This window comes from Thermobia domestica, chromosome 7 (assembly GCF_964235325.1).
Source record: "Thermobia domestica chromosome 7, izTheDome1.hap1.1, whole genome shotgun sequence".
Lineage (NCBI taxonomy): Eukaryota > Metazoa > Arthropoda > Insecta > Zygentoma > Lepismatidae > Thermobia > Thermobia domestica.
This window is the reverse complement of record NC_137460.1, coordinates 287,830,938-288,038,492: the sequence shown is the minus strand read 5'-3', so window position 1 is coordinate 288,038,492 and position 207,555 is coordinate 287,830,938. Positions and strand designations below refer to the sequence as shown.

Below are 207,555 nucleotides of genomic sequence, written 5' to 3'. Positions count from 1 at the left end.
CTAAACGTTCATTTCAGGGGAATCCGGGGGTCCACTCCCGGAAAATATTTGAATAAAACCCAATCTTTGGCCTTATTTTAACAACTTTTACAAATGTTGGATGTTCCAGACCTCCTGGCCACGCAATTGCTTTGTAGCATGCATTGTTCCTAAACATCATCAGTCTCTGTTCACTTCCACCTTCAGACATAATTTTATTCTTTCAAGCCAAAGAGAACATATTCGTTCTCTTTTGCATTTGGCGTTCTTAAAAGTAAAATTATGGTATAATGAACATGCGATTTTGCCATTTTAATTGTAAATTTATGTACCCTCCTCCACAAAACAAATTTCATGGGCGCAACCTGTGTGTGTGCTCTCCTCTGTTCCAAATAGAAAAATTGAATTTAGATATTTTCTGCAAGACTATTGGCGAGATATAGAATTTCATATCCAGTATTTCTGTTTACTTGGTACTGGAATTAGTAGAATTGGAAGTAATTGTTTTGTGTAAGTACAATTATGCAGAACAGCCATGGATAAATCTTTTGTGTTGCTAAACATGTATGAAAATTTTTATGAAAGTTTGGAGAGGGGTGGAAAATATTCTTCCCAGGCTGGGACAACTGTAATTAAGTTAGTGCCAGGGAAAGAAAAACTAGGACGGGGAATTTCTCTACTTTCCCCCTTACAATAACCGTGAGTTTGGTAATCGTGAGTTTCATGGGTCGAATCCCGGCCAGGGCAGTTGAATTTTTTCGTTCTTAGTTTCCCTTAAAATGTTTCTCCCCCTCCGTAATCATCTGATGCTCTCAACTGAGTTCTCTACTTGAATTCAACAATTGATAGTGGGATGCTTGCAGGTTCGGGTGAGCTTTTACATGCCTACTTACAAAATCAAAATTTTCGAAAAATATGGATGCTATCCGATCATTTTATGTCAAATTCTAAATTTGCACATGTGACTGTATCTCTCTTTCAACATACTTGCATCTGTCGTTCTACAGTGTTATCAACTATTACATAAGATGGCTTGGGATCAAAACTTCAAATCATAAAAGCGCTATACCAATGGGCTCACTTTCACTAAGAATTTAATTAAATGTAGGTGTTTTCACTCTGAAAGAGAAGGGATTCGCTCTTCCTATCTTCCTGAAGTGACAGAATATTTATTCAGGCTTTGCAAAGTCGTTTCAGATCAAACGACTGAAATAGTGTTCATTCCAACAGCAACATGATTGAGTTTTCATTTGTTGTTGCATTTTTTTTTCTTTACGAATAGGACAAATTTCAAGTAATATGTTTGCCAGAAGAACTACGCATCTGAGATTCGTCTCATTTTGGAGAAATGATGCTGTAGACGGTAGTGGGAATTTCGCCCAAGTGTACGGGGATTTTCAGTGCCTGCGGCTATGCCACCCACCTTCGTTTAAAGCTAATTCGGTTGCAATACTTCCTGGCAAATGCTTCGGACTCAACTGGTGGAGCAGTTTTGCTGTAAGTCTCCATATGGGTATACCATCCAGAAGTGCCCCTTACTGTATAACCCAGTAATAAACACTTCTTATGTTTTCTACCATGCGTTTTAATAATTTATTATGAAAATGAAAACATGTACAGTATTGTACACATTTTAAGATAATTTTAATAATGTCTGACTCGAAAATTCAAGTACACAGTGTAGTATGAATATATAGTCGCATGTTTAAAATAACTAAACATTAACGAAAAACGTACGTCTTTTTACATAAATTACATGTTTTTATTACATATGTCTTATTTTATTAAAAGAAAATATTGTTTTAAAATTAAGCCGCATACTACGGAGACCGGGTAGTTTGCTACGGTTTATTCCCATTTGTTTTCAACTGGTAGAGGCATGTTGTGCATGATATGAAGAAACTTCACTGTATTCGAGATGTTATTTTTAGTTTTTCTAAAAATATTTCTGGATGTTTTACGAGATTCCCAGTGCCTATTTTCATATTTTAATGCCTAAACATCCGGGCTCTAGTTATGAAATACATTATAACATATGTAGGTAGGTAAACCTATTAAGATAAAAGGTTTCGCGCCTAAACGTATCGCGTGCAAACGGTCGCGTCCAAACGACTGTGCCAAAATGTCATGGACCCCTATCAATACAACCCGAACAGTCGTCAGTAATAGATGCCGGTCTGCCTGCTGTCTCTGATTCGAATTTCGCTCTGAGAAAGAATCAGATATTGAATAAAGAAATTTCTGTAGTCGTAAATACATATACTTTAAAATATAGTGTTTACATATCAAAATTAGGGTTGCTCCTCAGGATCTTTCATTACTACCAGTGTTCCAGACCTGTAATCATGGGTGACGGTTAGATAGGGCAAAATGGGCCAGTTGCCCTGCAATTTTTGAAGTGACCCATTAATGTATATGGTTTCATTTGAAAATGCAAAGTTATTGTATGTATTGCTGGTTCACAGCAAAAAAAAAAAAAAAAAATCCTATAATATTTGCCATTGCGTTAGTACGTATCGGTTGTCTTCCGTGGAGCTAAGAAAGCTGCAAAGAATCACGTTTTAAGGGGGCTTTTCCTTCCCCTCCCCCTTTTCTTCTCAAAGTATTTAGGTTTTTCGCCATCAGACGCTCACATTTTCATCTAGCTAGCACCTCTACTGGGAAGAACTAAAAGATCGTAACGGTCAGCTTGAATGTCACGAGGAAGTTCCCTATGACTGAAATACACACACTTAAAGTGAACGGGACAGAGGAATCCAAGTTTTTTCCTGCATCTGCAGTCTGTCAGATCAGTCTATTGTTACAAGCCCTGTCCAGCCGCAGGTTAATAGTGGGAGTAATTTATTTGGTGCAAATGTTACCTTTGACCCTTAGGCCCGGCCTAAACCAGTCTATTGCTAGGTGATAGGACCCGTACATTGTGTTAGAGACGCCTGTAATAGTCTAAGACCGGAAGTTCCCACCGGAACTGGATCTGGGTGTGAATTTGGTCCTTGGGTTGCAAGTGAAAGATGTTACCTAGGTATTTGAGACAGATATATATTGAAGAATTGGCTAAGTGTTAGGACCCGCTCATTCCCCGTTAGACGCTTGTCTGGATATGTATAAACAAGGTGAAACATGACTTATTTTCCGTTCCTATGTGCAATGGTCATTTCGCAGTTGCTTAAGCTAATTACTTGCTAGGAGGAATTTGGCCTTGGATTGCCACGTGAAATTGGATTGTTGTTAAGATGGTATAGCTATTCTTTTCGGAAGGAAGTATTTATGTGTGTATGTGATGTTGTATACGTAAAGTAGTAGGATCACGTGATGAAAAGTAGCGAATGAAAGGATGATGACTTCTGAAATGGCACGTAGAGCGTACGCATATGTGTTTGTGTAGGTCACTCCGTTAGTAGCAGTTGCGAATGAAGAAACGTGAAATTCAAGCCGCAACGTTAATGATCTGTTAAATAAGCTTAATATGCCATCATTGGAATCGTTTAGAAAGATGCAAGGTTTAGAGATTGGCATAGCATTTCGTATCGTAAACTGAGATAATTACGATATATGGCAGGAAGACTTGTGTGACATTTGCAGGACAAAAAGTAATTTTACAGGACGCTGTACTGAAAAATTGGAAGCAGGTAATGGAGCGTTATTGCAAAGGGGAAATGCATGTTTAACATATAAAGGAATGAAGATTAATTTATCTGGTTGTAACATGCACCATCTTGAATTTACTGAATTGGTATCTTCATCGTAAGTGTATGGGACACGTATAAACAAGATGGAACATGATCTTTCCTCTTCGTCCTTCTCTTCATGCACGCACAGACATCTCTATGCATAGTAACGTTATTTTGTGTTGATCAGCTACTAGAGTAACATGTCTGAGTGCTTATGCATGAACTACGGATACTAAGAAAGAGTATTTGTTAAATGTTGAATATGATCCTTATTCAATGAAAACCAAATTAATTTGTGTTGGACTGGATAGGCACATTTGAGTCAGTGATTCTTGTTGGTAAATACTTATGTTTGTTGTGAAGGTAAATTTGGCAGAGTGGGAGAAACTTGTACATTTGACCGCGTTTTTTCGGATTATTTAAATTCTCAAGTGGAAATTACATTTATAAAATCTCTTGGCCGGAATAATGAATTGGTGGTGCGAAAACTAAGGGGTGAAAAATTTATTATGTTAGAGAAGAAAGGAACACTTCATGCTCTTCGAAACACTGTGGACTTAAATTCAAGTGATTGGCTTTATTTCTTGGAAATTTTGTCGTGTATTGAACATGCTGTGAAAAAAGTAAAGCATCTAGTGTTGCGCTACGTAAATATTTTTACTTGTGTATAGGTACTATTCGCAATCATGTAAAATCGGTATGTCTTACACGTGGAGGACTTGATGTAATTCGTACATCTGTGGATGAACAGAATATTATGAATGGAATTATCATCAGTTTTCCAAATGTGTCCTTTGATAATAATAAGAATGGTGATGTGAACATTGATTGTGAAAGATTAAAATTGGAAATGAAAGTATTTTGCAACAAAAAGTCATAGATTCAATTGTGACTGAATTATTTGATAGTGCAAAAACACAGCCATGGTCGGTGGAAACCGATACTCAACCTTTGCAGTGTATCGATGAGGTGGACTTTTGTTTATATAGAAGAAAATTGATATGTTTTTTCATTTATACTGAGCAGTGTAGTAATAAATTTAGTGAATTTAATAATAAAAATATAGTGAAGTTGAAATGTTTTATTTACAAAAAATGTGTTTTCTGTTCGTTAAATATGATAGGATTTTTATTAGTGTACTAATGCTTTTTATGAAAAGAAAATCGTATATTTATTTCCTTGTATATTATAAAGATTATTTGTAATAATGAATTCACATATGTGAATTGTTTTTTTTTAAAAAAAGAAAGTTCGTATTTGAATTTATTATTATAGAACTGTCTTAAGTGTGATAAGGCATTTTTATTTTGAAAAAAAAAACTTTAAAACAATTAATATTAAATTTAAAACAAAGTTCTATTATATGAGTACAATAATAATAATAAATTCACATGCTTTTTAATTTACGAAAGACAAACTTATTAGCTATCTGAATTCATTATTTGTTAGTTATATGATTACATCATTGAATTAAAAAGCAGTTCTGGATTATTTTCTAAATAGTATGGCATTCTTTAATACAATGAAATTTAAAAAGTAGAAAACATGTTTTATGATATATATATATATATAATTGTATAATTAATCATAAAACATATTTATTATAAAATGGAAGAAAAGAAAAAATATTTTAAAGCAAAAAGAAAAATACAAACTATTGACAATCAATATTTACACAAGAAAAATGATGTTAACTATCTTTTCTGAATGATTTGAAGTAGTCATTTTACAGGCAAACAGTATAGCAATATTCTTTCATTGTCAACATTAAATTTTCATATTGATGATGATGAGGCTACACTAATTTTCATATTAATGGTAATCAAACGTAGCTAGAAGTGATATTGTACAATGATAGTAACCATACATACGATGGCGTTCTTTTATTCTCTGAAATGGAAAAAATGACTTCGCACACCCCCTACACTGAAAAAAAATCTGGAAGATTATTTTGGAGAAAAACAGAATTCTAATTAGTGAAAAGTAACAACCACAACACAGACACACTTGGAGATATTGTTTAGACACTATAAACACTATGAACACTATAAAACACTATAAGAACACTTGTTGCGAAATATACATATAATGGTAATAACACCTTTAGTTCCGTCCCAGCTAAGCAGAATCAAAGCATTTTATCATTTCCCTCAAAAAGTGGACAGAAGTGATATCACTGTGATTAATAAATATATACCAGTTTATTAAGGGTTGGTCTCTATGTTTGTCATATCCGGAATTTGTAGTCTGTATCGGTGGAGTCTCACTTTCCTAGTATTAGTAGGCCCCAATGAATTTAGTCTTTCTAATGGTAACGATGTTTAGTTAATTGGTTAAGTTTTGTTTTGTAACGGGGCTTATGAAACGCGAGGCACAAGTTAATTATTATTAGAACGAATGAAAGATTAATCGGTTTTGTAATTTGGAAAATTTTCTTTTCTAAAAAAGAAAAATAGAGAATGTGAATTTTTGGTCACTGTGTAATATCAAGAGCCTGATTTTATGAACATTCTGTATGAGAAGAAGAAATGACGTAGCAAACATTCATGTACGTTCGTATTGAAGAAGCGATGCGAGAAGTAAGAAAGTGTTGTATTTCGAACTTCCAAGAATTAATGGCTATTGAGAATAAAAAAGAAAGAGGAAATGTTGGTGTTGCATTTTGCGAGAACGCAAATACTAATGTAGCGAAGTTGAATAATAGAATGAGATACAGCTTGTAATTGAAATAAAGAAGTGCAAATTTGTCAGTGCATCTTTTCTTTCGTTTCTTTTGTTTATGATCATTCTTCTGTTCCCGGTAAGAACTTGAAATTTCGTTGTATTCTTCTTATTGGATTTTGGCCTCTTTCTCCTTAATTTTGTGTTCCCTCGCTCTGGTCCGCGTAGAATGGCTTGAATTCTGTGCTTGAATTTAGATGGTAATTCGACTCGACAAAAATTGGAATTAAGTTTCTCCAAGATTCGTGTCAGGCCTTCATAGTGAACCGTAAACCCTCTTTTTTGTGGGATAATATACCAAACCAGGTCCCCTGGATTCTAAGTTGTCTGTCTACGGCGTCTATCATAAAATTGCTTTTGTTTGTTATATGCCTGTTCAAGGTTACTTTGTACTTTCTTCCTAACGGTCGCTAATTTATCTCTGTCAATTTGTATATGTTATCTTGATGCGAGTGTACATTCTGTAGGTATCCTAGGTTCGTTACCAAACAATAAGAAGCTTGCTGAATATTTGGTCCCTCCTTGTATGTAAGTATTGAAGCCAAAAAAACATGCGGTAATCATCCTTTCCAGACATCGCAGTGGTGGTCTTGTACGAAAAACTTAAGACAATTCTGTATGATATTATTGGTCTGTTCTACTAATCCTATGGAAGCATGATTATATGCGGGTGAATATTTATATACGAAATCGTACATCTGTGCTAAATTTCGTAAACGAGCCGTTCCATTTCCTAGATCTTGGTCAAAATACAGCGCTGTAAATGCTCCAAATTTGAGGATAATATCATTTTCCAAAAATTTCTGTTTTCCGCGTTTATGGCGTCTACTGTTTTTGCGATCACATATCGTGTAGCTAATCCGTGGCTAGTAGTATGTTCTTATTTCTTCCTTCTCTACTTAGGAAAGGCCTTAGTTCGTCAATATCCATGTTGCTATCTCTTCCTCCGGGTGATGTAGTAGTTTGGCCTGCTTCTTTTGTGGCAGTTTCTTTAAACGTTGGCACTCCTCGCACGTGCGTATTTTGTGAGCAAGGTAATTTTTGAGATACGGCATATAAAAATTTCTTGATGGCGGTTTTGTACGATTTTGAAAACCCAAAATGTGGATTGGTCACTTGGCGGTGGAAGGTTGTGAACCACAAATTGGCTAGCGACTTCGCTATATATAAGATATAATAAACCATAATCCGGATAGTTTTGTTTTCGATATAATGTGCCGTTTTTCAGACAAAAGTTCTCGCTGACCTGACCGTGCAAATCTTGTCCAGTTCCTTCCCCTCAAACAGAAATGACGTCTGTGTAATTATCGTCTTTACACTGCTCTCTTTCGATGTTTCGTAAAAGCTCGTTATCTCCTGCTTCTATAATATTAACTTGAAGACTATTTGATGTAAAAGCATGGTAATCTTCACCCTTTTCTTCGTCATTTTCTTTTCCCTCTTCTTTCTTAATATTCTGGGTTGGTTCAAGTCTACTTATGTCTGCTGGATGTTTAAATCCAGGTAAATACTGTATATAAAAATCATAATCACCTAAGAATAGCATGTATCTTATATATTTCCCGACTTTGTTCGGTTGTGTAATCATCGTCGCTATAGACTTTGCGACTACGTACAGATTAAATTTTCTATTTAGTAAAAATAGCGAAATTTGCGCAACGTGTATATGAGAGCGTACAACTCTTTTTGCCATATGCTAGTTTTCTCTTCACTTTTTGTGAGCCTCCGAGAACAATAAGCAACATTTTCGGTGTCGGTTTTTGGGTCATAGCAGGCCAGTCCGTCCCCTAATTGCGTTTTACTGCTATCGCTGTAGACGCGGATTTCTAGCAAGTCGTCAAAATGAGCGAGTGATGGGGCGTTTAATTTGTCTTCTTTCAATTGTTCTAAGAAAAAATCGTGATTCTCCGTCCATTTAAATTTATATTTAGACCGTACCAATTGCTGGAAAGGCTCAATTTTTATCGTAAAGACTTTGATGTGCGCCCTAAGGTATGAGCATAGGCCAATAAATCTGTTGAAAATCCGCTTTGTATTCGGTCTCTTAAAATTTCGTGTCTTCTTAGCTATTTTTGCAGATATTTTAATGCATTCCTCACTAACAAGACGTCCTGACATGTTAAGCTCCTGGTAGCCAATGTGTGTCTTCTTGGGTGATGCCCAAAATTCGTGTTTCCTAAGCTTGTAAAATAATAATTCTAAATCCTGCAGGTGCTGGGAAAATTATATGAACTGGTGACACGGTCGTCGGCAAAATTTGTAATTTTGTCTGGTAGTGCTTCCAAAATCATCGTATTAGCAAGGGACAAACTTTGACTTGATGTATAATGGCCCATCGTTCACCTTAAAAATTCGTATGATTTTCTACTATGATTGAGCTCAAAAGTCATATATTTGCGGTTCTTAGGATGCAACAAGTTTTGGAAGTAGGAATTCGAGAGATCGATAGTTGTTATGAATGTTTTACCCTTTATAGTTTAGAACGTCCTCAATTGATTGAAATGGCACCAATAGGTACTTGGTGTAACAGTTACATTTCTGTAGATTGAGAACTATTCGACGGCTTTTTTAGCACCAGAAGTGAAGCAAATTCGTTATTGTCTGTATTCCTGATTGTGTTTGCCTTGATAACGTTTGAATCTGTTTATCTACTTCACTTCTAATATGTAATGGAATGAGTGGGGAACGGTCGTAGTATACGGCAGATTTGGAAATCCTAATTTTATGAACGTATCCGCTAAAATACCCGATGTCATCAAGGGCATAAAAACGTCTCTATATTTATTTAATAAGACATAAACTACTTGTTTTTGTTTTGTGTCCAAGTCGGGGTTAACGTCAAAGAGGTCTTTATTAAAAAGGTTTTTGTGTATTTTAAGCGTTATTCCGTTAACGGCTTTGTCTTAAGCTGACAAGATTTTTCTAAAAAATTTGGTTCTTCTAAGGCATTGAAAGAGACGTCGTGTCCTTCCTCAAGAACTGTCACTGGTGTATTGTTTTTTTAAAGTGACGCTATTGCTATTGGGATTTGAAATTAAAATTGTCATTTTGTTTGCTTCTATGAACGAGGGCATTTAACTTTCGTTTCTCGCGTATTCCAGGAAGCAATGATACATACACGAATTGTATTTTTGCTTTCCTGCCACTTGTATGAATGTATGACAATGTGGAGGTAATGTTACATGCTTAGTCACGTATAAACAGTCGTAGTCTGTCTGTGATATTATCTGAGTCATAAAAGCTGAGAGCGTATTTTCCTTTCTCAAGCGGTAGCTGTGGTTTTCTCGGATGTTATGAAAAGAGATTGTATTCTTGTTTAAGTCTACGGTGGAATGCGAACGTAGGAGAAAGTCAATTCCTATAATTATTGGTATAGTCTTGTCAATTCCTCTAAATTAATGAGTAAATGTTGCCTGACCTATTTTAAACTTTATCAACGCTATTTCGTTCAAACGAATATTATTTCCTGAAATTCCATTTATTATTGTATGGAATGGAATGAGACTTGTTCTAGGGGGAACGGGATCTCTGACCAGAGGGACACCAAACGTCTTGTATCAATTATTGCATTCTGAAGGCCTGATTTAGTTTTAATTGTTAAATATGACCTGTTATTTCCGTCCTTTAATGCAATGTTTCCCCGTTTTTCTGCCAATTGTTCTTTTATTACAAGAATTGTGTAATTTTTGTCAGTTTCTCTTTTGTGTCTCTGTACGGAGTGATGATGACTGTCGGCCTCCTTGTCAAGGGGCTATCTTACGCGTTTCTAGACGTTTGTAACAAATAGATGCACCATGTCCCCGCTTCCGGCATATTACGCATACCAAAATTTGACCTTCCGTAGCCTGCTGATTGTTCTGGGTTTGTTTCCTCTTTTTCTTTCCGTTATTATTGTCATTCCTCCTGTTTCCCTGGTTTCTATGCATCGTATGTTTCTGGAACTCGTCTGGGCTATCACTAGCGACAATTCTGCCATTTTATTGCCAAAGGTAGAGAGGTCATTTTGTAGAGGATTTTGCTCGTGGTGGGGAAGTCTTAGGTTCTTGACTTCAGGTTTGTAACTCTTGAGGGTTGGGTTGAGAGATCGTCATAGAATTAATTTGTTGTTGACATGTAGGTATGTTTGATATACTGCTTGCATTTTTATTTCTTCCTTTCTGCACTTTGTAAGTTATTTTAAATTTTACTTCAGGATTTTTTAAGTTTGCATTTTATTTTTACTCTTTGCAGTTTGTTTACCAAGTTTTGTTTTTTTAAATTTTACTTTTGCATTTTAATTTTTAGCTTTATAGTTATTATTTTTACCTTCTGTAGTTGTTTGCAAAGTTGTTTTTTTAAAATTTAATTTTGCAATTTTATTTTGGTTTTTGTATTTTTTATTTTTACGTTCTGTGGATGTTTGCAAAGTAGTGTTTTTAAGAATTTACTTTTGCATTTTATTTTTACTTTTGCATTTTTTATTATTTATAGTTTAAATTTTGTTTCTGCATTTTTATTTTGAGTTTATAGTATTTATTTTAACTTAATTTTGTTACTGAATTTTTATTTTCAGTTTGTATTAACATTTCAAATAGAGTTTCATGTAATGAAACGAATATGTTAAGAATTGTATTTTAAATTTGATTTTTACATTTTCGTTTTTATCCTGTACTTGAAATTTTGTTTCTACATTTCTTATTTTCAGTTTTACGTTTTTTTGTTTTTCAAAGTTAATTTTTAATTTTAATTCTGCACTGTTTTATTTTCAGTTTACACTTTTTGTTTTCTTACTGGTACATTTAATTTTCTTTCTGCATTTTTTTCAGTTTTACATTTTTTGTTTTCAAAGCTGAATTTTTAATTTTAATTTTGCACTTTTTTATTGTTTATCATTTTTACTTTTCGAAGTTGGATTTGTTTGCAAATAATTTTTTCAATAACATTGAAATAGTTTCATGTAATAAAACGAACATGCTAAGTATTACATTTTTATTTTTCAAACATGCATTTGATTGCAAATAGTATTTTCATTAACATTGAAATAGTTTCATATAATAGTTAAATAGTTTTCAACTATGTTGCTCGCAGAGCTTTTTTATTAATGAGAATTTTTGTAAGTTTACACTCAATTTTTAAGAATGAAGTTCCCCCTAAACTGAATTCTTTATTACAGTGCATTTTTAAAAGGAATATTATAAATAACACGAAAATAAATAAGCTAATAGTATTATTTTAAATAATACGAAGGACTAAAATAATCACAAAGATTGTTTTTATGATATTGTACCAGAAATCAATCGATAAAAATAATTGCAACGATGTTACTTTAGGAGGTTGCTACGGGATTATTTACTAAAATGAAAAAGATTCTCCGTTAAGAAAGTAGCAATGTTATGATTCGATGAAAGTAATGTAACAGTGTATAAAGTTGTGCAATGTTCGGAAACATTCCATTATGTTCGGGAAACTTCAAAACTATTATGAAATCATTGTGATTTAATATACTTGAAAATAATTCATGTATGTAAATAGTACTAATAGTAATTACTTTAGAAAAATATTTGCAAGTAATTCTCAAAGCATTTGAGTACGAGATTACACTCAGTGTTTGCGTACGAGATTACATACTCAAACTATAAATTTCTTGCAGTAAGTTGGCGCAGTCTTTATAGAAAAAATCAACGATAAAGTGAAGACATCTTCAGTTTTATTTACGAAATTTTATCATTTAAACTTATCAGAAATATTGAAGGATTTAACGTTAAACGTTCAAGTACAACTTGGTCCAACTGAAAAAAGTTACGGGACTTCATTAGTTTCAGTTATCGGGAAGTATTGGTGGATTTATCGATAAACTTTTTATCCAATCTTCGGTGACCATGAACTGGATTGTATCAAATAGTCTTCTTACTAGACTTTGCCACTTTCAATAAGGTTATCTTCGGGAAACTGACAATCTTCGGGTGTTATTGGATACAAATTCTTAGAATTCCTCTTCTTTTTTGCGTGTAATAAAGCAATAAAATTGCTGACGGTTCGGTACAGCAATAAAGTTCCTGCTTGTAGTGATATAGGTTATTTGATTTTGTGAAATCCTTGTAGCTAATATTGTAATAGCATTAACACTGGATAAACGATACAGGACTTGTCAATATATGTATTAGAAAAGTATACGTTAATCTCCGAATAAAGCTACATATGCAGTAAATTGAAAAGCTACGAGACTTTTATCATTTTTCATAAATACAAACAGTTAATTAAATCGTATTGCTATGTTGAATAAAATACACATAGTAAGTTCTAAGAAACATTAATTGAAATTGCAATTACGTATTTTGTGGAACCATTAAAGCAATGGAGGGCCGTGCTGTAATTTGTACTATGTTGTCATCCCAAGAATACCGTAGATACGAAAACACTAACGAAGTCTTCTTTACGTGGGAAGTGCTGACGCAATGCCATGCTACGGGTGTGAGGGTAAGCAATGAATCCTATGCAAAGTTGTTGCAAGCGTTTTTCTTGAATTTTGGCTGTAATTCACATATTGTTTTGAAAACTTGTAAGTCTGTAAAAGATATTGATTTACACGTAGACTTCTTTTGTCTAGAGAATGTGCAAAATTTAGCACGTGAAAAGTTTATGAATCTTATGTTTGCAGGAAAAACTTATGCCGCTGAGTTTATAAGTAATCTTCCAGGGTCTAGTACGAGTTTTGCATCAGAACCTGTAATGTATGGTACGGGAACGAATGAATATATTCATATTGTCAATAGTACAACTAAGCACTATAGTTATTTTGTACTTACGGGAAAAGAAGTCACAATTGAACGTATGCACACAAACGGAATTGGTGATCCCGAAAAATATATTCAAGCATTTTTTGTATTTGTAAAAGAACAAACGTCAAATTATGCCGACGATCATATGTGTTGATATAACAATAGACAGTTCTGCATCCAAATTAAGAAACCGATATACATATCTTGGCGTCAAAAATCACAATTGAACTCCGCTATTCTGTTTTGTAGTATTGAAAATGTATTAAATAGTAATGAAAGTTATTTATTTGGTGAAAAAGTAACTCAAAATTCATATTGTTGATTCGCGTAAGGGTAAGGGTCGAACACGGGGTTCAGCGAAATGTATTGATCTTATAACACACATGAAACAATGTACTATCCCAATAGAAAAAGATGTGTAGTGCTTTCTTAAGGCTATCATCTATGGAATGGGTAGAGCTGATCAACGTTTTAACTACGTATGTGAATTAAAAAGGAATTCTATACGTTTGTTGAAACAAGCAAGGGATTTCTGTGCCAATACTAAAATTGACATTGAAATCCGCAATAGATGTACTATTGATAATATGAAAAATCATATTATTACCAAATTGTAATTTACGAAAATAACCGTTTAACTCGCAACTGTAATGTTATTTATCCTGGAATACATGCAGTAAAGAAAATTTTTATTTTGTACAATGAAGAACACTCGAATTAATCACAAACATCCGAAATTTATTAAATAAACAATGGCATTGCTAGTATTGGTCGGAAGGGTATAATCATACAGAAAATCACAAGTGTAAATTCAAATGAATGATGTGTGAGAAGTATGACGAAGTTTCTGAAAATCATGTTAAACACGAGTTTAATGATTATCATAGATTGTTTGCTGCTGATGAATGCTTTGCTAATCATAAAATTGTAATTTCACGCGGAATAAGTTTATGCAAAACAAAAAGAATTTGTGTCCAGTGTGTTGAAATGGTTGACATGCGAAACAGAAAGCCTGAACACGAATGTGGAGAACGTTTTCGTAAAACGAGTTATAAGCGTATAAACAGATCACATTTGTTTTGTTCAGGGTGCTACGATACTGCATGTAAATATATTTTTGTACATCATCTTTGATGTAGAAACGATGTTGCTTCTTAAAAATGAACGGGGAGAACAAGAACATTATGTAAGTTTTGTGAATTGTATTCATGCCTGCTACAATTGTAAGGGCACAAAGTTGGATGATCCCCACTTGTGTGTTGAGATAAAAGGGGTTCCGTTCGATTGATTTCCAGGACATTGATAGGTTTATTAATCATGTAATAATAAGACGACCAATCTCTTAAAAATAATTGTCTTTTCTCATAACGGAAGTAACTATGATATGCAGTTTTGTGCTAAAACTTAAGTAATGCAACATCATCTTTTACCTAGAATGATAATGTCAGGCCAAAAAATTATTGAAATGACATTAGGACAAAAGATTTATTTCCGTGATACATATTTGTATATGGGAGATCAAAACTCCCGAAGACTTTAGGTCTTAGTGGTAATTTAAAGAAGGTAGAGTTCCCATATTTCTTTAATACATATGAAAATCAAAATTATGTAGGCAAAATTCCGTCTTTAGAGTACTTTGACTCTGACACGAGAAGCACGGAAGAACCACAGCAACATATCGCGTGGCACCAAGAACGTGCTGCAAATTGTAAGCAGTATAATCTGCAAAGGGATATAGTGGAATATTGTCAAAATGATGTTAAAATTTTAGCAGAATCTGTAATTAAATTCTCAAACTTGAGGAAAAAACGAATGGTATTCAATGTTTTATGTTGTCCGCTATTATTGCTAGTTTGGCAATGCTAACTTATCGTTCATTATATTAGCCAAAGAGATTATTCCATTTATTCAACCCTATGGGTTCGACCATCGTAATCGTCAAAGCTTGAAAGCTATATACTGGTTATGATAGTTAGAACGTACCAGGGGTAATGGAATCCGTCATATCGGGAATAGGTTGGAAAAGCGATTTGGGAGGTATAATGTTGACGGATTTGAAAGTAAAACAAATACAGTTTTCGAATTTCATGGGTGTCATTTCCACGAGTGTAAAATATGTTATCCTGCGCTTTGACACGTGAGTTTAGATTCCATTTCTAAACAAGGTACATCATTACAAAATCGGTATGAAAGAACCACCATGAAAATAGCATTTCTTAAGAAATTAAATCTTAACGTCGCAGAGATGTGGGAATGCAAATGGGACCAGCTGGTGAAAAACAAAAAAATTAGAAGAATTTATTCAAACACAGTGTAATGATCTTGTTGATCATGTGGTTCCAAAAGATAGTTTGCATGGCGGACGTACTGAGTGTTTCAATGCCTTCTACGAATGTACTAGCGAAGAAACCGTTTCATATTATGATGTAACATCGTTATACCCATGGGTAATGGCACGTAAACCGTTGCCTGTAGGTAAACCGAAAATATACAAGGGACCTGATTTCTCCGAAGTTGAAAGTGTTAAGGGTTAGTAAAATGCAGTTTTACCATCAAAAGATCAATATTTTCCGATCCTACCATATACGTGTAATGAACGGCTTATGTTTGGGTTGTGTCGTACGTGAATGGAGGAAAGTGTTGACTGTTGCACGCATTGCGACGCTGAGCGTGCCTTAACAGACACGTATTTTACCCCTGAAATACATAAAGCGTTAGACCGGATATAAAATTTTGCAAATTATTGAAATGTAGGAATTCGAAGAGGCTGGAAGTAAGGAGGATCATTTAGATAGTCTCTTCAAAGACTATGTAAATCCCTTCCTAAAAATGAAACAGGAATCTTCAGGATTTCCTAGCTGGTGTAAGACTAAAGAAAACAAACATAAATACCTTGCAGATTGTTATGCCCACGAAGGCATACAATTAACGGAAGATAACATTGAATTGAATTCTGGCCTAAGGTATATTTCCAAAATATTCCTCAATTCAATTTATGGGAAATCGGGACAAAGAACGGACTTTGTCCCAATCTGTAATTGTTGATACTCCAGAAAAAAATGGAAGTTACCTATGGGCACCACAATTTGAGGTAAAAACTGTATTACCTATTGAAGAGCGACATCTTGTATCGTATATAAACATTGAGAACAAAAACAAACAATGGAAGTTTTCGAATGTTGCGCTTGCCGCGTTTATCTCCTCTTGGGCACGTCTAAAACTACGAGTTATTGGAAGCTGTACGGCCTGATCGTGTGTTGTACTGTGACACCAATGCCTTATGTTTGTACAGCCGCGTAATGGAAAACCGTTGCTTTCCTTTGGTTCATACATGGTTGAACTAACGAAGTTCCTGAGGGATGGGAAATAAATGCATTTATAGGATTGAGGCCAATAAATTATGTGTACCGTTTAAAAGAGATTGGAACGGGGAAAGTAGATTATGTATTTAAAATTAGAAGAATAACTAAATCATCGGAAACGTCAAGAAATTAATTTTGATCGTTTTTATAATTTAATTCGGGATAAAGTTGACAAGAACAGTTAAACAACCCTGGTAGGATTGTACGAAAACCAGGGTTCGTTATCGTGTCCAGGTCCGAGAGCAAAACACATCAAAAGTTATAAATAAAAGACACCGACTAAATCATGGCAGTAAAACGGATTATAGGACATTACCATATGGTTATCAAAGTATTAGTTGTGTCAAATGAATGTCATTACCTGTATGTATGTATATATGTGTGTATCTTTGTATGTTCATATGAATGTTTGTATGCATGTATGTACATAGTAAAATGTGTAAATGTTGAATGAAACATCATACCTCGTAGTCCTAACATACTCATAATATTCTTAACTAAGTTGCGTTCATAAATTTTTCACCATCCTTTACACCCGCCATTCAACACTTCTGCGTGTATATAATGGAAATATGTAAATATCTTATTTATGAATGATGTATATATATATATATATATATATATATATATATATATATATATATATATATATATGTGTGTGTGTGTGTGTGTGTGTGTGTGTGTAAATAATATAAATACCGTTACTGCAAATAATATATTACTTAATTATATCTGGGTAACATATATTTTAACAACGAACAATAAAAATAACAATTTTCAATAATGTGTTTTATTCCTACCTATCTGCAAACAATTATTTGGTATCATATTCATAAGTATGTATATTCTATATAAGATAAAGGAAGAATATATATGCTTCATATCAATTATTAGAAATAATACTGTAAAGTTATTTAAGTATATTAATAATACAGTATAACCATGTGTATTCTGTATAAGATAAAGAAAAATACATATAGACTTCATGTCAAATATTTAGAGATAATACTGTAAGGTTATTTACCTATATTAATAATATTTTATTGCTATAAGTATGTGTAATCTGTATAAGATAAATGAAGAATACATATATGATTTATATAAGTTTCTTTATACGTATTTTAATACTTTATGTAGTACACTTACAAGTTTGAAGTCGGTTCATACAAAAAATAAACAAACTGCAACCAGAAAATTATTCCTACATGAATCAGTGTTGTCATAATGTCTTCTACAAGACGAATGTTTATCAGTATGTGGTAAGTATATATCTCCTAATTTTATATCGTAAATTCAATATTTTTTAAAAAGAATATAAGTATTTAAAATTGTAAAATATAATGGTACATACAAGTAAATTTAATACAATTATTAAAGACATTCATTAATAACATATCTTAATAACATTAATAACACAAAAATGTATTTCATACGATCTTAAAGATGTAAATAAACATTAAGTCGTATTACAGTAATGACATACGTTATTAAAATAACTATAACTAAAACATGGTTAAGAAACACTATCATACACAAAGAATATAACCTTTCAATATAAACAATATGGTAACGTCATGCAACGCACGTTACATACAAAAGATGGTACGTTTGCATCTGAATACAGCCATGTCATCGTCTAATACACATATTCACAATTAAACATCAATAAACACGCATGCATACATGCCATGAAGAAAAATAGGTATATACATATGTCACTTATAATAATCCAAATACATCCAAACAACAATGATGTTCTTAGTCTATGCTAAAACCACATATAATCACCACAATCATACAAAAATAAATAAAATACTATTCTTCGATTTCCTCCCATCTTTCAACATTATCCTATATATATATATATATATATATATATATATATATATATATATATATATATATATATATGTATATATATATATAATTCTAACACTATACATACTTCCACTACGCCTCTGAAATGAAACCAAACAGGTAAAGCCGTTCTTTTTAACCCTTTTCTTACTCAATTTAACCCTTTTCTGAAACATTTCATGTAAAACATTGAAGAAAAATAGACATATACATATGTAATATTATCAATGAAGTGAGTTTCGTACATGATTACACCTTAACACCATTAATTAGTTGTTACTCTATGTTAAAAACCCATTCAAAATTCATCTAATATAAATAAGATACTTTTCTTGGAGTTGCGGGCCTTTCCTCCCACATTTTAATATTATCCAATACATATATGTATGTATTGTACACAATATATTATTCTAACACTTTACATATCACAATATACCTCTAAAATAAACGCTAAACACGAGAAATCGTTCTTTCTAACCCTTTCGGTACTCTATTCAAACCTTTTCACGAATATTTAATTCGTTGATTTAATTTTTTAAAATTTATTAAAGAAATCTTGTTTGCCAACTACCTGAGAAGGAAGAAAGAACACCCAACCGACGGTAAAGAATTTATTACACGGTAAAGGGCCATAAAACAAGTTCAGTGACAGCGGTAAACCCACCACAAAGGCTTCTACACTCAACAAAGAATTTACCGCCCCTTTTTCTTGACATATTCCTTTCACACTACTCCTGCCCCCGCTGCCTCCTCCTTTCTCTCACTGCCCACCTGTCCTTAGGCTCTTAACTTTCTTTCACCCAACATCTGTCTCTCTCCTCCCCACCATTTCCAATTTAAGGTTAACATGAACCTCTCTTCACATCCTCAAATTCATTCAACTATTCTTTAACACTTCAGGGAAGGAAAAGTAAAGAAAATCAGTGAAGGAACAAGTTTCTTAGAGGCTTAGGAAGAACAGTAAGTAAACTTTCTATTCTCATACATTTGTGTTTCCATCGAGTGTTACCCTTTTAGATATCAAAATGTTTCAAAATAATTTCTATTAGTGGCAACACTGAAAATCATTATAAAAATGGCAAAATGTGCGAAAAATCACCAAAATAAAATAAACAAAATCATTACCACCATAATAATCACCAAATTAACATAAGATAATATAAAATCACCATAAGTTGTACCAAAAATAGGATAAAACTAGTAAAAACTAAAAAAAAGTATAAAAACAGATACTTAATTATAGATCTGACAAAACCTTTATGGTGAGGATATCCTACCTTTCTACCCTGGCAGATATGCACGTCATTTATGGAGAGACAAGGGGAAATAGCCCAGAGCCGAGGCATTTAAGCAGTGACTGTCGCCCTTAAAGGACAGTAACTTTCTTTGTACTTTTTCCACGCCTCCATATTCGCCTTCGAGAGATAGAGTCTCTTTAATTTCCCCTATGTAAAATTGGAGGATATCGCACCAAGTGGACATTTAAATTTGAAAACAGCGTACAAGGATTAATCAGAGACCGCCCGGAAACTAGCAGTAGTCATATATAGGGTGTACAAATTCAACTGCAACAGTAGGTAGGGGTCACTTGGTGCTGTTTTTTCCTACTGCGCATGCGCAAACCCTTGACGCTGATTGGCTGGCGCAGGTCACGTGACCCCGCCCCCTTGGCCACGCCCCCGGCCACGCCCCTTGGCGCTGATTGGCTGGCCACGCCCCTTCACGCTGATTGGCCACGCTCTTTTACGACCTCCTATCTACTGCGCTGACTGGCTGGCACCGGACCCCCGCCCATTGGCTGGCACCGGACCCCGTCCCCCTTGGCGCTGATTGGCGGACCACGCGCACTGTCCGCACTGATCGGCCGGCGCCGGATCCCCGTCCACGCACATGTCACATAAGATTCGTTCCCTTTTATGAGCACTTTACGAACACATAGCAGATCGATAACACATAAGACTATATAACATAGCAGGGGTGTACTCGTTCCCTTTTATGAGCACTTTACGAACACATAGCAGAGCCGATAACACATTCTCCATCCACCTATTTAACATAGCGCATATTCGAACTAATAAAAGAGTATGGCTTATTTTCTTTTACGGGGGGGTAGCAACCCCAACCCTCCTCCTTTCTCATCCAGGGCTTGGGACCGGCAATGGCGGAGTTTAAAAAAATAATACCATCATACTCTCATAAATGAATAAAGCATAATATCATTAGCATCAATAGTGGTGAGTGAGAATTTGTTTAAGAAATCGTGCAGTGAATAACCAGATGCACGACATGCTAGATATAGAAAACAGTAATGTCCACAAAATTGAGATAAATCACCTTGAATACGTCTATTATTCCATGTATAATACAGACAGCTTCGTTTTAAAAACCTTATATGATGTTGTATATAGGGAGGTATACCATAGCTATCGAAATACTCTCCCACACACATATTAGATATATAAACAGCAACCCAATGTTCACCAGGCTTATCACTAGAATCAGTGTTTATAATTATGGCGGCTGGAAATGTATGAATAAACAGAGGTAACTCATCTGCGGCATACACACCAATAAAATGATCTTTAGGTAGATTTTGTTGTAGTGCCTCATAAAGTTCAATTGTATTTAACATTTTTTTAATTAATATATATTTTTCTCTGGAAATCAATTTCTAATTCTAAAGAGAATTCACCATAAAAAATTGTTGTTACAGGAGATGGCAGTGCTTCTTTAAAATGAACCTCTAGGCGTACACTTCCTTGCCGTTGTGGACTAGTATGAAATCCAGCACTAGCACTAGAATCGGGAGTTAAATCAAACACCAGTAGAGTATAACCATTAGGATATTCGGCGAGTGAAATATTATTACCTTGATTAGAATAATAAATACCTGAACCCGTAAATAACGTGGAATATGCTTGTATATATAGCTTATTATCAAAATCAGGTTGTAGTGGTTTGGATGGCACAGGCGTTCCATCGACATACAGTGTAAAAAATGACATATTAAAATGCTGAAAATTGAACGGATTTGTCTGATAAGTACCATTAAAAGCAGTATTACTAACAAAACCAATAATAATACGTTTAGGCACTAGGCCTGAAAATAGATCTGGAAGTGTACTATCCATAATTCCTTGTGGAAGCGTTTCAGTCTTCACTTGCACTTTTGTTATAGGATATTTTACTCTAAATTTAGGATTTTGTAATACTTTATTTTGTGCTATTTTAACGGCCGGTGACACATCAACCTTTTTCACAAGCAATGTTGCATCTGTAATTACAACTTTTCCATCAGCATCTGCGTCACCCATTAGACAAAATGTAGGTTTAGCTGAAATTAGTTTAATACGCAGTTGTACACCATTCAGTAAAAATTTCTCCTGATTAAATATATCAGCATGAATATAACCCAATAGTTCAAATGACTGACTTAAAGTAGTGAGAAGAAAACTTTGTTTAAATCCTACATTACTATCGGCCACACTGTCCATATGCCCTGCAGTATCTTTAAACCACATTGATGTTTGAAGATGTGTTGATTTAGCTTCAGCATTATAATTTAGTAGTTTTTCAATATACGATCGATATGGATATGTATGTGAAGAGTAGGAAATAAGTTGATTATTTAAATATAATTGCAATTCACTGAACATTGCGTTGAGAAAATCATTTACAGGGCCGATTTTCTTATCGGCAGAAGTTAAATTAGAACCATCTGATTTAGTAATTTTACCTTTAATATAAAACATTGTGTGCGGTAAGTCAATATAATCATCCCCATGACCGGGGACGACAAATTCTATTGGTGCATTATCAGCTATCGAAGCCACAGGCTTATATGGAACTATTTTATTACCTATAATACTGGTTTGAGTGGGTAAACCAGCAAATAAATCTAATTCTGATTTCATACACTCACACTGCATTTTTCTCTCTTTTCTTACTATTAATATTCACACATGGTAAAATTTATAATACCGTATTACGTTTGCGAAAATGTAATTTTACACATACACTGCCATGTTGGAAAGGAAGTGGATTACCTGTACTATCTCTTAAATCAATAATAATTTGATCAAATTGTTTACGTTGCACGGGGACATAGTGAGGATTGTCAAAAATATGTACATTATTAATACCATACTCTGTAATATTTGTATTTATAATTCGTAACAATGGAGCTACGGTGTCACCCACCATTTGTGGTTCTACAATATCACTGTAAATATACATAAGTGTAGGTAGCGATTTTTGTAAATCAGGTGGATAACGAGCATGATGCACAACTGCGATATCTTCTTGTTGTATGTGATCAAACCCTAGTATTCTGGCTAGTTCAGGAGATAGACGTACTTCCATATGCCTCTCTTGATCTTTTATTACTCTGCTGACTTCAATTCGTTTTACTGATGCTTTAACTTTTAATTGTAAATTTAGTATATCACTTTTATGATTAATTTGAGATAGAATATCATCAACATTATAATAGTGTCCTGGTAAGATTTTAGTTATGTTCCAGCTTTTTGTATTCATGAGACGTTAATAAATATTATTAGTATATTTGGAAACATTCTGAAATGAATTTGTATAATGTACCTCAACAACTGCCGTCTCCCACTCACCTTTCTCTAGCACCAATGGATGATATAATTTGGTAGTATAACATGACAAAATATTTTGTGGAAAATACTCCATAGAACTGTTACTCGGTAATGTAAGATAAAAGCTAGTAGTACTCTGTTCCATATTAATCAAAAATATCACTCTTCCTTTTCTTTTTACCACCAGTCTTTGCAAAATGAACCTTTCTCCGTTTTCTTCTTCCAGATCCTTCCAACACTTGATTTATTTTATTTTGAGCTTTAGTTTTTAAATTATTTTTAGCTTCTTGCCAACGTGATGTTAAAGCTTCGTCAATAGGTCTATTATCACCTAATACATCTCCAGCTACATTAATTCCTGTACGTAACAATTCTTTACCAACAGTTTTTGCTCCTTGTTTAATTAACGGAAATACACTTCGAAATAAACCACCTAAAAAAACTTCCAATACCATAACCTTCTTGATATGGTGCACCTCTATACACGTTATAACCACCTCCTGCTTGGTGCGTATAGTATTTAAAGTATGGATCGTTCATTATTATTATTTTTTCCTATATACACAAATATAACAGTCGTTTATAATATTGTATTGTAGCTAAATGTTTTTTAAATGTGACACAGGAATCCATGAATTAAAGGAAGGGGGATATCCCCGCCAACGAACAAGTACACGTTTACCTTTAACTTCTAAAATTTCGTCTATTTCATAAACTTTAGGCAGAGGCACTTCTTGTAATTCCTCCTCGTAAAATGTACCATCAATTACTTCACCATTTAAGTCCTCCAACACATAAACCACTTTATTTTCCTTATGTATCACCTGTTTTATTTTAAATATTTCTACAGTCCACTTTTCTTTGTACCCTTTTTCAAAATGCCGTTTTGCTTTAGTAATGCGCACAGTATCACCTTTTTTATATTTTGCAATGTTAGTATGTGGCATCGGTTTTATTAATTTATTCCAAACTTGTTGAAAAGTGTCCTGGTTCACACTGGCGGGTGGTAATTGATGAGCTCTATGGGGTCTAGAATTATATGCCTGAACAAGTTTCGATAGCACATCTATGTATCGGTAAGTCTTCTTGGCTGTAAAATATTTCCACATTCGTTCTTTAAGAGTTCGATTAAAACGTTCCACCACACTTGCCTTAATATCGGAGTTTTGTGTTGTGAAGAATTTAATATTTTGCTTTTTTAAGTATAACTGAAATGGTTTATTAACAAACTCTGTACCTTTATCTGTTTGCAGACGTAAGGGTCTACGACGTGTAGATGCAAATATTTGCTTAAATGCTTTTATAATGTTTTCACCAGTTTTTGTACGTACAGGCACAGCCCATGCATAACGACTAAACAAATCAATCACTGTTAAAATATACCTGTTGCCATCATTATACTTCTGCAGACTGTGCATATCGTTTAAATCAGCTTGCCACTGATCGTCAATATTGAACACTAAATAGGGATTACGTGGAAAATTTTTACGTACTGGCTTATGCAGAGTATAAGTCGACTGTTCTTTTACCCACTGTTGCACTTTGTGTAAAGGAATAGATTTCTTTACAGCTCTCCATAATGACGTAGCAGTTGAAAACGAGGCAGGGTGTGAAGGGTTATAATAAATATCGGCCAGCTTCTTCATATTTTATAATCACACCATCTGTTGACAACTTTACGTTTACGTGGTGGCTCCTCTTCTTCTTCCTGTTTTGGATCAGCAGCAGCGGCAGATGATGTCAGCTTACGAATATATTCTATACGCTGTGGGTTGCCTATATACTCTAAAGGTATATTGGATTTTGCTAACAGTACAGCAAAGGGTTCCCAACCTGTAGGGGGAATATTTTTCTTGCGATACCTGACAAAATCTGCTATTAGATCTACTATATTAGCTCCAGGAATTAATTTATTATAAATATTAACATTACCATTGTCATCCCAATGAATGTTGGAATTTTGTTTTAATCTACGTAATAAAGGTCTTGCTTTACGCAGACAATTTTCGGGAAGAGTAGATAGTATTTCATCCTCCTCCTCCTCCTCATCCTCCTCCTTCTTAGTACCAACACTAGTTGATGTTGCAGTAGGTTTTTGCACAATGTGTAAATATTTTTGTAACACCTCTTTATAGCGTATCCATTTTTCTTCAACACTCATATTTTTATTATTTAAAATATTTTTCATCTCATCATCTAAATTAGATATAGTTTGATATTGGTGCAATTTTTCTGGTGCAATTAAAACAAGCTTTTGTGCATGCTGCATAATTATTTAATTAAAGTAGATAGTATACCTCCAATAATAGGTGCAAGCAAAGCAGTAAGAAACCCACCTTTTTGTACAATTATTCGTTTTTTCTTTTGTTTTAATGATGGACCTTTTTTCGCTAAATACCTCAATTCCTTTCTATATCTTTTTAATATATTTTTCTCTTTTTTATTTAACGGAACATTTCCTTGTAATACGTTATAGGAACATTCACAAATAGAGCGAATTAATTCGGGATCAGCATTTTGTAAAATTGCTTGGCGTACTTTGGGTTTTGCCTTTGCTAAAAGTTTTAGTAAATGTGCACTCTCTTTGCTAATCATTTTTTTGTAGCTATTATATTAAAATTGAGTATTAAAATATATCAGTTATTGAGATTATTTTTTTACTGGTACATAAACATAATTGTAAGAATCTGAGGGGAAAATTTTTGTTCGAACACGATGTTCGTCGGGAATGCCCTGTTTTAAATAAAAAACCAAATAACTATGAGGATCTCGTGTTGCGTCCTGATAGGCCTCCTGTACAAATTTTGTGTTACCAGGATATAATTGGCGTGCTAGATAATTAATTTGAGCCTGGTCTCTGGGGTTTTTAAAACATATTATATAATGGCAATTTAATGATATGTCTCGCATACCTCTAGCTTGATGAAACATATTTTGTGTTATAAAAATAACACTTAAATCTCGGTGGTGGCTACCTGTAGTAAAAAAGTCAACAATTCGTGTATCACATTCCCGCATTAAATCGTCAATAATTACAAGATGTTGGCCAGCTTGTGCTGTAAAATCATCTATTTTGGGGAGCCCTTCTTTAAATGTACAACCTGAGGATAGAGTTTCATACAGAGGTTGCCACTCATCATAACACCATACTATATTTTTCCATTTTTCGGCATAATGTTTTAAAAACTTACAAAATGTGATTTACCACTCCCAGTGGGGCCAGCTATAATACAAGTAAATGGATGTTGAAACTCCATATTCTGATACACCACAAATAATTATGAATATAATAACTTATTATTATTATTATTACGATTCAAAATGTGAATACTTTCAGACATGTTTACATCTTTACATAATTGAATGCACGGCAAATGAAGCTGGAGTATTCGCCATGTACAGACACAGAAATTTACCTGACCATTACTATCGTCATCTGACAATATTTTATAATTTGTAACAGCATTACAATATACCTCCCTCATCATCGTATGCTAGACCAACACATCGATTTAAAATTTGATTATCCATTTTTTTACTCTGTCTCTCTCTACTTAATTAACCTATTCGTTTTCTTTTATACCCGTAGGGAAGTGTATCAAAATTTTCTATTCGTTTCCTTTTACTAGCAGTAACCTGATAGATTTTATGCGCCTCCGGCTTAGTATTCAATTTATCTTTAGTACGTACAATTTGTCGACCGAGAGGAACGCTAATAGAAGGTGAATTATTTAAAATCATATCTTTCATTTGTTCAAAGTTAACATATTTTAATGTTTTATTATTCAGTGTGATTCCCTTGGTTTTACATATTGTCTTTGTTTTACCGTTAAGAGTGTTAACAACAGAATAGCCGTAACATTTGGGACCACCAGCACAAAATTCTTCGATATATGCATCCGGGCCATATTCTGCCAACTCATTCTTCCATTCCCCTAAATGCACTCCTATTTTTAACTGTGGCTCGCCAGGCGATTGAGTGTAAATAATACTATCGGTATCATAATATAACACACGCTCGCCAAGTAAATCCAAATAACGAAATAACTCGAGGCGAGCGTGTGTCGTGGTGTATGCTGCGATTATCACGTTAATGTTTTTAGCAGGAGCAATAACGCTCTCATTAACACTCCAGTTGAGCACACGGAATTTGTCGCCGATTGGAATACACGAATTAACCTCAATATTCGGATTTGTTACTTTATCGAAATACTCCTCGGGAGTTTTAATGATAGCGATTTGCTCCATGTTTTCTCTTTGTGCGAACTTACCCCACAGGCTGTTTACTCCTAGCTTTGAAATTCGTTTCTTAGGTTTGTTGCGCATAATCTTTTCCCGGTCTAATCGGATACCCTCTTTCTCATAATACTCCTGTATGAACTGGTCTTTTTGTTGTTCGGTGACACATCCTGCAGGCCAACCGTTACACTCAGTCTTGATCTTCATAAACAGGTTAATGTATTCCGTGAAAAGACCGCCCTCTTTCTTTTCAGCGTCATACATTAGAACCTCATAGCTCCATACCTCGTGTTTTTCTAGCACTCTATATCCTTTCTCGACAGCTACCCGCACTTCGTCTACAACCCACACTCCGGTCAAAGCTCTTTCCCCTTCCGAATGCGTGCATTCTTCTTCATTCAGAGTGTCCGCGCACGTTCGGCATAAGGGGAATAATAATTTTCCACCACTCCGATAGGGCAGCACCGGGTGGTAGAGATTGGCTGGGGGTAATACCGTACACTTTATTATTCCCTCAAACCCCGAAATATCGGGACACTCGTCATCACCCACATAAACTTTCGGATGACCCACAGGATATTTTTTCACCTTACAACAGTAAGGATAGAGGGAGATTATATCGGTATACATGATACGTTCTCCCTCTTTCGCCTTTCTGTAGAGTTTCATGCCGTCGACTCTACCGCCATACAGTGCATCCCGCGGGTGAATTGGACATTTTTTAGCCGATGTGGTTTTTTACAAATATACTCACCGGTGGGTGTTCTTTTAGAAACTCACGCCACCGGCATTCCCACATTTCATGAACTATATATCCCAGCTCTTTTAATCGAATAATTTTGTTTACACTACTCTCATAACGCATATTAAAAGTAGTGTACGCGTCATTATATATGGGGTTGTCACGGTCTGTGGGGTAACACTCCCGGCACCCGTGGAATAGACACCCTTGGTACTCCCAAACATGTTCTGCACCATTATAGTGTGCATATCCATCCACTTTATACCCACCTCTCACCACAACCTCTCGTCCGTTACCAGAATGCTGGATTCGTGTTTTTAATCTGTCGGCCTCGTACACGAGCCACTGAACGGCGCCGACAGATTGGTTATCACGCCACCTGTACCCACTATGTGGGATAATACCAATGGTGTCTGATCGCAGGAACTTTTTTCGATACATTAAGTTGCACGCGCTGGCAATGCTTATACTCTCTAGGAACGCGTTGACGCCAGATATAACCTCAAACTCGTTCATAAATTTTACGCAAGCATTGCGCAGCACGTTCACATCGTTCACACAGTATTTTATAAGCTGTTCTTTTAAAATGAAACCCGTCTCTCCAAGTGTTTCCTTTTCCTCATTATACCAACGCAAAAACTTCTCTTTCTGTTTCTTTTTCAAACCCCCCACATCGTAATACTCGATACCCGGTAAAGCACCCCTATACTCCTGATTAGCTTTTGCGTTGAATAAATGAGGGAAATGACCCTTCGAGACGGGCAAATCGAACGCGTCGCCTAATTTGGACAAAGGCATCGGTAAGAAATTTAGACTATCAATAAATTTTAAATATAAATAATCCATCGATAAAATTTTGCACCCCCGCATAATTATTCGCGGCGTCCACTCTTTATGAAGCATCATTGCGCGTAAAATAAATGGGCGTCGTAGCCCTTTGCGTTATGAGCTACAACGACTATTCTATTTATTTCAGAACGCCTTTGTGCTAAATAGTCTAAAAATTCGCCAATGCATTTGTCCCCGTAAAATACATGTGTTCTATCGCCGCATACACCACACCGTTCACTCTCACTGTTTTTACAGCAGTTGCACACCTGTTGGCTAACTAACAGGTTGGGCTCATGCTCAAAAATACCACCGGCTACTTCTTTATCTTGGCGGCACTCAATGTCGTAAAACACTAATATCCATTTCTGTGGGGTACGCGTTCGGCATGGTTGTATATAACATAAATGCCCTGACGGCATCATATTATTACACCCTGTGCAGAATACCTCCCCACAGACATGTGGATTCCGCCCTTTTTTCACCGCGTAGGCTTTACGACATTGAGGACACACTTTCAGAATATCGCACAATGAAGCCTTATGGTTTTTGAGGCACTGAGCCCCATAAAAGCATCTATTGCATTCCCGGCACTATACTACACTTTTCGTAAGTGTGCATGGTGGTCTGTTCCGGCATTTATTGCATAAAGCTTTACACTTCCCCACGTGCCTGTCTTTAGTCTGAAATTTTTTGTGGCATTCTTCGCAATAGTAAACACATGAAAAGGCTGCTGTTAGGCTAGTGATGACATTATAATGGTTGTTAATATATAACAAATTAATCTGTTTGCCATGACCGTGACCCTCAAAAGATATTTTTCCCCCGATAACCCATCATACACGGTGATTTTATAGTCCACTAAATATGCCTGAAATTTTTTTAATTCCGGTATCCCCCCGCCATTCTCTAGGCTAACACCAGCCTTTTCACTTAACTCGGATACCTTTTGAAACATATGTTTTGCGTATTGATGGCAATATCTATATCTTTCTTTTTTATCATTTTTATGTTCAATAAGCCCTATAGCTACCACCAGAGCTTGACCCAAACAATAGTATTCAGGGTTTTTAATGACTATAATACCTCTGTTATGTTTTATGTATTCGTTTATGTCAGAAAAATTCTGTTTCACTCGTCCCATACCAATAGGTAATTCGACGTGGTGAAAATAGAGAATAAAGCGATCTTGATATAAGAATGAAGTATTGGATTGAATTACTTTTTCTAACGCACCCCACACATTTTCAGCAGTCATATTATTAGCAGTTCGAAACGACAAATAGAATGGTTTATCTGGGTGATTTTGGTTTATAAAAGTCAACCCTACACGATGATGAGGGAGTACACCTCTCATTACATACCGTACCAAATCATTAATACCGTTTTCTACCCATTCAAGGGGGTTTTCTCCCTCTGGGGGAGGAGTTAATTCAATTGTCAGCAAATTCCCGTTATCTTTAAACTGTCTATAATATTGCTGAGATTCGGATATTATATTAAATCGCTCCAATTTTTTTGCTGTTTATCTAACTTTTAGAATATTGTAAAATCGTTAATGCTTGCTGATTTATCTTAATTGTGGTCTTCCAACTATAGAACACCGATTAGTGTTTTTTCTAATAACCTATTATTCTTAACGTTCAACAATTATTCACTGTAACGCTATATTGAAAGCAATGCTTATATATTTTTTTTTGCAAAACTTTTCTCGGAAAAATTAGGTATTTGCAAGAAAAAAGTAATTGGGGCTGTTCCAACTATAGAACACCAATTAGTGTTTTTTCTAATAACCTATTATTCTTAACGATCAACAATTATTCACTGTAACGCTATATTGAAAACAATGCTTATAGAATTTTTTTGCAAAATTCTTCTCGGAAAAATCAGGTGTTTGCAAGAAAAAAGTATTTGGGGCTGTTCCAACTATAGATCACCAAAAGTGTTTTTCCCAATAACGTATTCTTTCTAAACCTGTAAATAGAAAAAAAAGGAGTTTTAATTTTTCAAAACCACCACCGAAAATTTTGACAAAGTTAAAAAATGCTTATTTTTAAAAAAAATCCATATTCGGCTTATTTTTGGCCGCTGTTACACCGGGTTTTCACGATCGTATTCAACACAGCGTATATTTCAAAAAATAATTGGTCCTGGGTGAGGTTATGAGGAACACTTAAAAATCCGCACCGAAAATTTTGACAAAGTTCAAAAAATGCTTACCATTAATTTACACTTAAAATTCACTTCAATGTTCTCACACACTGCACACGATGTTATCTTTTTGCAATCCGACGAATAACTGACTGAGAATTGCTTCGAACCTCACCCCTTATATAGTTGTCCTGCTTTCCTCTGATTGGCTAAAATAAAACTCTTTTTCATTGGAGCAAAATCTACAAGTCAAGTATCTCATTGGCTAAAATAAAACTATTTACTATTGGCTCCAAACAAAAACGACTAAGATATGTGCTAAATATTTTGTAAGTCCATTTTTGGGTAGCCAAAATTCGTAAAATGGCCCATATCTCGAAAACGGTCAAAAATATCAAAAAATAATCGAAAAAATCTCCCCGTACCTCACCCCTTGCCGTTTTTAGACATGAAGAACCCATGGAACCATGTTTCAATCTTGTACGACAAAGGTGGGGGGCCACGGTGGCCAAAAAAAAAACTACTCTTGAAAACTGTAAGAGATAGAGCAAACATAACACATTGAAGCGTAGTTTCTCGTCTTTCATGGTAAATATTTTCTAAGTTCATTTTTGGGTATCCAAAATTCATAAAATGGGCCATATCTCGAAAACGGTCAAAAATATAAAAAAAATAATCGAAAAAATCTCCCCGTACCTCACCCCTTGCCGTTTTTAGACATGAAGAACCCATGGAACCATGTTTCAATCTTATACGACAAGGGTGGGGGGCCACGGTGGCCAAAAAACTTCTCTTGAAAACTGTAAGAGATAGAGCAAACATAACACATTGAAGCGCTGTTTCTCGTCTTTCATGGTAAATATTTTCTAAGTTCATTTTTGGGTATCCAAAATTCATAAAATGGGCCATATCTCGAAAACGGTCAAAAATATCAAAAAAATAATCGAAAAAATCTCCCCGTACCTCACCCCTTGCCGTTTTTAGACATGAAGAACCCATGGAACCATGTTTCAATCTTGTACAACAAGGGTGGGGGCCACGGTGGCCAAAAAACTTCTCTTGAAAACTGTAAGAGATAGAGCAAACATAACACATTGAAGCGCTGTTTCTCGTCTTTCATGGTAAGTGACACAGGGTTTTCACGATCGTATTCAACACAACGTATATTTCAAAAAATAATCGGTCCTGGGTGAGGTTATGAGGAACAGTTAAAAATCCGCACCGAAAATTTTGAGTTAAAAAATGCTTATTTTTTAAAAAAATCTATATTCGGCTTATTTTTGACCGCTGTGACGCCGGGTTTTCACGATCGTATTCAACACAGCGTATATTTAAAAAAATAATCTATCATGGGTGGGGTTATGAGGAACACTTAAAATCCGCACCGAAAATGAGTTCAAAAAATGCTTATTTCTAAAAAAATCCATATTCGGCTTATTTTTGGCCGCTGTGACACCGGGTTTTCACGATCGTATTCAACACAACGTATATTTCAATTATAATCGGTCCTGGGTGAGGTTATGAGGAACACTTAAAATCTGCACCGAAAATTTTGAGTTCAAAAAATGCTTATTTTTAAAAAAATCCATATTCGGCTTATTTTTGGCCGCTGTGACACCGGGTTTTCACGATCGTATTCAAAACAACGCATATTTCAAAAAATAATTGGTCCTGGGTGAAGTTATGAGGAACACTTAAAAATCCGCACCGAAAATTTTGACAAAGTTCAAAAAATACTTACCATTAATTCACACAAAATCCACTTCAATGTTCTCACACACTGCACACGATGTTATCTTTTTGCAATCCGACGAATAACTGACTGAGAATTGCTTCGAGCCTCACCCCTTATATAGTTGTTCTGCTTTCCTCTGATTGGCTAAAATAAAACTCTTTTTCATTGGAGCAAAATCTACAAGTCAAGTATCTCATTGGCTAAAATAAAACTATTTACTATTGGCTCCAAACAAAAACGACTAAGATATGTGCTAAATATTTTCTAAGTCCATTTTTGGGTAGCCAAAATTCGTAAAATGGCCCATATCTCGAAAACGGTCAAAAATATCAAAAAATAATCGAAAAAATCTCCCCGTACCTCACCCCTTGCCGTTTTTAGACATGAAGAACCCATGGAACCATGTTTCAATCTTGTACGACAAGGGTGGGGGGCCACGGTGGTCCCCAAAAAAAACTTCTCTTGAAAACAGTAAGAGATAGAGCAAACATAACATATTGAAGCACTGTTTCTCAGCTTTCATGGCGTCATTGCTAGAAATACTCCAGACAAATCGTCTAAGTCCATTTTTGGGTGTCCAAAAATCATAAAATGGCCCATATCTCGAAAACGGTCAAAAATATCAAAAAATAATCGAAAAAATCTCCCCGTACCCCGCCCCTTGCCGTTTTTACACATGAAGAATCCATGGAACCATGTTTCAAACTTGTACGACAATGGTGGGCCAAGTTGCCAAAAAAAACTTCGGATCGTCATACCTCGAAAACGGTGAGAGATAGAAATAAAATTTTAACGGCATTCGATTTAGGATCATCAAATGTATAATCTACCCAAGTTTGGTAAACATCGCACAACTTTCAACTTTTTCGAAAATCGAGATTTTTGCCTCTAGACCGTCATATCTCGAAAGCGGCAAGAGATAGAGCCACATTTTTGACCGGTCTTTCCAGTGGAGTGCACATATACAGAGTTTCAAAAACTCAGAAACCAAATGGGTCGAAATTTTGAAAAAATTCGAATCGTTATATCTGGAAAACTGTGAGAGATAGAAATAAAATTTTAACGGCATTCGATTTAGGATCATCAAACGTATCATCTGCCCACGTTTGGTAAACATCACCCAACTTTCAACTTTTTTCGAAAATCGCAATTTTTGACACAGCTTAAAGAACAAGTTTTCAAGGGGTTCCACCACTTTATGTTCTCTTGTTGAATGAATACACTCCCTTATTATAGGGGGCTGGAAAATAAGCCATACTCTTTTATTAATTCTGCTATGCTTAAATTGGGGTTGAAAAATATGCCATACTCTTTTATTAGCTCTGCTATGTGTTCGTAAAGTGCTCATAAAAGGGAACGAATCTTATGTGACATGTGCGTGGACGGGGATCCGGCGCCGGCCAATCAGTGCGGACCGTGCGCGTGGTCCGCCAATCAGCGCCAAGGGGGACGGGATCCGGTGCCAGCCAGTCAGCGCAGTAGATAGGAGGTCGTAAAAGAGCGTGACCAATCAGCGTGAAGGGGCGTGGCCGGCACCGACCAATCAGCGTGAAGGGGCGTGGCCGGGGGCGTGGGCGGAACCGACCAATCAGCGTCAAGGGGGCGAGGTCACGTGACCTGCGCCAGCCAATCAGCGTCAAGGGTTTGCGCATGCGCAGTAGGAAAAAAACAGCACCAAGTGACCCCTACCTACTGCAACTCTAGCGAACGATCAGCAGAGATATAGTGTGAGCGTATGGTGCGGTAGGTAGATAGTTTTGTGGGAGGACCTTATTTATTACCAGCCAGCCTGTGCGGGAGTACTAATCTTTTATTTTTAAGTAAATGTTCTACTAAAATTGTTTGAATACGTGACCTTGAATATAAGAGAATACATCTGATCTAGTGATGAGCAAATGCAAGACCAAGACCAAGACCAGGGTGGTCTTGGTCTTGGTCTTGTTCTTGCGCATCGAGTCTTGGTCTTGGTCTTGCACTGGAACTTTTGGTCTTGGTCTTGGTCTTGGTCTTGCACACCTAGTCTTGGTCTTGGTCTTGGTCTTGCTGCAAGAGTCTTGCAAGTCTTGCATTTAAGAAATCTCAAGCATTTCAAAGGTAAATTTTACTATGGATATAAGGGATAATAAACTCTACACCAGTAGTAACGGAAATACAATGTATGTTTCTAAATGTAATATAATTTAACGTCGTGCAAGTATGATGATAGTGTACAACATAGCTGATGACCTTTATTTTTTTTATGGGCACGCTTCACTACTTATAAGAAATGCCTAAATCACAACGTTTCGTAATCTGTTTATTTTTTTATCAGATCCAACACTTCACTAGTTCCCAAACTGGGGAGGCTACCCCCGAGACGCATGAAAGAAAATCAGACGGCACAGTTTATTGAAATACCATGAATTTCAAAATTATTTTTACACTCTAAAGGCGTCAGGTTTTTCTTTTCAACCACGATTAGCTAATCCTTGTATTAAACAAACTTCCAATTAAATATTGAAACTTTGTTTTACTGATTCCAATATGTACTCTATGGGGCAGAAACATTCACATTACGCAAAAGCGATGAAAAAATTGCAGACTTTTGAAACATGGGCATGAAAAAAAAGGAGAGAATTAACTGTGTTGAACGAAAACGAATGAGAAGGTGTTAGAAATATTAGCAGTAGGAGCAAAAAAGAAGAATTCTAAATATTGTTAAGGGGAGGAAGAGGAACTGGTTAGGACATTGGCTGGGAGGAACTGTATTATGAGGGAGGTGCTAGAGACTATTGTGGAAGGAAAGAGAGGGAGGGAGCGAAGCAGACTAGTTGAAGGAAGGTATTAAAACAGAAAATTGCTACGTCAAGACGAAGAGACTAGCTGAGGACCACCGAACGTCGAACCTTGTCTGTTGAAGCAAATAATCTGCCAGTAATGGCAGAATAGCTATTATGATGATGATGATATCTTTAGCAATACTGACCAAAAAAAAAAGAGGGAGAGAAAATTAAAATAATAATTATTATATTCAAACCTCTTAATATGTGAGAATTATTTGAGTGAAAACTGAAAACGACTCAACTGTCTATGTCTTTTGTGTAAACTCAATTTATATAAATACTGTTGACCTGTATTAGAAATACAAAATAACGGCATCAAACTCCAAGTTATTTTGAAGTCTCACTTGTGAATATGGATTACTAGCATCAAGTACCCACTTCGTTGGGTTAAACTATAATAATAATAATAATAATAATAATAATAATAATAATAATAAATATATTTCGTTAGTCAATCACTTTTTCACTATTAGTAAGGCGCTCTCTAATATCGGTCATTTTCGATTATTTTTATGTTTCTCTCTTCTCCTCCTCCACAAGTTGCGGGGCTGAATTTGGATTTAAACGGTATCACAAGTGTCACTGTACGTGTCAGAGACCCCGAAAACTATGGATTCGGCATTAATATTTGGTCATTCAATAGTCTTTCTAGATAGGCTCGAGGAACTACTAAACTTGTTGGGTAGGCCTAGTTTTAGAAATTTTAAGATAGTCGTAGGTGGTGATCTAAACTCTGATTTTGACGTAACGACAACAAAGAACAGTGTAGATGAATTAAAAAATTTGTTAAGGCAATTTAATTATAGTATTACAAATATGAAGCCAACAAGAGGTCTAGCTTGTCTTGATAACATATTTATAAATTTCAATTTATGTCAAATTCATTGTGATGTATCAATATTTCCTTTTTCTGATCATGATTGTGTATGGGTAAAATTGGATAACGCACTATTAAGTAAGGAGGTTGATATCTTGTCCACAGAATGTAAAATAGTTGTCTCTAGGCCAATCACTGAGGGTAAAATATCTGAGTTTAAGAGTTCACTCTGCAACATGAATTGGTTTCAATTGCTGTCGAATTATAATGACTCTAATGCACTGTTTGAACGCTTCTTGAATTTGTTTCTCTATAACTTTGACATATTCATCCCACAAAGAATTTGTAAAGTTAATCGGAGCCTACTGAAAAAGCCACATAAAGAAAATAATTCCACGTGGTATACCCCTCAACTTTACTCAATGAAGTGTGAGGTGATGTTACATTTAAACAAATATAAGAGAGAAAAATGATGTAACTAGGTCAGTCTATGTGAAAGCTAGGAATACATATAAGCAAGCTGTTAATGAAGCGAGAAAGCAGTATACTTCGGCAAATCGAATCGTCTGTTAATAAGTGTAAACAAGCTTGAAATGTAATTAATTCTATAGTTAAGAGTAATAGGGACTGTCTTTACCCCAATCCAGAAGATTTTAGTAATTATTTCGTGAACTCTGTAGATGAAGTACACAATAATATTGGCAAACCTGATGTAACAGCAGTCAATCTAATGGAACAATCTGTAAATCCTATACACGATAGTTTTGTATTTAGAAATATATCTCCCCAAGTAGTTCTCAACATTGTAAATAACTTTAAGTGTTCAAATAGTGTTGATGTTTATGGATTGTCGAGTAATCTAATTAAAAAAGTTATTGATTGTATTGTACTGCCGCTTACCTATTGCATTAACCAATGTCTAACACAGGGAATCTTCCCCGAAGTTTTAAAAGTATCACGAGTTGTACCTGTATATAAAAAGGGACCCGAGAATTGTCCATCTAGTTATCGACCAATTTCTCTGGTACCAGTCTTCTCAAAAATTCTTGAAACTGTGATACATATGCAGTTATGTGATTATCTCAATAAGTATAACGTAATTAGTGATTCACAGTTTGGTTTTGTAAAGGGTAGATCTACTGTTGGAGCGATTGATTCGTTGGTAAAGAAGGTTATTAGAGGCTTTGAAAACAAGGATTTTGTTCAGGCAACATTTTGTGATTTAAGCAAAGCCTTTGATTGTGTTGAACCCACAATTCTCCTTTAAAAATTAGAGTATTACGGTATCAAGGGTTTAAGTTTTAAATTATTCAAGTCTTATTTAGAAAACCGTAAACAAATTGTTTTTGTAAATAACAATAAATCTGGTATTGCATCGGTTAAATACGGAGTACCCCAAGGTTCAGTACTTGGGCCACTTCTATTTTTACTAATGATAAATGATCTACCTTACTTTTTATCTGCTTACTCTATACTATATCCTGACGATACGACCTTCCTAAATACTAGTCCTGATCTTAGTAGACTTAATTCTATAACTGAAAATACATGGGATCAGGTTGTGATTTGGTTTAAGGCTAATGGTTTTTTACTTAACGAAAATAAAACTCAACATATGACTTTTAGTCTAAAAGAAGTGCCTGCTGAGAATAACTCAACATGTGTGAAGTTCCTAGGTATATATATTGACAACAAGTTATCGTGGGAACAGCATATTAATTATATTTCTGGGAGACTCTCAAGAGTAATATATCTGCTAAAACAACTAAAAAATCATGTTCCTGATAACTATGTCAGATCGGCTTACTTTGCTTTTTTTCAGAGTATAATTTTGTATGGTATATTATTTTGGGGTAACAATTATCATGTAAATAGCATTCTTTTAATACAGAAAAAGGCCATCAGAATTGTTTCAAACGTAGACAAATTAGCTCATTGCAGACCTTTGTTTATCAATCTTAAAATTATGACAATAATCAATCTATACATTTACACAGTACTCCTCTATATAAAAAGTAATCACCAAAATTTACAACTCAGGGAAGACATCCACTCGTATAATACTAGAAGCAGTAAATTCATAAATGTCCCATATCAACGACTGTCCAAATCATTAAATAGTTATGAGACAATTGGAATAAAATTGTATAACAAGTTGCCTGCATCACTAAAAGATGAACATATAGATAGATTTAAATGTAAGTTATACAATTGGTTAGTTTCAACGCCCTTTTATTCTTTACAGGAGTATTTTAATTGTTCAATAGAAGTGTAACGTATTTTGTAATCTCGTGTTGAGCTTGTATTTAAAATGTATATTGTTATTGTAATTTATTGTGTAATGTCATTTCATCATTAATTTAGTTATAGATCATTATTTATTTATACTTACGTATCAATATTGTATCAAATTTTGACGTTGTCTATTGCTATGTATAGCTTAACGACAATAAAATTCTTTATTATTATTATTATTATTATTATTATTATCTCCCTCTTCCCCAAGTTACGAGGCTGAATTTGGTCATAAACGGTACAGAAAGTCTCAGTATTCTACTCAGCGACCTCGAAAACTATGGATTCGACACTAATATTCGTCATTTTCGATAATTTTTATATATCTCCCCTCCCCTCCGCCACGTTACAGGAGTGAATTTTGATTTAAACAGCACCAGAACTATCATTGTTTATCTCAGCGATCCCCAAAACTATAGATTCCATTTTAATGTCGATCATTTTCGATCATTTTTAAATATCTTTCCTCTCCCTCTCCCCTAAACTGCACCGTCAAAGTGATATGACAGAAACCATCTCAGGTCCGATCGTCATCTATGTCGAAAATAAGATCGAGTTCGGTCGAGTGGTTCAAGAATTATTAAGTTTTAATTATATATATATATATATATATATATATATATATATATATATATATATATATATCCTTCTCCCCTTCCTCCCGTAGGTTCTACCATCAAAGTGAAACACACTCTAAGAAACTTTCCAGGAAAGAGCCTCATACATGTTAAAAATTTGATTGAAATCAGTTCAAGAGTTATTGAGTCACAAACTTAGCCACTTTTATTTTTATTCATATTGATTTTTGTACATCTCCCCTTCCCCTACGTTGCTCCGTCAAAGTGAACTGACATTATAACATTCCAGGCTTGAACCTCATCTATGTTAAAAATTTGATCGAGATTGCTCGTTTGGTTCAAGTTATTAAGTTTTATTTATTATTTTATAACTCCTCCTTCTCCCCTCCCCTTAGTTTTACCGTCAAAGTGAAATGACAAAAACACTCCCAGGCCCAAACTCCATCTATGTTGAAATTTGATCGAGATCGGTCGGGTGGTTCAAGAGATTAGGAGTCACAAAAATAGTCACTTTCAATTTTATAATATACATTTATTGATGTGGTATAATATTATATCATTCAATCCTCGATGTGTCGTATACCTAAGGAGGCTAAAAGTTATATTGATAAACATTTATTCAACGTATAAGCATCTACCCATGAAATCAAACTTACGGTCACATGTACTAAGTTTTTGTCAATGTCATGAAAATGTTGTTTCGATATTAATTTTATGAGCACACATTAAAAATTTCCAACGGATGCTTGAGTCTCGGAGCCAAGGCCATACCCATGTAGTCGACACCTATGGTGTACAGTATTACCAATGTTCAATACCACATTTCTCTTTAGTTTTGGAAGAAAAACACCACTAATATGTTTTGAATCTAAACGAAATAACTAGCTTAACGTACCACGATTATGCATCGAGGCTAAGAGAGACGGTAATGATGAGAAGTGAATGAAATGGTGAAATGAAGAAAGTACGAGGAAACATCAAAACCCTGAGAAAACACACGCACACGGTGTTTGCCCACCAAAACTTTCCCATGGCGCAAGCTAGAATCCAACCAGGGACCCGTATAACCACACGTGACTGCTCTACCACCGAGGCGGTACTTGTGCAAGACTCTTGCGCAAGAGTCTTGGTCTTGGTCTTGGTCTTGGTCTTGGTGTTGCACCCCTTGGTCTTGGTCTTGGTCTTGCATCGAAATTCCTGGTCTTGGTCTTGGTCTTGCATGCAAGACTCTTGCAAAAACTGCAAGACCAAGACTCTTGCGCTCATCACTAATCTGATCGCATCATGACAGTGCACCTGCACATGCTGAGAGGAGTATACAGACCTACCTACATGAAACATTCCCTGCTCGTTGGATTTGGAGAGAATGAACTGTGTTATGAGCACCTCGTTCATCCTACTTATTCAACATTTTTCCGAAAAGTTTTGGGTGTTCAGAGCTCCGGAGCATTTGTACACTCAGGTTGGTGTATATTTTTCTTTTTATCTCGGGATAGGAATCAACTCCCGACATTTACTACATTAATTAACTTACACCAGATATATATATATATATATATATATATATATATATATATATATATATATATATATATATATATATATATATATATATATATATATATATATTTAAGTTACACTACATATACAAATGCTTCGGAGCTATGACTACCCGAAAATTTTCGAAATATGCAAAAACAGCCATCATCGAGAACAAAATGTCAGATCAAAATCGGACAAAAGGGAATGTCTTATTTTTAGTATATGGATAATACGTATTCACGCTTGTATAGGCGCCCTTTTAGTAAACTTGTCCACTACCCTCGTTAATATCTCAGCACGGGCCTGGATCATTCCCTAGGCTGCTTCGACATTGGGGGATACCAGGGACGTACGCAGGGGGCGGGTCCTGGGGTCCGGATCCCCCAAAACCGGACTTTTTTGTAAATTTAGTCTAATTTTAGGATCAATTTTACAATTTTTAATATAATTTAGCCTGAAATTGTGCTTGGACCCCCCTGAAAAACTTTGGACCCCTCCCGAAATAAATTCCTGCGTACGTCCCTGGGGAATACCTTTCTTACCTTATTACTAGAGGATATTTACTTTGCTAGCGACTGGGAGATCTTAAGTTGACAAAACCAGAGCACCACACAATATGACGTCACTAAATGTGATAGTAAGTTGAGCAGTGTTTGCAACTGATTTGGTGTCAACTTATTAATTTTATACTAGAGTAACAGACCGGTAAAGCAAATATGTTTAAAAATGATTATCTGTTAATGAAGTAATATACTTAAAGAGAAATTTGTATATTTGTATGAAAACATAGCATTTCCACACGCGATATTTGATGATGTGCTCCGCGAAAGATTTGTTGCCACAAAAATTTGGAGATCCACAATATATAATTGACATAAAAATTAATGATAGGTCTACATCATATTAATATGTGACAGGCGTCTAGGGTCTAGGGGGGCGAGCCCCTCTAAATTTTTACGGTACTGGTCCCCTAAAATTTCCACAGTACGCTTGCAAATGAACTATAACAGGGTGCAAAATTTCAAAGTCAGACGCACTCGCCAATCCAAAAATAATAGTCGCCAGTATCTCTCACGTACAAATTGAGATGCCCTCCCCCCCAAAAAAACGGCCTTTGGTTTGACAAAGAAAGACTTCACATTCCGTGCTTTCTTTCACTCAGTGACAATTATTTTCTTACGAAACAGAAAAGGCGTACTCTGTGAGTTCAGGCAGAAACCATTCCTACTGACCACTGGTCACCAGCTCTAAATTTCTAGTCGAAAATTTGTACGCTGAGCTATAATATGATGATTAACTATAATACGTTTGGATCGGGACTCCCTCCCAAACTTCTACCGGGCTTCCTCTAGATTATTGGGCTGACTACCAGTCTAGTATGTGATAAGTGACAGGGCCGTAACTTGAGGAGGGAGAGGGCAAATGCTTCCCCAAGGAAGCTCCCCGCCGTTCGAGGGGACCCATTTTAAGACAACATTTTTTACTCCGTATACGATACGAACATGAAATTATAAATGAAGCATCGAATATGTCCACTATATTACATAAACAAAACAACACATAAAAGGGTAAATAAAACAAAAATGAGTCGTGGGCCCATTTCAATAAAAAAAAGTTTCTATTAGGGGCCTAGAAGTAATGTTTATTCGTATGGCTTTGATATTTGTCAATATTGCCCCCTTAATTCATTTGTCATATATGGAACGGGATCAAAGGTGTAACTAACGACCCGGGCCCATAAAGAGTAAGAGAAAGATGGAAAGAGGAAGCCCAAGATTAGAGAAACAACTTTTTTTTTTCTAGGAGCACCAAATACGCGTATTAATGCTTACCCCCCTCCCAAGAAAACAATCTAAGTTGCGGCGCTGGATAAATGGATGCAGGTGTAGAATACATAAACATGAAAACAGTAATTTATCATTAAAATGAATGACTGTGTGTGAAAGAGGACTGTACTACTAATTTTTAAAAATTATATAACGTTTACTGTCCTTAGAAAACGATGGTGCTGTCCTATTTTATGAGTTTGAATTTGCAAAATTTACGAAAGAAGTATGTAATATATTTCTCGGTTTCTATAGGATTACGGGGAACTAAAACTACGTAAAAACACAATGTTTATAGGTGGAATGAGTTCATGTTACAGAAATATAATTGATATTGATATGTGAGCAATTTGTGAACTGAGTAGACTGGAAATGCCGTGTGCTGAATGAAAAATTTTGCAATTACTATTTGCTATTAATTAGAATGGACAAATATAACGTGCATTGCGGCGTTCTAACCCGACTTCGCTTGCTGGCGCTCGCTCGTCAATATTTATTTATTTATTGACACAAGTCATGGCCATTACCGGCATCTATGGCCTTAAGCACGTCAGGTTAGAGGGATGACATCCTCGGCGAGCACACAATTACGGTACGGGGGAGGGATATAGGGAACGGATAAAGAAAGAAGCGGCCTGAGGCCTGTAAATTAGATACCATCCCGGCATTTACCTGGTGTGAATGAGGAAATCCCAGGAAAAACCTCATTTAGGATAGCTAGCCTGAAAAAGCTGTTACACCTTTTCGACCGACTGACCCTGCCGGAAATCGAGCCCAGGACCAAAGGCGAGAGCATTAGCGACTACTCATGCTCAGCAATACTGTCTAAAACTCTTTAGTAGTGGTATGTTTGGCTTTAGGTAGATTAACCTAAAAAACATTTATGAAAACAGCAATTATTTTCAACAAAAAATGCTTTCTCCCAGTAATCCGACATATTGCTAGTTTTCAAAGCACATACTGAGAAAAAAAATTGTAGGTAGCGTACTCAAAACGGTAGGTTACATGCGTAATTCCTGTAGTTTTTGGACTTAACGTACAGCAAACGTATAACTGAAAACGCATGTTTTATAATACTTACTTTCCGTATAAGTGTTCCATCTATACGTACTTTCCGTATGAAACAATATAGGCATTCAGGATCTCACATACAAATCGACGCAGAATGTCCATAGTAGAATAGAATATAGCTGCAGAATGTAACATAGGCGATATACGGAAAATTGTTAGATGTCAGACATCCTGCAATGGCATGATGTAACAACTAAGGGTAGTGCGTATGTAGCATATGCTCCATACTGATTTCTGTAGTAAGCAAGAGGATTTTGTATATTTGTACAATATACCGCTGTCCGGAGAACGGATTTTTCTTAGTGTGCAGTTCATAAGCAAGGACGCCCATGTTGTGGTTTTCAAGGGGGGCAAGTATAAGCGACGTTTCAAATATAGTTTCAAATTTTGCTGTAAGTAATGTAAAAATTCTATTGGGGTTTCAGTATTCCCAAGTACAATTTCCTCTTAGGGGCAATCGCCCCACCTTCCCCCCTTGATGGGCGCCCTTGTTCATAAGTAATGCAGTTATGTGGGTGCTGAACCTGTGGGTTCAGTATTTCTTGATAAATCCATTAAATGTTGTGCGTGTAATCCTCAACGCACACAGATATAGGCGGGAATTCATGTCACTTAAGGACCTCCCCATTTTAAGGCAGTAATAAATGCGAAAATTGTCGATAAGTGATTCGCCTACTTTGATTTTGCGAATAGTTCGTACTATGTGCGACTTTGTTCATGCGGCGTCTAGGGTATGGTCGACGTCGATAAGCTAATAAAACGAAATACTTCAAAAGTTGAAACGGTGGGTGCGTAAACGTAAACGTCGTGTAGCTTAGGTATAGGCTGCATAATTACTTTATTACATCAGTGTTAATGTGCATCCTTAAATTGGGATAAAGCAGTTTCCGCAGTTCAGATCAATAATACGTGGACAAATTCATATTAGTTTGAAACCCACATTTCTCGATGAAAATAGTGTCATCACGCCTTCTAGACTATACATGTGTTGGCGCATGCCAGTGATCCACCAGGAACAGGTAAAATTCAGGGGCGCTACAAGAGATAATTGTTCAAAAATTACATTTTTTTTTTAATTTATGGGTGCACACTTAGTAGTAGTAATAGTAGTAATGATAGTATAATAGTAGTAAGGCAGTAGTAATAGAGTAGTAGTTTAGTAGTAGCCAGGCCTGCAACCAGAGGGGGGGCAGGTCCCTCTAAACTTTTTGTGGCCCCTCCAGACTTCAATTCAAAATTTTATTATTAATACAAAAAAACACAATTTAGATATTTATAAGATAATTTTAAAGACTTGGCCCCCCGTAACATATTCACGGTCCTCCCAAACCTTTGTAGCTGGTTTCGGTCCTGGTAGTAGCAATGATAGTATAATAATAGGCTAGTAGCAGTAGTAGTAGTAGAATAGTACGGCAGTAATGGTAGTAGTTGAGTAGTAGTAGTAACAATAGTATACTAGTAGTAGTAGAGTAGCAGTAGTTCGGGTTAGGTTAGGGTAGGTTCAGGCAGCGAAATAGTCATATTTCAAGTCCCTTGTACCTTAGTTTGCAGCCCTGGAATAACGCCCTTATGGAGATTTTCATAGAATTAAAGCAACATCTTATTGCTGTATCTATGTTCACAGATGACTTACATATTCTGCGCCTTCATAAATAAATTCCTTAAACATTTGTCTTTTGTTCTGAATTAACACCTTTTATCTGTAAATTGTAATTTTAAAAATGTCCACGTATTCTTAATCCCGTTTTTGCCACTCCAAAACACTTACTAAACCTACAAGAGTTTATTTGGTGCTAAAAGAAATTGATATATCATGAATGTCAGTACACTTAAAAAATAGAACATAACTGAGGAAACCTGAAATTTCGATCTTGATACACGTATCAGCGCGCAGCACGAAATGAGATTTAAAAAAAAATCCCGGCGTTCTTCCCGCCTTTGATGGGACAAGCCGCAATTATTTACGCATTATTCAGTGCATTGTTCGTTTGTTGAATGTAAAACGCAACTCACACAACCGCTGTAACAACATAATGTGTTTTTTATTGACCGTTTTATATTATAATCCACCTTGGCATATTATCTCAGCAGTAATACTGTCAACAGAGCTGCCTTGCTTATGAATACACTGCACATTAAGTGCTCCAGGGTAGTGACGACATTAAGTGACGTCAAGTCCTGTTGCTGTGGTTATGTCAACTTAAGAACTCCCGCTAGCATGTAGTCGCTAGCGGGAGTTCTTAAGTTGACATAACCACAGCAACAGGATATGACGTCACATAATGTCGTCACTACCCTGGAGCACTTCATGCGCAGTGTATCCATAAGCAAGGCAGCTCTGTTGACAGCATTACGGCTGGCTGAGATAATATGCCAAGGTGGATTATAATTTAAGACATACCTGGAATTTGTTCGTGTACTTGTGGACAATAAAAACACATTATGTAGTTACAGCGGTTGTGTGAGTTGCGTTTTACATTCAACAAACGAACAAGATTATACACAAACAATGCACTGAATAATTCGTAAAGAATTGCGGCTTGTCCCATCAAAGGCGGGAAGAACGCCGGATTTTTTTTAAAATCTCGTTTTGTGCTGCGTACTGATACGTGTATCAAGATTGAAATTTCAGGTTTCCTCAGTTATGTTCTATTTTATAAGTGTACTGACATTCATGATATATCAATTGCCTTTAGAACCAAATGAACTCTTGTAGGTTTAGTAAGTGTTTTGGAGTGGCAGAAACGGGATTAAGAATACGTGGACATTTTTAAAATTACAATTTACAGGTAAAAGGTGTTAATTCAGAACAAAAGACAAATGTTTAGGGAATTTATTTATGAAGGCGCAGAATACGTAAGTCATCTGTGAACATAGATACAGCAATAAGATGTTGCTTTCATTTCTATGAAACTCTCCATAAGGGCGCTATTCCAGGGCTGCAAACTAAGGTACAAGGGACTTGAAATATGACTATTTCGCTGCCTGAACCTACCCTAACCTAACCCGAACTACTGCTACTCTACTACTACTAGTATACTATTATTACTACTACTACTCAACTACTACCATTACTGCCTTACTACTACTACTACTACTACTACTACTGCTGCTGCTACTAGCCTATTATTATACTATCATTGCTACTACCAGGGCCGAAACCAGCTACAAAGGTTGGGAGGACCGTGAATATGTTACGGGGGGCCAAGTCTTTAAAATTATCTTATAAATATTTAAATTGTGTTTTTTATATTAATAATAAAATTTTGTATTGAAGTCTGGAGGGACCACAAAAAGTTTAGAGGGACCTGCCCCCCCTCTCGTTGCGGGCCTGGCTACTACTAAACTACTACTCTACTACTACTGCCTCACTACTACTATACTATCATTACTACTATTACTACTACTAAGTGTGCACCCATATATTTTTTTTAATAATGTAATGTAATAATGTATGTAATGTTCAATAATGTAATTTTTGAACAATTATCTCTTGTAGCGCCCCTGAATTTTACCTGTTCCTGGTGGATCACTGGCATGCGCCAACACATGTACAGTCTAGAAGGCGTGATGACGCTATTTTCATCGAGAAATGTGGGTTTCAAACTAATATGAATTTGTCCACGTATTATTGATCTGAACTGCGGAAACTGCTTTATCCCAATTTAAGGATGCACATTAACACTGATGTAATAAAGTAATTATGCAGCCTATACCTAAGCTACACGACGTTTACGTTTACGCATCCACCGTTTCAGCTTTTGAAGTATTTTGTTTTATTAGCTTATCGACGTCGACCATACCCTAGACGCCGCATGAACAAAGTCGCACATAGTACGAACTATTCGCAAAATCAAAGTAGGAGAATCACTTATCGACAATTTTCGCATTTATTACTGCCTTAAAATGGGGAAGTCCTTGAGTGACACGAATTCCCGCCTATATCTGTGTGCGTTGTGGATTACACGCACAACATTTAATGGATTTATCAAGAAATACTGAACCCACAGGTTCAGCACCCACATAACTGCATTACTTATGAACAAGGGCGCCCATCAAGGGGGGAAGGTGGGGCACTCGCGGCCTAAGAGGAAATTGTACTTGCGAATACTGAAACCCCAATAGAATTTTTACATTACTTACAGCAAAATTTCAAACTATATTTGAAACGTCGGTTATACTTGCCCCCTTGGAAACAATAACATAGGCGCCCTTGCTTATGAACTGCACACTAAGAAAAATCCGTTTTCCGCAGCGGTATATTGTACAAATATACAAAATCCTCTTGCTTACTACAGAAATCAGTATGGAGCATATGCTATACTAGCAGCGTTCACCCCGCTTCGCTGCGGTCACCCCGGAACGCAATAAACTTTGTTACTTAGATAATTTTTACTTTTTCGCTTTCAAATTGCAGTAAATTTTAACATTATAGCGCCTGTCATTTATGTTAACCCGCCGAGTCACACGGTCATGCGGGTTGCATATAAATACGTTTATTTTTACCTATGATGAACTAACAAAGGATTTGTGGACACCTGAATGGTCAATTATCTCAAGACACTGGTAATTGAAAATTAAAGTGATATGATAAAAACCATCTAGGGTCCAAATCCTAATAACCCCCCAAAAATGAAAGAAATTGGTTCAGCCGTATTAGCGTGATGAGCGGACAAAGGATTTTGTACGTTCTCTTTTATATATATAGATACGCACTCGACATCCGCACTTTTCCATTCCGCACACGACATTTCTAGTCTACTCAGTTCACAAATTACTCACATATCAATATCAATTATCTTGTCGCAACATGAACTCCTTCCACCTGTAAACATTGTGTTTTTACGTAGTTTTGGTCCCCCGTAATCCTACAGAACCCGAGAAATATATTACATACTTCTTTCGTAAATTTTGCAAATTCAAACTCATAAAATAGGACAGCACCATCGTTTTCTACATACAGTAAACGTTATATAATTTTTAAAAATTAGTAGTACAGTCCTTTTTCACACACAGTCATTCATTTTAATCATAAATTACTGTTTTTATGTTTATGTATACACCTGCATCCATTTATCCAGCGCCGTAACTTAGATTGTTTTCTTGGGAGGGGGATAAGCATTAATACGCGTATTTGGTGCTCCTAGAAAAAAGTTGTTTCTCTAATCTTGGGCTCCCTCTTTCCATATTTCTTTTACTCTTTATGGGCCCGGGTCGTTAGTTACACCTTTGATCCCGTTCCATACATGACAAATGAATTAAGGGGGCAATATTGACAAATATCAAAGCCACACAAATAAACATTACTTCTAGGGCCCCTAATAGAAACTTTTTTATTGAAATGGGCCCATGACTCATTTTTGTTTTATTTACATTTTATGTGTTGTTTTGTTTATGTAATATAGTGGACATATTCGATGCTTCATTTATAATTTCATGTTCGTATCGTATACGGAGTAAGAAAATGTTGTCTTAAAATGGGTCCCCTCGAACGGCGGGGAGCTTCCTTGGGGAAGCATTTACCCTCTCCCTCCTCAAGTTACGGCCCTGTCACTTATCACATACTAGGCTGGTAGCCAGCCCAAAAATCTAGGGGAAGCCCGGTAGAAGTTTGGGAGGGAGTCCCGATCCAAACGTATTATAGTTAATCATCATATTATAGCTCAGCGTACAAATTTTCGACTAGAAATTTAGAACTGGCGACCAGTGTTCAGTAGGAATGGTTTCTGCCTGAACTCACAGGGCAGCGCATTTTCTGTTTCGTAAGAAAATAATTGTCACTGAGTGAGAGAAAACACGGAATGTGAAGTCTCTCTTTGTCAAACCAAAGGCCGTTTGGGGGGGGGGGGATCTCAATTTGTACGTGAGAGATACTGGCGACCATTATTTTTGGATTGGCGAGTGCGTCTGACTTTGAAATTTTGCACCCTGTTATAGTTCATTTGCAAGCGTACTGTGAAAATTTTAGGGGACCAGTACCGTAAAAATTTAGAGGGGCCCGCCCCCCTAGACCCCATGGATAAGGGCCTGTCACATATTAATATGATGTAGAACTATCATTAATTTTTATATCAATTATATATTGTGGATCTCCAATTTTTTTCTGGCAACAAATCTTTCGCGGAGCACATAATCAAATATCGCGTGTGAAGATGCTATGTTTTCATACAAATATACGAATATCTCTTTTAGTATATTACTTCATTAACAGATAATCATTTTTAAACATTTTTTTTTACCGGTCTGTTACTCTAGTATAAAATTAATAAGTTGACACCAAATCAGTTGCAAACACTGCTCAACTTACTACCACATTTAGTGACGTCATATTGTGTGGAGCTCTGGTTTTGTCAACTTAAGATCTCCCTACATTTTCTACAGTAGTTTGTCGTGAAGCGGAAGTGACGTTAAACTATAACGTCATAGCCATGAAAAGAACCAGCTGAAAAATGTCATGAGAGAAGGGAAACAATTGAAAAGTAGGTAGCAACATAATATCACATTTTATCGGATAAACAAAGTATTGAAAATAATTCGAGAATTTCGCAACTTATATTGTTATAAGTGAACCGACTTTTACCGTAGAGCGACAGCTTAATTGTTGTATCAAGCTATGTGTGCTGGTATCCCCTTTGAGAATAACGATGAAGAAATAATAGAAACAAACATGGTTAAGTTTCGGTAAAATACATTAATTTGGCTCCTGTCAGTGTAAACGAACCTCAGAGCAAGGTACAGAAAATGTGTAACTTGATTATAGAACAAAACCCTAAGAAAGCTTTTCTGAAAGCGTTCAAATTCCCGCCAGAGCTTTCGTATAAGCTGATCAAACATACAAATAAAATAGACAAATGAATGGGAAAAGTAACAAATACATACTTTTTTCGGATATAGTATACGTAAGACCGTCTGAGTTCCAGAAGAAGCTGGACGCTCATACTTTTAGGGATTATTCATTGAGTATCTACGAACTTAGAAAGGGGGTAACAAACCCACTTTCATTTACTTATCCACTGATACGAAAATAAAAAAGAACGTACCTATTTGCCCTTGTACTTTATATGCTATAGCGCATTACATTATATGCAACAAGGAGTTTGGTCTGCATCATGATATAAATTTAAAAATATTTAACATTTTTCGAATCGAAATCAACAAAATTTATTCTAGAAAGTAAAAATAGAATGTTAAGCACATATAATGAAGACAACGCAGTGATTTAATTTGGTAACGTATAAATATATAATATGAAGTATCCTCGCGCACGGAAGACAGGGTGTTCTCATGTATACTATTACCATCCTAAGTATTAGCCAGAAATAATTTCTCCTTGATGTTATTCCCCGAAAGTCAGTACGTTTAGTCTAGCTTCCCCCCCCCCTCCACACACACAGTCATAGATAAAGTAGAAGGGCGCTACACATGCAGATATAAAATACAGGTACGTTCTTTTTTATTTTCGTATCAGTCGATAAGTAAATAAAAGTCGCTTTGTTACCCCCTTTGTAAGTTCGTAGATACTCAATGAATAATCTCTAAAAGTATGAGCGTCCTGTTTCTTCGGGAACTGATGCAGCTTCATGTATACTATATCCAGGTTAGATTTGGTTCCGTTATGTTACGTCTAAGTACCTGCGTTATTCATTTCTCCTATAAATTTTGTGTTTTTACGTGCTTCTGGACCCCTTGTACTAAACATACTCCGAGAAGGCATATTTATAGGGCACAAATTTCTGGTGACAAAACTAAGTACAAAGTAATACAACTGTATTTTAGGTTTACAAGTGTAGGGTTACTAGTGTATAATCATTACAGGTACTCTACGACGGATAAAATAGTGAGTGCATATGAAAGATGGTTCTCTTAGATGCTGTTTTTCACCGCCGATGTATTTCTGCACAGTGTAGAGAAGCTGTATTTTATGTTTACAAGTGGAGCATTATTAGTATGAATGAAATCATTATAAGTGCCATTGAAACTTATCGCTCCCAAAACCTACTTCGTTTCACTACTCTCGCTTACGCGTAAACCCACCATCGCTGACGCACCTGTTCCCTTCGACCTGCCCTAGCTCGGTTGGATAGTATTCATGCCTTTTAGCGGCCACCTAGTACAGATTGGCTTTTGCAGTACAGTTTTTATGCCATACACCCGACAGCCGTATTTATACGTAAATCGTAAAAGAATTATAATTTTTCAACAATTACTTTTTGTGAAAATGTTTATCTATGTGAAGCGAGATATTTTTATGTAGTCCTGTGTGAATAGGAAAAACAATAAGAAAAAAGTAGTGAAAGAAAAATGGGAAAATAAAGAAAGAATTAGCTTTTTTTTTTTTTTTTTTTTTTTTGAACAGTTATTTCGAGTGGTGTGCCAAAACTAAACCTGCAGTCAATCCTCGTTGCAGATTCACTTTACAAGGCTTTCAGTGTACGTTCAGGATAAGGATTATTATTGCAAAAGGCAGTAATTAACTTCTGACACCAATGCTATATAACCGAGTCAGGACATGAGTACGGCGCGTGAACCCGACCTATTGTGCGTCCGTAGATAACAGGCGTGTCAGCAGTGGTGGGTACACACAAACGAGGATATCGCAAAACACTGTATATAACGTAGATGAACTTAACGTTTTCGATGTTGTTATACGTTAGTATGGACGTTTTGGTTATCTCTTGATAAGTTTTCATTGCTTGCACATTTATGTTCCAAAATAACGTAACACATTACTTTCGTAAATTTCACTAATATATGGATCCCGTAACTTTTGGGCACTTCTGTGGTTGTGGGTCATGTGTTAGGTCACACTGACTTCGGGACTTCGGTTAGTACATTTTGTATTTTGTGGTTATTGGCTACCTTATGGGCGATTCCGTGCTTAAAGGAGCATTCGACATAGAAATGCATTTTTTGCAATTTAATTTCATTTGTAGAGTTGAAAATTCTAAAAGGAATGGTGTTTGTTTGATCGCGATACGTTCAGTCGTTAGCGAGTAACAGAGGAAGAAAGATTTCATGATGACGTCATTGGTGGTCAAGGAGCGAGAGCAGGCTTACATACTACACAGTGCCAAGCATTTCGTTTGTGAGAGGTACGGTGGCAACTTCTAAGTTTCCTTTTCCAGAAGTGATTGCAAAGAATTACAAATATGATCTGCATGTAGAAAATATCTGATGGTGGGCTGTACATACGTTTTTATAATATTATAAAACGTATCCTATAAAGCATAAGTTAAGCGTTTCAAAAAAAAATAAAATAAAATAAAATAAAAAATCGAAACCAATATCATGTAAATAGGTGGCGGACGAGATTGCTCAACACCTAAGTACCTTTCCTTAAATCATTCTTCCAATTCCCAAACATAAGTATGTTCATTTTCACGTTTTGTTGCAATTTTTAACGCCGACCCTATAATTTTTTGCTTCAAGGTATGTACAGGAGCGCAACATATGAGGCAAAAATGAAATAACATCTGTAAAGTTTGCCAGAATACGAAAAACACTTCACCTGTTAAATTTCTTTTATTCGCATAGCTGTCCGCGAAACAACTGTCATCACCCGTTTCATCATCATTGTCACATAATACAGCGAAATTAAACGATGAATCAATGTCTTGAGGAACAGTCATCGTCACTGATTCCTTCTACAAGCCGGTATATTTCACTCCCTAATTCACATTGTATAGCTTATTTCTAAAGCAGTATCTTGAGAATCATGAGTGACATCGTCTCTATTACCCTCTAATGCCTCGTCTTGACTACAACCGTCAATTGCGTCTTGTACGATATTTGTACGTTGGTAACTGGACATAGATCGGTGCTTGTTCAATGGTTCGGATTAGTGCTGTTGAATTTTTGTGACATTTGCGGTTTTCGGTTTTTGAGAAAACCGATTTTTTGAAAACCGAAAACCGCAAATGCGGTTTTCAAAACCGAAACCGCAAATGCGGTTTTCGAAACCGAAACCGCAAAAGCGGTTTTCAAAACCGAAACCGCAAATGCGGTTTTCCAAACTGAAACCGAAAAAGCTCTTTTCGAAAGCGAAAGCCGCCCGAAACCGTGTTTGCGGTTTTATAAGGGATTGTCCTTTTCAAAGTAGAAACAATGTTTGCTGTTTTTAATTACACCTTTTAACAATTGTGAAAGCATCTATCGATCGAGACAAATGTATTGATTTATATGTGTGTTTTAACTTTTTTTATTTGCTCCAAGATTATTATGGTAATATGTGCAGCACAGTGCGAAAGGGATAATTCGATGGTTGTACAAGTCACAGCTAAATTAGGGTGACAAATACTGACGTTCGATCCTTAGCTTTTTTTTTTTTTTTTTTTTTTTAGTTATTTCTTTGACGACTATTCAATGTACTTTTCGGTTGCAGGGAAACAAACTGGACCCCACCTTATTTTCATATATGTTGTAAATTAGACCACCAGGAACACGAATCTCAAGGAATTTTGACATTTCGAATGTCGGAACTCGAGATATTCGAACATAAATTGACCATGGAAGAAAACTGGACCCCACCTGATTTTTATATATTTTGTAAAGTAGACCACAAGGAACACGTATCTGAAGGAATTTTGACATTTCGAATTCCGGAACTCGAGATATTCGAACATCAAGTGAAAACGGAAGCAAACTAGACCCCAACTGATTTTTATATATTTTGTAAACTAAACAACGAGAAACACGAATCTGAAGGAATTTTGACATTCCGAATTTCGGAACTCGAGATATTCAAACATAAAGTAACCAGGAAGCAAAAAGGACACTATTTGATTTTTATATATTTTGTAAACTGGACCAAAATTAGCAATTATCTGAACGAATTTTAACATTCCGATTTCCCGATCTCGAGATACTAGAACTTATACAGTAGTTTTATGTAATATGTATAAAAGTAACGAAGAAAGTTCTGTCGCTTTTTGACCTATCACTTAGAGCATAGATATGTCACCAAAGACGTACCTGGAAGATCAAAAATAGTACCCATCAGTATCAATGACCTTCTGCCAACGTTCGGGATGGGCATGGATTCCTTCGCGGTAGAACTTGGTTTGCCGTGAAGCGAAGAAGGTATCAAGTGCATTTAGCACCTCTACTACGGAGTTGAACTGGAGTCCTCTAAAGTGAGTGTCCAAGGAAAGGAACAGGTGATAACCGGACGGTATAATGTCCGGACAGTATGGCGGATGCAATAGTGTTTCCCATTCAAGGTGTAGGATGGTGTTCCGGCTCATTCTAGTTATGTGGGGCATAGCGTTGTCCCGTAATGGGGGAACCCCTTAGCGATTGAGAAGTGTTGGCTCCAGGGTATTGAGTTTTTCTTGAACACGGCTCAACTGCTGACAGTAGACAGTTGGATTGATGTTCTTCTCTGACCGCCCGGTAGCAGTTCCCGATGCACGATGTCGTGAGCAGTTCACCAAACACACAGGAGGACTTTCTGGCCCGGAAACAAATCATCTGGGACACACAGACCCAACTTGTAGTGCTTCCCAAATTGATGGAGGTGCTGGCGAATGGTTTCTCGACTAACATTGAATGTTAGCACCAGTTCCTCACATGTCTGTTCGGCTCAATTGCTACCTGAAGATCCTCATTTTGTACATGTGTTGGTCTTCCGGCACGTGTGGTGCGTCTTTCGTGAGTGTTTCGTCACCGTTCTTAAACTTGCTAAACCACCCTTGCACTGTCTGCGTAATCACGACACCCTCACCAAAGGCCTGAGGTATCTCCCGCCCCGCTACAGTGGCGTTTGATCCAAGTTGGAACTCGTACAGCATACACGCCCCTATGACGCTCTGTGAAGGTTCCATATTCACTCCGTCCTTACATACGTTTACGTTGTAACTGAACTTCCACAACCAGGTAGAATGTCGGATATACCCACACCAACAACTGACCTTCGCCTTATCTCCATTCGCATTAAACTCACGGTATGAGGGTCAATTTTACACAGAATTCCACAAAAAGCGACAGAACTTTCTTGGTTACCTTTATATATCTCTCAGGACATAATATGTTTCGTATAGAGAATATTGTGTTTTTTTCATATAGCGTCTATATTAAACTTTAAGTTTTAATATCTCGAGTTCCGGAGGTCGTAATGTCAAAACGCCTTCAGATTCGTGTTCCTCGTGATCTAGTTTACAAAATATATAAAAATCAGGGGAGGTCCAATTTGCTTCCCTGCATCCTACTTTTCAAACGAAACAGTTTTCCAGATTGTACATTTTGCTTCAAACTGAGTTCTGCCCTGGCTAAGAAACGTAAATTCGCTTCTATAAGAGTCTTTAAAGTTACACTTGAAATTGTCGTTCGGCATTCTTGTAGCTTGTGAAGGTATGAATAATTCAAGTATGTTTGTTACAACATCTACAAACGAATATTCATTCGTATAGAACCTCCAATGCATTACATAGAAAACACATGAACTATACAAAGAAAACCATTGTACATTAGAGCAGATCTCTTATTAGCAAATGATTCTGCACACGCGCACTGCTCACAAGCCCAGAGCTTGAGCCTGAGCGCGAGTCCAAATTTAACTCAATCGCGATTGAGATTGTCAAAGGTGTAGCGGTTTACGGGGAATATATCATACCAACACTTTATCAACTAAGTTTTCTTAGATTTTTCTCCAATTCCAAAAAGCGGGTGGTTTTTCGTGATTAAGATAAGTTTAAGCGGGGGACGAATATATAACCTGAAAATCGGGTGGTACCCGCTAAAATAGGGTAATAAGCCAACACTCAATAGACATAAGGTATATCCCTATTTAAGATCACTACACATGCAACTCATGAAATTCAATTTGAAATATCATCCACTTAGACTGACATCTTTTATATTATTATTACTCTCTCCCCATATTTTTAAAAATAGTACTGCCACTCTTTCTTTTGTTAACAAAAAGGCACCACCTCCCTTTCTTAATATAAAGAAAGAGAAAAGAAAGAAAGAAAATCTCTATCGCAATACACAATTTTATTGTTGATTTGTTGCCACTCCGATAAATGTGAATGTTGTGGTTTTGCATGTGTCGACTGGCTTCTTATCGCAAGTCCCAGACACCTGCAATAGTTTATACTAGACGGAAACACCGATCATATTTTATTCTGTATCTTTTTACTTCCCAATAACGATAGCCGTGCCTCTTTGAGAAATTGCAGCTTATTTTTTTTTTATTCTGCCAATTGTAAAAGTATAGAATTTCCCTACACTTTAGGACATTTTAAGAAAAAATACCTTCTTTTCCTTCTGCAAATTTTGATCATTTTTCCCTAAGCCGCCGAGGGAAATTTCCCTCAATCTGGCAACTGAGAGCCGGTGTGGGGAAAGATTCTTTGCTGTTTTCTCGTCGTTACTTAATATTAGTGCTGTAGAATTTTTGTGACATTTGCGGTTTTCGGTTTTTCGGAAAACCGATTTTCTGAAAACCGAAACCGCAAAAGCGGTTTTCAAAACCGAAACCGCAAAAGCGGTTTTCAAAACCGAAACCGCAAATGCGGTTTTTAAAACCGAAACCGCAAATGCGGTTTTCGAAACCGAAACCGCAAAAGCGGTTTTCAAAACCGAAACCGCAAAAGCGGTTTTCAAAACCGACATTTCGGTTTTATGGAATTTCACTTTTTTCAAAAACCGGTTTTCGGTTTTTTCAAAAACCGATTTCGACAGCACTAGTTCGGATTTTAAACCTTTCAATAATATATTTGGAACAGCATTCTTTCTCAGTTTGCGTGTAAATAATTCCCCTGGCATTAGCCAGAAGTGGATCTAGACGGAAAAACTCAGGGGCAAGGGGGGAGTCAGAACCCAGACTATGATAGGTATATCATGTTTACTAAAAACTTTAAAAAAAATATCTAAATAATAGCTTAAATCAATTTTGTCACTCAAAAACTGGGGGGCCTAGGCCCCAGCCCCGATCCGCCACTGGCATTAACTTTTCTTTCAGTAAACTTGACTTCTTGAAGGCAGGCTCTTCAAGATGTTTGGAACACGAGTGATTTTATTTGGTACATTTTTCCCCCATTGATTTTCTTGAGCCATAATTTATATCGATCTGATGATTTCTCACGACTTGGAAACGTAAAAAAAGACACTTTATGTCCTCAGCTTTAATTGCACAAGAATTACAACTGAAAACACAGCAGGTGTTAGGCATTTCTACTTCACTTCACAGACACACCACGCGCTGTACTAACATGTGTTTTCTACTTCACACTAGTGTTTCTTTCAGGAAAAAAATTCCGGGGGGGGGGACACTTAGCATTCGGAGAGGCACATTATTTTTACACAGTACTATTATATTTAGTATATTATAGACGTATTATTTTGGTCTCATCCAGGGGAATCTCTCAGAGCTCCGGGAGACAGTGCCACCATAAAAACATGTCTGGAAGAAACACTGTTTCGCACAACAAACGTAATTACTGCTCTCTCTCTCTCTCTACTCTTTTTTATACTAATGCTGTAGGAAAAACAACTAACTAAAACGTCCATCAAGAATTCAATACAGAGCAAAGCTGCTAACAAATCCAAAACACAATCTATTAAATCCAATGCACTATTAAAGGTTTATCAGCTGCGACAAGGAAGTGGTTGCTGACTTACATTGAGTTTCTCGCGTATCCACCAGTGACGTCAGAATTTACGATTCATTTAAAACAAATGCCTGTAAAAGCTGAACGAGACGGCCTATCAAGATATAAAAAAATACGGGTCTCTTATTTTTTGTTACTCTTTCTATTGCACCAAACTTGTTTTTAACTCGAACTGCTCCTTTAACGGATTAGACATGGTTAATGATATATATCATATGCGTAAAACACAAAGAAAGAATGCAAAACATATATTGATTAGCTGTAGGTGTGCATTTTATTTTGCTTGGTTGCTTTGTTTTATACAAGGAAGATAATATGATTGCTTTGACATTAGCAACTGACACAACAATATTCATTACTTATATACAGCTCATGTAAGTCTACACAGATAATGCTAAAGTTATTGTTGAGTTCAACTTAAAGCATTCTTGAAGTAATTGTTCAAAAATTAAAATCGTTTCGCTAATCATGTCTTCGTCCTTTTACGAAGGGGCTAGGTGACATCACAGTTCCCCAGTTACTACGTATGTAGCTCTAGAAAGCCCTATTTTTGCTAACATGCTTCTTCTAATGCCTTAAAAGTTTGTATCTAGATATTATGATAGCACCAACCATTTCCTAAGTATGTTGCTCGAGAGGTTTGTTTCATCACACCCGGAGTGTAGGAACAGAAAAATGCAAAGACAGGTGAGTATTACAGAGGTTGCTCCAAAGCGGAAGGACACGCACGATTTATGAAGTCTTGGCAGTTCGTTTATGAAGTGTAAGTGAGGCTGATGGTAAATACAAAGAACATGCTAATTTCTTTATTTTTGCGATCGTAATAATCCGAGATAGGTTCTGGAGAATAGGTTTAGAAATATGAAACCTAACCTAATGCTTAACATCTTAACCCTACTCTGAACTATAAAGGCCTAATAATGTAATACCTATCCTGTTATATTCCCTTTGCAGCTTATATGCTCTTAGTAAGTATGCTTATACGTAGATATTTGTTTCCCTGGCAAACTACCAGATCTTCCTCATGGCTATATTATTAGCGTACGCGTCTTCGGCGCGAGAGCTCATCTGGTTCGGATCCCATGTTAAACTGTTAGTATATTTCTCACATAGCCTCGCTAGTGAAAAGGGTCCACACTAAGCTTTCTGCCAATTAACGTCTGATAATGATAATGTTAAATTATTGAAACTGTTACAACTAATTTTACTTTTAATAAATAAGTAAATACTCTGGTAGGAAAAATTTTAATTATTTAAGTAATAGTTCCAGAGTCAAGATGGATGAAATTTATGGTGTGAAAAAATGCGTTTTTTTTTTTTTCTGAAAAGCTCGAATTCTTTTTGCGGAATTTTGAATTCAGCACTTGAAATAGTTAGCGTTCCGTAGTCTTCGAAACTCCGAGCATTAAGCTTCTTAAATTTGCTTACACTAGTGCTGGTGTTGATTCTACAGAATGCTTATTTGAACAGTAGCAACAAATCACTGAACTAAACTGTTGTCGTTGGAAAACCAAATTTTACTGAAGAATTCTTGTGATACCATCAAAGATAAGAAATAATACTAATGTATTTACATATTTACTGGTACTACCTGAACCTATGGCCTTAAACCCGTCAACGTGTGAAGGATAACGTCCCTCAACGTCACCGAGTCAGGAAGCACACTATTCACGGAAGGTATTTTCTAAAATATAAAATTGCATATTTTACTTCAAATAGGCTATAAACTTAATCTATACATTAATTTGTTCTATAATTATCTCAAGCTATGTTTTTTTTTATTCATTTAGTGCATTCAGAACTTTATAAAGGTCTTTCGTTGAATATTGTATACCTTAACGTGAAAGCATCTAATTCGTCCAAGGAAAGTCCAAAATCTGATAAAAATTATTTTTAATGTAATCACTTTTAATTGTACCAGTAATATGCTATCAAAAAGCTCAAAAAACCAGGTGAGTTTTTTAGGTGGATCCAATGGGCAAACCCTGATGAAGTTACAAGTAGGATATCTGATATAACGTTCTTTTTTCTTGCACTTCCAGGAAGAACTTCATTCTTCTTCAGGTCATAAATTGAAAAAGTTTCTAATGTTTTTTCTTTCTTTTTTAGGTTCTTCTGAGAAGAATTCATTATTGAACCAAGTATAAGTGATTTATTCTCAGCTACTAAGTATAAATATCAGATTATACGTATGTACGCTTTATATTCCTTACATATATATTATCATATATTGTGTATAATTATTTGAAGTCATAATGGAAAATGAATGTAAAGTGAAATGTGAACCATATTCTACCGAATGTAAGAGTTTCTTCAAAACCGAAAATTATAGTTGTGTTGATGACCCACTGGAAGGAAATGATGCATTCACAGAAATCAAAGACTTAAGATTGTCAGTATGGACAGAAAATAATTCAACAAAATGTGAAACCATAAATCGTGACTTCGCTTCCAACTCGCAGTATGTAGTGGATCCAAAGATTGAAATCAAAAATGAATTCACAAATTTACTTCATTTTGATTCCGAGATTATGGCAGGAAGGAATGCAACTACGGAATCACACGAATCGCTCTCAAGGAACGGAACGGAACAGAAGGTCGATAGTACTACCAGTTGTGAACTTGAAAGGTAATATTTTAATTTCATAAGAATCTAAGTAGTTCGTTTATTGAAAACGTGTAATCTCTTTTAATAAAATTCCTGTCCTCATTTATCGTATATTTCACTTAATTTTCACGGAGATATTAATACATGTTTAGCCTTAATAAAAATTACAGAAGTTGTCAAAAAGTGAAAATAAATAAATATATAATCCGATGTTTTGCAATTACACTGCTTTCTGTTATGTCAATATTTTGAGCATATTGATCGGACATCGTTTGCGCATGATTCTCAAAGTCCAAAATCTATTTTTTGTCGATAGATGTATTAATTTCTGAGTCATTTTTCTCTTTGTTCAAACTCTCTATTAGGGACTGCCTCGGTTTCTGGTAGAACTAACTTGCTATAGCGACCATTTGGAAACATGAAATGTGTGCCCATGTATTGTAGCGAATATGTGGCCATGTTTTGCAAGTGCAATGCTTTGTTCATATGTTTGGAAGCGACGTTTATGTTTATTATATTTGTTAAGTATAAGATTATCTCCGATAACTGCCTCATTTGCCGTTCATGTTTCATGCCTCTGATGCCACGGAATGTAACGCCCAACTACATCCACAAATTTTGCACTGTAATGTTAGAAAACTTGAGGAAGGGCGGTGAAGAATATGGGATGGAAATAAATGTTAGAAAGACAAAAGCCACGGTGACAGGAACGAAGTGACGAAGTGGTATTATTTTTTAAGCCTCCACTTCCCCCTGCCTTGGCCGATTACTTTCGGACTTATTTATGGCAGACGCAACTGCCTCTTGCCTTTATTCTCAGTCTTATACTTTGATCCTTCTTTATTATCTCCCTGTCTTTTCGGCTGTCAAACCTCAGCAGATTGAGGTGAGGCACATTTCTTTTCAGCATGGCACCTAATATTTCAAACCATGCCCTTATATTTCTCTCTTTTTTTCTTTGTTTATTTTCCTTTATTTATGGTTTTTACATGCAGAAAATAACCTGAAAGAAGAAAGCAAATAATTGATTAGTACGTGATATAAATGCTTGGGAAGCAGCCCATTCACCACCCTGAAAAGTAAAAATTTAAAAAGAAAAAATAAACAAAACACAGTGTAAAAAACAACATCTTCTCATTTGGTGTTAACTGTCTTGTAGTTTCTTCTTTCTTCCATGATTCTGTATGCTTTTATCACACTGTTTCTCATATGTGTTTATTACACTAACACGCACAACACTGACACACACACATTGGTAATAGAGGTTATAGAAATAAAAACGACATAAATAAATAAAGAAAAAGAAACGTAAGTTTGTACTATAGTTCTGAGTATTTCCCAGAACTTTAAAATTGTTTCTATTAGATTTTTTTTTTTTTTTTTTTTTTTTAGTTGTATTTTTTCAAAGTGCTATTTGTTCAATTAGCTTCTTCGTTGGGTTCGTTCATTCCATAGGTTTCTCACTATATGCGCTGTTGTTTTTTGAAAGTTACCGAATTTTGTTTTATCCTGCCGTAAGCTAGTCCAATCTTCATCACTAAGTTCATCTCTGAGATTTCTTATTTCTTCACTAGTTACGTAATTTTCACAATTCCATATTACGTGTTCAGGTGTTTGGATTTCTCCACATGAACACATTTCGTCATTCTCAATATTTAATCTTTTCAAATGTGTTTTGAAGGGTCCATGTCCCGACAGCGCTTCCATAGTTTCCTTCTTTATTTCACCAATTTCTTTCCTTACTTTGATAGTTGGTATGTATTCTTTGAGCTTTTCTCCTTTTGTTGTGATGTACCATTCCTCCTCCCATTTTCTTTCTATCAACATATTTAGTTCGTCTTCGTTGTTCGGATTTGTACCTAGAATCTCTGTTATTTTTATAGTTTCATTATTTTTTTCCCATCGTTTTATAGTTTCTCTTAGTATTTGGTAGTGGATTAGTTCTTCTAGTGCAAGCACCTGTAAGGATTCTATCGGTAATGTTTTAATTATAACTCCTCTCTGAACTCTGTTTATTTGTTCCCTTAATTTTTTATTTGCAAATATTCTGTGAGCCCAGACGCTGGCACAGTATTTTACTGTTGGCATTATTACAGCATTGTTGTACGTTTCTAGGGTCTTTTTGGGTATCTTATAGTCTTTTCTTGCAATTGTGAGTATTTTATGTGCTACTTTCTTTCCTTTGTCAGTTACGTTTTCGACATGTTTAGCATAGTTCAGTTTATCGTCAATCCATACTCCCAAATACTTGAATTCTTTCACTCGTTCAGTTTTTGGTTGTTAATCTTTAATATTGGATCTCTTTGTATAGATTGCCCAAATATCGTGTATTTAGTTTTATTTCCTGATAGTTTCAGTTTATTTATTTCGCACCATTTTTGAAGACTTGGTTCCCTTTCCTCTCAATTTCGTCTCTTGATCGTGCTGATACGACTATTGCGATATTGTCTGCATAGCCGACTACTCCTTCCGTAATTTCCAGTGTTTTTAGGCAGGGTTCGATAAGGATGTCCCACATCGTTGGGCCGTATGTGGATCCCTGTGGACATCCCTTTGTGTTACATGAGGTAATGTTATTATTTGGTGCCGTGTAAGTGACCTGTCTTTCGTTGCAGTATTCTAACATTAGTTGGTATAGTGATTTAGGTACTTTCATTTTTTTAAATTGTTTGAAGAGTAATGGCCACCACAAATTGTCAAAAGCTCCACTGATATCAACATAGATTACTATCTGGTACTTGTCTATTTTTCCATTTTCCATTAATTCTAAAAGCCTCTTTATAGCTGTCTCCGTACTTTTCTTCTTCCTAAAGCCATGCTGTAGCTTATCTCTTTCTATGTTTCGATATTTGCTTACTCTGTTAATGATTATTCTTTCGAATATCTTTCCTATTATATTTAAGAGACAGATCGGTCTATACGCCTTAGGGTGATCATTTCTTTTATCTTCGCTCTTTTTTATTATTACTAAGTTTGAGTGTTTCCATATTTTAGGAATTCTTTTCGTCTTGAGGCATAAATTGTAGAGTCTTGATAGATATGGTGACCATGTATCTGCATTTTCGAGGAAAATTTCTGGTTTTATCATGTCTGGACCTGCTGCTTTCTTCTTTTTTAACATTTTATGTAATTACTTATTTCTCGATTGGTTGTTTCTTCCATGATTTCGTCGTTTATTGGTAAAATTTTCATTTCTTCCCTCATTTGTTTATACACCTCGTCATTGTCTTCTTTTTCGTCCTTGGGTAAAAGTTTTTCCATTAAAAATTTTATGGTGCTTTCTCATCCTTCAGTAAAACTTCCGTCCTTTTTTCTTAAGGTTGAGAGAGTTGTTGGCTTCTTTATTTTCTGACTAATTATTTTATGTAGTTCACCCCAAATGTCTAGGTTAGTATTTTCTTTAAAGTAGTTCTTCCAACAATTTACTTTCATTTCTTTTATTTTGTTTTCATATATTTCTTTTTGCTCCCTGTATTTTCTTAGTCGTATTTGTTTCAGTTCTATTTCCCACGTCTCTTGATATAATTTCCTAGCTCGCTTTTAGTTTTAAGTCTTTTAGTTCATTATCCCAAAAGGAGTTGTTTTTATTTGATTTTCCATTTAATGTTCGTGTTTTTAGTTGAACTTTTAATTGCTTTAATTATTTCAGTTTCCAATGTTTCAGCTATTTCATCAACATCGCTATCGTCTTCAATTTGTGGCAATTTAATTGTCTCCCAAAATTTAGTCTAATTTATTCTTTTTGTGTTATATATTACAGTTTATCGTTTTCATTTAGATTGTTAGAATTGTTTTGCTGTTTATCTAGAATAGTATTGCGTTATGATCACTTAGGGTAGCCGCGTCTAGTACCCTCCAATTTGTTATTCTGTCGCTGAGTTGCAATGTTGTTAGTGTTATGTCTATGTTTGATTCACCCCCTTGTCTACTCCTGTACGTGGGCGGATGACCTTCCTCATTTATTACTACCAGATCATTTTCTGCTATCATTTTTTTACTTTCTGTCCTCTGTCGTCTGTATATCTACTCTGCCAAATTGGAGATTTAGCATTCGCGTCGGCGCATATAAATATGTCTTTGTGTTTGTATCACAGAATTTTGTCATGGTATTTAAAAAAGGTTCTATATCTAGACAATACTGACAGTAACAGTTTAATATCATAATATCTCGATTTTGTGATTTAAGTTCTATACAATTTGTCCATGGGTCACTAAAATGGGTTAGGTTTAGAATTTTGTAGTTTTTGTTTCTGTTTATTATCACTGCCATAGGCTTCTCTCCAATGTGGTTTGATTTTGGTTTCCCTCCTCGTGTGTTTTGTTTTTCACCTGTGTTGTTTATAGGTTTCTCTCCTGCGTACACTATTTCTGTTTTTCCCATTACCGTTAGTTTTTTGTTTTTAGTATAGGGTTCTTGTATTAAAATTATGTCTATATCTTCCTTCTCAGCGAGTTCTTTTATCTCGTCCATTACTGTAATTGACCCACCTGCATTTATCTGCATAATTTTTATTCTTTCATCCTTTCTCGGTTCATCCATGCTTGGTTATATATTTTAACGTGGGTGTGTGGCCGCTGCGCTCTGTGGTCAAATACAATATACGTCCATACATTTTGGCAAATTCCCTATACACTTTCTCCAAGTCGGGGGTCTTCTTTCTTCTTTTGTAAACTGATTTCACGTGTTCAAGCAGTTGTTCTGGGTCTGAGGTTATCCCGTTCGTTTCAAGTTCGATTTCGTCTACGTCTTCGAGTGGTGGGTGTCAAATATAGAAGTAGGAGGGAGAAAATTGAACAGGTTACAAGTTTTCGATACCTGGGGAGTATTATTGGTGATGATCACTCGGCGGACGCCAATTTAGCCACAATTAATCGTCGTAAATGTATTCTATATTTTGCTATTTATCGTTTGTAACTGCAAGAAGTTTATCGTCTGACTTGTAAAAACAATGTTCCTCTGGTTTTCTTTTTCTTTTTTTTCTGTAGATCCTCAAAATCATGTATCAGTTGTGGTAACAGTTTATGTTCTGCACACTACTAAAGATATACTAAGATAAAGATATACTATAAATTAATTAAAATATAATTTGTACTTCTTACCTGGTGTCATATGTTCAGCTTTCTTTAACTTAGATGAAACATAAAAAGAGGATTATAAGACTAACATTAACACTTTTACACCATGAATCGTTACATTCTTTAAATGGTAGCAGTTGAGAAAATGGTTGGAAAATATCATCATTGCATGTGATTGTTTGCTTCTCTATATTGTAATGTTCCAAACATGCGACAATTGTAAACAAACAACTAGCTACATTGTAGCGGCTATCATGTGATTTGGAAGGCAGACGACGCCATCTGTAACAGCGCCAGTTCCGAGACTCAAAGACGGACCTCGATGATCCAATATAAAAGGAGGAGCCGCAAAAATCTCAGCATCAGTCATATCTGGGATTCACCATACCAAACTTCTCGCGTTCTGGTCGGTTGCTTTGGGCCATGAAGTTTTCTTATCTAACTAAAACCTGCTCTGGTCCGCTGCATCAGGCCGTGGAGTATTCCTACCTTCTTGACTGCGTTGTTCTGAGAAGATCCTATCCAGTTGCATTGGGCTGGAGCCTCACATCTAACCTGCTCTGGTCGGCTGCACTGGGCCCTGGGGCCTTCCTATAATAGATTTTTCCAGAACCATACCTTAGAAGCTAGAGGACAGGTATAATGACACTAGTGCGTCTCCGGACTCTCTTTTTGTTAAACGTTTTTCTGCCTCGTGTTTTTCATAAGAAACGGTGAAGGGAGAAAACCCAAAGATCTCACGTACATTAATTGCACCAATCTTGACTTCAAGGAAAATATTACAATATTTATGTAACTAGACACTGTATTTCCCTAGTATTAAATGATAGCCTTTAGTATACTCTGGAATTCTTAATGCATAATCAGATTTAGATTAAATATGATGTAAATGTTATAAGGAATATAATGTGTACGGTTTTATGCAATAAAAACTTTTTTTTTTTTTTTGTTTCACACAATCTATTTCAAATTAATTTCATTATTTTTATTTATTCAGGGTGATTCTTTATAGGGTTTACAACTTCAATCAGTATAGGGTTTACTGCAAAACACTTCACGTATTTTGTGACAAATCCATTATGGCTCAATGTGTGCACCTGCGGTCATCCTGGACACATCCCAACAAAAGTCGATTTCCTGCCAAACATTAGCCAGCATTTCAGGGGTAACGTCCAGGATGGGTGTTGCGATGCAATGTTTCAGTTCATTAACATTATCAGGTAGGGGAGGGGTATACACCTTATCTTTTACAAACCCCCACAGAAAGAAATCAAGTGGCGTGTAATCTGGAGACCGTGGCGGCCAGGCACTTGGTCCACCACGACCTATCCACTTATCAGGGAAATTCTCATCATGAAATTCCCTTATGTCTATCAGGTAGTTTGGCGGACCACCTTGTTGCCACCATAAGCGGCCATCGTGGTCATCATTTAACTGTCGAATATGGAAGTTCTGGAGCATATCACGATAGGCGATGCCGGTGATGGTGCTCCCAGCAAAGAAGAATGGTCCATAGACCTTTCCTCTGGAAACAGCGCAAAACACGTTCACTTTGGGGCTGTCACGAACCAGGTCTACGTGCACATGTGGATTTTACGTACCCCAAATACGACAATTGCATGTGTTGACTCGGCCGGAATGGTGAAAAGTTGATTCGTCATTGAATACCACATTGTTCAAGAATGACTCATCACCACTAACGCGATCCAACATGGTAACACAGAATTCATGTCGGGTATGTTTATCCGCTTCACTTAGTACTTGAACCGAGGACAGTCTGTATGGCTTCATGAACAAACGTCTACGCAATACACGCCAAACAGTGGTTTGAGGGATACCAGTTTCTTGTGATGCACGTCGTGTAGATTTTCGAGGAATGCGGACAAAACTTTGCTTCCACCACATCGTCAGTCACGGGTGAGTACCCTGGAGCCTTTGTGTGTCGCACAGAACAACTTGTTTCAACAAATGTCTGGTGTCATTTGTATACTGTTGGTCTGCTGGCTGGTTTCTTGCCGTATTGTGTGAAAAACTTCTACTGAACACTCGTTGCTGACTTTGTTTCTTCAAACCAAAGAGTTTGACTCACGTAGCTCTTTCCGCACCAGTGAAAGTCTCCCTTTTCAACGACTGACCGGTGGCGCCGCGTGTGATCAACTCCGCAGCTACTCACTACGTGAGTCAAACTTAAAGTGTTTTGCAGTATAATGACATATAAACCATGGCTGTATGTCGTTCCAATAAAGAATTATAGTTGATTGAAGTTATAAACCCTATAAAGAATCACCCTGTATTGTTAATACTTGAATGAGTTACTTAATGTGTTAATTATTTTGTATTTAACTTATGTATGTTAATTGTTTTGTATCTAACTTATGTATGTCCTTATATAACTGGCATAATGTAACAGTTCTATAATGTGTTTTTCGCCATGTTGTTGTAAATAGCTTGTTCGTTAAAAGTCTTCACACATATATGTAAAGAAACAGATATGTCCGTGATTCGTACGTTCATGAAAACAATCATCGTTCTGCTATATGAAATTCGTTGTTCTGTCATATGTCGTGCAATTAGTGCACATACACAATGCGTCTCTGCCTTTGAGAATTACATTTGTATCGTATGTTGTATAATAAAGACATCGATTTTTCATCTTCGGTGATGTCCTCCATTTCAACGTCATTATAAAGGTCTATTACTTAAACATGCATTTAAATATATTGTAATTATTGTGGAATAGAGTTGAATATGAATTTTATTACAATTAAGAATATGAGATACATAAGAAATGAGTATCGTTTCAGAGTGTGAAACTACAATAGACTTTCAAACTACGCGAATTGAATACCCAAACTTGAAGTACTCTGTATATAAATACTAGTTGCAACAGAGAAATAAAATCTAAGATAGAATCTGTTTCTCGAATGATGAATCATATCAAAAAGCCATTAGTCGCTAACCTTTGAAGATTAAAACTGGAAATTGCTAATTTGAACAATTTTCGGTTTAAACATAAATTTAAGGGAGGGAAACTTATTTTGGGGACACTGAATCGATTGAGAAAAAAAAAAAAAAAAAAAAAAGAGCACCTTGATATCTTTTACTGTGTTTGTTCTGATACTGTCGACGGATGGACAATCATAGCCGTTCTATAAAATTTCTGACATTTGCGTAACATAGTATAGGAGTCTAAACTCAGACATGATCTTTAGTCAATAAAGTGTAGAAGAATCGAAGTGTAAGATTTGTCAGTAAGTTTTTCGAATATTTGCGAATTTGTAGTCCGCTGAGAGCCAATATCTGTGTAAATTTTGTTATAGAATATTTGGAAACTCTTCGGAGAGAGAGCATTCCACTGAAGACTTTGAAAGTGAAAAACGACAGCCTTGTGAAAGTGGAGTTGTACAGGATAGTGGAAACTCTTCTGTGCCGAAACAACATTTTGGTGCTGCAGAAATTGAGCAAAGTCACAAGGTTTCTACAGCCACCTTCAAGGATAGAGACCCTGAGGAACAGCATACTCAGCAAAGTTTCTCAAAACCCGTTGCGGGTGAGTTTGTGTTTTCTCTTAAGATGTAGATTATTCTTTCCCGTGTAGTTGAATGTAGTAAAAGCAGAGTTAGATGTAATTTCTAACTGTTGTCTTATGATTCTTAGTAGTAGATGTTGCAGTTCGCGGCACACAAAATGTTACAAAAAGTATAGGCCCAAACTACAATTAAACTATTAAGCCGAGTGCTTATGCATTCAGAAACACATGTCTCGATCGACTAACTACTCCTGGTATTTAATCTAACTCGTCCTACTCTTCCATGCTCTGCTTGTGAAGAGCAGACTGTATGACGTAATATACCCTCTCCATTCAGACAGCTCCTTCATTCGTTCTGAAATGCCTTTTCAGACCCTGAATATACAAATTGTCACAAAATGTTTCCATAGCTTCATGAACGCGTTTATTTGCGTTATTTTCTTTCTTTTGCTTTCCAAAGTCTATAATGTGGGCAGAGCTCTAAAAACTACTGAGAAATGAGTGTTATTCAATGATTATTTTAATTTTGTTTTCCAGTAATTGCAAGCAAATGTTTCAGGAGCGTCATTTGGGCAGGACAGAAGGCTGTAATTCCTCCCTCCCTTGAATGTGATAAACACATTAGTTTCATCAAATGTATAGTAAAACATTGATATAAAAAGTGAAACATTTATGTCGGCGGAGAACACCCCTCCCCCAAACAAAATGTAAAATGATGTTGCTTTTAACAACAAACGTATATAGTTACCATAGCACATTGCTAGAGCGCTTACATTTGGTTTCAAGAGTCGATGGTTTAATCCCCGAGCCATGTGAGTTCATAGTGGACGACACTGAGAAATAGATTCAAATATGGAGAGAGCGGGATGATTTACATATACTAGTGCAGAATTGGAGAAAAAATGATCAGACAGCGTCCATATTGTGACGAAATTGGTGCTTTTGTGAAACAGAACAAGGCAAGTTTCCGAATTGCGGGGATCACACCAGGTAGTTTTCGAATTAAGGTGTAGAACTGTTTTTAGAGCATCAGATGATTGCGAAGGGAGAGAAAGGTCTCAAAATCTGGGGAATTAAGAATTTAAAAAATCTTTAACTTCCGTGCCCTGCTCGTGACACCTTTATCTCCTACCCGTTTTTATCCTTGTCACTTGCCACTGAAGACGAAACTAGTTTGTCATTCCGAAACGTATGGAAAATATTTTAGGCTTCCCAAGGGAGGATTCATTGGTAAGTAGCCAATTTTTTGTTAATTTGAATAATCCTCTCATGCGCTCACATAATTTTAACACTTTTAATCTAGGCAGATTCAGACTATTTATGCCTCTGTAATTATTTTAAAACTGGCCTCTGAAAATCCCTGCACCTTCATCCACAGTTGAAAGTAAATAAAATAAATCGGAATATTCTTTGGCCAATTGAAATCTTTATCTTAAGCCCAAATCTTAGAATTTCTTATGTATTTGCCAAAACGTGGCCCTCGAAAGCAAGGTGCGTTCCTAAGATTTTTTGAACAAGACTGTACATATCCCATCAGGGTTTTATGCTTCTTATTTGTCATATATTCTCGTTTCTTGCACCTGAGAGTAAGAATATCTTGTATTTTTCAGCGTTTAGAATGCTTGCATTCTGAAGCTATTGTAATCTAGAATGTTTACGTTCCTCACAGAACAACGGTTTATGTTTCCGAACTTTGGCAAATTCAATACTTTCTTCTGCTTTTTAACACTAACGTCGACGCTTTTGGATGTTTCATCAGTATCGGTTTTAATTTACGCTTTACAGAACATCGAAGATTGTATGTTTTCTATCTACCAAGAGTGATCAATTTGATTGATTGCCAAGCTGCCAGGAAAAGTCGTTTGATATATACCGAGAATACCGAGAAAGCTAATTACATTAATTAAGATATGTTTAAATGAATCCCAAAGTAAAGTCCGGGTAGGAAAATTTTTGTCCACAAGCTTTTACGTCGAAAATGGCCTGAAACAAGGAGATCCGTTGTCGCCATTATTATCTAACTTTGTTCTGGAATACGCTATAAGGAAAATCAAAGATAGGAACCAGGGCCTAGAGCTGAACGGTATTTACCAGGTTATGGCATATGCTGATGATGTAAATTTAATAGGGGATGATAGGAGAACAATAGAAAGAAATACAGAGATCTTATTAAACGCTTGCAGGGACATGGGTTTAGAAGTAAATGCAGAGAAAACTAAATACATGGAAGTGCGTCGGGACCGGAATAAAGCAAATTATGGATGCGTTAAAATATTAAATAATTCTTTTGATAAAGTGGATAGTTTCAAATATCTAGGATCAATATTAACAGAGGAAAATCATATTCACGAAGAAATTAAATGTCGACTAAAAGCAGGGAATTCGTGTTACTATTCGGTTCAAAATCTTGTCGTCGCGAATTCTGTCGAGGAATTTGAAGCTTAATATATACAAAACGATAATCATGCCTGTTGTTTTGTATGGCTGCGAAACATGGTCACTTACTTTGAGGGAAGAACATAGACTGAAAGTATTTGAGAACAAGATCCTGAGACGAATATTCGGACCCAAGAGGAACGGGAATGGGGAATGGCGGAAACTTCATAACGAGGAACTACATGATTTATATGGTTTACCCAACATTGTTAGTCTAGGAGGCTTAGGTGGGCGGGTCATGTAGGTAGAATGGAAGAAAGTAGAAACGCTTTCCAAGTCTTGACTGGAAGACCAATCGGAAAACGACATTAGGAAGACCTGGGCGCAGATGGGAGGACAATGTTAAGATGGATTTCGCAGAGATTGGAATACAAAGTAGAAACTGGATGCAGTTAGCTAAGGAAAGAAGTCAGTGGAGAGCTTTTGTGAACGCGGCATTGAATGCTGGAGAACTTACGCCAAATATGTTACAACATAACCATATTGAGATAAAACGTTGATCTAAGATTGAGAAAATATTTCGTGGCCTCTTGGTAACTAAATTTTTCATTGGTTTAGAAACAGCTCTTTTTAGTGTTCGTAATTCGTAGGCATTGAGCGGTGGTAAAACAAAACGAAACAAGTTTGCTTTTCTCAAAATTCGATTGACTCAAATACCTCCGTTATTTGTTTTTACGAATAAGGAAATGTCACTTGCAGAGGCGACGAAATGGCCTCCGAACTATGCAAACATATTGCCTTACACATGCAAACGCTTCAGTAAATATATATACTCACACAGCTTTAAGACTTTATTTGCTGTATATTAAACATTACATCTGTCTAAGGAATAGGAGTTGTAAATTACATTGCAAATAAAATATATTCCCGGCAACTGGTGAATAAATTGATAATGTTGTGAACTTTAAGACAGCATATAAGCTCAAAATTTTCAGCGGGAGAAAACTTACAGAATATTTTTATGTTCAAGTTACAGTTTCTTTGTGCATAAAGCATTCGTTTTGGCTTCTGCATTTGGACACTTAGTTTTGTATCAAACAAGATTTCTGAAAAGTGAAAAGTGATACTGTAATTTATACACCTATCCTTAAGAACATTCAATGTTCAGCGAAAGTTCACATTCTGCCTCATTTCTAGCTTCAGCCTAGTGGCCCTTGCGAACCAAATTCGATCATTCGACGATTTTGTGGCACAATATCAATCACATGTAAAATCCGACCAATCGGAGTATAGCACGCTTTTGTCATTATTTTGGCCATGTTTGAGCACGGAGTCAACCTAGGACTCTATAGGCGATTGAACCGTACAGGAACTAACGTGGCATACAAGTACTAGTTATTTAACTAAAGTTCGATCCTTGCAACTGTTACTTAGTTGCCAGTGAACGTTTAGTTGCTAAATGGTTTAGTTCGTTTAATTCGTTGCCAGTGACTCAAATATCACGTCACAGTAGTTGGAAAGTCTTTCCGAAAGAAAATAAAGTATTCGCTTTCTCAGTGTATAGTTTGCAAGCACGAAAGCATTTTACGTTTGATTGGATGTGTTTGGTACGACAGCCAAAGTGAAGTTGTTATATCAGTAGTATCGAATGTGCCCAAGTGGATGAATAACTTTATCAAGGACAGCAGGCTTAAACAAAAGAGAATTGGCGCCTGTGACGCCTACAAGAGGAGTAACAAAGATCTATCTGGAGCAGGTTGGTGAAAGAAGCGGAAATATTCCCCTTTACCCCGTTGCCAATGTCAACAAGTTACGCAGCAGTGAAGTTCGTGAGTGTTACTGATGTTAAATAAAGCGATTCCTCACAGACTGCACAACTGAAAGATGCAAGCACAATAACATTCAAAGAAATACATTAGCAAAGGCCATTGAATACATTTTGAAATACAGAAAAAAAATAAAGAAGTAAAATAACAAGGGTTGATGTTCCATAATGTAGGATGTTTGTAAGTCATTGACTTTAGCTTGCTAACAAAACAGTACAATATATTCATCTCCTAAGAAATCTTGCTTGTTTCCTTTCAAAAGTCAATCTCGCCCGTGATGTAAAGTTAATATGATTTGTGTGTTACTACTACTTATTTCAGGTCAACATCGAACGCTTTTTTTTTTTTTTTTTTTTTTTTTTTTTTGTATTACTCTTTTGTGGAGTTCTCCGGCAACCAACAGGGAAGGAAGTGTTTATCAAGAGGAGTTATCACTATTGTGGGATAATTAATAATGCTGGGCTAAGAACATAGCATACGCGCCTTTGGCGTAGGAGACTCGGGTTCGATTCGCGGCGGGAGCTCATGTGGTTCGGATTCCACGTTAATCAGTAGGCCCATGTTTCAGCCTCGTTGCTGAAAGGGACGTTAAAATCAATTCCAAATATTTAGTTTGTGCCGTGTTCAGATTCTTAGACACTCTCCTCTGAACTTTTATTTAAAAATTTTCCCCCTGGTCTAGTAACTACCACGGTGTGTCTTTAGTGTGTGTAGTCCCTTGCTCGATTCCCGATGGGAGAAGACAAAAATTTAATTTCACAATTATTCATTTTCCATTTCCTTTAGCCCCAGGGCATAACTGAGGGAAGTTAAATTAAGAAAATATAATTTTTAAATAATGCAATAGCAATAATATGATAAGTTAAGAAAGAGGCATTTTAATACTTATGGAATAATAATAAATTAAATTAATAGTTGCTTCGAAGACTTTTCCCAAGAACACCATCGATTTTCATGTTTTTCGTCAGGTATATACAATTGTCCCTTGCAACCACCAAATGGTTGTTAGTTTCCCAAATACAAAAATATGAATATTCGCCAATTTTGATTTCAAAAGCAATGCTTATAGATTTCTTGACTGTAAGCAAAAGGCAGAACAGACTACTAATTTATTTAACAATATTTTGGAAGTAAATACATTGTTTATTTTGTAGGTTTCTAATATTATTTACTGTATTTCCTAGCTGAACCTGCGCTCTCTACACAGCGCTTCATTCGCATATGAACATAAATCTCCTTCTCATTCCTCACAGCATCTGTACATGTCCCTTTACAGACAAAAGTGAAAGACGTCTTGATTTAAAAAAATCGGCAAGGGGTATCATAAAGGGGTTTTCGATTATTTTTTCTCAATATCTCGCACCGTTTGCAAGATTTGAGCCTACTTCCTGTTGAAGTTTCTAATTCATGTATGAGCAGTGTTTTCTTTCTTCTTGCATGCAGTATGTAATAAGCAAATACATTACATATACAGTTAATTATAATGTCAGTTATATATGGTGTTCATTGGGCAAAACACTCAAAAAAATAAAGATTTATCTTAAGACTCGAGAAATGATTATCCTTCCTTTTCCACTATTATTTGCCTATGGAACAAACGCCTGAGACATATACAACCCCAATATACAACATTGTGGTGTTGGAATGTATAACGCATAGGATATGATGCTTTTTTTTTATTTCAACGCTTCCAGTGTACCCTAAAAAATGTAATAAAGAAATAATGGCCATGTTTTTTTTTAAAAAAATATTCAATTAGAACTGGACAATCTACGCAAAATTTTCAATCGATCAGTGAAAACGTCATCTTTCTAGAGCCTGTAGTTTCCGAGATATCATTGTCGAAAGGATTGGCCACAAACATATAAACATAGTTTAAAAGAACTCGGAAGATGGAAGCACAATTCACATGTATTGATTTTAGAGAAGGCTTATTAAAATACAAAGGCTTTGAACAATAATTTTATATCATAAACTTTATGAAAAAGATATAGTTAACTAATTTAGACTATCTAAAGTACAAATACTTAAAATGTTTGTCTCTGTTAAAGGTGACATCACACATAACCGTAAATGAAAGATTTTTAAGCTAAAGTTATAGGTTGGAGGTCACGCGCTTTTAATTGCTATTGTAGCATTTTAATAGATAGATTATTGCTGAAACATATTAAGCAGCTATGCTTTGAGAAGAAATCTGCAGTTTGAAGTTCGTTTCTAGCCACTTCTTTCCAAGTATACTTTTGCTGGGTATTCAATATGTGTCTTCCAAACAAAAAAGATGTAGAGCTGTAAAACCCAGAACAGTACCAATTTATTTAACAATATTTCGAAAGTCCATAGGCGTACATTGTTTATTTCGTCTGAATCTACTTGCTATTATACTACGGATACAAATAAGCACTTTCTGCACTAAAAAGCTCTTAATCCCTTTAAATATATTCATATCCTATTACATCCTTTCATTTTTTCTACTATTTACCTTGCATTATCAATTGCTCACTCCACACCATTGCTACAACTATTCTTATCTTAACGCTACAAGAATCGTATTATATAGCGCTTTACTTTCTTACTATATTTCTACAAGGGAAATGCTTTTGTGGTCACCGCGGTGGTTTGAAGCTGAAGAAAGCTGCAGCGAATAGAGGCAGACAAATAGTTAGGCTGCCGAAAGACCATCATAAACAAGATAAGTGCTCGAGAATTTTCCTTATGACTTAGGCGCCGGTTCTCAAACCTAGGCACCATAATAATACAATTTCATACATGCTCCTTCATAATTTTATTTTGATTTAACTTATTTAGGAGCCAGATTCCTGTTTCAGATCGCCTTGACTACCTGGCGTCAAGGATTTTTCGAGCCTGAACGAGAGAAATATTAACAGAAATTCATTATGTATTCACTTATATTGTTACTTTGAAACTTCAGCTTTTTCTTTTTAATAACCTCACACGAAATAGTGTTCTAAATATATAAACATAAATTTATTTATATTCTTTCTCCCCTTCAGATAGGCCCGTACCCACAAGAAGCAGTTCCCCTAAATTTTTACTGTCCCCTAAAATTGTCAAGGTAGACTTGAAAATAAACTATAATATGGTTGGATAACCCCTCCCCCCTACATTTTTGGGGTGGCTACAAGCCTGTCCTCAGCTCTGAGATGATTAGTGTTTGGTATATGGTGATACATTTGCAAAAGATTATATCGTGAAAATATTGCGTTTTGTGTTCTGAGATCGTAGATTGAAGCAAACGTTTGAAGAGTTCAGCTTTTGATAAATTTCGTCCAGTAGATTGATTTTCCTTATATTATTTCACTCACTGGAACATAATATTGTGTTAATTACTCGTCATGACATAACACAAACATTCATTATCAAAGGACACAGTGGATCAATAGTGAATCCTCTAGTGTGAGGGGTACCTGGTTCGAATTCAAGCCATATGAATTTGTGGTGGACAACATCGTGTCCGTGGGTTTTCTTGCGATTCAGACGTTTCCTCCCGCATGACCATTCCACTGATTCTTTTATGATAATTCACTCTCATTAATCATCCGTCTCCATTTGCCTACAGGACATATTCGTGGAACATAAAAGTAGAAATTTCATTTTATTTTATTCAATAATAAGTCACTGTAGCTAGTTTGTTATCATTACTGTGAGACCATATCTGTTTATTTGTTGGTTGTTTTTTTCTGTCTAAATGTTAACTCATGAGCTCAAAACACTTCAGTCAGTTTGTAAATGTTCACATGAACTAATATAAACAATTAACGAGTATGTTCCATGGGCTAAAGAAAACGACAGTAAGCGCGAAAATATTATGATGAAATAATATTGCTAATGTGTAAAGTAGTTCGATAATAGAACTGGTAAATTATCAGAATGCTCATGAACATAATCATCATCGTAAGTTGTGCGTCCTTGTGTTGAACTCAATAAAGAATTTAGATTATTTTTACTTGGAGAAAAGTTTTTTCATGTATTATTATTATTATTTTTTTTTTTGAGCTTCCCTTTAGCGCATAACTATCGAATCCACGATGAACTTGCATAAAAAAATTAGATCTCTACTATCAAATAACTATGCTTTTATATTGTTGATTTTTTCTTAAGAATGAATAAAATTCGCTTCGTAAGGTCGGTCGGTGACCGAAACATGAGAATATTAATTGGTTTCTTACCTCAACCTGCAAACAATGTCAATAATGTAGCAAATTAGTACACTTCAACTTTGTCCTAACATATTCAGGTATATTCAAATAATTGGTAATAAATAAATAAATAAACGGCTTTGTTTTTAAATAAATCTTAAATTCTGTTACTTTTCTTATTCTTTGTTTTATCAGCAACGTCGCACACATTTGAAAAACATGTATCGTATCTTTCGCTAAGCCGTTTCCCTAGTGATTGGCGCAGACCATTTCCCTGTACCGACATGGTGGTCGTTGTTTTAAGCGCAGAGTAGCAGACCAAAATTCAATCGCAAATTTCGACTAGTTAGAATCGTCGCATGAGCGAAAGGAAGTGTTCTCTGTAATCAGCTAGCTCTGAAGTTTTTTTTTTTTTTTTTTTTTTTTTTAGAGTAATAAAAAAAAACAATGGAAATGTCCATTGTTTGTAATTTGGCTTTGCTCCTAGGACCTATTTTTCTCCTCCGACTTATAATATTTACTATGAAGTTGGCTTGTCTTTCACTTGGGAAATCCCTATGATATTCTCCATAAGGTTAGTGTCTCTTTTAGCAGTCAGGCATATCAGATGTAAATCTGTGGCTTAAGGTGGAATCCGAACCACCGTAATGTTTTCAGATTTTAAGGCTTTCCTACCAGAAATCGACCCAGGGACACATTTCACGAATAGCGCGCAAGCTAACTACTGGAATAGCGGACAAGGCGTATATGTAATATATCAACATTTCTTCACTTCATTTATGAATATGGCATAACTCTGGGACGTAAAATTTAAAGATTTTTTTTTCCATCTTTGAATACCAGTAACGAGAACAGAGCATGAATGTTGAACAAAAGAGACAATGCATTATTAACCCCTATGTTAAGGTTTTCATTTTTAGTCTATTGAGTTGAGTTGATTCTAGTTTAGCGTCCCTTTCAGCAGCGAGGCTATATGAGACGTGGACCTACTGATTAACGTGGAATCCGAACCACATGAGCTCCCGCCGGGAATCGAACCCGGGTCTCCCACGCCAAAGGCGCGTACGCTAACCGCTTAGCCACGAAGGAGCTCTCATTTTTAGTCTAATACACAGTTATCTATAAGAAATTAATAAATAACATCTGAGATTCAACACCGCGTTTCTCCAGTTTTGGCGATTTTTTTTTGATACCATTAGAATCAGTATAGGATGACGCACAATCTGGATAAGTAGTACAACTATATCACGATAGATGGCTCTGTTATTCCCTCAAAATAATACCGCGTATATTAAGGCTGACGTTTTTAAACAGTTTTTTGCCTCTCTGGTAAAATTGGTGAAATGTTACTTATGCTGTATTGAATCTCAGACGTCGAAATGAAACTTTGTGTATTTTTGTATTTTTATTTAGAAGCCGATGATTTGATAACTACGCAATCTTCTGGTATCTTTGTTGAGGAAAACAATACCTTGGAGTAGTAGATCTATTTAATGATTTAAATGGCAGTCCTTTGATATCTTCTTTCAAATAATTATAATAAACTTCTTGAAAACACTACAATTTCCCAGAACTCAACTATCGCTGGAAAATACACTGGTATGAAAGATAATAATAAACAAATAAAAGTGTTACATACAGCTGGATTTCAACATGCAAACACGTACGCTTATGATGAGCGTTTTAGCTGTGAGACTCGGATGTAGTAAAACTGTGATCTATTAATATCAAAAGCATTAACTGAAACTTAACCTGTATATTCTTATTGTAGATTCTTCAGAGTGCCAAACTCGCAGGCGTTCCTCTGAATGGCTTTGGGGAAGAAAACTTAAAAGTGGGAAGACTTATATAGAGGTTCTGTTGGAGATTTTGAAGACGGAAACATTTTTTTATCTTTTACGTACAGACGAATCGAAATTAGAAGCATGGGAATTCGTTGCAGATGAAATGTTTAGAAGAGGCGCAGAAATTCCAGGAAACAAGCAACAAGCAGCGTCTACGTGCCGTTCAAAGTGGTATTTATTAAAATTGGCATGCAGTACATACTGGAAAAACATTTCTTTAAAGAGAGAAATGGTTCATGCACCTAAATACTACAATCAAGTGATGGAAATTATGTCTCCTAATAGTATTACTGGCCTGTCTTCTGCAAAGGGTAAGTTGCAATTCAACTTTATTTTGATTATAATATAAGAGTTAGTTTGAACCATGTTTTACGTTAATGTTTGAAATCAATGCACTTTTATTTATAAATAATGAAGTAGCTATTTACTTTTGATACTTTTTTTAAATATAATTTTTCACAATATTTTTCTCTCGTATCGACCTGAGAGCAGCGTTGGCAACACAGATTTTTCAGACTAATATTGAATCCGCTTTTACTCACATCGTTCTGGCTACTTCTTGGTATACCGGAAAACAATATGTTCCACTTACAGCACAATTATGAAGATAGTAAAGCTGTGAGAGACTGGAAAATTGAGAAGCAGTACTTTTGATGTACTAGAAATGAACCAAAGGTAGCAATGGAATTTCATTGTTGGCATATCTAGTACAATTATGGAACTGGATATGTTCAAGTTGGCACAACAGAAAATCTTTATATCAGACGTTTAGATGTTTTAATGGTTAATGATATAATCCCATTCCTTGTGTAGATTGCCCTTGTCTAAAGTGAATTTTTCTTCTGTTGTTTTAATAATAGGATTCATAGACGAATCCTTTTAGTAACGTAAACGTCTTACGTAAAATGTTGATTTCAATTATGGAATGCTTAGATTGGCTTAAGTGTTTGGACAATCCTGAAACTGATAGATTTTTATTCTTGGAATCCATGATATGTTCTTCAAGATAGGCCAGTGATAGGCATATGCATTTTAGGGGAGGGTCAAAAGAGAAAGAAAAAAGCCTTTAGGCAAACCAATAAAATTTCTTAAAAAGAACAATGGTATATGGAACAAAATTCTTGTAATACTAAGCCTTATCACTCATTGACGTTTCTCATAATCTGGTTGGAAGTGAGAAGCATTGATTCTGAGAATTGAAGTTAAATACTCATGTCAGACTTTTTTTTAAATACAACTTTTTCGAACTAATTCTGTTCATTCATCACGTAGGAATCATATTACGGGTCTGATAAAATCTTTCGAAGGGCTGCATCTGACTCGCAGGTCTTAGTTTACCCATGACTGGGATAGCCAATGGGATCATACTATTAACAGTAGAAACATTTAAATGTTTGAAATAAAATAAATATCTAAGTTTATGAAGTAAAAACTTCCCAATATAATTTGCACCAAAATTTCCGAAGTAATAAATTTGTGTAAATTTTCCACAATTGTTCTAGATATGGCAACATTGAAATTTGTAATATTCTCAGAATAAGAAACTGCATAATTTATATCGTTTACCTAAGGTTGTTAAGGCCATTAAGTTTGAGAGGCTCAGATGAATAGAGCCAGAATGGAGGAAATACTTTCAAAATCGTTTGTGGAAACGTTTTGGAAAAAGGTAATTAGGAAGGCCTAGACTCAGATAAGAGGACAATATTAAGGTGAAGTTCGGAGAAATAGGAATAAAAAGTAGAAACTGAATCCAGTTAGCTAAGAACTGAAGTCAATGAAGAGCTTTTCTGAATACTGCACTGCTCCTCCGGTTCATAGACCACAGAGTTAATTTAGTATTAGCCACTTTTATTTGTTTTTTCAGTGCTTCAAATCTTTTGGGACTTTATAATTGTGCTCTATGTGAAAGTTTTTGCTGTCCTGTATATCAAGAAACAGCCAGAAGGATATGAATAGAAGCAATTGAGCGTTGATCTGAGAAAATCTAACCAGAGTTCCTTTCAGGAAGTGAGGAGGAGATATTGCAAAGGTTATAAATTAGAAAACATAGCAAGAATAAATAGTTATTTTATTACTTAACCATATTTGAAGATCATGAAGTTTGAAGAACATATATACCTTAGTTATTGGTTCTTGAATATTATTGTGTTACCTTAAATCCTATGATTTGTACCATGGACATTTTTATATATATTTCAACGAAATGAAGCCGATATTTATAACACTGAGGATTCGATTCCTGTAGCTGTCACTGTTCGGGAAACCAAATTTACAACAAGATATGGTTCGAATTTATTTTTGTCTCACCTCAGAATGTTATATTTATAAACGATTCACGATTCTTAACACTTACTAGTTTGCTGACTAGTTTGCCTGGTTACTGGCCCAGGTAGATGACACTGTTCTTATACAGAGAACGATTCCGATTCAATGTCTCGTATCTAACTCGGCGAAAACACAAACCATTACCTAGGTGAGGGTCGAACCCGGTACAAGGTTCTTTTAGTGACAAGGATCTCCGTAGCACAAGTTCCTTTAGACCATTGTAATGATGATATCTGTATGAAGTATCCTGCGACGCTAATCCATTCAGACAAGCACATCAAACATAAACCAACAAAATAATCTTACACTAACATGCATTAAAATCTAACACAATATATGCCACTGAAATTTTTAAACAAAATAAATAAAACCAATTTTCCTTTTGTATTATATTTATTGCCGTCATTTTTACTGTTACTTTCTTCTTGTTTCACGGCTGATACAACAAATAGTAATTACATTCACAAAAGAAGCACTGTACTGCAAATGTCAGTTTTAATATTTTCATCAAAAATTACTGCATTGGTAGCCTATATTACGTGTCGTCCGTGTACGCACGATGATGTTCACCGACGCGAACGGAACAATGATCGGAAATAACTATTATTGACTTGTAGTTCTGTTTCCATCACATAGTTTTCTTCAAAGTAATTTCTTGTATGTCCATTGCTAAAGCTGACGCGCAACTAACTGGCGTGGTTATATCTTTAATATTCTTCCACATTTCACACAGATCTGCACAAACACTGTTGTTGTTGGGAGAGGGGAGGGGGGAGACATGGGATTTTTCGCAATATGAGGTATTCATGAATTATATTAAAACAGGAGCAGTGAAAGAACATTATTTTTAGATTGATTTTTAATAGTACTATAGAGAGTACTGTAGAAGGTATAAAAAGACAAAAATATCTTAAAATTGGGAAAAACATGATATTACTCAACACGCATAATAAGATCTGAAAATAAAACTGCCACATTATGGAGTATAGTAAAAGATGAAACTACTAATAAAGAACGATTAATTGAAGAAAACATTGAAATTGAATCAAACGGCAATCTTATTAGCGATCCATTTATTATTGTCAATCTGTTCAACAATCACTTTACGAATAAACAGAAAACTATGGGTCCAAACAGCCAGTCTTCTTCAGAGCAGTTATTGTTTAACAAAATAAATAACTCAATGTTTCTTCACCCACAGTCCGAAAATGAAATTTTAACAATAAATAAACGATCTAAATATAAATGGTCCACGGGTCTAGATGAAATACCAATGTCCATTGTAAAAAGAAATAGTATTCAACTAGTAAGACCGTTACATTACTTAATAAATTTGTCTTCTCAACTCGGTGAATTTCCTGACAGATTAAAACATACAAAAATTAAACCTCTACATAAGAAAGGCGTAAAAACAAATGCAGATAATTTTAGACCAATTTCAACACTTTCTCCTTTCTCAAAGATATGTAAATCTGCAATACTTAACCAAATTGTTGCTCTTCTTTCCAAGCACAACATCATTTCTACGTCGCAGCATGGATTTCAAAAGAACAAATCAACAACTACAGCAATGTACAGGGGTTGGACAAAAAAATCTTAAAACACTTCTTACAGCACATTTAAGTTTGGCCCTCCACTGTACAACACGTGTTGCGGTTGCCGATCGTTTTTTGTTTTCAATGTGTTATGTAGGCCTTCCTCTTCAGTCAGCAGTAACCAGTTCATCGGTGAGTGCCGTGGTGTGAACGTGGTGCTGTAAAATGGGCGACCTGAAAGACTTCCAAAGAGACATGATCGTTGATGCCTGTCTGGTTGAAGTTTCAGTGGCATCAGTGGCGAACATTGAGGGGGTATCGAAAGACACTGTGTCCAATGTCTTGAGGGCATACACAATTCATGGGCAGATGACGTCTGCAAAGCACAACAGTAGTCGAAAGACAATCCTGTCAGATAGGAACCGGAGGGCATTAAAACGGATTGTACCAGGTAAAAAGAAGACCACTGCAATGAAAATTACGTCTGAACTCAATTCCGGCCTACAGAACCCGATTTCATCGAAAACAGTGCAACGGGAACTTCATAAAATGAAAATTCATGGCAGGGCCGCTATTGCCAAACCCCTGGTGACAGCAGTAAATGTGAAGAGGCGTATCCAGTGGTGCAAGGACCACACGGCGTGGAATCCTGAGCAGTGGAAACACGTAATGTGGTCCGATGAATTGACCTTCACCTTGTTTCCAACAACCGGTCGTGTTCACGCATGGAGAACACCGTCGCAGGCCTATGATACAGACTGTCTGCTCCCAACTGTAAAGCATGGGGGTGGTTCTGTTACAGTATGGGCAGAGATATCGTGGTTTTCTGCATGTCCCATCATAGCCCTGCATGGAATGATGAATGCTAAGGCGTATGAGGCCATTTTGGAAGACCAGGTTCCACCCATGGCCCAAATATTGTTCCCTGAGGGTTATGGCATCTACCGAAATGATTTGGCACCCTGTCACGCTGCAAAAACGGTGAAACCATGGTTTGAGGAGCATGACCAGGAGCTATCACACCTCCTCTGGGTCCCACAATCACTAGATCTGAACATCATTAAGCCATTGTGGTCTGAGTTAGAAAGGCGTATTCGCTTTCATTACCCTCCACCAGCATCCCTTAAGGAACTCGAGCATGGTTTGGAGGAACAATGGTACAAAATTCCACACACCACGATTCAGGAGCTGTATATCAAAGGTGTCCAAACTCATGAGGTCTGCGCTCACGAGTTCGGAACTCACGCTCACTCGACCTCAATCTCACGAAGTGAGCGTGAGGTTGAGTGAGTGTGAGGTCAGACTGGTTATGTGAGCGTGTGGTTGAGTGAGTGTGAGGTCAGACTGGTTATGTGAGCGTGAGGTTAGAATAATGATGTGAGCGTGAGGTCAGACTGGTTATGTGAGCGTAAGGTTAGAATAATGATGTGAGCATGAGGTCAGACTGGTTATGTGAGCGTGAGGTTGAGTGAGCGTGAGGTCAGACTGGTGAGGTGAGCGTGAGGTCAGACCGGTAAGGTGAGCGTGAGGTCGAAGTGAGTTTGTGAGCGTTAGGTGAAGTGAGCGTGAGGTTGAAATGAGTTTGTGAGCGTGAGGTTGAGTGAGATTAGGTCAGACATGATGTGAGTGTAAGGTCGAGTGAGTGTGAGGTCGAAATGAGTTTGTGAGCGTGAGGTGGAGTGAGGTTGGATCAAAGTAGACACCTGGTTCTTCCAATAGCAGGGAGAAATATATTGTAATTTGAAAACACTGTAGATTTTTTGTTCTCTACACAAAAGATTCTTTTTCTCTATCTGAAGATAACATCTGCTGTGAAACGACCATACTTTGGTCCGCTATCTTTTTTTTTTTTTTTTTGTCTAACTTGGGATCGAAGTTTTAGTGTCTTTGTGATCAGGTATTTCTTAGAAGCAATAAGAAAATAATTGTGGAATGTCTTAATGTTTTGTCAGGCACACTGGAGTATTTGGCCTCGAAATATTGTCAAGAATATTCATCATTTAGTATCATAAAATAACCGATGAAATTAAATTGTTTTGTATTTACCTACATTTGTAAAGATACATTACCGCCAAAACAGGTTTAAATATTTTCCTTTGTCCCTTTAACTATAGCTTTCTCTTGTGATTTCGCTTGCCATTGTTTAATAGGGATTTTGTAGGCTAGGTCAGTATTTTATTTACGAATTTTCTAGAGGCAAGGGGAATCTTTGAATCTTGGGCTAACAGTTAATTACACATGAATTGCAGTCCTCCCCCGCCCTCGGCCGAGGGGAGCCCATCTCTCCAACTACTTGGGAGCAATTTCCCCCCGAATATACTATTTGCCCCCAAAACAGAGTGCTTAAATTCTTAGCGAGATTCCCTCTCCCCAATGAGTTCCCACACTGGTTTGCATGTCGAATACATTGCAGGCTATATCACTTAGTAGCCCTTGTCCATTTTTTCTAAACAGGATCAGTCTATACAGTATTTTCTTCCACCTTCCGTCATAATTTTATCCTTTCAAGCCACAGAGAATACATTCATTCACCTTCACAGTTGCCGTTCCTAAAAGGAAAATTATAGTATAATTAAAAGTGCGATTCTGTCATTTTGAAAGAAAATATGCCCTCCTTCCAAAAAAAAAAAAAAAAAAAAGTCCAACGGGTGCAACCAACGCCCTAAAACCAGCCTGTGGCCATCCCTACCTGCTCCAAATAGAAAATAGGATTTACATATTTTCTGGCCGAGTATTTGAGAGAGACTATTACATCTTGATAAGTATATAGAATTTCATATACACCGGTTATTTACTTGGAAATAAAATTCATATAGTTAGCAAGTAATTGTTTTTGTATAAATATAACTACGCATCACAGCAATAAATATTGGGTTGGCAACTAAGTTCCCGCCATTTTTAGTGTGAGGCACTCATGCTCCACATTTCTGAATTTTACCCATCGAGTTAAGATGCTTCTCTACAGTAGTGTGGGAGCAATCGATTGTCTTTGCCAGTTCCCTTATTTTTTGACGCGGATTTTCATGCAAAAGGTGGTTCAATCGCTCTTCATCGAACTCAACTGGATGGCCAGAACGAGGTGCTCTTTGAGGTCAATATTTTCTTTTTTTGAACTTTGCATACCAATCACGGGCGGTTCTTTTAGCTATAGCACCCACTCCATACACAGCACAAATGTTGCGAGCAGCTTCTACGGTCTTAGAACCTTGATTAAAGGCAAAAACAAGGAGGTGTCGAAAATGCTCATTCTTCTCAACTTGACATTCCATGTTAATAACCTGTAAATAACAAGAAAATGTATCTTAGTAACAACGAAACATATATTTAGGTAGAACAATATATTCTCTTTTGAATGATGTAAAACTTCGTGCCAAAAGTATTAATGTCATACAGATATTTCCAATTTAAGAAAAACGGCGGAAACTTAGTTGCCAACCCAATAAATGTTTTGTATTACTAGGGTAAATGTGCCAGTGCTCGACCACTTAACTCATTTTCGTATAATCCTTTAATCGTTGTTCAGAAAGCGGAACAACTTAGGAGGATACAACTAGCACACATGTGTTCCTAGAGCTATATTTCATCAATATTTTATATAAAACGGAGATAACTTATGTAATATTAGTCGGACAAACACCGATGATTGATTTATTTTTAGTGTTCGACCAGGGCCGGATTTAATGTTTCGAATTTTCGACTACTTGCAATAGTTTTAGTATTGAAACTACCGAGAGTGTCTCTAAAATGACAGAATAACTGTTTGGACTGTTGAAATTTAACTAGATTGACAATGGTAAGGTGGCAGATGTCGAGGGTCACATGCGAAAGATAACTTAGCGAACGGGGCGAAGCGCATCATACGGACCGGCCTCAATGCAAATGTTTCCTGCAAGTATAAGGTTAAAATTTCACTTAACTTCGACCAATGATTCAAGTCTGCAAAATCAATTATTTCTTGGAGAGCTTCATTTTTACTTTATTATTATTATTATTATTATTATTATTATTATTATTATTATTATTATTATTATTATTATTATTATTATTATTATTATTATTGAACTTTGACTTTTTGGGGGGCCGCGGTGGCTCAGTGGTAGAGCGTTTAGCTCTGGTGCGTAGGGACCCGGGTTCGATTCCAGTCCCCGCCAAGTGGACTTTGTGGTGGACAAACATCGTGTGCGTGGGTTTTCTCGGGGTTCTCCCGTTTCCTCCCACTATTTCATCCATTATTTCATCATTACCGTATCCTTTGGCCTAACCGGCGTAACCGTGCGACGTTAAACTCAAAGATTTCGTAAAATCTTTCCGAGTGTGAGGTCAGACGTGAGGTGAGCGTGAGGTCAGACTGGTTATGTGAGCTTGAAGTTGAGTGAGCGTGAGGTCAGATTGGTGATGTGAGCGTGAGGTTGAGTGAGTGTGAGGTCAGACTGGTGAGGTGAACGTGAGGTTGAGTCAGCGTGAGGTCAGACTGGTTATGTGAGCATGAGATTGAGTGAGTGAGGTCAGACTGGTTATGTGAGCGTGAGGTTGAGTGAGTGAGATCAGACTGATGAGGTGAGCGTGAGGTCAGACTGGTGAGGTGAGCGTGAGGTTGAGTCAGCGTGAGGTCAGACTGGTTATGTGAGCATGAGGTTGAGTGAGTGTGAGGTCAGACTGGTTATGTGAGCGTGAGGTCGAAATGATTTTTTGAGCGTGAGGTCAGACTGGTGAGGTGAGCGTGAGGTTGAGTGAACGTGAGGTCGAAATGAGTTTGTAAGAGTGAGGTTGAATGAGGTTAGGTCAAAGTGGTCACCACTACTGTATATATCCATTCCACGTCAGATCCAAGCTGTTTTGGACGCAAAAGGAAGCTCCACACCATACTAGGTATGATATTCACACTTTTGCAAACGTTTTAGATTTTTTTGTCCAACTCCTGTATAATTATATTAAAGAGGTACGGGAAGCATTGGATAATGGGAAGAAGTGTCTAGATATTTTTCTGGATTTGTCAAAGGCTTTTGGTTTAGTACCTCATAATATGCTAATTGAGAAAATAAAAGCCTATGGCTTACGCGGAGTAGTAAATGACTGGTTAAAATCCTATCTGGAAAACCAGACTGAATCGGTCGAAATACTATACACGGATAAAGAAACGTCATCTCGTAGTCATTTCTTGTCACATTCCAACCCGGTTTTAAGCGGTGTTCCGCAGGGCTCGGTTTTGGGACCTGTCCTTTCTCTGCTATACGTTAGTGATTAGGATGGAGCGAATTTTTTTTTTTTTCGAAATTCGAATTTGGATACGGGGCAAAAGTTGCATCATATCGTAGTACTTTACCATAGAAAATTTCAATTCTCTAAAATGATTTTTAGCCGGGGCGCAAGGGGCTTTAAAAAAATTACCTCAGAAATTTAAGAGGACAACAACGACTCACCAACCTTAGGATCACATCCATAGATCATAAGTTAGCTTCAAAGCTATGTTTTGAAGATATTATAAAAACTTTTGCATCCAAAAGAGGCCGTAAGGTTAAATTTTAGTTCCAGGCTTTTTGTGTTTTCATTTAACTTACATCGATTTAAGAGATTTGTAAAATGTTCGAGTATACTCGAGACAACAGCTTCATTGTTTTTCATAATTAAATATTCTATTTTAAAGCAAAATACTGTTGATTCATTCTACACATATCCACATCACAATATAATTCCTAAAACATTGCGATTTGCAGTTATTTCGTTAAGACTGTAAGAATGTGTCAAGTATGCTACTCTCAGATTATTTGTCAATCAGTTACAAAGTAGTTTAGTGTTTTGTCTTGTACTAAAAATTAAAATATGTACTACAATTTTGAAATCAAGCTTTATCACTTGAAGAAAGAATGGAATAGGAGAACTACTGTCTGATGCCAATATCAGGTATAGTTGGGGAGCCTTTTGGTTTGATTGGTCGGGGGGAAGGGGGGGCTAAGGCGAGTTCTTGCCCCGGATGATAACTAGCCTAGTTGTGTTGCTGGGTGGGGAGTAAAAAATGATATTCGGTATTATTGATATTACTTGGACAAAGAAATTCAAGAAAAGAGAAGGAAGGAAAGCCAAAAAGCGATCTTACGGTGAAGCTTTCAACCAGAGTATTACTCTACTAGTTACATTATCGAATCTTCAGACTACTTGTCATCTTCGGAAACAAGATAGGAAGGCAATAAAGAACACATTGAAGCTGGAGGAGATCATATTTTAGTTGGAAATATCCTTTGAAGAAGACAAGAGAGCAAGCACAGATTGGATGCACGCAAATGAGAAAATTCGTCCCAATATTAGCAAAAGTGAAGGAGAAAACCGGTTCGACTAGAAGAAAAATTGTAGCAATTGCTACTGCTGTTTTGGAAGATTTTAAATATGTGAGTCTAGAGCAGTCGCAAAACATAATTGACAGAAGTGAAATTCAAAGAGAGATTGTGAAAAATGGTATAAGTGTAAGAACTGTTAATAAAGTGAAACCCCGTGCCATCTATTTTGATTGGAAGAAAGACCAAACGCTCACGATGTCCGGAAGTCAGAGATATGAAGATGGAAGAACATTATTCTATCCGTGTAGAAACGGGTAACAAATTTCTAGGCTATGCCGGAAATGCTTTGACCGGATCAGCATCAGCAAAGAATATTGCTATTTCATCCGCCGCGAATTACAAGAAAATAGTGTGGACCTATCAGATGTGGTAGCTATCGGCTGCGATGCCACTAATATTAATGTTGGGTCAAAAGGAGGAGTGATTAGAGTGCTCGAAAACCATTAAGGGAGGCCCTTGCAGTGGTGCATATGCTTATTGCATTTCATTGAACTACCACTTCGTCATTTACTAAAAGAAATTGGTGGTGTTAAGTATTGGCCCTTACACTTTCTTTGGCTCTATTGGTAGATCATTTGTGAATTGTGAAACAAATTCAGTGTACGGTTTTTCAGAACCTCCTACACTCCTAAATGTGCTTGATCTCAGTTATGATCAGAGGTACTTGTGTGAAATACTCCAATCTGTCATAAGATGAGACTGATAAAAGCCTAACAAATTAAGAAACTTGGGAAACTTGGGCATGTTCGCTGGTTAACAGTGGCTTACAGACTTTTGCGTCTATAGGTGTATATATCAATGCTAAATCCTTCAGAGAAGGTCAAAACTCTATCAAAGTTCGTGGTAAAAGTATATGCACCAGTGTGGTTCAACATCAAACTGAAACCTGTTATCAAATACGGAGCTAAACATTTGTTCCTGACCATAAAACTATCGCGATGTTTGCAAGAACCATACAAGACTCCAGTCAATAAAGTAATTTCCAGAAATTCATTCTATGAGAATCCTTAAAACATTCTCATTGCCATGATTGGTGTCGACAGATCAACTACACGAATCCTTGCTGCTGATAAAATATTCCAGTCCAGAAAGCAGTGTAAACCTTCTGAAATTCGTTCCTTCGAAGTGCCAGTATTAAACTTCGAGACTAATAATTACGCAGTAATGATAAACTGGAATGAGTGTAACATAACAGAAGGCTAATACTGACTTATGAGACAGATGAAAAATTGCAAGAAATTCGCACTTCAGAAAATACATGTGTTGATATCCATGATTTCAAATGTCATACGCAAGTAGTGGAAAGATTAGTGAAAATAATTAGTGAGACTTCTTTCAGTATGTGGGGCACGAGAGAGCGATTTCTTTATTCGTTCCAAAATTTACTCGAGAAAATACACGCCTACTTTTGAGACAAAGTCGCAGTATTTTGCAGGAAGACGTGAACGAAACTTTGTAACATTTAATCTAATGTTGGCGGGTGTGTGGGATTGAACTCGACGGAAGCCACCTCTTAGTTGTGAATTCTGGCTTGATGTAGCCTGTAACACAGAATATAAACTTTGGTAGCTTTAGAAATTCAACTCGTCACGACAACGAATCTTAACACCTTCAAATCACAGCCTACTTCAAGTGAAGAGCTGTCTAATAATTACACAAATACACAACAAACATGTATTTGTTTACAAAATCTAAGAAACTTAAGGCCCATTGAGCCCCAGCTAAAAATATTTTAGAGAATTGAAATTTTCCATAGTAAAGTACTACGATATGATGCAACTTTTGCCTCATATCCAAATTCGAATTTAGATTAAAAAAAAAAAAAGAAAAAAAATTGGCCTCTTTTCACTTATTTGCATAATCTATCAAACTTAAGGTCCATTGCGCCCCGGCTAAAAATTATTTTAGAGAATTGAAATTTTCCATGGTAAAGTACTATAATATCATACAACTTTTTCCCCCTATTCAAAATCGAATTTCAAAAAAAAAATTTTTTTGGGCCTCTTTTCACTCCACCCTAATAATGATGTTCCTAACTACATTCACTCGGGGGAGTCAACTTTATATGCAGATGATGCAAGTTTTTTCATTACAGGTGAAAATTACGATACACTGCAACAGGAAATAAAAAGCATAAACAATCAATTACAAAAATGGTTTACTTTGCACGGTTTAAAAGTAAATACAGAAAAATCGGTGGCCCTGAACTTGGGATACTCCCTTACTTGGGATACTCACATAATGTCGTTAGCACGAAAACTTAATAATGTTTTCTATGCCTTGAAAGTTATTAAAAATAGTTTGGCTATAAATAGCTGTAGAAGCATTATTTTGGTATCTTTCAATCTTTGTTAATGTACGGCATTATCTTCTGGGGAAATGATTCAAGAAGTAAATTAATCTTCCGTCTTCAAAATAAAAAGTTGTTAGAGTATTAGCGAATGCGAGAGTAAACGAACCATCTAAAAAAACTTTTTATAAGACTACAAATATTACCACTGCCATGTCCTTATGTATTACAGTTATTAATTTTCTCGCGCCAAAATCTTAATACATTCTTTGCAAATAAAGGAAACTTTCACTGTCATAATACTAGATATAGGGAAAATCTTCCCATTCAAAATCACCGTATGGCATTGTTTCAAAACGGTCCCATATACTCAGGTCCAACATTATATAATAATCTTCCTAAAGATATTCGTAACATTGAATCAATGAATGTATGTAAATCAGTTACAGAGAAGTATCTATTGGACAATTGGTTTTACTCAGTGGATGAATACCTATCTGCTAAATGCAGCTTGTAGATTGTATGGTGTAATTTTGTCTCATATAATAACATAGCGTTATTGTCTTTCAGTTTGTAATAACTATTTCTTTGTATCTATTTATTGACTTGTCCGATTCATACGCTCGTCTACCTTCGAGCTTCATGTATGACTTGTAGATGAAAATAAAATGAAATGAAATGAAATAGTATTCAAATAAAAGTTTGATGTTCGCGAATAATCTGGAAGTAACTATATATATATTTGAAAAAACGAAACACAACTATGGGCGTGCCTAAAAGGGAAGAGACGAACGCTGTGATCATGTGTGGTCTGTCGCTGTACTTGGAAAGCTACACACACATCAATGGCGTATTTACGATTCTGTTTCGGGGGGAGGTTTTGCTAACTTTCGGGGGGGCTTTGCCTGAAAATGTGAAAATTCTGCAAGATATTTCGTACACTTTACTATAGTAAGATTTCGGGGGGGGGGTTAAGCCCGGAAGCCCCCCCCCCTAAATACACCACTGACACACATGCACTTTGAGAGATGTGATGATGTACTTACTTTTCTTGTAGAAGGATGATTCCTAACTGGATTACTTATTAAAAGAATTGAACAGTATTCACAACAATTTAACATTCACCGTTGAGAAAGAGAAGGATGGCAGTCTTACGTACTGAGAACTTAATATTAGAAGGTATAACCTTAAATTCATTACCAGTGCCCACCACAAGTCCAAAGTCGGTTCACAGTACATTCATTATAAATGTGCACATTCAGCAGGTATCAAAGCTAACATTTGGAAAAATTTCTTTTTGCATGCCATACGTCTTACTTTCTTAAAAACAGATTTACAGACAGAGATTGAATACCTGATGAAGCTGGGTAGTTTGAATGGGTACCCAGCTTCGTTATTAAATAATTGGTATAATCAGATTATAACGAATTTAAGTTCTTATAAACCTGAAACCATCATAAAAGATAAAAATTTGGGTTGGATTGCCTATTTTCTTCAGATTGACAACTGCATTAAATAGTGTTTATCCACAATACGGTTTTCGTACAGATTTGAAGCCCCCAAAACTTTGGAAAAAAACATTACCGAATTTAAGAGTTATTACACAGATTCCACGTATTTATGAAATAAAATGCAGTTGCAAAGAAAAGTTTTATATAGGCAAAACGTAAAAAAATCTAAAAGTCCGTGTAAAGGAACATATTTGAGATTCGAAAGAGGAAAATCCGGTGTCAGGTTTATCGTTGCATTTAAAAGAAACGCAACACAGGTAAAGATTCAAAAATTTTATTGGGAGCTAGAAATGAAGTAGAAAGACTGATTTTTGAAAATTTATTTATTCATTAAAAAAAAAAAAAAAGTTGAATTTAGACAAGGGATAGGCCTAGTTGAGTGACGAATGAGAGGCGGTAATTACAAAATGTTAACAGCATTGGCATGACAATAAAAATAATAACCTGAGTTGGCAACCTTCCAACAAGGAACAAGAAAGGCTCACAAATTGACTCCACTATATTTTAGTTCGTATCATCTTCATCCTTTGATCACTGACGTGCTTGACAACATGTTTCCATACAACAAAGCTCTTCACTTAGTAAGTCCTTTCTATTATTATTCCTTGATGTTTCTATTCTTTTTCTGTTCTGTTCTGTTCTTTTTCTGTTATTCTGTTTCTATTCCTATTTTTAACCTCTAAGGGAGAGTCGAATACTTGGAAGTTTAAAGAAAATTGAGGAATTACAGAAATCTGTGAGTGGAATGATAGTATTCCTGAGCGTGGTTCTGTATTGTCTGATATCCTATAGACCTTTTTCTTTTCATACACTTTCTTAGATGTTAAAGAATATAATTGGCTTAAAGATCTTGAAGCACTGTAGTAGAGGGAAAACATACAGGTTGTCAGAAACTCATCCAAAGAATGAAAACAGTTTTGCTGTGGTAGAAAAACAAATATAAGAGCAAAGCTTTAGCATAGTTATTAAATGCCTCTATGAAATATGAAAAATTCTTGAAATATATATATATATATATATATATATATATATATATATATATATATATATATATTGTCACGCATTTTTGAAGTATTTAGGCTTTTAGAAAAATTTTTAAAAACAAAATTAAATCAGTTTCACGTCCCACTTACTGATTTAATTTATGATGAGAATGTGTAGGCTAAAGGCGATATTTATGATAAGAATGTTTAAAATGGTAAAAGGGAAAAAGTGGGAGAGAACAGCAGAACCCCGAGAAAACTCCCACATGTGGTGTTTGTTCATTAAAACGCCCATTTGGCATGAGCTGAGATCGAACGAGGAACCCCACGCGCCAGAGGTGAACGCTTTACCACTCAGCTACCGCGGCCCTGTGTATCGTGGGAAACTTGAATTGGCTTCGGATGACATGATGAGACGGAGAATTCAAACTACAAAGACTCTTTAATTACATTGCAATGCTTGATAATGTTTAAAAGACGATTTGGAAAGTACAAGTACCTCTAAAGGTGCTTTAAAACTATATAAAGTTCACTTCTGTGTGGGATTGGATAGAGCATATTGTATCTAGGTAAGGTGATGAAACTACAGATAACTGATTCACAGTCATTAATTTTGAGAGATCAAATCAAGTAGAAAGTATTGGAAAATTTCTGAGGTTATTTTAAAGTGTACGACAGGACTGTTGGTGGCTTAGCGGTAACGATTCGAGAGCAATCAAATAAATAAGAGTAGAGAAATTCCCAGAGAATCTCGTTTGTCAAATATGGGATGGAGCATCAGTAAGAGCAAACAGGGGGGTGGAGTCCATTGTTTACAAAATAATAATAATAATAATTAATAAATAAATAAATAAAAATCCCAATGTAATATAGATTGATTGGTACATGCATCAGGGAAACTCGAGCTGAGAATAGCACTTCCCGTACAAAATACATTTTTTTTTTTTTTAGAATTAACGAAAAATAAGGTTTCTGGTACTTTTTTCAAATCTACAAAAAGATCATTTCACAAAATATGCTATATATTGTCCAACCTACGATGTAATATTTCCAACTTCGTAGAGTTAATACTGTTTTTGAGCAAAAAGATGATTTTGCTTAAATATTTTGAGGAAAGCTATAAGACACCGAAATAAGTGACAAAAAATAGTATAATGAAACAACAGAATCTGTGCAAACGTTGCAAGATTCTTACAGTTCATTTACTGGCTCGGTTCTGTCACATCACCATTGCGCAAGCTTGTATCCTCTTTGATTATATGACCATAAATAGAACATTCATGGTATTGAAGTCTGGAGATCTTCAAATGATTTTGTTCGTGACGATAATGCTCACAAAATGTATGAAAATGATGAAATGATCCGTTGATGAAAAACCAACGTTGAACAAGAAAATAGTAACAGCAATACGTTGACAGCTCTAAAGTTTTGTCATATGATTAGAATATTAAAGGTAGGTATGATTATAGTGTTAATGATAGGTTTCAGTTTTCAAGTCGTTTTTATACCTCAAATCTATTTCTCGTTGACAAGATTCACGAATGCTTCAACTAATTCCCTAAGAGTCAATTTCAGACAAGTTTGAAAATGTTGAATAAGTAGTCCAAAATTTCAAACTGGATTAGAATTATTGTAACCATTCTCAGAGCATATGATGATGATAATAATAATAATTGTCCAATGAGGACTAAGGAAGCGGAACTATTCTTGTCTACGCTTATTGTTGCTCAATTTCATAAGGAACGATACCTGAACGCTGTGACAATGCTGTCATTGGAGTAAAGCATAGTAAATGTGTTCCGAACTTCATTAAGTATGTAGTCGACGAACTTATTACGACCAAAAATAGAAGAGTAATAATGATGTACGAAAATAGCATATAACCTTTGCTTAAGTGACCACTACCATTATCCTAAAATGCAGATATTTTGGATATATCCTACCCATTTTGAACTTCATGAATCACCACTGGCCCATTGCCCTTACTAAGACACGGGAATCCACTGAGCACATATTTAGAAGTCACATCTACCAATAACCAAAATTTCAATCGAAATGCATCGTCTTGACACGTATTGTTGGCAAATGCATTGTATTTATTGCATTCCGCGTACTAAGTGCATGTCCAAGTTGCATCTTGGTATGGATCGTGTTTACAGTTAGTTAATTGATTACAGTATATAAACTACTCTTTGTATGAATGATGCTATGTAGCACAAATAATAATTGTAATATTTGTTTTAGAATTATAGTTTGTGTTCTCCATTAAGAAATTGATCGACTGAATAAAAGATACCATTTAATATAAGAACTTATGTAGACATTTGTTCATTCTAAAGTTTTGTTAAGTGATTAAACAATTTAATTGATGCCCAGAAAAGCTTTTCTTATGTTTCCAGGCTACATAAACGAGCATATGTATTTCCTTTTGTTCTTGTGTTATGATTACGTATTGTGCGTCTTGCTTTCCGCACTGTGTAATGTGTACGTAAAGTAAACCGAAGAAGTATATAAAAGCTTAGGGATTCAGCTGATTTTTCTTTTTTATATAGTTGATTTATGTAATAATCAAATTTGTGATTTTGATCCAGGAATACATCTAAATACTTGGCTGTGGATATGTCTATGTAGAATTTTAGTTCTTGAGACTTATGCATATTTCGTTTATTCCTTTTGCTATTCTGTGGTAGGATAAGTAGAAAAATGAAATGAAATCTTTGAGTTTTACGTCCCGCGGTTATGCCGGTTAGGCTAAAGGAGACGGTGATAATGAGTAATGAGTGAAATGGTGGAATGAAGAAAGTGAGAGGAAACGGGAGAACCCCGAGAAAACCCACGCACACGGTGTTTGTCCACCACAAAGTTCACTTGGCGGGGGCTAGGATTGAACCCGGGACCCCAAGCACCAGAGGTGAACGCTCTACCACTGAGCCACCGCGGCCCCCGTAGGATAAGTAGATATTTTGTTTTTGATTCAGTTAGCTTGTTTTCCTCAAACATTCTTAGGGGTCGTTTAGTGTTTTGTTATTTTATTTATTTATTTATTTGTAGTGTTTTTTTTATATCCTTTCGTATTATTAATGGGGACGTATCATCTGAAGAAGAGTGATATGAACAGCCCCACGGCAGGTGGAAGGTCGTTTATATACAGTAAGAACAGCAATGTCGTAGTATACTCTCTTATAGTAATCCTAGATATATTTGCGTTACATCTACGGATTTGTTGGACACATACTAAATAAATTTCCAGCAAACATTTGTTGGAAATAGTTCCTTATCAGCAATAACGTCCTCTTGAGGCCTGAAATTTCATTTATAATTGTCGATGAGTGGATGCCATATGGAGGAAGTCATTGTAAATTTATATTTTTTAGTAGTTTTGATCTACAACTTTTTCCCCACCAAACTGTAGAAATTTCATAACCTTTCAAAACATATTCCTGCTTATTCTAAAACGGTGGTCCATATTGTTTGCTCGATAACTCACCTATATTAATATTTCCTTCGGTTGCTCCACGGTAAATTTTTATTGCTAAAAATGCCTTGATTTTTTTCAGCTAGTGTCTTCTATGTAATATATATCTAATACTTTGTATTTCTGTTCTTGTTTTTGTTTTCTCCCACATTATTCTTCTAATAAAACTCGATACTAAGTAGTACTCTTATTAATTTTCCTGTTACTTAATATAATACGGAAAGAATCGCTTGGTGCTTCTAGATATATCAAGCTGAAACTCCTCACATCACAACACTACTTTTTCAAATTCCTAGTAAATACGTCAAATTGATAGTAAGTAGAACTCAGAGAGTATGGAAGACTTATTCAAGGAAACAGTTAAAAGGGAACAAGATATAAAACTGTAAGCAGTCTAAATCAAATACTTGGTGTTATTTCTAGAGTTGACAGTGACCTGTCCCACCATAAAGTCATAGATCCCACACTGTTGTACTATGGAATACGTTCTAAAGTTTGCATAGGAAAGAGCCATGACGTATCCTTCGGAAAAACAGTTTTATCTGACGGCATTTTACCATCTACTACACATTAACTCTGATGCGCAACAGGTAGGAGATTGATGTACGTATTCGTAGCTTCGTTCATTAGCAGAACTTAGTTTAACCGGTGTCGCTATCCTCAAGTTTTTTGGAAGGAGACGGATTAGATACTGTTGAAGAACTTTTTCAGATGAAATTTTCAAGTTTATACCAAGAGTTAAATAATTGTGAACTGGAGATAGGATAAAAAACAAGGAAAGTTAGAGTGATATGGAAACTGAAACATAATCTGTTTTCTTCGATGAATGAAGGTTTTATTAGAAAGCCACAGAACGCATTTCTTTCGAAACTTCCATTGACTATCCCTTTCTGAAAAACAGTTTGTCATAATTTAAGGTGGACTCTGTACAACCATTACTTCACTGAGATAAGTGAAAGACATTAGAAAGCGGGGTTGGCTGGTTTAAACCAAGGTAGTTTAAACCAGCTGGTTTAAAAAAGCCAACTGGTTTAAACCAAAAAATGAAAAATGCTTGTAAAAGTGTAATTGTTCGTAAAATCTTGATGAACACATATTTGTAGGTTATCACGTTTCACTCCCGTATATTATTCGTATTATATTCAGACCTAAATTCCACATTCATTACTCAAAGAGATTATACTACAAAAGCAACTTTATAGATATATATATACAGGGTGGTTCAGTAATGTTGGACAGCCCTGAATAAATCGGAAACCAGAAGAGATATTAGCAAGAGTGTGGTGGATCCAGATACTTCTGGAAGGGGGACGTCTTTTGAGGTACCACACAATGTTACCAGGTCAACAGTGTTGCCAGCTCAGTACAAAGTTGTATTTTTTTAAATGGAACATATAGAAGTTTATGGCATCAAAAGAATTAGTACAGAATGTGAATACCAACAAGTCAAAGCGCATTTGTCAGTGTTGCCAAATAAGGAAGTTATAAAGCTTCAAAGAACAAGAAATTAAAGTGTCCGTAGGGCAAAACTAGCAAAAAGGCAAGAAAAATAATACTACGGAATGAAAAGGAGTAACAGAAAGAGTAAACCAAAGAACGCACAGCATCCAGTGAGTAACAGGGTTGCCACAGCAAAGGGGGAAAAAATTGAAAATTTTGCAGTTGCTATAGGAGGAAAAGTGCCCATATGACATAATGCTGGAAACACCATAGAAAGTCTATGAAAGAGTCAGGAATCCTAATAGCGTTTGTTCCAAAGCGATATCTCTAACCGTTTTCGAGATACACCAAAGGTGTGCGGGGTTTCCAACACTGCATAATTGATTTGACGATTAGACCCGTGTAGTTCTTACATTTTGTTGGGCGTAACATTTTCATTACTCGTTCCTGTAGTTTGGGGGGCGAGGGAATTATTATGCAGTGTTGCAAACTCCGCACACCTTTGGTGTATCTCGGAAACGGTTAGAGATATTGCTTTCGAACAAACGCTATTAGGATTCCTGAATCTTACATAGACTTTCTATGGTGTTTCCAGCATTATGTCATATGGGCACTTTTCCTCCTATAGCAACTGCAAAATTTTCAATTTTTTCCCCCTTTGCTGTGGCAATCCTGTTACTCACTGGATGCTGTGCGTTCTTTGGTTTACTCTTTCTGTTACTCCTTTTCATTTTTTGGATTAATATATCCTTCGTAAGGAAAAGCCCTGAGTTGATTTTTAATTACAACTTTACATAAGTTCCTAACTCTGCGAGTGACATCATCAATTTTACCCTCGACATCGAACTGTACATTTCCATTATTAGTTTTTGGGATCGGTTGGCTAATTCGCGAGCTCCTGCACTCTTTTCATAATACTTCTGTGTAACCTACCTACACTATCTTCTTGTTCTTTCAACTTATCTTGAACAAAAGCAATTTTATCATTTACCGAATTAACATAGGAGTGTAATTCTTTTACGTTAGTTCCAATATAAGTATAATGTTCATTGACATCCCCTCATAACTTCTAAGGTGGCAAAGCTTTGAATTAACAGCATGAGTTTTGACTATGTTACGGTCTACACTGTTCTTTTACACTATTTAATTATTTATCTTGAAAGGTTATTTTTCCTTGAAAATGTATTGAGAATCTTTCGGAGTTGTCTGAAGAAACTCGTTTCACTTTATCTACTCACTTCAGATTTTGTATTCAAACTCCAAACTAAAATTAATTAAATTGCTTTCGAATTTCCAACTTAATTCAATTATCAGTGTTTCCAAATCTTCATGAACTTGTGTAGAAGTTTTATCTAAAGCTTCTTGCAACCCAAGGAGTTTATTTTCTAACTTTGTTAATTTACTTGAAACCTCATTAGAAAACTTCTCTAATTGTTCTACGTAAATTTTAGGATTTGTTAATAGCTTCAAGTATAGTATGCAGAATCAAATTATCGTTATCGGAGAACATTCCGTAAGTATAGAGTTTGGATTGGAATAACTGCAAGTTAGTATATTGAGCGCTAGGTGAAGGAAAAGCAACTATAACTGCTCCATCCTTCCCGTATGTAAACACCAATTGTTAATCACCAAATATGTATCTAACTAGCAAATACAAAACATGAACATAATTTACATTATCAATACATGACCTTCTAACTAATTTATTTGTTAATTAAGTGTACTACAAACCCATTATAATGCACATCTATATTTTAGTAATGCATGTTGATGATTCAAAATAACTATCCATTTCTTGTAAAGTTCGTAAATCTGAAACTATTTATCAGATCCGCTCACATCACGTACGAAATACACGGTGAAGATTCGGAATAAATTTCAGATAATATTTAAACTCTTTACCAAGTATCCATCGCTTATTTGAAGAATAATTATGATGTGGAGTTATACACCATTGTTCAGTCAGATCCGAAGTTCTCTGTATTTATCTCCCAGCTAAGCCTACGTAAGAACTTGTTACGGTTTATTTCGCTCTCTTCCTTTCCTCAGAATTTGGCCTAGGTTGAATACTCTCCTGGGTACTGAAGGTACTCCAGGCTATCCAACCGTAACTTAAATTGTATTTGCGCAACGGAAAAAAAAACTGAAATTAAAATATGAAAGAAAAATAAAATAACATCTGCAATAACGAAGAAAGGAAGATTTTTTTTAAAAAAAAGAATGAAATATAAAATAAAATAAAAAAAAACTATACTCTGAATCAGGATCTTTTCTCCTGTTGAGGCCACCGTGAGAAGCAAGGTAACTGTTGATGATAACCTTTACGTTAATTCCTTCATTCTAATGACCACTTGGCAAATATTATTAATCCAGCTTATAACTAATGGATATTCAGATCTCATAATACAATGACTACTACTTTATACAGTACAAACTAAATTTATTGTTAGAACAGAAAAAAAAGAAAACTACATGACAGAGCTCCCCTTCCCGCACGGGGAGGAAAAAGACTAAAGCACACATTGCAAGAAAAAAAAGTATAATTAGGTTTAAAAATTTAGTTCTTAATTCCAAATTTTATCTTCACCAATCTTATTTTCACAAGAATTTCCACGCGAACAGAACACATTTTTAATGCACCTCTTAAATTTCCAAGGGATAATTTAGTTCAGGTTATAGTTAGTTAGTTTCGTACAATATAAACTCTGTTTCGTCAATCCGATTTTTAGTGCAAGTACATTTTTGAATTTTGAAGATTTAGAATTACATAGAGCAAAAATACAAGTCCTGTTTATATCGGGTTGACTAAAAAAAAAAAAAAAAGAATTGTTATGTTGCCTGAATTCAACTTCGTCACGATTTAGTATTAATTTTTACAGTTGTTTTAAAACACTATTACATCATTTGAAAGGGGGTGGTAACATTTCCTTGGCTTGCTGACATACAATAGGAATACAGAAGAAAAAACTATTACAAGGTTTTACAGCATACTTATTAAATCGGTTCACAATCTGAATACAATGTTCACCCAACAGCTTTCGTAATGGCTGAGCACCCTATGAAAGTGGCAGCGGTGGAGATAGAGAATGGCCGGGCCTACTTGAACACACTGAAGAAATAAAATGTTATCTTCCTTCGAGCGGGCAACCTGTCTATCTCAGGCGCAACACGTCTCTAAATACGCACTTTCTTCAGATATTTAATTATTTCTTCGCCCATGGCTCGTTAAATCGCAACTTCTCTAGTCTCACTTTTGTACAGCACAAATTTTCAACTACCGATCGTATCTGCCAAATAATATTTCTTTAAACTACAGGGTGAGCGGACAAGCTTCAGGTAATTCCATTATCACAAGCATTTATGTTAACAACATGTCAGCAGGATAGAGAGAGAGAGAGCAGTGAACGTTCTAAACATCACCCCGGTTTATCCTTCTATACGTAAAGTTTACTAGGAGGGTCCTAAGAACCACAAACAACAGAGCGCATTTTGAACTGTGTACACAGTAGTTAACGATACTAAAACTAACCTAACCATTATAACTAACAAACAAAGAAATAAATTCATACTAAACAAGATTTAAACGCAGATTTGATATGGAGAGGTGCTAACCTATACGTGGAATTTGACATTTGGAGTTCTGACCAAGGCAAGTGGAAGCGGAAGTGAAGGGAGAGGAAGGACGAATTCTATCACCCAGGCGACTGGGGACCCATGCTTGACTGGAAACAGTTACTTTAGGCGATCATAATTTTTCAGCTTTCATTACTCGGAAGAAACTTAACTGCTGTTACCGTTACCATCGTAAAAATAAATAAATAAATAAATAAAAATACAATAAGCAGTCCTATCTATTGAAATTTATTCCCCCTTTTTTCGTTCTTCACATGTAAACTTCCGAAATTGGAATTTTAAAGAAGGTTCATAGTTCCAAATTTGAAGGTTTGTCACGATTTGTAAACATCAGCCAATTCGTCCGAAACCAAATTTAAACAGCAACAGTCACTTTCCCCTACGCCTGGAATCTTCCGAACCGCATGTCCCTTCCGGATTTACAATTGATCTTCTAGATTTACTCCAGCCGCATTATAAATAAAAAAAAAAAAGCATTGATGTTACCTTGTAATCCTGGAAACCACCGGTCAAACCTTATAATTGTTACGTCCACTGCGAACTAATCCATTATGGGTGAAGGGACGAGGAATCCATAAGCATCATCACCAGGGACGAGGAATTCTGTCTTAGTTGATCGAATTATTACACTCACTTCATTGCTGTCATTTAGGCCTTCTCCCACCTACCGGTTTGTGTTTTTCACTAATAACTCACATATTAAGCGTGGTGGATTGCTTTTAAATTCAAGGTTTTAGTCTACCTTAAGTGCCTGACATGCTAACACACGCCATATTCACGCGGAAAAAGGACGCTAGACGCCCCTTCCCGGCGAAGGATAGCTTCACTTCGCCCCCCCCTTTTTCTGATTGGTACAGACTACCGGAAAATATTGAAATTTTGACATGCTTATCGACCTAATATATATATATTTTAAAAACAGTTGCAATTAAAGTAAAAATATCTAAATTAATTACTTACTAGAAATAGATTCTAATTTAATTTAAAAAAATTACTTGATATCCTTTGTTTTTCGTTTTAACTTTTCTCACTTGGTGGCAGCACATTCACGCACAGCGAGGACTATAAACGAACTCTTAATGTGGCTTTGGATCGAACTCGAAAAAGGGCGCCATTTTGGATCCTCAGATCCGAACGATCTCATACTAATATAAGCAATTATACATGAGCGGTAAAGGGACCGTCTCAAACTATTCTTTTTTCTCTTCTAATACTTATATTCTACGCCACCAGATGGCATACTGATAGGAAACAAAGCACTAACATGGAGGAATTCGTCCAAAGATATCAAAGAAAGGCAGTTAATGTTTACAAATAGGTAAATCCTGGAATATGTGACCTAGGCATTCCTTTCATGTTTAAAATATTATTTATTAATTCTTTTCCACATTTTTCGTTATTCCAAAATCTAGGTGGTAATATGTTTAGTATCTTGATCAAATATTCTATACCTTTTGAATCATTAGGAATAAATTGTGAGAGTTTCGAATTAATCATGTTCATAATACCTACTTTTTCATTATAGAAATTATTATTTCCAGTTTTTTCTTCTCCATCTATAACAATGTATCTACCAACTTTCGAACACCGCTTATCCCATACATATTCTTTAGGAAATTCTGTATATTGTTTATAACTTTACCAAATTTTAACAATTTTCAAAATAACGTTCATTCGAAATAGGTTTTATAATATGTTAATATTTTTCACTTGTCGAAGAATTTGGTTTTCCTCTATTTGAATCGTTGTTTTGTTAAATTGCATTAGAAGCTATTAATACATCATAATAATTATCCAAATCCTCTTGTGTGTAATTTTCTGGCTTTTTGCTTCTTCATATTCTTTTCCACCAATTATCAAGTTATCACCTTGAACTTAAACCTCAGAATTTCCTATTTTATTTATTATTCTGTCATCTTTCTCAACAGCTATTATTCCAAGTACATAATCAGTTTTTGAGTATGTTTCCTTGCAATCTTACCAAAGTGAGTTGTTAAAAGTTCCATTCCATCCACTTTAGCATCCGTTTCTCATCTTTAATGTTTTCTCATCTGTTTCATTTCATACATTGGAGGTGATTGTAAATATCTCAAATCTACTCTCGCACTTTTATTTGCAGCTGACATAAGTTCTGTTATTGGAGTTTTTGTTTTGTTGCTTCTTTAATGTCATTTCCTACACTGTGAATAGCATCAACTACTAGTTCTTGTTTTTTACGTTTGTCATATATTTCTACTCTTCCTTTTTTCAAGCCTTCAATAAGAAAATCTTTCAACTCAAGATTCTCACAAATTCGTTTTCATCCATTTATTATAAAGAGAATCGTCGAATGTTAAATTCTTGAACATTACACGTTGTTTGAATATTAAACGTTGGATATTGAACATTAGAAGTTGATGTTAGGTTGTTTCAACGTTGAACGTACATTAACGTTATGATGTTTGATGTTGAACGTTAATGTTTGATGTTAATTGAATGTGTTGTTAAATAGTTACAAAATTTTAAATCTTGTTCCTGTACTTCTATTGTTTACTTTTCGCGTCGTCTCAATTACTATAAAACCATAAGTTTTTCGAGCAAGTTGAGAATACCTCTTTAAATTTAATATAATACATATCTTCTTCAGCAAATTCATTATACACATGCTTATGGTTAGTATAATCTTGACGAAATACTGATAAAAAGATAACAATATCTCTTACTAATTGTTTTGGTACTTTGGAGTATGTTTGTGCAAGATAGAAACAATCTAAATGTTTATATCTTCCTCTTGTAAAATAATCTCTAATGTTGTTTTAGTCCTCCAATGTAAAATAAACAAACACTGCAATAGAATAATCCTTCCATTCATCAATTGGAGAAATAGAATTATTACTGGATAAAAATGTTATGTGTCCTTAAATTTTAATTGTGATCCTTTAAATCGCTGTTCTAGTTGTTATTTAGGCTGGTTCAAGCTTTTCGAATATATATAAAAGTAATTATTCGGTAACCAACCTGCCTACATTAAAAAAATGAGAAAAGTCTTACCACACCCAAATGAACCAATAATGAGATATCGTATATCATCAGGTAATTAATCTCCATTTCTCTTTTTAACTCACAAACACCGTGCTCGTGGGTTTTCTCGGGGTGCTCCCGTTTCCTCCCACTTTCTTCATTCCACCATTTCACTCATCTCTCATCATCACCATCTCCTTTAGCCTAACCGGCATAACCGTGGGACGTAAAACTTAAAGATTTCATTTCATTTTAACTGATTTTTCTTTTAATCATTTATTCTACATTCCAATTAAGTTTTCGTAAGCTTACATTTATTATAGAGAAAATGTTTTACGTGTTTCTTTCGTTTTAGTGATAACATTTTAAATATATTTATCAATATCTCCCTTCAATCTTTTTATATTCATCGTTTTTCTTGTTAATGTTTAATTTAGATGACAAACCAGTTATAAGAACACTTCTTGTAGCTAGAGATGTTGTTATAATTGAATAGACATTAACAGAAATTAATACATTAACCCTTTGACTACCAACGGGATACATGTGTCCCATGCGAATAATTCGAACATCCTTGGAAATTTGTTTTTTAGAAAATTCAAAAAAAAAAATACATGTTGTTCTCCCATCGGGTCAGATATGATCAGGAGACTCTTTAGTTTGTTTACAGATGTCAGGAATATCCCACATTAAAAGAATTGGTAGCCAAAGAGTCAATAAAACTGGTTGTCGTACATAATAATAGTGATGAAGTGATTAAGCGGTAATATGCATATTTAGCAAAACATATTCCTTTTTTTCTCTTTTAAATTGTATTATAACTTTTGAATGATATATTTTTATTCCTTTCTCTGTTGGAATAACTTCTACATCAAACTCATTCATTGATTATATAATAAATGGTTTTTAAACTGAGTAGTGATACTTTATTAAGGAAACTATGCTTTAGATAATAGAAATTATTATTTAATTATAGAAATGGTGGGTTTTATAGCCCGTATTTCAGCTCAAACATTAAGAGAGGGAAGAAATCTATCTAAATATGATAATAGACACATTGTTATTCCAGAAGGACAATGCATTTTAAAAGATCTTAATGATTACTTAAAATCTCAATGTATAAATGTAGGGCTATTAGTACATCACTTGAAAAGACGAGTAGAAATAAAAATTTTGTATATAAGCCATCTTATTCTTTATTTTTTCCTATAACAGGAGATAAAATTGATCAAATTGAAATAAAACTAAAGACGATGATAATTTGATTTTGGTGGAGCAACTACAACCATAAGTTTCAAACAAAGGTTTTCTCTGTAATAAATGGATAGTATCGAAAACTGTGAGTTGCAAAGTTTTACAGTAGATAGAAGAACATTTTATAATTTGAATGAGCCTAAAAAAGATATCGAGTTTTTTCTGATGTAGGAGATGGGTTTATTCACCCTCACAATCAGATTGTTATATAAAATTTGAAGTTGTAGGTGCTAAAGAGGGAAGAAAAATGGTACAAACGATACAATAAAACATGTAGATAAAATTTGCTGGTGCGAAAAATTGTTTTCCTGGATTTTTATTGGACGAGCAACGGATCCTCGTAAATGTTTAAAAGACATGCAATGTTGCTGGAAATAATACTGGATTCTTGGTGGTCCAGCAAAAAGTCTGGGGGAGACAGTGAAATTACTAAAATGCATGCTTTATATCCCACAACAACTACTACAATACAAAACTTGATATCCCACATTACCAATTATTATTGAAAATACAGCATGATTCACTCAACGTAACTGCACCAAATGGTAATCCTTATCCGAAAACAATGGATTATCCAAAAGCGAATGGAAAATATCCAGACGAAATTCTACAAAAACATGTAAACAGAACAGATCGCGACAGCGAAGCGAAGTGCAGATCGCGACAGAAAAGTCAAACTCGCCACTACCACCCAGTTGTGTCAATACTCACTTCCTGAGTTACTCAACAATAAATCATCTTCATTGAATTGGTTGTAAGAAACATCTAATGTGCAAATTCTTTTCTTTTTGGATGGGAAGGTGGTACACGGCTTCTCATTGTCCGCCATCTTAATTGTTGGTTACCATCTTATGCTCTCCAAAAAGTTACAGAGAGGCTTACCATGAGTGAATATTACTGCGATCTGTAGAGCACAATTTGTACTCGGACAAAATTAAACGAAGCGGTATGCTTTGCTATTTATCGGATGTTGCATAACTCAGAAATTGAAAATTTGTTGGATACTATATTCTTGCCTCACACTCTACATTTACATTGGCTGCTCCATGGTAAATCATTATTGCTAAAAATTATCTGATTTCCTCACCTGGTGTCTTCTCTGTAAGATGTTACTAATACTCTTTTTGGTCTTCACCTGTATATTATTCTTCAAATAAAACTCAATACTAAATAGTAATCTTATTAGTTTTCACGCTCTTATTATCATGCGAAAAGAAAACACTTAGTGCTTCTAGATATATCAGGCTGAAACTCCTCTCATCATACTTATTCATATTCCTAGGAAAAACGTTACATTGATAGTAAGTGAAAGTGATAGAGTATGAGAAACGTATACAAAGAAACAGTTGAAAGGAAACAAGATATAAAACTGTGAGCGGTCTAAATTAAATACTTACTGTTTGTTTCTAAAAGTTAACAGTGGCCCGTCTCACTACAAAGCCATTGGTCTAACACTGTTGTACTGCGCGAAACTCTAAATTTTGCACGGAAAAGAGTTATGACGCATCAGTTGGAAAAGCGATTTTACCCGGCGGCATTATACCCGGTAGAACACACTAACTTTTCTACACAACAGGTGAAAGATTGATGTACTTGGCGCGTACACTTTTGTTGCTCGGTGAAACCCACTGAAACACGTTGCTGTCTTCAAATTGTTTGGAAGGGAACGAATCAAAATCTGTTCAACTTTTTCAGACAAAATTTTCAAGTTCATAGTAAGATTACAATTATTGGATTAAAATAGAAATATCGTACGTGAAGACGAAGAGATTAGCGGAAGACCGTAGACAATGGGAGCTTCTCAGTCGTAATAATGCCAATATTGTCAGAATATCTATGATGATAATGATACTAAGAGTTAAATAATGGTGAACTGGAAATAGAATTTAAAATAAGGGAAGTTATAGAGATGTGGAAACTCAAACATTATCTGGTTGAATTAAGGTTTTTATCAAAAAGCCACAGAACGTACTTTTTCAAATCTACCATTGTCTAATCTTTTTTGGAAAACAATTTATCATAGCATACGGAATGACATTGTCTTCTGCAGCTGTTATTCACTGAGATAAATGAAAGATATTACAAAGTGAACAAATCTGTGTTTTCTTTTTAATACGAGATTCAACCAAAGATAAAATTGCCTCAAATAAGGAAGCAGCGCATAAAGTTCCCGATATTCTCAAGAAATATAGCCAGAATAACCTCTGCGAGAACTTAACAATCAATAAACATTACGCAAGTTACGGAACTACCTCATACTTACTTAAACAAAGGATGTATACTAGCGATCCTATTTTTGAACCAAAAATCCCTGCTTTCTTTTATCGTTAGAGCTCACATGAATGTCTGAGATAATATTTTTAAGCGTAATTTACTCGCATGATTACTTATAATAAGGAGATGTTGTAAACTCTTTAATGATGACCATTGCCAAAAAAAAAAAAAAAAAAAAAAAAAAAAAAAAAAAAAAAAAAAAATACTCAATCGACTTCGAGAATTTAAAATTTAGCACCACTAACACAATATTTCACTCACTATACATCAGATTATCATTCTTAAAATTTCTAAAATGTTTCTCTAATTTATAATAATTTGCTCATTTAGTGTTAACTCAGGATACATTGTCCCTAGTACAAATGACCTTGTATCATGAAACTATACTTTCTTTTCTTTTCTTTAGGTAGCGTACTTTCTGACATTTCTTGGGATAAAGAAATAAAGGATGGAAAATGTGCTATGCAGATCTTACTCGATATTTTGAAAGAAGAACAGTTTCATCAGATCTTTCTCAGGAAAACAAAGAATGAAGCGTGGGAAGAGGTTGCATATGAACTTCAAAGAAGATGTTTCTCTCATACAGACTGGCGTATTTCCGGTGTAAAGTGCAGTTCGCGATGGACGAGTGTTAGAAATCTGTATTTAAAGCCTAGACAGTGTGGAATTGAGATTTGGAAGTATCGCAACGATGTCCGTATTGTTTATAACATTTTCGAGCGTCTTGCTTTTCAATCCAAGAGAAACAAACCAAGAAAAGTGCGATTTTCAAGGTCGAGGACTCGACACATTAAAAAACCACATTTAGAAACGCAAAACAATGTATTCAGTTCAAGGATGGACAGTGAAGAGGATGTGAAAGAAGACGATCAGGAATGGTCCTCTGAAGAGTGTAAGTATACAGTAGAATTGAGAGAAAACAGGAGTTTACGAGAAACAGGAGAATCCCGAGAAAATCGATGGTTACACTTTTATGCATGAAAACCTCACAGAGATGGAACCAGGAACTCTGGAACGGAACTGGTTGCTCTTAACGCAGGCAAGACATTCACTATTCTCCCTAAAGTGTTATCTAGGTGTTAGAGAAGTCGCTTCTATGAGATTCTTGTGCATATCATCGTATCCGTAGGTTGTCTTAGGATTCTCTGGTTTTCTCTCCTCTCTATTCCATTAACTCTAATCTGGATACCTCTCAGACTGAAGTCAACTAAAAAATGTGGAAATATTTTTGGAATTTGTTTTTAGGCTGCGTAAACCTGAATAAGTCTGTGATATATAACCAAAATGCCTGGAATTTTCGGAATTACTGTTGTATATCAATTCCTTATTTAAAATACAATTTTGTTTCTTTATTTTGTATTCTTTAATGCTTTTAATAGATATCGATAGTTACACTGCACTGAGGGGCTACGTGACTAGTTCTTTAACTAACCTTTTCATCTGAAGTAGCAATTATCCATTTAAATACTGTCCGTCATTTTGTTCTCTCATCACATTTTTTTCTAGTATACTTTCTACGCATCCTTCAGCATATAACTCCTTTTCAGTGTTCTTACCAGTTCATTACATTAATATATTGTTCTCTTTCCTCAGCTGCTATTCTCCGCATTCCTCACTCATTCTACTTTCGATCCAGTTATTTTCTTCATTCTCCAAACCCACTTATTTCAAACTCATTTAAGTGTTTTTAATCGCTTTTGCGCATTTCTATTTTGTATATTAAGATATTTCCTTATTCTTCTTTTGTCTTCTTTATTGGATACTGATCGCTTTGGTACGTTTAATCACCATCGCTTTTTTTCTTATTTTTATTATATATCCTTCAGTTGTTTTCTGTGGTGTTCTTACATTATCTTGATCTGTTCAAATTCTGCAACAATACCTATATTACCTGCGTACCAAATATGTCTAGTCCTTCTACTTTGTACCGAAATACCGTCTTCTTTATGGAGACCCATCATTTTTTCTACATAATTTTATGAGGGGTAATATCCGTGTCGAACTCTCGTTTGAGTAGCACTCCTTTCTGTCATTACTTCTCTATTCTGACTCGTTCTTTTTGGTTTACATATACGTTTCTTTAAAATATTAAGTTCTTTCATTTTCAACCCAGCCTTCTTTAATTCTCATCAATATTTTCCAGTTCACTCGGATAAAATATTTTTCTACATCAGTCAACACTACACCACCTTCTGTAATATTATGTAATCCTTGCATCTTTTTGTGATTTATTTCTGAGTCAGTTATGTCGGTTCATTTAATTTTCCTTTCTTATGTATATTTATGATTTTGGTTTGTTTAATAGAAAACAATTTTTAATATTACTTCTTCGCAGCACTATTTCTTTATAAACAAGTTGTTTAATAATTTTAGGTGTTATTTAATTATAACATTCGAAACATAGATGAATGAAAATATGTAGAGAAGCATACGATAGAAGTTAATAAAGGTACAAGAAATACCTTCTAACGTTCGATAATATTTCAGATTTAAGATTTAAGATACTGTGCATATTGATACTAACTTAAACAGAAAGTAGTACGGACCCCCGTGGTGCGACTGTCAGCAAAAATTTTTGGATGGCGTGGGATCTGACGAAATGTCAACAATGTATAGTACATAGCACCACTCTTTCTCAATTTTGGCTATCAATACATTGACCGACTCTTAAATTTTGGGATGTGTAAAATGACCACTCTTGTTTAGTTTTTGTAATTGCCCAAACTAAAGCTTTGGTACGGCAGCATAGGACCAGGGTATGTTCCTCTGTATGTTTAACTGGGGAAAAATTGGGGCAAGCGGAAATACATAAGAACAAACCGCGGCTCGACCAAGTTTGCAACAAAATAACAGAGAAGAGAAAACAGGCAAAACTACGTTGACTACAAAATCAGAACGATATAACTACACAAAACTTCGGTAACATCAGGCGGGAAACTTCCAAAACTTTTAGAACAAAGAAATACGATTTTTTGAAAACTAATAAACTTGAAGATAATAGTAAAAACGAAAAGATTTGGAGCATGTATAATGGCATCAACGAACGTAGGAAAGACAATGAATTCCGCACTTATACATTAAAGAAAGCCGACGGAACAGTTATCACTAATGCAGACAGTATTTGGAATAGATGGAAAGATTGTTTTGACGACTTGCTTAACGCTCAGCCAAAAACTAATATTCGTGGAAAATGGGAAATGCTCACTGCAGAGCTGTATATTCAAGAGCTTAACTGAACAGAAATAGACATTGCTATAAAGAAATTAGAGAAACACAGATCTCTGTATGCAGACGAAATTCCAGCAGAGCTAATTCTAGCTGGAGGGGGAAAATTGTCGAACAAGATACACAAACTCATTCTCCTTATCTGGAACAAGGAGGAATTTCCACAAAAGTCGAAAGAATCAACCATTTTTCCAATTCACTAAAAGGGAGACAAAACTGATTGTAATAATTATCGAGGCATTTCCCTTCTGTCAACGTCCTATAATATTCTCTGAAACATTCTGTTAGAAAGGTTGATCCCCATACACAGACAGGGTTTGCGCAAGTGGTTCCAGCCCGAAAAACCCGTTGGGTGTTTTCGGGTTGGATCCACCTGAAAAAAATACCTTGAAACCCACCTGGGTTTTGAGCGTTTTGCTAGTATATTCTTGATGCAATTAAGGTAATCACATTGAAAGTAATTTTTATCACATTTTGGACTTTTCCTTGGACGAATTAGATGCTTTCACGGTAAAGTATACAGTATCATTCAATACAAGACCTTTATAAAGTTCTAAATGCACTGAATTAACAATAATAAAAAATAAATAAAAAACTTACCTTACCTTGAGATAATTATAGAAAAATTAATATATAGTTATGCTTATAGCCTAAGTGAAGTAAAATATGCAATTTTATATTTTAGAAAATACTTTCCATGAAGAGTGTGCTCGCCGACTCGCGGAGGTACACCTTGTCTCAAAAAGGTTGAGCGCATTCTTTATTGCTGTTTCGAGGCAAAAATTTTCTAAGTCCAACTTCTGGCATCTTCAGGAAAAAGTAAACCAGGTTCGAACCTCGAAGCCAACCTTTGCAATCGGGAAAAATCTTGCAGATGTGTTTTTCTTCTTTTAAATATAATAAGACTTGTTACCAATTATATATATAAAAAAAAGCAACATTAATTGAAATACTTAATGATACAATATTTCGAAACTGTATTAATGCCAGCACATGCTTGTTTGTCATTTTGCTCTCCATACTTAATGGAATATTTAGATACGTAAACGAATCTTTCCATATGTAAAAGAATGGTGAAAGTTAAGACATAGAACATTATTCTCTCCTGAGTACTAAAATAAAAGTCAAAGTAGAACAAAAACAGCGTTTGCAGTGGATATGAATGTAATTATTATCTTAAATACCGTTATATATCGCTAGAAGTATTATTCGTGGAGCGCTTGTGTTAGCTCAGTGGTACGCCGTTGGATTTCAAATCGTAAGATCTAGTGTTCGATTCCCATCTGAGTCAATGTTTTTTATGAAATTCTATTTTCCGCAATGCATGAAAAATTATATAAAATAATTACATTAAAATACGTCAGTTGTATATATATAACGTACAATCATTGCAGAACAAAGTGATTATTATGTTTAAAATATAACAGGTGTTCACAGTACGTTGGTATTCTATGATATATGTGAATGTTAAATACAAATTAAGAAAATAATATCATCGCAATGAATAAATTATGTAGTGTATTTATTTGGAGCTATTTGTCATCGGAAGTTAATTCTGAATTTTCTCATTACAGCAAGTGATTTACGCTTTCTGAAAGGTAAAGAGACTATTCGGGTATAAACAGAAATTATTATACAAACTCCAATCTTCGTTACAGACACAAAACTCCCGATCCCCAAAACTACGTAAACAGGAAATTTACGAACACGAAGTCATGTCTAAGAGACTTATTTATACTCGAGAAAGAAGGCAGAATAGGATTTCTTTACAAAGGATTTCAGTTCAATAATCTGCAAGGCTTTTGTATATGGATGTGATCCCTTTCTCTCCGCCAATATATATAAAGTAAAAGCGATCGATATTAGTGCCGAATTCATAGTTCTCGTTGTTGCAGAAATTAATAATTACAACTCCGAAAGTGTTAAAGTCCAAATTTAACTCTCATCGTAAAGCTCCTTTGTGGTTAAGCTTATAGCGTACACGCTTTCGGTGTGGGAGACCCAGATTCGGCCCCCAGCGAGAGCTCATGTAGTTCGCGTTAATTACTAGGTCTATGTCTCATATAGCCTCACTGCTGACGGGACGTTAAACTCAAAATCAATTCAATTGATTCAAAACCCATTATTATGGCGGGCAATAAAGGATGAAAAATAAAATGTCTCAAGTGACTGAAAATAGTGTCAAATCCATAGTTTGAGTTCGTGACACTGTTACAAACACAATGTCATTTAATGCCACGTTTTGGTATGAGCGACTATGCCTCCTGGATTTTGAATTTACAGGAGCAACATCAAAAGCATTGCTCACAGAGCTCTAAATGTTTTGATGTATGTATACGTGTATATTCCAGCGAAACTCCGGAATGTCTGGAGCAACTTTTACCTAACATGGGAGACATATTACTTTCAATCTAAGGAAAAAAATATTGTGGAATTCAGGTACCTCAAGGGATTGAAGTTGGGAAGAGTGGCATGTAAAAATAGTGTAAAATGACTGATTGTAGAGTGTTATCCATTGTTTTCTCGGTCGTTGAGATGAGTAGTGAGGCACTCAATGGCGTTATATCCAAATTCATCCCCATCTTTACAGGATGAGGGGCTTGGAGATATGATTAATAAAATGTAAAAACTTACTTAAATATTTGTCGAAGTAATAGTTTTCTGGGGTCGCGAAAGCGTTTCTAATAACTTTGGAATGTAGTTTGTAACCACTTCGAGATGGGCTCTTTAATCACATCAATTTCTCACCTTAAGAAGAAATTACCATCTCAACTAGTATATGTATCAAGCTAGCCTTCGCAATCGAGAAAAAGTTGTGTAGATGTATGTTTCGTCTTTTAAATGATATACTAAATGTAAAATCAGAGATTGAGTTGGTCGGTGGGTCAAATGGGTCAAGATTTATGAGTGGGTCAGTGGATCGTAGGTCAGCAAGGCGTGACCCACTGCGAAACACCATCACTGTGACTCACACTGACCCATTGACCCACCAATCCATTCTGTTCAGTGCCTTCTAGATAACATTTTCTGAACACTGGCAACTTTGTCTACGTTTTACTTTCAAGACCTCCATTTTTCTTTTTTCATTTGGTTGTAATGAAGAAAGAAGTTCAGGCTCTTTTGGATTTTGATATTTCCAGTTGTAACAATGGCAATAGGACTTACTGCTTGGCTTTTGAGATGCAGGCTATGAGTTTTTAGAGGAGCTAACTACTGGATTACTAGCTAAAATTGGTTTATTACAAATATAACCTCTTAAGTCAGTAGAGAGGATGGCGTGGATAATGGATCAAACTTAATGACGATGTATTTTAGTGGGTCGGAGTTGGTCACAATGGTTCAGAGTTGTTTATAGTTGGTCAGAGTGGGTCATGGTGGGTGAATGGGTCACGTTGGGTGTTGAGTCATTGTGGGTCACGATGTGTAGTGGGTCAGTATTTTGTGGATCAAGGTTTCATTGACCCACACCATCTCTTGTCAACATTGCACTAAAGAGGAGAGTTTCCGAAGGGGCGCGTCGGCGATTTTCTCAAATTTTGCACATAGATAGTACCCCACCAGAAAGCAATAAATCTCGAAACGGTTCACAGTACCATCTCACAGAACTCGAGATAGAGGGATTTGTTTGATTGGCTAAATTAAGACCTCAATAATTTATCCTTCTACAAGCGAGATTTTCTTCATCGTTTCCGTGCCGAAGTCAGAAGAATATGCGGCAAGTAAACTTAAGGTTGAAGGTTCGCGCCCACCTTGGGATACTTGCTTTTTTCCCCTTGTGTTTTTACACTCACCTGAATATAAACAAATCAAGCATATGGGCGATTTAACATATTTTGGGGGAGAAATTTTGTGGTTCGTTGGCATTTCGTTGAGTCTCTGCCGCTGGTGGTATAATTTTCAAAACCGAAGTGGGGCCACCACGGATCGTAGCTGCGGGATCACCAACTTTTGGCGAAATGTCGCCAGTTGCGCATCGGTGGTCCACTGACGCTTACGACATGGGGGCTTTTATCTGAAAACTAAGAGAATAAAGAAGCATGGTATCCATGAAGCCCGTTGACACTAATAAAAGTCTGAAACGATGAAACAGATGTCAACACCGGAAAACATGTATTTTATAATTTCAAAGGTACCCCGTGTCGAGGAAAAAGATTTGCCCCAAGGTTCCCCGGTTTGTCTCAGGAGGGGTGCAACTCAAAATTTGAAAATAGTAAGGGGAATCAAGTAGTATGTCATTTAAAAGTATTACTAAAATTTAAAAAAAATGGTAAGAGTCCCGAGTCTTTATGCTAACTTGTGCAAAATAGTGAGCGTTCAAGATGGTAATAAATCCTTCATTGAAAACTCCTTGACCACCTCTACAAATGTGAAACTGTGAAACTACCCAGAAGAGGTAAACACTTGTCTTACCATTGCAAAAGTATAATGCACCAAGGTAAAAGAAGAAGCGACCTATTATGGGTTTATTACATCACTAATATTAAATTCTACGTTCCACGATTGTGTCTTTAAGCTAAAGGACAGGCTGATTGCGAATTATGAAATTAATGGTAGAATACAGAATTGACCCACAACCAACTATGAACCACTCTGAAACATTGTGACCAACTCCGACCCACCAACGTAATCAACTCTGACCCATGATCCACGACCTTCTCTCCATTGACTAAAGAGGTTACACTTGAAACAAAACAAGACTGTGAAATTTTCACTTATCGGAGTTTGAATTCCTACCGTCAATCGCTCAAGCACCGCTCTGTTACAATACCGGTAGATCTGACCTTTACGATATACAATGGTAAAGTGTTTCTCATCTTCCAAATTAAGATGAATTTAAATTTATCATATATAATTATTTTTTTCTTGGCTTACACATTTCAGTAGAAAACAGGATGAAATTTGAAAGTATCAAATCAAGATAAAGTAGAATAACGTAAGAGAAAAAGAAAGAAAAACTAGTTTTCCATATAATTAAGCATGCCGTACTAATTTAAAATGCTCATGAAATTAAGCTTGGAATACAAATGTTATGTCTATTTTTCTCACAACTTTATGGTTTGATTGCCTTATGCTCTGAACGATCCATATATTAAACACCAGCTTCAGCAGTTATTATATTAGAAAGCAGTGGGTATAAAATGCAAAGGACTGTAGTTTTCATTCCTCAATTAGTTTCTCAACTAATATCAATCGTTTTCGATAATTTTTACAAATCAACCCACTACCAATTTCTAATATATAGAAAATCCTCCCCCCCCCCCCCGCTCATAAAACACATTTTTAAAAATGCCAGGACACGTTCTGTTTATTTTTAGTAAAGAGTTATATACTGAATTTAAGCTCTCTAAGTTGAACGGTTTGTAAGATACTCAGTTTTTCGCAAAAATTCGGACACCTACTCCCCACTAAGGATATGTGTTATAATGAAAGTGATATGCGTATGATAACTTCCCAGTTGGGATTGGGGCCTGATTATATACCAAATTTCATTTCATTTGACTTCGCAATTTGACCGTGATAATCACGCAGACATAGTTACTTTCAGTTTTTTATACTAGGTATAATAATTCATATATTACAGGTGATTCAAAATTTTTTCCAGCAGTTAGCTCCTCTAAAAGCTCACAAGCTGTATCTCAAAATTGAACTCCTATTGCTATTGCCACTCTTACAATTGCAAATATCAAAATCCAAAAATGCCTGAGCTTTTTTCATTAGAAATGGAGATTCAGAAGAAGAAAAATGGAGATATTGAAAGTAAAACGTAGACAAGCTCACCAGTGTTCAGAAGATGCTGTCTACAATGCGCAGAACAGAATGGGACGGTGGGTAGTTGGGGGTCGTTTCGTCCAAAGGATTTTCGTCCAGAGACATTTAGCCCAAACACATTTGGTCCAGTGACATTTGGTCCAAAGGGCAATTTCTCCAAAGAACATTTTGCCCAAAAGACAATTGGTCCAAAGGACATTTCGTCCAAAAGACATTTGGTCCAAAGGACATTTCGTCCAAAACACAATTGGTTTAAAGAACATTTCGTCCAAAGCAAATGAAATTGTGGGTAGACATTTTAGAGACCCTATGTAAAATAAGGTCTTTCGTGTTTCTGAAGTATCCCTATCCGTTTTGCTTCAAATTTGGCACATCAACAGCAAACAGGAAATTAATCGACACGTGTTTTTGTTTATGCGGAAAAACATTGTAAGGGTTAAAGGTGCCTCCTGAAATGCTATAAAATACACTATACTGTTTGTGCTTGTTGATCTGCCAAATTTGAAGAAATCAGATGGAGACACTTGTGAAACACGAAAGGCTTTATTTTACGTATCCAATATCTACATACAATTTCATTCACTTCGGTCCACTTCTTCTTGCCTTTCGGGCTTCAACTTTCAAAACTTTGGGTGGGAGTTTTTGCACCCTATAACCCTTTTTTCGCAGAAAATAAAAAACCCGTGTTCATTTATTTTTTGCATATTCTCCATACACAAAGTTTCGTTGCAATTCTTCATGTAAATTTAGGCACTTCTGACATACTGTTACTAGCACTTTTGATATTTCATGAGCAAAGGTTTGGAGGGGTCCGCTCCCCACCCAACCATTCTTTCTAGAAAAACACGAAACCCATATTCCCTCATTTTTCGTCTACAATATTTGTGCACAATTTCATTCATTTCGGTCCACTTCTTCTTGCCTTTTGGGCGGCAACTTTCAAAATTTTGGGTGGGGGCTTTTGCCCCCCTAAAACTCGTTTTTCCGCAGAAAATAGAAAACACGTATTTACTTATTTTATGTGTAGTATCTGCCTGCCAAATTTTTATCAAAATTGGAGTGTTACACTTGGGAAGTGTTACTTGTGTAGCTTCGTATTTCTAAAGGGAATTTTGAAATAGAGATTTATTCCGCAATTTTCTTTTCGATAAAACAAATATATGTTGAGATATTCAGGAAAAACGTAAACGCCTGAAAACTAAATGGCCACCTTTCTTTGCTTTCATTAATAATTTTACAAAAATACAGTTTTAGCTTCGCAGAAATACAGTTGTAGCTTCGTTGGTTAAGGAATTCACCTCCCAAAATGATAAACAACCCTTTGAAGAGCATACTCCCTCTTCATTTGCGGACAACATTGCCTCCGCATGGTCATGTGAATCTTGTATTTGGTTTGAGACTTTGCAATGGATATCTTAAATGTACTGTGCTGTACCGAGAAAATTAATATGAAAGCAAAAGTATATACTATATCTGCATAAGGAGTAACACTAAAATAAAAATACAAGACAAGTTAACAATTCTGGTTTGTCATACAACTCACTAATTATGTAGAAACGTCTGCCGAAGTTACACACTATCAATAGTCTACAAATAGAAACCAGACTTGTGGTTACCCTGAAAAGATACGTATATTCTACACGAAATGTTCCAACTTTCATCTTATATTTGTCAATCACTTTTCACAATGTTGCAGCCAAGAATGTGACTGTTTAAGAGTATTATCTTTGGACACTAAGAATATATTTCACACATGTGTATTTTTCTACTCTCAGTATTTCTTCAAAGATACTTGACACATAATTTTTCACTTTTCTAACACAAGGGTTTGAATACCTAATATTTAACTTACTCAAATTTAAACTCCATTAATTTTAGTTACCGGTACTTATTTTAGAACTATTTCATTCACAACATGAAAATTTTAGATGTCATGTTAGCAGTTATTACAGCAACATACTTCACACTACAACCTTTCCCTCATTTCTGTTTTTCGGCCATGTTGTTTTCAGGCGTTTACGTTTTTCTGAATATCTCAGCATTATTTGTTCTATCAAAATGAAAATTGCGGAATAAATCTCTATTTCAAATTTCCTTTAGAAATAAGAAGCTACTGAGTCATAATGTTATATGAATCACTTTTACTCTTCTAATAGAAACAAACCCTTGACCCCCAAGCGTTACCGGACCAAATGTTCTTTGGACGAAATGTGCTTTGAACTAAACATCCCTGGACGAAATGTCCTTTGGTACAATTCTCCTTTGGACGAAATGTCCTTTGGACCAATCGTATTTTGGACGAAATGTCATTTGGACGAATTGTCCTTTGGACCAAATGTCTTTGGATTAAATGTCTCTGGACGAAATGTTCTTTGGACGAAATATCTTTGGACTAAAAGGGTGGCCACCGGGTGGGCCAGTGTGAGTCACGGTGAGTGGTGTTTCGCAGTAGGTCACGTCCTTTTGACCCACGATCCACTGATCCACTCACAAATCTTGACCCATTTCACCCACTTACCAACCGACCCACTGACCCACTCCATCTTTGAGTTTAACATGTCTTGTTTCATTTAAAAGACGAAACATACATCCACATAATTTTTTCATCGATTGCGAAGGTTGGCTTAATATCATAATTGTAATGGTAATTTCTTCTTAAGGTGAGAAATTGATATGATTAAAAAGCCCATCTTGACGTGGGTACAAATTACCTTCCAAAGTTATTAGAAACGCTTTCTCACCCCGAAAACTACGAATTCGACAAATATTTAAGTAATTTTTGAGATTTTATTTTTAGCTCTCCCAGGCCATCATCCTGTGAAGATGGGGATGAATTTGGATGTAACCTCCATTGGGAGCATCACTATCCATCTTAACGACCGAGAAAATTATGGATAAAACACTAAGATCAGTCGTTTTACATTATTTTTACATGTCACACCTCCCAACTTCCATAACTTCATACTACTACAATATTTTCTTCTTAGATTGAAAGTAATATGTCCCCCAAGTTTGGTAAAGGTTGTCCCAGACATTCCAGAACTACGCTCTCCTTATTAGATGTGCTGGGGGATCTTACTCTTACTGGAAGTTGAACTTAAACTTAAAGGTCATCAGAACTGCTCTCAATGAACTTGGCGACCACGAAAGATATGGGTTGTATACTAACATTGGTTATTTTCAATTATTTCTACATGTCGCAAATTTCACAAACTCCTTCATTGTGTTAATGAGGGCTTAACTTACATGGCATCTGAAGTTCCAATCTTTACCTAACAGACCCCCAAAATTATAGATTCGACACTAATGTAGGTCTTTTTTTATAATTTTGATGTCAGTCCCTTTCATTCCTCCTAGGACAGCAAACGGATACTGCCACTGCTAGGACTAAATTTGGTCTTAAATGGCATTAAAATTTCTACTAATTAATTTAGCGAACAGTGCTGCATTTAGAAGCTCGGCGTCCCCACGCACTTTTGCTCTCGGCGCCCCCAATAACTACACATTTCTCCGTCCCTTGATCCCTAACTTACAAATAAAACTTAATTCGAATATGCTTAATTAGTGAATTTTTGCAGTTAAATACCACTCACTAGATGCTACAGCTACAATTACGTAACAAAAAATAAATGGGAAACATGTTCCGAATTATTTTCAGATTTCTTACGCTATCATTAAATATATTAAAATAGTAAAAGAGGACTGCTCATGAAATAGTATATTTGCTCTCGATTTTTTTAACTTTTTCATACGGAAAAATTAAAATTTTAAACTTTACGCTCTTCAAATATGTTGCCCTCTAGGCACGGGCCTAGTTGGACTAATGTGAAATGCGGCACTGAAAACTTACTCTTCGACTCTAATATTGGTTGATTTCGATATTTTTTTGTCGCTACGTAACCACCCTGGGTGCTAATGGGAGCTTAATTGGACTTGAACTGAAATTAGAACTGTTTACCTAAGCGACCACGAAACTATGGATTCGATACTAATATCGATCCTTTTCTAGCATTTTTGATATATATCCCGACAGTACTCTTTTCCAGATTGTAAGAAATATGGTTAAAATTGCTCTAGACATAACAGAATTATGTCGAAACACACACATACATACACTTTCATATATATAAATACAGAGTGAGCGAGCGAGAAAGTGAGAGAGAGCGACCAAAGGCATCACCACTTCCACATTGCAAAAGCATATATCAGGTATTGAATTGAAAATCTATGTAAAGACCTTCTGCTTTGGCATGCTTCATAAGGACAATTCCAGTCTGCTCACGTGACCTTTGGGGTTCATGAATTTCTTGCGAGCGTTCCGACTTTGGATTCTCTGTTTATACCCTCTTTTTATCCCTCGGATATTTTTTCAAGAATATCAATGACATGCTGTAATACGAATGTTCAGAAGTAACCCCTATATGACAAATAGCTGCAAATAAATACACTACATAATTTATTTATTGCGATGATATTATTTTCTTAATTTGTATTTAACAATTACATATATCATAGAATACCGACGTACTGTGAACACCTGTTATATTTTAAACATAATAATCACTTTGTTCTGCAATGATTGTATGTTATATATGTACAACTGACGTATTTTAATGTAATTATTTTATATAATTTTTCATGCATTGCGGAAAATAGAATTTCATAAAAAACATTGACTCAGATGGGAATCGAACACTAGATCTTACGATTTGAAATCCAACGGCGTACCACTGAGCTAACACAAGCGCTCCACGAATAATACTTCTAGCGATATATAACGGTATTTAAGATAATAATTACATTCATATCCACTGCAAACGCTGTTTTTGTTCTACTTTGACTTTTATTTTAGTACTCAGGAGAGAATAATGTTCTATGTCTTAACTTTCACCATTCTTTTACATATGGAAAGATTCGTTTACGTATCTAAATATTCCATTAAGTATGGAGAGCAAAATGACAAACAAGCATGTGCTGGCATTAATACAGTTTCGAAATATTGTATCATAAAGTATTTCAATCAATGTTACTTTTTTATATATAATTGGTAACAAGTCTTATTATATTTAAAAGAAGAAAAACACATCTGCAAGATTTTTCCCGATTGCAAAGGTTGGCTTCGAGGTTCGAACCTGGTTTACTTTTTCCCGAAGATACCCGAAGTTGGACTTAGAAAATTTTTGCCTCGAAACAGCAATAAAGAATGCGCTCAACCTTTTTGAGACAAGGTGTACATTATCCCTCATAAGTTTCACGGGTTTAGGGCCATAGGTGCCGTTACTGCCAGTAAATATGTAGAAATATGTAGTGCATTAGTAAAACTATTAGTATTATTTTTTATTACCTTTGATGGTAACACAAGTGTTCTATAGTAAAATTTGGTTTTCCAACATCATTTTAGATCAGTTATTTGTTGCTACTCTTCAAATAAGCATTCTGTAGAATCAACACCAGCAATAGTTTTTTTTTTTTTTTTTTTTTTTTTTTTTTTTTTTTGTCAAATTCAAGAAGTTTGATGCTGGGAGTTCCGACAACTACGTAACGCTTACTATTTCAAGTGCTGAATTCAGACTTCGTATTAGTGGAAGTTTCGATGTACAGTAAAGAAAGTTCCATTTTCGGAGAGAGAGAGAGAGAGAGAAAGAAAGAAAGAGAAAACGTCGCGAAAGAAGTGCTCAGGAAATTCCCGCAATTGAACGCACAAAGCATCGAAATTGAATACTTCAACAATAAAAGTATTTATTTTACGCTGGAAGGTATTTAATTTCATTTAGGACATTTCGAAACATTTATTTTATAAAACATGAATTATATCTTTGTTTTAAATTAATATATTTGGTGTTGATATTTGGCGAACGTCACTGAGGCTCCTGGGATGATTCGATCTACAATTATTCGTTCGTCTGCCTGTACCATACATACTACAGGGTACCGCTTTCGGTTTTTTAAGTTTAAATATTCGGCTTACAAGCACGAGAGACACTAAATTTCCTGTATAGATTTTGGCGGCATACCAACGTAAAATTTCGAAATGGTATGCACGCTACAAAGCGTATTTTCAGTCTTTTACAAGTTGAAATTTTTTGAGTAGAAGCACGAAACACACTAAATTACCTGTATATATTTTGGCGGCGATCCGACGTTAAATTTCAAAATTGCGGCCATTTTTTCAAAACAGCAGAGAATCGAAAATTGTTACAAGTTGTGACAATAATAATCTTGAAATATAAATCACATTTTAACACTTTTGCCGCAGACATTGAAATATTTTGAAAAAATACCGAAAATACCCATATGGGCCTAGGTAGGTTGGGCTTTTTAAAAAATAACGGGTTTTTTCAAACCCAACACAGATGAAATTACTGAAGATTATCACTGCAGAATTAGGTGACGTCGATCAACTATGTACTAGCAATGGATATTTATCATTCGACAAATACTCAAAAACAAGTGGGAGTACAGCAATCCGGTACATCAATTACTTATTGATTTTAGAAAAGCCTACGACAAAATTAAGAGGGAAAAATTGTACAACTTTCTTAAAGGATTTGGAATACCGAAAAAGCCAGTTAGATTAATTTAGAAGTGTTTAAATGAATACCAAAATAAAGTCCAAGTAGCAAAATTGTGATGCATGATTTGGTCCTATGTACTTCTCTCAAAATTTAATATCAGTGTATCCATATCTTATGAAAGAGAATCGACTCACTACTCACTCATATAACCATTCAGTGTATAAAAAAATAAAGCCTCATCAAAGAGAATGAAATAAACCAATAACCTCCGAAATTTACATTTTTGGCATTTTTTAGCCATAGAAGACAAGATGGACCTCCCAAAGTTACAGAGGTATATACCCCCGTCCTGTATTACCATACCAAATTTTTAAGTTTGACACATTCTAAAATTTAAAGGAGTTACTTTTGTATACCCCTCAAAATTTTGTGGTGTGGCAAGGTAGCCATTGTAAAAATTTAGAAGGGGTTGTCCTATATACCATAGATCATTGACCCCGGACTAGAGCACTAAATCAAAAAAAATTGCTGACTCAGCTAATAGTACGCCTACCGATACTGCTCAGAAATTGGGTAGGATAGTCGGTAGAGCTCTCACTTCTGGGTCGAAGTTCCTGTACCTTAGGTGCAAGATATGTTTTTTGTGGTAAATAAACGCCAAATTGATTGGTTTTCAAAATTTTTTCCGTTTCTCGCTCTGTTACATCATTTTCATTCTTAACACAGCAATTACTACTTGTTTGTAGGACGTTTAACTCATGCTTTAATGTAAAGTATAAATGTTAAGAAGTTAGTTTTCATCTCCTAATAACCGTAAGACCCTTCGGGAATTGTGAAATTACGAATTTGCTACAGTTGACTTCTTTCACCCCTGTAAATAATGTTCCGGAACACGATTTTTCTTCTCAGGAATAAGCTGTTCTTTGCTCGCTTGTGGTGTGGAAATTTAGTTTGCTTTCGCAGTAGTATTCGTTGCTGGAAAGTAATATTTTATAAATACCCCATTCTGAACCTAATGGTTAATACAAACAATAAAAATATTATTACAAGAGAATCCAAATGAATATATAATAAGCTGAGGATGGGTTATACTATTTATTGTCGTGCATTAAGCATGCGATTGTGTTCATTATTTAGATATTTTAATTCAACATTTTGATTTGTTATCGTAGAAACTTAAATTAATAGGAACTTACAGACGCCTATATTAAGCACAAAGACTGGCTGTGTCCCAAAATGGAAAAATAGTGCCGAATACAAGTTGATTTATGTGGTGAATCGAGGTGGGGTACAGAGCAGAAGAAAATATTTAATGCAATCGTCAACAACAGCCTTTTATTTACGATAGCATATTTTTGTATAGAAAGGTAATTAAGAACCGAAGCTCATAGTAACAGCTTTTTGCTGGTTTAACGTGGTTGTTGAAATTAAGATCGAAAGTGAAAAAGTACTGTAGTTGTTGGGTTCGGTGTTTGTTGTGTTCAGTGTTGCTTGCAGATAACAAGCATATCGCTTTACAAGTATTCCAAGACCGCAAAGCAGAACAGTAGACAACGGGTGATAATGTCGCAGAAAGAAAATGCGACTTGCAGAAAGATTGTATACTATGTAAAAAAGAAATACAGCTTCACAAAGATTTCTTTTCTGTAAATAAAACACGATTTGGAACAATTCAACATTTGATACTCATGATAATATGCCGACAATCTTGAGATGCTTGAAAGGGAAGAGTAAACGATACGTACATTCGCCAGTGCTACAGTGGATGCAGCTGAGTCGAGACTCTAGCAAACAGCTGTCCGGCGACGAGATGCTCGCTGAGCCATTGTCCATTGCTTGGTAGCGTTGTCATCGTGGTTATAATGTGATTGTGATACTTAGAAAATGGCTGCCTCTGGTGATCATGTTTGTAATATTTGTTCCGAGAAAAATGTTCTTAAAGGTCTTAAAACTTATTGTCCAAGAGTTATCCTGTGAAGTCTACATCCGCGACCAGCAAAAATATGAGTGCGTTTCTTGACGGTGTCGCGGCGAAATAAACCAAGATAAGTGAGGACGAAGATCAACTAACTGTCTCCAACGAGACTGTGCCTAGTGCTATTATTTTGCATACGGTGTATATTGATGGACACAATATGCCATCTAGACCTACATCATACAGTAATTGTTTTGATTCGAGTCAAATAAAGATATTTTTGGATAAAGTAAACGATAAGTGAAGTAGCTATGGAAATAAAGGAGATTGTAGGATGTGAAGTGCATTAATCTACTTAAGCAAACGGGCTGCCTAAAGAACCAATTTCCATTTAGGATGCCCTTGTGATCAATATTCAAAGTTTTTTGCTTTCCACCCTACGTATTAAATGGTAGCCGACAGCCTGTTGTATTGTAGCCGACAAAACGAACAATCAACCAGAGATCTAAACACACTGTTGATATGAAAGTACGATTTTTGAGATTTCATGAGAAATCTTGTTCAACTGTATTTATGTAGAGCATAACTTTGTTGATGATTATACTGGGAAAGGATTGACAGCAAGCATTTTGACTACATGTAAAAAGTTTGACTTTAATGCATCACTATTAGGAAGTAATTTAGTTGGTATGGCATTCGATGGGTAATGTGCGTGTATTCTACCAGGAGTACAAAAACACATGAAAGATGAACTTGTTCTAGAAAGTGTCTCTGTTTCCTGAGACTTAATGCATAGAATTGCGTTAGCTGTGAAATATTCATGTTTCTGATCTAATTCAGAAGGGTCATACCCTTATTAATGAAGCTGTGAAAGAGTTTTCTATAGGGAAAACGTATGAGATACTTTTACAGTTATCAAAAAACAAATATTTTTACAAACCAAAATCATTTAAAACCATGAAATTTGCAACCTACTTTTCCAATACAGGTATATGACTAACGTCATGTGATAATACTGTGATGGAGATAAAATAATGTATTTCGTTTGAGGATTTGTTACTCTCCAAAATAAATTAAGATGGCATGACTTGATAATGCGTGTGACCTCCTTCATAAATGCCATTGGGTTAAACTCGACAACATTCGAAGTTTTAGTCTCAAAATTTTAGACAATAAATGTTACTTTCATTGACGTTCTTTGTAATATATGGATGTAATTGTATATATACGTATTTCTGTAATGATTAAAATAAGTGTACTTTACTGTAAAAAGAAAACATGTTCTCTGACTTTTCGTGTTCTTCGTAGGATATTTATATGTATTTATAGGATAAAATAACTCGAGGATTGAATAAAAGGATTAAGTTAAGGGTGGTTAACATAGCATATAGATTGCTTTATTTGTTTTTTTCAAAACTACAATAAATTTGACCGCTGTGAAGCACTATCAATAGATTCTTCCTTCATGCTTTATATATATATATATATATATATATATATATATATATATATATATATAACATTGTATATTTGTAGCATGCACGAGGAAACTAATGATGATAGTGCATAATAGCGGTCGTATATTTTATATATATATTTGTGGTGGACAAACACCGTGTGCGTGGGTTTCCTCGGGGTTCTCCCGTTTCCTCCCACTTTCTTCATTCCACCATTTGATTTCACCATTTCATTCATTTCTCATAATCACCGTCTCCTTTATCCTAACCGGCATAATCGTAAAACTCAAAAATTTCATTTCATTTCATTTTTATATATATAATATACAAAACATTACAATATATAAAATATTAGATTGCTTAAGTAGAGTATATTACAAAGATATATCTACTGTATATAGATAACATGACATAGATGACATACAAACCAACAAGTATAAAATATCAACAAGCTAACAGAAGAATGGAAAATATCAACATGAAACACAATGATGTGATGATAGATCGAAGCGTCCAAATGTCCTACACTCCGCCAAGCCTATTCCACATATAGGTGTGGTTTGGAAGATAACTAACCTTCCCGAGTATAATACAACTTGAGAACCCCCCTGGAGAAACTACAATGATCGCAGATACTATTAGTTGTAAAAGAAAGAACAAAGGAATATACGAAAACCTCATAGATGATATAGTATCGAAGACCAAAAAAGAAAGCATTCTGTGGCAGGAATACATGGTCTGTTTTTGGGTATACAATTCTCTAATGGTCCCTTTGACAAGGAAAAGAATACTTAAGTAATTATGGTTCTGGAAGGAAATTAATAGACAGCAGTTATACACACATCAAATCCGACAAGGACTACGTCTTTCACTTGCTAGACCGATTTGCATCCCATTTCCTTCGTTCCTCCTGAAAACATACATTCTAACAATGAACCTTCTCTAAAATTGTAAATAATTCCCTTTCATCAATATGTCCATTATGTAAATACCACATGATACTACAATCTATAAAACTACTATTATTCATTATCTACTTTACTATTATTGACACTGCATGGCTGATCATCATCTTCTTCAATGGTTTCATAGCTACCGTTAGCTTCTTTCTCAGCTCGTTCAATGACATCACTGAAACGTTCTTCGTTCGCATTTTCCAAGGGCGCCGATTTATCTGTAACTTTGGGGGGCCCGGACATAAAAAAATACATATAACAATAAAAATTACATATAAAAATACATGGAGCTCACATAAGCTTTAGGGAAGGGCGGGCCCCCAGGATCAACGCCCTTGCATGTTTTCTTAACAGTTCTAGCCACTTCTTGCGAGTTGCTGGTATAGATCTTCACAGTTTCATTCTTGACACATTCGGCAATCCAAGATATTTAACATTCGGTCAAAAACATTATCACTAATCTTTCTCCAACAGACATAAGGTCTACAAAACACATAATGTAATTTCGCTTGTTCTTTTAACAAGGTGCTTAAATTGTACTGACGAAGGAAAATCACTTTCAACTAAGCTTCTCCTTGAATCTTGATTCGCACTTATCATTACGTTTTTCAATTCTTTTCTTTTGTCTTAAATTTTACATAATTAATTTCCTATTCCAATCAATACTTTCTTGTTCGTATGAATTCTTTGGGTTTAAAATTTAAATGTAATTCTGCTGGAGCAGCGAACAAACTAGCACTAATGGTGTAACTTAAAAACAAGCAAGCTTGAAATATCTACTCTGGCTACAATGAATGAGACTCACGACACAACACGCACAAAATGTGTTCTAGATTTCTATGAAAACGTTTAAAAACATTACTGGAGGCATGATAAGATGTAGTATAATGAATTTTGACGTTGTACGGTTCCATTTTTTGCGCAAACTGTTTTCCAATTAACTGTGGTCCGCTATCAACTAAGATGTTTAAACACATTCCTATATGCAAGAATTCCAACTCTCTAATCGAGTAATTGTAGCACTTGTTGCTTTTAGCTCCTAAATATCGAGAATACACATCATATACAATAAGAATGTAAGTTTCGCCGTGTTTACCCCGAGGAAGAGGTCCTACGAGATCTACAGAAAAAATATATCTTACGTTCTTAGCTGGTACACTTTGCGTTAACAACTTCATAGGTTGATTGTTTTCCTTCATACGCATACGCATTTCACAGTCATTTATGTATGGTCTTATGTTTCTGTATTTATATTTTTCCAGTAAAACGTTCTAGATATGACGTTAAACACCACTAAAAATCCAAAATGACCATAATGATCATGAAACCCAATTAAAATATCATTCACTAAATTTGGTGGAACACACTATTTTACCCTATCTGTAAAATTAAAACCACTAACAAACCATTTTGTAATATATAATATAGCTTCCCATTTCTAAAACTACTTCAAAAACACAAATTTTCTTCCTCACTTTAACCTCGTAAATGTTCAACTATGCGTCTATAAGCAACATACTCCCATTATAATTTCGTAACAGTTGCAGGATCTAAATCATACACATCAGACTGTATAGCCTCTATTGGGTTAGCATTTACTATGACTTCTTCTGTCGGAAACATCCGTTACAAACAATCACTTAGTGCATTAGATATTCCACTAATATATTGTACCTCATAATCTATGGCTGTAGTTCAAGTGACCAATGCATTAGCCTTGCGTTGCAGTTACGTGTGCGCTTTAAGCATGTCAAACCCTTATGATCACTAAGAAAGTACACTTTCGCTCCTTGAACCACATATGAAATTTCCGCTACCCCACACCAAACATGAAGACTCAATTTCGACGGTAGCATAATTTTTGTCGCACTTGGTTAAGGTTCGGCTAGCATATTCTAGTACACACTTTCACCGTTAACGTACTGATAGACAATAAAAGGTAGTTGAAGGGCTGAAGCGTGGAATTCCACATAAAATGATTGATCAAACGGGATGATGTAACATCAGTTCCTTCATGATTTCCTGCTTTAACATTTCGAGCGCACTTTGGTGGACTTGTTCGCATTTCCACTTCTTTCCCTTCTGCAAAAGTTCGTAAATAAAGTTTGCGATTATTGCGTAGTTCTTAGTAGGAGCATGCCACTGAACTGTACCCAAAAATGAACGAAGCGATTTTAAATTCCTTGAGACTAGTAAGTTAGCAATTGCCCCAACGGATTTTGGATGTCGCGTAATACCTTTACCTGAGACATAGTAACCTAAGAAATTAATTTCTCCAGCATCAAAAATACATTTCGCCAGGCTAAGCGTCATGTTCGTGTCACTCAATAAATTCAGAAAGAGTCTCTGCACTTCTTGCCACATCGTCTACATACCGAATTAAACGCTCTTGCAAGTCTTAATGGAAACACCTTATTTATACATAGTTCTAGAACAGATGGCACATACTCACACCAAAACCATTCTTTTCTATTTATACAAAGTTTCTTCAAGTGAAAACGTTTAGTACTACATAGAATCTTCCGTGACTCCGCACTGGTGTGAAGAAGTAAAGTCTAAGGTACCAAGCACTGATTTACTGTTAAAGTAAACAAACAAATCAGGCAGTTTTGTTTACTCGCAACGCTGGATTCTTCACGTAAATATTCAAAGCGCGACAGTCAGCCACAATTCGTAACTGCCCTGACTGTTTCAACATTACATGCATAGGTAACACATGACAAGATTACCTTGGCCTAATTATACTTAACTTAGCAATTTACGTATTTCTTCTCGAACACCTTTGTATTTTTGTGGTATATCATACGGTTTAGCCATTATTAATTCACTGCTATTGACTTCCAAACGGTACTGAAAAAAGGATACTCTCCTGGTAAACGCACGAACACTTTACGATCTTTCATTAACAATTCGTACAGTTTGTTAATTTTACCGAACAACGTGGCAGGAGCGAAAACAACCTTAATCACTTCTTCAGTTAAATACTGTACATATCTGGAGGAAATTCTTCATAACTCACATTTACATCCACATCACTTTCATGCTTACGTGAATTACAACTACGTCTAAAAAAACTTAAGTGTTTTTCTCATAATATTCTTTAAGATCACTTATATTGGACATAATAAGAATAGGCACGAAGTTACACTTCCTGTGCTCTCACAATAACATCACTATTTGTTGTGTGAAAACAACTACACCGTATTCGCCCTCGTATTCAATTCCTAGCTTATTATTACGAAAATCTATATCATTGTTATTTTATTCCATAAGCTTAGCTCCTAAAATGACATCTTCATGAAGTTCATTTAATACCAGAAATTCTACTAATACTGCCACATTATCAATCTGTACTGGTAACACTACTTTCCCTTAAGAGCATGTTTCTTTTTTCCCTAAGAAGTCGCACAACAAAATATTTTAACCCTATTGTAATACACTTGGTGACATAACGAAAAACATCATTTCGGACCAAACATAGTTCACATCTTATATCTAACACAGATTTTGGGCTTATCATTTAACAAAATCTTAACACGCATAGTATTTTTACGTAAATCTCTTGATTATTTAGTACAGTCGTGTCTTCTTCACCTTGGATGTTCTTACTATTACACAATTCTGTAAAACAGACACGATTCAAAAAACACACAACTTTCTCTCCCTTTGTCATGAAGTGAGAGGACTCTTCTCGTTTGAGGGAACATTTCGTTCTAGTTTAAATATTTGAAAACACAGGCCGCCTTGTCATGTCGTTGTTTTTCACATTATTTACTACACTTTGCCCACGGTTGTAATCTAAATTCGAAAAATTACGTTTACAATTTTGATTGACCTGTTGACCGCTATTAAAATTTTCGAATCTGCTTTCACTATTGTAAGTACCATTTCCTTAATGTTGATGTTGACGCCGATTACCACTTGAATCTTGATTGAAATTTCAATTGTCATTATTATTCGATTACCACCTGCGAAAATTACCATTACGTTTCTTTTTGTAAAACCGCTTTCTATTATTATTATTATTCCAAAACAAACTTAACTTTGTTTTCATCGTCACCTTGTACTACTTTAGTATTATTTACATTTACACTTGCGCCACCGTTTTGCCTTGGTACACGTGAATTGTCATAAATCCCTCTTAAGTCCCAATCGATTGAACACTCGCAATACATTGATGAATATTATCGTGAATACCATCCATCATAGCAAGTTGGTATTTTTTTAGCAACAATGTAATAATATGTGACAATGTTATTGTTGGATCTTCGAATTCTTCGAACGACTGAATTTAATGCTAACGTTCATTTACAAATTATACAACGCTAGAATACTTCTTGGGATCGAATGAAATTAACTTTAAATTACGTAGACGCGTTGCTTTTATGATATTCGACTCAAATGCTTGACAAAATACCACTAAAAACTGGTGCAACGGCGTAAATGCTTTCCCAACTAATGCAAACCACTTATAATAACCACTCCAGAATCGAACTTGGAGTCCGTTCAGTCGCCCTGCGTAGCGTAGTCGCTAACGCTCTCCTCTTCGTTGCAAGCGGTCCCGGGTTCGATTCCCGGTGGGGGCACTCGGCCGAATGGAGCTTTCCTCATTCGCACCAGGAAAATGCCGGGGTGGTACCTAACATAGGTCCCAGGCCGGTTCCTTCCTTCCCTTTTCCCGGATATTGTGCTTTCCGAGGGATGCTATCCCTCACACGTGACGGGCTAAATGACCATACATGCTGAAAGCCCAGAAATCTAAATCTTTGGAGTCCGTCCAGCACCTCTGCATTGACAAATTCGCTAGCAACCTGAATACATATAAAGCTATCAGTATACAAATGCTTTTTCAGTGCAAATTTTGATGTGTTTTAAACAAAAAAGCTTTGTTCCAATCTTACCACAAACAACAATATTAAGAGTTGTATTAAAAGCAATAATTTCAGCAACTTTATTTCACTATAAGTAACATGAAACCTAGTATAGGCGAACTATGCACATAACGAAAACCGAAGAAATCATTGAATCAAATACACGGTGATCGAACTTCTTGTGTTTAACTCCTTGGCAATTTCAGTTTACATATTTATTATTTTAACAAAAGAAGCACTGACCAAAGCTTAAAATACACTTTATTTTAAATTATAATAACGGTTTCGGATATCTAACATATCCTTCTTTAGATAATATCGAAAGTAAATGAAAATACAGACATATATATAGTCATTGTTATGACAAAGTTCAAATTTTTTAACAGTCATATATATATTCATTGTTATCAAAACATTTAAATTCTTTTAACAGACATATATATAGTTATTGTTGTACTTTTTTCTCCTATTTCCTGTATTTTCATTTATTTTCGATATTGCCTGAAGAAGGATATGTTAGATATCTTAAACCCTTATTATAATTTAAAATAAAGTGTGTTTTAAGATTTGGTCAGTGTTTCTTTTGTTAAAATAATCAATCCAAAGCCATGGATAGTCTTACTATATTTATTATATATCTTGGTTAAAAGAATAAAAAAAGGAAACTTACAACAGGTAGTTCTGCTTGTCAACCATCTTCCGCTCTTGCCGCTTCTCTGACGAAGCATAGCTCGCAGGTCTAGAGCAAGGCGTAAAATAGTAATCTTGAAACTCTCATTTCATACAAGTTTTTATTCGTTTCGCCTCCATATCCACTCTCATTGGCCGGAGCATTATCATGACGTATAAGCAAAGCCTGTGATAGTATGTTATCGCCCTGGTTCCCGCGGATGAGGTTTAAACGTGAGTAAAGAGTTCATTGTGACGTACAAAAAAAAAAAAAAAAAAAAAAACATGCATTTCAGTAAGCCCATTGCACAAAATGAAATGAATGTTCCCAAAATTAGTTGATAATAAACATCACTATAGCGGGTATTGTGCAGCTGTAGGAACGTTGGCAAAAGGTGTTGGATGCTGATGAAGATTACTTCAAAACCCAAAGGTGCATACCGTCCACTGTATTGCTCTTTGTTTATCACTTGTCTTGAACGGCAACAACGTTTTTTTGGTTAGCTTTTATATATAAAAGAACGGGTTGAACCTAATCAAATTTGCATGAGAGCACCGTATAGGAATCATTTTTCATTGAGTATGTTCTGAACTTATTTTCAGAAGTCAAATATTCAGCCTTCCACATGGCAGCTAACTTAATTCTCCTATCTAAAATTTGAATTTGAAATATTAAAATATATTAAGATAACTATAAAATTAATATGCCTGGAATGTAGAATATTTTTTCTGTTTAGAATTTCAAACTTTGTGTATGTTTATTTTCCGGTATGGTGCCGAACTACGTTATGTAAACATTTTCGTGCTGTTTCCATCTTCCTTTTCAAATCTGAAATTACTTAATTCAATGACAAAATTAAACGAAAAATGTTGTATGACTGATGGCATTTATTGCTCTTCCATTTTGAAAAGTAATACAGAGAATGACTCAAATCTTCTCCAGGTTGGTAGCCAGCCCAAAAATGTAGGGGGGGCAGTAGAATTTAGGGGGGCGATCCAAACATAGTTCATCACCATATTACATTCATTAGTTCATTTGCAAGCCTACCGTGAAAATTTTAGCGGAACTGTAAAAAATTTAGGGGGGCGGCCCCCGCTGGACCCCCTCTGGATACGGGCCTGATCTTCTCTCATAGCACTCCTTCACCCAACACCATGTAAATTACTGCAGCAATTATATAAAACAAATATTGTAACTCATTATATACGTAATAGAAACAAATTTTAATTTAACGTACCTTCATTATATCCTGTAAACAAAACTTAAAAAAAAATGAAGTGAAAATCATTCATTTGCGCAGTCTTATTATGCCATAAATTTTATTATATAACCAATGTGATGTTTTTCTTTGTTGCCCAAGTCTTACATTAGTTTTGTCACGATTTTTTTGAATCAAGATATTGAAATCTTTCTTCGAGGTGAACAAGAAGAGAGTTTGGTTTAGTCTCTAAGGCATAACTTACAGATGAAATATTTCATTTTTTTAAAAATATTATATACAACCATCTTAAGTTGTTTTCAAAAATAATTCAGCTTGAATCGAGAATTGGGTAAAAGAATGGCTTCTGAATCCAACATGTAGGAAGGGCATTATTGTTTTGTACTATTATTACCAAAAGGTAATATGTTTATCGCAATTCGTAGTTGTATAGTACTCCATATTCATATTTCATATCCAACCAATAAATCCACTATTCACTAAAGAATCCAGCCCTTAACGAATACAAAGCTACAGATCCTACGGTTCAAATACGCACTTAGTTCCAAGTCAACTCTAGTAGAAAGTATTCTAAATGAACTGCGTTTAAATTATAAATAAACACAAAAATGCACATTTTCGTTCCTCTAAATTTTCTTTAAGATTGTTTTAGAAAATAAAGTTCGTATGTATATATATATTGGTGACAACTTTCAGCAGTCTCAAGACAAAGATAAAGGAGTATATAAGTGAAAGGTTTATACTCGAAAACAAAGCTCCTTGGTCCACAGAATACACATCTTTAATCTTTTCAGTGGTTTCGTAGTGACAGTGAAAGTCTCAATGATGATATTCCAATTTCTATCCAGTGTGCCCGTTTCCAAATTAAATTTTTGGTGCCTACGTTCGAATGTAAAAAACACCTATGCCATCTTACATTTGTCTTAAGAATGCTAAAAGCGAAGATTCAGTGAAGTACTGTATAGTTTTAAAAACAAAACTAAATATAATTAGAGAAGCAAAAGTGAGTACTTTTTGTTTATTTGCTTGGGACTCTAGCTAACTGGGAAAAAGGCTTAGAGGAAGGGGAAGATGAGATATGCCCGAAAGAAGTGGTGTTCACGGTTATATTAACAAAAAATAGTTCAGTGCACAATATGTTAAGTAAGTTAACGTGTAACATGACACTTATAGATTATTCTCATTGATATTGATGAACTGAAGGGAGTGGATGGATCCAGCGTAGAAACTCCTGGATTCCTTTTATGGTGTTCTACATTCTTGTCACAGGTAAACCGGTCATCTTTCTAAAATGAGCAATACACATCCTGCATCGTGCGTTAAATTTCTCAAGCATGCACACGTTCTGCGCCAAGAAATTGGATAATAGTTCGTTATATTGATCTGGAGAAGTCTATAATATAACCAGTATTGCTAAACTACTTTCCTCAACTGAGGAAAGAGCAAGCTACGCCAGTCACTACAATTAAAAACTGTAAATTACACCGCGCCATCTACCGACAAGCATTTCCCCACCTTGATTAGGTAAAATTGCTATAGTTCACGCCTTTCTCTCACTCGTCCAGCTCTTTTATTATTAGTAGTAGTAGTAGTAATAGTAGTAATAATATTATTTTAAACTTTTCAGCATATATTAGTAGCAATGTCCTTAAATTTTAAAAGTTTAATTGATTAAGATTCCCTTTAGTTTATATTGGTATTAATATGAGAAAACAAATATTACTTTCTATTAATAACTTAAGACTATCAAAAAGTAAATATAAAGTAAGTAATTGTCGTCAAGAAGGGTTATTGAGAATGGAGTGGAGAAGGATTATTTCCCTTTAAAAATTATAATCCTAGCAGCTGTCTTTTGTAAGTTAACAACACACTTTGCAAAACTAAAAGTTTTTACTTTAGAATCAAATGGCGATCATTAGTAGAAAAGAAAATACATTAATACCAATAATGTTACCTTATAGGAATGTGATAAAATGACGTTATTAATTGAAAAGAGGAAGTTTAAATCATCTTGATACCTGCCAACGGAGTTCGCTACATCTCCCAATTTATAAATATTGTTAAATACTAAGTAAACCTGTCTAATTGAAGAACCGAAGAGAAGCTTTATTTCTTTCTTATTTCAGATGAAGATGCAAACAATTTTGTAGAGGTCATTTTCGATGAGCCATGTGGATCTAATTCCACCTGTAACGAAGCTTCTTCCGATAATCAAGAAATTGAAAATTTAGGTAAGTTTTAGAGCATCAGTGCTCTTAATTTATATAACCTGGATACTAAATGTGTTTTATTATGGATAGCATAGTTTGGATATACAGGGCATGAATGCCGTATCTAGTTATTCGACCTTTCTCCTTGATCCACAGGAAGGTACATTTTATTGGTAGGATAAGGAATTGTATTTCAGATTGAGAAGAGAACGATGAAAGAACTGATTTCAGAAAATGTATAGAAAATGAACGATCAAAATCGTTTTGAAATTAAGGACTACGCTAGACATTATACATTCATTCTTATATCTGAGCAAAGCAGAATGTATCGGGGATTTCTTCTAAGAGTCCCTTAATTTACTAAAAATGAGATTTTAAAGACATTTAAAAATGAAGATTTTAAGACGATTCCAGATGTAAATGACTGCTTGCATGATATTTAGCACTTGTTTTGTTTTTAGAATCTTTTATACATTTCCCCCTAACAATGGATGTGTAACAACCTTATGTTCTGCATCTATGCGCATTATCTTTTTATTTTCGATTGTATAATCGAATAATACATTGGCGAATCATCCTCAAATGCAGTTGGATCAATAGTGCAGTGGTAAATTCATTTTAGAGGCCCTCATAATCTGTTTTCGTTCCCGCTACTTTAAATATTATGGGAATTCTCTATCCTGCATAAGTGAAAGTAACTTATTATACAAATGAAATAATTTTAGTATAAGATTAGATATTTTAACTTCCGTATTTTCATTTTGTTGTATTTGAATTCGCAAAGAAGTTTAGTTCAGAAGTTCTTATAGTTTTGTGAAAATTGATGATCAAGTTACATATCAGCGTGTTCATTGAGTCAGTTCTCAATGGATGGCCACCCTAATTTGATTGGATCTTTGATAATTAAATGTGATACGTTTACAGATACCAAAGATTACTTTCTACTTTGTACTTATAATGCAGTATTTATCAATAATTATATATTTGTAATGATCTATTAATTATAATGCATCTCATAGTAAATTAAAAATATATTGTTTACTTCGACTATAAAATTATTCTTACAAGAAATGCAGAAGTGTACGAATTCAAATAAAGTTATCTCTTTCACATGTTTATGTCTTTAGGAATGTCTACAGCAGCTGAAGAAAGCGTGAAGTCGACTGACGTCAGAAATGATATATTTCCTGTTGAATTTGTAAAACTTGAAACAGAAGATTCGCAAAGTAAGTATATATTCTTATTGCATATATGTATTATGCAACTATTACTAAGAACTGTACTTACACGCTTAATTTTCATTCCTTATATTACTGGTTTCTAAACTTTTCGCAGGTCTTATATTCAGCAACACAAGCTATAATAAATTGTGTTAAACACAGTAAAGAATCATGCAAAACTTAGATGTACGAGTGAGATATGTATAGCCAACGTTGAAGTCATTGTTACCCATGAAGATATTAACAGAATTAAAGGATTCTCTTTCGTTTGTGTAGGAAAAGCATTATTGTTTTGTACTACTACTACCAAAAGGTAAGATATTTAGAAGTTATTAACGAAACTTAGATGTACATGTAAGATATGAATATCCAACGTTGAAGTCATTGTTACCCATGAAGATATTAACAGAATTAAAGGATTCTCTTTCGTTTGTGTAGGAAAAGCATTATTGTTTTGTACTACTACTACCAAAAGGTAAGATATTTAGAAGTTATTAACGAAACCTAGATGTACATGTAAGATATGAATATCCAACGTTGAAGTCATTATTACCCATGAAGATGTTAACAGAATTAAAGGATTCTCTTTCGTTTGTGTAGGAAAAGCATTATTGTTTTGTACTACTACTACCAAAAGGTAAGATATTTAGAAGTTATTAACGAAACCTAGATGTACATGTAAGATATGAATAATCAACGTTGAAGTCATTGTTACCCATGAAGATATTAACAGAATTAAAGGATTCTCTTTCGTTTGTGTAGGAAAAGTATTATTGTTTTGTACTACTACTACCAAAAGGTAAGAAATTTAGAAGTTATTGTTTCGTACTGCTATTATCAAAATAATATTTATAAGTTATTAATGTACCTTTTCTATCACTATTCGTACCTGTACAATACTCCATATTGATATTTCATATCCAGCCAGTAAATCCACGATTCCCTAAAGAATCCAGTCTTTCAACGAATACAAAGCTACACATTCTGCAGTTCAAATACGCACTCAATTCCTAGTCAATTACAGTAGAAAACTTCTGTATGAACTACGTTTAAATTACAAATAAACACAAAAATACACACTTTTACTTCTCTAAATTTTATTTAAGATTCGTTTAAAAAATACCAGAGGGTGAAACCTGACGAATTGATGTAGAGGGTAAAACCTGAGGAATTGAGTTCGTTGGTGTAGGTGACATCCAAACCTAAAGTGCTACAAATGAACCACTTCAAGTTTTAACTTCAATCACTAGACCAAAAATGGTAATAGACAGGGAGAAGCGGATTAAGCGTGCCAACATTACATTTCATCTCCATCCTTAACTCTACCAGAATTCTCATCTGGCTAAGGGGTTAGCAGCAGATCCTTTGACATGGGAGACCTGGGTTTGATTCTGCTGGGAGTTCATGTAGTTCGGATCCCACGTCAATGTCTCATGTAGCCTCGCTTCTGAAAGGCACACTAAACACAAAACAGAATCAAATCGAATTAACATTGTCTCAACCGAGAATAATTGAAATCCATTAGAACATCCGGTTTCGATAATAAACTTTATGGAGTAAAAACGATAAATCGTAGCGAGAAACGCTTTTTAAATTGGTTTCTAAGTGGTGAATTGGTTTTAAATTGGATGGCGGTCTAAGTGCCATCTTCTCGCTTAACTCCGTTAAAACCCGGAGGTGGCAGAAATAAACACTTCTGGTTTAACTTTGATCGTTAAAGAGTAAAATCGGTAATAGATAGCAAGAAGCAATTTTCTTCAAGTGGATTAAGCTTCAAATGGATATGCAGTGTTGGCGTGATTTCCTATGACTGCCTTGCTGTAATCCTTTTCAGGTGCACATGGTTTATAAACCTTTGATATCTGTCATTTCATATTGGAGATTATATTTCAGTCTTAATTAATCTCCCAATTATGCTGAAAGTGCTTTTATATTATTGTTAAGAGGTTGCTGTTCGAATCTTGTTTATGTGTTGTTGCCGGTGAAAGAACATATTACGAGAGTGATAACTTGTTTCATAGTGAACGCTCGACCAAACGTACAAATAGTGACTTCGTAATATAATGTCCGATGGAGTAATCATTATAACGTGTACTTCCGATAGTGTTAGTACCTGACTGCAGTTGTAAATCTTTTGCAATTAGCTTTTATTGTGAATACTCAGGTTCTACTACTTACAAGGAGTTACGTATCCATTATTGTTAGGATGTAGAACACTTCCCTTGAAATAAAACGGGAAATGTAACTTCGGAGCATTTACATTTACTTCCGATAATAACAATACTATTTTGCGCAGCTGTAAAGCTTTCCTTAATACATCAATGGATTAATAGAATTAATGGATGGATTACCATCCATTTTAGCCAGGATGCAGAGGGACAAATATGAGGAATTGAGTTCGTTGATGGTGTGACATCCAAACCGGAAGTGCTACAAATGAATCATTTCCAGTTTTACTTCGATCACTACTAGAGCAAAAATGGTAATAGACAACGACAAGTTGTTTTCTATCTTCGGTTAAGCGTTCCAAGAATACATTTCATTTCCATCCTTAACTCTCTCCAGAACTCTCATCTGGCGGTTAGGATCAGATGGTTTGGCATGGGAGACCTGGGTTCGATCTCGGCGGGAGCTCATGTAGCTCGGACCTCACATCTACGTCTCATATAGCCTCGCTTCTGAAAAGACACTGAACACAATCGAATCAAATCAAATTAACACTTACAAACTAAAACAATAGAAATCCATTAGAACATCCGGTTTCAATATTGAACTTTTTGGAGCCAAATAATAAAACGTAGCGAGAATTTTTTATTTAGGTTTATCGTTGTAAGAGTAGACACCATCTTCTCTCTTAACTCTATGTTCAAGTCGGAAGAGGTAGAAATTAACCACTTCTGGTTTTAACTGTGATCACTATAGAGTAAAACGGGTAATAGAGAGCTACAAGCAGTTTTATAGGATGAAGTGCTCCAAAAATACATTCCGTCTCCACTCTCTCTCTTTCTGTACTAAAACCAGAAGCTGCAGGAACCCATCATTTCGGGTTTCAATATTAATTGATAACATATCACGCCATACAAACAAACTCCTTAATTAAGTGAACACTTGATGCTGCTGATTGTTTATGTGATTTCGAAGAAATAGTCTTTCTGTCAGTTCAGTTGGCTTAGGCAGTCAGCTGGGTAAAAGAAAGTTACTTACACATCAGTAATTTGTATTATTTAGAACACCTTTCAAGTGAGGGACACTTTTAATGATCAAAATGTTCTACGGACGACAACACTTTTGTCTGTCTCTTTTGAAAGGCACTTCATTATTATTATAGTGTGTGCTTAAATATAAAAAATCCTCGTCGTCGAGGTTGAGGGTTGACGTCAAGTGATTAGTTGCTTGTAAAGGCAATCCCAAAATGAAACATGGATCGAAAACAGCGAACCGAAAAACCGACCCTAGGTAACTGGGTAAAAGGCTTACAAATAGACGATAAGATATGCTCAAAAGAAAAGGTTGTCACGCTTACATTGAGAAATAGTTCATTACGGGATATGTGAAGTAAGTTAATATGTAACGTGTCACCTGTAGATAATTGTCATCGATATTGATGCACTGAAAGGAGTGGGTGGCTTCAGTGTAGAAACTTCTGGATTCCTTTCATGGTGTTTCTACATTCCTTGTCAGAGGTAAATATTTCATTGTTTAGAGACTTTTTAAAGTGAGTAATGCTCATCCTGCATCCCACGTTAAATTTCTTAAGCATGCACTGCTTCTGCACCGAGAAATTGATAACATCTTGTTGCACCAATTTGGAGAAGTTTATAATGTACCCAATCCCGCTAAATGACTTTTTTCAGTGAGGAAACAGCAAACTTTGTCAGTCACTACAAGTAAAACCTGGGGATTACACCGCGACATCTATCTACAAGCATTTTCCTACTTCGATTATGTAACAACGCTACAGCTAATTTTCTTTTCACTTAGGTAATCCTTTTGTTATTAATAATATTACAAGCTTTCCAGCATATATTAATATCAATATATTTCAGTTTTAAGTTTCATTGACTGAAATTCCCTTTATTCCATATTGGTATTAATATGAGAAAACAATTACTTTCTTTTAAGATTTGAAGACTATCCAAAAGAGTAGATTGGGTAATACATTCCGTGAAATATCAATCTTCTGAGAGAAAGTGAAAGGTGCTTACTTTTGTAATTTTCGAATTATGTTTAAGATTCTCAACTATTGTGTGACATAGAAATTCACTTCATTTTTAAAACTATTTAAAGTAAGACAGTCGCAACGATAGAGCGTGAAGACTAAAAGCGCTACCGTGGTTTGAGAAATGCTAACCTAGAGCATTTATCCAGACAAGTTAAAATATGAGATGATACTGAGGAGTACTTGAATTCTCTGTGCCAGTTGTTGTTTCATTGAAATATTTTCTATGACAAGAACTACAAAGTAGATAATTGTCCTTAAGAAGGATTAGTGAGAGAGTAGAGGTTGAGAAACATTACTTCCACTTGAAAATTATAATACTTCAAGCTGTCTTTTGTAAATTAACAATACTCTTTGCAAAAAAAAAAAAAAAAAAAAATTTAGCATGAAATGAAAATCATTAGTATCAAAGAACAATATATTAATACCTATAATGTTACCTCTAAAAATATAATAGAGTGACGTTACTAATGGAAATAAAGACTTCAGAGGAAGTTGAAATCATCATCTTGATACTGCTAATGGAATTTGTTACATCTCGCAATATTATATATATAAAGTTAAACATTATATGAACCTCTCTAATTCAAGAACCGAAGAGAAGCTTTATTTCTTCCTTATTTCAGATGAGCTTGCAAATAATTTCGTAGATGTCGTTTCCGATGAGGCATGTGCGTCTAATTCTTCCAATGACGAAGAACTTCTTTCCGTTGAATCAAGAAGTGGAAATATAGGTAAGTTTGAAGCCATCAAATAATTTATATTACTTTTTTAATTGATATAACTTGAACAATGAATATATTTGTGTATGAATAGCATAGCATAACTTTCGAACATCACTTACCCATGCATATTTTTTAGGAAGTTCTGTATATTGTTTTATGCCTTTACCAGATTTAGCAATTTATTTTCAAAATAAAATTCATTCCAAATAGGTTTTGATAATATATTTATACTTATTACTTTTTGAAGATATTGGTTTCCTGTATTTGAATCGTTGTTTTGATAAATTCCGGTAGAAATTACTAATATATCATGATAATTATCCAAATCCTCTTATATGTAATTTTCTAGCTTTTTGCTTGTTAATAATTCCATAAACCTTCTCTTCCTTCATACTCTTTTTCATTAATTATCAAATTATCACCTTGAACTTTAACTTCAGAATTTCCTATTTTATTATTCTGCCATTCTCCTCAATAGTTCTTATCCCAAATACGTAGCTTTTTGGTATAATATTTCGTTGCAATCTTACCAAAATAGGTTGTTAGAGGCTCTATTCCATGTACTTGCTCTTCAATTTGTTTTTTCATATGTTTTATTTCCCCTGTTACACACGAATCACTTTCACTTATAGAATTTTACATTAAAGGTGTTTCTAAATATTTCAAATCTACTCTCACACTTTTATTTACAGCTGGGATAAGTTCTCTTACTTCTGTAATCTAATTTCCTAAACCGTGAATAGCATCAAGTAGTAGTAGTTCTTGTTTCTTTATATTTGTCATATATTCCTAATCTTTATTCCTTCCAATTTTTAAAGCCTTTAATAAGAAACTCTTTCAAATGAAGATTTCTCTCTAATTATTTTTCATCCAGTTACTATAAAGAAAATCGTTGAAGGTTAAATCCTTCAACTTTAGACGTTGACGTTTCAAGATTAGACGTTAATCGTTAATGCTAACCTTAATGTTAGGGTGTTTGATGTTGATATTGATGTTGAACGTTAATAATTGATGTTAATTGAGTGTCTTGTTAAATGGTTATAAAAATCTTAATCTTGCTCCTATACTCCCATATTATTTACTTTTCTCCTCATATCAATTACTCTAAAACCATAATCATCTTTCCAGGAAGTAGAGCATATATCTTTAAATTAATTATAATATATATCTCCTCCACCAAATTCGTTATACACATGCTTAAGATTAGTATCATCTTGATGAAATATACATAGAACATTAACATTGTCTCTTACTAAGTGCTTAGGTATTTTGAAATATGATTGTGCAAGATAAAAACAATATAATTCTTATGTCTTCCTCTTGTAAAATAATCTCTAGTGTTTTGATTCTCTAATATAAAATCATCAAACACTGTAATAGAATAATCTTTACATTCATGACTTCGATTTATAGAATCAATACTGAATAACTAACTAAACTAACTCTATGGCCTATGGAACCCAGAGGTTAAATGCCGCATTCACAAAAGCTTTCCACTGACTTCTATCCTTAGCTAATTGCATCCAGTTTCTACTTTATATTCCTATCTCTGCGAGATCCATCTTTTTATTGTCTTCCCATCTGCGCCTAGGTCTTCCTAATGATCGTTTTCCGATGGGTCTTCCAGTCAAGATTTTGAAAGCGTTTCTACTTTCTTCCATTCTAGCTACATGACCTGCCCATTTAAGCCTCCTAGACTTGACGATCTTAACAATGTTGGGTAAAATTATGTAATTCCTCGTTATGAATTTTCCGCCATTCCCCATTCCCGTTCCTTTTTGGGTCCGAATATTCGTCTAAGGATCTTGTTCTCAAATACTTTCAGTCTATGTTCTTCTCTCAGAGTAAGTGACCATGTTTCGCAACCATACAGAACAACAGGCATGATTATAGTTTTGTATATTTTAAGCTTCAAATTCCTCGACAGAATTCGCGACAACAAGAGATTTTGAACCGAATAGTAACACGAATCCCCTGCTTTTAGTCGACATTTAATTTCTCCGTGAATATGATTTTCCTCTGTTAATATTGATCCTAGATATTTGAAACTATCCACTTTATCAAAAGTATTATTTAATATTTTAACACATTTATGATTTGCTGTATTACGGTCCCGACGCATTGTGTTGCTATTTCATCTTTAACTTTGATTCTCCTTTAAATCGTTGTTGTAGTTGTTGATATTTATGGTGATTCATGCTTTGGGATATACAGTCTGTCAAAAAAATATAGCACCACTCAGAACAATCGTACGAGTTTCCTTACATTTGTTGTTTAAATAATCCATTCCGTGACATAATGGTATCTACTTGACGTCTGCAATAACCTTTAAGTTTAAGGAGGATTATACCAGTATTTTGTTTGTTACAGTAGTTCAGATGGTCTCAGTTTGGTATCTTGGAACTCAATACGAGTGTGATCGAGACTTAATATGCTTGTTTTATTTGTTTTGTAGAGCAGTGTAACGTGTATTTTTAATGAGAAATCTTTATTATTGAGTGTTTCTTTTATTTACGTTCTAGACGGAATTGCTTCACTACATTATAAGGCATTGAAGGTTATCATCCTCCCTTTGAAACTCGCAATATGGGAAAAATATAACACAAGCCTTCATAAACACAGACGAATTCTGACACTATAAGGTGAGGGCTACTCAAGCAAACAAATCGCCAAAATTCTAGGTATGCATCACACTTTCGTTGGTAGAACTTTACAGAAGCAAGAAGAGCATAATGTATGATCTGAACGAGACTGGTGTGTCAGAAAATTAATACAACTGCAGAATAGATCGAGATATTGTTCGCTTGACTTTATCAGACAAAGGCTTCAGTTCCAAGGAAATTGAAGCACCTGTCTATTCTAATGCAGGTTGCTACATAAGCTGCATTTCTGTTGCCAGACGATTGAATGAAAAAGAGTTACATAAGAAAACTTCAAGATAGAAACCAGTTTTAAGTAATAAACATAAACCCTAGAAGAGAGTTCGTGAGTAGATACAAGAATGGAGTAATGAATAGTGGCGGCACTTAATTTTCTCGGATAAGGAGTTTATGATTGTTGGAAATGACAGTGGAGTAAAATTGTGAATAAGAAAAGGAGAAAGTGTGAAGCAAAAGTGCATTTCCGAAAGAAGGAAATTTGATGAAAGTGTCACGTTGTGGGGATGCTTTAACACAAAGACAATGGGACAAATTGAAATTTGCTATAAACAAGTTAATGCGGCATATTACATTGATGTTCTGAATCAAAAGTTACTACAACAAACTGCCAACTATTTCCTAGGTTCGAATTCGGGTTATTTTATTTTTCAAGATGACAATGTGCTATGTTACAGGGTACAGAGTGTAGCAGACTTGTTTTGAAGCATGAATTTCCAAAGATTATGATGGCCACAAAATGTTTCAGATATGAATCACATTGAGAATCTATGGCATATTATGTCACGGAAACTATATGAAAAGATATATCAGTGTAGGAAACAACTCACTGAGGAACTGGTTCGAATATAACACCATGAACTGGATCTTACTTTGTGTGAAACACGTTTAACCATACTAAACAGCTGCCCCGTCGGTTTGCAGCATTAAGAGCTGCTCGTGCCTCTCTCAAATGTCATAAAGATAGTATGGTAAACAATTTCCTCCTTTTCGTTTACTTTCAATAACTTCCCCACCGTTTAGCGATAAACGTTGTTCCAATAGTGTAATAATGAAAACTACACTAAATGAATTTCTGGATTGTAAGATCGATCCCAACCCCCGCCAAGTGAACTTTGTGTAGGACAAGCACCGTGTGCGTGGGTTTCCTCGGAGTTCTCCCGTTTCCTCCCACTTTCGTCATTCCACCATTTCATTCATTACTCATCATCACCGTCTCCTTTAGCCTAACCGGCATAACCGTGGGACGTAAAACTCAAAGATTTCATTTCATTTCATTTTGGATTGTAAGATCATTTAATGTGTAAAGCTCAGTGTTTTCATTTAACGTTCATATATGTACTAGTGTAGAACAACATAAACATTAGGGGACATAAGAGATCAGTTAAATGGTATTTGATCAACGAGGTGTGTAAAATAGTGCTACCATTAACAATGTGGCAGTCTTTTCAAAGTGGTGCTAATTTTTTGTGACAGATTGCATATAAAAGTAACTATTAGCTAACCAAGCTGGCTGCATTAAAAATGAAATAAGAGAAAAATCTTACCACTTCTAAATGAACTTATTAAGACATCGTATATCAGATAGGTAATAATCCTCCATTTCTCTTTTTAGCTGATTTTCTGTAGCAGTTTCTTCTACATTCCAGTTAAGTTTTCTTAAGCTTACTCAGGTATTATAGGGAAAAAGGTTTCGAATGTATCTTTAACTTTAGAATATAAATAGTAACATTTTTAATATATTCTTTATCAATATTTCCATTTAATGTTATAATCATTTCTAATTGTTCTTTAAATGAGTAAATACAATGAACAATTTTCTTATATTCATCTTCTTGTTAATATTTAATTTAGATGATAAACCAGTTATTACAGCACTTCCTGTACCTAGAGATATTGTTATAATTGAATAGACAGTGACAGGAATAAATACATTAATAAAACCGGTTGTTGCAGATAATAACACTGATAAAGTGATTAAGCCGTAATATGCATATTTAACAAAATGTTTTTCTTTTTGTTCTTGAATATCATATTAATTTTATTACTTTCTCCCTTGCAATATCTTTATTATCAAAAGAGTATTTAAATTGAGTGGTACTTCTATATTAAGGAATAGGTTTCACTAGGCTTTAGGTAATAGAAATGTTTGATTTAATTATAGGAAATGTATGTTTTTATAGTCCGTATTTAAGCTCAAACATTTAGAGAGGGAAGAAATCTATTTAGATATGATGATGATGTAGAAATGATTTCAGAAGAAATATACCGTTTAAAAGGTCTTAATGATTAGTTAAAAACTCAATATATAAATACGAGGGTCACTACGAAAGTTTTAAGATACGCATTGTTGTGGCACAGTATTTGAATTCCAAAAATTACGTTCAGTAGTGGTATCCAGAGCGAAGAAGCGAAGCAAGTTTCAACTCGCCTCGCTTATCGGCGTGGCCGTACTGCATTCACTTGTTTGTTGATATGAGCAGTATTCGGCTGTCTAGAATGGAGCTCGAAAGGGAACATTTTCGAGCAATGATTCTTTACGATTTCAAAAGTGGTTTGAACGAGACACAAAGCCTTGACCGTTTGCAGGGGGCATTTGGGGACCTTGCTCCTTCCCGTGCTACAATTTTTCGGTGGTTTGGTGAATTCAGAAGAGGCCGGACATCGCTTAAAGATAAAGAGAGAGCTGGACGTCCGGCAACCGCTGTGTCAGATGAAAACATTGCCGCTGTGGAATAAATGATTCGAGAAAATCCTCGAACAACTTTCAAAGACATTGTATCTACAGTGAACATTGGATCGCCAGCAGTAACAAAAATTCTTCATGATCATCTTCGGCTCAGGAAGGTTTCATCTCGTTGGGTGCCTCACACTTTGACTGAACAGCAGAAGCGCATGCGTGTGGAATGGTGTGAAGAAATGCTTGCAAGATTTGATGGAGGCAATTCTCCACGCGTCTCTGACATTGTTACTGGTGATGATACTTGGATCTATCAATTTCACCCTGAAAATAAAAGCCAGTCTACAGTTTGGATCTTTCCAGACGAAAATCCACCATGAAAGTGAAGCGACCGCGAAGTGTGGGGAAGAAGATGGTCGCAACTTTCTTCTCCAAATCTGGCCATGTTGCAACTGTTCCACTTGAAGAACAAAGGACTGTTACTGCTCAGTGCTACACCACTGTTTGCCTAACAAAAGTGTTCCAGAAGCTTCGGGAACGGCGTCCAAGAACTGGGTTGCGTGGGATCCTGCTTCATCATGACAACGCGTCCGCACACACGGCCAACATCCCAATTCAGTTTTTAGAATCTGCGGAAATCAAACTTATGACTCATCCGCCGTATAGCCCTAACCTGGCTCCGTGTGATTTTTTTCTGTTCCCCATGATCAAAGATCGCATGCGTGGGAAGAGATTTTGCAGCCCTGAAGAAGCTGTAGTGGCTTACGAGAATGAACTTTCAACACTTGAAGAAAAAGAGTGCAACACTGCTTCCAAAAGTGGTTTACGAGGATGCAAAAGTGTGTACAGTGTAATGGTGAATATTTTGAAAAAATGTAAGTGCTAAAATGATTTTAAGTATGTAAGTTATTTCACATCTCAAAACTTTCGTAGTGACCCTCGTATAACGCTATCAGAAAATCGATTGAGAAACTGACCAGAAATAAAATTCTTGTATGTAAGACATCTTATTTTTTATTTTTTTTATAATAAGAGATAAAATTAATCAAATTAAAATGAAAATAAAGACGACAATAATAATTTGATTGGTTTTGGTGGAACAACTACAACGATAATTTACAAAGGTTTTCTCTATAATAAATGGATAGTATCGAAAGCTATGAGTTGCAAAGTTTTACAGTAGATAGAAGAACATTTTAGAGTTTGAATGAGCCTAACAAAGATATCGACTTTTATTTTTGATGTAGGAGGTGGATTTATTCACATTCGCAGAGCAGAATGTTACATGAAATTTGAAGTTGTAAGTGGTCAAGAGGGAGGAATATATGGTGCAAACCATAGAATAAAACTTGTAGATAATTTCTTTCCATTCTTCCCGCAAATAGAAATTAAAAACATGGAATTGTTGTAGATAAGATTGTATTAGCAAGAATAACTTCAACTGTAATTGGAACTTTAAAAGTATCTAAATCTGAAACATAATACCTAAAATAAGCTGATTTCGAAACAGATAGTACACTGGGTTAAGAAAGAAATTTAATGTTCTATTTCTGTTAAGATTGATACAAGGACTTTTAGCTAATTGTAGAGAGATTGTGTGGAAAGGAGGATTGAGAATAACGTTTACAAATGCTAATAATATTAATGATGTTTTATATAAATGAACAGGAACAAGAGCAGGTGCAAGTTCACCTCATGATGGAAAAATAACAATTAACACCGTGGAGATAAGACTTCCAATACTAGAATATGATTCTAATAATGGAAGTAAATTAAAATTAAATATATTAAAAGAGTCAAAAATTGTATATTCATTCAAATTGTATATCAATGCATTCAAAAAGCGGTATCTGGTTTATTTTTTGAAATTGATGTAACCACTCAATTTAACTCGGGACAATTTGATATGCCTGGGTTTGTAATTGTAATATTTCTAACTGATCACATAAAATATAATATTAAATTTTATGATTGTGAGGAAAAAACATTAAGAACGGCCGACAGGAGTCTTTCAAAAAAAATTAGAATTTATAAATGGTGCAAAAAGATTTTAAGATATATGAGGATTGCACTGCATTTAAGAGAATAACATGTGAAAACACTATAATCCAGATAGTTCATTTAATATAGACCTATTTATTTATTTATTTTGCGTTCAGGAGACCACAGTATTGTATATATATACATGCGGCATAGAACATGTCAAATTCTATTATTGTGTATATAACAAACTACTACTATAGTTCCTTATACATCACATTTGTCTTACAACATGATACATATATATACATAGAAATACCATAACTTATCTATTCATCTACCTGGTTTTATTCATAGTGCGAGAATCTGTAGTTTTTTTCTTTACGTTATGCTATCTTCATTTAGTATTTAGGAAATATGTATTGAAAACATTTGATTTTAATAATATATAAATAAGTATGACTACTCATGTAATAATAAAATAAATACTGTAACGCCCCCTTCCACCTAGCCTCGCCTAATCGAATCCACATTGAGAGTTTAAAAAAAAACAAAAAAAATTAAACAAACTGTCAATATGGGCTCAGATCACAAAGCCTGGCAGAGAGGGCTTGGGAGAGAAGAGTCGAGCAGTATCGCGTAATCAACTTTACTAGTATTAGCTGGAATTGCAGATCCAATATTTCTATTTTGGAAAAGGAAACATACCAAACATAAACTTAATGATCAGGTACAACAGTGTTTCAGTTTTAAAGATAACAACTTTATTGCCAATGTAAGGTGGTGTATATGCACTAAATCGTTTGAATAGCGCATATACACTCGGAAGAAATGTGCAATATACAACTATCCTAACAATAATTATCTGTCGATTAATTTGATTAAATCTCAGAAATTTCAATTTTTACTTTACTAGCTGATTCTAATCTTCTTTAAATTCAATTTCAATTATATTTCAAATAGTATCTACATTCAATAATTACTATTCTCATCAAAACTTGTCTTTAACAGTTACAAATCTCCTGTCGACTTTTACGAACATCAACTACTCATTGATAAATTCGTTCAAATATGAAAAATATTTCTAAATATAATTCTCACAATAGTTTCTCATCTTAATTAGTTAATTCATCCAAATAATAGCAGTCAAACTTACTTCTGAATCAAAATCTTTACTTTCAAGCTTATGACAACTTTCGAGAAAAAATATCTAAAACACGCTCTCCTTTTAACATATGGCTAAACAGCTGTAAAAGAAAATACTTAATTTAAACGAAATATCGGATCCGCAGGTGGTTCAAATATTACGTCAACGATTACGGTCAAAGTAGAAAGAATAATCGCCACAATTTCTGGGAGGAAAATAACTACCATTGGAAAGCAAAGGTCCGCGAGTTTTAAACCCTTTGGAAACAAACTACAGACTACCTCACTGTCCACACTTTTAACAAACACAATTACTATTGGTAAATATAATAGTATTAACTCACCAAGTATCGGAAAAACTCAATGTTTTACCTACTGTCTTCATTCCTCTCGTTTGGTATTTGGCCTCTTTGACTAACTGTTGACTAGTCACTTACGCAATTCTTTGCTCTGTGCCAGAAATTATGCTATCACGTTGTTACAGAGAATAATTACAGGACAAATCTTTAGGACTGCAAGAATAAAAAGGTATCCAAACTAGCAATCACTGCAGACTCTATTAAGAAATGCCCTACACTACAAGAATTCTCTCTCCTTAATAATTTCTTTTAGAAAAAAAGAAATATTTCAGAAAGATTAAGGAGTAATGAAAGAGGCCCAAAATGCACATTAAATTCACTCACTGACTTCAACTGATAGAGCGAAATGAGGGTTCACTTTTGCAAGCACACTTTCCCTCTCTGACTCTGTAACTTGAACAAGCACAAAAATAATCTATTTCTTTGCCAACTTCTTCCACTAACACTGTGAACTTATTCCACAAATCGTGATACTTTACTTGACTTAACTCGCAAAGAATATATAGTAACAAAGGCTTTTCCGGCACGGAACTCAGATTTGCCCACGTATATGCACTCAAGAATATGTCCTACTTAACACACAAGCAAGCCAAGAACACGCAACCATCAAACAACTCCATCCTCTCTGGGGTAACTCAGGGAACAAGATAACGGGTCCTTGAGTCACCGAGCCAGGTAGAATCGGCGGGACAAGCCACGCCCACCGAACAAACACGCGCAAACACCTTTTTTCCCTCAAGTTGTCATAGCATAGCATTTCTAAGTCAATTCCTCCTTACATTATTCCTATCAATTTTTAAATTACTTTTTTTCTTTCTTTTCTTTTTCTAGAAAGAAGACTTTTTACAAAGTGAATATAATCTTTTTAAATACTGACTATTATTAACATTATTAGTTTTAATAGAAAATATATCGCTATATATATAATTTTCCTTCATGTAACTATCCATTCTTCTTCTTCCCAGATCCAGAAGGATGGTTCGTTACAATACCTTGCTATTGATTCATATAACTACAAGGTTCTAGTTTGAGCATGTTCATAAAATTCCGTGACAGTATAAAAGCAGTGCTCTTGTAGGTACTTTGTTGGTCTTTGTTTAAAAAGGTGATCAGATTTTGAGTTTCTTATGTTGATGGGTAAGCTGTTATAAATTAGTATTCCTGTATATTTTGGACCTTTTTGGTAAAGTGCTGTATTATGAATGGGAATTGCTTGTGTGCATTAATTGCAGTAGAAGAAAGAATGTATCTGTAAATGGGAGAACGAATATAGAGATGTAGATTTTGCAGAAACTGTAGCTAATAATGCAATTTGTTACGCAATTTTAGTTGGTCAAAAGAACTTTACATATGATCCTCAGAATGAGAAAGTTGTTGAAAAGTTGTAAATAAATTATATTGTAATGTATTTATATGTATTAACTTTCGTTGATTGTAGTGGACAGCATTATTCTTGTGGGTTTTCTCGGGATTCTCCTGTTTTCTTATTTCACCAATTCTTCCACCATCACTTACTTGCTTTAACCATCGTCTCCCGTAGCCCATAGAGCACTGGTGCCCAGTTATAATGAGCCTGAGGACCATAACCGTCTTTACTAGTAAAGTGGAGGGCCACAGCTAATTATTATTATTATTATTACGCTAGAAAAGAACATATTTAAAAATATATTTGAAATATTATATACCTATTCAACGTGACAAATGAAAGTGACTAGCAATGTTAACAAGGGCTGGGATATCTACATCCATTCCTGTGTTGTTGTGAGCCGCAGAAGATGTAAAACAGAAGAATCTCCAAAGCAGCTTCTGAAGCGATTCTTCACAATTTTCATGGTGGAAAAATGCACTTTCACACAAATAGGTACTATCAAACGCTGATAATCTCTTCAACCAAACTCCAAGATTTAGGGAAAGGTGTTGCCGTGGATTCCCGCGCCTTTTTGTTGTACAGTATCGCTAAATAGATGCCTTATTTCCAAAGGAGAGTGGAAACATTAAAAGAATAAATAAATATAAATGAGAATAGTATCAGTAATAACAATCGTAAATCTTGAGAGCTTTGTGGGCCGCAGAAAATGGTTTGGCGGGCGCGGCCCGCGTGCCTCCATTTGGACAGCACTGCTATAGAGCAAAATTGTGGAAGTTCTTAAGATTTCATTTTTATTTTTAACCTATATTGATTATTATCTATCAAAGTTTTATTTAAAGATTTTCTATATAATAAATAATAGATAGCAAGCCATATGGATTGAATTAGAAAAGGAAAGATTTGAGTTTTATGTCCCACGGTTATGCTGGTTAGGCTAAAGGAGACGGTGATGACGAGTAATGAATGAAATGGTGGAATAAAGGATGTGGGAGGAAACGGGAGAACCCCGAGAAAACCCACGCACACGGTGTTTGTCCGCCACAAACTTCACTTGCTGGGAACTGGGATCGAACCCGGGATCCCAAGCACCAGAGGTGAAAGCTCTACCACTGAGCCACCGCGGCCCCTTAAAGAGAATTAGATTCAGATACAGAATATAAGATTATAAAGATGGAAAAGATAAAGTTTGGTAGAAGTATTCTAGTTGAGTGTGAAAAATTTAAGATAGTTCTTCCACGTGGAATTACCAAACATATGACCAAAAAATGGATATAGTGAAAGATGGATTAAGAATTACATATACTGGACTAAACGATAATTATCCTACTGTTGAGTTTCGTGTTAATGAAAGTGAATAAATTATTCGAAGATTTTCTATATAATAAATAAGAAATGATTTCTTATTTAAACAAGAAAAGTAATGTTAATGTTTTAAGATCTGTTAAATTATAACGTTTAGAGAAAGGTAAAGCCTACGGAATAACATTATGGACATTAATTCAAACACAATATACAGCAGAAGGAGTTTTAGTACATTTAGATGAGAAATATAAGACATTTGTAACCAATTCGATTCGAGGTCTCTATTTGGGTGAACATTTATTTGTAACCACTCCGTGTAATCTGGTCGCTGTTCGTGGTTAGTGGTCCTACCAATAAGTATTCTCCTGAGACTGGAACTTACCTGGACAGGACGATGAAGGACCTCTCCAAGAAGAGTTACAAACTGTTCCCAAATCGCTCGTCGGTCTCAATGATGAGATGAGCATTAGGCGCCGAGAGGTTCGGGTGTCTCGTCTCGAAAACCTCACAGACGATCAGACAGTCATCCAGACCATAACGCACACAAACATCACTCATACAAACAACGAAAACACACTGGGTTAAATAACACTATACTTATTTATTAGAACACTATCATATAATAAATAGCGAAAAAGAACGAACAACACTGAACACTGAATATGTATAATAATTTTCGTCACTGAAATCACACTTTGCCTTTTCAGTGCGCGATAGCCCTTTAAATATATAAGATTATAATTCGGATTTCACTGTAAATGCTTCTCTCACACCATTGACACACTTGGGGGATTAGCACTGGGGAAAAGTCTGGATCGTCCCACGATGAATCCAGTTGTTACTCCGAACAATTCTAAAGCCTAAAGATGCGTCTTCAGCAAATTAGAAAAAGAAGGTCTCCAAAGCGGAATGCTGATGTTGGAGGGCGCGTGTATAACTTACATGTACGCACAAGGTCTGCGGACCTGGGACTTCACTAGTTGGGGGCTAGCCGTAAGAAAATATCCTTCACCGGCTAATAGCTTGTGCCTCTTAACACACAATCGTACTTGGTTCCCGACGCGACGTGCGTGGTGGCTACGTACAGTATCGGAGTCAAACTCCCTGAGCACCAAAGCTCAAGGTACGGGCTGCAATGGTCAACTGAAAAGTGTTGGCAGTTCATTCCAAAAATCACTCAGTTAACTCACCTGTAGGCACATACACACAGAATACGGAAAATAATTTATGTCAATTTTAGTTAACTGCGTACAATGCACTAGACATGGCGATAACTCTGCCGTGAGAAAGTACAGATAACGAGCTGGAAAACAACGCAGTTGGTGCCACTTTGGTCACTAGAACATCTGGTCAGCCCGTATTTCTCTAATCTACTGCAATATTTCCATAAGCGATTAAAGAAAACACTTAATTCAGTTCCCAATAACTATAGAATATATACTGTGCATATAAGTCAGGGAGAAACACTGAAATGGTTCGTCACTAGCGGAAATGTTCTCACTAAAAGCAATGTTTTAAATATATATATATATATGAGAAAACGATGAAAGACATCTTTGTCCAATTGTGTGGGAAAGAAGCAATTTCCACCGAAGAAAGAACTTATATGCGTCGCAGAATAAAGTACAAATTGAAAATAATAATCACTGTCTTTACGAAATATAGAGTGTGTCCACAAAAATACTTCTATAACCTGGTGGCGGTTATACATTATTACCACAAAGATGTAATGAAGGTACAGAGCAAGTGTTAAAAGATAAGAAAAAGTATAAACTGTTTGCAAGATACGAAGGCCTCAAACATTTAGATAATGGATACTCTATGCAAAATTATTTTTCAAAAATGAACCATTCAAAAGTGAAATTCTAAAATAATCTGCAAGGAAAAGAGTTAGTGGGTAATATGGATCTACAAACTAGATTCATTATTGCTGGCGATTTTAAAAGTTTTGTAAAGAAAGTAGAAGATTGTGTTTAGATTATTTTTCGTATTAACGGATGTATATTTTCCTTAAACGATGATGAACGGACACTTTTATTTTTTCAATTAAAAATGAAGTAAGTGGCAGATTCCACTACCAGTATCAAACTTATAATTAACATAAAATACAGATAAGATTTTTTGGTTTTCAATAGCCAGAAAGCGATTTTGTAGTGATATCCTTAAAGATAGGCAGCTGGTAATGCACCAAAAACAGTTGCTTTAATTCCATATTGACTGCCATTTGAATTTTTTACATAGGATAATAAACAATTGTACCAAAGCAAATTAAATTTTTTGGGAATTTTTGCAGGTTTATTTTTGATTTCTCGAAAAAAAATGTTATTCTATAAAAAAGTCTTAGATTTGTAGGTAGGTTAGGTTATTTTTTATTTTTTAAATATTGAAATTTTTGTTTTCTAGTAATAAACATTGTAAACACACGTCATATTATTTAAAGTTCGTAAATTAATTCAAAATTATTTGTTTGTAACGCTTTCTCTTACTTCTTTATATATGCCCGCATACAAAGTTAAGCGAAAAAACACGATCTTAGAAACCAGCTCAAAAAATTTTCTCAGCCAACCGGGCCGGGACGAAAAAGACGGCCATGAGCTGCCCCATCACTAGCAGATTTTCAAGGAAAATCTTTCGAACAATATGAAGAGAAATTATAACCGCTACCAGGTTATAAAAGGATTTTTTGTGGACACTCTGTATATTTCGTGAAGACAGTGATCATTATTTTCGATTTGTACTTTATTCTGCAACGCATATAAGTTCTTTCTTTGGTGGGAATTGCTTCTTTCCCACACAATTGGATAAAGAAGTCTTTCATCGTTTTTTCATATATATATTTAAAACGTTGCTTTTAGTGAGAACATTTCAGCTAGTGACTAACCATTTCAGTGTTTCTCCCTGACTTATTATATGCACAGTATATATTCTGCAGTTATTTGGAACTGAATTAAGTGCTTTCTTTAATCGCTTATGGAAACATTATAATAGATTAGAAAAATACGGGCTGGCCAGATGTTTCAGTAACCAAAGTGGCACCAACTGCGTTGTTCTGCAGTCCGTTATCTGTACTTTCTCACGCCAGTGTTATCGCCGTGTCTAGTGCATTATAGGCAGTTGACTAAAATTAACATAAATTGTTTTCTATATTCTGTTTGTATGTGCATACAGGTGAGTTAACGGAGTAATTTTTAAAATGAACTGCCAACACTTTTCCGTTGACCATTGCAACCCGTAGCTTGAGCTTGGATGCTCAGGGAGTTCGACTCCGGTGTTGTACGCAGCCACCACGCACTTTGCGTTGGTTGAGTTTTGTGAAGGGGTACAAGCTATTTAGCCGGTGAAGGACGATTTCTCACGGCTAGCCCTAACTAGTGAAATCCCAGGTCCGCAGACCTTGTGCGTTTAAAAAGTTATATACGCGCCCACCAATATCAGTATTCCACTGTGGAGATCTTTTTGTTTTAATTTGCTGAAGAATCACCTCTACGTTTTAGGACGGTTCAGCGTAACAACTGAATTCATCGTGGGACAATCCAGACAACTTTTCCCCAGTGCTAACTCCCCAAGTGTGTCAATGGTGTGAGGGAAGCATTTACAGTAATATCTAAATCATAATTATATATATATATATAAAGGGCTATATTGCCTGAAAAGGGCAAAGTGTAATTTCAGCGACGAAAATTATTATATTTACCCAGTGTTCAGTGTTGTATCCATTCCTCTTCACTATTTCTTTTTCAAAATAGTGTTCTAATAAATAAATATAGTGTCATTTAATTCAATGTATTTTCGTTGCTTGTATAAGTGATGTTTATGTGTGTTATGGTCTAAATGACCGTCTAATCGTCCGTGAGGTTTCCGAGACGAAACACCCGAACCTCTCGGCGCCTAATGCTCATCTCATTATTAAAACCAACAAGCTTTTTAAAAACAGTTTGTAACCTTTCTTGAAGAGGTCCTTCATCGTCCTGTCCAGGTAAGTTAAAGTATCAGTATACTTATTGGTAATACCACGAGCCACGGACAGCGAACAGAATACAGGACAATTACAAATAAAAAGCCGCCCGAACAAAATACAAACTCAGGCCGGTTACAAATAAATCAAGCCCAAACAGCGACACGAACTCAGATCAGTTACAAATAAATGGCGCCCGAACAGGGACCCGAATCGAGACCGTTGGTGCTCGAATACTTATAAGATAAATATTTTAATATATCACTTCTTTTCCAGCTTAGAACCAGTAATCTAAAAAAAATCTCTTTCAGGTGATTTTGGTCATATTGTTTTGTGATAGCATATTTTATTCTAATCATATATTTTAAGTTTTATCTTTGTCCAAGATGGCACAGGAAGTAGATATTATTACTAAAATGAATGCATTTCTTAAAAAGAATTTTGCTCAATTTAAAGAGAATTTTAATAGATTAAAACGAAAACTAGATAAAAATAATGAAAAAATTGAGAGATACATAAAGGAAAGTAAAGTTGATTTTAAAGAGACTTTTACTGAGGTAAAGAGCGAATCAGGTCAAATGATAAACGGTTTACGGAATGTGTTTCGTGAAAATAGTCAGCAAACGGAAAGCGCCGAAAGCAAAACACCGGAATGTGAAACCCAGTTACAGTCAGATGTTCCTACTGGATACGAAACACCGGAATTTGAACCTCAGTTAGTGACTGATATTCCTAGTGTAAACAAATCATTGGAATTGAAACCTGAGCTAAAAACTAACACTGCTAATGAAAAGAAAACGCAGAAATCTGAATTCCAACCAGATACAGGTAGTCTAATCCAACCTCGTAACAAATCTGATAATGATTTTATTCACTCAGAATCTAGTGACGCCGCTTGTAGTAGAAGTAGTGAAATCCACGAACATATGATTGTAGACGACAGAAGTCGTAAGCGCACAAAAACTACTACCACAAACCACAGAGAGAAAAGGCGTAAACGAGATTACAGTTATAGCAATAGGCAAAGATACGCAGACTGGAGCGTAAACAATACGAAATTTAAAGGAAATCAAAACCAAGACCGCACTCGAAAAGGTAGTAACAGAAACAAAAGAAGTCGTAAATCACGGCCACGTAACCTGAGTTATCATAAACTAGACAGGAATCGCAATTTGTGTGACATTAAGCATAGATTTGTACATAGAGATAACCGCTGTAAAAATAGACGAACAAATCGTAATTATCAAAGTAGAAATAGCAATCATAGGAAAAGAAAAAAAAAAGTCAACCAAGATTTTATATGTTCATACGAATTTTCTTTCAGAAAAGCTACGCATTTCTTTTAATCTTTCTTTTAACTTGTAAGCGATAAACATGTATTCATTTTCTTCCCTTTTGCTTTTAGCTTTTGATCAGAATACCTGGATACGAAAAGAGAACTACGCATTATTTTTAAAATTCATTTTTGCTTCTAGCTTTTAACAGTTCAGCAAAGAGCAAATGACACGTTTTTCTTTCTTTTTCTTGTTTTGATAAGATAGTCGCTGCATTTTGAAACACCTGTATTTATGGTTACAAATGACGGACGACACACAGCTAATTAATTCTTTGTGTGTGTGTGTGTATGTGTGTGTCTTCGCTCAACGTAGTACTTCATACTTCAACCAGATGTGTATTAATGTTGCAAACCTTATCACTGACTTACTATTAGTTTAATGTCATTAATTTTTTCTTGTTTTCATTTCAGATGTTTAAATTTAGATTTTTTAGTAAATAATTAAAGTATCCCATACGTAGGGGAGCCGTACTTTTCTAAAAACGGTTTGAACTAGTAGCGCAGTTCCGTACCCTCAGCCAGTGGGAAGATATTTTGGCGTTATAATACATTTTACAGTATTTTAAAATTTTAAACTCCTTTTTAGGATCCCTTCCCACTTCCGAAATTCTTAATTATGTTATTACATGTTATTTACAATTAATGTATTGTTTTCTTTTTAGATTTTTTTTAAAGAAGAAGAATGTATCCAGATGCGCAGGATCAAAAAATTTAGTATGTAATCACATACGTAGGAAAACTGCATTTTAAAAGCAATTTGAAATCTTGGCGCGATTTCCGTACCCCCAGCTAGTGGGAAGATATTTTGGCGTTATAATATATATATTTTTTATTGCGTTTTAAAATTTAAAAAAAAATCTTTTAGAATCCCTTCCCACTTTCCAAATTCTTAAACATGTTATCATACGTATGACTCACAATTAGTTTGATTTCCTTTTAAGAAAAGTAGAATGTATAGATAAGAAAATTTTAGTTGTTAATTATATATACTGTACACTTGTATATTTGTCATTAAAACTTAGTATGTAATCTCATGCGTAGAATATGGAATTTTACACTTATAATCAATGTTAAATTTAATTTTCAGTGTAAATCTTAGATTTTCGTTTTCATTTTGAAGTGTTTACCGTAATTTTGTTGAACCTCATTTACGTCATTTACCCAATTTTGACTTAGTTGAATTTCCAGGATGTGACATGATATATTTTGTTCGAAGAGAAAAGTTTAGAACGGAAAGTAGGCTAAGCCTTAAACAAGTGATAACAGACATTTCCTTGTTGGTAATAGAATGTGCAGGAATGTCGTGTAAATAGTATATTCTTCGAATGAAAGCAGTAATCTTTTTATTTTAGAAGGAACTATATGAACAGATATTCTGATGGTAAACAGTCGTTTTTCCCCTCATATTAATACATATGCGGAAATATGTTTAACTTCTATATTTTCTTGTAATTTCTAATTAACATTTTTTTTCGTCTTCTCTAGACCACTGAACGACCGTAGGGAAACTTCTTCGGGTAGGATATTTTATGGGGATAAATATAAATATTTTTTTTTCAGGGAGGCAATTTTTCCTGGAATTGCAGATCTGTTGCAAAAATGGATGTGGCTAATCCATTGGATATTCCATAGCTAACTGTATTTTCGCCATCAATCGCAAAATATAGTTTTCATTTCTCTTCTTCCTTTATGGTACCCGTAACTAAGCATGCGTATTCTTAGGTTAATTTTTTTTTAGTATGTTTTAATGTCTAGTAACATTTCAGTGAATATTTTAATGTTTATAAATCGTAACTATATTGTGTACTGGTATGCTAATGTGTTGTAATGTTTTTTTATTAATTTTGAGAAAAGTATATTTTAGTTCTAGTATGTCCTAGAAACTATTCGAATTTGATATAGATCCTAAAAAATAAACTTATTTTCTTTCTTTCCAACAGCATGAAGCCATAATGTTTTATAAAAATGACTTTGTCAATTATTTCGTATGCTCAATGACTGAATTTTAATGTGTTAATAAGACCATTTTGAATATTTGTAGCGAAGATGCCTAAGGAAGCTTGTTACAGCTGTTTTGTAGGGAATTTATTTAAATGTTTTAAACTGACCAGAAGGTTGTAATGTCGTTAACTATATTCTTGTTTGTATCTCATGTTTTTCTTTTAATAGGTCTTATGTATTTTGTCTTGTAGAGACATTTTACGGTGCTACAAGAGCATTTGTATTTTGTGTGTTTACACATCTTTTTCAGGTGGAAGACGTACGTTATGTTCCAGGGAACATACGTGTATTTTGCTGAATATTAATGTTGATATTTCAGTTATGTATAAAAACATTTTGAAAGTGCCTATGGTTGCAGGCCTTTCCACGTTTCTAGTTTTTTGCCTCGCAGGTGTCGATGGCATATTGTGTGTGTAAGTACGTGTAGTATTACACATTTTTCCCACCTATAGTTTTGGTCAATTCATGGCGTAATGACCATTTATTTTCAGGAATGTTTGGACTATTGAGTCAACTTCCTTGATTCAGACCTTCAAAAAACTTGAATCAATATTAAATAGTTTTCAACGCTTTATTAATAAATTTTTTGCAGATAATACCCATCTATTCTGGTAACCCTACAATGTTTACGTTTTTGGAAGTGAACAACAACCATTATTCTAGACCTACGCTAATAATAACTTTGTTTCAAAATGAAATCATTTGTTGTATTGAGCATTATCGAACTAAAGTCTCGACGAGCAGATGGCACTTGATCTTATGGCGTGCCAAATTTTCTTCATACAAGTCAACGAAATCACGATCTTTTCTTTGATATGTAGAATCATGCTTATTTCTTGGAATTACTATGAACGTCAATTTTAACACTTAAGTTTATTTTTTTTTTAGTTTTGAAAAACGATTTTTCGTTCTTTTCTGCCAAACAACACGAGGCACAGTAAAAAAAAAAAAAAAAAAGGGACATACAGGTAAAAATCTTATTTTGTTTATATATTGTCAGTTTATCATGTGTTTACATTTCCATTCATTTTACTTTTTCAATGATTTTCATATTTTTCAAATATATTAGAGTGATATCAAAACTTTAACAAAAATTTTAATATTTCAGTACCTTTAACATATTTGCTATTTGCACATTCATTCCTATTTTAATATTTTAAATACAGATATCAGTATATTTACTAATTTTTATTGAGATATTTGATAATTCTTCAAGTCGATGTTTTCATGAATAGTTATTGTGTGTGTATATTTATTTCATATTATATCAAATAAAGTGATCAAAACGGAACACTTAAACATTTTACGAAAAGAATTTATTAGTGTTAAAAAAACATTTAAATAGCCCTATAATGTATTTACTTCATGTTATATCAAATAAAGTGATCGAAACGGAACACTTAAACATTTTACAAAAAGTATATATATATTACTGTTTAAAAAAAAAAGTAAAAATTTTAATAGCCCTATAAACGCTTTCTGCGAACTTAAAAAAAAAAAGTTATCATACAGGTGTTGTAACCGTACTTCGTTTCTCACACCAGTGTTAAAAAAAATCTCCCCTTCTCCCCTCATCAACTCATCGTTGGAAAATCATGGAGGATACTAACACAGGAAGACAGCATGGTTTCAACATGTGAAGAAACGGAAGATAAGAAAACCCAACTGCACCAGTTGTTCAAGAGAATCTTATTACTTCATGGAACACTTGAATTGGACATTGCTCATGCAGGAACCTCATCATGTTGTAATGAGTAGACAAGTTATTTAACTATTTTAAATAGCCCTTTTTCAGGTGAAAAACCATTCATCGTCTATACACGTAAGTCTCACACCATATGACAGTGTTGCCAACTAACTAATTTTAAATTTCAGGTGAAAAACCTAATTTTATTCATACTTCGTCAGACGGCCAAGGGTTCTCAACCTGTCTACGTGTGCACTTGACAGGTCGTTCCACGTTTCAGACACCATATATAACCGCTACCAGGTTATAAAAGGATTTTTTGTGGACACTCTGTATATTTCGTGAAGACAGTGATCATTATTTTCGATTTGTACTTTATTCTGCAACGCATATAAGTTCTTTCTTTGGTGGGAATTGCTTCTTTCCCACACAATTGGATAAAGAAGTCTTTCATCGTTTTTTCATATATATATTTAAAACGTTGCTTTTAGTGAGAACATTTCAGCTAGTGACTAACCATTTCAGTGTTTCTCCCTGACTTATTATATGCACAGTATATATTCTGCAGTTATTTGGAACTGAATTAAGTGCTTTCTTTAATCGCTTATGGAAACATTATAATAGATTAGAAAAATACGGGCTAACCAGATGTTTCAGTAACCAAAGTGGCACCAACTGCGTTGTTCTGCAGTCCGTTATCTGTACTTTCTCACGCCAGTGTTATCGCCGTGTCTAGTGCATTATAGGCAGTTGACTAAAATTAACATAAATTGTTTTCTATATTCTGTTTGTATGTGCATACAGGTGAGTTAACGGAGTAATTTTTAAAATAAACTGCCAACACTTTTCCGTTGACCATTGCAACCCGTAGCTTGAGCTTGGATGCTCAGGGAGTTCGACTCCGGTGTTGTACGCAGCCACCACGCACTTTGCGTTGGTTGAGTTTTGTGAAGGGGCACAAGCTATTTAGCCGGTGAAGGACAATTTCTCACGGCTAGCCCCAACTAGTGAAATCCCAGGTCCGCAAACCTTGTGCGTTTAAAAAGTTATATACGCGCCCACCAATATCAGTATTCCACTGTAAAGATCTTCTTTTTATTTTAATTTGCTGAAGAATCACCTCTACGTTTTAGGACGGTTCAGCGTAACAACTAAATTCATCGTAAAACAATCCAAACAACTTTTCCCCAGTGCTAACTCCCCAAGTGTGTCAATGGTGTGAAGAAAGCATTTACAGTAATATCTAAATCATAATTATATATATATATAAAGGGCTATATTGCCTGAAAAGGGCAAAGTGTAATTTCAGCAACAAAAATTATTATATTTACCCAGTGTTCAGTGTTGTATCCATTCCTCTTCACTATTTCTTTTTCAAAATAGTGTTCTAATAAATAAATATAGTGTCATTTAATTCAATGTATTTTCGTTGCTTGTATAAGTAATGTTTATGTGGATTATGATCTAAATAACCGTCTAATCGTCCGTGAGGTTTTCAAAACAAAACACCCAAACCTCTCGGCGCCTAATGCTCATCTCATTATTAAAACCAACAAGCTTTTTAAAAACAGTTTGTAACCTTTCTTAAAGAGGTCCTTTATCGTCCTGTCCAGGTAAGTTAAAGTATCAAAAGTATACTTATTGGTAATACCACAAGCCACAAACAGCAAACAAAATACAGGACAATTACAAATAAAAAGCCGCCCAAACAAAATACAAACTCAGGCCGGTTACAAATAAATCAAGCCCAAACAGCGACACGAACTCAAATCGGTCTCAGTATGAATGATTCAAATAAGTTTTCCTAGTTGTGGCTGATTCATGCTTGACAAATGGGAAAATGATTAGTTTGTATGACTTATTGGTTGCCTAAGGCGATACATGTTCTGATCTACGTAACTTAAAAAAGACATTAGTAATGAGTCTTTATATAGCTATGTTGAATCAGATGAGACAGAACATATGCGAGTCTGTTTCTATTATTTTATTTACACAAGTAAAAAGAATAAAAATAATAGAAAGAATTTAGTGTTGTTTTATATATAAATTTACTTGTTAAAATGAGATAATGTAAAGACAAATAATGTGTTCAAAATGTTTGTTAATTGCCTTCGTTCTATAATTTCTCCAGTGACTTATTCGATAGCGGTATTGAAAAATTTATCCATACGGCTTTACAAAATTATATTTGATATTGATCAAAAAATCAAGCTTAGGTATTCTTTCTACGTATGGATATGTTAATAGTAATTTCGATAAAATGTATTACGTATTTTGTATATAGAAATCTTAAAAAGTGAAGTTAGGTAATTATACTACTTTTCAGTGTATTAAATCTACAATTTTCGTTTACACCAAATTATATAAATTTTGTAACCTACCACAATATGTTCTTGCACGTTGTAAAAGGGTGGTCGATATTTTTTGCTCCGTAGATCTGTTACAGGAATATTATTTGCATTGGTTGCTCTATGATAAATTATTAATACTAAAAGTTACCTGATTTCTTCACTTAATGCCTTCTATGTAATATGTTTCTATGTTTTTTGTCATCGCCCACATATTATTTATCAAATATAACTCAATACTAAATAGCAATCTTATTAATTTTCCCATTACTTAATTCATGCGGAAAAAATCGCTTGGTGCTTCTACATATATGAGGCTGAAACACCTCTCATTACATCACTGCTTCCTCAAATTCCTAGTAAATACATCAAATTGATAATAAGCAGAACTCTCAGGTTATGGGAGACGTATTCAAGAAAACAATTGAAAGAGAACAAAGTACCAAACTTCGAGTAGTCTAAATCAAATACACCCTGTTTCAAAAAGAAATTATGTATTACGAAGACTTATTTTGTCCAAACTATCGATCGCTGCGCCTCGGCTCGGCTATTGGAGAAACGAATACATAGTCTAGTTTATATTTATAGCCGCTAGATGTCAGTTGTCTTCTGTTTTCCTTGGTAACCGTCATATGTTTAAAATGGCTACTCCGCAGCAGAAATCATTTTGTTTTCTCGAGTTTGCGAAGTGCAATTCTGTGATTACAGTGCAAAGACATTTCAGGTTGAGATACCAAATTGATCCTCCGAATGGGTGGAACATTAGCAGATGGTATCGACAGTTTGTAGATACAGGATGTGTATGTAAAGGAAAGAGTCCTGGTCGCCCTCGTGTTCCTGAAGAAAATGTTACACAAACTCAAACTGCTTTCCAACGTAGTCCTTCAAAATCAACTCGTCGTGCCAGTCGGGAGTTACAAGTGCCGACAACAACAATTTGGCGTGTTTTGAGACGTCGGTTAGTTATGAAGCCATACAAGTTACAGCTGTTACAAGCTCTGCGTCCTGATGACAAACGCAAATGTGTGTCATTTTGTAACGAGATTCTGGATGCTATTGACAATGATAACACTTTTGCAGAACGCATCGTGTTCAGTGATGAAGCGACTTTTCGTGTTAGTGGTCAGGTAAACAAACAAAATGTTCGAATTTGAGACCTACAGAACCCACATGCAGTCATTGAACGTGTACGAGATTCGCCCAAAATCAATGTGTTTTGTGCGATATCCCGATCATCTGTTTACAGCCCACTCTTCTTTAATAGAAACACGGTTAACAGTCAGCAGTATCTCGCTGTTACAAAACTGGTTGTTTCCGAGGCTGCACGAAGACAACTTCATTTTCAACAAGACGGGGCACCCCCTCACTGGAGTCGCCAAGTGCGTGAATATCTGAATGAAACTCGACCAAACCGTTGGATTGGTCGTCAAGGAGCTGGCGACTTAGCATGTCTCAGCTGGCCTCCACGGTCACCAGATTTGCCACCTTGTGACCTCTTCCTGTGGGGTTTCGTTAAAGACAACGTTTATATACCACCATTTCCACAGAACCTAGAAGACTTGAAGAACCAGATCCGTACTGCCATAACATCAGTGACGCAGGACATGCTTGCGCGAGTATGGGAGGAATTTGAGTATCGATGCGATATTGTTCGTGTCGGTTATGGAGGACATATTGAACATCTGTAATTTGAACTTTGAACTGTAATTTGAACTTGAGAGGTTCGTAAATATGTGTGTAAAATTTCATATTCGTACGTCTTAAAGTTTAATAAATATATGCATTCGAAATACGTATATTGTTTTTGAAACAGGGTGTACTTGGTGTTAAACAGTGTCCCGTCCCACTACAACTACTTGGTCCAGCACTGTTGTACAGTACTATGCATGAAACTCTAAAGTTTGCATGGAAATGAGCTATGACATATCCTTTGGAAAAGCGGTTTTATCCGTTGGCATTTTACACGCTACTACACATTAACTCTGCTGCACAACAAATGGGAGACTGATTTACATGCACGTATCTTTGTTGTTCGGTGAAACCCAGTTTAACGGGTATCGCTGACTTCAAGTTTTTGAAAGGAAACGGATCAAGATATATTGATGAACTTTCTTAAACTAAATTTCGAAGTTCATGTGAAGAAATATTTAGTAATAAACTAAAAATAAGATCCAAAACGAAGAAAGTTATATAAATATGGAAACTGAAAGATTATCTGATTGAATTAAGACTCTATCAGAAAGCAACGGAACGCACATTTTCAAATCTATCATTCACTAGTACTTCCTGAGAAACAGTTTGTCATATACCCTGCGAGACATCGTCTTCTACAGCAGTTATTTACTGAGATAAATGAAAGATATTACAAAGTGAACAAATTCCGTTTTTTCCCTCCCTTATTAATAGGAGGTTCCACGAATGATAAAATTGCCTCAAATAAGGAAGCAGTGCAAAAAGTTCCCTATATGCTCAAGAAATATACCCAGGATAACCGCTGGAAAAATTAATAATTAATAAACGTTACGCAAGTTGTGGAACCTCCTCATACTTACTTAAAGAAAGTATGTGTACTAGCGATCCTATTTTTTGACTAAAAATCCCTGCTGTTTTTATCGTTAGAGCTCATTTCAAAGTCTGAGATAATATTTTTAAGCGTAATTTCACGTACGGATGTTTGCTTATAATTAACTGAAGTTGTGAACTTTTTAATGATGTCCAATGCAGAAAATGGTACTCAATCGACTTAGAAACTAGTTTCAAAATTTAGTACCACTAATATAATATTTAACTCATCATATATCAGATTATCATTTTTGAAATTCCTAAAATGCTTCTTTAATCTATTGTAATTTCCTTATTTAGTGTTGACTCAGAAACTATACTTCCTTCTCTTTCTTCTAGGTAGCGAAATTTCTAACAAGGGAACACCTGTCATTTCTTGGTATAAAGAAATAAAGGATGGAAAATGTGCTACGCAAATCCTACTCGATATTTTGAAAGAACAATTTCATCAGATTTTTCGTAGAAGACAACCAAAGTGGAGAGCATGGCAGGAGATTGCAAATGAATTTCATAGAAGATGTTTCCCTCATACAGACTGGCGTATTTCCAGATCAAAATGCTCTTCGCATTGGACGAGAGTTAGAAATCTGTATCTAAAACGTACACGGTCTCAAATTGAGATTTGGAAATATTGCAACGATATCCGTATTGTTAATAACCTTTTCAGGCGTCTTCGTTTCCAATTGAAGAGGAAGAAACCAAAGAAATTGCTATGTTCAAATTGGAAGTCTCAGCACATTCAGGGATCACGTTTAGAAATGGATAGCAATGTATCCAGTTCAAGGTTGGACACTGAGGAGGATGTGGAAGAAGATGATCAGGAATGGTCCCCTGAAGAGCGTAAGTATAAAGTAGAATTTAGAGAAAACAGGATTTTACGAGAAATAGGAGTATCCCGAGAAAATCCATGGATACAATTTTGTGCATGAGCATCTCGCATCTTGCGATGTAACCGGGAACTCTGGAGCAGGACCGTTTGCTCTAACGCAGCAACACGTTCATTATTCTCCGTAAAACGTTCTCTGGGTGTTAGAGAACTCGTTTCTGCTGCAGGATTACTGCTTCGTTCTCAAGATATGAGATTTTCATGCACATCATCCTATCCGTAGGTTATCCCAGGATTCTCCAGTTTTCTCTCCTCTCTATTTCACCAACTCTAATCTGGATACCTCCCAGACCGAACTGATCTGGTAAATGTGGAATTATTATTAGAGTTTATTTTTGGGCTGCGTAAACTTGGAATAAATCTGAAATTTAACCAAAATACCTAGAATTTTTCAAGTACTTTTCAGAATTAGTGGCAATTCCAATTCCTTAAATATAATTTTGTTTCTTTATTTTCTATTCCTTAATGCTTTTAATAGATATCAGTAGTTACAATACACTGAGGACCTACGTGACATCTTTAACTAACCTTTTCATTTGAAGTAGAAATTATCCTTTTAAATACTGTCTGTCACTTTTAGGGGTGTTCCGGAATACTTCGGAATGAAAATCTTAATTCCGGAATCGGAATTAAAAATTTAGTTATTCCGGAATTCCGAAATCTCGGAATTCCGTAATTTCGGAATCTCGGAATTCCGTAATTTTGGAATTCCGTAATTCCGGAATCTCGGAATTCCGTAATTTCGGAATCTCGGAATTCCGGAATCCAGGAAGTTCATTCCGAAATTTCGAAATCTCCAAATTCCGGAATTTCGGAATTCCGAAAGTTCACCTCGAAATATCGGAATTCAGGAATCTCGGAATTCCGGAACTTTAGTCAGAAATTTCGGAATTTCCAAAACTCGGAATTCCGGAATCTCGAAACTTCAGCTAGAAATTTATGAATTCCAGAATATGAGGACTTCGGTTCAGCACTTCTGAATCTTTGAAATTCGAAATTCCCAATAACGGTACGTCGATCCAGCATATCGGAATCTCGGAATGCTGAAATGTCAGCATCTGAAATCTTCAAGTAACATGATTATGAGATAGACATCAACACTCAGACAATGTAATGATGAAACTTACTCTTTTTTACTCATTGTCAGTGGCGGCAATACTCCGTCTTTCTGCAGAACGAAAAGAGCTGAGCAGAAGGAGTCATTGAACAAAGTGTAAAGACTTCATTTACTGGTTCTTGTCTTGTTCTAATGTTCTACCCAAGGACAGGCTCTAACATGTTTATACATCGTTGCTAGCTGGGTCACTAGTGCAATACGGATAGAGTATCGACCAGTTTCTTTCCTGCGTGGCTTCAAAATGACATATTGAAAATGAAAAACTTAGAAACAGGGTGAAGCCATAGATTGCGAGTTTCGTATTCATTACCTATATATTTACTTGCACACTTGAGCCGATATTCACCCTCGTACTCCTTAATGTTTAGAAGCCAGGTTCTGGATACGTAGCTGAAATGCTCGTTCTGCGCACGAAGAGGTTTTAGATTTTAGAAAGGCATACGACTCGGTTAGGAGAGAAATATTATACAACGTTCTTACAGAACTTGGAATACCGAGAAAGCTAATTAGATTAATTAAGATATGTTTAAATGAATCCCAAAGTAAAGTCCGGGTAGGAAAATTTTTGTCCACGAGCTTTCACGTCGAAAATGACCTGAAACAAGGAGATGCGTTGTCGCCATTATTATTTAACTTTGTTCTAAAATACGCTATAAGGAAAATCAAAGATAGCAACCAGGGCCTAGAGTTGAACGGTATTCACCAGGTTATGGCATATGCTGATGATGTAAATTTAATAGAGGATGATAGGAGGACAATAGAAAGAAATGCAGAGATCTTATTAAACGCTTACAGGGACATGGATTTAGAAGTAAATGCAGAGAAAACTAAATACATGGAAGTGTGTCGGGACCGTAATACGGAAAATTGTGGATGCGTTAAAATATGAAACAATACTTTTGATAAAGTGGATGGTTTCAAATATCTAGGATCAATATTAACCGAGGAAAATCATATTCACGAAGACATTAAATGTCGACTAAAAGCAGGGAATTCGTGTTACTATTCGGTTCAAAATCTCTTGTCCTCGCGAATTCTGTGGAGGAATTTGAAGCTTAAAATATATAAATCGATAATCATTCCTGTTGTTCTGTATGGTTGCGAAACATGGTCGCTTACACTGAGGGAAGAACATAGACTGAAAGTATTTGAGAACAAGATCGTGAGACGAATATTGGGACCCAAGAGGATTGGGGAATGGCGGAAACTTCATAACGAGGAACTACATAATTTATACGGTCTACCCAACATTGTTAGGGTCGTCAAGTCTAGGAGGCTTAGGTGGGCAGGTCATGTAGCTAGAATGGTAGAAAGTAGAAACGCTTTCAAAATCTTGACTGGAAGACCAATCGGAAAACGACCATTAGGAAGACCTAGGCGCAGATTGGGGGACAATATTAAGGTGGATCTCGCAGAGATTGGAATACAAAGTAGAAACTGGATGCAGTTAGCTAAGGATAGAAGTCAGTGGAGAGCTTTTGTGAACGCGGCATTGAACCTCCGGGTTCCATAGGCCATAGAATTAGTTAGTTAGTTTAGTCATATGTGTACCAAGTTTGGTTGAAATTGCTTCAGGTGTTCCAGAATTATGCTGGAACAAACATACATCCAATTTTATAAGACAAAGCATCTAGCTTTTCTCCCTCATAGTTTTCTTAGTTTCTATTTTCTTGTATTAGGAAAACAACTTTTCAACGAAAACATGTGGTTCGGAGCTCACATACGTAGTCGGTCCCGTAACTAGCTGATAGCAAATAGTTTTTCATAAAGTAGGTTTTGCATAATGCTATACCATAATTATGTAATTTTTGTAGATAGCATGGCACAAAAATTAATTCAATTATACCATGATACCTTTTTTAGTACACAAAATGAAAACTTTCCTTAATGTCAAATGTATTTTGCGTTAATATAAAGAAGAAATAAAAATATAATAGATCTGAACTGCGGAAGATTGGAAATACAATGTAATATATTTGTAATAACTGTATTTAATATTTGTAAAAGCAGTGGAAAAATATACAATCAATCTAGATTTCAACATAAAGTAATAATGAAATGCCATATCAATAGAAGGTTAATCCTCTCAAATTTCTTTAATTTAAAGGAAACCTATAATTTTAGTTTCTTCCGTAATTTTTTCTATCAGAGCTTTACATAATAGCGGCTTCTTACTCTTATAAGTTAGGCTACCTGTTCATAAGATCAATAAAATAAACAAACAAAAAATACCTTATTATGTTTAAAGATGTTGGTTAATGCAATATAAATTTTGTATAAATTTTCGTAGATTAGAATATACATTATTACAATTAATTTACAAAAACTAAAAAAATACACATTACCTCAAATCCAATACTATCATTGTACAACATTTTAATACTTTTCTGAACACGGTACTCGCGGTTATAGAACAACCTTTATTTCGTCGGACTCTGATGTATAAAATCAGTTCTTCGATCCCGACTTGTGAGAGGATAGTTATGTTCGCGACAATTTTCAAAAGAATAAATGTTTTAAAAATTAGAAATAATATCCTATATATTTGATGGATGCCATTAAACCTGATTGTATCTGTAAATTATTTCTACTACAAAATGTTACTTTTGAAAATTCTTTTATCCTTTCATAGCGTTTTCAGTCTGGTTAGTTTTACTAGGACATATGTAAAAGGCAGAATGGAAATGTACATTAACTACAAATTAAAATAAAAAGTACTTATTATGATGAAACATAAGGAAATGTTATACAAATAACATAATAACAATATATATTACGCATATTTAATACGTAACACTAGAAAACTAAGAAAATGTTATGCTGTACAAACAACATTTTAAATACGAAATATTATGAAACTTAAGAAATATATTAATTGAAATATTATATTGAAATAATGTATTAACATTATGAAATCAAAGGAAATGTTATTTGAATAATATACAGATACATCTATGCAGTGATAATGACACTGGTAACTATGCTCTTCTCAATAGCTTAAATTTACCGTGCCTTTGAAAATAAGAAAAAACAGATACAGAGACTGACAGAAGTATTGGAATAATATAATTAATACTTTATTTTCATTGTATGAATTATAAACAACATACATCATATTTGCTTAGTAGTGTTGAATTTGTAAACATATAAACGTTACCATTATGTGTCTCCGAAACTATATTTAAAATATCATAATGCATGTATTTAGCACAGAATATATAGAGTCTACTATATTTCTCCTGCGGTCTCACTTATAGGACGACATAATGTCTCCAAACGAGTAGACACATGACTGGATGCATGTTTTATGCCCCCACCACACAGTCGTTGATTTCATACTGTGCCTCGCAACAGCAGCTCGCAATTGTAGTGTAAAGCTAAGCATTCACAAGTGACATGGGGTGTAAAGGTAAGGAGACAACAGTCGAAGAGAGAAATGTTGTAATTAATCTGTACAAACAACACAAACCCCTCTCCGAAATTGATAGTACAGTCAACAGAAGCAAAATCATGGTGTTCTCCATCATTCAGCGCTTCAAACAGACTAATAGTATTGTGAATAAGCCGAGATACGCCGCTCCTTCTAAACTTACTACTAGAGACAGGAGCCAAACAAGCAGAATCCGGCATCTGAGATTAGAAGAAGCCTTGAACAATATTCTGGCACTGTGATGCACACAGGAACAGTTGGACGGGTTTTACATAGTGCCGGTTACAATGCCAGTTTTCCTACGAGGAAACCATATGTCAATTGTGTGAATCAGAAAAAGAGTCTAAAATTTGTTAACCTGTATAGGGGAAGCCAACAGAATTCTGGGATCACGTTCTCTGGTCGGATAAAAACAAATTCTGCTTATACAAGGGTGATGGACGTGTTACAGTGTGAAGGCTATCAAATACAGCTAAGAACATGGTAGCTACAGTGAAACATGGAGGCAAGAGTGTGATGGTATGGGGATGTATGGCTTCATCAGGCGTTGGGGAACTTGTGCTCATAGATGGAATCATGGAAAAGTTTGAATACAAGAGAATTCTTGAAAACAATCTTAAGAGGAGTGCACAGAAGCTAGAATTGGGAAATGGTTATTACTTCCATTAGGACAATGATCCAAAGTATACTGCGGAAATTATGAGGCTTTGGATGGTGTATAACACTCCTCACACTTTGAAGATACCGACCAAATCACCAGATTTAAATCGTACAGAGAACATCTGGAAAGAGCTCGAAGATCGCGTTAGGAAACATCACATTAGAAGTAAGGACTATCTGAAAGAACTTCTTCAGAGTGGAGAAATATGAACTCTGCAGTCAGCACAAAAAAGTACAGTCATGTTAAAAAATTATTGTAGTAATCCATAGAAAGGGGAACATAACTAATTACTAGCTGTTCTCTGTTGAATGCTGATATCCAGATGTAAACAAACTATTTTCATCCTTTCTGGTAGTGGAAATAAGTATCCGATGCTTTTCATGAGTTTATATATTTACTAGGAGACTCAAATTTATTTTGTAGCAGTTGTATTTTTGTCTACTTTCTTTGCATACCTATAGAAATGATAAATCTAGTAAATATGTTTATGTTAGAATAATTATGTCGGACTCTGTACTTCGTGTTGATTTATGAATCCCCTGTTATACTAAGCCAGAGATGTGAAACAATGAGAAAATTCAGCTTATATTCAATAGTATTTTAAAATGTTTTTGGACAATAGCTTTGTTCATGGACAGAAATATTAACTGCCCAGCATGCTCAGCGGTAAGATTATTTGTGTACACAAATATTTTCTCGCTAATTTTGTTAATCTTGAAAGATGGTGGGAATGATTATTCCACCAATGTAGTGGCTCTTCCTCCAAATCTGCATCCCTAAGGCTTAGGTACAGGTTCAATTATTCTATTTGACTGCCTTCTTTATCCTGTGACCAAATGTCCTTCGTTTTAGGCAACTGTCTAATCTTTTAGTACCAACATTCCCTCGATTATCTTTTTTAGGATTTCCTGCTGGAATAAGTCTCAACTTATACAGTACTTTACCTTTTGTTATCTCAATATTTTTACCCAAATTATCTTCTTTAAACCTGAGATCTAAGAAAGCACAAATTTTCTACAGAATTCTGCTTCTTTCATCCTTCTCGAATCGCGATTTCAGAAGAGACAACATTTCCATTTTCATGCTTCTTTCATCTTCTTTGAGGCTGCTTCTAAGATCTGTTCACTATCTCCCTCTTCAGTCAAAAAGTCATAAAATGAAAGATGTTTCCTGCGTACTTGCTTCATCTTGTTATGATATATCGTCTATCAGTTGAGATTCTTTGACTTGAAAATCTTTTGAAATTTGTTCATATGATGGCCATATGTCCGACGCTGTAACAGATGTTTCTGCTGACATACTGTCACAAAGCATTTGTAAGGACGATAATAGTTAATAATTCTAATTAATAATCATAGTTAATAATTCAGTTTCTTCGTTCTGAAGGATAAGATTTTTATATATTGTTTGAGACAGAACTTTTGCTATTTCTTCTTGGCGTGTTAAAACTACCAGCATCAAAAGGAAAGTAAACAATCATCTTGTTGGCGTGCATGACGGAAGTATTTTACGCAGAAGGCCTAATGTATCTTACTCTTCTTGCAGCGCATGTCTCATTTTCCTGCTTTGACTCATAATTTGTCTGTTTCCGAAGGTCCCTGTAGCTCAAGGGCTTTGTTTACTCTAATATTCAAAGTATGGCCGAAACAACTCAAATGTTGGAAATCGCTCAAGTCAACAATGGCCTTTACAATATTGGCACTACTCTTGTTACACAACGAACATTTTCAGTTGGTATTTCCCACATATCTATACTAAAATATAAAGCCTCTAACAGATTTGATTTCGGAAAATCGGAATTCCGGAACTTCATCGCAAATATCGGAAGTTCGGAATTCCGGAATCTCAAAACAAGATCTGAAATTTCGGAAGACCGGAATTCCGGAATCCAGGGCACGATACTAAATTTCGGAAAGTCGGAATTCCGGAATTTTAAAATTCCATCGGAAATTTCTAATAATCGGAATTCCGGAATTTTCGGAATTCCGGGATCTCGGAATTTCGAAATTCCGGAATTCCGAAAAACGGAATTCCGAAAAATTCCGGAATTATCGACATTCCGAATTCCGGAATTGAAATCTCAATTCCGAACACCCCTAGTCACTTTGTTCCCTTCACATCTTTTTTTCTAGCATACTTTCTATGCATCCTTCAGCATGTAGCTCTTTTTCAGTGTCCTAACCATTTTGTTACGTTCAGTATTGTTCTCTTTTCAGCTACTATTCTCTGCGTTCCTCATTGGTTTTACTTTCGGTTCAACTTCTTTTCCTTCATTCTTCAAATCCACATTTCAAACTCCTCCAAGTGTTTTTATCGCTGTTCCTTTCGGTCTTTTCTCTTACTTCTATTCTATATACTTCAGTTATTTTCTCTAGTGCTCTTACATGATATTGATTTTCTCTTCGAATTTTGCAACAGTACCTATATTATCTGCTTACCGAATATCCCTAATCCTTCTACCTCGTACCGAAATACTGTCTTCTTAATGGAGACACATACTTTTTTCCTAAATAGTTTGCTGAGAGGCAATATCATTGGCGAACTCACCTTCGAGTAGCACTCCTTTCTGTCGTTACTTCTCTATTCTGACTCGTTCCTTTTGGTTTACATATACGTTTCTTAAAAATATTGAGTTCTTCCATTTTTAACTCAACCGTTTTTAGTTCTTATCAGTATTTTCCAGTTCACTCGGATAAAATATCTACATCCGTCAACACTACACCACTTTCTGTAATATTATGCAATCCTTGCATGTTTCTGTAATCGATTTCTGAGCCACTGGTGCCTATTCATTTAATTTTCCTTGCTTATATATATCTATGATTTTGCTTTGTCTAATACAAAGTTATTTTAACATTACTTTTTCACAGCACCGTTTGTTTATGAACAGGTTGGTTAATAATTTTAGATGTTATTTAATTATAACATTCAAAACATGAATAAATGAAAATAAGTAGAGAAGCATACAGTAGAAGCTAATAAAACTAAAAGAAAGAAAACAAAAATATAAACGAAGCAGAAGTGGTATCGTGTTAAGTATTTTTATTGGTCAGTTGCATGGGTATAAGAGAAATTATTTTTTAACAGACATTTATCAAATTTTAAAAAATAAATTCAGTTTGTGTCCTTGAAATTTTCTCATGTTAAATCTTGGTTGATAATGTACAGTAGTATAAAATGTGGATATCCTGTTCTTGATGCAAAAATGAAAAATCCTTCTTGTATAAAAAACGTAAAATGTATTAATTATTTGTTCTTGGAAAATATTCAGTTATTCGCAACCATAAGTGCCTAAGAACCCAGAAAAACATTATATGATTTTTAGTGTGTGTCCTACGATCGTCTAATGTATATTCACACTATTACAAGAGTAGATTCATATATTTTCCGCACCTAAAACAGAAAATTACTTTATACAATGTTACTGTTGTTATTATAAAGAAACCATGTTATATAAGTATTTGAAGAAGCTGAGAACATATTGCGGATCATTTGAACAACCCGTGTAACCACCAGGATTCCACACGTTATACTTTTACACAGTGGTATATTCTGGTTTGTCGGCATGGGTTACCATTGACCTTGTATTATTATTATTATTAGTGGTAGTAATAGTAATACAAAGGATGCTTAATAATGAACATATAGTGGTAGTATTGATACATGACAAAAAGATGTCTATAGCGAGCAGATAACTATATGAATACGGATATTTATCTTCCGCAATTGTTGAATTAATTTCAAGGGCAGGAAATATACGAGGGTTGGAACTTAAATACTGGCAACTCTGCTGTAGAGACACTATGCAATGAAGTGTACTAGTGGCGCTGATAGCAGACGTTGTTGACATACGTACCTAACCTCTGAGCAAATAGACTCGCCCGCCCTACGACACCGGCAGGCGCACAAGCGAGGTAAGCACAGTCATTTTGAGCGAACGGTCTAACGAAAGGTGTCACTATGTTTTCGAAACAGGAACAACGGAGTTGGATCAAGATTGAATGTGTCAGAGGTCGAACAGCACGACAGTGTCATCAAGGGCTTCAAGAGGCGTGTGGGGAATCGGCATTGCCGTACAGAACAGTAGCCTGGAGGAACGTAATGCGTTAGAATAACACCATCACAGTCGTACACGCGAATCATCATAACTTTCACCACACTGGGGCTCTGACGCACTTTCGATTTTCGCGGTGACCCATAATGACACCATTCGTTGGATTGTCGTTTCAGTCGTTGGTTCGTAAGATCTGGCCCATGTCTCACTTAGTGTTACGATACGGCGTAAGAAAGCCTCGCCTTCGCGCTCATAGCGCTCCAAGTGCGTCTGAGCAGCGTCGTAACGCATCCATTTCTGCAGTTCCGTCAACCCATGCGGAACCCATCGTCATGCAATTTTGCGCATGCCCAGGCGTTCCTTCAGGATGCGAAGCACAGTCGTATGCACTAATCCGGTTTCGTGGGCGAGCTCACAAATCGTCAGGCGTCGATCACTGTCCTCTAACGCGGCAACAGCTTGCACTTCTTCAGAGACGCTAGGATGACCTTCCTGATGTATGTCTGCCACAGTTTGCCGACCTTCGTTTAAGGCTTTTACCCATCGTGCCATTGTTCTGTACGGCAATGCCGATTCCCCATACGCCTCTTGAAGCCCTTGATGACACTGTCGTGCTGTACGACCTCTGACACATTCAATCTTGATCCAACTCCGTTGTTCCTGTTTCGAAAATACAGTGACACCTTTACGTCAGACCCAGTGGCGTATTTACGATTTTGTTTCGGGAGGGGCTTTGCTAACTTTCGGGGGGGGGGGCTTTGCCTGGAAATGTGAAAATTCTGCAAGATATTTCATTTACTTTACTGTACTAAGTAAGATTTCGGGGGGGGGGGGTTAAGCCCGGAAGCCACCCCCCCTAAATACGCCACTGGTTAGACCGCTCGCTCACAAGTGACTGTGCTTCCCTTGCTTGTGCGCCTGCCGGTGACGTGGGACGGGCGAGTCTATTTACTCAGAGGTTAGGTAGGTATGTCAACAACGTGCGCTATCAGCGCCACTAGTACATTTCATTGCATAGTGTTTCCATAGCAGTGTTGCCACTATTTAAGTTCCAACCCTCGTAAAAGAAAGTAGGTTGCCGAATTTTTAGTTTATTTTTATTCTTAGACAGAGGAAAATACGCGAATATTTTTTTCTTATGGTGTATGAGAATGAGGAATGAAAGATAAGGCCTGATGAGACTGTTTGCGATATTGTATTTGGATGCCGGCTGCGAAGACGCTCCTGAAGAAACCCCTGTAAACTCTGCATGAATGAACGAGTCCCTCACATTGGGTTGAAATGTATCTTGCAAATTGTGTAAGCGTGAGAAGTGTACAACAACTAGATTTATTAAGAAAAAAGGAGAAATTTTTCGGCTTGGAAACAAACCTTTTTAATAAGTGTACTTTGTAATAGAAAACTGACAATTTTTGTCATAGTATTTCATTTTCCCGCTAGATATTATTCACATCTGTTAACAGACTAAATGGGAACTGTGCGAGTAATGTCGACACAGTAATGCCGAATCCTGGAAAAGAAGTTTCACACGAGGAGTTTTTGGTTTAGGCAAAGATTGTTCGTCCAAACTGAATTTTACTGTATTGTTTTCTTCAGCTAAGTAAAGAATACTATGTTTGTATTTAATACATGCTTCATGTTGATGTAGAAACTGACCACCAAGTAACATTGAAATATCTGTAGAGTCTATCACGTGGAACCAGTCAGTGTATATTCTGTTGTTAATAAAGAAGTGAATTTCTTCTTTCGTAATTGTTATAGGAGGCTGATTCATCGATGCTACCACATTATTAAATATTTTACTTTTTAGTCTACATTTTAGTTTGATCTTTTCTAGAAAGGATTTTCCCAAATAAGTAGTTGTACTTCCAGTGTCTATAAAACATTTTATAGGTTTATGGCATACTGAAATCGTGATTTGTATTTAAAAATCTGATTTTGAACTGTAAAAGTTATTACACTTTTTTATCTGGCTCATTGGTTACAGATTTCGTGGTTTTCTAAAATTGCACTGACGTCAAAAGTGATTTTTCATTCCACCTGTCTTAGTAGAACGATTAATCTTAGTACTAAGGATACCAGATTCAAAAGTTCTATTGCATTAGCATAGTCTATGTTGTATTTCTTATTGAAATGATAAGTTTCAGCAACGAATAAAAGTACTTGTTTTTGATCTGGAACCGATGTTAACAAAAGTATGTTACAGATTTCAAGTGTGGTTAAATTTACTATCATATCGCAAAATTCTATCTTGCCCATCTTTATTTCAAACCTGTCCAAAATATTTTCCTTTTCTTCAGTAAATGAAGCAAATATTTCTTCAACACGCATAATGCGGTATACTTTTTTCCCGAATCACTTTTTTTTATACTCTAGTACTTAAATTATTATCCACTACTTTATGACAGACAAATGCCCAATCTACATGTTTATTAATAATATGTTGGAAATCTAAGAACAGTGATCCTCTTATTCTTCCTAGCAAAGGTACTAATACAATATCTACAGGAGCTATGATACAAACAGAGTGACCTTCACACAGAAATGTTAGGTATTTGACTTTCTATTGGTTTAATTGCACTTCGTGAAACAAATTTCCCAAAATCGCATGTAATTCCTCTATATCTCCCTGATAGAGTATTATGAGTTACAGTGGCATCTGAGATTGTAGATCCCGCAAACGCAAGCAAATCTTCAACGAGCGAGATTTCATTGTTTCTGCTGGTTGCTTCATGCCCAGATGTACACAGTACATTACTCATGTTAACGTTCTCACATACACCACACGTAATCGACAAGGTTAGGTTACGAATATTATTCCCTCTTTTGTACTGACTAAATGCCATCGCAGCATAAAAAGAATTCATATTTAAATATGTTCAGCGTGCTTCGCTCTCACACGATAGTAATTTTACTCTTATGATTGCCATTTGTCCTGAATAGGTTATATACTCGAAATATAATTTCTCTCATATCTATATGTCCTATTTTATCGTGAGAAACACCGAGTTTTCACACAAAGGTAATTTTTTTCTTACTATGTCTTGTGTATATAAACAATATAAAGACTATCGCATAGTACGTTTAATGGTGTATGTTTAAATGGGTATTTTTTGTCATAAATCTGAAAAGTTAATTTACAAAGATATATATCGAGAGAGACAGAATTTTATTTTAGAAAATCAATAATAAAAAATAGAAAAGTATTGGCAAAAAACCTATTATGATTAATTCTTCTCGAATTGACTATCTGCAATTGAAGATGCATTGGGATCAATTAGTAAATTGAAGCACGTTTAAATAATAATAATAATAAAAAGTACTTACCCAAAATAACTATGTAATTTTCGCGTAAAATACACAACAAATAACTTTGTTTTCTCGTTTCACATACTATAAAAATTTCACTTCATTAAATTCACTTGAAACATTTGTGATATATAAAGCATTATTATAATAATGTGCCCCTTTGCCAGCAATGTTGTAGCTACATTCTAACTGCTATAAGATAATTTTGATGTTGCACAACTTACCTTCCCATGATAACAGAAGAGCATATGTAGAACACAGCGCCAAGAAATATTCCTAGAGTTCAGCACCTGCACATTCATACCAAAGACAAAGGTAACTGCTGACATCTGTCCGCAATAACGACTGATATTGTGAGTATCTGTCTTTGAACCCATGTGATTTTCTTTGTCAAACAAGTAAATACATCTCATGGCAGTAAAGAGCCCCCGAGATGCAAAAGCAAACTTGTCAGGAAGGTGAGCTCAGTGACAAAGTCATAGATATGTGGATCCAGGCACCACTTCCAGTGGTTACGAAAAAAAATATATATAGTGAACAAAATTTTGAGGTATCACAAAAAGTGTCGTAATATCTAAAAGTCAGCTAAACGTAAAGTACCAGAACAGTAAAAAACTAATAAGATAAATGCTTTATTTGACATTTGCACTTGCCAGTGCAAGGATTCGATTTTCTGTGGCTGTCGAAGCAAAAGAAAGGTTCCGCACTTATACATTAAAGAATGTCGACGGAACAGTTATCACTAATGCAGACCGTATTTGCAATAGATGGAAAGATTGTTTTGACGATTTGCTTAACACTCAGCCAAAAACTAATGTTCGTGAAAAATGGGAAATGCTCACTGCAGAGCTGTATATTCAAGAGCCTAACTGAACAGAAATAGACATTGCTATAAAGAAATTAGAGAAACATAAAGCTGTGTATGCAGACGAAATTCCAACAGAGCTAATTCTAGCTGGAGGGGGAAAATTGTCGAACAAGATACACAAACTCATTCTCCTTATCTGGAACAAGGAGGAATTTCCACAAGAGTCGAAAGAATCAACCATTTTTCCAATTCACTAGAAGGGAGACAAAACTGATTGTAATAATTATCGAGGCATTTCCCTTCTGTCAACGTCCTATAATATTCTCTTAAACATTCTGTTAGAAAGATTGGCCCCCATATAGAGACAGAGTTTGCGCAAGTGGTCCAAGCCCGAAAAAACCCGTTGGGTTTTTTCGGGTTGGACCCACCTGAAAAAAGCACCTTGAAACCCACCTAGGTTTTTGAGCTTTTTGTTAGTATATTCTTGATGCAATTAAGGTAATCACATTGAAAGTAATTTTTATCACATTTTGGACTTTTCCTTGGACGAATTAAACGCTTTCACGGTAAGGTATACAATAACATTCAATACAAGACCTTTATAAAGGTCTGAATGCACTGAATTAACAATAATAATAAAAAAATAAACTTACCTTATGTTGAGATAATTATAGAACAAATTAATATATGGATTATGCTTATAGCCTATTTGAAGTAAAATATGCAATTTTATATTTTAGAAAATACTTTCCATGAATAGTGTGCTCCCCGACTCGGCGACGCGGAGGGACATTATCCCTCTTACGTTTGACGGGTTTAAGGCCATAGATGCCGGTACTGCCAATAAATATGCAGTGCATTAGTAAAACTATTAGTATTATTTTTTATTACCTTTGATGTTAACACAAGTATTCTTTAGTAAAATTTGGTTTTCCAACAACAGTTTAGTTCAGTTATTTGTTGCTACTCTTCAAATAAGCATTCTGTAGAATTAACACCAGCAATAGCGTAAAATTTTTTGTCAAATTCAAGAAGCTTGATGCTCGGAGTTCCGACAACTACGTAACGCTTACTATTTCAAGTGCTGAATTCAGACTTCGTATTAGTGGAAGTTTCGATGTACAATAAAGAAAGTTCCATTTTCGGAGAGAGAGAGAGAGAAAGAAAGAAAGAGAAAACGTCTCGAAAGAAGTGCTCAGGAAATTCCCGCAATTGAACGCACAAAGCATCGAATTTGAATACTTCAACAATAAAAGTATTTATTTTACGATGGAAGGTATTTAATTTCATTTAAGACATTTCGAAACATTTATTTTATAAAACATGAATTATATCTTTGTTTTAAAGTAATATATTTGGTGTTCATATTTGGCGAACGTCACTGAGGCTCCTGGGATGATTCGATCTCCATTTGTTCGTTCGTCTGCCTATACCATGCATACTACAGGGTACCACTTTTGGTTTTTTAACTTTAAATTTTCGGCTTACAAGCACGAGACACACTAAATTTCCTATATAGATTTTGGCGGCATACCAACGTAAAATTTCGAAATGGTGGCCATTTTTTCAAAATAGCTGATATCCACGCTACAAAGCGTATTTTCGGTCTTTTACAAGTTGAAATTTTTTGAGTAGAAGCACGAAACACAGTAAATTAGCTGTATATATTTTGGCGGCGATATGACGTTAAATTTCAAAATAGCGGCCATTTTTTCAAAACAGCAGAGAATGAAAAATTGTTACAAATTGTGACAATAATAATCTTGAAATATAAATCACATTTTAACACTTTTACCGCAGAGACATTGAAATATTTTGAAAAAAAAAAATACATTAAGCCCGAAATTACCCATATGGGCCCAGGTGGGTTTGGCTTTTAAAAAAATACCGGGTTTTTTCAAACCCTACACAGATGAAATTACTGAAGATTATCACTGCGGAATTAGGTGACGTCGATCAACTATGTACTAGCAATGGATATTTATCATTCGACAAATACTCAAAAACAAGTGGGAGTGCAGCAATTTAGTACATCAATTATTTGTTGATTTTAGAAAAGCCTACAAGGTTAAAGGAGCAGTTCGACTTAGAAATGCATTTTTTACAATTTATTTCCATTTGTAGAGTTGAAAATTATAAAAAGAATGGTGTTTGTTTGATCGCGATACGTTCAGTAGTTAGCGAGTAACAGAGGAAGAAAGATTTTGTGATGACGTCATAGGTGGTCAAGGAGCGAGAGCAGGCTTACATACTACACAGTGCCAAGCATTTCGTTTGTGAGAAGTGCGGTGGCACGTTCTAAGTGCGGTTTCCTTTTCCAGAACTGATTGCAAAGACTTACAAATATCATCTGCATGTGGAAAATGATATCTGATGCTGGGCTGTACAAACGTTTTTATAATATTATAAAACGTATCCTATAAAGCATAAGTTCAGCGTTTCAAAAAAAAAAAAATCGAAACCAATATCATGTAAATAGATGGCGGACGAGATTGCTGCAACACCTAAGTACCTTTTCTTTAGTCATTCTTCCGATTCCCAAACATAAGTATGTTCACGTTTTGTTGCAATTTTTAACGCTGACCCTATAATTTTGTGCTTCAAGGTATGTACAGGAGCGCAGCTTATGAGGCAAAAATGAAATAACATCTGTAAAGTTTTGCCAGAATACGACAAACACTTCACCGGTTAGATTTCTTTTATTTGCATAGTTGTCCTCGGGACAACTCTCATCACCCGTTTCATCATCATTGTCACATGATACAGAGAAATTAAACGATGAATCAGTCTTGAGGAACAGTCATCGTCACTGATTCCTTCTACAAGCCAGTATATATTACTCCCTAATTCACATTGTATAGCTTATTTCTAAAGCAGTATCTTCAGAATCATGAGTGACATCGTCTCTATTACCCCCTAATGCCTCGTCTTGACTACAACCGTCAATTGCGTCTTGTACGATATTTGTACGTTGGTAACTGGACATAGATCGGTGCTTGTTTAATGGCTCGGATGTTAAACCTTTCAATAATATACTTGGAATAGCATTCTTTCTCAGTTTGCGCGTAAATAATTCTCCTGGCATTAGCCAGAAGTGGATCTAGATGGTAAAAACTCAGGGGGGGGAGTCAGAACCCAGACTATGATAGGTATATCATGTTTACTAAAAACTTTCAAAAATATCTAAATAGCAGCTTAAATCAATTTTGTCACTTAAAACCTGGGGGCCTAGGCTCCGGCGCCAGCCTAGATCCGCCACTGGCATTAACTTTTCTTTCAGTAAACTTGACTTCTCGAAGGCAGGCTCTTCAAGATATTTGGAACACGAGTGATTTTATTTGGTACATTTTTTTCCCCGTTGATTTTCTTGAGCCATAATTTATATCGATCTGTTGATTTCTCACGACTTGGAAACGCAAAAAAAAAAAAAAGATACTTTATGTCCTCAGCTTTAATTGCACAAGAATTACAACCGAAAACACAGCAGGTGTTAGGCATTTCTACTTCACTTCACAGACACAGCACGCGCTGTACTATCACGTGTTTTCTATTTCACACTAGTGTTTCTTTCAGAAAAAAATTCCGGGGGGGGGGGGCACTTAGTATTCGGAGGAGAGGCACATTATTTTTACACAGTACTATTATATTTAGTATATTATAGACGTATTATTTTGGTCTCCTCCTGAGGAATCTCTCAGAGCTCCGGGAGACAGTGCCACCCTAAAAAATGTCTGGAAGAAACAGTTTCACACAACAAACGTAATTACTGCTCTCTCTCTCTCTACTCTTTTTTATACTAATGCTGTAGGAAAATCAACTAACAAAAACGTCCCTCAAGAATTCAACACAGAGCAAGACTGCTAAAATCCAAAACTCAATCTATTAAATCCAATGCACTATTAAAGGTTTATCAGCTGCGTACAAGAGAGTGGTTGCTGACTCACATTGAGTTTCTCGCGTATCCCACCAATGACGTCAGTATTTACGATTAATCAAAAACAAATGCCTGTAGAAGCTGAACGAGACGGCCTATCAAGATATAAAAAAATACGGGTCTCTTATTTTTTGTTACTCTTTCAATTGCACCAAACTTGTTTTTAACTCGAACTGCTCCTTTAAGAGGGAAAAATTGTACAACTTTCTTACAGGATTTGGAATACCGAAAAAAGCCAGTTAGATTAATTTAGAAGTGTTTAAATGAATACCAAAATAAAGTCCAAGTAGCAAAATTGTGATGCATGATTTGGTCCTATGTATTCCTCTCAAAATTTAAAGAGAGGAGTATCAGTGTACCCATATCTTATGAAATAGAATCGACTCTCTACTCACTTATATAACCATTTAATGTATAAAGTAATAAAGCCTCATCAAAGAGAATGAAATAAACCAATAACCTCCGAAATTTACATTTTTGGCATTTTTTAGCCATAGAAGACAAGATGGACCACCCAAAGTTACAGAGGTATATACCCCCGCCTTGTATTACCATACCAAATTTTTAAGTTTGACACATTCTAAAATTTAAAGGAGTTACTGTTATATAACCCTCAAAATTTTGTGGTGTGCCAAGATAGCCATTGTAAAAATTTAGAAGGGGTTGTCCTATATACCATAGATCATTGACTCCGGACTAGAGCACTAAATCAAAAAATTTTGCTGACTCAGCTAATAGTACGCCTACCGGTACTGCTCAGAAATTGGGTAGGGTAGTCGTTAGAGCTCTCACTTCTGGGTCGAAGTTCCTGCACCTTAGGTGCAAGATATGTTTTTTGTGGTAAATAAACGCCAAATTGGTTGCTTTTCTCGTTTTTTTCCGTTTCTCGCTGTTACACTATTTTCATTCTTAACACAGCAATTACTACTTGTTTGTAGGACGTTTAACTCATGCTTTAATGTAAAGTATAAATGTTAAGAAGTTAGTTTTCATCTCCTAATATCCGTAAGGCCCTTCGGGAATTGTGAAATTACGAATTTACTACAGTTGACTTCTTTCACCCCTGTAAATAATGTTCCGGAACACGATTTTTCTTCTTCTTAGGAATAAGCTGTTCTTTGCTCGCTTTGTGGTGTGGAAATTTAGTTTACTTTCGCAGTAGTATTCGTTGCTGGAAAGTAATATTTTATAAATACTCAATTCTGAACCTAATGGTTAATACAAACAATAAAAATATTATTACAAGAGAATCCAAATGAGTATATAGTAGGCTGAGAATGGTTTATGCTATTTATTGTCGTGTATTAAGCATGCGATCGCGTTCATTGTTTAGATATTTTAATTCGACATTTTGATTTGTTATCGTAGAAAAATTTAAGCAGCCACCTAAATTAATAGGAACTTACAGACGCCTATATTAAACAGAAAGACTGGCTGTGTCCCAAAATGAAAAAATAGTGCCGAATACAAGTTGATTTATGTGGTGAATCGAGGCAGGGTACAGAGCAGAAGAAAATATTTAATGCAATCGTCAACAACAGCCTTTTATTTACGATAGCATATTTTTGTATAGAAAGGTAATTAAGAAGCGAAGCTCATAGTAACAGCTTTTTGCTGGTTTAACGTGGTTGTTCAAATTAAGATCAAAAGTGAAAAAATACTGTAGATGTTGCGTTCGGTGTTTGTTGTGTTCAGTGTTGCTTGCAGATAACAAGCATATCGCTTTACAAATATTCCAAGACCGCAAAGCAGAACAGTAAACAACGGGTGATAATGTCGCAGAAAGAAAATGCGACTTGCAGAAAGATTGTATACTATGTAAAAAAGAAATACAGCTTCACAAAGATTTCTTTTCTGTAAATAAAACACGATTTGGAACAATTCAACATTTGATACTCATAATAATATGCCGACAATCTTGAGATGCTTGAAAGGGAAGAGTAAACGATACGTACATTCGCCAGTGCTACAGTGCATACAGCTGAGTCGAGACTCTAGCAAACAGCTGTCCGGCGACGAGATGCTCGCTGAGCCATTGCCCATTGTTTGGTAGCGTTGCCATCGTGGTTATAATGTGATTGTGATACTTAGAAAATGGCTGCCTCTGGTGATCATGTTTGTAATATGTGTTCCGAGAAAAATGTTCTTAAAGGTCTTAAAACTTATTGTTCAAGAGTTATCCTGTGAAGTCTACATCCGCGACCAGCAAAAATATGAGTGCGTTTCTTGACGGTGTCGCGGCGAAATAAACCAAGATAAGTGAGGACGAAGATCAACTAACTGTCTCCAGCGAGACTGTGCCTAGTGCTGTTATTTTGGATACGGTGTATATTGATGGACACAATATGCCATCTAGACCTACATCATACAGTAATTGTTTTGATTCGAGTCATATAAAGATATTTTTGGATAAAGTAAACGATAAGTGAAGTAGCTATGGAAATAAAGGAAATTGTAGGATGTGAAGTGCATTAATCTACTTAAGCAAACGGGCTGCCTAAAGAACCAATTTCCATTTAGGATGCCCTTGTGATCAATATTCAAAGTTTTTTGCTTTCCACCCTACATAATAAATGATAATGATCTTCCTGTTGTATTGTAGCCGACAAAACAACAATCAACCAGAGATCTAAACATACTGTTAATATGAGAGTACCATTTTTGACATTTCATGTGAAATCTTGTTCAACTGTATTTATGTAGAGCATAACTTTGTTAATGATTACTAGGAAAGGTTTGACAGCAAGCATTTTGAGTACATGTAAAAAGTTTGACTTTTATGCATCACTATTAAGAAATAATTTAGTTGGTATGGCATTCGATGGGTAAAGTACGTGAATTCAAACAGGAGTAGAAAAACACATGAAAGATGAACTTGTTCTAGAAAGTGTTTGTTTCCTGGAACTTAATGCATAGAATTGCGTTAGCTGTGAAACATTCATGTTTCTGATCTAATTCAGAAGGGTCATACCCTTATTAATGAAGCTGTGAAAGAGTTTTCTATAAGGAAAATGTAAGAGATACTTTTACAGTTTTCAAAAGAACCAATATTTTTACAAACCAAAATCATATAAAACCATGAAGTTTGCAACCTACTTTTCCCATACAGCTATATGACTGACGTCATGTAATAGTACTATGATGGAGATAAAATAATATTTCAGTCCATTGACTTTCTGGAGATTTGTTATTCTCCAGAATAAATGAAGATGACATGACTTGATAATGCGTGTGACCTCCTTCATAAATGTCATTGGGTTAAACTCGACAACATTCGAACTTTTAGTCTCAAAATTTTAGATAATAAATGTCACTTTCATTAATGTTCTTTGAAATATATGTATGTAATTGTATACGTATTTTTGTAATGATAACAATAAGTGTTCTTTACTGTAAAAAGAAAACATGTTCTCTGACTTTTCGTGTTCTTCGTAGGATATTTATATGTATTTATAGAATAAAATAACTCGAGGATTTGAATAAAAGGATTAACTTAAGGATGGTTAACATAGCATATAGATTGCTTTATTTGTTTTTTCAAAACTACAATAAATTTGACCGCTGTGATGCACTATCAATAGATTCCTCCTTCATGTTTTATATATAAAACATTGTATATTTGTAGCATGCACGAGGAAAATTATGATGATAGTGCATAATAGCGGTCTTATATTTTATATATATATAATATGCAAAACATTAGAATATATAAAATATTAGATTGCTTAAGTTGAGTATATTACGAAGATATATCTACTGTATATAGATAACATAATAATGATATACAAACCAATAAGTATAAAATATCAACAAGCTAACAGAAGAATGGAAAATATCGACATAAAACACAATGATGTGATGATAGATCGAAGCGGCCAAATTGCCTACACTCCGCCAAGCCTATTCCACATAAAGATGTGGTTTGGAAGGTAACTAACCTTCCCGAGTATAATACAACTTGAGAAACCTCCTGAAAAAAAATACAATGACCACAGACACCTTAGTAGTAAAAGAAAGGACAAAGGAATATACGAAAACCTCATAGATGATATAGTATCGAAAACAAAAAAAAAAGCATTCTGTGGCAGGAATACGTGGTCGGTTCTTAGGTATACAGAATTTTTAATGATTCATTTGACAAGGATAAGAATAACTTAAATAATTATGGTTCTCGAAGGAAATTAATAGCCAGCAGTTGTACACACATCTAATCCGACAAGGACTACATCAATCACTTAGACCGATATCCATCCCATTTCCTTCCTTCCTCCAGAAACCATACATTCTAACAATGAACCTTCTCTAAAACTAAATAATTCCCTTTCATCAATATGTCCATTATGTAAATACTACATGATCATCTATAAAACTGGAGTAGACTCTCACCTTACAATAATTGGTACTGCATGGCTGATCATCATCTTCTTCAGTGGTTTCATAGCTACCGTTAGCTTCTTTCTCAGCTCGTTCAATGACATCACTGAAACGTTCTTCATTTCGCATGTTTCCAAGGGCGCCGATTTATCTGTAACTTTGGGGGGCCCGGGCATAAAAAATACATATAACAATAAAAATTACATATAAAAATACATGGAGCTCACCTAAGCTTTGGGGAAGGGTGGGCCCCCAGCATCGGCGCCCTTGCATGTTTTTATAACAGTTCTAGCCACTTCTTGCGAGTTGCTGGTATAGGTCTCCACAGTTTCATTCTTGACACATTCGGCAATCGAAGATATTTAACATTCGGCCAAAAACATTATCACTAATCTTTCTCCAACAGACATAAGGTCTACAAAACACATCATATAATTTTGCTTGTTCTTTTAACAAGGTGCTTAAGTTGTATTGATGAAGAAAAATCACTTTCAACTAACCTTCTCCTTGAATCTTGATTCGCATTTATCATTACGTTTTTCAGTTCTTTTCTTTCGTCTTAAATTTCACACAATTTACTATTCCAATCGATACTTTCTTGTTCGTATGAATTCTTCGGGTTTAAAATTTAAATGTAATTGTGCTGGAGCAGCGCCCAAACTAGCACTAATGGTGTAACTTAAAAACAAGCAAGCTTGAAATATCTACTCTGGCTACAATGAATGAGATTCACGACACAAGACGCACAAAATGTGTTCTAGATCTCTATAAAAACGTTTAAAAACATTACTGGAGGCATGATAAGGTGTAGGATAATGAATTTTGACATTGTACGGTTTCATCTTTTGCGCAAACTGTTTTCAAATTAACTGTGGTCCGCTATCAACTAAGATGTTTAAACACATTCAAATATGCAAGAATTCCAACTCTTTAATCGAGTAATTGTAGTACTTGTTGTTTTTAGCTCCTAAATATCGAGAATACACATCATATACAGGAAGAATGTAAGTTTCGCCGTGTTTACCCCGAGGAAGAGGTCCTACGAGATCTACAGAAAAAATATATCTTACGTTCTTAGCTGGTACACTTTGCGTTAACAACTTCATAGGTTGATTGTTTTCCTTCATACGCATACGCATTTCACAGTCATTTATGTATGGTCTTATGTTTCTGTATTTATATTTTTCCAGTAAAACGTTCTAGATATGACGTTAAACACCACTAAAAATCCAAAATGACCATAATGATCATGAAACCCAATTAAAATATCATTCACTAAATTTGGTGGAACACACTATTTTACCCTATCTGTAAAATTAAAACCACTAACAAACCATTTTGTAATATATAATATAGCTTCCCATTTCTAAAACTACTTCAAAAACACAAATTTTCTTCTTCACTTTAACCTCGTAAATGTTCAACTATGCGTCTATAAGCATCATACTCCCATTATAATTTCGTAACAGTTGCAGGATCTAAATCATACACATCAGACTGTATAGCCTCTATTGGGTTAGCATTTACTATGACTTCTTCTGTCGGAAACATCCGTTACAAACAATCACTTAGTGCATTAGATATTCCACTAATATATTGTACCTCATAATCTATGGCTGTAGTTCAAGTGACCAATGCATTAGCCTTGCGTTGCAGTTACGTGTGCGCTTTAAGCATGTCAAACCCTTATGATCACTAAGAAAGTACACTTTCGCTCCTTGAACCACATATGAAATTTCCGCTACCCCACACCAAACATGAAGACTCAATTTCGACGGTAGCATAATTTTTGTCGCACTTGGTTAAGGTTCGGCTAGCATATTCTAGTACACACTTTTCACCGTTAACGTACTGATAGACAATAAAAGGTAGTTGAAGGGCTGAAGCGTCACATTCCACATAAAATGATTGATCAAACAGGATGGTGTAACATCAGTTCCTTCATGATTTCCTGCTTTAACATTTCGAGCGCACTTTGGTGGACTTGTTCACATTTCCACTTCTTTCCCTTCTGCAAAAGTTCGTAAAGAAGATTTCCGATTATTGCGTAGTTCTTAGTAGGAGCATGCCACTAAACTGTACCCAAAAATGAACGAAGCGTTTTTAAATTCCTTGAGACGGGTAAGTTAGCAATTGCCCCAACGGATTTTGGATGTCGCGTAATACCTTTACCTGAGACATAGTAACCTAAGAAATTAATTTCTCCAGCATCAAAAATACATTTCGCCAAGCTAAGCGTCATGTTCGCGTCACTCAATAAATGCAAGTATTCTATCAAGTATAGATAGAAATTCAGAAACAGTCTCTGCACTTCTTGCTACATCGTCTACATACCGAATTAAACGCTCTTGCAAGTCTTAATGGAAACACCTTATTTATACATAGTTGTAGAACAGATGGCACATACTCACTCCAAAACCATTCTTTTCTATTTATACAAAGTTTCTTCAAGTGAAAACGTTTAGTACTACGTAGAATCTTCCGTGACTCCGCACTGGTGTGAAGAAGTAAAGTCTAAGGTACCAAGCACTGATTTACTGTTAAAGTTAACAAACAAATCAGACAGTTTTGTTTACTCGCAACACTGGATTTTTCACGTAAATATTCAAAGCGCGACAGTCAGCCACAATTCGTAACTGCCCTGACTTTTTCAACATTACATGCATAGGTAACAGATGACAAGATTACGTTGGCCTAATTATGTCTAATTTAGCAATTTATTTATTTCTCCTCGAACACCTTTATATTTTTGTGGTATATCATACGGTTAAGCCATTATTGGTTCACTGGTATTGACTTCCAAACGGCACTGAAAAAACAATACTTTCGTGGTAAACGCACGAACACTTTACAATGTTTCATTAACAATTCGTACAGTTTGTTAATTTTACCGAACAACGTGGCAGGAGCGAAAACAATCATAATCACTTCTTCAATTAAATATTGTACATATCTGGAGGAAATTCTTCATAACTCACATTTACATCCACATCACTTTCATGATTACGTGAATTACAACTACGTCTGTGTTTTTCTCATAATATTCTTTAAGATCACTTATATTGGACATAATAAGAATAGGCACAAAGTTACACTTTACTTCCTGTGCTCTCACAATAACATCGCAATTTGTTGTATGAAAGCAACTACACCGTATTCGCCGTCGGATTCAATTCCTAGCTTATTATTACGAAAATCTATATCATTGTTAATTTTTTCCATAAGCTTAGCTCCCAAAATGACATCTTCATGAAGTTCATTTAATACCAGAAATTCTACTAATACTGCCACATTATCAATCTGTACTGGTAACACTACTTTCCCTTAAGAGCATGTTTCTTTTTCCCTAAGAAGTCGCACAACACAATATTTTAACCCTATTGTAATACACTTGGTGACATAACGTAAAACATCATTTCGGACCAAACATAGTTCACATCCTGTATCTAACACAGATTTCGGGCTTATCATTTAACAAAATCTTAACACGCATAGTATTTTTACGTAAATCTCTTGATTATTTAGTACAATCGTGTCTTCTTCACATTGGATGTTCTTACTATTACACAAATCTGTAAAACAGACACGACTCAAAAAAAAACTTTCTCTCCCTTTGTCATGTAGTGAGAGGACTCTTCTCGTTCTAGTTCCATTTCGTTCTAGTCCATTTCGTTCTAGTCCATTTCTAGGGACCATTTCGTTCTAGTTTAAATATTTGGAAACACAGGCCGCCTTGTCATGTCGTTGTTTTTTACATTATTTACTACACTTTGCCCACGGTTGTAATCTAAATTCGAAAAATTACGTTTACAATTTTGATTGACCTGTTGACCGCTATTAAAATTTTCGAATCTGCTTTCACTATTGTAAGTACCATTTCCTTAATGTTGATGTTGACGCCGATTATCACTTGAATCTTGATTGAAATTTCAATTGTCATTATTATTCGATTACCACCTGCGAAAATTACCATTACGTTTCTTTTTGTAAAACCGCTTTCTATTATTATTATTATTCCAAAACAAACTTAACTTTGTTTTCATCGTCACCTTATACTACTTTAGTATTATTTACATTTACACTTGCGCCACCGTTTTGCCTTGGTACACGTGAATTGTCATAAATTCCTCTTAAACTCGATAATCCTTCAATCGATTGAACACTCGCAATACATTGATGAATATTATCGTGAATACCATCCATCATAGCAAGTTGGTATCTTTTTAGCAACAATGTAATAATATGTGACAATGTTATTGTTGGATCTTCGAATTCTTCGAACGACTGAATTTAATGCTAACGTTCATTTACAAATTATGCAACGCTAGAATACTTGTTGGGATCGAATGAAATTAACTTTAAATTACGTACACGCGTTGCTTTTATGATATTCGACTTAAATGCTTGACAAAATACCACTAAAAACTGGTGCAACGGCGTAAATGCTTTCCCAACTAATGCAAACCACTTGTAATAACCACTCCAGAATCGAACTTGGAGTCCGTTCAGTCGCCCTGCGTAGCGTAGTCGCTAACGCTCTCCTCTTCGTTGCGAGCGGTCCCGGGTTCGATTCCCGGTGGGGGCACTCGGCCGAATGGGGCTTTCCTCATTCGCACCAGGAAAATGCCGGGGTGGTACCTAACATAGGTCCCAGGCTGGCTCCTTCCTTTCCGTTTCCCGGACAGTGTGCTGTCCGAGGGATGCTATTCCTCACACGTGACGGGCTAAATGACCATACATGGGTGAAAGCCCAGAAATCTAAATCTTTGGAGTCCGTCCAGCACCTGTGCATTGACAAATTCGCTAGCAACCTGAATACATATAAACCTATCAGTATACAAATGCTTTTTCAGTGCAAATTGTGATGTGATTTAAACAAAACAGTTTTGTTCCAACCTTACCACAAACAACAATATTAAGAGTTGTATTAAAAGCAATAATTTCAGCAATTTGATTTCGCTATGAGTAACATGAAACGTAGTATAGGCGAACTATGCACATAACGAAAACCGAAGAAATCATTGAATCAAATACACAGTGATCGAACTTCTTGCATTTAACTCCTTGGCAATTTCAGTTTACATATTTATTATTTTAACAAAAGAAGCAGTGACCAAAGCTTAAAACACACTTTCTTTTAAATTATAATAACGGTTTCGGATATCTAACATATCCTTCTTCAGACAATATCGAAAGTAAATGAAAATACAGACATATATGTAGTAATTGTTATGACAAAGTTTAAATTTTTTAACAGTCATATATATATTCATTGTTATCAAAACATTTAAATTCTTTTAACAGACATATATATAGTTATTGTTGTACTTTTTTCTCCTATTTGCTGTATTTTCATTTATTTTCGATATTGCCTGAAGAAGGATATGTTAGATATCCGAAACCGTTATTATAATTTAAAATAAAGTGGTGTGTTTTAAGCTTTGGTCAGTGTTTCTTTTGTTAAAATAATCAATCCAAAGCCATGGATAGTCTACTATCTTGGTTAAAAGAATAAAAAAGGGAAACTTACAACAGGTACTTGTCAACCATCTTCCACTCTTGCCGCTTCTGTGACGAAGCATAGCTCGCAGGTCTAGAGCAAGGCGTAAAATAGTAATCTTGAAACTCTCATTTCATACAAGTTTTTATTCGTTTCGCCTCCATATCCACTCTCATTGGCTGGAGCATTATCATGACGTATAAGCAAAGCCTGTGATAGTATGTGATCGCCCCGGTTCCCGCGGATGAGGTTTAAACGTGAGTAAAGAGTTCATTGTGACGTACAAAAAAAAAAAAACATGCATTTCAGTAAGCCCATTGCACAAAATGAAATGAATGTTCCCAAAATTAGTTCATAATAAACATCACTATAGCGGGTATTGTGCATCTGTAGGAACGTTGGCAAAAGGTGTTGGATGCTGATGAAGATTACTTCAAAACCCAAAGGTACATACCGTCCACTGTGTTGCTCTTTGTTCATCGCTTGTCTTGAACGGCAAGAACGTTCTTTTGGTAGCTTTTATATATAAAAGAATAGCTTGAACCTAATTAAATTTGCATGAGAGCACCGTATACGAATCATTTTTCATTGAGTATGTTCTGAAGTTATTTTCAGAAGTCAAATATTCAGCCTTCCACATGGCAGCTAACTTAATTCTCCTATCTGAAATTTGAATTTGAAATATTAAAATATATTAAGATAACTATAAAATTAATATGCCTGGAATGTAGAATATTTTTTCTGTTTAGAATTTCAAACTTTGTGTATCTTTTATTTTCCGGTATGGTACCGAACTACGTTATGTAAACATTTTCGTGCTGTTTCCATCTTCCTTTTCAAATCTGAAATTATTTAATTGAATGACAAAATTAAACGAAAAATGTTGTATGACTCATGGCATTTATTGCTCTTCCATTTTGTAAAGTAACACAGAGAGACTCAAATCTTCTCCAGATTGGTAGCCAGCCCAAAAATGTAGGGGAGGGGGGCAGTAGAATTTAGGGGGGCGATCCAAACATAGTTCATCACCATATTACATTCATTAGTTCATTTGCAAGCCTACCGTGAAAATTTTAGCGGGACTGTAAAAAATTTAGGGGGGTGGCCCCCGCTGGACCCCCTCTGGATACAGGCCTGATCTTCTCTCATAGCACTCCTTCACCCAACACCATGTAAATTACTGCAGCAATTATATAAAACAAATATTGTAACTCATTATATACGTAATAGAAACAAATTTTAATTTAACGTACCTTCATTATATCCTGTAAACAAAACTTAAAAAAAAATGAAGTGAAAATCATCCATTTGCGCAGTCTTATTATGCCATAAATTTTATTATATAACCAATGTGATGTTTTTCTTTGTTGCCCAAGTCTTACATTAGTTTTGTCACGATTTTTTTGAATCGATATTGAAATCTTTCTTCGTGGTGAACAAGAAGAGAGTTTGGTTTAGTCTCTAAGGCATAACTTACAGATGAAATATTTCATTTTTAAAAAAATATTATATACAACCATCTTAAGTTGTTTTCAAAAAGAATTCAGTTTGAATCGAGAATTGGGTAAAAGAATATTCCTCCATGGCTTCTGAATCCAACATGTAGGAAGGGCATTATTGTTTTGTACTATTATTACCAAAAGGTAATATGTTTATCGCAATTCGTAGTTGTATAGTACTCCATATTCATATTTCATATCCAACCAGTAAATCCACGATTCACTAAAGAATCCAGCCCTTAACGAATACAAAGCTCCAGATCCTACGGTTCAAATACGCACTTAGTTCCAAGTCAACTCTAATAGAAAGTTTAAATTATAAATACTACGTTTAAATTATAAATAAACACAAAAATGCACACTTTTCTTCCTCTAAATTTTCTTTTAGATTGTTTTAAAAAATAAAATTTGTACATATATATATATTGGTGACAACTTTCAGCAGTCTCAAGACAAAGATAAAGGAAAAAAATGAAATGAAATCTTTAAGTTTAACGTCCCACGGTTATGTCGGTTAGGCTAAAGGAGACGGTGATAATGAGAAATGAGTGAAATGGTGGAATGAAGAAAGTGGGAGGAAACAGGAGAACCCCGAGAAAACCCACGAGCACGGTGTTTGTCCACCACAAAGTCCACACGGCACGAGCTGGGATCGAACCAGGGACCCCAAGCACCGGAGGTGAACGCTGTACCACTGAGCCACCGCGCCCCCCAAAAGATAAAGGAGTATATAAGTTAAAGGTTTATACTCGAAAACAAAGCTCCTTGGTCCACAGAATACACATCTTTAATCTTTTCAGTGGTTTCGTAGTGACAGTGAAAGTCTCAATGATGATATTCCAATTTCTATCCAGTGTGCCCGTTTCCAAATTAAATTTTTGGTGCCTACGTTCGAATGTAAAAAACTCCTATGCCATCTTACATTTGTCTTAAGAATGCTAAAAGCGAAGATTCAGTGAATTACTGTATAGTTTTAAAAACAGAACTAAATATAATTAGAGAAGCAAAAGTGAGTACTTTTTGTTTATTTGCTTGGGACTCTAGCTAACTGGGAAAAAGGCTTAGAGGAAGAGGAAGATGAGATATGCCCGAAAGAAGTGGTGATCACGGTTATATTAACAAAAAATAGTTCAGTGCACAATATGTTAAGTAAGTTAACGTATAACATGACACTTATAGATTATTCTCATTGATATTGATGAACTGAAGGGAGTGGATGGATCCAGCGTAGAAACTCCTGGATTCCTTTTATGGTGTTCTACATTCTTGTCACAGGTAAACCGTTCATCTTTCTAAAATGAGCAATACACATCCTGCATCGTGCGTTAAATTTCTCAAGCATGCACACGTTCTGTGCCAAGAAATTGGATAATAGTTCGTTATATTGATCTGGAGAAGTCTATAATATAACCAGTATTGCTAAACTACTTTCCTCAACTGAGGAAAGAGCCAGCTACGCCAGTCATTACAATTAAAAACTGTAAATTACACCGCGCCATCTACCGACAAGCATTTCCCCACCTTGATTAGGTAAAATTGCTATAGTTCACGCCTTTCTCTCACTCGTCCAGCTCTTTTATTATTATTATTATTAGTAGTAGTAGTAGTAATAGTAGTAATAATATTATTTTAAACTTTTCAGCATATATTAGTAGCAATGTCCTTAAATTTTAAAAGTTTAATTGATTAAGATTCCCTTTAGTTTATATTGGTATTAATATGAGAAAACAAATATTACTTTCTATTAATAACTTAAGACTATCAAAAAGTAAATATAAAGTAACAAATATAAAGTAAGTAATTGTCGTCAAGAAGGGTTATTGAGAATGGAGTGGAGAAGGATTAGTTCCCTTTAAAAATTATAATCCTAGCAGCTGTCTTTTGTAAGTTAACAACACACTTTGCAAAACTAAAAGTTTTTACTTTAGAATCAAATGGCAATCATTAGTAGAAAAGAAAATACATTAATACCAATAATGTTACCTTATAGAAATGTGATAAAATGACGTTATTAATTGAAAAGAGGAAGTTTAAATCATCTTGATACCTGCCAACGGAGTTCGCTACATCTCCCAATTTATAAGTATTGTTAAATACTAAGTAAACCTGTCTAATTGAAGAACCGAAGAGAAGCTTTATTTCTTTCTTATTTCAGATGAAGATGCAAACAATTTCGTAGAGGTCATTTTCGATGAGCCATGTGGATCTAATTCCACCTGTAACGAAGCTTCTTCCGATAATCAAGAAATGGAAAATTTAGGTAAGTTTTAGAGCATGAGTGCTCTTAATTTATATAACCTGGATACTAAATGTGTTTTATTATGGATAGCATAGTTTGGATATACAGGGCATGAATGCCGTATCTAGTTATTCAACCTTTCTCCTTGATCCACAGGAAGGTACATTTTATTGGTAGGATAAGGAATTGTATTTCAGATTGAGAAGAGAACGATGAAAGAACTGATTTCAGAAAATGTATAGAAAATGAACGATCAAAATCGTTTTGAAATTAAGGACTACGCTAGACATTATACATTCATTCTTATATCTGAGCAAAGCAGAATGTATCGGGGATTTCTTCTAAGAGTCCCTTAATTTACTAAAAATGAGATTTTAAAGACATTTAAAAATGAAGATTTTAAGACGATTCCAGATGTAAATGACTGCTTGCATGATATTTAGCACTTGTTTTGCTTTTAAAATCTTTTATACATTTCCCCCTAACAATGGATGTGTAACAACCTTATGTTCTGCATCTATGCGCATTATCTTTTTATTTTCGATTGTATAATCGAATAATACATTGGCGAATCATCCTCAAATGGAGTTGGATCAATAGTGCAATGGTAAATTCATTTTAGACGCCCTCATAATCTGTTTTCGTTCCCGCTAGTTTAAATTTTATGGGAATTTTGTATCCTGCATAAGTGAAAGTAACTTATTATACAAATGAAGTAATTTTAGTATAAGATTAGATATTTTAACTTCCGTATTTTCATTTTGTTGTATTTGAATTCGCAAAGAAGTTCAAAAGTTTTTATAGTTTTACGAAAATTGATGATCAAGTTACACATCAGCGTGTCCATTGGGTCAGTACTCAATGGATGGCCACCCAAATTTGATTGGATCTTTGATAATTAAATGTGATACGTTTACAGATACCAAAGATTACTTTCTACTTTGTACTTATAATGTAGTATCTATTAGTAATTATATATTTTTAATGATCTATTAATTATAATGCATCTTATAGTAAATTGAAAATATATTGTTTACTTCCACTTTAAAATTATTCCTACAAGAAATGCAGAAGTGTACGAACAATAATTATAGTAAATGAATTCAAATAAAGTTATCTCTTTCACATGTTTATGTAACCCATTACTCTTAAATGTTTAAAGTTTTTTTTTTATTAGCATTACTCAAAAAACTGATATGCTTTTGAATTATGAATAGGATTGTCTACAGCAGCTGAAGAAAGCGTGAAGTCGACTGACGTCAGAAATGATCTAATTCCTGTTGAATTTGTAAAACTTGAAACAGAAGATTCGCCAAGTAAGTGTAAATTCTTATTTGATATACGTATTATGCAACTATTACTAAGAACTGTACTTATACGCTGAATTTTGTTCCTCACATTATTTGTTTCCAGACTTTTCGTAGGTCTTATATTTATCAACAAAAGCAATAATAAATTCTGTTAAAGACAGTAAAGAATCACGCGAAACTTACATGTGCGTGTGAGATATGCATAGCCAACATTAAAGTCACCGTTACTCGCGTTGATATAAACAGAATTAAACGATTCTCTCTCGTTTGTGTAGGAAGAGCATTATTGTTTTGTACTACTATTACCAAAAGGTAAGATATTTCGAAGTTATTAACGAAACTTAGATGTACATGTGAGATATGAATAGTCAACGTTGAAGTCACCGTTACCCGTGAAGATATTAACAGAATTAAAGGATTCTCTTTCGATTGTGTAGGAAAAGCATTATTGTTTTGTATCCTATTGCCCTATTATTGTATGTAAGCTTATTTTTATATTTTATTAATGAAAAGAAATCTAGAACACCCTTATTTTTGATCTACCTAGGTGGAATCATACTTGCAGCTTTATATTATTAGCTTAGACAAGAATAAAACAAAATCTAACAGAATGAAACTATATATGAAACTCTTAATACTACAAGTAATGGCTTCCTTCAACGAAAAGAAAAAAATACTACAAGTAATGACTGTTCCTTTGACGAAAAGTAAAAAAGTAAATACTACAAGTAATGGCTGTTCCTTCGACGAAAAGAAAAAGAAAGTGCATTTGATGAAGATTCGTACATTTGTTTTCTTGCTATACACTTTAAACATTCAGCTTGTGATTTTTGCTTTTGTTGTCTTACCATATAACAGTTTCTCTGCTTTCCCTGCATTTTACACTATTCATGTTATTTGTTGTGTAAATTGCATTTGCAAACGTAATATGTTTTGTTGTTTTACCAGAATCTACAGCTTTAAAAGTTTTAAAGGTCAATTACATTAAGCGAACTTATTTTCTCATATCTTCCATCACTTCAAGGGGCTAAAGATACTATCTCGCTGAAAACATGCATAAACTTATGTGACAGGTAATACATCCTCGCACACTACGCACTATGCACTCGCAGACTTGTGAACTTGGACCTTTTGACCCTTTCCGGAAATAAGTGTACTTCGAATGCATACTTGTATCTTTTGGACACAGCCTTTATTTGGATTGCCGACATATTATCCTCGAAATTATGCTTGGGAAAGTTGTTAGTAAGTCAATTGGACCTTCAACAGGGCCTGACATCTTGCTGTTTAAGCAATTTAAGGATTTGTGAAACTCGATTGACCACAGTAATTTCAAACCCGCCATATCTGACGGTTTAAATAAAAATGTTACTAAGAGTGCATCAAACATCGTTGAGTTTGCTTTAAAAAAAATCGGGAGTTTCAACCACGAGAGGATTACAAAGAACTTTTACAGCTCACAATCATATTCCTTAGGGAAGCTCCAGAAAGAGTTATACATTTTAGAGCTTCAGAAGGAGTTCATCGAGCCCGATGGATGGCAAAGGCGGTTTACTCGCTAAAGAGATACTTATTTAGAGATCAGTTCAAACTTTCCAAACAAGAAGAAACAGGAATTCGTAACATTTGCTCATTTGTTGTGAAACTTTACGTTAACAGGTGGTTTCAAGCAACATTTGCTTGTACTGCCCCCCAGAAAAGATGTGCAACTTTTGAGAAATTTGAAGGAATATGAAGGTCAATGAAGAAATTTCAAAGTATGTAATGAAAAAGTTTCTTCGACGTTTGTGTTACCTATCAGAAGAGCTTGTTGCGCTTGTTCTTGTTTTGATGATGATGTCCTCAGGAAACTAAAAGGAAAATGTTGGTTGCTTTAAAAAATGTACACAATGACGAAGCATTGAAACATGCCCAAATTGATCCTGATGTCATTCTTACAAAGGATTTGCAAGATTTTGTATTCAGTAACACTATGAGGTTTTTCAAAATCCTGGATCTACCATCAGCATTTTTGCAAACTGATGCAACTGCCTGGAAAGACAACGAATTCTACGAGAAAAGCAAGGCAGTAGCTAGTTCATTTAAAGTTATTAATGACGTAGCTGAACGATGGGTGCGCTAATGGAAGAGTACAGCAAACTTCATACAAAAGATGAAGAACAAAAGCTGTATTTACTCTTGTTAGTTAAGCAATTTAGAAGCAAGTATCCGGACTCGAAGAAATCAACTTTGATGTCTTAAGATGAAGTAAAAACTGAAAATGTATTCTATTACCAGTTTTTTTAAAAATTCTTATTATATAATAGCAATGTATTTACATGTTTATTAAATATAACTTCTCTTGTAACTAAATTTTATTAATGATTCATTCTTGGTTTTTTAATGAAAACTTTACAAGGTGGTAGCGACCCCTAACATATAGTTTGAAAATCCCAAAAAAGAATTACAGTAACTTTTTTTTTTATATGATAGATCGAAATGGCAGGGTGCCCCAAAGAATAATTTTTTTTCACTTATTTAAAGACCACCCTAGAGTATATACTTAATGTTTACAACTAAATAATTCCAAATCTTATTTTACATACATGATTTTAAATGCAGTGTTTGTGTTGCAGGATACTGGGAAGATACATCCGATTCACTCTCGTCAGAAACTTTCTGCAATACTTCAATCGACAAAGGACAAACACCGTCCTCAGTATTATTAAATGTAAAAGAGGAAAGAGGAGAGAATTCAGATGTTAATGAGTCTAAAGGAATCAGCAGAGGAAGTGTGGTAGGCAGTAGCCAGTGAAATAAACGAAAGAGGTGTACCTGTAATGAGCCAAATGTCAGTAGGTGCCAGTTGTCAGACGAAGTGGAGGACTCTAAGGTGTAATTGTATGGAACAAAACGCGCTGAAAAAAAGAAACACAAAATTGTGATGGTGAATCCGGACAATACGCGAATGACATAAGTGAAATGCTGAAAAAAAATATCCAATAAAGTTGAATTTTTGTCTGTTTACCTCGTGTTCGTGGATTTTCCCGGAGTACTACCGTTTCCTCTCACATTTTTTTAATGAGATTAGCCATCGCAATTGTGCTTTTGCATTTTGAATTGAATATGATATACTGGATTTCAATATTAATATTTCCTTACTATTTTTGAATGGTTGAATGTTAATTTTGAAAGTGCATTGATATTTCATAAAAATTATTGAGAGAATTCAGGTATTATTAAGGGAATATTATCGTATTCTAACGAGTTACTTTGATCAGGATTCTCAAACTCCAGCTGAGACTACTGCTACCTCATTGTTTGATCGTTTTAATGAAGTATATTTTTAAAATCTTTGTGAAAGCTTGATTTGTACTGACTGCTGTGTGAGCAAATGCTTGAATGCGTGTAATAATACAAATAGAAGTAGTCATTATTATAGTAAAAACTAATCTTTTATTATTACATTGAATTGTTATTTATCTTTTGTATGCATGCATTGCTATTTTCTGCTGAAATTTGTTTTCCTTATGTTTCTATCTTTTGAATTTAGTTTAATCCTTTAACATTCATTGACCCATTCGGCTTTTCAAAGGTTTTTATTTCGACCTTCATATCTTTCGGAGAATGTGGTTCTCATTGACAACTCTTATGGGTTTATTCTTTACACGCCCTAAGCGTGTTTTTCTTTTAAGCTTATTTTTTTTTCTTATCGGTGTTTACTGTTTGACAGCGTGAATGCTTCTTCGAAAGACTACAGATTCGTACCAACTGTATTTTACAGAAATGACATCTTTTGTTCATTACAATTGAATTTTTTTTTTCTTATTTAATATCTGCCACACGCATGATCTGGAATTTTCTTCCTTCAATATATCTCCTTCATTTCTTCATTCAGTTTATCTTCACTGAGCCAAAGATAGAAGAAGATGTGCGTCTTCCTGATTCCTAGAAATAAACAAAATGGATTGATGAACTCCCGACGTAATGGAATGCTCGAATGTTGAACAAAATAACCTGCAACACCCGATGGCGGCAATTTCTCCTCTTTTCAACGAGGGAGGGAATAGAAACTATTCCGGTGTAACACATTTTTAACTCTGGTTATCAGGGTGAATATACTTCCCATTGCGATTACTTAGAACTGTTTGGAGTAGTTTTTGGGATTATAAAGAGAGCAGGAAATACACTGGAAAACTATCAAGAAGAATGATATATCACACATACACTTCATATATGTAACTAATTAAACTAACTTTATGGCCTATGGAACTCGGAGGTTTAATGCCATTTTCCCAAATGCTTTCCATTGACACTCAGGATTTTATTCTGAAATATTTTCAGTGTGCGGTCTTCCCTCAGTGTAAGCGACCATGTTTCGCAATCATACTGCAACAAGCATGATTATTGTTTTATATATTTTA

At 35.2% G+C, this 207,555-nt stretch overlaps 1 protein-coding gene across 3 annotated transcripts; it reads left to right on the top strand.

The window, feature by feature from the left end:
- The first annotated feature begins 49,927 nt into the window (after positions 1–49,927).
- Positions 49,928–206,596, top strand: LOC145691009 (uncharacterized). 3 transcript variants are annotated; one of them, XM_081766505.1, is made up of 12 exons: positions 49,928–50,077; positions 60,320–60,839; positions 69,215–69,444; positions 79,554–79,937; positions 110,085–110,570; positions 138,402–138,506; positions 139,613–139,711; positions 144,551–144,658; positions 170,371–170,871; positions 201,759–201,863; positions 203,060–203,158; positions 205,768–206,596. In XM_081766505.1, the coding sequence occupies exons 2-12, from the start codon at positions 60,466–60,468 to the stop codon at positions 205,944–205,946; spliced, it is 2,670 nt and encodes an 889-aa protein (XP_081622631.1). In that variant the 5' UTR covers positions 49,928–50,077; positions 60,320–60,465; the 3' UTR covers positions 205,947–206,596. The 3 variants fall into 3 exon arrangements, with proteins under 3 accessions (XP_081622631.1, XP_081622634.1, XP_081622632.1); XM_081766508.1 differs by lacking the exons at positions 79,554–79,937; positions 110,085–110,570; XM_081766506.1 differs by lacking the exons at positions 49,928–50,077; positions 69,215–69,444 and having other exon boundaries at positions 60,561–60,839.
- The last annotated feature ends 959 nt before the right edge of the window (positions 206,597–207,555 follow it).

What these genes read in the sequence shown, in the direction of transcription:
- LOC145691009 (XM_081766505.1), top strand. Translation starts at nt 60,466, where the DNA reads ATGGAAAATGAATGTAAAGTGAAATGTGAACCATATTCTACCGAATGT. An exon ending in TGAAACAGAAGATTCGCAAA is followed by an intron (nt 139,712 to 144,550) that starts GTAAGTATATAT and finishes TCCTTATTTCAG; the next exon opens with ATGAGCTTGCAAATAATTTC. An exon ending in TCAAGAAATGGAAAATTTAG is followed by an intron (nt 201,864 to 203,059) that starts GTAAGTTTTAGA and finishes AATTATGAATAG; the next exon opens with GATTGTCTACAGCAGCTGAA.